This window comes from Lemur catta, chromosome 6 (genome assembly GCF_020740605.2).
Source record: "Lemur catta isolate mLemCat1 chromosome 6, mLemCat1.pri, whole genome shotgun sequence".
Lineage (NCBI taxonomy): Eukaryota > Metazoa > Chordata > Mammalia > Primates > Lemuridae > Lemur > Lemur catta.
Genome location: NC_059133.1, coordinates 24,022,262 through 24,310,619, shown reverse-complemented (window position 1 = coordinate 24,310,619; position 288,358 = coordinate 24,022,262). Strand labels below are relative to the sequence as shown.

Genomic DNA, 288,358 nt, shown 5'->3' with positions numbered 1-288,358 from the left:
CTTCCCTCCCCTGCCCTGTTCTCCATTCACTTAGTTTTTTGCCTATAGAAGTAGCTATTCTAGTTTCTATTTATTCCTCCTCCAAAAAATGTTTATGCATAGTCAAGACTATACATGTATATATGTATGTATATGCAACATGCATTTTTCCTACAAACACTTCACACAGCTGGTAGCATGCTATACACATTTTTCTGCACCATTTCTCCCTTAGTATATATTAATATTAAGGATCTTTCCATATCAATCCCTAAGGAGCTACTTCTCCCATGTGTGTGTGTGCACGTGTGTTTATGTGTGTGTGCACACACATGTGTGTATAATGAACTACATTTGGTTCACCATTATATTCCTCATGGTTTCAGCACATGGTAGGGGTTTAATAACATGGCTGAACTAAACTGAATTAATTCACAATACAGGAAGTTGATAACAATAAGAACTGAGGATGTCCACATGACTAATAAGGTCATGAAAATGTGCTCAACATCATTACTCAGCAGGAATATACAAATTAAAAGCACAGTGAGATTTTACTACCCACACACTAGAATGGCTAAAATAGACAAAACGAAGTGTCTGGCAATACCAAGTGTTGGAGAAGACAGGGTGCAACCAGAACTCTCGGATACTCGTGAGAATGGAAATTGTTACAGCCGCTTTGCAAAACTGCTTGATCGTAACTACTAAAGCAGAACATACGCATAACCGACGGCACAGCAACTCTACTCATATGTATCCAGCCATCAGAAATGCTATATATGCTCACCGAAAGAGACACCAGTACGCAGGAAAGCATTAACCTTGACCAAAGAAACTTGACCAGCTCCTAGAAGGCAACCTCTAAGCCCCTGGAATGTCTTGCCTGATCAGTGTCTTTGTTTAGCAGGGGGCTTTGGCCCACACCAGATAGCCTATGCTAATGTGTGACTTAAGGCTAGGGCATTGGGCCACGTGGCATCAGCTTAACCTCTGGAGAAACTGGAGAAAGAATAGCTATGCGACCAACCCCCGGCACAAGCCCTAGACACTCCACGCATGCTGCCACACAGCGCTGGGAGAAGGAAGTGCTGTCTGCATGACACCACTGGAAACTCACACCTGGAGCTCACCTTGACTCCGCCCTCTGCCCCTTTTCCCACTGCTGATTTTAATCTGTATTCTTTCACTGTAATAAACCATAAGTATGAGTGCAACAGCTTTCTCTCTGAGATCTGGGAGTCCTTCTAGTGAATTACTGCAACTGAGGAAGTCTTGGGGACCTGCCACTGGCAGCAAGAATGTTCATAGATGCATTATTCACAATAGCCAAAACCTAGAAACAACTGAAATAACCACCAACTAGAGTAGACAAATAAATTGTGGTACATTCATACAAAGGAATACCCTACAGCAAGAAAATTAACTACAAGCACATGCAATATTGATGAATCTCTCAAACATAATATTGAACAAAAGAAGCCACTTAAAGGAGTAGGTAGTATATGATTTTATTTATATAAGGTTCAAAAAATAATCTATAGTGATAGAAGTTAGAATACGGTTACTTTTGGAATGGGGTATGGGCTGGGAGAAGGCACAGGGCTGTTTGTGGCGTATGTGATACTCCAGTTTTGGATCTGGGTGCTGGTTACATTGGTGCCTTCACTCGGAAAAGTTCAGGCTTGACACCTACCATGTGTGCACTTTCCTGTATGTACACTATACCTTGACAAAAGCTGACTCCCTACACACCTATTATAATGGCAAAGAAAGAATGAAAGAGAGAGAGAGAGAAGAGGGGGAGGGGAAGGAAGCTGAGAGCTGGCTAGGACATAGAGTAACTGCGACTCTCACATGCTGCTCTCGGGAATGCGCGGGAAGTTCCTTATAAAGTCAAACATTCTCTTACCATATGACCCAGTAATCCCATCCCAAGGAGTTACCCAAGGGAAATGAAAACTTATATTCACGCGAAAACCTGTATACAAATGAGCAGCTTTATTTATTATCTTCAAAAAACCGGAAGAACTTACATGTCCTTCAACAGGTGAATGATAAACAATGATACCTCCACATAATGGAACACTTATACTTCTCAGCGCTAAAAAGGAGTGAGCTGTGGACACACTCAGTAACTTGGGCGAGTCTCACGCATTATGTTACACGAAAGAAGTCAGACTCAAAAGACTATACACTGTAGGGTTCAATTTATACAAATTTATACTCAATTCATTATATTTGTATGGAAAATTTATATCCAAGTGAGAAAAAGCTTCATAGAAATGTGTATATTTAAGCTGGGCCTGGGATATGAATGATACCTGGGCAGTTACTATCTTGAAGAACTAATTTCCAAACCCAGATTCATGGGAGCAAGTATCAGAGAGGATCCTATTTCTCCACTTTTGCTCTAGCGCCTCCCACCAAGCCACAAACCAACCAGGATCTACCAGTCTCTTAGTCTAATCTGTTATGTCACAACAACCTTGGGAAAGAGCCTCACAGTCTCTGCCTGAGAAATAGTTCCAGCCCAGGACACATGGGGCTTAGAGAATAAGAATCCTCAGGTCTTCAATACTCGGCCACAATGTTTGTCCTTTCAGAATAAGAAGGAATAACCCATTAACAATAAAAGCTAACACACAGCAATTACTATCTGCTGGGCTCTGTTCTTAACTTCGCACATAAGTATATAATCAATCCTTCCAACAACCCTATGAGGTTTTATACACAATCCCATTTTACAGATGGGGAACTGAAGAACAGAGGGTTTAGGGAACTTACTCAGGGCACAAAATTAATCCGTGGTGGAGGCAGAAGTCAAATCTGAGCAGTGTGGCCCCCGAGGCATGTTCCTAACCACCACGGGGTGGTCCCTCCCCATGGACAGCTGGGTGGGGGTGCGGTGGCTTGTATGTCCTAACTCAATGTCTTTCAAAGTATCGACAGCAGCTCATTAGTGGCATGGAATCAATTTAATGGGTTGTGGCCAGTTTTTAGAAAGTAGAATAGAAGTCAATATATTTTGGAACGAGATGAGATGGAATGGAAAATATCAGAGTACCTTCCATGCACATGTGCTGAGTCACTATAGAGGTTGCCATTTATTACTTTGGGTCAAGATCTGAAAAGTTTAAAGCCACTGACCAAGTCTACCCTCAGAGGGTAAAAGCCCAAGATGTCCTAAAGTATGAAGTCCAGGCCAACCCTCCTCCAGGAACGTCAGTCCTCCCCCATTACATACCCAGTGGTCCCCTAATGCTTTTGAGAGTCTCAGGGGTAGAGTCCAACTACTTTAGGCCACTGACGACTGCAGAGGAGTAAGCTGGGAGTAGTTTGTGTTCAAAATGAGAAGGTTAAGCTAAGCCTCCAGCTTTCAATCTCTGAAACAGAAAAATGTGGATTCTCTGCAGTCTCCACGTGCATGTTATAGCTGGTGGGGAAGCTCCAGCTGAAATGGCTAGAGCCTTTTGGATTCAAGTGTTTTAAATTCCCTGTCTTCTCACAATGAGACGTGGTAGAAATACAGATAATAGGCGACAAGGGATCAGTATCACTGAGCACCGTGGTCCTGTTCCCTGGGCACTGGGCGGCTCAGGAGTGCAGGAGAGAGGGAAAATGTCTGCAGAGGCACATGCAGGGTGCAGGAAGAGGACGTGCTGCCTGTCCCAGCATGTCACAGCCCTCACATGGGCTCCAGCAGCTGCCAGAAGTAGGGGAAAGCTGTGTTGCTCAGACACAGGATCCTCATACACATTTGGGCCAGAGCCCAACGTACTAACTCTCTAGCTTTCTGGTCTTCCTGTGTGCACACTGGCACCTCCTAGGGCATGTGGCTATGTCACACCTGGTCCTCAGGAGTGCACGTCCTTCTGGATTGTGTTTTTCAGGGTGACATTACTACTTAAATAAACCCTCAACTGTCAGTGGCTTCACACAATAAATGTTCATTCCTGACCCATGGAGTAGCCCCACATGGGTATGCCTACCTGGCACGCGCCTTCTACGTGGCGATTCAGAGGCCAAGATGCCTTCCGTTCTGTGGCTTCACCTTCCTCTAGGCTCTCTAGGACCTCCGAGTCCTCTGCGCCCAGCGTGCAGATGGGGGAAGCGTGGAGAAAACACACCCTGCCTTAAGCTCATTGGCCACTTGACGAGAACGTTGCCTTCTCCACGTGCCAAGCAGGGGCTGGGAGATACCGTCTCCAGCTGGGCTACTGTTTCCAGCACCAGCTCTCCCCCGCAGTGAGGGCGTCAGGAATCTTTGTCTCTGCTGCACTGACCAAAAACCGCGTAGTCTGTACCTCCCGAGGAATGATTTTGCTTTTCTTCTAGAACAATTAACGTGCTTTCTCCAGCACCTGCCCTTTCCTAGGGAGGCTCTCAATGATTTCCTGTGTATGTCTATTGCAGCTGGCAAGTCTCTTCCTCTAGAAAAGGAAAAAAGCCACAAGTTGAATCTCAAAGGAAGGCCCCCCTTCTGTTTTCTAGGGTACCCAAGCAGTAGGAAATAGACTGGAAGGATGTCACTGGTAAACTCAGGAACAGAGGCTGAGGAGGTGGGGGACGGGAAAAACTTCATGTTTCACTTTATGCCATTTGCATATTTGGTTTAAAAACTAATGAGCAAAAAAAAAACTAATCAGCATTGCTATTGTATGAAATTCAAGAATAGGCCAAATTGATTATGGTAAAAATCAGAACAGTGGCCACCTCTGGGGAAAAGGGAATGAGACAGGAATGTTCGCTATTTCCATGTGGGTGATGGCCACACAAGTGTCTACACACGTACAAATTAACCATGCGCTATGCTTACAGTTAGCACACTTCATGTTCTTTGCTATATGTATGTTACACCTCGATTTAAAAAAAAATGAGGCTGGGGCGTGGTGGCTCACACCTGTAATCCTAGCACTTTGGGAGATTGAGGCGGGAGGATCACTTGAGCCCAGGAGTTGGAGACCAGCCTGAGCAAAAGTGAGACCCTGTCTCTACAAAAAATAAAAAATTAGCCACGCACGTGTGGTGGCGAGGCCTATAGGCCCAGCTACTCAGGAGGCTGAGGCAGGAGGATCGCTTGAGCCCAGGAATTGGAGGCTGCAGTGAGTCATGATTGCACCACTGCACTCTAGCCTGGGTGAAAGAGTGGAACCCCACCTCTAAAAAAAGTAAATAAATAAAATTATAAAAAGAAATCTGTTAAAAAAATTCCCCGTCCTACTTCACCCCCAAATTTCCAGTGGCTGCCTCTTGAGAATCTTGTTGGAGACATGACAGGCAAAAGGGGTCCCTCCCCTGTGGCCCTCCATAAATCAAATCCTGACTTGGGTCCGTTAGATGCCCCCAAAGTTGTAGAAAACTGTACGGAAAGGAGCACGCCAAGCATGGTTTCAAAGAGCCCCAAGTTGTCACTGAAAAGAGGTGTGACATAGAAGATAGAACTCAGACTTGGGAGTCAGCCAGCTCTGTGTTCAAATTCCTGACCTGCCACTTAGCTGCGAGACCCTAGGCGAGAGCCTGGAGCTTCCTGAGCTTCCGTGTCTTCCTTTGTAAGCCACTCCGGCGGGGCTGAGGTGGGAGTTGAATGAAATGCTTCTTCCTCAAAGACTGCTTGACGTGCAGTGGGGATAATCCTGCTGTGAGCAATGCACGTTGGGTGAGATGGCGCGGGGCAAGCCCTCACCCCGTGCCTGGAGTGAAGAAGGAGGCGCTGGCATTCCTGCCTGTTCCTCCACAGCCACCAGCAGGGAGCCGGAGACAAAGAGGCCAGGAGATGCTCACTTCTCCTAGGAAGCGTCACCTGCCCCAAGGGACCAGCGATGTCCTTTGTCAAGTGACAAGGCACCAAGCGGGAAGCAGTTGGGCAGAGCAGTTCCAGGGCGCCAACCAGAATCAGTCAGCCCCCCTTACCCTCCGGCTTCCCAGTCGGTCTCTAAGAGACCTGAGCAAGCAGCTCAGCCTCCCTGGGAGTGGGCTCCTTTCTCTGTAGGGAAAGAACCATAAGACCACCCACCGAGGAAGCCAGAAAATACCTTTAAAGAACTTAGAACAGTGCTGGGCACAGAGTCACACACAGCTCCACAAATGGCTTTATAGTAAGGCTGCTGCTTTTTGCAAACATCTCCCTGGTGGTCCTCACGTCGCAAAGGCCACCTGTGGGCTGTGGCCTCTCCCTTCCCCGTCTCTGGCGTAGGTCTTTTCCTGTCCTGTCGAGGGTGGCTTCTCCACAGCCATAGCCAAGCCAGCTGGTTTTGGTTTGGTTTGGTTTGTTTTTATCGTTTGACCAAGATTCCTCAATCTCCCCACCTCCCAACCCCTGATAAGCTCCACACTACTCTCTGCTTCTATGAGTTTGACTTCCTTAGATTCCACACATGAGTGAGATCATGTAGTAGCTTTCCGTGCCTGGCTTATTTCACTTAACATAATGTCCTCCAAGTTCACTCATGTTGTTGCAAATGACAGGATTTCCTTCTTTTTTAAGGCTGAATAATATTCCACTGTGCATAAACCACATTTTCTCTACCCATTCATCCATGATGGACACTTAGGTTGATTCCATATCTTGGCTGTCGTGACTGACACTGCAACGAACATGGGAGTGCAGATATCTCTGCCACATACTGACTTTATTTCCTTTGGCTATGTACTCAGAAGTGGGATTGCTGGACCATATGGTGGTTCCATTTTTAATTTTTTGAGGAACCTCCATACTGTTTTCCATAATACTAATTTACATTCCCACCAACAGTGTACAAGGGTACTCCTTCCTCCACATCCTCGCCAGCACTTGTTATCTTTCGTGTTTTTGATAACAGCCATTCTGATGGGGGTGAGGAGATCTCTCTCTGTGGTTTTAATTTGCATTTCCCTGATGAGTAGTGCTGTTGAGCATTTCTTCATGTACCTGTTGGCTGTGCCAGCAGTGTTCCCCGTTACTTCCCACTGCCTGCACTTTTCCCTTCTCTAGCTATTATCGCCTCCTTCTTCAGTTCATAAATAGAGCATTAAAATCCCTGGCTCCTTTCCTTTTCCCATCTTGCACAGCTGTGATGTGTCCCCCAAGGAACAGGACTCCAGGCCCAACTGCCGGACAGGATAATGAATTCTTTTGTTGTAACGTTTTGCTCGATGCAGTTTTCAGGAGGAAAGCCTGCCACTTTCTGCTCCCTGCAGCTTTGTGTCAGGGCTGTGATTTTGGGCCTTTTTAAGGCTACAAATAGGCCTGACCCATCTGGCAAATCTCAAAGTCAACCTTCCTATAGTGTGTCACCACTCTGAACTGGAGTTATTTAAATTCAACCTTCTCCCTGACCTGGAGGAGAACAAACAGCACAGTGTTGCTTTAAGGGTTCAAACAAAGACCCCAATGCTAGTGATGTAAACAGTAGGGTCCGGGACAGGAGATGTGTTTTCTCCTAGGCCATTTGCACATTGTTTAATGTACTAGAAGAAGTAATTTGGAAGAACCCTTTGAACCTGAAAGAATGTCCCCAAAGTAAGTTTGTATTTTTAAAAACACTGTACTGCCTCCTCCTCATTTGAAATTTCACTGCTCTCTGGGAGGTAGATAAAATCCTTTACCCCACCCGGCACCTTCTTTTTCTTCTTTGCCATCAAAATCAAACTCCCATTACAGAGTCTGCAAATGCCATATATTTCCTTCCTCCGCCTCTCTTGCAGCCCAGCATGGGCATGTAACCTAATTCCAAGCAAGGGAATCTGGAGAAATATGCAGAGTGGTTCTAAGAAAGGTCTCTTTCCTGATATAAAAGGAGCAAGTGGGAAGAAAGGCCTCCCTTCTTGTTTGTTGGACATGTGCCTGCCAGTGACGCTTTGGGAACATCTCGCCTTCATCCTTTCTCTTAAACGTGGGGCCCTTCTTCTTGGGTCGGGCCTGCCTGGCCCTGTGCCCATTCTTAGAAACCTCACTCACATGGCTTCACCTGTGTGGTATTGTGACATACATATTTGGTCTTCATCCACAGTTCCTAAAATCCTTGGAATCTCCAGAGTGACAACAGTGTCTTTTGTACGATGATGTGATGGCTGGTGGCTGGGGGTCCCTAGATAGCTTCAGGATGAGGGCTGGTCACCGGAAAGACCCCAGCTTGGAACTTTCAGCCCCACCACCTGACCCCTGGGGGAGATGAGGGGGCTGAAGTTTAAGTTGATCACCAATGGCTAATGATATACTCAATCAAGCCTATGTCATGAAGCCTCCATAAAAACCCAAAAGGACAGGGTTCAGATGTGCTTCCAGATAGTGGAACACGTGGAGGTTCCCAGAGAGGGCATGGGAGCTCCGTGCCCCTCTCCCACACTTTGGCCCATGTATCTCTTCCATCTGGCTCTTTGTCTGTATTCTTTGTAATATCCTTTGTTATAAACCAATAAATGTAAGTTAGTGTTTCCCCTGAGTTCTTTGACCCCTCCAGCAAATTAATCAAACTCTAGGAGGGGGTCGTGGGAACCCCAATGTATAGCTATTCATTGAGAAACACAGGTCACAGTCTGGGGCTTGTGACTGGCGTCTGAAGAGGGGGAGAGTCTTGTGGATCTGATGCTCCCTCCAGGTAGACAGTGTCAGAATTGCACAAGTGTCGTGTTGAGTAGAGAGCAGAGAACAGGAGAAAAAGCACTTTGGGTTTTCAGTCCTATCTTTCTAATAACCCTTCACTTCTCTGCCCTTATTTCAGTAATTCCACAAACGTTTATTAAGCACCTACTTTGTGCCATGTTCTAGAAGCTAGGACAAGACAGATAAGGTCTCTACTCTCATGAAACTTACAGTCTAGTAGACTTCTCCTAGCACAGTATCTTTAATTGTCCCCCACTGGACACTTCTGTTTCATGTCCCAACCATTTCTGACACAACACATCTACAGTCAAACTCACTCTGTTTGCTCCAAAACTGACTTCCCTATTTCTGGTCTTGAACTCCAGGTTCAAACTTCTGATATAATCTCTGCTTCTTTATTCATCCCTGTTGCTAACATAACTCATATTCATTTAGTCATTAAGTCTACAACTCCTAAGTGCCAGGAGCTGGAACTACAAAGATACGTAATGTCTAGGTATGATGGCTGAAGTAAAAAATATACATATATACGTAATGTTTCCTGATAAGCACTCAAATAATCACAACACAGTGCAAGACGGGCAACGGTAGAAGTATGTTCGTGGTAGAGGAGAGAAGAAAGTCTCAACTCTTGAAAAAGCCAGGGAAGGAGAAAATGAGGAGAGTAAGAACAGACAGAGCTGAAAATTGAACCCTAGAAAATACTAACATCTGGAGGGTAGAACAATGTTAAATGAGCAGAGATGTCAGGGTATGATCAGTCCTGAAAAGTTCTGGTGGCTTTGTAAAGGAGGAGGTGATCTTGGTGAGAAGAGTGTCGGTGGAGTGGGGGGTTAGCCATGGTAGGCAGTAGGATGAATGGAAGGGGGGGAGGAGGACTGGCTGGATGTCCCCAGCATCTGTTATCGCATCTGGTAACATTGTCTTGATTCTCCTTTGAGACCCCTTCCCCTCTCTCAGACTGCGCTTCTGTGGCCCCACCCTCAGATCTAGGGCCACACATCCATCGCCATGGAGATTTGTCCAGGGATGGGCTCATGACCAACCCTGCGCCAGTGGGAAGCCCACTGCTGGAGCTGTTAAGGAAGAGGTACTCTGGTTCTACACAGGTTTGACTCTCAGCCTCTTGTCGGAGCTGAACTGTTGCATTAGTCTTTTTCACTGGTCTCTTTGGCTCCGAATTCTTCATATCAACCAAAGCTTCCAAGCTCTTCTTTCCAATATCGCTTTTACATTATTCAAAAACTGTTGGCCGGGCGCGGTGGCTCACGTCTGTAATCCTAGCACTCTGGGAGGCTGAGGCGGGTGGATTGTTTGAGCTCAGGAGTTCAAGACCAGCCTGAGCAAGAGCAAGACCCCGTCTCTACTAAAAATAGAAAAGAAATTATACAGACAGCTAAAAACATATATATATATATATATATATATATATATATATATATATATATTGAAAAAATTAGCCAGGCATGGTGGTACATGCCTGTAGTCCCAGCTACTTGGGAGGCTGAGGCAGGAGGATTGCTCGAGCCCAGGAGTTTGAGGTTGCTGTGAGCTAGGCTGATGTCACAGCACTCTAGCCCGGGCAACAGAGTGAGACTCTGTCTCAAAAAAAACAAAAAAACAAAAAAACAAAAAAACTGTTGAGCACCCACCATGAACGTCCTCTTCCTTAGCGCCTCATAGCCCACCATCTGGAGCAAGTCTTCCTTCCCACCTTCCTGTCATCAAGACTGCACTTGTATTTCCTACTCCTGGACTGCCCACCCGTTTCCTCTTTACTGTTTAAGATCCTTCTCATCTTTCAACGTCCCAGCTCCAATACCATCTTGTCTGACTTCCATTTGGTATAAATATGACTTGACAGCAATTTTTGGAAAATATGACTTATTGTCTAGTTTTATTACCTCTCATTTTACATGTTTAATTTTTTTCCCTCTCCCAAATTACACTGGGGGAAATTTGAAGACAGCAGCCATGTCATGATTATTGGTATCCTGTGTTCCATTGGTAACGGTGCTCCGCACAGCCGACACTCAGAATTTTCACAGAATGACTAATGGACATTTCCAGGTTGGCAGTGGGTGGCAAGAAATGGAGATTATGTAAAGCTACAATTTAAATGATGAGAAGAGATGTGGTCAGCAGGCAAGAGAGGAAGAGACATTTAATAGATGCAAATAGTCTGGTCAAGAAGACAGAGCTGGGAATGCAATGAGTGGAAAGTTTCTGTACAAAGTCAGACTTGACAAGGTAGGGAGATAAAGCCCAAGCAGCAGGATGAGGGCCACGGGGACAAGCTCTGAAAATACTGAAGAGTCTGGGATCCAAAGGGTGATGAGACGTCCAAGGAGAAACTAAGTGACTTAAAGGATCGGCGTAGCCAATGACTTCAGCAGCAAGACCTCTCATGGCTCAGAGTAGGAAGAGGTTGGGAGGACCCAGGGAAATAGCACTCACTGGATTGAGGACATTTTCTCACTTTCTTCAACTCCCTCCCAACCTCCTCTGGAAGAATGAAGAAAAAGCTTCCAGAAATTGCCTCCCTAGGTATGTGGAATAGTGGTGACAAGATCCCAGGTGACCTGCATGTTATAATTCTCATGGTCATTTCCAATCTTCACCTTCCTAGATGAATCCTTACAGATACACCCCAAAATAATGCTTTACCAGTTCTCTAGGTCAGAGGTCCCCAACCTCTGGAGAGTTGTATAATTATTTCATCATATATTACAATGTAGTAATAATGGAAATAAAGTGCACAATGAATGTAATGTGCTTGAATCATCCCAAAACCATCCCCTCACCTCGCTGTGTGGAAAAATTGTCTTCCATGAAAATGGTCCCTGGTGCCAAAAAGGTTGGGGACTGCTGCTCTAGGTGTTTCTTAATCCAGTAAAGTTGACACCTAAAATTAACCATCACATCTGCCCATAAAATTCTAACACCTGCTACGGCATGGATGATGTCTTGAAGACAGTAACCTTGAAAGCTAAGTGAAATAAGCCAGACATAAAAGGACAAATGTTGCATGATCCCACTTATATGAAGTACCTAGAATAGTCAAATCCATAGAGACAGAAGTTAGAATAGTGTTTACTGGGAACTAAGGAGAGGGGAGAATAGGAATTATTAGTTGGTACAGAGTTTAAGTTCAGGATGATGAAAAATTTCTGGAGATGGCTAGTGGTGATGGTGCACAATGATATTAATGCACCTAATGTCACTAAATTATACGTTTCAAAATGCTTAAAATTGAGCCAAGTGCAGTGGCGCATGCCTGTAATCCCAGCACTTTGGGAGGCTGAGCAGGAGGATCACCTGAGCTCAGGAGTTTGAGACCAACCTGAGCAAGAGCAAGACCCCGTCTCTACAAAAATAGAAAAAATTAGCCAGGTGTAGTGGTACGCACCTGTAGTCTCAGCTACTCGGGAGGCTGAAGCAGGACGATTCCTTGAGCCCAGGAGTTTGAGATTGCTGTAAGCTATGATGATGCCACTATACTCTAGCCTGGGTGACAGAGCAATACTCTGTCTCAAAAAAAAAAAAAAAATTGGTAAGTTTAATTTTACGGATATTTTATCAAAATTTAAAAATAAATAAACAAAAACCTCTAATGGCTTCCCTTCTCACTCAGGGTCAAATCCAAGTTCCTTTCCTAGGCCTATGAGGCCCTACAACCTTGGGTCCCTGCCTCGCTACCACTCTTGCCCCTGCCACTCTGCTACAGCCACACTGACCTCCCTGACTCCTCAGACAAGCCATGGGCACTACCACTCAAACATGCCAAGCACTGTCCTACCCTAGGGCCTTTGCATTTGCTGTTATTTCTGCCTGAAATATTATTCTTCCCTCCAAAAGTCTGCATGGTTATCTCCTCTACTTCACTTGGTCCTCTGTTCAAATATCACTGTTAAGAGCATTAGTCCCTAACTAAAATAGCACCTCATACCATCTCCATTGGTCACAATACCTTTACCCAGCTTTATCCTTTAAAGCACTTATCACTAACTGACATACGTTTTTATCATTTATTCAGTTATTGTCATATTCTCCCCATTAGAACATAAGCTCTCTGAGAACAAGGATGTTGTCTAGTCCACTGATAGAGCCCAGTTTCCTAAAACAGCACCTGGCATATAGTAGGCACTCAGTAAGTATCCATTGCATGAATAAATGAATGACTTTCACCTATTCTCAGCAAGTGCCAAAAGATAGTAAACCAAGAGACTAGATGGCTGACTAACTTCTGGATAAGTAAAAATAATTCTCTTGGAGGAGGCATGCTGAACCCATTGCTTATGTATTTGGGTTTTATTTTTCTAATTGTGAAAAACACGTGTATTATGAAAAACTTGGATAACAACAAAAAGCAAAGAAGAAAATAAAGGCCACTCAATTTCACAATTAGGAAGTTTGATTCAAGTTTTTAAATGTATATACATTCTTAGCCTAGGTACCCTAAAAAGCAGAGCCTGAGGCAAGGATTAAAGTGCTGATACTTTATCTGGGAAGTGCAAGCACAGGGTTAAGGGTGAAGAGAGAAGGGAAGGTGAGGGAAGGAAAGATGCAAAGTAATGCAACATGCAGCAGTATCATCTGGTCATCACTTTGTGACTAGCGCAAAGAGACACAGCAGGTCCCCCTGCAGATGTGTCTGGTTGGCATGCAGGACTTTTTGGGGAGGTTTGCAAAGACAAACTGCACATTGGAGTAGTCTGAAACATGGATAAATATGGGAATATTATTGCCTAATTCTTTCCTGTCTCCTATTTCCTATGAATTAAGGTTCACCCATGTGGAACTAACTTTCTTCAGCTTTCAAGTTGGATCATTATAGCCCTTGGTTGGCCACACATGAAGCCAGATCCAAGTCTCACGGTGTGGCGCTCCAGCGGAGTCTGGAGTAAAGAGGTGACTCAGTGTGGTGCACCAATCAAGAAAGAGAAAGAAGGCAGTCAGGAGATTTCGAGAAGTTGCATAAGATTTGTATCAAATAGAGTATTTTAAACAAAATGGCAATCATAGCACTTATATAGTTTTTCAATCATTAAGGTATCATTTACATACCATAAAATTCACCCCGTTAAAATATGCAATTCAGTGGTCTTTGGTATATTCACAAAGTTATGCAACCATCACCACTAATTCCAGAACATTGTCATCAATCTGAAGACATCCCCTACCCACCAACAGTCACTCCCCTTCTCTGCTCCCCTCAGAGCTCCAGAAACCACTAATTTACATTCTGTCTCTATGGATTTGCCTATTCTAAACATTTTCTCAGAATGAAATCATACAATATGTGGTCTTTTATGTCTGGCTCCTTCACTTAGCGTAATATTTTCAAGGTTCATCTATGTTGTAGCACATATCAGTACTTTTTTAATGGTTGGATTATATTACATTGGAAGGATAAACCACCTTTTGTTTATCCATTTATCAGTTGATGAAAATTTGGGTTGTTTTTACTTTTTGGCTATCATGAATAATGATGCTATGAACATTTGTATATAAGTTTTTGTGTAGGTTTTCATTTCTCTTGAGTATATATCTGGGATTGCCATAATTGCTTGGGTTTGTTTTTTTTTGGCATGTCTCATTTTTTTTTGTTGTTGAAAACTACACATTTTAAATAATATAATGAAATAATTTTATAAATCAGAGTAGTTTCCTCTCTTCTCAGCTTACCTGGGTTTTACTGCTGGTACTGTTTGTAGTTGTTATTGTTTGTTTAGCAACTTTTCTGAACTAATTCTGTAAAGTCCATATTCTTTGTTGTATGTGGCCACTGAAGTCTCTGCTCATTTAGTTTAGTGGTTAGCTAACGATTGTATAGAGATTTCTTTAAATGCCTAGAACCAATTAATTTCCCAGGCCTTGTTGAAGGGCTTTGTGTGCATGTTGGAGCATGCTTTCAGTATAGACAGGCAGTTTACAACTCTGCTTTAGCTTCCACTTACTGATTGCACAGACTCAAGGTTAGCCAGAGGTGATAGTCTAGGCCCTTCTCCTGTTTTTCCTGAGCATGCACACAACCCTGGTCATAAGCCCTATGTGTCCACACTCCCTTCTAGATTCTCAGAAATATGTTGAAGCTTTTCAAAGCCCTCATGGGACATCTTAGTCCCTAGATTTTCCTTTTAAGCTTTTTGGTTAACCTATTGTTTGCCCAGATGTTAGCCACCACCTATGCAGCCAGTGGTGTTAAACAATTGCCTCTGATTGCTTTTGATAAATGCCCCTGGGGAAAGGCTGTTTGCACTAGGAGACTTCTGTGTCAAGTCAAATAAAGGCAGCCTTGTGAGTGGGATCTTTCAGAGAACCATAGACAGGTCAAACAATGATATTTCTCTGGGAATGGGGCTTTTAAGGAGTTCTAATCCTGTTCTCCCCTTCCAATGGCTGCCAGGATACTGATTTCCAGCATGATTGTGGGATATTGATTTTCAAGTCTACTGTAGAAATAGGAAGAGAAGAGGACAGGAATAAGGCAAATTAAAATGTCACAGAGCTCATTGCTTTTACTGAAATCCAGCCATTTTTCTTGAATCAACAGTCTCTGGTCAATTTTGACAATTTTGCCAGTTTTCTCATTGTTTTTATGGGGGAGAAATTTTTTGGAGCTCCTTATTTTGTCATTTTCTCTGACATCACCCACACAGTTCTATAGATTAATTTTTTTTATACATGAGAATTTTTCCATATCCTTAAATATTCTCCAAAAACATTAATTTTAATACATGTATATTATCTTATTGATATTTATTTAATCATTCTTCTATGTTGAACTTTTAGATTGTCTTCTAGTTTTCTCTTTATAGATAATGTCTTCATAAATATTCTTTGACCATATCTTGGATTATTTTCTTAAGATAAATTGCTGGCAATGAGACTACTTACTGGGTTAAAGACTGAACATTTCTAAAGCTGTCTGAGTTAGGAAGTAATAGAAAGTCAGCTGCAAGTGATAGAAAAGCTAACTAACAACTAGGATATTTATTGTTTACACAACCAAGAAGTTTGAAGGAAGATAAAGAGACTCAATGAAGTGATCAAGAAATTAACTATTTTTTGCTCCAACATCCTCAGAATGTTGACTTTTTATCCATGTGCTTATTGTATCATAGTGTCTAATGGCTCCAAGCATCACAGTGTCACACAAGCAAAATTCAGGAAGGCAGGGGCAATGAAGCCAGGACAGTGAGGGAGGCTCTTCATATACCACTCTTTTTTAATTGTAAAAGAAAATGTTCCCCACAAACTCCCTAGTGGAATTTCCCTTAGGGGTTAAGTACTGAGTCATGTGGCCACCATTAACTATTAGGGAGGCTAGAAAACAACTATCTGGCTTTTTCCAGACTCAATAGTGAGATGAGGAGAGGTCTGATATAGCTGTTGGGGACTCAACTGTATTAGATAGGAAAAGCCATGATAGTGCTAAGTAACAAATCACGCCAGAACTTAGGAGTAAAAAACAATAAGCTTTTTCTCCTCACAGCTTGGATCAATTGAAGACTAGCTGATGAAGGCTGGATTTGGCTAGACTTCCCTATGGGAGAGCCCAGATGTGTTCTATGTGGGGCTATTTTTGTTTGTTTTAGTTTTTTACCTTTTATTATAAAATATAAAGAAAATAATGCAAAATAAATGTATATCCTAGTGAATTGTAAAACAAACACCTTTGTAACCACTACACAGGTTAAGAAATAGAACTTTGCCAGCCACTCTGATAACTCCTCATGTGCCTAGTCCCAATCATAGCCCTCTCCTTCCCGCCATCCCCCCTAAATTAACCACCATTCTGACTTTTACAGTAATCACTTCCTTGCATTTGTTTATTGGTTTAACCATTCATGTACATATTCACAGACCCTATGGTTTAGTCTTTAAATTTTTAAAAATATATTATTTAAGTCTCTTTCCCTCATTATACTTTTCTTTCCTTACAATTTATCTGTTTAAGAACCTGGGCCTTTTGACCTACAGAATTTTCCATAGTTCGGATTTTGCTGATTGCATATTCATGGTACATCTCAACATATTCCTTTGTCCTGTGTATTTCTTGCAAATGGACAGCTAGAACTAGAGGCTCAATCCCTATAGCAAGTTTATAGATGATGTCTGATTTTCCCTGTTTTTTTATGTTAGCAGCCATTAATGCTCAATGCCTAGATCCAATTAATTCATTTGAGTTGCAAAATGGTAATGATATAACTCTATCATTTCATTTTATTTATTAAATAAATTAATTTTATGAAGAGATACATCCCCTCATCTACTAATGGCTACCCAATAGTATAGTTTATATAGGAAAGTCAGGATAGTGCCTGATTCTTTTCCTTTTATTCATCCATTTTTCAAAAGAATGAATTAATTCTCTGTCATACCCCAAAGGAGACTGATTATTTTTTATTATTATGAACTCATGAATTTAAACATATTTGATGAGTTTCAATTCATTCCAATTCTTGTCCTAATAGAAGCTAAAATTGTCTTCTTTGGCCACTGGGAATCTCTAGTAATCTTTGATGGATTCCTTGCTATTTGGTATGACAAAGTGTTCCAGGCTAATTTTGTACATTTTTTCCACTACAGATTTGGAATTAATCATTTTTCCAAGAAGCTCTGGTTTTCTTTTAGTGGAAAATGGTGTTACATTATCACAAGCGGGGCTCCAGAATGCTCTATGCTACTGGGTGGGTTGGCCAATATTTGGGGGCTTTTTCAGTGAACAGAACAGGAAAGCATTTTTGAAGATAAAACATTTCATGACTTCACAGTGATATTTCCAATTCAAATTCATGAGTACAGTGTTATTCCTTAACTTTTTTTATATTACTTCTGCATTTCCTGCTTCCACACCAAGAATCTTGGTTCTGGTTCTCAAAACGTGAGAGATGACAGAATATCACATAATTGCTCATTTACTTCTACATTATACACAAGAGCATTTCAAAATAACAATACTCAGAGTAACCACCAATAATTATGATTACTAAAAACAATTTTTAAAAGTTTTGCATACTTTATTCTCCCCTCACTTTGTAAAGTTGTATTATATCCGCATTGTCAAGGCATATAGACATCGCTTACCATTCACTCCTTTTTAACTCTCATTTAGTCTTCATCCACAAGTAACCACATGTTTAATGCTATCAGTCCTTATACCAAAGTCTCTCTAGACATTTTGGTTGTCCAAAGCTTGTTTTCTAATATGGTCCTCAGGAACTACTCATAGGAATAATATTCCCTAAGTTTCTGCATGTTCCCAACAGCTTGTCTCTCCCCTTTGTACTTGAATATTACATTTTCTTTTCTTGAGTATACTAAATATGCTATTCCACTTTCTTCTGACATCAAGTGTCACAATCAAAAAGTCTAATAATAATCTTCTTTCCCTTATAAGACTACATGCTATTTTTGCCTTGATGCCTAAATATTTTTTTCCTTTTTCTTAAAAGTCCATAAATTTTACTAGAAAATGTCTTGGTATTGGTCATGCAGGTTCAATATTCTCATATGCACAGTGTGCTCTTTCAATATGTACTTTCAAATTTATTTCATTTCAGATTTTTTTTAAATAATAGCATTTAGTGTTTGATTTTCTTGCTTTGGTTTTCACATTTAAGAACTTCTGTTATCCATCTTCTTTCATTCATTGTATTGGTTCTCAAATCTTTATCTCTTTCTTAAGTTCTTTTGATTTTTAATATTTTCCTTATTTTCACCTTCTGTTTCTCTTAAAGAATTGCCTATTGTGTTTATTCACTGTAGTTTAGACTTCATTTATTTTTATATTTTTCTTGAGTGCTATCACTTCTGAGTTTTTTCTAATTCTCATTTCTGTTGTACTTTAATGTTTTATATCATTTTCATAATGTCTTTTAGCTCATTTGGAATAGTACATTATATTTTTCTTTTTCTTTTTGAAGCAAATCTTTCTGGCCTGGTTTCATTACCTGGAGGGGTATTCTTCTGCTCCTTACTCATTTTTCTTACAATAACTTTGTATGAGGTTTGACCTCAATACTTTTCTGTTACTCATTTTTATACAAATTCCATTTCCTTGAACTTTTACAAGGAGGCTTTGTCCAGGATAACTGTTCCAACTTTACAAAATTACCTATTCTGTTGTGTTCCATATAATGCAAAAAATATAGCAGCTTGCTTTGTGAGATTTCCTGGATATGTTCCCCTCATCCTCTTCTGTTTGAACCTCCTTCCCTTCCTCTCTGTAATGCCTATGCTGTTCAATTCTAAGTCTATTCCCAGTAGCAGGGAAGGGCCTTGTCCTGAAAGGGAGCCCCACCTGGTGGGTTCTGAGCGTTCACAAGGACTAGACCACTCCAGACCTTCCAGACCTTACTGCAGGCTTCCCACCCGCACTCCCCAGCTGACTGGAACAGGCAAAACAATTTCAGCTACTGTCCCAAAATTAGCCTTCTGAGCCTCCAGTGATACTGTTAGGTATTTTAGGGGTTTCCTGTTCTCAGGGTTGTTAAATGCCTCATTCATCTCCTCTGCTTTCTCCTGCACAGATGCTGATGCCATGCAGGTCTTGTGACTACCCATGCTTTATCCTCACCTGCTTCTATTTTCAGAGTTCACAGGGGAGTTTCCCACCTGGTTTTGTTGGAAATGTCTACAGATTGTTGGCTTTGATATTGGCTTGGTCTGGCTATTTTTATGTGAGGATTAGGAAAGTTCCAAGCACTATTCCTTCACCACCATTCCAGCTTCCCAAACCTATGCGTTCACTCTCGAGCCAGGCTGAAGGGGCAGGACTACACAGGGGAAGCTCTTCTTGTGGTAAACGGAGAAATGCAACAGAACAAACTTGAAACCAGAGGATGCTCACACCCCTGCTGGCGGCACACATTTGTTAACGTTCCATTGGCCAAAAGCAGCCACCAGGCCAACCACAATGTCAATATGGAAGAAAACATACTCTTTTTCTAGTGGGAAGAACTGGAACATCATGCAAAGGGCATGGAGACAGGGAGCCGTGAGGAATCGGGAACAATAATTCTATACTCTACACAAACCAACTACATCTACACAAAGGCATTTTCTAAATCTTGCCAAATTATTTTCCAGAAATTGTTTATTATACTTCCATCCATAAATAAAAGTATCCTTCACACTACCATACTGATCATTACTGAATATTTTTAAATTGCCATTAATTTGTTAAGTAAAAAATATCTTAAGTGTAGTTTAATGCTTAGCTTATACTTCTTTTATTTTTGTTAGGTTTAACACCTTTTCATTAGTTTATTAGTCATTTGTCTTTCTTCCTTAATGACTTATCTGCTTATGTCTTTTATTCATTTCACTGTGGCAGATGGTGTTTTTCTTATTGATTTATAGGACCTCATTATATATGAAATATTTTAATACTTATCTTTCATATTCCTTGCACGTATTTGTTCCAATCTGTCATTTCCCTTTTGTACCATTTGTCTAATTCTGCATAACAAATCACCTTAAAACTTAGTGTTCTAAACCAAAAAAATTTACTATTTGCCTATAAGTCAATGGATCAGTAGAATGTACCTGATAACATGGACCAGGTTGGGCTGATCTTGGCTGGGTTCCTTCATTCACCTGTGTTAACTGGCGGCATGGCTAGGGAAAGGCTGGTCTCAGATGGGCTGGCTCACATGTCGGCTGTTGGCTTGCTATCCACTGGCACAATGGGAATTAATGGGCCATATTACTACCATACCTTTTGATTGTATTTATATTGTTTTTTGGTATGCATTTAAAAATTTTATATATTCATATTTATCATTTTTTTTCTGTGATTTCTTTATTGTTTTTATGTTTGTAAATTTCTTTTCCAATCCCCAAGGTCTGATAAATATTCACCTGTTTTCTTCTAGATTTTCATTCTTTCAGCTATTACTTTTCTTTTATCCATCAGAAATTGATGGATATGAAGTGTAAGGGAGAAAAAGTAGTATCTTTTCCTCACCTATTCCTAGGTTTGTGGCTGAGATCCCTATAACACAAGATAGATTAACAAGAGAAAAGCACAACACATTTATTTAATATAGGCTTTAAATGACATGGGAGCCTTCAGAAATAAAGACCCAAAGAAATGGGGCAATCTGTGTATTTTTATGAAGAGTTCTGTAGAAGTATGATTAGAGGTCAAAAGGGTATGATCTAATGATAATATATTGTGGGGAACTCAGCAAGACCTGTTTGTTCAGATTGTTTTTGGCATCCCTCTGTGACATTTCTTCCCTCCGAGTGTGCCACATGAAGGTGTTCAGGGGAGAAGGGAGGGAGAAGGTCAGAGAGACCTTCCTGAGTTCTATGGCCTTGCTTCAGGGAAGGTGGAGCAGGGGGATTCTAGTTTCTATGGGCCCCTTCAGGAGAGAGAGGGGCAGAGGGGAAGGTCAGAGAGACCTTCCTGCTTCTGTGATTTTTTCAATTTCCTTCAGCTTAAAATACTCAGTATGCCAAGGTGCTGTATTTTGGGGTATCATGTTCTGAGCCCCATCGATTGAGAATTTAAATGGTTGCTTTTCCACACATGGTTAAACAATTCTCCAAGCATTATTTATGGAACAGTCTTGCCTTTTCCCATGAATTGGTGACAGCATCTTTATCACAGAGGACAAAGGTGAATTATGATATAGTTCTTGAGTCTGTTTCTGGACTCATGCCTTTGTTCCATTGACGTGTCTATCCACAGGCTGTTGCAGGGCTCAAGTCTGCATTCAAGGTGGGGGGGGATAGAAACAAAGGGTTGATGTGAGATTATCACCATCCTGTCTGCAATGTAAGTTCATATCCTACAGCCCTTCTGAAGCCCAGAGATCAAGCTGAGGACTGCAAGTTCAGGAGAGAGACACAGCGAGGAGCCAGGAATACAAGGGGTGTGGGATCGATCCAGACCTCTCAGAGGGCAGAAGTCTCTGAGCAGAAGAAGGTGGTTAAGAAGATGAACATCCTGACCTAGTACTTGCTGTGAGAGCAGAAGAAAGAGCTACAATGACACATTTGCTCAGAAAAGAAACTTCGGGCTTCCCTGACCATCATCTGAGGTACTCAAGACCCATCTGCAAGAGGGACATCCCGGAGAGCCACGTGATCACCCGCGTGCACAGGAGCTAATTGTGCTGTGGAAAGGCAGGGTGCAGTCTCTCACCTGTGGCAGAATACATAATATTTATCGATTTTCCTTCGAGTAACAGGTTTAGTGAAGATTGTCAATTCTCAGGGGAAAAAAACGTGAAATGCTTTTTTCCCCCCAATAAAATCTGTCAATTATGCTGTGTGGGACCTCCCTTTCCCGCTGGGTAGCAGGCTCCATTAGCTACATAAATCCTGGTCTGATTCTATAACTTTCCATCCAGTTATCAAAACAGTTTCTCTGTAGTTATTATGATCCTGCTCTTCAATTTGAAATTTCAATCCTGTACCTAGCAAGGAAGTGCTTTAGAGCTTTCCTCCCTGCCTCTAGTGCAGACGAGACTAGCGGCTTTAGAAGATTTGGGCGTGGGGGATGGAGACATCGTCTACTCGTGCTTACCCCTCTGGCTTTGGGGAGAGGAAGAAAAGGCAAAGTTGAATATGTCCTTTGTGATTCCCTGTGGCAGGATTGTTGGGCCCTGTGACTGACCAAGTGGCCCGAGACATGCCCTGGCACCCAGTGCCATGCAGCTCCCTTGGGTCCCTTCGGAGACGTGGCGTCCTTTTCCAGCTGACCCCTGCCGATGGCCTTTTGTAGCATTTCTCCAGTGCACGCGTCCCTTTGCCCAACACGCGGCTGTGCTCAAACTTGGCCCGTGCGCAGAAGGATACGCGCTCTGTACCTCCCAGCAACCAGGAGCCTGAGAGAATAAGCCCCTCAACACCTCACATCATCCTGTTACGTTTCCATTTAATAAAAACTTCCTTCTGACCCGGTGCCAGCTTCCTGCCGATCTCAGAGCTGGCGATGGCCCCTGGCTCCATCCACTCACCTGGGCTTTTGCCCCAGAGGTCTCTATCATACAGGTTGTATTTCCTTTGACCAGTTGAGTTATGAAGTGTTTGCCTCATTATAAGATCTTAAGATTCAACAGAGGTGGGGAATCACTGTTCTAAGACGACCCCCGCCCCTGCCCACGAAATCATCACTGTATTCAGATTAGAACGTAAAGTGTCAGAATCCACGGTCCAGATTTTCTCCCACCGGATTGCCTGGGCTTCTAGGACGACAGGAGCTACGTTCCCAGGCTCTAGGGTCAGACAGTTCTCGGTCTGAGGCCTGGTTGAACCACTTCCTAGCTGGATAATCTTGGACAAGTTTCTTAGCCTCTCATGGTTTCGGTTTCCTCAATGGTAAAATATCAGTAATGCTAAATAGTATCTGTCTTACAGGGTTGTTTTATTGTCTAAATGAGATTGCACAAGAAAAGCCCAGCACCTGGTGCCCAGAAGTTCCCACGGAGGCAGTTACTGTTCTAAATAAGAGAGTAGCCTCAGGCCACTGCTAAATTCAAATCTACCCAACATCACTCCTTTACAAATGGTTGAATTGCGTGTTCTTGGGGTTCATTCCCAAGCAAGGGACCTGGCGTGCTGCATTGTCCCCCACCTCTGCTGTGATCCTTCCACTCGGGTGGTGGGATGGCGCAGGAGTGGACGTAAGAAGTGTCTACTGGTTAGGGTGTGTGCACAATCACATTAATGTGCAAAAAATAAAAATAAAAATAAATCTATTGTTTGTGTTTTCCATCTGCAGAGACCATGTACTAGAAAACTCTTGAAACACTGTTTGATGCTTCTCAATACTTAAACCTACTGCCGTGTGACAATGGCCAAGTAGTGGTCATAAGTCAATTCACACTAGAGGAGGATGAAGACCCTGAGCCAAGTGACCCTTTAAAAGGTGTTCACGGGATGGTCCTTATTCACACTGCATCTGCTCTCAGCCCACCCTTGGAGTTCTCATGTCACACTTATATCCAGATAAATAGCCCAATTAGAAACCCACTGACTAAGGCTGTACTAAAGGCAATGACCCCTCACACTAGAAGCTCTCCCTTTGTAAAATCCCCCTTAAAGCCAAAGGAAAGGCGCAATTGCGTTCTCATTCCTGGACAAACTCCGCCACCTAGCGCTTACTCGCACACTTGCGCACAGCGACGCGGGGTCTCCTTTGTTATCCTTCCTCTCGGGACATGAACAGAAAAGGTCTGTCTCCCCCACGCCCTATCTCCCTGTGCCCCTGACTCCCGTCAGTCCGGTCCGTGTAGAGAATCCACCAAAAGGCTCAGATGTTATTCCCGTGCCAAGTGTTTGAAATCGATCTACCACACCAATCTCATTCTGTTAACAAGTGTTTCTCAGCAGATCTGCAGGGACCAACTCTGCACAGGGGAAAGTGGAGGAGATGTCTTGTCTGCCCAGCGCCTCCCCAGCGAGTGGTGGGAAAGCCTGAGGCCAGCAAGTTGGGCCGTGCACAGGTCCCTGGATCTTCCCTGGGCTTGGTGTCCTCGTCTGTAAGAGGAGGGGGGCAGTCTCCGCAATTTGCGTTTACTGAATAGAGGGAAAATGTAGGTGGTGATTGTGCTGTAGCAAAGTGAACAGTGGGTGTGGAAATAGGGGATTTGGGCTTCAAATCTGGCTCTAGCTGTGGAACCTTGAATCAGAAAGTCACCATTCTCAGCCTCCAGCTTCTTATCGTATAAAATGGAAATAATGGCCTTGCCCTGCCAGTCACAACCCTTTGGCCAGCCGCAGCAGGGTGTGATGCAGTGTTTCCTTCGCAGGATCTAGGGGCCACCTGCACCCTAGGCCGAAGGAGAGCCACATGGGATGCAGATTCCGGGGCTCTACCTCAGGGGGCTGAATGAGAACCTTGCTAGAGGGGCGGGGAGGGAGGAACTGAATAACGAACCCCCAAAATGTTCACGTCCCAATTCCCAGAACCTGTATGTGACCTTACATGACAAAAGGGACTTTGCAGATGTGATTAGGGATCTCGAGATGGGGAGGTGATCCCAGATTACCCGAGTGGGCACAATTATCACAAGGGTCCTTACGAGGGAAAGAGGGAGGCAGGAGAGGCAGACAAGATCTGAGGACAGCAGGGGAGATGACAGTGACGCGGCCATGAGCTGAGGAGTGCAGGTGGCCTTGAGAAGCTGGAAAAGGCAAAGAACAGACTCTCCCCAGAGCCTCCCGCAGGAACTTGGACCTGCCAGCACCTTCCTGCAGTCTCGTGAGATGCACATGAGCACTCTGACCTCTAAAACTGTAGATGATAAATCTGTGTTGTTTTAAGCCACTGAGTTTGTATAATTTGTCACAGTAACCCTAGGAAACCAATATGCTCAAGGGATCAGAAATCTGCATTTTTGATGCACAGTAGGACCATCCTGCACACTGAATTACGAGGCTAGAGGTGTACTAGAAAGAGACTGAGGACCTGGAGGTCTGTATTCAGCCAGTGCTGGCATCCTGAGCCGTGTGACTTTGGCAGAAACTTCACCTCCTTCATCAGGACTCAGTTTCTCTATCTGTAAACAAAAGCAGCTGGACGTGGGGGCAGGGCAGAGAAATCTCTGGCTGTAGTATTCTGAGAGCCCAAGAGAAAAGAGTCAATCTCTTAGAAAACAGGGAAGACTGCCCACTGTAGGTCTTACTACTCGAATCTCATAGAAGAAAGAGATATTGTTAATTATTTTAACAGCTAATTTTTGCACGTCCCTTCCTCTGGGCCAGGTCTTGGTCTCAGCATTTCACATATATGAACTCCTATCTGTGGGGTTATCTCGATACAGCAATCGGTCCACTGTGCAATTAATAATTAACTGCTTTGAGAAGATGATTTCTAATCAGCAGTCAGATCGATAGCTACTAAGGGGGGTGGGGGGTGGGCACCATCTTCAGCTAATGAAGGGGGTGACTCCCTGTCTCTGCTCTGAAAAGAAAAATGTCACAAACATTACATGCAGCCTGAGGGGTACGATGGAAGGAGGAAGGGGCTGCCGTTGCCAGGCAACCAGCTCCTCACTAATCATGTGCATAAAAGCCTTGGGTCTCCGTTATCAGCACAGCTCCCAGGCTGCCTTCTCCCCACCCCCTCCGCCCTACAGCTGGCCCTTGGGCTCTGGTTCCAGGCATTCGGGCCCTGAGACAGGCGCAGGTCCCCCTCAGCATCCCAGAGTCGCTTCTGTTGCTAGAAAGCAAAATGAGAGAGCCAAGACGCTTTCTGTCCAGCCCAGATGAGGGAGGCCTGGCACCCATATTCCAGGACACCCTTTTTCATGCCGTGGCCTTTTGAGTAAGCCATCACCCCAGAGGCTTACTTGGATTTGAGGAAAATCCCCTTCTGACCCCTCCATGCAAGGGAGGCTCTTGCTGTTTGCCTTGTGGATGCCGAGCAAACACGCGAGGCCCTGGGCTGGCTTTCCATGTGCTCTGTAAACACTTCTCTCTGGAAACAGCCAACTGTCCAATTATGCAGCATTCAACCCTCTTCCCCTGGGGATTGGTTGTCTTAAAGAGCAAGGACCCAGTGTGACCAGAAAGTTGACACAGCACATGTCATACAGAGAAAATGCACCCCTGGCGGAAGCTGTGGTCCCACGGGGCCAGCCACGTGAGCAGAGCAGAAGGCTGGTCTGCAACTACTTCTGGAACGTACGAGCCCAGGAATAGCCAATATTAGAGAGATGTTTGCACCTGTTTCCTTCCAAGACACGCATGCGCTCTAGGAGAGCGGGGGACTGCTTCTGCGCTGTGGAGAAAAACACTGCCGTTTGGGCCATGGTGCTGGAGTTGTCCAAGGGCTGCCTTGGTCCCGGAAAGTCATTGCAGAGAGAAGTCGTTACAAGCATTGGCTAAAAAGACAGGTGACACCCAGAATGTTGGATGTCCCAAACCATTTACCTACCACAGTTCTAACACTGGCACTGTCCTGTTCTGCTCGGACATCTCAAGTAGGGAGAGGGGACATCTCTTCCTTGGGGAAGGGCTGCAGGGCTGGCACCGCCCCCGGCAGGCCCAGGCAGGCTGCACTGCTCCTGAGAATGGTCTATGCAGGGACACATTCCAGCGCCTGTCTTGGCCCCTTCCTCTCTCTGCTTGAGCCATGCTGGCCTCCTCACTATTCCTCAAAAGCACCCATGTCAGGCTTTGCACTTATTGTCCCCTAGATATTCCCCCCTCGGTATCTGGATGACACGAGACTTTCCCTGACCACCACCCCGTCTAAAATAATAGATCCACCACCCTCATTACTCTCTCTCCACTTGCCATCTTTCGTTTTCTTCAAGTACCTTTCTTTCTGTCTGACTGTCCATCTGTCCGTCCATCCATGCATTTCACCTGTTCATTGCTTTCATTTCCTGTTTCATTCCCTAGGGAATAAGTTCCAGGGGGTCAGGACACTTGTCTGCTTTAGCAATTGCTATATCCCTGGAACCTGCCATGGTGCCTGCCACACGGCCAGCCCTCAGTGAGTATGTGCAGAGCTGATGACGATTCCTAGGATCCCACTCTGCACGGGGAAGACACCAGGCTCTCACTTACGCCCTCGTCCCCACAGCCTCGCTCTGGAGGCAACGGACATCATGAGTGTCTGAGCGACCCTCACAGACCTTCCTGCTCATTCTAGCACACACATGTAGCCACATTCCTCCTGCTCATCCTTTTCAAAACAGTAATAGTACTTTATATGTCATTTCTACTTTGTTTTTTTGTTTACTTCATATATCTTGAAGATCATTTCATGTCAGTTCAGACAAAGCTCCCTCGTTCTTTTCTACAGCTGAGTAATATTCCAGTGTATGGATGTGCAGTGACTGATTTATTTGCCCCCTCTAGATGGACGTGTAGTGTAGGCTGTCTCCCATCTTTTGTGATTACAGTGTTGGGGATAATCTTGCCCATATGTCATGTCGTGCACATGTGACCGTATCTATAGAATAAATTTTTAGAAGTCAAATTGCTGAGTCAAAGGGTATATGTACTTATAATTTGGATACAAAGTGCCAAATGGCTCTTCACAGAAATTGTATCTACACACACCAACAATTCATGAGAGCTTGTTCCCCAACATGGTCACCAAACCTTCTTTTATCTCTGCCAATCTGAGAGTTGAAAAGTGACACTGCAGCGTGATTTTATTTAGCATGCTCTTACTGTGAAGGTTTAATATCTCTCCCTATATCTAAGAGGCATTTGTATTTCCTTTCTTATGAACTGCCTATTTTTCTATTAGATTTTTGGATTTTTTTAAAAAAATCGATTTATAGGAGCTTTGATATATTAGGAAAATTACTTTTTGGCTGTGATATGAGTTACAAATATTTTCCCTGTGTGTCATTTGTCTTGGATAAAAATCATTATATGTTTTCTGCTTGAAGCTTTTTTAGTCTAATTTATTCATCTGTGTACGTATGTGTGTGAGACTGCCACTTTTTAATTTGCTTTTTAAATACTTTATCCTATTTATCCATTTAGCTGCATTCTTCGCAAGTACATCTTTTATTAGTTACATTTTCATCGGCGCTGCTTCCGGGATGTGGTTTTAGGATACGCTCTCCACTCTTGATGGACTGAGGGGCTACCTTATTCTTTGAGGACCCCTGTGAGAATTGGGAAGCGCCCAACCTGTGATTATCCTCATCCATTTGATGTTGGCTCATATAAATCTCAGTTTCAGAGAGTGACATTTTTTTGAGTCTTTTTCAGGATTCCGGAACGTACCACCTGTTTTAGTCTTTAATCATCTCTCCATTCGTTACAGGTGCAGAAGGCTGAAGCAGCTGGAAAGCATCTGTTCTCAGAGAAAAGGAGCCCCCCTCTTCTGTCACTCTCCTTGACAGGAGCCCGTCGTGCACCGAGTGTCAACCTCAACGAGCCTGCCCTCCTACACCGGCTTTCTGCGTCCTCGCTCCTCAGTGTCCCCACCTGTCTCCCTCTCCACCTGCTCGCTGTGGTTCCTGTCCTCAGCCTCTGTCCTAGGCCGGCTGGCCGTCCCCAACCACCCCCAACTCCTCACTGCAGCCTCCGCATGGGAGCTGACCCAGGTAATGGGGCCTAAATAATGAGGCACTCTTGAAGACAACGAATGCAAAATTACAAATGCAAAATTAAATACAAAATGAATAGAATAAGAAAATACAGGGACCGGGTGCAGTGGTTCATACCTGTAATCCTAGCACTCTGGGAGGCCAAAGCGGGAGAATCTCTTGAGGTCAGGAGTTCGAGACCAGTCTGGGCAACATAGAGAGATCCCATCTCTACAAAAAATAGAAAAATTAGCTGCGTGTGGTGGCGTGTGCCTGAGGTCCCAGGTACCCAGGAAGCTGAGGCACGAGGATCGTTTGAGCCCAGGAGTCTGAGGTTGCAGTGAGCTATGATGACACCACTGCTCTCTAGTCTTGTGATGGAGCAAGACTCTGTCTTAAAAAAAAAAAGAAAGAAAGAAAGAAAGAAAGAAAGGAAGAAAGAAAGAAAGGAAGAAAGGAAGAAAGGAAGAAAGGAAGAAAGGAAGAAAGGAAGAAAGGAAGAAAGAAAGAAAGAAAGAAAGAAAGAAAACATATCATAATAAGTTACAATGTTTCAAAAGCTGGCAAATACCACAAAAACAGAAAATATAGAAAAATACATTAGTTTGTGTTAATGAATTGTCTGACACACTTCTAGAATACTTCTTCCCTTCCTTTTTGGCTGCATACTCTTTTGACTGTCTCTTCATGTGACAAGAAGTTTGAAATCCCATTATCCATAAAGGGAATAGAAAGAGACTTCAGGCTGTTTTCTAGCATAGCTGATAGTTTAGAAAAGTTTATTTTAGCTTCACAATCTGTTATTGGTAATGTCTCGCTGAGACACAGTACGATACAGTAGGACGCATGGATCACGCAACTTCACACAAAGACGTACTTACTACCTGCTTCAGTCCTATGAGTTTCATTACCAGGGTCCACAGGAATCCCGATAAATTTGAATTTGCACAATTTCCATCAAAAAAGGAATTAATATGTAGTATGCTTACAGAGCTTTATCTGGTATATTCCCGATAGGACAGAATTTCAATTTTGACCAGAAATCAAGAGTCCAATTGTCCACTTTACAATTTTACATGTGCAATGACTGGAAGAATTTTCCAGCAGACCAGGCCGTGTACGTTTCCAACTTGCTTCTGCTCCACTCCCCACGTTCCTGGTGACGAGCCCTGTGGGACACATTCCTGCCCTACATGACTCTGGCCCTGCACCTGGGGGGCAAGGGTCAATGTAGGAGAAGGATTCCTAAAAGACACCCTACACCCAGCCATCTGGCAAACTTAATGAAATGACTGGAAACCCTGTATGTATATATCCCACGTAACACAAATTAAACTTGTCCTTAACTCAACTCCCCCCTAGCTGTTTTTCAGAAACGCCCACGGTCACTTCAGGGCTAGGGCTGGGAAGCATTTGACAGCAAGGAAGTTGAAAAGGAAATGAATCGCAGCTACTGTATCTTCTAAACATTTTGCTAAAACGTGTGAACGTGACCCCAGAGAGGGCCTGGGGGGCCTCTCAGCTGGAGCTGCATTAGCTTCAGGATAACCCACCTCTGCCCCTGCTGTCTCTGCACCCCCAGCCCTCCCTGCCCAGCCTTGACTCAAATAGTTCCTGTATGTGTCAACAAGATTTTGAACCCCAGGGACAGAAATCCAACTGAACCAAAATAAATGGAGGATATACTGATTCCCAAACTGCTGCCCTGGGAGCAACTGGAACCAGCGATGGAAACACTCCCAGACTCTTCATCTGTACATCATAGACTGAAACCCCAGCCTTCCAGGAGACTTGGCCTCTGCCAGCCCCAGACTCACATCACACTGCTCTGCCACTCCAGGGGAAGCCCTGGGGGGGCCCGGACTGGCCCAGCACGGGCTGCATGGCCTCTCTGGTAGGGAGCTCTTGGAGGCTGGAGCAGGGGAGAAGCAAGGGGCACTGCGGCAGGTAGACGTCCACGTCCTAATCCCTGGGACTGTGGACGTTACCTTCCAGGACAAGTGGACTTTGTAAATGTGATTAAACTAAGGCTCTTGCAATGAGCAGATTATCCTGGATTATCTGGGTGGGCCCAGTGTAATCACAAGAATCCTTGTAAGAAACAGGCGGGAGAGGCAGAGACAGAGAAGGAGATGCAATGATGGAGGCAGAGGCTGGAGTGTTGTAAGATGGGGCTACGAGCCCAGGGATGCGGGCAGCCTCTGTAAGTGCGAAAGGCAACAGAACACATCCGCCCCTCTACGCCTCCAGCAGGGTTGTAGCCCTACCAGTGCTTGCTTTGAGGACTTCCAGAACAGTAGGAAAATGAATTTGTGTTGTTTGAACCATACATTTGTGGTAATTTGTTATGACAAAAACAGGAAACTAACACAGCTGCTGAGAAGATAAAAAAACTAATGCCCAAGGTACCTTCTCCCTCCTCCTTCCTGGTCCTGTCCATCTGTTATGGGCTGAATCATGTCCTCTCAACATTCATATGTTGAAGACTGAAACTCCAGTATCTCAGAATAGGGGTACATTTGGAGACAGGGTCTTTAAGGAGGTAATTAAGGTGAAATGAGGCCATGTAGGTGAGCCCTAATCCAATATGACTGTTGTCCTTGTAAGCAAAGTAGGGTAGGACACAGACAGGTACAGAGGGAAGACCATGTGAAGACACAGTGAAAAGCTGGCCCTCTACAAGTCAAGGAGAGACGACTCAGAAGAAACTAGCCCTGCCAACACCTTGAGCTTAGACTTCTGGCCTCCAGAATCGTGAGAAAACAAATTTCTGTTGTTTAAGCCGCCCACTCTGTGATGTTCGCTATGGCAGCCCTAACAAACACACATCATCCTTCAAGGCAGAGGAGAAATTCTACCTCCTTCCTCAAGCTGCCTTGGATTAGCCACTTCGCAGTGCAGCCGTTGTCTCAGAACACCTCGTGACTGACAGTCACCACAGTCTAACCCACAGGGCACACACCCAAATGTCTACAGGGGCCAGGAAGAACTTACATGAGCAAGGTGCCTAAGTCTAGGAAACAGTATTTGCAAATTAAACAGAAGTGGTACACACTATCACCAAAACCGTGTGCACTCTCAGTCTTCCTGCCTGCTTTTATTATAATTTTCCCACTTTTTTTTGATACAGAGTATTGCTCTGTCACTCTAGCTAGAGTGCAGTGGTGTCATCATAGCTCACTGCAGCCTCCAACTCGGGCTCAAGTGATCCTCCTGCCTCAGCCTCCTGAGTACTTGGGACTACCGGCACATGCCACCAAGCCCAGCTAATTTTTCTATTTTTTATAGAGACAGGGTCTGACTCTTGCTCAGGCTGGTGGTCTGGAACTCCTGAGCTCAAGTGATCCTCCTGCCTCGGCCTCCCAGAGTGCTAGGATTACAGGCATGAGCCACCGCGCCCGGCCGGTGTTCCCACCTTTAATCGAGGACCGATACAAGAGAAATCCTTTCTCTCCCTGACTGTACAATGGGGAAGGCTGGGGTGAGAGGCGCCTGCCCTTGTCTTCCGTGTGCAGGAGCCCACAGGAGAGGTGGGGAGGTGAGCTGGGACACGCAGGCCCTGCCCTGTGCCAAGGGGCAGCTGCTGCTCACTCCAATAAATTGTCACCAGGGGCAAGTACCAGCCCAGGGCTGCCAGAGTTTCCCAGTTTTTCAAAAGACAAGAAATAGATTTAAAAAAAAAAAAAGAAAGCCATGAGATATGATTTTCAAACATTTGCAACTAATTCAAAAGATGTCGAACACTGCGCTGGCCACTGCACACCCATTACAACGGCTACTATCCAAAAACAGTCCAGAAGGCAAGTGCTGGTGAGGATGTGGAGACGCTGGAACCCTGCGTGCTGTTGGTGGGAATGCAACATGGTGCAGCTGCTGTGGAAAACAGTCTGGCAGTTTCTCAAAAAATTAAAAATAGAATTAGCATGCTATCCAGCAACTCCACTTCAGGGTATATACTCAAAAGAGCGGAAAGCGGGGTCTTGAAGATGTATTTGCCCACCCATGTTCACAGCAGCATTATTCACAACAGCCAAAAGGTGAAGGCAACCCAAATGTCCGTCGACAGATAAACAGACAAGCAAAATGTGGTGTATATATACGTGATGGAATATTATTTAGCTTTAAAATGAAGGAAATTCTGACATATGCAAAGTGGATGCTAAGTGAAATAAGCCAGTTACAAAAAGATAAATTACTGCATGAATCCACTTGCATGAGGTACAGTACTTAGTCAAAACAGTGGAACCGTCATTGCCGGGGGCCGGGGGAGGGGACTGGGGAGCTAGTGTTTAATGGCAATAGAGTTTCAGTTTTGCAAGATGAAAAGAGTTCTGGAGACGGGTGGCGGTGATGGTTGCACAACATGAATGTACTTAACATCCCTGAACTGTACCCTTAAAAATGGTTAAGAAAGTAAATTTTACATGTATTTTACCACAATATTAAAAATTGGAAAAACAACAACTGCACTGGCTAAGACTGTATCACCAAGCAAGACACACTTAAGGGCTAGGTTCGGCCCGCAGGCCGCCGGTTTGCAACCTCTGGTTTAACACTTGTTTTCTAGTTGTTTCATGGGTTCATGTCTTATTTACCCAACTAGAAGGTAAAATTCCATGACAGCAGGGACTGTGTCTTAAACTTCTTGGGGACCCTTCAGCGCGGGAGCCCAGGGCTGCGCACCGGGCAAATCACGGTGCTGCCAAGTGCTGATGACACACGCTCATGCATAACGCATTACGGGACCCTGCCGCGCAGGACGCAGAGCCGTGGCCAGAGGCGACTGCGTTGTCAAGTCTCAGGCGTGAGACGGGCACAGCTTTTGAAGCACGAAAAGCAATTCATCCTGACCAGAGTGCAGAGACAGGGACGTGTCAGGGGAAATGAGGCTGAAGAGGGCAGGAGAGTCGGGAAAGGGGGCCACGCGAGCCTCGTTAAGGGGAGTCACCTTCATCCCAGGGCCACTGGGAAATTGCTGAAGGCTTCAGCAGACAGTGACAAGATTGGATTGGATTTGGAGATAAATCATAAAAACTAGAGCCTGGAACGCCCTGGCTGGCAGACTCAGGACAAAGCTAAATGCCCGTGGGCAAGAGCTCTGCAGGGCCTCGCACTCTGTGTTTGCAGAGTGGGGATGCAGGGAAGACGGGGGAGTTGGGGGGGTGTCAAATAGGAGGGGTGAGGGGTGACCACACCCCGTTCAGACCAGTGACCCTGTGTGCCTGAGCATGTGTGTGACATGCACAGTTAGGGTGGGTAACGCTCAGGCGGGTCTGGGCCGGCTGACCCCCTCGCGGTTCCAGACCGGGCTCGGAGGGCGGAGGTGGCGTTGAGGTCCAGCCATCAGACCCTCTGTGCCCCCTGGGGACACCTGGAGGAAATACTGAGAACTCTGAAGCTTTCAACAGATCCAAGACAAGGCACCAAGCACTCAGTAACCCGTGGCAACCCCTAGAGGCTGCTATAACCTCAGCAATGGCGAGCATGTCACCCAAGGACAGTGCCAGTTCCCCAGACACAGACGTGGCCGAACCTTTGACCACGGACGGTCAGTGCGCTCATGGAACCTTGTGCTGACAATGTCTGAGGGGAAATGCCCAGCCCTCTAGCACCCTGAGAAGAAAAGATATTGAACAAAGGAAGATATTTCTCCAGGGGCCAACGTCCATGGAACGTTTATGACGTGCTCTTCTCTGTTTGCTGAACGGCAGTTCTTCCACACTGAGACTTGATTTCTTCAGAAATCACTAACCAGCTGCAACTAGTGAAGCCTCATGACACCTGGAAAATACTGCGGTCAGAAGAGCCACGTTTGGGGCAGTTTGGGGAAGGGTGGCGTGTGAGGAGGGGGACGTTGTCTTTGCAGGGCTAGTGATGAGGAGCTGGTGGCTCTGGATGGCTGGCCCCAGGGACTTGGCACTGGTGACGGAGAGTGGATTCTTCATTCCCACTGTTGACCATTGGCCAAGATGCCAGGTTGCTACATCATCGTCACCAACATGTACTCAAATCAACCTGCATTTCTGAACATGGAAGGGGAAGCTCCCTGGGGCCCAGGGCTCTGCCTTGTCCTCAAAAGCCTCAGGGTCTCATCTTTATACGTCCTCTGCACTGGCACGACAGGGACCGTGTGTGGTGGTTCCCTTAAGCAACCAGCCACAGTCACCAGAAACACATACGGGTTCCAGACAAGTCCCCTGACCCCTGCTTCCACCCAGACGACCACTCCCATACCCAGGATGGACTTTAGACCTAGCGGCTAGAGACAGCTGGGCTCCCTCCATGACACTGGGGCAGCCACGTAGGTGTTTCCCACTGCACCCAGGCAGCGAGTGCTGGGAGCAGGCCACCCCCAGGCGTACTGGAAGAGGCTGGATGAGATGGAGGCCAAGAATGCCCCAGCTAAATGGGTGTCCCCGTTTGGGAAGGAAGGGTTCCCACCGTCCCCAAGGCCTCCAACCCACATATTTTGTCCTTGCCCTGCTCTCTGACCCCTGATGCTCTGGGTTCCATCACACATCCCCCCACCCGGCCTCCAGGCCCAAAGCCCTGACTGCGCACTCAGCCACCAGACGACTTGCTGCGTCCTCACCCTAATCCACGTGTTCCTGCCTCCACGGTCTGTACTCAAGATGAAAATGCACACTTGGTGGAGGCCGATTTGATGTGGCCATTTTGACCCAGGGGATGTTTGCTGTGACCATTTTAAAACACCCTCCACAAAATTACTCAAAACACTGCTTTACATTAAAAATTAAGAGCAGTCCAAGTGAAAGAGGCAAAGGAAGGATCAGTGAGGGTTTGTACAGAAAGATAGGCATGGTAGCTGTTCAATATATTATTTAGTAACTACAACAAAAACTAAATATTTAATAATTTGGCATTTTCCTCCAGCTACCTAGAACTGTCCCTTAGACCCAAATCGCTGCTTCAGGATCACCATATGCATGTCTCATAAGTTTGCTCATACTGTCTCCTTCATCTTCCCACATCCTGTGTCCATTAGGAATGCTTTGTGATGCAACTAATGGACACAAACAGAGGCTTAAGCAGGACAGACATTTATGGTGTCACATAAGTTTGCAAGCAGATGATTCCTGCACTGGGTCAACTGCTCAATAGGGCTGACAGGGACCCAGCTCCTGTGCATCTTTCTACTTCCATCCTTAGTATGTTTGCTTTTAGTTCTCACTCTGGTGACCTCATGGTTGCAAGGTGGCTGCCACAGTTCCAGGCATCACATCCTCATACAAGGCAGGAAAACAAAGGGCAATAGTTAAGGGGATGTTACAACTGTCCTGGGAAGACCTCAACCAGAACCAACATAGTTGCAGTTGAGATGGAAAGATGATGATTTTGAGATCTATTTAGCAAGTAAAATTGACATGACTTGGTGGTGGCAATGATGAGGGAGATGGCTCTGAGGTCTCTACCTTGGGTGACTAGGTAGGCCGTGGCGGTGCCTTTAATGGAAGTAAAGAATGCAGAAGGCACAGATTTGGAATAAGGGAAAAAGAACGGATTTTATTTTTTAGTTTCAGGTGCTCTAGGGACATCCGTGGACAGATACATTATATAAGAAATTTAAAATATGGATCTGCAGCTTGGAAAAGACTATGCAATTGTGGTCATAATTGCCACACAGGTGGTAGCTGGGTCTGCGGGTGTGTAGGAAGGAGGTGGGTGGATAATGGGGCCACAGAACCCCGGAGAGCAGTGGAGACGTGAAAGAACAGCAGGAGAGGAAACACCCTAAAGAGGACAGAGCTTCAAAGAGCAGGGAGAGGTCTGCAGCGCCGACTGATCTGGAAACCCAGGAGGGCCGGGGCTGTGAAGTACATGCACAGGTTTTGGCAGTCAGGTAGCTGATGACCTCATTGGAAGCATAAAAGGGAGGCGCTGATTCTAGTTTATAGCAGTTCGAGGAGACTCAGGAAATAAGGAAGTGGAGACTTTCAGGAAAAGTGTAGGGAGGGGTAGTCATGTGACACAGTTCTGGCCCAGGAGTCATAGGGTTGGTCTTGGTGGGGAACTTCTAGAAGAGATTTTCCTTTTTATAAAAGGCAAGAAGTGAGGAGAGCCTGCAACTTCCTGTGTTTCTATGTGAGGATGTGATGTCTGGATCTGGGCAGCCATCTTGTGGCCACGAGGGGAGACATCGCTGATGCACTGAGGCCCGCAGAGCAAAGGATGGGTGAGTGCAGCCCTCGGGAAGCTAATGAACCAACCCTGCAACCACCTACCTCCCCGCTAAATCCCCATTGCTTAAGCCACTTTTGCTCTATTTGTAACTGGTACATTGAATACACTTCTCATGAGATGTGATAAAAACCGAACTCTGTTACTGTTTCCCGTCCTCCCTGGAAACCACTCACCCCGACTCCTGGATGAAAACTCCAGCAGATTGATGACTTCTGTCCTCACCCTCAGGTAACAGACAGTCCAAAGCCACTTTCAATAGGAAACGCAGTTGCAATTCTGGTGCAAGATGAACGAAACCCTGAGCCTGATTTTGCATCGAGTCTCTCACCACCGCCACCCCCGCCCCCGGCCTGTGTCAGGCCCAAAGGCTGAGGTGTCAAGAGGCCATGGCCGGCTGCTTCGCCCTTTCTGCCTCATGGTTCTCCTGCTTCCACCCGACTCCTACCCTTACCGGCCCGCTAGGGTCTGCCTGATCCCTCAGGGTCAGGGTGCGGGGATGGCGACCGGTAGATTCCTTCCTAAACGGGGAGCATTACAAACCGCTGTGGCTTTCTGTCCTCATCTTGCTTCTTGGCCCTTCTGCAGACTCTTAGGAGACTGCTGCCTCCGGGGATTCTTCCCTGCAGGCCCCTTGACCTGAGGGGACGTGTCTGTCCTGGGGTCTCCTTCCTCAGCCCCACAGGGGTGCTGTGCCCACCTCCAGCTTCCTTCTGATGGGACCACACCCCACCCAGTTGGACGAGCAGGCTTTCTCTCCTGCACGGCGCATGTCAGATGGGGGAGACACTCAACATCCTGGTGGCTGTCCCCAACACAGCCGTCCTATCTGGCAGCTACAGGTCTCTTTAGTTTTCTCACGTGTCAGTCAAGGAGCACGTCTCAAAGCTCTGAGACCTGCCTTGAGGTGAGGGCAGTAGAGCCCTCATCTCAGAAGAAATCAGAAGGAAAAACCAGTTCAAGACTCCTCTTTCTCTCCCCTCTAAATCCTCCAATGTCCTTGAAGAGGGTGAGGGGTTTGAGAACACGGGAAGAGGCCCTTAATCTTGCCCTTTGGAAGTCCTACCTATAGCGACTTGGCTTTGGAATTTTATCTTTTGTATTCTGGCGTCTTGCTCAAAACTTCGGTTTACCTACCCTCCTCTGGAGTGCTTATTAGTGAGAAAACTCAACCTCTATTAGTTTAGCCAGTTTTAGCTCAATATTCTATTACCAGTCATCGAAAGCAGCTGAACCGCTTCACCATGCTGAGCTGGCTTCACGACTCCCCTGGCACAACAAAGCCAAAGCTGACCATTTATAATAGTAAAAAACTGCAAATATCCAATAACAGGAGATTAAGCAAAGGAAACATGTATATGATGGAAAATTATGCAGGCACTTAATATGATACTCTGGAAGAACCCAAATATGGGAACATGGAAAAAAAGTTCATATTTTGTTAAATTATGCAGAGCAAAAAGGTTAACAGGAAATACATCAGAAAGGTACAAGTCCAACTTGGTGGAGAAATGAACACACATGCATTATTACACATGCACAGCAAACAGCCGGAAGGACACACAAGACAGACAGCAGCACTTGCATCTGGCAGGGGCCCTGGAGACCTGGGCAGGAGGAAGCTTTACTTCTGAATCGTTCAACATAAGGGAGGCACTGATTCTAGTTTATTCCTTTTCAATGGAAGAAACTAGTTTTTTTTTGTTTTGTTTTAAGTTTGACACTGTTGGAGGGAAAAGAATAATAATGGTTTTCTCTGGGTAGAAGAATTAATGCAGACTTTTATCTTTTTGTTTGTGCCTTCTGTATTTCCCTAAGTGTCTCCAGGTCATTTGGTAGTACTAAAATAATCAGAAAAAAACTCACAATAAAATTTCTCTTCCTGTCCCTGTTCCCTGCCCTTCCTGAAAAATTTAGTTCTGAAGCCATTAGTGGCTAGCGGGGCAGGGCAAGGTAGGGACCCATGGGAGGAAGGGTCGGTGGCCCGGAGTGGGATAGACAAGCTCACTAAGGAGGAGGACATGGGGGAGGGGTAGCCTGGTGGAGGTCATGGGTCCAGGAGGGGGAGAGGTGTCCTTGAATGGGCAGCCCAGAGCTCATGTCAAAGTCCGAGCAGGGTGGGGAGGACGCCCATGCACTGGGGCAGCCAGCAAGGGGATCTTAGACCAAGCAGGGTGAGGAGGGCAACCGGTGGAGAGGCAGCCTGGTGTTGAGTGTCAGCACCCAAACCCCACCCACATGGGGGAGGTGTGCGCAGCAGAGACGGGTAACTGGCGGAGCGAATGTGTGAATATCCCTAGAGACAATGGAAGTCCATGCATTCACCGTTAGAGAAAGAATTACACATTACAGAAAGGAAGAAAACTTGAATAAACTCAGAGGTGTTGACTGGTATTGGAGGTGTTAGTGTACACTCCTGATTTTCAATATAGAGACTGATGCAGAAATAAGCAGAGATTGAAATGTGTGCCTATATGAATATATGTATAAACAAACATAGATGTTGTCTGAGTCAGCTCGGGCTGCTATCACAAAATACCACAGACTGGGTGGCTCACACACAGACATTTACTTCCCAAGTTCTGGAGGCTGGAAAGTCCAAGATCAACGTGCTGGCTAATTCACTTCCTGGTGAGGGCTCTCTCCCTGGGCTTGCAGGTGGCCGCCTTTTTGCTGTGTCCTCACATGGTAGAGAGAGACAGGGAGAGAGTGTTGCTCTCTCTTCTTCTCCTTGTAAGGCCACTAATCCTATCATGAAGACCCCACCTTCATGACCTAACCTAACCCTAATTGCCTCCCAAAAGCCCCATCTCCAAGTACCATCACATTGGGGCTTAGGGCTTTAACATAACAGTTTTGGGGGACACATTCAGTCCATAACAGATGTGTATGTATGAGCCTATGTCATAACATATTATACACACAAGCATATACAAACACTACATGTATTCCCTACCTGTCTATTGGGAGAGCCTGGGAGTGGTGATACCTTAATGGCAGAGCAAACCTAGCACCCAGATCTTGGCTTTCAAATATAATTTTCCACCAAAAAGAACCCAAGCTCCTTGCAAGAATGACCAGTTCTAAGTCTAGGGCAGGGAAAGGACAACATGAGCCTGGAGCAGCTTGTGTCAAAAAGCAAGGGGGGTGCTCAAAGAACGATGACATGGCAAAAGGACATAAATAAAAGACTGCTTGAATGAGTTCCCATCAGATGAGCAGGGACAACTTGTCATCAAAATGAATAATAATCATGGATTATAAACCTTTGAATAAAATAGGAAACCATGATTCCATACTTACTGATATACTTACCAATATAAGTAAATAAATGAATTGAAAGTTTGATGAGGAATGAGAGGTTCAAAGTACTTCTCCACAAAATACTTGGTATTAATTACCCAGGGGAAAAAAATGTCATTACAGTGAAGGGGCCTGGCAGACACTTTAATTGAGTGATCAAAGCAAAATGATCAGTAACAGGACAAATTGAAACTGAGTCCCATCTGATAGGATGCAATGGGAACATGGTGTCACTCCTGTGATATCCTGGCCAAAGATGGATAACGTGAATTTAATCACGAGGAAACACCAGACTGAGGGGCGTTATGCAAAATAACTGGCCTATAATCTTCAAAAGCACAAAGATCATGAAAGTCAAGCAAAGGTGGAGGAACTGTTTCAGACAGAAGGAGACAAAAGAGAGAACTAAATGTAACCTGTAATTCTGAATTAGATCTTTTTATTGCAAAGGCAATTCTCGGCACAATCAGTGAAACGTGAATGGGGTCTGAGGACCGGATGTCAGTAAGACATCTACTTAGTTTCCTGATTTTGATGGTTGTATTGTGGTGATCAAGGACATTGTCTTTATTTTTAGGAATTACCCACTAAAGTATCTGCAGGTGACTGGGTATCAGATTGGCAACTTACTCTCAAATGGTATACAGCAACGAGACCTGGGAGCAGACCTCGACTTCCTTGTGCCAAATGGGAAGCTTCAAGCCCCTGAAGTTCCAAAGAGGTTCCAAGGAGAGACAGTCCAGGCCTCGGGAAGTGTAACTGTGGCTGGAGGTGGGCCCCTCTTTAGAACATCTGTCTATCCTACTCTGAGATAATAGCTTTCAAACATCCTAGAATATTCAAAATCAAAAATCCAAAATTTCCAATATTCTGTCCCTGGGCTCTCTAGTCTGTTCCACTGGTCCACGTGTCTGTTTTTATGTCAGTACCGTGCTGTTCTGATTACTATAGCTTTGTAGTGTATATTTGAAGTCAGGTAATGTGAAGCCTCCTGGTTTGTTCTTTTTGCTCAAGACTGCTTTGCTATTCGGGGTCTTCTGTGGTTCCACATGGATTTTAGGATTTTTGTTCTATTTCTGTGAAGAATATCATTGATATTTTAATAGGGATTTCACTGAATCTGTAGGTCACTTTGGGTAATCTGGACATTTTAACAATATTAATTCTTCCATTTATTTGTGTCTTCCTCAATTTCTTTCATCAAAGTTTGATAGTTTTCAGTGTACAGATCTTTCACCTCCTTAACTAAGTTTATTCCTAAGTATTTTATTTTTTGGGTAGTTATTGTAAATGGTATAGTTTTCTTGATTTCTCTTTCAGACAGTTTGCTGTTGGTGTGTAGAAATGCGACTGACTTTCCAGTGTCCTCAGGAATCACTGAAATCCCAGAAATCCTCCTAATGCAGGTTCCCATAATCACAGGTTGCCTCACGCCCGTGGAAGTGGCCTGATGGTTTGGAGTTGGGAAGGAGGAGTGTGAATTCCAGCTCCACCACACCTAGGCCTCCTGCTCCTTCCAGTGTGAAGTGAAAAGATGATGGCAGCTGCTTCTCAGGGCTGCAGGGATGCAGTGAGACAATATGCAAAGTCCCTAAGCCCCGTGCCTGGTACATGACGTGTTCCAGGAACAGGAACTGGTTCCCTGTACCATTTAAAAGTTCTTTGTAAGTTGTGTTTCCCTGTTTTGATTCTAGAAATGTGGTCATCATTTCAATAAAAGTGAAAAGTACCTAAAGCCATTCTGGGCTGGGCTCTGAGGTGTGCCCTATTTTTAGCCAGATGGACTTCAGACTCCAGCAGGTTTTACCAGACCTGCTTTATGGCCCAGGGCTCCTCCTAGCAAGGGTGAGGGGAGGATGGGAAGGGCAGGTGAGGCGTTCAGGTCAGTAGCTGGGAAAGCAAAGTGGAAGGAAGCTGTGCAGGAGTGGCAGTGTTCTAGCTGGGTATCCTTATCCTTTTCCATTGGGAAGGGGTTCTGGGAGAAGGCTTGAGTAAGCCCAATTCATAATCAATAGTATTTACTGAACGCCAACGGTCTAGGTTTGGCAGATAAAGAAGAGAGAGACACAGTCCCAGCCCACCAAGTGCTCACAACCTAGTGGGTGAGGAAAGTAGCCCCACCAGAGACCTCGCTCTCACATTAACTGGCTGCTTTGCTCATTGCATTGGTTGGACCAACTTTGTACACACTTGGCACTCACCGAGGGCCTGGGGGAGGCCCAGATGAGTGAGATAGTAGGATATGGCTCTGGCTTCAAGGAACTCACTGTCTACTTCAGGAGCACCGGTGACCCCACTGAGAGGTTTTAGGGGCATATTGGGGGCTGACACTTATTTTAAGTGGACTAAAAAATCCTGGGAGGGGGAGTGGAGACGACTCCTTTAAGAAGCAAGGTAGTGAAGGGAGGAGAAGGCTTAGTGGGTGGAGGAAAGGCAGGATCACAAAAGTGGGCTTAGGAGAGCAGGAGCGTGGGCATTTGTGCAGGAATGAACCCCTGGAAAAACCGGCGTTGGTGACAGAGGTGTGAGCTCTCAGCACGGATGAGAGGGCAGAGGGACAGACAGAGGGATGGACGGAGGGGTGGACGGAGGGGTGGGGGGGGGTGGAGAAGCTGAAGAAGGGGAAAGGGGTGAGCCGATGGGACAGCTGAGGCCTAATGAAGGCGTTGCTGCCCTCGTCGGGGGAGACATTGGGTGAGGGGACACCAGGGAAGGGAGTGGCTTCTTTTACACTTGCTGCAGGAAGGGATGCTGAGGCCCGGGCAGCGGGGAGGGCCCAGGCTTGTGGGCAACGCTGTTGTCATCAGTGGAGTCCCTGGGCCTGGGCAGGTGGCCAGGGCAAGGGCCAGGGGTCAGGCACGGGGACTGCTGCGGGCAGCCTCTCAGGGACGCAGGGAGCCAGCAGGGGCAGCCCGTGTGCGCTCAGGGCCCGGCACCCTGCAGAGGGGGTTACTCACCGCTGACTCAGCCCCAGGTGCTCATTTGCATGTTATTCATTTCAAGCCAGGAATACCGGGGGGGGGGGGGGGGGGGGGGGGGGGGGGGGGGGGCATCTCTTCCCCTTTCCAGACAGAACCGCCCAGATCTTCCTCAAGGGCCTGCGGCTGTGCTGAGTCGCTCTGACTTGGAAATGTTTCCACTTTGGAACCGTCTATTCAGCCATATCCACATGGCTACCCATGACACTGAGCTGAATAAACAAACCACTCAGAAGTTCATTTCCTCTGTAAGAATATCAAGGTAAGTTTTAATATCAAGGTTAACATGCTCAGAGCATGGGCCTCACCATCTCCAAATATTATACGTTTTAATTTGCTCTCCCTTCCCACCAGAATGCAACCACCATGAAGACAGGAACGTTGTTTTGTCCTTTGTGCCTGGAACAGTGCCTAGCGCATAGTAGGGGCTCCATAAACACATTGAGCGCTTTATCTCATCTAAACCTTACGACCCTGGGCAGGTAGCAGGGTAGGACCAGGAGATTCTGAGAGGTGAACGTCTCCCCCAGGTCGATCAGGTTGCCAGGAAGGGGAAAGTCCCCATGGTCTCAAGCTGGGCTGCCCACTGCCATGCAGTAGTTCAGAAATGACTTTACCAGTTACCGCGCCGGGGAAACTGATTCATGCTAACCCTGCTCTGACAAGAACATCCCTGACAAGAGAAAGCAAGTGTGAGTTACATGCAAATGTATACAGCTGCCCAGGAGCTGAAATGCTCTGCCCAGCTGGACAGCTCAGCCTGTCCCCAGCAGGAAGGGGTCACTGAGGCACCTCCCAATCTGGCTTGGAGGCTGAGCAGACTCGATACTCCCAGGGAGCCCACGAGCCGGCGCTGGGACTGCCGCCCACTCTCCAGCTCACCCAGAGAGCCAGCCACCAGCCTCCTTGCGTCCTTCCTGCTTTTCCTTTGAGGGTAATTGCTTGCTGAGCGACTGAATCTATCTCCTGTGCTCTGTCTCCATCCACCGTTCATTGGCTTTCTCAGGTGATTATTTTTTGTTAACAAGGGGAAGTCCCCGTGCATAGCGGCAGTCACCTGGCAACAGTTCTGACCATGTTTGGGGGACGGCCACCTCTCTGAGAACCCAGGCCTGTGTTTGGGTCCCTGCTGGCTGGTGCCACTGTGTGTGTGGGCGGGTATGTCTGCCTGTGGCCTTCTGTCTGAGAAGGGTCCAGGACGCTCAGAGTTTCTTTAGCAACTGGAGTCCCTAACTGCTAGTATAGACCAAGGCATGACTTTGCTCTCTTTCTACTGCTCAGTAGCTTATTTTTAAGCAAAACAGGAAAAAAAAAAAAAGTCCAATTCCCAAAGCCTAGGAATAGAGGAGAGTAACCACCACAAAACAGCTGTTAACATGGCTGACACTTGTTCCTGCTAACTGCTTTAGTCAAGTTAAAGGCCTAGCAAGGGAGAAATTCTGGCTGCTTTCGCAAGGAAAGAAATTTCAGAGGTAGCTACCACAGATGGTAGCAGATGTCATGCAGCTCAGAGCAGAAGCCACTGGGGACGTCACCATCTCAGAGCTAAGTGAAAAAGCTGAGAAATACCCAGCCAAGCCAACTGCCAATTACATACCCCAAGAATTCCAGGAAGCCACGGAGGGTGTAAAAGTTTCTGTAATTAGTTTTCCATTCTCTTTATCCATAAATCTGTCAGCTCCTGGCTCTTCAAAGATCTAGGATGTCAGCTTCAGGTATCTCTGCCCTCACCTAGTACAGCCAGCAGTGCAGAGGTGGAAACGCACCATTTGCAACCACAGTACTGACTGCTCTAGTCCTAGGATGAAAAGTGATCCCTGGTTGACAAGAAGCCAGTTGCTCAATTCCTTCTATTAGTCTGCAGGGTAGCGGTTACCAGTGTAGGCTAGAGTCACACAAGCTTGGGGCCTCACCACTACCTGCTGCATGATGTTGCTATTTCATCTCTCTGAACCTGTTTCCTCATCTGTTAGGCAGGAATAGTGCCTATCTTATTGGGTGTTGGTACGATTACACTGATACTGCACCTGGCACAGTGCATCGTACACGATAAATACTCAAAGAATGTTAGGTGTCATCCCAAACCTATGAATGCCCAGAAAGGTGCTGTTTGGTAATTTCACGGCCCTTATGTGTCCCATAAATTTAGACAACTCATGGTCATACCTATTAGAAAGTAACTCTGTATGTGGCGCTGCAGGCAATCTGCAATCTTATAACTGCAAATTTTAAAAAGCTATTATGAAATGCTGTTAAGACTTTAAGCTACTTTGTCAAGTGTTGACTATGGACCTTCTTAGATGTATAAGATAATTTTTTTCTATTAGAAATCCAGAGGCCGGGCGCGGTGGCTCACGCCTGTAATCCTAGCACTCTGGGAGGCCGAGGCGGGTGGATCGCTCGAGGTCAGGAGTTCGAGACCAGCCTGAGCAAGAGCGAGACCTCGTCTCTACTAAAAATAGAAAGAGATGATCTGGCCAGCTAAAAATATATACAGAAAAAATTAGCCGGGCATGGTGGCGCATGTCTGTAGTCCCAGCTACCCAGGAGGCTGAGGCAGTAGGATCGCTTAAGCCCAGGAGTTTGAGGTTGCTGTGAGCTAGGCTGACGCCATGGCACTCACTCTAGCCCGGGCAACAGAGTGAGGCTCTGTCTCAAAAAAAAAAAAATAAAAAGAAAGAAAGAAATCCAGGCATTACATAAAGTCAAAAGTATGGCTTTTTTCTATAGCAGTATCTTTCATTATTATCTAGAACCCAACTAATACAGTGTTTTTTCCATTTCTTCTTTTCAGGGAAACATAGACTTGGCAAGGTGTTTCCCCCAATGCAACATTTGGGCATATGCTGGGCTAGACACATGTTTAATTCAATCACTTCTATATTCCATATTTACTTCTTCAGACATCAAATGACAATGGTGTACAAAATAATGATGTCCCATAAGATTTCCAAAGATTCAAATGTGCTCTGTTTTGCAGGGCAGGGAATGGGTTAATGTAGTTAAGAATTTTTCTATCATCTGAATATTCTAGTTATTTGGTTTGTACAAGGTGGGTGACCAATGGAGAAAATTGGTCAGGATGTGGAGTTGACTGGAAGCAGAGGGCTAAACAGGCAGGATGATGAAGAGTCCTGAATCCCTCTTTCACTAGCCATGACCTTGGGAAAAGCTCATGTGTCTGAGCTCCAATTTCACCCATTTAATAAGTAGCTCCCTTATCTGCGGTTTCACTTTCCTTGGTTTCAGTGACTCATGGTTCACCATGGTCTGAAAATAGTAAATAGAAAATTCCAGAAGTAAACAATTCTTCAGTTTTAAATTGTGTACCGTTCTGAATAGCGTGATGACATCTCATGCCATCTCGCTGTTTCAACTGGGACGTGAATCCTCCCCTTGTCCAGCTCATCCACGCCACAGACGCTCCCCACATGAGATACTCAGGAGCTGTCTCGGTCCTCAGACCGGCTGTTGCAGCCATCATAGTGCTTGTGTTCAAGTAACCCATATATCATTTTTATTACAGTATATTGTTATAATTGTTCTATTTTATTAGTTACTGTTGTTAATCTCTTACTGTGCCTAATTTATAAATTAAACTTTATCACAGGTATGCATGTATAGCAAAAAACAGTATATACAGGGTTCGGTACTATCTGCAATTTCAGGCATCCTTTGGGGATCTTATATCATCCCCACGGGTAAGGGGGTACGACTGCAGGGAAAATGGTACCTGTATCATTGGACTGGTTCAGATGAGTTCACATACTAAGAAACTAAAGTGCTCTGTAAACACCAAAGCTCCAAACACATGAGAGCCCACTGAGCAGACTGCTCAAGTCGCTGGGGTCTGTGCCCTCGTGCACCACCCGGCCGTGCACACGCCTGGGCTGGCATTGACCCCCTTTCCTGTCTTCTCATTCCAGCCCATGATGGCTCTGCTCTGTCCTCACCATCACTTCCCCTTCCACACAATACAAGGACACGTTTCCCAGCAGGCTAACATGATCCTGAATAAACCACCTTTCTCCCTCCCTCCTAGGGCTCAAGCAATGGGCCTCTCATCACCAACTTTCTATGGAACAGGAAACTTGAAATTAGTTTAAAAATTGATTACAGGGAGGGGAGCGAGGGATGAACAGATGGAGCACAGAGGATTTTCTACTCTGTATGATACTGCAGTGACAGATACACGCCATCATACATTTGTCCAAACCCACAGAATGCACAACACCAAGAGTGAGCCCTGATGTAACCTACGGACTTTGGATGATCATGATGTGCCAATGTGGGTTCTTCTGCTGTAACCAATGTGCCACTCTGGTGGGGGATGTGACAATGTGTGCGAGGGGCTATGCCTGTGTAGGGGCAGGGGGCATAAGGGAAATCTCTGTACCTTCTGTTCAATTTTGTTGTTAACCTAAAACTGCTGTAAAAAATAAAGTCTATTAAGAATTGATTAAACGTACGCACATTTGCTACTGAGATGGGCTGTGACAAATGTGAAAATTTAAGAAATCTAACTCTTTATTTAACACCAAAGCAAACATCAAGTGTTTATTTAGAAAAATAATGGCACCCGCTTTGAGTTCATTGATGACATCACCATGGGGTGAAGATCTACAGAGAATTTACAATTTTAGGCTGACATGAAACTATGGAGTATCTCACAAAATGGAAATTTTGAAACAGACCTCACAATAAACATTTCCAGTTGCTACTTTCAGAGCCGCTAACTACTACCTAAACATATCTTAGACACAGAGCACGTTTTGTTGAAACATTCTCTTAGGCCAAACACAGCAGACATGCTTTAAATAAATTAAAATTGCAACACATAAATCACTTCTAAAACAATCAAGGAACATTCCTTTCCAGCTTCTTATAAACAGAGGATTGACTTCAGAAAATGATAGGTTGGTTCTGCTTTGTATCCTTTTTTTTTATATCACTTATCTGCTTTTGATGTGAACAGGCCAATTTCAATTCTTTTCAGTGGTTTATCTTTTTAAATCAACTCTTCCTTGGTGCATGTGCTAACCGTGAAACACAACGCCGGATGAGCCCTGAGTTTTAAGTGATGCTATTTCTCCCTACCCCCAGCCCACTCCTCAAAATTATAGAAACATGCAAAGTAGCTTGTTTAATCACACACGTTCACATTAATAAGGGTATTTAAATGTTTTTCCAAACCAATACAACTATATCTGGATTCCCTACAAAAATGTTCTCAGTCAATGCAAAATAATTTGGTACAATCCAACCAAAAAGAACAAAAGTAATTAGTTGCCCAGGGGGAAGCTAGTTCCCTCATTATTATTGAGCACATAATTAAACCTGATATGCCAGAGAAATGGCAAGGCAATAAACCTACACAGTGGGGCGATATTTAAATGAAAACAAGAGTGACAAGGCAGAGAAGGGCTAAAACCACATGAATGCCAGCTGACAGAGTAGCAGCCTCACCGGCTGAAACGAAAAGCAGTTTCAGAAGATTTCTGTCCATCAAGAGGTCACAGGGATCGCACAGGCAAAACCACTAATGTTACAACCTAGAGACTTGGCACTACTCCTACTTTCACTGTCCAAAGCCAGTGAGCGAGCGCTTTTGGTTGTTGCTTCATTATGGGTTTGTAATTTTGGGGGCGTCAAGGTGTTGTTCTGGCTTAACCATACTCAAATATGAGCTGAAATAACCAATTCAAAACCCACTGGAGAACATTTAACGGTTTTGTGTTTCCTCAACAAACTAGCGCTATCCTGCTCATCATGAAAATATGTCACACAAAAAAATACAGTGCTAGAATCCAATGTCCAGCATCTTAAATCACTCAATAGTGTTCACTGAGTAACCAGGTATGTTTAACCATCTAACTACTAGTTATCACTGTTAGGTATGCACAAGATGTTTACTACGAACGAAAGGTGCAGAAAAGAGATTAATGTAAATGTAAATTAAATGTCCAATTTCAGGATATGTCATAGCTATGTCACTATTTTTCATTGTAATATTTATAAAAGTTCATTTAATCTCCTTACACACTGAAGAACACAAGCAGTGGGAGGGTTTATTCCTTAAGAGAATAGAAGTCTCCTTGGAGTGTATCGTCTTGTTAAAAAGTAAAAAGCTTCATGAACTTTCAGTAACACTTTAAAATAAATATGCCAGGTAGGTTGAGCATATTCCAATAAACACAAGGTTATCTGACATTTATTGAGAGGCAATGAGAATATGAATTCTTTAAAAGGAATTCATAATCAGATAGGATGATTTTAGACCCTACAAAATTTCAGAATAGAGCCAGTTTCTAGGAGTTTCTGTTAATAGCTCCAGACTGGAGGGGGTGGAACGTGCCGCTCTCCCTGGGGAGAAGACACGGCGATGACAGGTCTGAGAGGCGCCAATCGGAGCAAACCGGCTGGGCTGAGTGTGGGAGCAGGGTGCGGTGGCAGGAGAATGGGGCCCGGGTCTTCCTGGATTTTCCCAGAGCCCCTCACCTCACAGGCCAGCAATCCCGCTCATTCTCTAAACCGACAGCAGCGTCTACACCCACCCCAACCCCGGGACGTGCGGAGATACAAAAGCCAAGGGAAGCGCACCATTCTCTCTCCCTCCCCGCCCTGGACTTGACGGACCAGCGTGTGCACAGACTCGGGAGACCCTAGAAAAGCCCGACAATGGAAAGGGGACACAGCCATGAGACGGGGTGGGACGCGTAACTCCCCCTTCCTCAATCCAAAATATTCTAGTTATATAACCAAAGACTTCCTGAAATGACATTTATTGTTTTGAGAAGCTTGGGTCTGGAAATAGCGATGACAGCTGAAGAAGTTTGTGAATGTACTAAATCCACTGAATCGTACGCTTAGAAAGCTGGAGCTGCACGAGTCTCCCTCCCGTTGGACGGGGCCTAAATGCTCAACTATTCCACTCTCTCAAACCATGGCACATTCTGTCACATGTATTTTCAGGAGATTTCCCTAAGAAGAGCTGTTTGCAAAATATTGCACTTAATTTAAATCCAGGATATTGGATGTCTTCTGGAAGGAAACGTACACTGACTGGCCTGTTCGCGCCTTCGGTGAATGGCAGAGGTGGTGGGAGGAGGGCCTCACCGACAGTTTCCACTAGAATCATCTATGTCTTCCTTTTTGTCATGTACACGGAAAAACAGAGGTAAAGGAAACTGGGCTGGGCTGCAGACAGAGAACAGTGTCCCCCGAACAGGCGTGTTAACGTCTCATGCTTTCAGCTCAGAAGCAATGTGGCCAGTTCATGACCTCGGAACTTATTTCAGCAACATCCTGAGAGAGAGATGGCAACCTTGGCTCAAACACTGCATTTAATTTATTTTACTCTTGCTGGCCTTTCACAGCTATAAGAAGACCCTCTCCATCTTCATCTAGGTGAACTGCCCCCACTAATCTAGCGACCATCCAATTAGACCAAACGTTATATTTTCCTCATGCTTCCAGTGTTCCTACACCTCAGTGCACTTCAGCTTTATAAACTAAGATGCTGTGTCCTTCAAGGGAAAAAAAAAGCCCTGCAGCATGAGCATTTGTTTTCATTTCCTGAGTAAGCTTTGCAAGCCCTCACAAATCTGTGACTAAAATGAATCACAAAAAGTGAATCATACCCTCAAAGGGGGTTTATCACAATTAAGATTTGCCAAAACACAAACCTCCGTAGTGCTCACAGGACTCAAATTAATGAGAAAGCCACACTTTGTGAGGGATTTGGAAACATTCCTGCACGCTTTGAAGGCCGGGCATTTGCTAGCCGGTTAAGATGAAATCAGTGTGTGGTTCCCCGGGGATGACAAGGGGAAGGCCCCATTCATAAATTCTTGCATCTTATCATTTAAAGTGCAACAAAACCCCAAATGCAGATTTTTGTTGGATAAACAGGTGTGTTACAAGATGTCCACAACAGCTGGCTATGGTGGTGCACGCTTGTAGTCCCAGCTACTCTGGAGGCTGAGGTGGGAGGATCGCTTGAGCCCAGGAGTTCGAGACCAGCCTGGGCAACATAGCGAGACCCCATCTCTACAAAAAGAAATTAAAAAGATGTCCATGCTACAGGGTCACACACAATTGACCACTGTGGACACTGGGTACATAATGGGTCCTATGGTCATCTGTGGACAAGCAGGGTGGATTACACAGGGATTTATTGCACTTCAGGAGGCCACTAGTGTTCAACATGGCCAATGCCTGTGGTTCTTCACTTCCCGAAATCACATATGCTGTTCACAGGACTCAGGGAAAACACAACCGCTAGCAACAGTGATGCTCAGTTCTGACAGTGACTTGAGAGAGGGAGAGCTCTTTTCTTCTGGGCCACCAATTAAGCCAAGGGCTCAATAAACACGGGTTCCCCATGCTGGGCTAACCAGGTGGGCAGGAAATCTAGTCTGATTAAGGCAGTGAGCAAGGCGGGAGAGCTCTGAAACAGATTCACATTAACCGAGTACAGGGACTGCGCTGGCGACTGCTACCGAGTTAAGAGAACTGTCATTATTTACACCACACAGCCCCAGTTATTCTTGCACACGTCAGGCGGCACAATCGTTCGTTTTAAAATTTGGTAGTATGCACAGAGTTTCCTTTAAAATAAAAACTTGAAAGAACTTGAAGGCAGGAACCAGTGGCTTCATCTCGGTATTATTATCCTTTCTATGGCACACAGGATATGGTCCCAGTTTTTACAAAATATCGCGAGCAGAGTCACGGCAAAGAAGGTGCCGAGAATGTGGAAGCGGCTCTTCATCATGGGCGAGACGAACTTGGCGATGGTGGACACGCACACCAGGATGACGGTCATGAAGGCCAGGATCACGTTTATGCACTTGCCCAGGAGCACTTTGGCATTCACGGTGTCTGTCTGCAGGGCTTGCTGCTCCTGCTGGTGGAGCTCCAGCTTGGAGATGCGGGTCTGGCACGACTCCAAGGCTTCCTGTGGGCGAGAGGGAGAGCGAGGATCAAACGCGGTTGACATCAGGGGCAGCACGTGAGCGCCTGCTCCGACGTGCACACGAGCCCCAGGTCGGAAAGCCTAGCGCCCGGGCAGCTGCAAACCCCACACCGACGACGACGACGCTAGACAAAGATATGAAACAGAACCAAGGCTCGATTTCCCCTGTTATTCACGTGTATGTGATCATACAATACCGTAAAGGAGGAATTATGGTTAAGCTTTTTGACTTTACCTATTTTTGAAATAAAATGACATAAAATATCAGTGCCTGTTGGTGCCGCCAGGGACAAACCAGAGAAGGGGTGGGTTTTTTTGCGACAGCTGATGATCTACCTTCAGCCAGAGTGTGTGGGGTCTCCGATGGCCGGTCCTCTTGTCCACTGCCCAGAGCCTCTGCGCCTCCATTTAAAGGCTGGCAGAGGAAGATGAGGAAGGAGATGGGACCGACCGCGGGGCAACTCTGCTCACGTTTGCTCTCTGCACAGCGGGCACTCAGGACACCGTCCGAGGCTGTCTCCCCTGATCTGTTCACCTTCACCCCCAGGCTTCAATACTAAGACACGGCTGACTCTGAGTGCATCTCTAGCTCAGCCGTCTCTTCTGAGACTGAGTCCTGTATCCACGTGCCTCCCTGACACTTCCATCAGAGCTTCTTAAAAGCACCCGAAACACAGCATGTCCTAATGCGGATTCGTGTACTGCACCTACTCTGCACCTACAGTCGACCCTTTTCCCCTCCAGCGTCCCTTTTCTCAGAAAACAGCACTATGCCCCACCCCGTTCCTCATGCGAGAAGGCTGAGGGCATCCCTTGACACCCTTCTCATCCAATCCACCCCTAGCTGCCAACGCAGCAGCCAGCATCCACCGCAATCGGTCCATTCCTCCCTCATCCCTCGGTCGCCCCTCCAATCTAAGTCCTCGGCATCTCCTGCCTGCAATAACCTTATAAGAATGTCCTCACACACTCTTCTGTCCCCACCTATGAATCCATTTTCCCCACAGCAGCCCAAGGGATCTTTTAAAGACGCATATTTGATGTTACCCTTTTTCATAAAAGCTTTCAAATCTTTCACGTGGCTCTTCAAGGACGTGCAAGGCCCGGGCACAGCCACCCTCTCCTGATTCACTTAATTCTAGCCCCTGTTGCTCAAAGTGCTCTGGCCAATCTGGCTTTCTCCAAGTTCTGAACAGGAGCATGTACTCACCTCAGGGCCTTTGCACATGCAGTATGCTCTGTCTCAAATGTGCTCCTCCCCCACTCCCTCCCCTCTTCACCTGCGGATCTCCTATTCACCTTTCAGGTCTCACCAGAGTGTCACGTCTTCCCTGACCCACCAGATTAGGTCAAGTCTCCCTCCGGCTTCCCTTCCCAACCAAGAGACATACGCTACATGAGGACAGGGACTAGGTCCATTCTGTTGTCGCAGTCCTCTCCGGCACAGGGTGGGTGCCAGGCATGCAGCAGGTGCTGTGCACTCGCTCAATACTGAGGAGATAGCCTGGTGCCAGTAACAGGAGGTGAGGCTTGAGAAAGAAAACCCCCTTAGGCTCTTGGGCTGAAAGGACCTAACCAGAGGCAATACCAGGCACCCCTCTCAGTTCACTAGCCTACCGTCTGACTCGTTTGCCAATATGTGTGTTCAATTAAAATACGGTCATCTTTTCAGGTTTTAAACAAGCATAATAGCTCCAACATTGATTTGCTGTTCTTCTGCTGAATATACTCTGTGGGCCAAAGAAAACGGTTCTCTGTTACTATAGTAACTTTCATTATGCTAGGCTACCAACAAAAAGGATAAAACTTCAGATCTTCACATTCTGAAAAGTGCTGCCTTTCTACAATGACAGGCGGGTACTGAGAAATCACGCACTCTTTTCTGCTACTTGGGCCCAGGGCTTCCTCCATGTTAGGCATGGCACAGAAGAGGTGACAGAACGAGACAAAATACCAACGTTTTAGGCAAATACATTTATCTTTGATTATATAGATGAATTACACCTACAAATGGACTGATCTCAGAATTGCCTTAGAACTGCTGCCAAATCTTTTGTCAAAAGAAAAAGCCAAGAGAATTAAGCAGTAAATTGAAAGGAATTTTAGTCACAGCAGCAACACATATTCAGCCCCCCAACTTTTAGTACTTCCCCGGGCTCAGTAGTTAACTTATTGGGGATGAGGACAGAGGAAGGGATTATCTTTAGACATTTTTATTTGGGAATTCAGGGTTTTAAAAAAAAACCTCAGTTGTTTAAAGCAACAAAAAAACCTTTGCACCCCTGTAGGCAACACCACCCTCACCGACACCACCTACATCAGCCACCCCCTCGGCATTACTCTGCCTGCAAGAACAACAACAACAAGAGCAAGAAGCACGCATGAAGTGACCAGGCCCAACTGTTAACACCCTGAGGAATACAGTGGCATAAAAAGAATGGCTGGTGTTTATTTTTTGATTATTTACTGTGTGTCAGGCAAAGCTTTCAGTACTTTGCGTGTGTTATCTCATTTAATCCTCTTGGCAACCTTTTGAGGTAGAGCTCATTAATATTTCCATTTTATAGGTAGGAAACTGAGGCACAGAGAGCTAACTCATCCAGGGTTACACAGACAGCCAGGATGCTAACCAACGTGACATGAAAGACCCTCCAGTCATTTATACAGACGTCCTCTTTGCACTTCTGAGTAAGAGATAAGACCAAAAAATGTTGAAATGAACTTTTCAGTTCCCTTTGTGCAGTCCCTCCCTTTATCTGACCTCTTTACCACTAAAATGTTTCTTTAAAAAGGGAAGAACACTAACCCAAACTATCCCCTAAATGAGAAAACCATACATTCAGACACCACCCAGTGACATCCAAGACATGTTCTAAACCAGAATGACCTAAAAATCCAACTGTCCTGTTCACCTGGCAACATTCAACATTTAAATGGTTCATGTTTCTCCAACCAGTCACGGTGAAACCCAGTCCCTAACCCAGAGCAGGGAAAGAAATCCCCCAGCGTCCTCTGTGCCGGGCTCTAGAGGCAACATTTCCCAGCAGCTCGCTGCTCTGGTTCCCAGAATTGCCCAGGGAGGCATCTGGGATCAGCACGGGCTCAGCCCTCCACCCAGAGTGAAACAAAACGTGAGCAGCGGAAACTCCAGCTCACGCACTGCGGGAGAATCTCTGGGTTTCAGTTTTCTCCTCTGTAAAGTGGGGCTCAGACTGCCGACAGCTCTCACAGTGGGGAAAAAATAACTCCTGTCCACAAAGAAAATTCATGACAATGAGGCTGAGCATTGCTTGAAGAGTACATTTTTTTTTAAGGCAATCAAGAAGTCTGGGGTTGTTTCACTACAGGCTGGTACCACGTTAGGACACACTGGGATCCGTCTCTGCTTCCACTGATCCCTCGTCCTTCCTTACGCCCACTCGATCCCACCCACCCCTCCCAGTCCCAGGACATTTGTTCCCATTCACTCCCCAGAGATGATGTGCAGGACCTTGTTCAGGCCACGCAACCTCTCTGTGCCTCAGTCTCCAGATCTGAGAAGTGGGGATAATAGCAGAACTAGCTTAAAGGGCTGCTGGGGGGTAACTGGGAGAAACAGAGACCTACACAGAGCTTTGCTGGTGCAGGCACACAGCATGCACTGAAGCGTTTGAAGTTCTTACCAACAAGAAAGTGATCACTTTACAGACGAGCAAACAGGCTCAAGGCTTGCTCAGGGCCCCACAGCTGATAAACAGCAGACGTGTCACCACTAAGTGATGGACTGTCCCACAGTCCACGGCTTGCTGGGCACGTGCCTGAATTTCTGTGGCCCGCAGGGTCTGTGCCCTGTAATCCGGCCCTCGCTCACGCTGTCTTGGGCTGTGTGGCGGCTGAGCTACTCTGGACTCTCCGTCTAGGCAGTGAGCTTCCTGAAGGCAGGGTTTGTCTCATTTTTAAATTTTAACAATTGTGGTGGTGATGGGCTTGGGGTAGGTAATAAACACTTGCTGACTGATTTAGGCAGAGAGCAGACAGAGGACAGACTCTTAGCAATGGCTGTAACATGAACTAGTGGGGTGAGGGGGAGAAAACGTTTGTGCAGAGAAAACATTTTGCCTCATGTGCCAGAAGTCCTCTGGGGCTTAGGGGTGATGTCCCTAGTCTGCTAAATGAACGAACGCCCAGGAAGAGCCGGGCTTTGTGTCTAATCAGGAAGGGAAAGGCACCTGGATGTCCCGCGCCCGCTCGTGGGCCTGGTAGGCCACCTTCTCCTCGATGCTGGCCAGCTCCTGCTTCAGGTTGGCCGTCTCGTGCTGGTGCAGGTCTGTCAGGTCGTGCAGCTGGTCTTCCAGTCGCTCATACCTTCACAAAGAGAGGAGCCGCTCTAAGCGTGACATTTCATAGGTCTTCTAGCAGCATGTTCTAGAATGACATCCTTTCTATCGTACTGTGGCCAGCGCCCTTTGGCTTGACTTCCTCCCCTGGCAGACTGTTCTTCCAAAAGAGTAAGTCTGGCTGTGGGGAACATGCTTGTGGGTCACACTGACGCCCAGCTCTGGGAAGGACTGGTCTCTGCAGTTTCACCTCTCTGTCCTCGCCACTGGGGTCACATGCAAACCCGGTCTGGCCTCTCTGCCCATGTCGGACTAGCACCTTAGCTGGCTGTGGTGACGACGGGACAGACCTTGTCAGCGGATGCGTTTGCTAGGGCCAGTCAGGAGACAGGGTTCTCCAGGATCCTACTAGAGGTCAGGCCCTGCCGGCATCTGTGGTGGCCTCTCCCTCCTCTGCACCCCTACTGCCTCAGGGTTCATGCCAGAGAGCCCATAAGGAAAGAGCCTTTTAGCATCACCTTCTACTCTGGGGCAACTCCATTACCTCCCAGTGCACACACTCATACTGAATACGGTTTTCAGCTCTTGGAACTTAAATGACAATAAGTGGATCTGTCTAATATTTGAAACCTTATCATGTCTATTTTGCAATAGGACGTACTGTTTGGGGAAGATGCATTAGCCTGGAATGACTTTGATCAATGCCAGTTTTAGAAGTTTATATAGGTCACCTGAGAGAATCTTTTTTAAAAGAGAGACAAAAACACTTAATACAGATTGAATGATTATTTTCAGGCATGACTTCATAGGTGCCAAATGTTGCTGCTGTTGTATAATAAGCCTTTTAAAGGTCTCTTAAGTAACACAGTGAGTGGCTGTATCAAGGGATCACAAACATAACCACAGGACAAAAGAAAACAAAAACTATCCTAAACTTATGTAAATGGGTATTTGTAACTTGGGACAAAATGTGCATCTAAAAAGCGCTGTATCCCAAACTGTGTGGATGGAATTAGAGTCAATATTTTCTGAAAAAGCTGTGACTTAAAAAACAGTTCTTGTCTGACAAAAATACCACAGTCAAAGAGGTACATACAAAGTTTTAAAATCTGTTTCATAAAATATAGGCTGAAAAAAAGCCAAATTTCTAAATTAATACATACATAAAATCATATATCAATTATAAAACACTGTATAAGCTAAATTTAAAATTTAAATGTTAAGCCGGGCATGGTGGCTCACACCTATAATCCCAGCACTTTGGGAGGCTAAGGCAGAAGGATCGCTTGAGGCCAGGAGTTTGCTGTGATTGCTCCACTGCACTCCAGCCTGGGTGACAGAGCAAGACTCCCCCGTCTCTTAAAATAAATAAATAAATAAATTGTCACAATATGTAATAGGCATTTCACTATTGTATTTATATTCTTAGAAGTTAACATATTGAGGTAAAATGAGGAAAAAATCACCTCATGTTTGGGCATACACACTTTTTATTAATAAGCTATAAGCACATAAAAGCCACCCTACAAAACATCTACGTTTAAAATTTGCTAATATAACCCAGAAGATTTCCATTTATACTTTAATCTTTTTTTTAATTTAAATTTAATTTTTTTGTAAAGATGGGGTCTCACTATGTTGCCCAACAGCTGTAAGCCACAAATTATACAACTTAGAATCATGAAGGATGGATAAGTATCCCTGATCCCAAATGCTTGCAATGGGAAGTGTTTCAAATTTCATTTTTTTTCATATTTTGGGAATATTTGCATATACATAACGAGATATCTGGGGGATGGGATCCAAGTCTAAACATGAAATTCATTTGTTTCATATACACATAGTCTAAAGATAATATTATATTTTCAATAATTTAGTGCATAAAACAAAGTTTGTGTCAAGTACGTATACGTGGAATTTTCCACTTGTGGCATCATGTTGGCACTCAAAAAGTTCCAGATTTTGGAGCATTTTGAATTTCAGATTTTCGGATTAGGGATGCTCAACCTGTATTGATCTTTAAATGCTTTCCAATCCATACCATATTTATTGAAAACACAACCATTAGCACATGACTTTCAAGCAGTCTCTCTGCAGTTAGTAACTCATGCTTCTAAAACAATGCCAACAGAAAACTGAAATACCTGTATCTCTCCTCCTGCAGGGTCTGAGAAATAAAACCGTACTCTCTCTTAAACTGCACCTTCAGCGCCTCGATGTCCTCGGCCAGCTGTGCCTGGGTGTCTTTGATCTCCCTCAGTTCCTCCAGGATCATGGCAAGCTTCCCCTGGCTGTCCAGCGCGCCGGCCCCCCCGGCCCCGAAGGACTGGTTCCCATTGCTGTCGGCCGAGCCTGACGTGCCACTGGAACACTCGTCATCGCTGCCGTACTTGGGTTTGTTCACGATGGTGGCGCTGCCCCCGTACGCCCTGGCGCTCGCCTCAGGCCTGAACTCCTCTAAGGAATTTTTCAAGTGAGCTATGTTGTCGGCACTGCCAAACTTATTCCGGATCAAGTTGGCGAACTCCCTGGACTTACTGAACACAAACACGGGGGGAGTGAGGGAGACCCCCGGCATGCCCGATTTACCGCTCTCCATGCTGTGGGGAGCAGTTCGAGACTTCACGTGGGCATCTTTCAGAGAGTGCTGGATGTCCTTCAGCTGGTCTTTGGAAATGTCCTTTGAGCTTCGGGGGGCTCCATTCTGTTCGAGCTCTCTGAGCTTTCTATGATACTGCTCTAACTTCTTCTGCAGCTGGGCAATGGAGTGAGCCGACTTCTGATTCTTCTTCTCAAAGACTTGCTTGATACGTCCAGCCTGCTGCTTGTCTGCGCTGTTAACTAGTTTCAGATATTCTGCAACATTCCCATCGCGGGACGTTTGCTCAATTTTTATCTGCTCTGTTACCTTTAGAATCTTTTGTTTCAGGCTGTCTGCGGTGAGTTTGACCTTGTGGAAGTCCAAAATGCCATCTGGGACATCGAAGTTGAGGTTGGTGTCTGACCCCCCGCGGCGTATGTTCAGGGGCAGGCTTAAGGTATTCATGTCATGACGTTCTACCTACACGAGACAGGAGAGAAGCGCGTTAAAATATGAAGTCAAAGGGACAATTTCTATGACTGAATCTGTGCACACACAACGAACATACTTTAAGTCCCAGATTTTCAAACTGCAAGTTTCACAGGATGAAACCCCCTCCTACCCTCTCTGGTTGAATACAGGACAGCCTGACTCCTTGCAACCATCTATACTAACTAGCTCTCAAAGTCAGATCTCCCAGGGTATCCAATTTTCTGTGTGATGAGATGGCAACTCTCTGCTCCCAGGGTAGAAAATGCAAAACAGAATGAGGTCACCCGTCAGTCCCGGTTTCCCAAAGTGCCCAGGTAACTGGGATGCCAGCAACGCCCCATTCACCGGGAACTTCACCATTATGGGAAATGTATCCAATTCATAACTCGTTCATTTTAACATGAGAATTTTTTAAAAAGGAAGAAAGAAGAAAAGGTATTAGCAGGTACATCCATCAACATAAAAAAATTATTTTCATAATATCATTAAACAGATGTAACAGAATAATATGGTGCAGGATTAATTTTAATAATCCAATTACTAAAATTGGATAATACAACAACAGTATTTAGATACAGAAACAAATAATCCCAAATCACACATCAGTGATTTAAAAAAAAAAAGAAAAACAATGATAACAATATTAACACCACAATAAACAGCTTTTTCACTCAAGGGCCACTTAGGGAAAAGAATTACAAAGTAGCACTGAGCATTGCTGGAAAAGGGGCGGCCAGTCTGAGCTCTGACAGGGAAAGGCGAAGACTCTATGGCTACTCCCATGGGCCGTCCTCCTTGATCTTCACGACCGTGAAGGCAAAGAACATGCTAAACCCATAAACAAGCAGAAACCGAGGTGAAGGAGCCAGGATTTGAATCCAAGTCACCCTGACTGTAATCCTCTTTCCATGTCAGGTCACTCTGCTATTAGTGTCCTCAGGGGAAGAAAAAATGGGTCTTTGTAGAGTTTGAACACAATCTCCAAACAATGATTCATAAGATCTAAATTGAAGCATCTCATTTGTCCAGTGAACATCCCTTTGATTAGAATAATGGAGCCTCAGCAGAAATCAAATGGGAGGCAAGACACTATTTAGCACAAGTTACCCTTTTTTTAGGGACTAGGATGCTGACGGGGAAAAAATCAGTAAGGAACTGACGGGCCTGACCCTGAGTGACCCAGACTCAATAGGGACCATTTCCAACAATTCATATCGATGCTTCGCCCCTCTGTTAACTCTACCCAGTGCTTTACTCCAGAGGGAGCCCAATGGCAGAGCCAGACATGATCCCAGGGAGGCGAGTCAGGCCTTCTGCAGAGCTGACGCAAGTTTGCTAACAGTATCACCTGGCCCCTCTCTTCTCACAGTTTTGCCAGGCATGAGAGACACTGGTTGCTCTACCTGGCAGAAGAGCAACGGATAGGAAAGACTGGAAGGAAATAAACACCCAATCACTGTAAGACTAGAAAACAGTCTCTAAGAAAAAGGGATAAAGGAATTGTGACTTCACCTGGTCAAGAGGGAGGGAGGGGCACAGGGAATGAAGAAGACATACAATAACCTGCACGTCCTAGACGGACAATGACAGGAAGTTCAAGGACTCGGTGGATCCGGGGCTTATTAATGAAGCCAAACAAGAATGGGTTCAAACTACAGCAACAAAGAGTGCACTAAACTTAGAAAATGTTTTGGGCAGACAGGGCAATTAATGGTAACTGTACAAGCACTGAGGCTGGAAACTTGATTTTACTGGAGATATCATATTTGATCGTGCCCCTCTCCTCCTTCTTAGAAACTTTCTTTGGCTTCCTAAGGCCACCCCAAGGAAATAGTACAACCTGGCCACTGTAAGGCCCTAGCTTACCTTTCAGGCCTCATCCTGCACCTGAAGAATACCATTTATCTTCAGTGAGCCTACAATCCTGAATTCCCCAAATGTACATGAATTTTCTACAGATTTCCTGGTACATATGATATTCACAATCCCTGCCACCCATCCATTTCTACTTATAAATATCTTACATATTCTTCAAAATCCATTTCAAATGCCCCTTCTTCCATGAAGCTTCTCCTGGTCCTGACAGAATGCTGCCTCTCTTTTCTGTGATACTTCCTGTTGCTGTGTGCTTATCTTGTGGCACTATTTGACTCCTCCTTTTGTCACACACCCATGTACCTTAACCCCCATGGACTCATGCTCCTTCAAGGGAGAGATGATGTCACAGCTGTACTCAACTTGAAGTGCTAGTACCACCCTTGTTCACAGGAGGCTGCCAGTAACAGTTTGTTTGCTGAACTAAGGTGACATCATTCTTTATTCAAAGTCTATAAGGAAATCCTTTATTTAGGTCATTAAATACGAAATGTCCAATTTTGAATTAAAAGTGTAGTTTATTATATCTCAAACAAGTAGCAGTACAATTAATCAAAGTATGCGGCTAAACTATAGATGCAGTTTTGTCATCTTAACAGTAGCTTGTTTATGCCAGCAGTGAAGAAGCCTAGAGAGCAAGTGTTGATGAAATCTCGAAAGGTGTTTTCCACAGCTTGTTGAATTGAATGTTTTTCCTTGCAAGAAGTGGTCCAAAGCCGGAAGTGGTAGTCAGTTGCTGTAAGGTCTGGTGAATATGGTGGATGACAGAGAGTTTCTAAGCCCAGCTTCTGCAGTTTGAGCAGTGTTGTTTGTGTGACATGTGGTCAAGTGTTGTCTTGTAAGAGGATTGGCCTGTCTCTATTGACCAATCTCGGCTGCTTAAGCACAAGCATCCTCATCATTTCATCCAATTGGGTGCAGCAGACATCGGCTATAATCGACTGACCAGGTTTCATGAAGCTGTAGTGGATAATACCAGCGCTGGATCACCATGGACATCATTGGCTTTTTTTGATGAATATTTGGTTTTGGACAGTGTTTCAGCACTTCATCTTTATCCAACCATTGTACCAAATGCTTGCAATTGTCAAAATGAATACATTTTTCATCACATGTATAGACATGGTTCACCTTTATGTCGGGACAGCAAAGAAAGGCAAGCTTTGAGACAATTTCTCTTCTGATGCTCATTTAATTCATGTGGAACCCATCTATCCAGCTTCTTTACCTTGCCAATTTGTTTCAAATGGTCCAGTATTGTTGGACTAGTAACACCAAACCTTGCTAATTCACGCACAGGTTGGGATGGATTCACTTCCACTACAGCTTTCAGTTCATCATTATCCACCTTGATCTCAGGTCGCCCACGTGGCTCATATTCAAGGTTAAAATCACCAAAACGGAACTTCTCAAATCATTGACATACTGTGTGTTCATTAGCCACATCCTTCCCAAACACTTTGTTGATATTTCAAGTTGTCTGTGCTGCATTGGTTCCAGGATGGAACTCATATTGAAAAATAATACTAATTTTTCACTTATTCATGGTTTCACAAAAATTGCTCTAAAAAAATTTGAAAAATAATCACAAGACAAAATATGCATTTGAAAGACTGAGGATGTACCTTCACAACAAACATAAAAACTAGAAGTGTCAAAGTGCAATGTGAGAGATACCAACTATCAAACTTAGTACTTGTGGAAATTGGACATTTCATACTTAATAACCTGAATAAAATACATTTCAATTGAATCAAAACATGACCTCGGAAGTTCTGCCCATAGAGCTCTGATAATTCCAGGTGGAGACAGTTTCCCCATACCTCCTAGATAATAAATCCTGTACCATTTTAAACTGATTGAATTAAATATTTTTCTGAGTATCAATATGCAACAAGGTACACAAATGCAAATACAAACTTTTAAACTTTAATTGAAATATAATTTACACTCAGAAAAGAGCACATTTAGTAAGTATAAAACTCAACGAATTTTTACAAACTGAATGCATTGTGTAACCAGAGGCCAGTCAAAGAAACAGAAGCCACCCTTGTGTTCCCTCCAATTACAACTACATCATCCCCACCTCCAGGGGTAACCACAGTCAAACAGCATACCTATGTTTTGCCTGTGGTATACACATACTCTTCCTGTCATTTTTTGCTCAACATTGTTCGTGACTTTCATAAGAACTTATTCTTGCCCTCCTGGAGCTCACAAATAAAATCAGATCAAGGTACAAAAAAAACTGCTCAGCATTCTCTACTGAGAGGCCTGCTACAATGTCTGAAGACAGAAAAGTTTTGACACTTTACCAAACTGAGCGGTAAGTCAGCACCTGTTCTTGCTTTAATTCCCAACCGGCCTCTCACTCTAGTCTCAGTGCAGCAAGCCTCGCTCTCTCCCAGCCTGCGGGTGCCGGACAGCCCCGAACCCACAGGATTGTTTACACACAGACGGCAGACTGACTTTCCACTCACTTGAAAGTTATAACAATGCCTGGCATGTCCTCAAGAGTCCAGGTTGGGGGAAGCGACAGCATTTAAAGCCCCAATCAATCAATCTTACTGCTTGTCAGCAAATCTCAGTTAAAAATGTTGACGAGGGTAGAAAGTTGGAACTATATTGCTGGGCTGTACCTTTCACCCTTTTATAGCCCTAGCACAGCATAGAAAATCGAGCCAGCTGTACCTATCATTGTTAGATGCCCATAAATTCCCTGAACACAAACTGAAATTATGTGCATGTGCTCGAGAGAAAGCTGCAAGAGTCCTCCATCCTTCATTTAATCTGAACTTGGCTCTGTCCCTACACAGTACACTCTACAGTGCAGCCTGGCTTCAGGGTCAGGACGTGGGGAGGAGGACAAAGGTTCATGGGTCACCTGGAGTCAACCTGCACGCTGAATGTGGGTCGGGTAATTGTGCTCCGATCTGGCACCGACGTTTTAGCTATGTGTTCTAGGGTAAACTGAGTCACATCTGTGGGCTTCCATTTCAAATCTATGATACAAGGAGCTAGAACCAGACAATTCAGAATACTGCACAATTCCAACAAAGGTAACCCAAGCTATTGTTACTGTGAGACAGTACTGAGCACCGGCCAAGACCGAGGGCTCTGGAGACAGACTGCTTTGGTTTCCATCTTGGCACCGCTCTTATAAACTGTGTGACCTTGGAAAAGTGACTTAGCCCCTCTGCGCCTCAGTTTCCTTTCCTGAAAATGGAGATAATGATTCTTCAAAGAGTCATTGTGAGGAATAAATGAGATAATGCATGTGAAGTGCTTAAAGACCTCCTGGCACACAGAATGGTTTCAATGAATGTTTGTTTCCGTTACCGTCCCAGTTTTGTTTTAAAATGTACCTAAATTCAATTTCATTTTAAAATGTATGTAAAGACTGAAAGGAAAACAAGCTCCAGAGTGTCAACAATGCTTACCTTTGCACCCTGGGGTTGTGAGGAGTCATTCTTTTTATCATTCTTTTGTATTTTCCAATTTTTAAAAAATGAAATGTATGACTGTTTTGGCAGAAAAGATCTTGCTTTTAAAAATAACTGCTAGCCTCTTTTAGTTCTCCCAGAATTACTTGGCTGTTATTACTTCAGATGAAAGGCAGACCACTAGCGTCCTAGTGAAATGCCATTCCTAATTGTGTTTTCCTTCCGGCAGCAGAGACATTTCCACTGTCACCTCAATGTTCTGGAACAAAGGCTGAGGAAAAGCCTAAGTCCTGGACAGACGTCAAAATCTGACCCCGAGTCATCTCTGCAATGAACCAAGCCTGCAGCACAACACCCCAAGTTAGCTCACCTTACTCCCCAGGACGCAGGCAAGGCCTCCCCAGCGCTATACGGAACACACTGTTCAGCCTTCGAAAGACGGCTGTCTCCTAGCACATTTCGTATTTACCCCAGAAAGCTCCAGAGGGAAATGAACAAGGAGGGAAGGCTAACCAGCGCAGACATACCCTACCCAAACCCCCAGGAAACAGAACTGCAAAGGAGAATGGGGGGCTCCTGCGGGCCCCTGAAGGATGTGGACTGAGGCAGGAGTTCTCTGAGGCTCCAGGGGCCACGGAGTGGCCAGAATATGTGACAGATGACAAATGCCTGATTAGTCCCAAGGCCAGATACAACGAGCCTCTGCTTAAAGAAAGGCTGTTTGGGCTCAGACATTGTAAGAAAAAGGTCAGGTCCTTCAAGTAGGCTGTTCCTTCCAAGACAACAGGCATTTCAGAGTACAGGTGAGTGCAGATTTACACACAGGCCCACAGGATCTGCATGTTCAGTATCTAAAGGATTTTACAAGTCTTGGCAGCCTAGGTATCCAAGTCAATACCACTGACATTTTTTACTATTAATCATTTTAGCTGAATTCAACTTCAGCTCTAGAGTCAAGGCTGTTCCTATGACATACCAGTCAGAATGTGCTAGGCTTTGCCATGGGATCAACGTCAAAATCTCAGTGGCTTTAAAAGAAAGGTTTATTTCTTGCTCATGCTAAAAAGTGTGCCGCAAGTCAGCCGAGGGACCCAGGCTGTGCTGGAGCTTCTACCAACTGGGATGCTGCCAGTGAGTGGTCCACTGGCCCCTAAAGACTTGCCCCGTAGGACACACACCTGTGGCTTCCTCCACTCATTACACTGGCCCTACCTAACTTCTAGGGGACGGAGAAGGATAATCCTACTGCATGCCCAGGAGGAGAGATGTCACGTTAGTGACATGTCAAGTACCTTATTTAATTGCTAAAAAGTCTCTGAGGTAGGTTCTACTATGATTACTATCTTAAAAATGAGAAAACTAGGCACAGAGAAGTAAATTGCCTTAGGGCACACAGCTAGCGAAATGGCAAAGCCAGGACTGAAATCCACGTGGTCTGTCTCCAGAGCCTGCCTCCCTAACATGACTGAGTACTTTTATTATGAGTCAGGCACTGTGCTCAAGACTTTTTTATGCATTCATATATTCTCCACACCTCTTTTTAGGAGAAAACCAAAACTTATAAAGAGTCCATATGTTTTTTGAAGCCTGTGGATAATAAGTAGCTTAACTGGGGCTCAACTTGGGTTTATGAAATATGCAAGACTTTGCAAGATCTGTACAAGCTTGGCCACTGACCATATGAGGACCCATTCTGTAATGTCCCTAACGTGGTCATCCAGACTTGTATGGACGCCTCGGGTGTGATTAACACTACTCTGTCAGAAAATCCTCCCTCAGGCTGAACTTGAAATGATCATCTCTGTAACTTCCAATCAACAGCCCCGGTGTTGCTTCCCGGAGCCACACCAGTCAGGTTTGGTATCATCTAGAAAATCCATCCTTCTTGATCCATATCTAAAATATAAACCGTGATTTAAGCCAAATAATTTTATGAGGATAAAAAAGCCTACTGCTTTTATTGGAACAATGCCCGAGCATTTACAATCATTAAGAGAAGAGAGAAATGAGAGAGAAGTATTAATAGAAGGGAAAAATAAGAAAGGTAAGATAAAGGACCTATGGAGAAGTAAGCTGTGTTTCTAAGGGCCCCAAAATGAGGAGTTGATATCTGGACACATGCGGGGAAAGCAAACAGCAGCTAAGCCCTGGATTTGCCTGGAGGGAAGGGAAGGCACCCTTCCCTGTGCCGGTGACACGGCTGAGAGGAGGAGAGGCTCGGCGTGGCCCTAACGGGAGTGCCTTGCATGTTCCACCAGAAGAACAGGAGCGTTTCTACTTCTCTACTACTAATGCAAGCGCTACTACTGACCCACCCTCCTTCTTGCTACCTTGTGGTCACTTGACAGGCACTCGCAAAATGTCCAGGCGGTCAGGGAATGTGGAACCCAGGGAAGATAACCAAGCCACTAGGCCCCAGCATCAAACACTTGGTTTTCTTGCTAACGGAGCTAACCTGTAGTGGAAAAATAACTCTGAGGGCTTGATAAGCCTCCTTGTCTGTTACTAGAGACATATTAATATATTCATGTGGACATCTGTACATAATGTTCAAATACCTACATTCTCTGTAAGAAGACAGACATTTTCCCCCACTACATTCTGGAAAGGAAAAATCTTAAGGATCTTCACATGGTATCCAAAAGGACATTTTATTAGTAAAGTGACACGGTACAATGATTGTTCTAATTTGTTTAGACAAGAAACATTTCCTTCCATAGCTCAAGTCTGACGACAGTACACTCTGAACTTTAAGTAGGTGCACCACGTACAGTACGGGAACTGAGTCAGTGGTTTTACCACAAAGGTCTGATTTCCCCGCATACCCGAGACAAAAGCAATTCTGTCATGTCAAAAGTTCTACTTCCTGAGTGCAGGTGGAGTAAAATCTTGTTACTCTGCAATTAAGCATCATTTGGACCAGAGGCTGGAATACATATACCTCTGATAGCCCGATCCTTTCTCCAGACGCTGCAAATTAATAGTGTAAAAGAGATTAGGCAGTGTTTAAGATTCTCAAAAACAAATTCTTCAAGCATCCTCAAGCACTCACAAACACTTGATACTGTAATTAGAAATAATTATCTTCTCATTAAGCCTCTACCGGGCAACACTGATAATCTACTTTTGAGTTATATGCACTAGAAAATGCATATTTCTTCAAAATAGCTTATAACTCACTTTCGATTAATGCAAACTAATCCCTTACAAAATTAGTCTGACCTGGTACTCAGTCTACATAAGAATTACATTGAATGAGGGAAAAAAGCCAGATTTAAAAAGATTGTCCCTGGAAGGGTAGAAGGGATAAGGCTATGGTGATGACAACCGACCCTTACGCTGAACACCAAGGACAGGTCTAAGGCAGCCACGGTGTCAGGGGGATGGGGGGGGGGCCGGGTACACTATGTGGAATGTGAGGCAACACCCAGAAAGGGCTGTTTCTACGAAGAAAAGGAGCCCTGGGGACCCCACGTACCTTGAAAACAGGCAAGTCTGGGAAAGGAGAGTGAGCCCTTAATATCTGCCCTCGCCTCTCCAGGCCTGGGAGCAAGAACCAGGCCTTCTCGAGGAAGGGCTCACAGCTCCTTCTTGTGGGGAGAAGGGGAGTAGTGAGTTCTGAAAAAGCAGCAGGAAGCCCCAATTTTAGGACAAAACACAGAACAAACGTCCACTGAGGCTTTTAGTTCCTAACTCGGAAGAGCAGGTAAAAAAATAGGTGAGCAGAGCCCCTGGGCACTAAACTGAGGACTTTCCGGGTCAGCAGGGGTATTTCTGGAAACTTTCCCACACATCTGTTCATTCCCCTAGGTTTCTGGCAATGTCTGTCAGTAAAACCTCCCCCGGGAAGAGGGCAGGCCAGAGAGGAAGGGGAGGTGGGAAGACCACCTTCTGCTCTGAGAACCACCCCCAGGAAAAATGAGCCTCCAAGGTCCCTAGCAGAGAAAAGAGGCCCAGCCTGCTGCCCAGCACGGGTGGGCCAGTCTTCTGTTGCCCTTGCATTTATTCACCACCTCCTTCACCCCCAAAATATGCAGGGTGGGTGTTCTTGGGGGGAACTGTGCTTAATCCGAGTTTCTGGATGATGGCTACAAACGCAGCCCCTGTCCTGCAAAGCTTTTCGGCATCTCAGTCTGAATGAGCTCTCAAGGATTCTTGCTGCCCTCTCAGACGCACACAACCACCACTGACATTACAGACCACACAGTTAGACTTCCAGAGCTGGAAGAATCCTGGCCCCATTTTTACAAGCAGCAGCTTGAATGTAAACCCAGTAACTTTTTATTCTAACCCACGCCCTGTTCATAGATCCCTTACACAAAAGGAAAATAATTTGTCTCCTAAAGCATAGCTTCCTGAATAAATAAGTGACTATAACAGGGATATGTGTATCAGGTAACAATTATGCTCCCTTTTTGCGTTGGATGCTAGGAAAGTCAGAACCAAACTTAGCTAGAGTAACTGTCAGATCTGGTGATCGGCCTATTTGTTTTCTCCTCCTTTTCTGACTTCTGGGTATTAGCGCTACGCTAACCATATTTGCCACGTGCCTTATCATAATCTAACCTTTAGTGGAAGGAGGCAGGTGCACTTTGATCTACAGATGCTAGGGACATCACCCTGCCCAGAGATGAACACCACGTACACGCTCCCGTAGGTAATACGGGGAATGTGGCACACACACCCAGCTCATCAACTGGCACAGCTACTTCCTCTATCCCCATTCCCAAGGCACTCTAAGTCACACCAGGGTCACAACCTGGCTCATGTCCTTTAAAAAGTTGCTATGTAAGACTGAGCCAGGAACTGGCATTTGGTAGTTGAGCCCCAAAGTGCATTCCCAAAGCAAATTTAAGCCTTGTAATTAAATTATTCTCTGCAGGTCAGGGTTTATTTTTGGTACTGTAACGCATACTAGGTGAAAAACCGTACATATTAGATGATTTGTCATATAGAATTTTATTATAAATGGATCAGAACACTACTAACTGACAGGGATGAGAAATAACAGTTTTGAGGGAGAAGAAAAATTGATCATTTCTTTCCCTTTTGGAATACCGAAGCTACTTTTGAATAGTTATATATTTCTAATATCAGCCAGCAATATTATCACCCAATGGCACTAGAATTAAAAAGCTGACTTTATTTGTATCAAATATGTAGCATTACACTTAAAGAAAAGAAAAAATGACCATAAAAGTATATTCAGGCTGGGTACGGTGGCTCCTGCCTATAATCCTAGCACTATGGGAGGCTCAGATGGGAGGCTCAGGTGGGAAGATCACTTAAGGTCAGGAGTTCAAGAACAGCCCGAGCAAGAGTGAGACTTCATCTCTACAAAAAATTGAAAAATTAGCCAGGTATGGTGGCACACGCCTGTAGTCCCAGCCACTAGGGAGGCTGAGGCAGGACGATTGCTTGGGCCCAGCAGTTGGAGGTTGCAGTGAGCTGTGATGACGCCACTGCACTCTAGCCTGGGCGATAGAGTAAGATTCTGTCTCCGCCTCCCCCTCCCAAAAAATTACATTCAATTAACATTTTAGCACAGTATTTATTTCTTGCATGGAAAAACAGCCTTACTCTGAAGTTGTGCTGGGCCTTCAAATGAGGCCATCAACACAAAAACTCTAATCTCCTTGGGCTGAATAAAATTATCTTTTTAAAAGGTAAACGCATGGCCTCCTTCCCAATTTACCTTTCAAGGGCCAATGCAAACACAGTCTCTTCCACAAAGGTTCTCCCACTCCCTCCCCCTGCAACAGCCAGCTGGAACCGAGGGCTTCCTTTGTGCTCTCCCCCAAATTTTCGTTTACCCCTTTAAACGCAAACGCACTACCTAGTAGTGCTTATTCTGCTAGATATGATACGTATTTGTATAACATCTGTTCGCCAATATTTGGAAGCCTCCTTGAAGAGGATGCTCTACTAAGCCACCTGGGTCTGCCCCACACTCCGTCCTCAATAGGACCTCAGTGTTTACTAAGTGAATCAGTGGTTGACTAAGAGCCAACTGGGGCAGCCAGTCGTCCCTCATGTTTACACTCGCTCAGCTGTTTGCAATGAGATCAACAAGAACCTGCAACTGCGGTTGTGCTGGACTGCTTTCAAGACAGACAGAACTGTGAACAGTTCATGGCTTTTGATTCCTGTGAAAGGTCAAATACTCAGGAAACATGTGTTTCATGGCTCTCCACTGCTCCAGCCAGAATATAGGGGGATCACTTACCAAGTGATAAATGTTAAGATCTACAACATACAGAATGTGCAGGTGTGATCCCTTCCTTCCTGAGGGACATTTCCCCCTGAGGGTACCATAATAATTGCTGCAGAGAACCCAGGTGCCTGCTTCTGCAAACACACCCATGCATGCTGACTCAGTCCCTTAGTTGTGATGGCATAAAGAATCAGTCTTGCATTGCACTAAATGAAACACTTTTAAAAATAATTTATCTAATGGCACCAGCAAGATTATCAAATGTAGTTTCTTATCCCTTAGGAAATCACAATTTGGTAGAACATTAACACAAAAATAAAGAAGTCCTTTTACTATCCAAAGTCTAAGGTGGCAATGATTTGTTTAAAGGACACATGCAAGCCTCAAGAAGAATGGCCTGAGAGGACAGGATCTTGGAAAGATAGTTCAGATTTGTTAAAAAGGAGAAGCCACAAGTTATTAAGGACTTATAAACATCAAATAATTTTCTAAATGCTTCACACAAACATTATTTTATTTTCCCTTTTAGGAATCTGAGATTAGAATTATTACTCCCATTTTACAGATGGGAAAAGTGACTTATCTGAAGTCATAAAGCCAGTAAGTGGCAGAGCAGTGATTCTAGCCCAAGTCTTTCTGGCTCCAAGAATATCCCACCTTTTCTTGAGAGTCTACTGCATATTCCAAACCACTTATTAGACACATACCTATTTCCTAAAATCCCTACAACCCCCAAATTTACTTGGTTTACTTAAATCATTGTGTTACCAATGCAAAGGTAAAAAATACACATGAGAAACCAGAAGAGCAAGTACAGACTGCCTCAGACAGTCCTTGGTGCCACGAGGCAATTACTGGAGATGTTCTCAATTTGATATTAATAAGTGAGAGAAGAAACTAGCTTAAATCCCAAGATATCTTGCATAATAAAAAATGTGGATTGCTTCTGTTTTACTCATTAATAGTAATTCTCAAGGCCAGCTTGTATAGAACCCCCTCTTCTGCCTAAAGCCCCAGCAGGTTCTATAGTCATTAAATACTTTGCTAACAAGGCACAGATAAGAGAAGGCTTTCTTCTACAGCCACAGCAGTTTAAAGGCACCAAAGATTCATGTTTCACGCAGGGAATAGACTTCTAGGAACATACTGGTTTGCAATCTGGGGAAAAAAGAGACTGTAAAGAAATAATAAATTGTGGACTGATCATGCCCCTCCCTGGAACCCAAGTCTGTATGTGGGTTGACTGGGTTGACGATATTTCCAAAACAGAGGGAACAGCCTTCCAGGGCCCCCTTACAACACCTGCAGCTACCAGGCAGCTCAGACTTCATAGGAAACCTCTGATTCTACAGCCATGTATCCTAAATAGAGGTTAACTACCAGGGTGGTAGCATAAGTTAGGGGTCAAAGGCACAGATTTCAGAGATAGACTGCTTATGTTCAAAACCCAGCTCTGCCAGTGTTAACCGTATCACCTTGGGCAAGTTACTTTCCCTATGCCTCAATGTCCTTATCTGTACGATGAGGACAGTAGTATCTGCTTCACAAGGTGACTGTGAGGATTATAAGAATATTTGTGACAGGGCCCAGAGGAAGTGCTGTAAGTGTTGGCTATCATTTATTAAACCAAACATACCCCAGATAGGTGGGGAGTTCAAAAAAGTCCAGAGTCAAGAACGATGCTGCTTGTCACCATGATTAAGCTCTTCCAGAGGAAGCTGATAACTGCCTCCGCTGCCCCAGCATGCATGGAGTGTCCGTGTAAACGAACTGCTACTTGTGTGTGCACCCTGCCGCAGAAAGGGGGGTGGAGAGGGACAAACAGGGTCTCAAATTCATACCAGGAGGTCCATTAAGGACCAAGTTTCAACAAACCTGAACAGGAAAGATAGTAATTTTTAAAAGAGGGTCACATATCCAAAAGCCTAAGACACTGCTTTATAGGGCCTTACCTGGTATTTGAATGATTTGACTTTTAAAAAGGTATAGTACCACAAATGACTAGAATTTAAATTTTCCATATCCAGCCCTTCATGTTTTTATAATTGTCATTAGTCTTCTATTAATATGTTGCTATACTCAGTAAAACTAGGACTCTGCATTAAGACCCTAAAGGTAGATGTCTAACATTTCCCATCTCTAAGTCTTTAAACAAGGGAAAATTGCATTAGATAAATGTATCTAATGATTATAACTTGCTACTTCCTCTAGAAAGCCTCCTTAAACTACTTCTTGAGAGTATTCTGGCACAGCTGGGAGTGGTGGCGTGTACCTGTTAGGGTCAGCCACTTGGGAGGCTTAAGGTGGGAGGATTGCTAGAGCCTAGGAGTCCCGGGCCAGTATAAGCAACATAGTGAGACCCCTCTGTTCAGGAAAAAAAAAAAAAGGCGAGGGGAAGAAGGAAGGGGAGAGGGGAGAGGGGAGAGGGGAGGGGAAAGGGGGGAGGGGGGAGGGGGAGGAGAAAGAGAGAAGGAGAATGGAAGCTTGTTTTTATAGACAGTATGTGGGGTGTTTTTGGACTGTGTTATACTTCCATGAACTTAGGTATCAATGGCCTCATTCTCCTATTTTATCCAGGGTCTCTCTCCTTCATCTCTTTCTCTAAACTGTCACCAAATTCTGTTAGTTCTTGCTCCAGGTTCTCTCCAGACTGATCTTTCCTTGCTATCCTCAGGTCCCCTACCTGAACCCAGACCCTCATTTCCTGTCTCACCTATGCAAAGGGCAATAGCTTAACCAGGTTTCATTGTTTTCAGTGTTTTATTCCTTCAATCCAGTTCACAGAAAGCCATTACACTAATCTTCTAAACTTCCACTTTCGCCACACTGCAGCACTGCTCAAGAGGCACCACGGTCCTCCTCCAATAAAGGAGTTGGGCCCCTCCTCCTGCTGGTACTTAAGCCCTGAAAGCTTTTCCCTATTCCAACTGTCTGATTTCTTCCTCCTTCTTTTGTCACCCACCAGATGGATCTCAGCACTGTAGTCCACTGAACGCAGTTCTGTACTTTTGGTTTCACCTCAAGACTTACATCAGTCTCTTCTGGGCATAGCATTTCCAAGGCCTCTGTCTTACCCAAATCCTACCATTCCTTCATGATCTCTTCCATGAGGCCTCCTTCTGCTTCCTGTTCCCTTTTGGCTCTTATACTGTTGAGTGGATCCCCTTTGTTTTATCATCCTTGTTGGACTGTTTACTGGTTACTGAAAGCATTCACTTTTTTAGGTGCCACACAACACTCAGAATGGAACTACAGTATCACTGGATAGCAAATACCTATGTATGTAATCACTTTCTCTGTGCTATAAAGCAGTATATTACAAATTCTGAATGAGACCCACACTAAGAAATACATATTTGCCAATACATATATATACATGTATGTGTGCATGTGTATACATACATCTAATTGAAACACAAGTTTTATAAAATAATGCTTCCCTTTACTATAAGCAATGTAACTGTACTTACAGTTACCTCGTTTTTTGGACAAATGCATATTATAAATTATAAGTAATTTTGTTAATTATTTTAATTTTAGTCATTATGTAGAAAAAGTCCTTGTTTGTAGATAATATCAGGAACAAAGTGCCCTGATGTCTGTATGTCACTTATTTTGAAACAGATTACCAATACAAAGAAAATATGAAAAAATTTTTAATTGTTGAAACTGAATAAGGCAGATGGTATTTGCTGTGCTGTTTCTCCTGCTTTTCCATATAAAAAACATAATAGTTGTTACTCATTAAATTTACTTCATGCCCAACTAATGGGTTTCAATGCTGTTTGAAAAACAGTGATTTATAATTAGAAAAAATAATAAGCCACTTGTTTCTGTTTGTTAATTATATTTAAGGAGGCTCTAACGTTCTGAAGGATGTTCTCTGGTTACTTCCTGGCCAGTGGGTCAATGACGGATTTAATTTTCCATTGCTGAGTCTACTAATCTCTCCTTCAAAATCCTTTCTATAAAACTTTCTATGAATCATTACTACCTTAGCAGGAAGGTACAAGATTAAGGACTAGTTTTTTACTTGCAGAGGTCACAGAGTCAGAACTTACTCCAAGACTTCCCATCCTAATTCTTGTGTTTTTCATCAGGGCTTTAAAAGGACTACGTCTGAGAACATCAAAGGTTGAAGACAACGCATTGAAGCTGAAAATGCCATAACTAACGTATGTACTGGTTAAACTTGCCCCTTCCTTCTCCTTTAAGGATTGGTTGTAATAAAAGAGTAAGTTCCATGAACAGAGTCAGTAGTTACACCTTGTTTAATTTACACTGAGTGCGAAGTACTCTAGATAAGTGAATGAAATGTCTAGATAACTGAAATTCTTGCCAGGCAAGGGTCAAAATTTTAAGTCTTGCTGATTATGCATTTCTATGCTTCTAAATTTCCAAGATTGTGTTCCTGTTGACAAGGGCCATCCACATAATCAAATTTGAACTGTGACACGGCACAGTGACCTCAGGAAGACATCTGAACTAGATCAATTAAGGGACCTGGGTTCTGGTTAACTCTCCACACCTTGGGTCCCTCATGTGAGAAAACAAGGTGGCTGAACTCTGCAACCTCTACGGTCCTTGCAGCTCTTACACTCAACAGTTCTGTTACTACTTCATCTGCAAGGCTGGCAGCCCCCACACAAAATGCCAATGGTCTTGTTAATAAATGAAATTATTAGCATGTATCAACTAACACAAACTCAGTATTTACCCTTGCTTATAATGAATCTTACTCACCAAAGTAAACATTACGCAAAAAGCAGTCAAAAACAGTATGCAGCAAGTAAAGGGAATGAACTGTCATCGCACAACTCAGATGAACCTTATGTGTGTAAAACTTAATGAAAGAAATCACACAAAAAAACACACATACTGTATGATTCAGGTGTCATGGAGGCCAGAACAGTGGTTACCTACAGGGGTAGGGAGAATGACTCACCAGAAGGGGGCACCAGGGAGCAGAGGGGCACTGACAGTGTTGGTCTAGGTGGTAGCTACTCAGTGCATACACAGGTAAAAATCATCCAACTATACATTTAAGATGTATACGTCTTACTGTAAGTTATGCATCAAAAAAGTAAAATATAAAATGCAAAAAACCCTTAGATAAAAATGCAAGAGTTGTCAAAATTATTTATCTCTATAATACCTATAAAATAATAATACAAGTACTCAATGAATAAATGCCAACTAACACGTTCAGTTCTAGCAGGAAAAAAACTTTAATTTCATTAGCATGTCAACTTGTACTGTATTTTGTCAACTCTTGAACATTTTTAAAGTTTCTGAAACCTTCATGACACCATCCCATCAATTTGTGTTTTTAGTACAAATATTTGTTTTCAGGACACAAAAGTACAAATGAAAAAAAGTTGGAATTCCATATAGGACACTGGCCAGGCACTAATGTCTGTGGTGTAACTGAATACATCAGATTCACATACAAAATATTTAGTTTTAAATTCTGCAAAATGCAGCAAAATCCTAAATACCATGTTGATCCAGATTGCTGTTAATGCCTTGTTTCGTTACATAATAGCTATTTAGAAAGCCAATGTTTCTCAATGAGGCTGAATTTAACTAAAAGCACACAAAGTACAATTAGGCCTTACTCACTCACTTAGACCAAATTGTTTTTATGATAGCTAATAGGATTAATTTACTTTCCAAACCAAGCCCCCCAAAATACAGATTTTCCACTTGAAAAACATTTTTCTGGGCATCTTTTGTGAGCTAAGCAGTGTGCTAAAAGCACTGGAGTCAGAGAGAGAAAATGATGAGCTCTGCTAGGAGTCACTGTTTGGGCAGGGAGACATACAGAATTACGCGAGTATACACAAATGTAATAAGCATTTTATGACAAAGGGGAGGAAATACATAACCAGGGGCTCCAGTAAGAAGGCTACTAAGAAGGTGACAACTGGCTGGACTTAGAGGAGGTGGCCCAAATGTCAGCCAAGAGAGCCTAGCAAGGAGTAAAACGTGTCTACTGAGGCAGAGAGTAGCATGTGTATTTAGGAAACTAAAAGTTGCTTGGGGTGTCTAAAATTGAGAAGGACTACATGAGTACGACTGAGGGCTGGGGCAAACAAGAGGTGCAGGGTAAGTATTTCCAAAGGGAGGAGGCACGTGACTTAGCCCGCAGCAGGCTCTGCAAACCATGCTAGGCTTGACGCTTGATCATGTAGGCAAGAAGAAACCAGAGTTTCAAAGTAGGTGGGTTTTTAAATTTTTATTAAAAAAATTTTTTTTTTCTCACTTTGTCTCTTAGGCTGGCATGCAATTCACTGCAGCTCTGAACTCCTGGGCTCAGGTGATCCTCCTGCCTCAGCCTCCCAAGAATCTGGGACTACCATGCACATGCCACCACACCCAGCTAATTTTTAAATTTTTTGTAGAGACAGGTCTTGCTATGCTGCCCAAGTCTCGAACTCCTGGCCTCAAGCAATCCTCCCGCCTCAGCCTCCCGAAGTGCTGGGACTACAGGCATAAGCCAACTGTGCCTAGCCAGGTAGGGTTTTTTTAAATCATAAAAATAAAATATTGAGAAATAGGGAAATTGGAATATCAAAAAGAACAAGAACCCATAAAACCCTATCTTAAATATAGAAGTGTTTAGATTCTTAACAATTTTTTAAAAATACAGACCTGTAACTATACTGTATATAGGGATTTTGAATTTGATTCATCATTGAAGTTGTACAATTTGGTCATCATGTGACTATATACTCACACTACACTGCATGCCAACACTAAGTTGAGCCTCTGGGATGCAGAGGTCACATAACTGGACCTACTTTTTTTTTTTTATACATCATTTGAAGGTAAGGATGGTTGAGTTCTCACCTAAAATAATATTACCCATCACATGATGGAAACCAGGCATTTTGCCTCCTAAGTACACAATTGGTAATTTATCCCACTCCACCCATTTCTCTTCTGGAGACCTGAAATACTGAACAAACTCTAACTGTTGTTACAGCCTTGGTGCTTTCCACCAGGAGGCTAGACAGATCGCAAAGGGCAAGGTTTGCACCCAGGATGGAAAAGAAAGCAGGAGTTAAAGATGATTTCCCCGAAGGGTGCAATTCCTTCTGTCTTTTATTTATAGACTAAAGAGAAATCCCTCCATGTGTGATGCAAATAACATTCTCTCACTGAAGCCATAGTTACAGAAGATGTCCCAGATTCTTCTGGCTGTAGGAAAGCACCGTGGAACCCCTATCTCCTCCGTCTGACTAGGTACTGTATGACTCAAATTCTGTCTGAAAAAATAAAAATCCAAATTAGATTTGTGAAAGGAAACAAAGTGACGGTGGGGTGGGGCTAGAAGGCAGTTTCAGCGCCAGATGCTCTTTTTCTCTTTACTGGGAATTGCAATAAATCAAATCATGGGTCTACCTGGCGTAAAGCCCCAACTCCCCAACGAGACTGTGAGCACTCCCAGACAGGGACACACACCTGCTCTTAGCTTAGCACAGAACTGCCGTTTGAAATCATACTAATTTTATGCCCAAAGGTAAAATGCTTTTCTTAAGAGGCTCTACTCACGCCTAGTTCCCTAAGATATGTGAATGATGAGGTTCTCTTTTTGCTTTTCTTTTGCCTTGGAAGAGAGGATGAACTTATATGACTCCAAGGACTGCTAACTACATAACAGTATCTACAGTGTGGTGCACTTGATTTATTTGACTCAGTCGACCTACCTTATTCAGCATTTCAAAATGCTAGAGGACCATCTGTTTAAAATTCATCAACTGAGAACACTGTGAAACCTCATTCAGCCCTGAACTTGATGAACTAAAATGTCTTTGATTTGTACACTTTGATGACTCTGATGTCATTCACTGTTTTAGATGTTATGACTGATGTTTTATTAATAAGATCATTGCAAATATTTCTGTAAGTATCACAACCCCCGTGTCAGAGCAACAATTTGCTTGGCTGTTTTTCTTCCTGGATAAACATGTAGTCAACCATCAGTGAATGCATACTTCATATTACAGAATTGACGCAAAGTGTTCAATCATATCTAATCAGAGGCAAGGGTATATTTATTTTATTAAGGGGCACATCCTTCAAAGGAACCCACTTTATATACAAATAGAGGGAAAGTGATAAGCATAATTAGGCAAGAACTAAATGACAAACAGATTTGGGCTACATCATTTATTTTCCACTTACACAGCATCTTTCATCAAAAATTTCAATAAATCTTTCCAACTCTTCTTGTCCCAACCTAGGGTATGATTCTCTGAAAGTGTTACAAGTCTGTTCTGAACGTCACACTGTACCACTGACAGCCATGCAAGACTCAGCACTAAGTCTCCCCTCTCCCTTGCCTCCCACATCACGAAGTTCTTTTTCCTTTCTTGATACTCTAACACCTGACCCTTCCTTTCACCTGAGGCCCACCTGGGCTAGGTCTTCTATACTGCACATCTGTACCACGGCAGTGATCTAACATACCTGTCTCCAGGCTGCCCCTCTCAGTGACCACCACATACACTGTCCAGGGGATGAGGTTTAAATTCCTGAAGTTGGAAGTCAAGGACCTCCATGTCTTGACCCAACCCTGTACCTGTCCAGATCTTACACTCTCACCCTCTTACCTAGACCAAATGGTCTGATCCAGGTGAACTCTGTCCACATCAAGCATAGTGGGGCCAAGACCATTTCTACTAGCTCACCCCACCTTTGCTCACCAGTGCCCCCATGCATGCAGTCATCACCCCCTCTTCCACCTCCACCATCTGCTTGGTGTCTGCTCCGTGCTGTCAGCATGACAGATGTTTGACATGTTTTGTATGCGTTCTCACCTCCATTATGCCAGTTATGTTTAGTGTATCAAAGAAATCAAGGAACTTGACAAGGTCACAAACGAGGGAGTGACAAGCCAGGGTTTGAACTCAGGTCTGAGTTTACAGACTATGTTCTTTCTGAAACCTCTGGCTTCCTGGAATGCCATCCCGGACCTTTTATTTACCAAAATCTTGGGGTTCCTTCAGAGTCTGGCTCAATTTGACCTCTTCCACACAGGGTAATTTCTGAGCACCCCCAACCTCATAATCAGTGGTTACTCAGTGCTCCTCATGCTCTGAGTCCCTCCTCTTGCACTAAATCCTTTACTACCTCATAAAATTGGTTACTTTTTTTTTTTCTTGCAGCCCTAGAGCCGGTTATCAATAGCCCCTTGAACACAGCCAAGCACTAAACTATCTTGTAACTGAGTCATTTTGCTTGGCTATTATTTCCCACAGGTAAAATTCTGTATCAGGTAACTGATATGGAAAACTTCAGTAAATGAATGAAATCAGTTTCACTAATAAGGGCACTTATGATCTCGTAAACAAAGATCAGAAGACAGGGCTCATTTGGTGGCTTAAAAACATCAAAGACCCAAGCTCCTGCCATTTTTTCACTCCACTGTCCTCAGGACGTTTGCTTATCCCCACACGGAGACAAGAGAGCTACTATAGTTCTAGGAATCACATGGAGACTATTTCTGGCCATAGACAAGGACACTTCTTTCATATTTTATTAGATAGGAAAACATTTTCCAGACACTCCTCAGCAGACTTCTCCTCCGGTTTCTTTGGCCAGGGGCAAGTCCCACGTCCACGACCTAGCTGCTAGGGAGGCTCGGGAAGCTGTGTCCCGCATTTTCAGCCTCCGCTCCAGGAACAGGCTCTGCCAGCCAGGTAGAAAGGGAAGGAAAATGGTGTTTGCAAACACCATCCTAAGAATATTAATGCAGTGATAAGCTCTGTATGATGAAACTCCCCCACGTCTAACTAGATGGATTATCATAAGAAGGGTTTGCTAGCCAGGTTAAAACAAACAATTCAGTTACTAGAGGGTGTGTTTGCACTAGAGGTAGGAGAGAAGAGAAGTGGAACCCTCTTTAGCCACTAAGTTGTAAATACATCCCCTTTCTTCAGATTTTTAAATATCACAATCTCTTTCAAAACACTTTAAAATAGGCCAAAAAAAAATTCCAAAAAACAAAAACCAAACCCTGAAAAACTCAAGATTTAAAGAACAGAAATGGAGATCACAGTATTTACAAGTCTTCTGTCCCTTTCTCTGACTCTTCTTTGCTGCTTCTAAAATGATAGTCTGCCGCCACTGCCACCACGTGTTTCCAGTGCTGGACACAGCACAGACATCATCAACAGGGAATCACCTTAAAAAATTCTTGTATCATGGAAAATGATGCAGCAACTAAAATGGAAATGAATCTGAATGGGCTACCAGGGGAAGCTATCCAAGCTAAACTGTTAGGAGAAAGGCAGGATGCATAGCTACGTACGCCTACAATCACACTCATTTGTGCTTTAAATGAGGGCTGGGGGGATTTATGATCGATGTATACAACTGTACTCTATTTGTATGAAAATTTCTAGAAGGAATCTTAAGAATTGCGGGTGGTAGTTACCTGTGGGGAATAGGCTTGGGAATCTGGGGACAGAGAGACTTCATTTTCATAATATTTTCTTTTTGATATAGTTTGTTTTTATTCACCTTATTTTCATATTTTTGAAACAGTCCCCAATGCCTGCATCCTAAAAGTGAGACTAATATGCAAATACCTGCAAAGTTTCATCGGCACACTCAAGATACTTCCTTGTGTCCTCTGAGTACCTATCATTTCACTAACAGTAGCAAAACCGGCCTCCAGGACGGTAAGCATTTTTGTAACCCACACTAACTTGATGATTTCATTTATGCGCAATTACTTTTAGGAAAAGTTAACTGAAAAGTTACTGAAAAGAGAACTTTTAAATCCAATTTCCCAAGGAAATAAAACATGTCTTAAAAGGTAGTTCTAAAAAAAAAAAAAAAAAATTATGGAACTCAGCTGGAATTGCCAAGTCTTAAATATAAGTTTTCAAGTGAAAAATCCCAAAAAACACACTGTATAATAATATTATACTTTCTTATATAACTTCACAAAATACCACCCTCTCAAGGGACCAACGCCACTGAAACATTTTCACTGAAAACTGGGTTTCCCAGTGCTCACAGCTTTGATTCTGTATATCATGAGCAATAATGTTTCCCATACAGACTCTTCGCTGAGGACCATCTGCGGGAGCTGACCACGGCAGTGTATAATAGGTGTGTGTATACACACACACACACACACACACACACACACACACACACACACAGACATCCCTGGGTATCCACGTGGGGGACTGGTTCTAGGACTTCCTAAAGATACCAAAATCCATAGATACTCAAGTCCCTGATATAAAATGGTGTAGTATTTGTATGATAACCTATGCACATCCTCCCATATACTTTAAGTCATGTCTAGGTTACTTACAATACCCAATACAATAACATGCTATGTAAATAGTTATACTGTATTGCTTAGGGAATAATGACAAGAAAAAAAATGTACAATTTTTTTTTCCAAATACTTTCGATCCAAGGTTGGTCGGTTCCGGGGATGTGGAACCCACGCATACCGAGGGCCAACTGTGTCTCTACCCAGGGCAGCTGAAGAGTCACACAAAGTTCACCCAGTGACCGACTGCAAACAGTGCATGTGGCCCCTGAGGGCTAAACTGTTTTATCTGTGATTCTCAGGTTTTAAAGTTTGGTTTTGCCCTTCAAAAATAGTTTCTGTAACAACTACAAAAAGAAATAACAGTATGTCCTTGAGGTTGAAGTCAGTTTCTCAGAAGCCACAGCAGGACAGGACTACTTTCACTTTTTATATTTTTTTAGTGGCTCTAGGATTCATTTGAAAGTGAAGCAATGCTAAAATTGGATTACAAAATATATTTGAAAGTCTGCATTTAACTCTTCAAACATTAAAAACTGGCATTTGAATATGTACATGCCCTAAAGACCTAGGAATTCAGTTCCTAGGTTAGAGGAACAAGTGTCCATGTTAGGTGAGTGCATTAAAAATATTCATAGCAGCATTGTTCACAAAAGAACAACAACAAAAGCAACAATAAAAAACAACCCACAAATAACCCAAAGGTCTACGGGAAATAGAATGGATATATACACAGTGTGTTTATTTGTGCAGGGGAATGAAATAAACCAGAGCTACAGGAATTAAAAGGGTAAATCTCAAAAAAAGCAAGTCAAAGAAGAAGAGAATATGAATTCCACTTTATAGAAGCCAAATGCAGGCAAACTCTTCTTTAGGTATGAACACGTAGGTGGTAAAAAGAGAAAAATCAAGGGAATGGTTAATATAAACTTAAGGACAGAGATGACCTCTTCGGGGTGGAAGGGCTTGTGATGGAGGAATAACCAATCAGGGAAGAAGGTCACAGGGTCAAGTTCAACTCCTGACCCTGGGTTTTTAGGTACAGGGTATTTTCTGTTACTTTTTTAAAATGGAATACCTTCTCTGTATAATATTTAATAGTTTACAAACATTTTAAAATAAAAATGGGGTAAATTACACAGTAAAATAAACTAAATGTATGTATGGGCGTGTGCTTAGGTTGTAGAATGAATGACTTCTTTCAATCCTATAGCTTTATCGCTGGCTCTATACTTAACTCTTTCGGTATTAAAGTTAAAATCTAAATTTGAGGCACTACTTAAATTACGACCTGGTCTCAAAGGCCCTCAGGCTACCACTGCACTGTGTCTCCCTGGATCCTTATCCTCCCCGGTTACACCCAGGAATGTATAGGATGTAGATGGAGAAAGCCCAGCATTTTCCCCCAGGCCAATGGTGAAGCTCCCGCAGCAAAACAACCCACCTCCAGAGGTTGACGGGGGAGAGGGGGCACCGGCATCGTGAGGGCTTCTCCAGAACAGCCTGTCAACCAGCAGCTGGCCAGGGGAGACTCGTTCCTACATCCCTTGAACAGCCTGGCACAGAAGCAGAGATAGCAGCTGTAGTTGTTTTACAAGCCGAGTTCTAGTAGTTTGGGGAGCCATCTTCCCTTTCATTCCAAATGAAACTGCGTGTGTCAAGCTGTCATTTGTTGCCCTCACAATGCTATGAGGCTATAAGGCACTTTGCTGGTGGAACGACTGGCCCTAACAAAAAAAAATTTTTTTTTTAAATGACAGAAATCTAACCCCCAAGAAGCAAGGGATCAGAGGACAAGCAGCAAACTTTCCACACCCCTCCCCGACCCCAGCTGTTTTGGGTTCTAAAGACGGGGGATAGTTATCAACAATAAACCCTCCTTTGCGACATTCTAGACCAACCTTTGCTACAGAACTAATGGGGGGGAACCCTGAATTAATAAATGTGTTCAAATATTTCAATATCCAGGGAATGAAGGAAAGATTATATTTATTTTACAGCAATATACAGAAGTCTTCCATGAGAAAGACACACACATAGTCACAAACTGAGTACAGATTTCCCATGAGAGCAACAGCTTCCAAAGACAGAACTCTCATGAACTGGAACCTTCACCACCCCGCAGGGAGCACATGCCACCGTGGGTGTCCAAGCATGGTCAAAGGAGCCCTGATTCAGATGCACCCTACATTTCCCTGACAGCTGTCTCCTCTTCTGACCCACAGCTGAGGCAGCCATCACACCCTTCTTCCCCAGGGTGGGCTGGCAGCGTCATACAGAGTCAGTTTTATGGACTCTCAAGTTTCCAGGCAAGGACTCGAATATGCCCACTTGTTAAAAGACCGGATGTTAAAGTACAAAGTCAGATTCCAACTCAGAGCCTGATTAGGCCAGGATTACTTTGCAACTCACGGGGAAGTGGGAGGAGAACTGGCTCTTCTCCACCCAGCAGCCAGGACACCGAAACCTGGATATTTGTCCTTCTCTCAAATCACTCATGCTGGATGGACATTTTTAAAAGGACCACACAATAAAGAGTTTGATGGTTCACTGGAAGTTTAGGCAGTTTGAATACCTAGAAACCCACCGAGAAACTAGAGGAATTTAGGCAAGCACAAAGATAACTATTAAGAGCACAAAACAGTTTGTATTTTTTTGTTTCTTGAGACACCCTGGCTAGAGTGCAGTGATGTCATCATAACTCACTGCAACCTCCAACTCCTGGGCTCAAGCCATCCTCCTGTCTCAGCCTCCCGAGTAGCTGGGACTACTGGCACATGCCACCGTGCTTAGCTAACTTTTCTATTTTTAGTAGAGAAGGGGTCTCACTCTTGCTCAGGCTGGTCTCAAACTCCTGATCTCAAGCGATCCTCCCTCCTTGGTCTCCCAGAGTGCTAGGATTACGGGCCTCAGCTGCCACGCCCAGCCTACAGTTTATGTTTCTTTGAAGCACCCCACCGGATAGCAATTACCACAAAGCTCTACCATACATATATACCACTCCAGCTGAAATGGAAGAGTGTGAAGAGACTTACCAAATGCCACACCACAAATCAGGGAGCACACCAGGATCGGCAGCCAGCTCGCCCTCCTGCCCGAGAGGCATTTGAGTTTGCAAGGCTCACAGACGAGATATTCCAAACAGCTCCTACCATATGACTCACCCTGGACTTTGCAGATACTGCTCACATTATCTCGGGGTATTCCTGTGTTTGTCTCAGAGAAACTCCACACCCTGCACTGTACCCAATACAAACGCCAGCCATAAAGCACTGCATTCAACATACTGCTGTACAAACGGGCTCTTTGTGCTGCCAGCAGAAGAGATCCACATTCTATGTCTTTGCAGGGAGGCTGACTAGGACAGAGTCCTGTTATCCCACAGCTCTGGGGATGGCAAGAGAACAGACATGCTGTCTGGCATTCCCGGTTTACCAGTGAGGAAACAGGCTCAATTCCACAAACCCTGGTTGGGCAGAGCAAAGGCAAAGCAGTGGGCTGAGAACAGGAAACACCAACATGAATGAAGGCAGAGCGGGCAGAAAGGGGAGAGAAGTGGCTCAAGGGCAGGGCGCAGAGTCAGGAGACTCTCTCCTCTGTTGATTCATTCAAGAGACAGAAGCTCCCTGGGTGCCTCTGGGTGTCAGGCGCGGCGGGCGAGCTGGGGCACAGCCCCTCCCGGCCTAGTGGCCAGGGAGGGAGACACAATGACAGCCAGTGATCTGTGTCAGGCGAGTACTTGGTGCTAAGGAAGCACCTGGGAGGGGCTGCTGAGGGAGAGAAGAGGAAGGGAGAAGGGACACAGTCCACGTAAAGTAGGAAGAAAGACTTGTCAGACGATGACGCAGTCAGCCAGAGAGCAGGTAAGGATTTGGAGGATGAACTTGAGGTTCCCGTGGGACATTTACACACAGATGTCCTGACAAACACCCAAAGAGAAAGGGGTTGAAGAAACAGCATCGGAGCCCATCAGTGACAGAGCCGTGGACACCCCCCGAGAGGACAGACATGGCCTTTAGGGTCAGCTAGGCCTGATCAAATCTAAGCTCTGCCTCTTTGTAGCTTTATGACCTTGGGCAAGTAAATGAACCTTTCTGAGACTGTGGTCTCATATAAGGAAATTCCTCTTGGGACTTAATGAGAGCAGAAAAGGACCTGATGTCATGGCAGACACACAATATTTAACATTTTCCTCTTGCTCTTTCGTGATCATATACTGCTTTGCATTATAATAATTGAGTACTTAACTCTTGCAGCAGACTACAAGCTTCCTTGCTGTCTGTCACCCATCTTTAAATTCCTTTTGACCTTCTTTGTACACAGATTCTCAAATATTTGAATTGCCACAAGTCATAAGAAAAGCTCAGGCCAGAATGTTCTGGGGGACCAGGGGTTTCCTGCCATTGACATTAAATAACTAATGCAAAGATCTCAAAATTGCCATGTGGTTTAAGTAGTATTTATTTAACTGTGTTGAGGGGTGGGGTGGGGGAGGAGAGGGCAATGAGGTTTGGAAAAGAGAGAAAATTTTGTCAGTCTAATAAAGCCTAGTCAAAGTAATAGAACTTTACTCTGCGTAAAACTATACTGTAACATTTAAGAGGAAGAATGCCTCCCGAAGTTAATATTGCATAGCCTCTATTCTCTGGCTCAGCTCAAGTAAAGGTCTTAAGTAATATTAAATAATAAATTCTAGCAAATGGATCTTGCATTAAACCAAATGTTAAGTCAACAGTACACTCTGTGTATAAGAAATACATACTTTCTTTGCTAGGCTCATCTTGCTTATTCTATTTATAACTCTCAAAATGAATATTTTAAAACTACAATAAGATTTTTAAAAACCAGACTGACCACTAAGGCATGCATAATTCAATTCCACATAGCCAAGCTTGTTCATTTTTCTTCTGGTTTTGCCTTCAAAATTTGGGCTCCAACTTGTCTTGCCTATTTATATGGCTTCCTTCCTAGTCTGAAAATACCTTGGTCACTGGATATTTTGTTTCATCTCCAAATTACTTGCTAAAACATGTTCAGAATCACCTCTTCCTTCCTTCCAGATCCCTCCCTGGTAGCCTCAGATATTCCCACCCTTTCACCTGCAGCCCAGCTCAGCCTGCCTACTGCATGTCACGTGTCCACTCATAGACATCTCAAAAAAAAAAAAAAAAAAAACAAACAAAAGAAACCCACCCAAGTTTCTAACATAAAATTATTTGACAGTTGCCTGAAAGCTCTCTAATGTTTGGCTCATTTAATTATTTTGATTAAATGTGCAGAATGAGTCAATCCAGAGCTAATGTTCTTCGAGATGTTTTTGACCTGGCCACCTGAGACGTAAGCATCCCCAGTCTGAGAGGGCACTTGGTCCCTAAGTGCTGAGGAAGAACAGCTAACCTCTCCCTCACATACGCAGTCCTAACCCTGAGGTTCCTACTGCTCTCAGATCTTTCTGGACTCTGGGTGACTTCTTCTAAACTCACAGCACATTTGTCCTCTCTCTCGCCACCTGTAAGATTCTGACACCTCAGTGACACACAAACTCAGGACACCTCCCAATTCTTCTCTGCTCTAAATAGGCTTGAACTTCCCAGACGTCAATGGACTCAACTTTTTTGTGTGTCTGTAAGATCCTCGCCTATCCCTCTGCTAGTAGGGGGCAAAATGAAGGCCAGATTAGATGATATCTGCCACTGAGGTGGCAATGTCCCACGCCACCTGCTCCTGGCCGGCATGAGTTGTCCCTCAGACGCTGAGGAGATGCGTGCCATCTGAGTGAGACTACTGAGACATAACCCTTTCCATTTAAACACTGCTTTGACATACACAATAAACACATACACCCAGCGTCTAACTACACCGTGACTCACTCACGGTAGAGGTGTCTAAAAAGAAAAGCATCTTAAGGCTGTGATGCTTCACCCAAAACGGCCCTAAGGCATCTACTGCAGGAGCAGGTCACATCCAGGAAATGGCTTACCGTGATCCAGAGCACGATTTTCTCACTATCACGTTGTGCCCCAGGGCTGTCTTACTTTCTTCAGAACCCAGTTCAGGATCTGCGACCTCCTATAAACCAAAACACTCTCCTTGCAAATTCAGGGTTAGCTACAGGCACTACTAAGCCATTCCTTATCCTCTTCTCCCTCTGAACACCTTAGATAACTTTTAAATTCTTCCCTAGTGCATCTCAGGTTTTAACACATTAACTGCCATGGAGCGTTGTATTTATTAACTCACTCTAGTTTTGACCCTAAGGCCACATGAAGCATATATAAAATCTTGTTTATGTTCTTATTGTCACAATTGACAATTTAATTCTAAAAACATGGATTAAATGAATAGAAGTGAACACATTTCATTTTTCTATTTATGTTTACCTTTAAATTATACTGGAGTTTTTATTCTGTTTTCATAATAAAACATTGTGCCCCCAAGGAAAAGTTTCTGATTTTTTGTGTGGCAGTCAGTGTGGCAGGCAGACAGGGGTAGTCAGCTGCTTGCCTCTGCATCAGCATCAACTGAGCCGGGGAAGCCTCCTGAAAATAAAAGGTTTCTCTTGCAAATTGGTGCAGTTTTTGCGAGGACAACATGTTCACATCTATCCTTATTTAAGTGACACATACCCTTTGACCCAATAGTTTTGCTTTTAGAAATGTATCCTTACATGCTTATAAAAAAAATTTCAATACAGTATTACAGAGCAAAACAAATGTGGAGAAAAAAATCCTCCTGGAAGGAGCCTAAACTGTGTATCAACATGGGACTGGTTACATAAATAATGGATATGTACATTGTGTGCAGACACCATTTCTGTAAAAGCACATAAGAAATATAACATTGCAATCTCTGGGGGAAAGGATAAGAAGCTGGAAAGAGAAACTTTATTTTTAGCCTTAAGCCCTTTAGTACTATGGGATTTTTTTTTTTAATGAACTTGCACTTTTTAAGTGAAGTTAGTTAAGAGGAAAAAAGTGAGCCTTCATAATTTAGGTTTATGCAGATCTACTAAACACTTCATTTAATAATGTCATTTATTCTTTGCTAAACAGGAAACAGAAAGACTAGGCACAAGTAGAAACTGTATAGACCAGATACGTGTTAAAATGTGCTTGCTTTAGCAGTTAATGATTTAATCATGAAATATTTTCAGAAGATCAGAGTATTTTTCTCTAAGGCACTTGCTCTATGTATTACTGACTTTTCTGTAGTCTAAGTGGCTTGATTTAACCATCTATCTTGATTGGTTGGGGTTGGTTTTTAAGGTTTTGCCTTAAACCCTAAAAAGAAAAAAAAAAACAAACCCACAAATCCCTTCAGGATTTAAAAAAAAAAAAAAAAGGATTGCTACTCAGGCCCTGTATAGGAAATATTGAATCTTTAGGTCTGGAATCCAATCTATGTATTTTTTAACAAGCTCCACAAGTAATTCAATGTCAATGTCACTAGCACCGCCTCACGCACACTGGACGTAACCATGCCTAGCAAATACTGTGTCTTATCCAGAAGAAACACAACATAGAACAAATAGAACAAATAACTTTCTCCAACATTGATACAGGGTTTGGAGTTAGCACTGGGGGTAGGCAAACCCACCAGGTCCTCCCACCAACACACGGTTCTGGCTCAGGCTCATTCGAGGAGGTGAGGGGCAGCACGTGGGAAGAGCCATCCTCGTGACCGGACAGTGTAGACCCGTTTCTCAAGCTGTGGCTGCAAACTCAGGAGCAGAGCCTGGAATCTCCATTTCACAGCCTCCTTTCTACTTCCACCCCCACCCCATTCTTGTGTCCAAATAGCTTGAAACTACTGAGCGAGACTGGTATTTCCCGAACACTCAGCTGTGAGACTGGATGGGGCCTAGTTACCCTTGCCCCACCCCAGACCCAGTGAATCAGAAATCTCTACCAGAGGTTCTGCGGGTTAAAGCAGTGCCTCAGGTCATTCTTATAAAACTGGAAAGTTTAGGAAACACCAATTCAGGTCAAACTCATTTTTAAGATAAGGAAATCAAGGCCCAATAAGTTAAATAATTCCCCCAAGGACTTACAGCTGAAACCTGGTGAGCTAATTCTTACACCAATACTGCCTGTATCTGTGAAGTTTCGGATTCACGATGATGAGGCCTTAAGTGGTGACTAATGAAGCTGAACCCAGAGGGCATGTCAGAACGTGCAGCTGGCTTAAAGGATAACTTACACAGTAAAACTGTCCAACATCAACCTGTCCCTCAGAATTCTTCCACTTTCAGTATCAGTATGAGCAGAAATATAAACTTGCACACCTGACAGAAAAGTAAACCCCATCTCACACAATTACGACACGATGAAGCAGGAAGACTGGGTGATTCAAAATTCTCAGATCTCATCATTTTTTGGTCAAACATCAGTACCTTCAGCAAAAGAACTCTAATAACCACACATTTCTGGTTATGCCAACAGCCTGCACCTTGCCGTCAGGAGAAGAGAGCTGCTCCTACAGAGACTCCACCCATAGCCTGGAACCAGCATCTCCCAACCCATCCGAGAAAAACAAGGATGGGAAACAAAACCCCCTGGCTTGGAAAGCACCCAGCGAGCTTTAACTCGGGGAGAGTTCAATCGAGTTATAATTGCCTCTAATTGGCCCTCCCACACTGCCTCACAACTTACAGCTATAATCAGTTTCTCGAAGAATGTGTTGTATTTCTTTCCTACCTTTAAAATCAGAATCCTCTCTGGTTAGCTACTTACCATTACTGTTTTGATTTTTTTTAAATATACCAAGACATAAAAAAGGATGAATGAATGAATAAAAGCAAAGAGGCAGATGGATTCTTTTTTAGAGATGAGCACTGATCCCTCTGACTTTAATGATGAGCCAGTGGGATTCCAATCTGTAATGGAGACGGATGTTGACTCGGGAAACCTTTCTGTTCCAAGGCACATGGTCCAAAAAACACATTCATTTGGCCGGACATTTTCCATACTCTGATTTTTATCTTTCTTGGCATGCTCAACTCTCCTTTAATAAAGTCACAACCCTTTGTTGCCATGGAACCCAATCAGACTTGAAGCTTGTTACTATGACTTCCCTGTAGATCTAAAAAAAGACCCAGTGACCAAAAGACCAGCTCTTTCTTTAAAAAGAAAAAAAATCCTAAGATTTCTGGTAAAACCTAACACTTTTATATCCACTGAAGTTTAAGCTTTCATGCAGCCAAATTGCTAACTTGCTAACTTGAACTCTTGAGCCAAAGCTAGCCAGTGTTCTACAAAAATTTTTTAGCCGGGATTTTCCAAAGAAGATGATTTTGTAAATAAACACCTGGCAAAGAGGGTGAAAATGTTCTTGGGATACCTTCCTTTTTTTTTTTCTACTAGGCAAGATTTCTGAAATTTGAGTAGATATTTAGCAAACATGTGTCAATCAGCAGCTACTAAATTGCAATATTCTTTTCCATCAATACTTAGTGTTTGCCAAGAGCTCATTATTTCTCTGTAGTGATATTCTAAACAATACAATCAGTCCTGTGTTCTGTCGTATCTAGAGCTGGACTAAATCTGTAGAGGAAAATATCTGAGACTAATAGCAGAGCTACTTAAGGAAAGAGAATTAACATTTGTTGAGTGCCAGGCACTTTTTTACATCATCATGAAAACCCTGCAACTGTGGCATTTCCATGTCTGTTTTGCAGATAAGGCACCAGGGCTCAGAGAGCTTAAATATTTAAGCAGCTTTCTCAAGCTGCCACGCTAGAATGGTGTCTGGTTCCCAAAGCCAGAGCTATTCATTCACTCAACCAACATTTATTTCTGGCCTCAGAGTGCTAGGCATTTTGTTAGGCTTCCTGTTCTTTACGAGAGAATTTACTGCCCATATAGCTTGTCTATAAAAAGGGTGTGGAGTCTATCTTAACTGGCAACAGGAGCCAGTTCTGGCCATGCTCAATCATAACAACTACTGCATCTACCAGCAGTGACTACCGCTTGGGAGCATCACAAGTAAATGCTCTGGCCACTTGCCTAAGACAACACAAGGCAGGGCACCCATCACACCCACCCAGAGGCTGCCTGCTGCCAAGGCCCTCCAACCCCGGCCCCCACGGTGCGGAGGACCACAAAGCTTCGGTGCGTTTCTTGTGCGACATCATCAACAAAGTCAAAGTCAAGCCATGCAAACTCACAACAGTTTTTTTAACCTGGTTTTAGACAAGTAACTTCAAGAAATGACTAGTAAGAAGAAATGTGCAAAGCAGAGAAGTTAATTTTGAACTTATTAATTATACCAGCCTCTCAGCTAAAGACATTTTACCTATTTCCTCATATAATGAATGTAACTACTGTCACTGAAAGAAATTTCAAAAATCAACACAAAACTGTAATGAGATACCACTTCACACCCACTAGGATGGCTACAATTAAAAGATAATAAAAAGGGCTGCTGAGGATGTGGAGAAATGAGAACCCTCACACACTGGTGGTGGGAACATAAATTGGTACAAACGCTTTTGAAAACACTCTGGCAGTTCCCCAAAAGTTTAAATGTAGAATCATCATCTAACCCAGCAATTCTACTCCTAGGTATATACTCAAGAGAAATAGAAACATATACTCACACAAAAACTTGTACACAAGTGTTCATAGCACCATTATTCTTAATAGCCCAAAAGTGGAAACAACTCAAATGTCCAACTGATAAAATGTGTCATATTCATACAGTAGGGTATTATTCAACCTTAAAAAGAAAGTACTGACCCCTTAATATTTTGAAATTAAAAAAAAATACTATTAAAAAGGAATTGATTCATGCTATAATATAAATGAACCTTGAAAACATTATACTAAGTGAAAAAAAGCCAGACCCAAAAGACCACATATGATTCTATTCACTGAAAATGTCCAGAATCGGCAAATCCGAAGAGACCGAAAGTAGACTAATAGATGCAGGGGCTTTTAAGAGAGGGGGAATGAAGAGACATTGCTAGTGAGTATCTTTTTGGGAGGTGATGAAAATGTTCTAAAATTGTGGTGAAGATTTCACAATTTTGTGAACATACTAAAAACCATTAAATTATACACATTAAATGGGTGAATTGTATGATATATAAATTATATTTCAATAAAGCTGTTTTTGTTTTTGTTTTTTTTTTTAAAGAAAAACCCAACACAACCTTATTTTTTGGTGTTTGGTTGTTCTAGTCAACAACAAATAGCCTAACCAACAAGACTGCCTGAACTTGGACAAGTTATTTTATCTCTTAGGGTCTCCATGCCTTGTTAAGAAAACAAGGTTCATGCCTGAACCAAATGCTGTCCTCCTCCCTGAGCAAAGGAATCTGTGATTTTATATCTGAGGGGAAAAACCACTTGGGTGAAAATCTCGCAGCTGAAGTTCCAACGGGGGAGTCAGACCTCCTCTGCCTTCCAGGCCAGGGCCCATCCCCCTCCAGCACAGTCACTTCCAGCCCACTTGTTAGGATTCCTGAACACCTACTGTGTGCAAGAAACAATTCTAGATCATATTCGTTATCTCTAATTCACAAAACAGTCCACAGGGAAGGCTGGCATCCTTCTCACTCTACAGGTGCAGAAACAGGCTCAGAAAAATTATGCAAGGTGATCATGGCTCGTAGATGCAAAGTGGCAGAGGCAGGATTTGAACTCATACTGAAGTCTGTGCCACTTCTCTTATTCCTATGTTGTTTTCAAACCGAGTCCATGGATGTATTCCTGGGGTTCCATGAATTCACTACAAATAATTTAAAATGCTAGGCTGGGCACAGCGGCTCATGCCTATGATCCCAGCACTTTGGGAGGCCAAGGTGAGAGGACTACTTGAGCCCAGGAGTTCGAGACCAGCCTGGGCAACACAGCAAGACCTTGTCTCTACAAAAAATAAAAAAAAGTTGGCTGGGCATGGTGGTACATACCCATAGTCCCCACTATTCAGGAGGCTGAGGCAGGAAGATCACTTGAGCCCAGGAGTTTGAGGCTGAACCGAGCTATGATTGTGCCACTGTACACCAGCCTGGGCAGTAAAGTGAAACTTCGTCTCAAAAAAAAAAAAAAAATATATATATATATATATATATATATTAAATGCTGTGCTTATTTAGACATAAAGAATATTAATATAATATAATGCATTTGGGGGGATCATAGAGTTGACCACCTGCTAACCAAGTACTGTCTTGGTTTCAGGGCCTCTTGTATTTCTACTCTTGCTGGGCCAGGTATTATTAATAGAAACACTGTAGTGTTATGAGTCAATAAGGAAACACCTTAGCTGTCCGTATTAGTTTCCTAGGGCTGTCCTGACAAGGTACAACACACTGGGTGGCTTAAAACAGACATTTATTGTCTCACAGGTCTGGAAGCCAGAAGCCCGGGATCAAGGTGTCGGCGGGGCTGTGCTGCCTCCAAAGGCACAGGGAAGTGGCTGTTCCCCGCCTCTCTCTCAGCTTGGGCTGTAGATGCATCGATCCAGTCCTTGTCTTCACAGCCCTGTGTCTCCACTTTGTCATCCCCCCGCACATGCCTATCGCTATGTCCAAATTTCCCCTCTTTATAAGTACACCAGTCATACTGGATCAGGGTCCACCCTGCTGACCTCATTTTAACTTGAGGGTAAACTTCACAGAGGTTTGATTACCTCGGTAAAGACCCTATTTCCAAATAAGGTCTCATTCTGAGGTACTGGAGGTGAGGACTTGAACATGTCTTTTGGGAGGGGGTGAGAAGACACAATTCAACTCAACACTGAATTTCACTATAAATGACACAGAAGTTCCAGGCAAAGGTCAAAGGGTCTTGTAGTGAACAAAGGCATCACACGCAGAATTTTTCTAACAGGGCAAAGTTATACTAGGATTACACCTTTCCATCATCCAGTAGTTAAAAGCGGCATTCCAAACTCAAGAGAAAACCTGCCCTGGAGTAGGCACTACTGTACTGATACTGTGAGGAGTGATTTAAATCACCACTAACGTCAGTCAGTGTTAAATTATTACCTTTGTATTTGGTGTAAATTTATTTGAAATTTTCGTAACAAAACGTTGAGGGAAAAATTTCCTCTGAATACTGATAAAATCTGCTAACAAAATCTTTATTCTTAAAGAACATCTAAGTAAAAACACCAATTAGCATCTTTGAACAAATATTTTTCTATGAGCTGAATGCAGGGAGAAGTTTTAAATTATTAAAATAAGAGTACATCTTCCCTAATTAGACTTATCTAAATTAAAAAACATAGACAAGGCCTTAACTAATTATTTCATGTACTTAAACACTGAACTCTGAAAAGAGAAAGTCCTGCTGTCTGTTGGAATGTGTGAACTCAAACATTATACTAATATCAATGCATGAAATTCTAAATGCAGGATTTGTTTCCTCTCTTGCTTCCTTCCATCTCTCTGTCCACCCAAGCATTTATTTTGCAGTACGTGCAAGCACTGGAGTATGATCCCTGCCCACCTGTGGGTAGAGACAAAAGTGAACCACAACTTAGAAGGATGCAAAGGCTCACATCAGACTTGGGCACAGGCTGGGTGGGGAAGCACCCAAGGCAGGTGTGGGTCGAGAAGGAGAGTCAGGAAGACTATGTGTGTATGACCTTACACAAACTTCCGACATCTGTCTAAGGAAGGAATCATACTTAAATCCTACATGAGGAAACGGACACTCCACGTGCTGTGCAAACTGGCTGAGATGATTTCATACAGCTTGTAAGTGGCAGAACCAGGATTTAAAAACCAGACCCGTTGTCTCCAAAGCACTGGCACCACGCTGCCTTCTCACCTCACCATGCAGAGCTCTTAGCACACTAAAGGAAGGCTTCAGCAGCCTGCATTTAGAAGATGTGACCATTTCTTATCACCTTCACTGCTCATTCTAGTCCAAGCCACTATCACCACTCCCCACCCAAGCCTACCTACAATCTCTTTTCAACCCAACAGCCAAGGATATCCTTGCAAGACACGTGCTGGCCCATGACCTGGCCTCCCCACTCCCTCCCAGAGCCCACGTCCTGCTCAGCTCCTCGCTGACCTTGCCCCGGAACATGGCCTCCTCGATGTGTCTCAAACACAGGCACACGCCCGTCACAGGGAGTCTGCTCTTGCTCTTTCCTCCCCCTGGAATGCTTCTCTCTTAGACAGCTGTGTAGTTTACTCCCTCGGGTCTTCCCTTAATGCCCTCTTGGGAGGAGAGCTTTCCTTGAGCCTCCTATTTAAAACTGCTTCCCTCTCCCTCCAACTTGGGCCTCCCCCTCAACCCTTTCTCTGCTTTATTTTTCAATGTTGCACTTATCACCATTTAACGTACTGTATATTTTATCTACGATCTGGTTGTCTGCCTTGCCCTACTAGAGCTTACACTTGATGAGGGCAGGGATTGTTTCATTTTGTTCCCTGGGATGCCCAGCACGTAGTAGGTGCTCAATACACATTTGCTGAATCAATGTGTTGAATGAGGCTGAAAGCTGAATCTTTACAAGCTCAATCCACACCTGTGCTGCTCATGAACAGACTCTGGCCTGACATCTCCACACGCCCCACTACGGACTTGGTGGACAGGTGATGAACAGATAACTGGTCGGGGCGGGGGGGTGCGGTGGGAGGAAGCCAACCCACAGGGCTCAAAGGAGCTCATTCTTAAATTCAGAGCCATGCAAAGGTACCTTTCCCAGGTCACATGCTGTGCAGACAGGTGCCACCAATGCTACTCAACCTCCAGGTGTGGTCCTAGGTGAAGGGGGTTCCTCAAAGCCAGGACAGTTGAGGGCAGCAAAAAGCAACCTCCCTTCTTACCTTACCTTCTCTGTGCAAAGGGCTAATTGAAGAAGAAAAAAAAACACTCTGCTGGGGTGCTCAAGGAGGTCCCTGTTTCCCCTGTTGAAGCTTCACCTGTTTGCACAAGGGCTCTTTTCCTACACTGATCTTCTCACACCCTCAGCCTATGAAGCCTCACCAGAGCTACCAATTGAAAACCACACGGGTTCAATTCTCCAAGAGGCCTCAGACAGCAGAAGGTGGACTCTGAACTTGCCTACACAGTGACTGGCAGGAGTGAGATATTCTAAATATCTCGGCATCTGCTGGACGGTGAGGACACAACAAGACACAATAAGGTCGAACAGCAAAAACAGTCAAACGATGAGATGGAACATTTTCCAAGGAGGAGCCTGTGCCACAGAATGTAAAATGTCTGCCAAATCGTCCACTCATCCTCATGCGAAGTCCCTCATGCATTAGTCTGGTGGTGGTGGGGAAATGGGGATGACAAATAATAATTATGGGAAAGCCGTAAGTGCCTGACTTTTGTAAAATTCTAGGGCACTTAAAGGGCTCCTTTCAGATCTGAAATTCTATGGAGGGACTAAAATCACTGCAAGATTGTTTCCAAAAATCAAATAAAACCTCACTGAGAGAAGGTACTATAATTTCTTGAGTTTGCGTCATTCTGTTTTCTGTAGTTAGAAAAAAGGTGATGGATTTGGGTTACAAAGGCAGTGTTCCACTATAAAAACCTGCTGGTTGCCATGACAATTAACATCCCTGTTCCTCCTTTTTTCTGTAGCATCCTTCTATCTGAGTCAAATCAAAGAACCATGATTTAGTATTTCCTTTGCATGAGGATAGAAATATAAATATACATATATAAAATGCATATCAAAGGGCTAATCAGAGGTGAACCAAACCCTTGAAAACTGATACCATCTGCCCTCCTCTCCCAATAATGTCCTACAAACAAGACACCCCCCTGCAGGAGGGTGCAAGTAAGAAGGGAGCGTGGCCCAGGAAGGCTTGGTAGCTAACACTCACTACTCTGGTCTAGAGCCTCTCGGGGTGTACTCTGGGTCAGTTCTTTCTAGAGGGGCTCATGTGAAGCCAGGGCTCCCAGTCCCAGCCACACTGCACGGTCATTATCTGCCTGCAGGTCTGTCCTCCCCAGCCTGAGCTCCTGGAGGGTGCTGCCCACACCCAGCTGATCTCAGGAGCTCGCACAGTGCTGGGCACCTGGCGAAGGATGATGCAGGGAGCTCTGGGATAAAGCAGCTTCTCCTTACGTTTCCTACTGAGACCGCCAGACTGGGCCTGGCCTGCCTCACATCAGCCCTGAGAAGAAAGCCAGGGGAGAATTCCAGATCCGAGCTCTGGGGTGTGAGCCTGAGACACCTACAACTACTGCAGACTCCCATCTCTGTGCTCACGAGTCTTGACCATTGACCCCTCCCCAGACCTGGAGCAAAATAAAGAATGAACTAGAAAATTACAGTATTAATGTAACTCATCATCTCAAGACAAAGGCTGTTAACCCAAATTTATGATAAGACTCAAATGTGAGACCCTGCTATTGAACCATCATTATTGCTTTGTTTAAAGTTCTTTTAAAGAGTTACATATGCTCATTTAACTACATTTAATTACAAAAACATGCTTGTTTTAGAAAAGATGTGAAGATACAAAAAGCCAGAAGAGGAAAATAAATCACCCGTCACACTCTACCACCCAGAGGTAGCTGGTGCCTGCATCTGGGTTTCTGTGTCACCATCATTCAGAGGTTTGGGCAGTTCCGCCTACCGGTCAGGGGCAAAGTCTCTGGAACGCAGAGCAACTTGGGTTCAAGTGCTAGTCTTTTCACTCAGTGGCATGAGCCTGGACAAGTCATCTGACCCCTGTTTGAGCCTCAGTTCTTCACTGGCAACATGAGGATAACTGTACCTACTTCTTGGTGCTGGGTAAGAGCTGTTTTAACCCAGGAGAAGCCTCTGTCACAGTGCTGGCGTGGCACTCCCACTCACTGATGCCAGGTTTATTAATATTCTATCTGTATGTGCCCCTTTTTAAACAAAAATCGTTATTTTCTGAGTATTTTGTAAACTTTTCAATCAACATAAAAGCGTGACCTCTTGACATGTCAATAAATATATTTCTAAGACACACATGGTTTTAATTCTGAAACAAGAGCTTACACGAGACCGGTGGTTATCTTTTCTAAAGTGGTCATCTGCCACGCTTAGAATCATTCAGAAAAAGTTTCTAGGAACTTCCCCCCCACCCTGAAATATGCACATACATAAACATGCATAACATCCACAGAGCCTAGGTGTTAAGGGCTCACTTGTGTCCTCCTAAGAATTCACATGTTGAAGTCCTAAGCCCCGTACCTCAGAATGTAACTGTCTTTCAATACAGGGCCTTTAAAGAGGTAATTAAGTTAAAATGAGATGATTAGGGTCTGCCCTAATCCAACATGACTGGTTCCTTACAAGAAGATTTCGACACAGACGTGCAGAGGTAAGACGAAGCGAAGACACAGGAAAAATGGCCACCTATAAGCCCAGGAGGAAGGTCTGGAACAGATCCTGCCCTCACAGTCCTCAAAGAAACCAACCCTGCTGACTTGGACTTCCTTGATCTTGGACTTCCAGCCTCCAGAACTTTAAGAAAACAAATTTGTTGTTTAAGCCACCCAGTCAGTGGTACTTTATTAGAACAGCTCTAGCAAATTAACATAATAGGTTAAAACAGAACACTGGCCCTAATCTCATGTAATACGCATAATAACATTTAACATATAACCTTTTATATTCTGAAGTAACAAAACAACTTCAAAAAGTAGCGGGAGGCTGGGCACAGTGGCTCATACCTATAATCCTAGCACTTTGGGAGGCCAAGGCAGGAGGATAGCTCAAGCCCAGGAGTTCAAGATCAGCCTGAGCAACACAGTGAGACCCCAACTCTACAAAAAAATTTTAAATGAGCCAGGCATGGTGGCATGTACCTGTAGTCCCAGCTACTTGGGAGGGTGAGGCAGGGGGATTGCTTGAGGCCAGGAGTTCCAGACAAGCCTGAGCAATATAGCAAGACCTGTCTCTACAAAAAATTAAAAAATTAGTGGGGTATGGTGGTGTGCACCTGTAGTTGCAGCTACTCAGAAGGCTGGGGCAGGAGGATTGCCTGAACCCAGGAGTTTGAGGTTGCAGTGAGCTATGATGGTACCACTGCACTCTAGCCTGAGCAACAGAGTGAGACCCTGGTCTCAAGTTTAAAAAAAAAAAAAAAGAAAACATAAAGTAGTCTTTATATGCAAATTTAGTGTCTCTGTCTTTCAACAGTATATGTATTATTCTAATCTACCTATCTGTTATCATTACAATTATCCCAAACATGCAAGAAATTATTTTAAAAATGAGCGTTGAGAATGATCAGTATTTAATTATTTTTTGCAATGCTATCCTTTAGAAATGAAACATGTAATTTAAAGAAAGCCACAAGAATATAAGAATATTTCACTCATTTCCTATTTGCCTAAAGAAATAAAAGTTCTCCAAAAAGTGTCTGTTGGAATGGTGGGCTCATTTTGTAAAACTGTCTTTGAACAGTAATAAGGCTCAAGATCTCTCATTTTAAGTCTCACACAGGAGCCTACTTGGAGCCCGGAGTACTTGAAAAACTTTCTTTCCATTAGATCATTTTAAATAGCCAGAGTGGTAGTCAAATTTCTCAACAGTAGAATTAAATATGCTCCCACTCACCCAAACAATAGAGCATTTCTAGATGATAGAAACAGACAATGATTTTGCATAAATAAGTGTTCCCACTGCTCCCCCAGTAGGACATAAATGAGCCACCTGAATTAAAGAGGACTCTCACTTTAATTTTGGTGCACACCAGCCCAACAGACGCCAATTCAGAGAGCACCTCTAAATTGCCCAGCACATGAGGTAAACTTTGGCAGGCTTTATACAACAACTACTACTTGATAATTTGCTTAAGTCAGGAGGCTTATTACAAGCGTGGTGCCTTTCCCAAATCAAAGCACATGCAATAATATGCTCTTGAATCAGGTTATGAAATGTTAAGTGTTAGTTTCTGGGCACAGCCAACAGTTTTAACCTCCCTCTGTGTCAGAGGCAGAGATACAAGGCAGGTGGACTGCTCAATAATTAACACAAGTGCATATAATAACCCTTAAATATCTAGTGATATTTAGGAAGGCACAGGGGTAACATACAAATAAGAATAATTAAGCCAAATAAGGAAACAGCTCATTACCTACAATCTGAAATCCTGTTATATTCACTACCCTAATACAAGTGACAATTTAAATTTCCCAATACAGAGCCCTGCACAAAGATACTAAATATGTTTAGTATGTAAGAAGAATGCAGGCTTGAACGTGGTCTGGGGCAGTAGTCCTGGGCCCTGCAGAATACAAAGGCAGGCTCCCGTCCTTCCCTTGCCCTACCTGGGATGGTGTACCACAAATTATTTAAGGCAGCAACAGCGGTTCAGAAAGCCACAATACACATTCTTTACACTAACAGTTTTTGCAAACTGTGGAAGGGCAGGATTTTATAACATTAAATAGAATTTGTTGAGAGGTAATATTTAGTTCAAAAAAGAACCAGAAGCAAATTTTTAAAAAACACACAAAAACCTTTATCTTTTCCCCTTTATCTTTTGGTCTTTCCTTACTGTAAATGATACTGGAATTAAGCCTGTTTGAAAATTTCCAAATGCAGGAGCTAGAGATCTCAAAATGCTCATTTCAAATCCCTGGGGGTGGAGGGTGGGAGGATGAGAGGAAGAGGGCTATCAATCCAGAATAAATGCACCAGAATTACAACCTTCTGAGTTTAACAGATTTAAATCCCGCAGAAAAAGTAGACACTTATAAAAATAAAATTTGATACATATAGACAGCGGTCTATTTCTAAAGACAGATAACTACGTAAAAGCATAGTGCTGGGATAACTGTATAGACATCTGAAAGGGAATCAAATAATTCTAACCCATTCAAAGATTCAAATACACAAAAATAAAAATCACAAAACGTATTTGGAGAACCGTAGGTATTTTGGTTTATTAAGGAATCTCAACCTACAAAGGCCATTCCAAGAAACCTATAAGCTATAAAATTTGTAAACTTCTTCATGACAAAGTCTGGTTGGTATTTACTGTCTTATTGTATGCTAGCTCCAGGCTCAGCACAAAATATATAATTAACTGAGTGTGACAGGCAGAATTCTAAGATGACCCCCAAGATATCGTCCCTTCCAGCTTGTGGGAGCAAGACTCGTGAACATGATGGGATTTCACTCCTAGGACTACATTGCATGGCAAAGGTGAAGGAATTTTGCAGGCATAATTAAGGCCCCTAATCAGTTGACTTTAGTTAATCAAAAGGCAGAGTGTCTGGGTGGGCCTGACCTAATCAGGTGAGCTCTTTAAAAGTGGATTTAGAGGTAAGAGACAAAATGCAACAGCAGAAATGCTCTCCCACTGGCCTTGAAGAAACAAACTGTCATGTGGTGGAGAGGGCCGTGTGGCAGAAAAGTGTGGGCCAAGGATCTCAGTCCTACAGCTGCTAGGAACTTAATTCTGTAAATATCCAGTGAACTTGGAAAAGAATCCCCAGCCTCAGCTGAGACTGCAGTCCTGGCTGACACCTTGATTTCAGGATAAAAATCAGCAGAGGATGCAGGTAAGCTGCACCTGGACTCCAGGCCCGTGGAAATTAAGATAATTAAATGGGTGTTGGTTTTTTTAAGTTGCTAAGTTTGTGGTAATTCGTTACATAACAGCAGAAAATTAACATAGTCAGGAATGGCAAACTGGGAAAAATGTATGTGCAAACCAGTTTATTTAATAGGTAAAAAAACTTCCACAAATCTATTTAAAAGATCAACAACCCAAAAGATAAATGGCCAGAATATATAAACAGATAATTCAACAACACAGACAGATGTTTTTTAAGTCTGTGAAAACATGATCAACCTCTTGTACTGTAGTTACGTAAGATGTAACCATTAGGAGAAACTGGGTGAGGGGTACATGGGACATCTCTGTACTATTTTCTGCAACTTCCACTTAAAACTATGATAAGCCTCATTCATAACAGGAAAAACATTAATTAAAATGAGCTACCAGTTTTCACCTATCAGATTATAAGGATTAAAAAACTTGATAACACATTATATCAGAAGGGATGTGAGTTGAGGCATGTTCATATACTACTTAAGGGTTATATAAACTGTTACCCAGTTCTGTTCACTGCTGCACCCTTAGGTCCTAGTGTTGCACACAAAGTAGGTACAGTGTTCAGTATTCAATTTGGCAATATCATAATTGAATATGCACATGCCCTTTGGCCGAGCAATTCCACTTTTAGGAATTTAGCCTATCAACATTCTTCACATGCTCAGAAAGAAGTATGTCCAAGTCACTTAAGTGTCTAATTAAAGATTGGAAGCAATATATATGCCCTTTAATAAGGAAATGGTTAAATAAATGATGCAATAACCATGCACTAGAACCCTGTGCAGTAATTAAAACATGGCAAATTAATCTGAACTGATATAGATCAAGAATAGAACATGCTTTCCAGCTTCTCAAATCTCATAGTGTAATTTCACAACATACCCACATTCACTCATCTGGTCAGTATTTAGAAAGCCCCAATTACGTACCAGCCTCCATGCCTAGGAAACTCCATGCCTAGGTAAAAAGTGCACAACCATCCCCCTGAGAAAGCACAGGGCAGGTGCCCACAGGCACAAAGAGGAGGCGTGGGAATCCACAAAGAAAGGACATCAGAGCTCCAGGGCCAAGAGGAGGTGAAAGACGAAGGATCCAGGAAAGATTTGGGTATCAGGCTAAGAGGCTGAGATTCTATCCTCTTGAAGGATTTAAAGCAAGATATTGACAAGACATTATACAAAGTACACATTTAATGTAAAAATAAAAGAGTGATCTAGCTGGAGAAGTTCATAATCTAGGGACCATCTCTGACTTCATTAGGTGTCTTAAGGTACCTTAACTTGAGCACCTGCAATAAGGTGAGTCACCCAGGACATAACCCTTCACCCAATGCCTGAAGGTGTGCTCATATAAAAACACAGGGACAGGCCGAGACTGGGGGCTCATTCCTATAATTCTTGGACTGATATGGGAGGATCACTTGAGGATCGCTCTAGGAGTCTGAGACCCGCCTGAGCAAGAGCGAGACCCTGTCTCTACAAAAAACAGAAAAATTAGCCAGGCATGGTGGTGTGTACCTGTAGTCCCAGCTACTCGGGAGGCTGTGGCAGGAGGATCGCTTGAGCCCAGGAGTTTGACATTGCAGTGGGCTATGATGATGCCACTGCACTTAAGCTGGGGCAACAGAGCGAGACTCTGTCTCAAAAATATAATAATAATATACTTTGCCAGCAAAGGAGGAGGAAAAAATATATTTAAAAAAAGGGGAAAAAAGAAATAAAAAAGGTTAAAAAATTAAAAAATAATAAAAAAATAAAAATAAAAACATGAGGACAGTATGAAGTCCTCTTGGGCCACGCCATCTTATGGCGTGGATTCAAAGGATATACTTGAGACATTTTCCTCATCTGGAGGACATTTTTTAAGCCCCACTCTCAAGCATCTGCACATGCTCCACTCGACCATAATGTCCCTTCACCAGCTCTACACCCAACATTTAGCAATGGAACTGACACAGCAACCCTGAACTGCATTTCTTCCATCTGCCTTTCAGTCTCCTGTGCCTTTTAGTGGGGTTTTCAAGCACTGTGCCTGATGCCAATATACAACCTAAACAGCTCTTACTGAATGGGCCTCATATTGTCAGATAAATTAAAATCTATGCCAACTAGTGATTCAGTCTTAAATAGAGGCCACCTGTTCCAATTAGGGAGATTAAAATAGTACCCTGCTGACTATCTGAAGCCGCGTGCAGGCCTTCTGGATGATCACAACTTCTTGACAAAGAAAAGGGACTTCTGGCCCCAACACAGTTGCACACGCTGGAGTAAATATATTTAGGTGCTGAAGCACAGCTTTCACTAAAGGCACTCTTTATTTTTGGACAAATGCTTATATCCAAATTTCTGTGAAAGCCTGCAGCTCAAGGCACCATTTAATTTCCTTACATTACAACAAGCCTACATACTCATCTTAATTAGGTTCAACTGTACTTCAGAGAAACACAGAGCTTAAATTTCTTCTCCACCCACTATCTGTCCTTGCTTGAAATTCCCAAAGAATCCACATCTTCTGGATATTCTACTCTTCAGCCTAAGGTCCTCCCTGGCTTCAGTTTCTCTCACTGCATCAGAAGACAAAAGAGGAAACAATGTGAAGACACAGCCAGGAGTGGGCACGACTCATTTCCAACCTCCCTCAGTATCGCCACTAGGACAAGGCTGCCTCCAGCTTACGAGAGTGGGTGCTCGTCCATCCCAAACTACCACCATTTATATTGAATTAAGGCAATTGATTTATACCTCATGTGGTACACAAAGGATTCAAGGTAGATTACAGAAAATACACATATGTGAACACACACCCACACATGCATGTATACATACTTTAAAATCAGACCAGAAAAAATGCAAATAAGGAAGCCAAAATCAGAAGGTTAAAAAAATAGAAAAATAGTCCATCAAATCTCACTCAGTTCAACTGAAATTTGGATCTGAGCTTCCTGTTGGCCAACATAAAAAGGGAAATACTGAAAAACTCAAATTTTCAGAACCTAAGAGAGGAAAAAAGTGTTTCTAAGCATCTCCTAGGCTAGGCTGTGGGTCTAAAAATAGGAATTTCATGAAGGAATGAGGGGAGATGAAACAGTCAGATCAGTGTTTTCCTAAATGATTCTGAATTATTTTAGGTAATATAAGACAAAAGCATTAAATAACACAGAATTGCAGTGAGTCAGTTATTCCCTTTTCAATCCTCATTCAAATCTAGTTGATTCAGTCCAAGAGAAAGTCTGTTTGGTGCTAAAAGCTCTTAACAATGCTTCAACACTTGCTAATCTACTTCTTCAATCTGGCACTGTAGGCCTCAAACTCAGACAATATGTAGCAAGAATAGTAATACTGACACCTTAAAAATAAATTTAAGTTTTAAGGAGTGAGTTTATTTTCAAATATTAAATAATAGTACAACTGATATGAGGCTATGCGAGGCTATGTGTAGGAGATGTGGGAACAAAAGAAGTTTGGGAAACTCCATGGTAGACCATGGATGACTCAACGTCAGAACAACAAATGTTGTAATGGGCTCCCTGACACCACTTCCTACGGTTGCTCAGCCGACAGGCAGAAGAGCTGACATTCAAGTCTGACTCCTAAGTCCACACTCTTAACCAATCTCTCTATTCCTCAAATCCAGAAATAAGCTAAGAGAGTGATATTGGAGATAAGGAGGAAGAGGCAGCTGAGCAACATTTAAGAAGTAAACCACTGGATGCAGTGAGTTGGGGGGGAGGACAAGATGGAGGGAGCACCCCAGGCATCTGGTCTGGGGCCTGGCTGTACGAGAAAAGCATTAACCAGGAATGCAGGGAGAAGGCTGTTCGAAGTATGAGTTAAGTCTGACATACATACTTCGAAGTGCCTATGGAACATCTAGGTGGATGTGTCTTATATTATGCAATAAAAGCCACGCCTTACTCCTATGTTGGGCTCTCACGTCAATGTATAGGGCAGAAGTCACATAGACTTTCCCTTGGGGGGCACTTCACTGGGGACTGGTACTGGACATGCCATCTCTCAATACGCCATTGGACTCTATCCTGTCTTCCCCCTAGTGCTGGAGCAGATGATTGTTCCTTTAGCCAAGAACCAGGCTTGTCTTTAGGGGTTGTGCTGCATGAAAATTATACATACTGAAAGCGGCTTGATGAGAGACTCACAGAACAGAGAGCGTCAGAGGCAACAGCAGATTCACGCTGAATTCTAAGTTAAAAGCATACATGGTACACTCCATGGCTAATGCACTTGGCATACTTTTCCCCACAATATCCTACCCTAATGGGTGGAAGGTCAAAACGACGATGAAATCTTCCTTTCGCAAAATTTTATACTGAAAAAAAATGAAGACACTAAAAGGGAACCCAGAAAAGATAATTTTTTAAAAGTGGCAACAATCCAGTGCAGCTCAGTAGTTTGACATAAGAATTGTCACCTTTCTCTATCACAGGGCCCCAAAAAATCTGGAAATAAGCTCAGAAGGATAATGGTCTAACACTAAATAATTCAAACTCATTTTCTTCACCTAGAAAATTCACAAAAACTTAAACCTGTTCATCAGTTCTCTACTGAAAATAATTTTAAATTCTCATTCTAGCTCGCTTGAGATATTTATCAAAAATTTAGCAACTAATTTGGTATTTAAAAATATTTAAAGCAATTCCCTTTTAAGACAAAAGATGGTATAACGGGTAGTTCTAATCAGTCTGTATTAGTTACCTAATTTTACTGGTTAAAGTATGGCTAGTGTCACTTTTCTGCTTCTGCAAATGGAATACTCTGGAGTTAATGTCTAAATTACCTTCCAGTTCCAATATGGTAAAACCTGGAGTCTAACCTTCCAATCCTCTGCCTTAAGTATGAGAAGCATGTGCCTTTAATCCAATCAAGCCAGGGGCCTGCAGGCAGTTCTGGTACAGCCACCAGGTTACCGTTTTCCTACCTGCTTGAAACTGTCCCTTGTAATGTTTTTGGTTGGCCCAGGCTCCTCAAATGCCCTCAGATCTGCAGCAGATACAAGTTTACAGTCAGCCATTTAATACGTGGCTTCCTGAGGGGACCTACACCAAATGGGATTTCAGGAAGCACTCCTGGAAAAGATCTGGTCTCTGGAGAAAATGCAAAGTGTTGGCAATCACACCCACAGTCTCCACTCAGCCGCAGCTCCCGCAGCAGCCAGATAGCTGCACCGCTGTGATGTGTTTTTATTGTCATTCCTCTCCCATCTAAACATTAATGAGCACTTAGCAGGCGCTGGCAATGCACAGTGCTTTACACATACTACATCATTGGATTCTTACAGCAACCCTCTAAGAAAAGTATTACGATGCCCTTTGTAAAAAGGTAACTTTGGTAGCATGCCCCAGGGTACACCATGGAGAGTCGACCGAGGCAGATGACTCTAGAACCAACACCCTTAACCACTCATCTTCCAGAGACCAAATATCAGGCTAAAAGATGGTTCTTTAATCATGAGCTTCTTTAATAGCCTCTAAGATCTCCCCAAACTACTGGCAAAATTGTTTTATCCTAAGCATTATAAAAAGTTCATAAACTATCATTCTGTATCATTCATTCAAACATTTACTGGGAATCTACAGCTATGTGCAAAAGACTGGCAAAGCATGCACCATAAGCATCTAGAGCATACAACTTGGTGGAGGGTACCCTGCAAAAGCCAAACACATCCATCCCCCAGCACCCAACTGGTTTACTAAGACTGGACTGCTCTCCAGTATTCACCACAGACGCAGACAGGGAAGCGGTTAAGAACCCAGCTCTGGAGTTAAGACAGATAATGGGTTCAAACCTTTGCTCCACTATCACTTCCTAATAGCCTAAAGACCTTGACAAATTACTCATATGTCTGGGCCTCGGTGTCCTCATCTGTAAAATGGAACTGTAAGTAGAATATTGTGAGGATTAAAGGAGATAGTGTATTTGAAATGCTTAAGATTGCCTGGTGTAGAGTAGGCAATCAGTACACATTGACTATTATTGTTACTGCATTCTTCTCATTTATGTTTTTTCTGCCTCCTTACAGAGGAATACGCAATAAATGTACCATGTTTTCCTTTAAGTAGCACCCCTGCCAAGTTGATGGAAGTGGTTGGATTATGCACAAATCATATATCCTGATGTTCCCTTTCTAAGGAATGAAAAGTCCTCATTCTGATTCACAGTACAGTGATTCATGGTTCTCTTCCTTTTCTCTCACCAACCCCCCCCCCTCCACTGAAAACATAAAAACACAATTAAGAAACGGCTGAAAGCTGCAGACTTTCCTTAAGTCAAGATGTGGGCAATTTCCACCTGGGACTAGGCTGATTTCTGACCTTAGCAGCAGCCCTGAACATTCAGGCCGAGGGTCTGAAGCGGAACACATCCTGTGATCCAATTTGGTAGCAGCTGTCTTGGTGCCTTCTATAGTGGAAGTGACAGGCGGGTGTGCTGGTGGTGGCTGGCAATTCATTCTCCTCTAAAGGGAGAACCGGTGAGCCTGCAGCAAAGCACAGCTCAAAAAACACACACTACATCAATTTGCTCATTCTAAATGTAAGAAAAATCTGCCCTGAGACACTCACCATTATTCACAGTCTCTTTAATGAGCTCTTTAGAACAAAATAAATCACTGGTTCAAACAGTATTCACAAACTACTCAGTCTACCACTTCGCTGGGTCAGTGTCACCTGTGACAGAAGTCTGTTCCACTCGCCCGATTTCCTGCCCAGGGAGGGGGCATGCGATCATCAACTTATTACCTTACTGCCCAACCAGTTCCACTGTGAGAAGGGCTGCAGTAGCCTCTTCTCCCTGCCTGCCTTCAGTCATTACTCATCACGTAATTGTGGTTCTATTTCCAAGCCACAGAACACTTAAAGATATACTACAGGTGGCATTCATGATGAACTAAAGTTTTACTTTAGATGTTAGAGATTTTTGTACTTATCATCATCGTTTCCTCCTGTACAAGAGAAGGGTATTATCTGGGACCACAAGTATATAAATGAGATATACCAACCAAATATTAAGCATAAATGAGATCTACCCACGAGATATTAAGCTTCCAGAGAGACCAGACTGTTTCAGAGATCACTGTATTCTGATGCTGAGACTAGCAACCACACATAGAAGGTGCTCAATAAGGATTTGCTGAATAAATGAAGCTTCTCACCCTCAAAGTGCCAGTATCTGTAGTTTATAAACACATGCAAACAATCAATGTGATGAGAAACAAATGATGGAAGAAGGTACAAAATGCTAGAAAAGTATTTCATAAAATTAGTAGTCTTTCCATTTTCAAGCTTAGGAACTCTTATACAGTACAGGTTGTGCATCCCTTATCCCAAATGCTTGGAACCAGAAGTGCTTCAGACTTCAAATTTTTTTCCGATTTTGTAATATCTGTATTACACTTACTGGATGAGCATTCAAATAAAAAAATCTGAAATGCTCCAGTGAGCATTCCTTTGAGTGTCATATTGGCACTCAAAAGGTTTTGGATTTTGGAGCATTTCGGATATCAGATTTTTGGATTTGGGATGCTCTACATGTAATAAAAATGGTTACCATCTATTGAGTTCTTACTGTGCACCTGACATTGAGTTAAACATTTTATACACATTACTGCATTTATTCCTCGAAACACCCCTGTTATGTAGAAGTGGAAACTAAAGCTAGGAATGATTATAGGATCCAAGACTGCATCAGCACAACATCTGTATTCTGGGGACTGGGCTAATGAAAGTGGTTCTGTAAGGAAAATAATCTGGGCCTTGCACGTGGCATGAAATAGAAATTGGTGAAGGTTATACGTGGCTAAACTAAGGCAAGAGATGATTGGGGGATAAGGAAGCAAGGAACCAATTTCAGAGAAATGTCAAAGACAGACCCAATGGTATTCTTGATAGGTTAGAGAGAGGGGGAGGGCAGGCACTCGAGATGACTAGCAGTTCTGATTACAGGTGGCACCAACAAAATAAGAAAAAAAATTACTCACATATGGATAAAAATAGCTAACGTTTGAGTACACACACCATTTTTTTTTTTTTTTTTTTGAGACAGAGTGTCGCTTTGTTGCCCGGGCTAGAGTGAGTGCCGTGGCATCAGCCTAGCTCACAGCAACCTCAAACTCCTGGGCTCAAGCGATCCTACTGCCTCAGCCTCCCGAGTAGCTGGGACTACAGGCATGCACCACCATGCCCAGCTAATTTTTGCTATATATATGTTTTAGTTGGCCAGATAATCTCTTTCTATTTTTTTAGTAGAGACGGGGTCTCGCTCTTGCTCAGGCTGGTCTCGAACTCCTGACCTTGAGCGATCCACCTGCCTCGGCCTCCCAGAGTGCTAGGATTACAGGCGTGAGACACCGCGCCCGGCCCTTTTTTTTTTTTTTTTACAAACACTCCCACAAGAGTGGATTATTATCATCTCTTTTATAGATGGGGAACTGGAGGATCAGAAAGGCTACTGAGGAACTTGTCCCAGTGGTCACCAGGTTAAGAAGTGTGAAGAGCCGGAATCGCAACCATGGAGGTCTGATCCCAGAGCCCCAGCTGTTGACCACTCTACCCAAGCGGCTGAAGGGGGCATTTTAGAACATTTAAAATGAAAACCAACTAAAAAAAACCCTAATTCACACATAATTAATAAAAACCAGTTACTGTATAGAAAGCAGACTGCCTGTATTCTTAAAAAGATGATAGGCTTTAACTATCTAGGGCATGAAAAAAAAAGTAGGATTCTAATTATGTATGCTCTTTCTTTTAAAGTAGAGAGATATGTGCATCAAGTTAACAAGAACCATTTCTGAGTTTTAGAAAGATTAAGTTTCAAAATGTGAATGATCCTGACTTGTCAGCTTACAGACAGTAACAGAATTCATTAGTTACTTTACATTTTCACTGAGGGGATAAGAAAGGAATCTAGGTTAGTCCACCTGGCTATAAAAATAGACTTCTACAATATTAAAATAGTACATTATCTCATTATTATTCCAGTCTCAAAGGCTTAAGTCCAGCAAGAGAGATGTGTATTTTCCCTTTTATTTCAACACGATTTTTTTTTTTCTTTTTGGAGACAGGGTCTCAAACGCTGTCACCCAGGCTGTAATGTAGTGGCGTGATTTATCACAGCTCACTGTAGCCTTGAACTCCTGGGCTCAAATGGTCCTCCTGCCTCAGCCTCCCATCAGGGTATCAATCTTGAACTCAAAAAATGACCATTCAGTAAGCAAGAACCTGATCTCACAGATTCTTGGCTCGCTCCCGGGAGGAAACTGCATATCCCTGAAAGGTTAATCAATTCTTTCTATGCACCCCCAATTCTCATTAGTGTTTTCAGTGGGGCTAATTTACCAAATGAGTCCACAAAAGGGTTCTTTTTAAACCCTGCATGAGTTTATTCCCAAGGAGATCCGACATCAAGAAATAACCACTCAATGCTTTCCTTTTCCATCACATACTTTCCAGGTGTAAGGAAAACATGTCTTTACAGTTATACCTACGTGAGTTCCACAAAACAGAAGCCAGAATCACGTAATGGGATGAATACTTTCAGCACAGGAAAACTGTTCTTTCCCTTCATTACAGCAGACTTATTGCAGCCTTAAGCACATACTTGAAATTACATCAGCCCCACTTGAGAGAAGTTCTTATATGTTTACAAAAATTTCACTAACTCTCCCTATTCCTCATTGTCTCGACAATAAAAACCCCAAAAGCAGACAATCAAGAAGTTTAAACTCAGATCTCAAGAAGTCAAGCATCACTGCTGTAGAATTTGTGATCTTGGTTTACTAAAGTTCCAGCCCTTCTCCATCTGATTCTTCTTCTCTTCATTAGATCTTATATTTGCCCGATATACCAATTAGAATACTCAGTACCTATAATGTTTAACTCAGTTTTAATACGTGGTCTATTTAAAAACCGAGTACCTCCATGCTAACCAAACAATGTAGCAGGTATAAGAAGACAGACAAAATGATAGGTCAGTAGAATGTTAAAGAAACTCCCTTCATGCAAAGTTGGCACTTTAACAGAAAAGACAGGTGTGGAAATGGAACCATGGCAGACAAGACAGACAAGCTAAGTGTGCTGTTAAGTTACACATTTGCTTTATCACCTTCCGTCTAAGCAGATGAGGCATCAACTTTATCACCACCATTTTACAGGTCATGAAGAGTGAGTTTTAGAAAGTTGCATGAGTTTTCCCATATCACTTAGATGAGTTCACAATGAGCCATCCATCCCTCAAAGATTACTAATCTTGTTGTTTACACAAACATCATCCCAGTTGTGACAAGAGAAACTGAGCTTCCACGTTTTTTTCAGATCTGCAACGTTAACTTTAGAGACTCCCCCCAATTATAAATGCATGAGAAAACGGTCTCCTTTTCTTCATTGTTAGCTCTGCTAACTAGCAATCATCCTTCAAGAAACTCCTACCTGTGGGCAACCAAAGATCCTTAGTTTACCTCCAAGTGGAGTTTCTGGTTATTTTCATAACAAATTGTCATGAAACTTTTTTAAAAAGTGCAAAAATAGAGAGAATTTGAGGGGACAGGAGAGAGTGACATGAGTGCAGAAGGTATTATTCCACCAAATCTATTCAACCTGTAAAAATTTAAACCATTCTACTAAACTGATTAACAGAAGCTAAAGGGAAAACAGGCAAATATGCCAGGGACGTCACTTCTGGGGTAATCAATTACTACTCTGAATTACGAGTGAACACTCAAATCCTGCACGAAGGGCCGCGAAAGGTCCCCACCACTGCTGCCACTACTTCTGTCCGGTGGGTCTCTCGAACTCGGAGGTGGCAGGCCAGGATCTGAGCCCGGCTCTACCTCCGTGAACTTTATACAGAGAGGCTGACACCCAAATCCCCAGTTCTCGAACAAGTGAGGAGTTGGCAGAGCAAAGAACAACTCCAGGTACCTCCTGCCAGAACAGATGCCGGGGTGGAGGAGGTGCTGTTCTAAATGGCACTTCAATCAGCCAAGGGGAGAGCAAATTACAGAGCCTCGCATCCAGCCTGGAAGATCCAGCAGCCCGAGAGGGCAAAGGTATTCCCCGGGGAGGCGGAGAGACCAGCGCTCCGGCTGCGGCCTCCGTCTGTATTTTGAAGCACCACAGGGCTCGATTCTGCAGCATGCTCAGAATGAGCTATTTTCGCCCACAGCCAAAATCAGCAACAGCAAATTACATTGCAAACAATGGCGAGGGCGCCTGCTCCGCGCGGCTCCAAACTCCGGAGAGGCAGCGCCAAGACGGACTTCTCACTTGGGCAGCGGTCCGCCGCCTCCCCGCGCTCCGGCCGCGCACCGCGCGCGGGCTCCGGCCACCAGCCGCGAGGGCCGGGTGGCGCGGCGGCAGCCCAGACTAAGGGGCGGGGGGAGGGTGGTCGTCACCCCGGGCACGAGACCCCTCGAGCCCTCGAGGGCTGGGTGCCGCGGGGGGCGGGATTCCCTCGCCTCCAGGCGCCGCGCGGCAGGCGCTCGCCGGCGGGGAAGGCAGCGGGGCGCTGGCCGTCTGGGAACCCGGGCGTCCCGGCAGCGCGCGGGGACCGCGGAGCGCGGAGGGCAGGCGGGCCCGCGGGCTCCGACGCCCCCTTCCCAGCCCCTCCAGCTGGCAGAGGCGGGGAGGTACGGACTCCCGGCAGCGGGGGAGCCAGGGAGCGGAACGCGGGGGGCGAGAGTTAGTTAACGCCGAGCCAAAGCCGCGCCCTAGCCGCGGGGCTCCGTGCCCCCGCCGCCACCCGGCCCGAGGGTCTCACCCGGCTCTTGCAGCGGTGGTGCCGGCCGGGGTCCGAGTAGGTCCGGTCCACGGTGAGCGCCGTGTCGCTGCCCGGCATCTTGGCGCTCCGGCTGGGAACTTTCCCGTCTTCCGGGGCCGCCGCGCCTGGAGCTGCCCGCCGAGCTCGGGCTCACCCCGGGAGCCGCGGCCGAGGGGGCGGCGCGGGCCGCTGCAGCTGTTGCCGACACCCGCGAGGCCGCCCTGCGCCGCCGCCGCCGCCGCCGCCGCGGGGTGGGGGGGCGGGGCGGGGAGGCGGGAGGCTCCGCCCCCTTCCCCTCTCCCCGCCCTCCTGCGCGCCCGCGGGCCGCCGAGACCCCTCTCCCCGGGGTGGGGTCCAGGTCTCTGCCTCCCTCCCGCCTCCCTCGCAGGCTGAACCTTGGCCCCACTCCCTCCCACACAGCCCCTCTCTCCTCAACAGATGAGCGACATCTACACTATTTGTTGACTTACTTGTATGTTTATGATAAAAAATGGCTTTTATAGCAAGATGTTGACACTTGCCTTAAATGCTTCCTTTTATCTTACTCTTCATTCAACAGGCACTTTATGGGGCAGCTACCATGTACCAGATCCTGGGCTAGAAACCGGAGATTTAAAAAAAAAAGGGGGGGGGGGTACTTTTTTCTTATGATTCCACTGAGCGTACAGCATATTTAAACTAAGATCCTACTGTGTTGTGTATTTCAGTTTTGCGTGTCTGGCTCACCTTTATGTTGTAAACTACTTGAACGTCAATATATCTTTTCATCTTAGCATTCTTTATTCCCAACGAACCGTCCCTGTCCACTAAGAATTTGGAGTCTAGAAGAAGAAGGGCTGATTAGTGAACAATTACGTATCAGTCACCCAAACCAAAATTGTGAACACCTGGGCTGGCTATGTAGCGTGTACTAGTAGGAGACTGGGTTGAAATACTTAAAGTGCAGCTGTTCTAGACGGGAGCCAGAGCACAATGTGGCCAGCCTGGAGGGAGAGGATTTCCTCCTCCCTTTCAAAGGCTTGAGGGGGAAGGGTAGAGCAGGCTGAAGGAAAATACTGAGCATAAAAACAGAGATACATCTGGCAAACTTCAAGTCATCAGTTTAGGAGGTGTCTTCAGGAACAGAAGGACGTGATGGGGAAAGTCAGCAGCGACTATGCAGGGTTCTATTTTCAAGGGTAAGAAGTTCAGCCTTTTTCTGTGGGTATTGGGCAGCTTTTGGAAATGCCTGAACAAGGAAATGACATCAGAGTGAATATTTGAGGAGAAAGTGTATTTGATAGCAGTGTGAAGCACAGATTAAAGATGGGTAAAAGACGCTGGTTAGAACGCCATTGCAGGCCAGGCGCAGTGGCTTACAACTATAATCCTAGCACTTTGGGAAGCCAAGGTGGGAGGATCACTTGAGGCCAGGAGTTTGAGGCCAGTCTGGGCAACATGGCAAGACTCCATCTCTACAAAAAACTTAAACGTTAGCCAGGCATGGTGGTACATGCATGTAGTCCTAGCTACTCTACGGGCTGAGTCAGAAGAATCCCCTGAGCCCAGGAGTTTGAGGTTGTAGTGAGCTGACTGCACCACTGCACTCTAGCCAGGGCAACAGAGCAAGACCCAGTCGGGGCGGGGCGGGGCGGGGGGTGGGGGGGAGAAGGCCATTGCAAAAATTGAGAACAGCCTAAATATCCCTCAAAAGGAGATTAAATAAATAAATGATGGTATCACCCAGCAGAACATGAGGTAATTGTAATAGAAGGAGGCAGCCCTCTACATATGGAAATATGTCTAACATATAGGGTTAAGTGAAAAAAAGCAATATACAGAATTATATGGCATTCCACCATTTATGTAAAAATGGAATATATTAAAATATGTATGTGCTTATATATGCATAGCATATTTCGGGGGGATAAACAAGATACAAGGGAAATAGATAAGAAACTGATGCCTGGAGAGGGGAAACTAGGTAGTAAGAAGGCAGAGATGGAAGAGAGATCAATTTTTCATTGTGTGTGCTTTTGAAACTTGAATGTTTGTATTGTGGGCAGATATTAACTATTCAAAGAGTAAAATAAAAAATATTTTTAAACAAAGAAGGTAAACTTATTAAAACTAACTTAAAAAGAAATTAGAAATCCCATATAGTCCTAAAGCCATTCAAGAAGTTAGATCAAGTTTTAAAATACTCGCCTTCCCCCCCACTCCCACCCCACACACAGCTATACCAGGCCCAGGGAGTTTTTTCAGGTAAGTTTTTCCAAAGCAGCCAAGAAAGATAACAAATGTTGGGGGGTGGCAGGGGGATGGGGGTGGTAAAGAAGGGAGATTTTAGCTAGAGTGGCCAGAGAAGGCCTCCATGATAAAATGACATTTGAGCAGAGACTTGGGAAGTGGGGGAGCCAGCAGTGTAGATACCCGGAAATTTCAGACAGACGAACAGCAGGTTAGGAGCCCTGAAGGGAACATTTGAGGAGTGTTCAAGGAAGAGCAAAGAGGCCAGTTTTCAATGGAAAGAGATAAGGTCTGAGACATTTCAGAGGCCCAGATCATATAAGGCTTTTTAGGCCATTTTAAGAACTTTAATTCTGAGGAATATGGGAAGTTTTGGAAATTTTTGAGCAAAGGAGTGGCATAATCTGCCTTTTCACTTGGGGGAAAAAAAATAGATCCCAACCTCACAGCATAAGCAAAAATCAATACCAGATAGATGAAAGAACTGGAGGAGAAAAAACCCAACTTAAAATTGTCAGAAAAGAACCAGAGAATATCATTATTATCTCCAGTTATAAAAAGCAGGTCACAAAAAGCATAAACCATAAAGGTTTGACATCATTAAGATTTTTAAACTTCTGCTCATGAAGAAAATAATAAAATGAAAAGATAAGCCACAGACTGAACTCAAGCTAAAAAAATCAATATGCATGAATTTCAAAAACAAAACTGAGAAACAAAAAAAGCAAGCCTTAGAAAAATACTTGCAGTAAGATTCATGTAAAGTTTAAAAACACAAAGAAACAACTCATTTTTTTAGGAAAACAAAGACATACAGCAAAACTATTAAGAAGAGCAAGAGCATAAAAAACACAAATTTCTGGAAAGTATCTCTGGTGGGGAGATGAAGAAGGATTCAGTAGGAGAGGAGCACAAGTTATAAATATGTCATGCTCTTGAAAAAATAACTGTGGGTACACTGGATATACATTCACTCATACACATATACATACAATATTTCAGAATAATCTAAATTTTTAAAGGCAACAAAGACTCAAGGGACAGGTGTTATGATATTATCTTTAATCCTAGAATTCAAGTCACCAGTGGGGGTAACTTCTCAAATAAATAAATATAATAGCACTTTTGCACATATAAAGCTTAATATAAATGCAACATAGTCTGTTATTATTAAGTCATTACGTCAACTTAATCTTTCAAAGATCCATTCTGAAAATCTCCGGGTTTTCCCCCTCATCTGCCTGGTATCCAATTGTTTTTTTCAGCTACTTAGGGCCACAGGAAGTATTTTCCTGTGTGTGTGACTATGTGTGTGAATACATTTAGAGAGTCCAGACCTAAGTGAGGTCCCTGATGAAGCAGCGTTGGGCTGTGGTCGGTGTGCCAATAGGCATCTACTTTCCATTTCTGTTATTATCTTTGTGTTCCTTAGGAGAATTCCATTCTGGAATGTTGATCCTCAAAGAGAAAGATGAATTAAAACTTTATTAGGCTCCCTTAAATTAACAGAGGATGTCCTTTTTTAGATCATTTACATTTATTTCATAAGTTAGTTGCCCAAAAGCTGCTCTGCATTCATACGAAATAATTTTTTAAAATATACGAATGAAATAGCACAAGAGCAACCTCCCCAGAAAAGAAAGAAAACAAGCAGTGCTGATCACCATCTGGCTCTCCTTTTGGGAAGTAGAACCCAAGGGGAAAATAGACCATGTCCTTTCCTTCAGCCAATGCCTAGGGTTTTGTCAGCCGAAGAGAGAGAATGAGAGAATAGGTGCAAATTTTTCCTCTCAGTGTAAGAATTCTGTGCCTCTGATACCTCCAAAAGCCTCTCTCTGCAAAAAGTAATGAAAAATATAATACTGTTAAAGTGACAAATGCAGTCAGAACAATGTGGAATGCAAAGGTTCACAGCTAAGGTATGAAATAAGAATTTACTTGCAAAGCGCAGGGAAGGACCACAACAAGGCAGCATACGCTAAGCACCAAAGAAGTGAAAGAGGTAATTTGAGCTGTAATACTTCAAAGTTTGGAATGATGAGAAAAGGCTTATCAAAAGAAGTAGGATTACACTTAACTTCTGTGGTGCATATTTGTTGTTTTTGCCTGCCCAGCATCTGGACTTTCTTTTCGGATCCATCCTAACCCTACTCTTAATCCAAATGGTGTAGATGATGCAGACCACTCCCTACCCTGCATCCAGGGAATGGTGTGTGATCCAGCCTCGGCCAATCAGAGTCACTGTGACTTGTGCAGGGATAGGCACTTGACCAATCAGAGAGCCCATCGGAGGCTCCCCTGAGACTTTTGCTGGAACTGCTGGGAAGGAGCTATGCCCTTTCAGTGGGCATTGCTAAGCTGGTACAACATAAGCCTGCTGCTGTGGTGGACATCCTTGCCACCATACAAAGCCTCCCTGGGAAAGAAGAGTGATGAAACACAGAAAGACTTGTTACTAAATTGTTAGAGGACTAAGTCTAGGCTTTTTCCATTATTTGCTGCTGCACAATAAACCACCTTAAAATGTTCTGGCTTACAACAACCACCACCATTCATTTGCTCATGATTCTGCAATCTGGGCAGGCCTCCAAGGGAGATGGCTTTTTTCTGTTCCACGTGGCACTGGGTGGGACTGGGGTATCCAAGATGGCTTCATTCCCATGTGTGATATTACGATATGTGTGTGTGTGTGTGTGTGTGTGTGTGTGTGTGTGTGTGTATAGGTTTTTGTCCACGATTCCTGGCTCATAACTCCCATAACCCTTGTTACAGTCTTCTGTTATAATGTTGAGGTGCTGTAGGCCTCAGAAGCAGCCCTCAGAAATGTTCTGCCCTTTCACCTACTCCTCTCTCTCCCCAAGAATCTCTCCCCTCCCTTTCTGTCTTAGAGCTGGCCATAAAGAAATTCTCTGACCTATCTTGTCTGATTGTAGATCACAAGATCCTCATTTCAGAAGGGGTCCTGCCCCATACCCTGGAGGAAGGAATGCTGCACAGAGAGGCCAAGAAGAATCTGAACAGACAGGCTTTGCTGGGTTTCTCCACTCAGTCTATTAGTACTAGATCACACCCTTTTTGTCCAATCACATTTTGACATGGTTGTCCATGCTTCAATCATGCCTACCCAATGAAGTCTCCATAAAAGGCATGAGAGGACAGGGACAGAGAACTTCTACATAGCTGAACACATGGAGGTTCCTGGAAGGTTGTGCACCGAGGGAGGGCATGGAAGCTCCATGCCCATTCTCTCATACCTCACTCTGTGCATCTCTTCCTCTGTGTCCTTTCTAATATCCTTTATAATAAACTGGTAAATGTGTTTTCCTGAGTTCTGTGAGCTGCTCTAGCAAATTAATCAAACCCAAAGAGAAGGTCTGGGGAACTCCAACTTGAAACTGATTGGTCAGAAGTTCTGGAGGCCTGGACATCCAACTGGTGTCTGAAAGGTGGGGGGGGGCAGTCTTCAGTACTGAGCCCTGAACCTTTGGGATCTGATGCTATCTCCATGTAGATGATGTCAGAATTGAATTGGAGAACACCCAGCAGGTGTCTGCAGCAGCAATGGTTACTTGCTTGTTGGTAAGGAAAAATCCCCATACATGTGGTCACAGAAGTCTTCTGTGTTGGCTGTAGTTGCAGTGTGAGAACAGAGGAAAAACAAAGTTTGAGTTGCTTTTTCCACAAACAACATGTCAGCATCTATAAGAATTGGGGTAGCTAGAATGACGGGGATGGGCCAGGCTTCTGTCTCTATTTTTATATGTTTATATTTTTAAAAATACAATTTGTTTTAATTTTATAGTCTCAAGTCTTCCAGGGGTCCTCTCTCTCCATCAGGGTAGTTGGACTGGCTTCCAAGAGGGTAAAATCCAAAGTTGCCTAATCTCCTAAGACCTAGCCTAGAAATGGTCATCACATTCTGTTGGTCAGAATGAGTCAAAAGTCTAGCCCAGACTCAAGGGGAGGAGAAATGGTGTCCACCTCTTGATGAAAGGAGTAGTGTGCACATACAGGGATGGAAGAAATTGCCGGCTGCTGTCCTGGCAGTCGATGAAGCACGGCAGCCATGCCTAGACCCCCGTGTCAGTGGTAGGAAGCCATGGATGCCTTTTTTCGCTTAAGCCATTTAGAGATGGGTTTCTGACTCCTGCGACCCAAGTATCCTGACCAATGCAACATTCAATGCTGGGTAGGAGCAAAAGAAGACAAAGAGAAGGGCAGCATTTCAAGAGAAGGCAAGAACTTTGTGGGGTGGGGTGAAAAGAAGAGAACTTTGAACAGCATGAATAGTGAACAGAGTGTTTTTGTGGGGACACAGAGTTTTCTCAGGCCACTTGCTAGAGCCTTCCTTGGTCAGTCCACGTCAGATGACCTGTGAACTGTAAACTAATTATAGTCTGTACTATACATTTCAATACAAAGGTTACAATATCTTATGTTTTAAATATTTCATGTGATAATTTCTGTGCTCCCTACACACTAGATTATAGGTTACCAGAAGGAAAGGACTATGCCTTCTAGGTAAGCGTGCATATTCCTGACAGTTCTTAACACAGTAACATTCATATTCTTGCTGAGTAAATGAACAAATGAATTCAACATTTATTAAATGTCTACTTATTTTCTAGGCATTTAGGTTTTAAATAATGACTAAGACATAAGCAAAAGGTAGCTTTTGCCTTCATGTGGTTGGAATGGGGAATATAAAAGGCTGAAAATTTGCTGGATGATGAACATCACCAATTTTCAAATACTGAGTAGTTACTGAAGTTTGTCAATTCTCCAGTCATTTTTTTGAGTACCTTTGGTGTGACAGGCTCTGTTCCTGGTGCTGAGGATATAAAAATGAGTGGGACATCCTGAAGGGACATCCCATCTAGACAGGAGGCAGACACCCCCCAAAACCTTGCTATAGATGATGCCAACATAGTTATGACTTGGCCTACCAGTGGTAGGACAAAAAAAACGAAGTGGTCACTTTATGAACCTCATGTCCTTAGGTGTTTCAGTCCTACTATGGCATCAAAGCAGGGAGAAGGAAGGAGACATAAGGAAAGTCTGATTTTGAAGAAGAAAATGCAAACTTCTTATAAAGTAAAGGAAATATATTTCGTTTCATATTCTAGTTTGACTTAATAGTACAGGAAGTGTTCCCTTTGGGGGAAAGACTTATAAGACAAAAAGTATAATGAGCTTTTTTTCCCCTCCCAAGGATTTAAGGAGACAGCAAAAGGAAGACTAAACCACATGTTAAAAATTTGTTACTAGCTTGAGGGGAATGCATGTTGATTATATACATATATAGGATCAGAAGTTTCCTGGCCTGTTGCAAATTTTAACCACCTGGTTTATAGCCAATTGGAAATGACCACACTTAACATTTCCATTTAATTTCTAACGTAGCATATTCTATATGACGGTAAGGAAACAATTACTGCAATTTATTTAGCATTAGCAATTATCTGGCACAGCAGCCTAAAACTCCCACTTGGCAAGATTTTGATAAAAAAACAGGAAGTAGAAAGACTCAACTGAAACTCTGCATGCTAGTGAACTTATCTTCTAATACTCCTTTTTTTAAGCAAATGCAACAATTTCATACTACTGATTTCACCAGAGCAACAATTATTAAAGAGGATTCCATGGGCAGCCTCTGAGTGTTCTGGGAGATGATCTCCAACATTTGCCTTCCTTGCAGACTTAAGGCTATGTTAAGAAGTACAAAAATGTATTTAACCTCATAAAAATTAAAATCTTATGCTTTGCAAAAGGCCCTGTTAAGAGGATGAAGCTACAGATGGGAAGAAAATATTTTTAAAACCACATATCCAACAAACGATGAGTACCTGGAAAGTATAAAGAATTTTCAAAGCTCAATAATAAAAAAAATCCAATTTAAAAATGGGCAAAAGACATGAACAGACAATTCATAGAAGAGGCTATATGAATGGCAAATAAACACATGAAAAGATGTTCAATGCCATTAGTCATTGGGGAAATGCAAATTAAAAACCACAATGAGATGTCACTACATACCTGTCAGAATGGCTACAATAAAAGAGAGTCGTAACACTTAATGCTGGCAAGGATGTGGAGAAACTAGATAATTCATACATGGCTGGTGGGAATGTAAAATGGTTCAGCCTGTCTGGAAAGCAGTGTGGCAGGTTTTTATATAACTAAAACATGCAAAATACCATCTGACCCACCAGTTGCACTCTTGAGCATCTATCCCAGAAAAAAGAAAACACATATTTATACAGAAACCTATATACAAATGTTCATAGCAACTTTATTTGTAATAGCCAAAACCTGGAACCAGGCCAGATGTCCTTCAACATGTGAATGGTTAAGCAACTGTGGTACGTCCACACCATGGAATATGAGACAACAATATAAAGGAACGCTTCCTATGCAACAACTTGGATGAATCTCTAGGGAATTATGCTGAGTGAAAAAAGCCAATCCCAAACGGTTACATACAGTATGATTTCATTTATGTAGGGATTCTTGAGATGATAAAAGGAAAGAAGTGTAGAAGAGAGGATGAGTGGCGCCAGAAGCTAGGAGTGGGAAGGGGTGGTTGCAGGAGGGAGGTGGGTGTGGTTACGAAAGGGCAACCCCAGGGATCCTGCAGGGATGGAACTATTCTGTATCTTGAGAGTGGTAGTAGATACAAGCTACACAAGGGATAAAACTGCCAAGAACTAAACATCCACATGCACACACAAGTAAAACTGGAGCAATCTGAAATAAGATTGGTGGATTTCACCAATGTTAACATAGTATCTGTACTAAAGTTTTGCAAAATACTACCATTCGGGGAAATTAGGTAAAGAGTACACAGTATCTTTCTGTAGTATTCTTTACAATTGCATGTGAACCTACAATTACCTTAAACTAAAAAGTTTATTAAGAATGTTATTTTAAATTTAGGTGCAATTATAGTCAATTTCACCAGAAAAACTTGGGGCTTTTGGAGGGAGGGGAACAACACAGCAAGTGAAAGTGGTTGATATAGGGACTTTTTCTCTGGAGAAGTTGTCCACAGAACAGTGTTCTTCCAGGTTCTGGGCCCTGCTTGCACCAGAGACGTGGACCAGCTGTAGAAACTGAGGGCAAAGGAAAGACTGTGGGTGGTGCTCATTAATGTGACCAGGAACGTCAGTACCTGGCCAGGGTGTACAGTGTGTCTCAACCTCAAGTCAACTAATGAGTAAGTTGAGGGCCAAGGGCAGTGTTCATTATCCTTGGCCCACCAGTGCTGAGCATAGCACCTGGCACAAAGCAGTAATTCTACAAGGTTTTTGTTGAATAAATGGTTGATAATTAACTCCTGTTTTGGTTGGAAGAATATATGAAAGTTCATAGATTTGGTTGAGTTCAAAATGACTCATTACATACTGAGTTTTTTAGTAAAAATTTACATTGTAAGGTTGAGTAGAATTCTGTAAATCTATGTGCTTTGCTCTGTTTTAGGATTCCCATACTGGCTTGAGTCTTTGTTTTATAACATGTACACACAGATTATAAGTGCTTTGTTATTTCTAACCTCTTGACCCTACCACTTAGAAGGAAAGAGTTGCACTGTCTGATTACTGTGCATGACTCTCGGCTATCGGCTATTGCAGTTTCCCAGAAGTCCACAACAATGTCAGAAAACAAACGTAGATAAAAATGCCTTACTTTGTGCTGGGCACAGAATGTTCCATTCAGTTAAATCTGGAGCTGCGATGCTGTGGGTTCCTACTTCACGCAGCCGCAGAGAAAGCCGTTCTCTGGGGATCTCTAGCTGACTCCACTCTGTGCACGGCCAGCCCAGGAGAATTCTTTTTCATTAAGCACATACTGAATCTGAAGGATGAGCTAGCCACACTCCAGGAACATATTGTCTGTGAAGTCACTTTGCATTTTATCAACTCACTTTGCAAGATAAAGATGGTGGGAAATGAAACTGCCAGAAAAATCTGATGTGATGTTGTTTTAAACAGTCCTAGTCACAATCCTATGAAAAAAGAGGATGTCGCTTGCCGAGGCCTTCCTTGTCCACTCCAGTCCACACTCCTCTCTCTCCCTTCTCCGAATTCTGACGCTATCTGCTGCTTCTATCACTCACACAAACATTCAATTATAAATGATCTTGTGCTGTTACGGGCAGGCGGTGTGCTGTACTAGAGACAGACTGCCTGGATTCAAGTCTTGGCGCTGCTCCTTACTAGCAAGAAAGCCTTGGTGCTTGTACCCGTAAGCTGAAAATGACAATAGTACCCGCCTCGTACTGTTGTGGAGGATTAAAAGAGGTAATACGTGTAAAGCACTTGCAAAATAAGAGCTCAGTAAATGTTTGCACAAAACAAAACCTAAAATCTGTCTTCATGTGATATCTTTTTCTCCTTACCAGTAAGACTTCAGGGATTTATGTTGTTATCCTGGAAAGTGGTCTGTTGAGGAGGGAGGTTGCATTTCAATGCCATATATCATTCACCACAAATTTTGTTAACAGAACTAGGAAGAAAGTATGAGCCTTTGGCCAAGCTCTGGGTCCAGCTCTGGACTCAGCCCGTGTCCTCTCTGTCAGCCCCTGCCCATGCTGTTCCTACCACCTCAGAGTCTGGTTGAGAAGGACAAACTTCCTCCCTTTACACTAACCTTCAATTCTCTTTGTTCCCAAGGACTAGCTCCTACACAGAACATGCTCTTTTTGTTTGTACACTTTGACCAAATAATTCTATTTCTAGGAATTTATACTAAAGAAATAATACAACACAGGAAAATTTTTACACTCAGAGAATGTATCCCAGTGTTTTATCATTCAGAAAAGTTTAAAACAAATCAAAGTCCTATTTATTGCTTATGAAAAACAAAGGACTGATTAAGTTATAATACATTCACACAGAAAATACAGTATAACTACTGCAAATTATACTTAGGAATCATATAATGTTTATGTAATGTTATAAAAATTATAATAATAAAAATCAGGATAACTCTATCAGACTTTTTCTTTTCTCTTTCTTTCTTTCAAGAGACAGGGTGCTAGCACTCTGGGAGGCCAAAGCAGAAGGACTGCTTGAGGTCAGCAGTTCAAGACCAACCCGAGCACGAGTAAGACCCCCATCTCTACTAAAAGTAGAAAAAATTAGCCAGGTGTGGTGGCACATGCCTGTAGTCCCAGCTACTTTTCTGGAGGCTGAGACAGGAGGATCACTTGAGCCCAGGAGTTTGAGGTTGCTGTGAGCTAGGCTTTTGCCACGGCACTCACTCTAGCCCGGGCAACAGAGTGAGACTCTGTCCTCCCCCCAAAAAAAGAGACAGGCTGTTGCTCTGTCACTAAGGCTGATGTATGTGCAGTAGCATGACCATAGATTGCTGTATCCTCCAACTCCTGGGTTCAAGCGATCCTCCTGCATCAGCCTCTAGACTAGCTAGGACTACAGGTGCGTGCCATCACACTTGGCTAATTTTTTTATATTTTGTAGAGACGGGGTCTTACTATATTTGCCCAGGCTGGTCTCGAACTCTTGGCATCAAGCCAACCTCCCGCCTCGGCCTCCCAAAGTACTGGGATTATAGGTGTGAGCCATCACATCAGGCCAACCCTAGCAGATTGACAAAAATTTTAAAGTATTATGATACTTAGTACTGGCAATGATCTGGAATAGCAGGAACTCTTATGTTGAGCCATTCCTCTCCTACTATACATCCTAGAGGACACACGTCAACCAGGACACATGCACTATAATGTTCACAGTGGTAACAGTCCCCATCTGGAAACCACCCAATTGTCATCACTAACAGCATGGATAAATAAATTGTAGTACAGTTATTTCCCAATTAAGGTCAGTCACCTGTTGCTGAAAATCAAATGTTCTAGGTGAAAATGCTAGCTGGGAGCCTATTATCTTAACTCACTTGAAAAAGTAGGGTTTTTCTGTTATATGTAGTCAAACCTAATACTGACTGCTGCAGAGCCTAACAAAATGCCTAATGCAAAGTATCACAAATGTTAGTATTTCTTGCTCTGCCTCACACCCCACACCCCACATGTTCAGGGCAACATGGCCAACAGAAGTCCAAAATATCTTGCTAGGAGAAAAATCTTTCTCCATTTCTTCTGTGTCTTCCTATATCGTCACTATAGTACTCCGCACAGAGCCAGTCAATGACAGTTATTTATTTGACCTGCTTCATCTGCCCCAGGCCCTTTAAACACATCAACTCTGAGTCATTGCCAACCCCCCCTTCCCTGCCATCTCTATAATGAAAGGTGCTATTATTTTCCCATTTTACTGAGTAGCAACCAGGGAGTCTGAATAGATTAAGTGATTTGACCAAGAGTACTCAGCTAATTAATGGCAAAATTGGAGCCCAAATTCCAGGTGTTTTTGACGCCAGAGCTCATTTACTGGCGTATATCCTTGGATGATTTATGTAATCTTTACAGGCCTTAGTTTCCTCAGCTATAGAACAGGGATAACTGCACCCAGTAAACAATAACTGTCTCTTGGCTACAAGTCTATGCTGCACTACTGAGAATATGAATGGGGAAGAACCTCAATGCATCTGCAAACTCCACTGTTGTATGTCCCTCCCAAAACATTTAACTCACATGAACGTGACTTGTGACCACTCCCTGCCCAACCTTTCCCTGCTTCTCCCAAACAGTTTAATGAACACCCACCCTTCCTAATAACCTCAAGAAGATGACTTCTGTATTCTAAGCCTCTTGTTTTCTGTTCTTCCTATGAAGAAAGAAAACAAATAGGGCTTTTGAAATTCAAAATTATATCATCATGATGTTCTCCTTCATCTGAAGGCTCCCTGTAAATCTTTTCTCTTTTCCAAGCACTTCTAAATTTTTGGCTTTGCATTTCAAGTTTCACAAAATGAGAAGTCAATTCTCATATCACTTTGGAAGTGAAGGTTCAATTTCCTGCAAGTATTTAGAAGTACTCACTGTCCTAGCTGACAGTTTTGAAAGGTATTCTATAGTTCTATTATTTCTCATTGTGGCTGATGCACTCCCAGTTAATATTTCTGACATTCATTGATTTTCCTTCCATTAGAAGACATGTCTTTCACAAAAGGAGAAAAATCCTATACCAGGCACAAGATTTAAAGTATGTAATATGGTGTGTACAGGGTACCCAGCAGGCAAGCACACTCACTCACACGCATGTACACACACTTACCACACATATAGAGAGGAACAAGCAGAAGTTATCAGGAATACAATATCTCGGTTTTTCAGAATATTAGCAGAATTTGGTCATTTGGAGTTAAAACCAATATTCCTTTTTAACCCCGAAAAGGGACCCTTTGAGGTAATAAGAGAAAAAGCAAAGAAAAGATTCAAGAAGAGGCAGATCAGTTTATATAGCTCAATTTTTAATTTCTGCTCCAGTTAAATAGGCAGACAATCCATAAATTTCACTGGTGCTTCCTAATGTTCATGATTGCAAAACTATTCTCTATACTCTACTTGAAAGGAGGCTTTTCTCATTTGTCACTGTTTTCATCTAATCCTCCCCCCCTTTTTTTTTGAGACGGGATCTTCCTTTGTCACCTAGGCTGGAGTGCAGTGGCGCAATCATAGCTCACTGCAACCTCGAACTCCTGGGCTCAAGTGATCCTCCTGCCTCAGCTTCCGGAGGACTACAGGTACATGCCACCATGCCTGGCTAATTTGTCTATTTTTTGTAGAGACAAGGTCTCGCTCTTGCTCAGGCTGGTCTCAAACTCCTGGCCTCAAGCAATCTTCCCACCTCAGCCTCCCAAAGTGCTAGGATTACAGGCGTGAGCCACCATGCCCAGCCACCATCTAATTCTTTTACAAATGGAATCTTACTCTCTTCAATCCAAAACTATCAGAATGTTTTAGATATAATCAACTGGAATATAGATTATTCAAAAATCCAGTCCAGAAACACCTATTTAAACTATTGTGCTGTAAACGTTCTCCCTCACTTAGATATGAAGATTACTTGTACAATAAATGTCTAAAGCTGCACTGTCCAATACAGTAGACACTAGTCAGATGTGGCCACTGAGCACCTAAAACATGCCTATTGTGACTAAGAAACTGGGTTTTTATTTTTATTTTTTATTTCAGAATGTTACGGGGGTACTAATATTTTGACCACGTGAATTGCTTCTGTACGGTTGGAGTGAAAGTTAGAAGTGTGCCCATTACGCAGATATTGTGCACTGTACACATTAGGTGTGATTTTACCCATCTCCACTTCCCCCCTGCCACCTGGTTGATTTCCGTTGAGTTTTACTTCCCTATATGCATGTCAGTGTTGATCAATTAGTTCCAATTTAATAGTGAGAACATGTGGTGTTTGTTTTTCCATTCTTGTGATATTTCACTTAGAATAGTCTTCAGTTCCAACCAGATTGTTAAAAAAGGTATTAGTTCACCAATTTTTATGGCTGAATAGTACTCCACAGTATACATATACCACATTTTATTATCCACTCATATATTGATGGGCAGTGGGTTGATTCCACATCTTTGCAATTGTGAATTGGGATGCAATAAACATTCAACTGCAAGTGTCTTTTTTTTTCCTTTGGATAAATACCCAGTAATGGGATTGCTGGATTAAATGGTAGGTCTACTTTTAGTTCTTTGAGGTATCTCCATACTAGTTTTCATAGAGGTTTTACTAGTTTGCAGGGCCATGAACAGTGTGTAAGTGTTCCTTTCTCTCTGCATCCACGCCAGCATTTGTTGTTTTGAGACTTTTGATGAAAGCCATTCTCACTGAGTTAGGTGATATCTCATTGTGGTTTTGATTTGCATTTCCCTGATGATTAGAGATGCTGAATATTTTTTAAATATGTTTATTGGCCATCAGTCTATCTTCTTTTGAAAAGCTTCTGTTCATGTCTTTTGCTGACTTTTTAAAGAGGTTGTTTGATTTTTTCCTGCTATTTTGCTTGAGTTCTTTATAGATTCTGGTTATTAGCTCTGTATCAGGTGTATAGCAACACTGAATTTTTAAATTTTACTTAATTTTAATTAATTTACACCTTGAAGACTTGGTACAAAAAATGTAAAATATCTCATATTTTTATAATGACTACATATCAATATAAACCACAAAGCCCACTGTCATTTAGTTACCAAAATATGAAAACAGAGACTGACAAGTATTCTCTACAATCACTACATAAAATATGAGACTTACATAAAATAAACATACTAATACTAGTATTTTACATAGCTCTTTCCCCCAAGTGATCTCTCAGATCAAAATTAATCTTCCTTCTCTGGTATCATCTTATGTGTAACTTTAGTATAGTATTTATCAAAGTCTAGTTTATATTCAGTAAACTGTATGTACGTCTACCACACCTCCCTGTAGTAGACCATAATCTTTTTGAAATAGAAGACTCACTTGCCCATTTTAAAAATCCATCAGTCCCCAACATGGTTCTTACACTGGAAATCCTTCCATAAATGTTTGAGGATTTGAATATGGTGTGTTTACTGGCATTTTCTTAAACATTCATTTCTCTGGGAAAGAAAGCCTAAAACTAATATTGAGATAGTCCATACTCATGGAGGGAAAGATATAGCAAGCATCAAACAAATGTTAGTTTTCCCTGAATCAATTAATAAATGAAACAGAACCTAGTCAAAAAGAGTTTTTCCTAAAACTTGATTAAGCTTATTTTAAAATTCAATGGAAGAAAAAAGATAGCTTGGGGAAAAAATATGGTGAGTGGGGGCAGGCAGGGTGAGATCTGACCAGACAGCCAGACATCGCATCAGCAACGGTAATGAAGTTCAGGTGACCGGGAATAAGGTCCAGACCAAGGAAGAGAGAGCTCAGGGTAGACTCACACATCTACGGAAGCACAACCTAGAAATCAGTGGGGAAAGGAAACAATTGATAGTTCTTATGGAAAAAAGTGAAACGGTAGGAGATGCCTGAATACCAAACCAAAGTAAACAATTCAGGTGTAATTGTTTCATATCTAAAAATTATTATGTCACATATTCTTTTCTTATATTTTTTCTTTTTTTAAAATTTTTTTATTTGAATTTTTTTTCGAATTGTGTGGAGGTGGGAGGTCTTCTAAGAGGACTGGAAAACCTGCTAGACAAATTCTAAAAGGGCTGTAACACTATTATGTTACATCTTGTATTACTGAGAATTCCAAATGGACTATGTAATAACATAAATTATACATTGACATCCATTGTTCCTAGCCAATCAATAGAAATAAATAGGAATCAATCAATAGAAATAAAAAAAGAACAGAAATGATCGTTTTTAAAAACGTATCTTGAAGATGCTTACACAACGATGGACATAAAACACATTTTTTTCCTTCTTTACTGTAATGAATCGAGCAGAAGTCACTTGTGGCTTTATAAAGGTTAGGACAGAGGTGGAGGCCATCAAATACGTGCAGGGACTCAGTTACTGTACAAAGTATTGCACTTCTAAAGGCTTCTTTGAAGCTAACTCCATAAAGCTGAAAGCAGAATCCAGCCGAACAAAGACTGTGCTCCGGGGCTGTTAACGGCACCTCTCCACTCACCTCCACCCGGGTTGTTGTTAACTGAGCACGCTCAGTGTCACCCTCGCTCACCCCACCTCAGCCCGTTAGTTACTCAGACAGTAACCCCACGCGTCAGACATCCAGAGCATCAGCATCACGTGCACATGGCGCTCTCTGGATGCTACAGGGTTTGCTTCCACCTCTGGATGCCTGAGCCTGTATGACATTTCTTCCCTGACTTGGAGGGAGGCCCAAACCCCAAAACTGGGCTTCCATAGAAAAAGAATGTCTGAAACATATTACATATCACACACATTAGATCATCTCTCAAATGAGTTTATAGCCTGTTGGAGAGTCATTTCGCCCATTTTTCTAGATCCCTTATCTTGAATTCTCCTGGTTGATCCTGAGGTGATCTCATAACACAGACATGGTATTGCTATGACTATTCGTATTCGTTTTCTCAGGCTGCCTCAACAAAACACCACAGACTACGGGCCTTAACTTCTTACAGTTCTGGAGGCTCCAAGTCTACAATCAAGGTGCTAGCAGGGCTGGTTTCTCAGAGGCCTCTCACATGGTCATCCCTCCACGCATGGTCACCCCTGGTGTCCCTCAGTGTATCCAAGTTTCCTCTTCTTTTAAGGACACCAGTCATATCAGATTAGAGACTAATCTAATGGCCTCACTTTAACTGAACCACCTCTTTAAAGATTACCTTCTCTCCAAATGCAGGCACGTTCTAAGGTACTAGGGGTTAGGCCTTCAACATACGAATTTTAGGGGGCACAATGCAGTCTGTACCGTCTCTCGCGTGATGATTAACTTGGCAGATATACAGAAGCAGCTGTACTGTAAGACAAGGAGGAGCAGCAGCTGGGGAGCGAAAGATAAAGGATCCGTCTCTAAACCGACAGAGAAACTCCGCATCCCTGGGAAAATAAAACTCTGATTTCTTTTGTGGAAAACAGTTCATTTTGATTAGGAGCTCTCTTCAACTCCTACTTCAATGTTACACGGAGACAGAGTTAGGAGCTACGTAAAGAATTTCATCAAGACAGATAACTAAAGAGGTAATGACCCATTAAATGTCTTTAACAGCTCCTCCTGAATACTCAGACTTTTCTCCTTTCGAGCAGCGACAATTCTCAACATGCTCTGCTTCTGGGCGAAAGAAACGTGCACAGTCTCGGGATACATGGACAGACAGGGAGAGTGCGGGGAGAGGAACAGAGGAGATGGGGGGCGAGGGAAGATGGTGAATGGAGATTTTAAAAGGAAGTTTAGTAAGAAAAATACACACACTCCTGGGGGGTGGGAATGTACCATAATGCTGCTTCTCTGAATGAGCCACCAGGGCAGGCCTGACCAAGCGAGTTTCTGGTGTGAAAAATAGGCAACAGGAAGGAAAAGGAAGTATAAAGGTTTTACAGGACCCAGTGATTCATTTTTCAAATGAGACACAATCTAGTTAAAAGGACTTGGGAGACAAGTGAGCACACTGAGTTATCAGTGGAGACAGTGCACAGGATAAAGTTCTCCCATCCTCTGTGGGTTTCTCAGGTCAATGAACAGTATCCCCAGAGATTCAAACCTGAGGTTAGCAAAGAACTCTACAGTCCCAGATTCTGGTGTTAAAAGTCTGTATCATGCCTAAGTAAATACATTTAAAGAGCTGTGGCCAAAGATGGGATTTTATAATTACATATTGATTTATATCAGGATTTTTTTGTCTACTGCAGAGTTTGGAATCTCTCCAGGATTACTTCCTTGCCAATTTCTAGGTAGCTTATAGCAATTTCAAAGTACCTCTAAATATACATTTTCAACAGATGGGATTATTAAATGCTCAGTCCAAACAATGATCCATAGCTGTGTTACCACCCACCGGTAGACAAAGCAGAGCTCCTCTCTGCTCCACTCTCATTCCAATAAATATTTACATCTTTCCATTTACTCATTTCAAGACTGTAGGATATGGAATTCCGTTGCTCTTTTAAGGTGAAGGCAAGGAATTTTTAATGCTTTTTGGATTTTCCAATTCACTTGCTCTCAGGAGAATTTATCTTTAGCATTAAGAATAGACACAGTTTATGATCCGTAGATATTTTAATTTACATATCAACTATACTTCTAAGTATAGTACCAATATTTTTTTCCAAGTAGGAACCATTTTCTAAGAAGTATTTATATTTTTAATTTTTTTTTTTTTGAGACATAGTCTCGCTCAGTTGCCCATGCTCAGGTGCCGTGGCTTCAGCCTAGCTCACAGCAACCTCAAACTCCTGGGCTCAAGCGATCCTCCTGCCTCAGCCTCCTGAGTAGCGCGGACTACAGGCATGTGCCACCATGCTCAGCTAATTTTTTCTATATATATTTTTAGTTGTCTGGCTAATTTCTTTCTATTTTTAGTAGAGACAGGGTCTCACTCTTGCTCAGGCTGGTTTCGAACTCCTGACCTTGAGCGATCCTCCCCCCTCAGCCTCCCGGAGTGCTAGGATCACAGGCATGAACCACTGTGCCCGGCCAAAAAAGTATTTATATTTTTAAAGCCTAGAATTGTATAACTTTTCAGAACAAGCCTATGGCCAAGCCTTCTTTTTCAGATGAGGAAACAGAGGCACAGATATATAAAATGACTTGCTACTCAGTAGCAGAGCTGGAGGAAGAGGCAGGAGGAAAGAGACTCCACAGTTATCGTGGGCACCTGCTGAGTGCCAGGTCAGTGTCTATGCACTTTCACAAACACACACCTTGCAGCGAGCATCCGTGTCGCAAGCTTAGGATAGTGGGGCTAAGACCGAGAGGGGTTGGGAAACTTGGCCCATGGTCACTCACAGTAACTGATTTAACCCAAGCCTGCCTGAAACCACAGACCAACCCTTTTCCATTTCCCTATACTTTCTAAAAAAATAAACAGAACCAAGTTATATTATTAGGTTCAAAACTGGTATTTATAATGGTATTACACAAAATTAGATTCAACAGCTTCTCAAAATCCTAAGTTTATTTCTTACTATTCATTCTCTGGATTGTTATTGGTTTCTGTTTTGGCGGCATAACTGACATTTACTTAAGAAAGTATGAATTAATACATATTTAGATGCAAATCAAGTGAAATCCTGGCTGTTTGACCCTAATTAATCAGTGGTGAAAAATTCTACAATCTTTTGAGTTTTACTTTGAATGCAATTATTTAAATAAAAATGTAATGCAGTACTCTTCAGCATTACACTTACCTGAATAGGAAACTTACTAAGTATATCTTACATGCCCATCACCTAGTGTTCCTGGAGAGGGACATGAAAAGGTATAAGAATCAGTCAGCTAGTAACGGATTCAAACTCAAGACCACCTGACACCAGAAACCAAGCCTCTTTTTTTTGAGGCAGAGTCTCGCTCTGTCGCCCCAGCTAGAGTGCAATGGTGTCATCATAGCTCACAGCAACCTCAAACTTCTGGGCTCAAGCAATCCTCCTGCCTCAGCCTCCCGAGTAGCTGGGACTACAGATGGGCGCCACCATGCCTGGCTAATTTTTTTCTATTTTTGATAGAGACGGGGTCTTGCTCTTGCTCAGGCTGGTCTTAAACACCTAACCTCAAGTGATCCCCCCACCTCAGCACCCCAGAGTGCTAGGATTACAGGTGTGAGCCACCGCACCTGGCCTAAGCCTTTTCATTATATAACATTTCCCAGGTAAAAGAAAAAATACAAATAAGAAAGTACAGAATGCACATTGAAAACATATGAAGCATATTTAGCTGTGAAACTCCTTAGAACTTTGTGTCCTGGTGATCAATTTCTGTGAAGCTGTTAATTAGAAATAGCTTTCCTTGGCAGAGAGAAAAAATAATTTACACTTATTTGGTGTAGTTTGGTAACTACTCACCTACAACTAAACTTGCTGCCAAAACACAGTTGGACCACAGGGCTAATGAGACCTAATGCTTCACACCTATTGACCCAAAGTGCTGTGGACATAAAAGTCAACCTTAAACCCCCATACGATAATTCTGAATTGCATGAGTGATTAGGTAAGAGTGTGACCTATTACCACTGACATAAAAACAGCTCAAAGGGCCTGTGCTATTACTATTCATGGGAGCCCAGTGGCATACATAACATTAGTTTTCAGAAGACAGCAGGTAACATTTATCAGCCGACTTTTTGTGTCCTTCTGGTCACATTTAATGCACAATTTTAGAGTCTAAGGTTAAAGCTCTTTTTTTTTTTTTTAATAATACTCAATTTTCCTTTGAGTTGCTGAGAAAATCTAAGTCTGCCCTTGGGTCATCCTCAGTAGACTAGCAACCGGGAAGGAAATGAGCTTCTTTTGTTTTTATGTCATCATGTCCATAATTAGGCAGTGTTCTTAAAAGAAAGAATAAAAAAGTTCCAGGCACAATAACCCTGGTGCAGTTCTGTAATCCAGAGTGGTATACTGGCAAGCCTGGTTATTATTCTTTTTCACCCTTCCCTCGGTTGCCAAGGGCATACTCGGTAAATCAAATCTACTTCCTTCAGCATCTTAAATCCCATTTGTATCCCCGTAGAAACACACATTTCCTGAAGAAAAGGAGCCATGTCTTTGAAAAGGAAGTTGAAGTCTTTAAGCTTGAGATAAGCCTCTTCAAAAGGGAAGAAACTTCTGGCAGGGCTCGAGTGCTTCCTCCCCCAGTGGAAACTGGAACCCTGTCCCCTCAGTTCACGGACGTTACTACACAGCAGGTAAAATACGTTGGTACCACAGGAACTGACTCTCGCAACGTATCTGCAGCTTCAGATGGCAACCTTGCGGGTGGGGGAAGAGTCAGTTAATTTGGGGAGGTCTGTGAAGATACTTTTCCTTTTCAGTACCCTGACACATCCCCGACCCCCAACTCAGGGAAAGCACACTTTGGGTATTCATTCAGGCCTACATTGTGAGAAACCCTATTTTGTTGGATTAGGCACATGAGGTCATTAGATCATGACATGAAGCCCATTAAAAGGCCAATACATACAGCCACAGGATTATTTCAGCTTTCCTGTTCCCTTATTTCACCAACTCCCTTTGAAAATCTATTTCCATTTTTTAAGCATTATAATTCACACAACTGCTATACCTTTCCCCTGTGAGTCAAATGGATCACCAAATTAATGAGAATGGCAATTTCAATGTCTACTTGGAAAACATTTTAAGAAGCAACCTAACATTTACATCAAAACCCAAGCAAACCAGACAGTTGACATGTATCATCCGGGAGACCTACCCAGATTCAGGAATCAGGAAGGATTCCCTGACAATGCAACCCTTACATTGAGGCCTAGAGAAAGAACAGTTTTTAGGAGGGTGCAGGAGAGGCACGGACAGACCGCTGAAGGGAAAGTGGTCTTCACCTGAGCAATGGAGATTAATCTGGTATAGCTGGAAAGGGCAAGGCACGAGGCAGGGAGAAGCCAAGTCCCAGACGGTAGAGGGCCTAGAGGAGCAGAGGAGGAAATCTAGGATTTATTGCCAGGGCAACTAGAAACCATCAATTGGAAGAGTCATGTGATCAGATTGTTATTATTATTTGTAGTTGTTTTAGATCACTCTGGCTACTGTTGGGGTGAAACCATATAATCTGGTGTATTAGCTTTCTTTCTGGTAAAACTAAATAAAAAAGTGAACACCCATACCCACTTTTTTTAAATTAAAAAATTCCCTAATTATGTACCGGGGTACTCCAAGTAGCAGGATGTAGGAACAAAACTATTATTCAAAACCAACAGAAATAGGCTTCCTGCAGTCAAGGAAAGAAACTGAAATTCTTATTTAGGGCAAAAGCATCCTTTGGAGCACTCAGGCCATGCGAACATTAGTGGGCGCGCTCACTCCAGTGCTGTCATTCGAGAGCAAACACTTCAGATGTTGTTAAGTGTCCCTTTTACTAACTTGAAAGGCTGCCCCACTGTGACAAAGGCACATCTTCAGAAAGAATTTTTTTCACTGCTCCTCAAAGAGTTCTACATCATTGAGCAAAAGGTCACTTGACAACTCCAGTTGCAACCAGAAAGGGGGAATAGATGTGGAATTACCCATTAGGAGACGACCCCTGTAGTCTACGCAAGAAGTGACAGAGGCTTGGACTCGTGTAGCTGCAGAGTACATCTGAGAGATGCCTGTGGACAGAAGCTACAGGACTCGGATGTGCCCTGCCCGTCTCCTAACCCCAGGCTGTTCCTGGATGTGAGGTGTTAAAGGAGGGACTTTATGAAGAGGACTCTTAAGCAACTGGTCAGTGGTGGTGCCATTCGCTGCAATATGGGACTCCAGAGGAGCTGGACGGCATGGAGAAGCACAGGTGCATTTGGACATATGAAGCAACCCACATATAGATGGAAGCAGATGGAGGAGTAAGGTTGTAGGTCAACAGAGACCCAGGAGGCCGGGCGTGGTGGCTCACACCTGTAATCCTAGCACTCTGGGAGCCCGACACGGGAGGATCGCTCGACGTTAGGAGTTCAAGACCAGCCTGAGCAAGAGCCAGACCCTGTCTCTACTAAAAATAGAAAGAAATTAGCTGAACAACTAAAAATATACAGAAAAAATTAGCTGGGCATGGTGGCGCATGCCTGTGGTCCCAGCTACTTGGGAGGCTGAGGCAGGAGGATTGCTTGAGCCCAGGAGTTTGAGGTTGCTGTGAGCTAGGCTGACGCCATGGCACTCTAGCCCAGGCAACAGAGTGAGACTTTGTCTCAAATTAAAAAAAAAAAAAAGAGAGACCCAAGAGCACGAGACTTCAGTTTGGGACTTGTAGAAACACAGATGCTATGTCCAGCCAGGTATGATCTAGGAAAGAGCAAAACATGGAGGAAAGGCTCTGGGACAGATGCAGAGAAATGCTGGAGGGCTCAGCAGCCTCTGAACCAGTCCCCCTGCTTCCACCCTGGCCCCCTATGAAGGGCTTACTCTGCCAGAAAACGCCACAGGACGTGCCCTATCCTTCTCCCAACCCCCGCCTGCTTCTCTGACCCCAGGCCCCTACAGAGCTCGCTCTGCTCCAGCCACACTGGCTTTACTGCTGTTCCTCAGATGGATCAAGTACACCACTATGTCGTGGCTTTCACACTTGCTGCTCCCTTCGCCTGGAATGGTCATTTTCTAGATATCCCACACGTTTCACTCCCTTACTTCCTTCAGGTCTCTAAAAATCCCAGCCAATCCATGAAGACTTCCCTGAACATCTTATTCTAAATTACAACGCTCAATTTAGAATAACTCCCTGTTTTCTAAAACTTAATAACATCTGATACAATCTATATCATCTGACATATTTTGTTACATAGCATGAAATAGTATTATTATATATTATGTATATATGTGATATGTATACAATATGTAACATAACTATGATGTATATTATATTACATCACGTATATATAATCCTCTGGTATATTATATAGTAATTTTTAAAGCTTCCTGCTTCCAAATGTAACTCCATGAAGCCAACAATCTAATTGTGTTCATTGCTATATCCCTAGAGCCAAGAAAATATCCTGGCATGAAATATGCACTTGCTAAATATTTGTGGAACAAGTAAATTCCAGTATTCATGATAGCATAGAGGAGTAGCAGGGACTGAAGGTCAGGAGGAAAGGAGAAAACACAGTGTCACAGAAGCCAAAGGAAGAGCATGCCGATAAGAACAGTGGTGAGCATTTATTGGTTGCTTATCACTGTAGCAGACGCTGTGCTCACCACTTTCCACAAACTATCTCATTATAGACCTACAGTCCTGTGAGGAAGGTGCTACCCCTACTTCACAAGTAATTTAGAGAGCTAAATAACGATCTCAAGGTCACAATGTATACTAAATCCTGCTAAGAGTGGAAAATACTGAGTCCTAAAAACTCAAGTCCATTGAATTGAGTCGCCTGGAGATCACCGATGACCTTAACAAAAACCTGGGCAGTGTCCAGACGGGACTAAACAAGAGGGAGGTGAGGAAATGAGGACAGAGTCAGCCGACTCCCTCTAGGGTTGGCCTGTGAAGAGGAGGAGGAAGACAGGGCTATAGTTAAAGAGGTGGAGGGAGGGTGTCTAAGGAGGGTTTTATCTGAGGTGACAACAAAGTAATTTGAATTTCTGAAACCCAACCCCTTTTCAGAGTGTTGGTTAGTATGTCTACGTGAGCAATCAGTATACATCAGCTATTTGTTTTCTCTTCTTCCTCCTGCAAAGAAATTCAGATTTTGCTTATAAATTTGATTTAAAAAAATCTTTGGCTATGCATAAAATCTGCTTCCCACATCCTAGAAGATGGGGAAATCTATAGAAGAGAAGGTGTGTAATTGGGTCAACAAAGAAACAAAAAGATGGCCTACTCTGGTTTTCTTGGGAAGTTGAAAATCAGTGGTTTGGAGAAATCAATCAAGCCATACTATTCCGTAGCAGTGTGGTTGAGAGGCCACACGCTGACCCATTGGCAGATGTTCCTTCTGGGCCAGCCACAGTTTAGCTTTGTCACCTTGTGCATGTCACCCAACTTCAGTGTCAGTGTCCTCTGTGGATCAAGGGGATATTTATTATGCCTCTCTTGGCTCTGGGCAAAATCAGATGAGATGGAGCCAGTAAAAGCCCTTTATACAAATGCAGGGTATTCCCAGTATTTATTGTGTTTGAAGCATTAAGAGATACTTATAATGTGCACAGCTTGGAAGCAACCTGTGTGGATATGTATACAAACATTCACCAAATGATTCAGAATTTTTTAAAAAAAATCAGTGATAGCTTAACAATGCCAAATATATATTTAGAAACACCTGCATATTTACTTTCATTCTTGCAACTGGTGCTATTGAAGCAGATTTACTGCGAATCAGGTTAAGCCAGGCCTAAGCTTGTGGCTATGACTGCTCTTTGAAAATGCTCGAAGTGTAACATACTTTCAGTTTGATCACTTTCAGCTTGCTCTGGGTCGGACAATGTTCCAATTCTGTACCCAAATTCTGCCACAGAGGTGTTTGTGGCCTGCGCATTTACTAACCAAAGAAAAACCAGTACAGCCAGTCTAATTACAGGCCAGCTAAGCTTCAAGACTCTCCCTTAAATACTTCTGACATCAGGCCTCACTCAGGCAGGGCAAGATTACACAGGACTCCAGTCCCGTACCAGTTCCCTGTCTATTTCTTATGGAGACATAGATATGGCCTTCTCCATAGGCAGAAGAGAATCATTAGGATTTTACTTTTTATCCTCTTTTAATTTTAAAACACTCAAGTCCTACTCTTTAGCCATCACTGTACGTTATAAATATTAAAAACATTGAATGCGGGTGTAGGTGGTGGATTAAGAGTTACAGAGACCAAATGCATCAGGAGTTTCACTTGTGTAACATTCTGGGCTCTGAGAACCTCTGCGTGGGAGTGAGTGAATCCCACATCCACCCAGATAACAGCAACAATCACCCGCTCAGCTCAGCGCAATTCTTCTGGGCACCCTCTTGTAACTCTGAAAAGAAACTGGCTCTCCCTCCTCTTGCTCCCCAGGGCCTGGGGTCCTGGACTGCCCAAGGGCAGTAACACCCAAATCAGCACAGTCTTCTGACTGCTTAGGATCCTATGGTTGTGGCTAGGAATGGCCCGGGGGGCACGCGGGGGACCAGAGACCTTTGGTAAAGCATTTATGTTTTTGCGAAAGAGTTGAAAGTCCAGTAATTTCAGGACTGAGTAATACGTGCAGCCTCCTGAAACTTCCAGGGAGTTATTCTTGCATTCAGGGCAGTCCTAGCTAGGATCTTAAGTATCATAAATGCAAAAAAAAAAAAAAAAGCAATTTGTATTTACTGGGTATTCAACCCTGTGTGAACTAGGAGATTAATGACGACCATCATCATTTGAGACCTTCCACCTTCCACAAATCACTCTGACCAGTCTTTCCCTCCTCCAGCTCCCTCCCTCTCTGAACCTCAGCCATTCTGCATTACTCACCATTCCCTGCACATGCCTTGCCTCTCCTGTCTTGTGCTTTCGCAGGTTATGTCCTGCTGCTGGATAGAATAATCCCTCCTCTCGCACAGAAATTCCTTCCATCTGGCCCCAGATCAAATGCTCTTCCTCAAAGAAGTCTTCTCTAATTGCTAGGAGCAACTCCTTCCTCTTGCCACAAATGATATTTTGTTTACAGCAATAATAACCATATTTATTGAGCACATATTATAGGCCAGGAATTGTGTGAAGCACTTTATACTTTTTATTTCATTTAGTCCTCACGATGCCCTCCATGTGAACATGCCATTATTCCTTTTCATAGCTGAGAAAACTGTGGCCGGGAAAGGTCAAGTACTTGGAAAGGGCAGTGGGGCACTGGACTTGGGCCAGGCAGGTAGACTCCAGAGCTCCCGCTCTACCACTTGTTGCCATATGCTGTAACAATGTGTACAAGTTTGCCATCTGCTTTGTGAATTTCTGAGGTCATATATCTTTGGATATCCCATTATATTAACTCAGGGCCTGGCCCAAATGGGTGCTGGAATTGGAGCAAAAGTGCATTTACATAGACAGGTCATGGCGGCTCATTCTTCCAAGCATGCTACCTATCTCTCTCTGCTCCATCCTTCACCCAGCAAAAAACCTTCAGGACAGGCCAAGAGCAGCAACTAAACTGGCCTTACCAAGTCAAGGATCCAAGACCCAGGAAGTAGGAAAAATCTGACTCCTGAAACTCTCTAGAAGCATCCAGGAGGCCCACAGGATATGGGCACCATTGTTTCCCAATTTTGGTGGCAGGTATCTGAGACACAGAAGCCTGCCTCCGTGCACGGCAGCTAGATCTCTCAGAATGATGAGTCCTGGGGGGCTTTCTTTTCAGGTATATAATAAACCTATGTTTGTTGTGGTCAATATTTCTTTATACTCTGTTTTCGATCTCCTGGAGGATAATAAATTCTTATTAAGAGAATAAGACAACAGGGCTCAAAGGCTAAAAACAAATGGGGCCAGACACAGTAGCTCTTGCCTGCGATCCCAGCACTTTGGAAGGCCGAGGTGGGAAGATCACTTGAAGCCAGGAGTTGGAGACCAGCCTGAGCAATACAGTGAGACCCCCATCTCTACAAAAAAGTAGAAAAATTAGCTGGGTGTCGTGACGTGCACCTATAGTCCCAGCTACTTGGGAGGTTGAGGCAGGAGGATCACTTGAGCCCAGGAATTTGAGGCTGCAGTGAGCTATGATTGCGCCACTGCACTCCAGCCTGGGTAACAGAGCAATACCCTGGCTCAAAAAAAAAAAAAAAAAGCAAACGGGCTCTAATGTTCAATAGACTTGGTTTGAATGAGTCCCAACTCTGCCCCTACCTTTGTGATCTCGGATAAGTTATTTAATGTCTGTACCTAAGTCTCTTTGTCTGATAAGGGAGATAATATCAGCACCTATTCATTCATAAGATGACTAGGAGCACAGAATGAAATAATGAATGTATAGTGATAGTGCACTCAATAATGGTTAGCTTGTATTATTTAACAGTTACTACTACTGTTAATTGTTGCTATTGGTTAATCATGGTTTATATCTCACAGGAGCAAGTTCTCCATCTGAAAAATTCGTTACTAAAGTTTACTGCTTAGTGGTATTCTTCTCTGCTCTACAGAGCTAGCTATGAATATAGAGACCAACATCTCTGAACGTAAAGAATGAGAAGATGGAAACATCAGAGGTACCACCTAACAATTAAAGCTGCTCAAAATATGGTGGCCTCTAAGATTTTTTACCACCCCTTTCCCTACCCAAAGGGAGCTGCCTCCTATGGATGTTGCCTTTGCTTCAGCTTAATACCCCAAGATCCTACCTCTCCTAAGATGCTAGTTTTTCCCAGCCACTTGTAGTGACGATTCTCAAACTTTAGCGGACATAAGAATCACTTATGGTGTTTAACAAATCCAGATTCTTGTGCCCCACACATGGGATTATGATTTTTTTTTTTTTTTGAGACAGGGTCTTGCTCTGTTGCCCAGGCTAGAATGCAATGGTGTCATCATAGGTCACTGTAACCTCAAACTCCTGGATCAAGCAATCCTCCTGCCTCAGCCTCCCAAGTAACTGGGAATACAGGTGTGTGCCATCACACCTGGCCAATTTTTGTATTTTTTTGTAGAGACAAGGTCTTGCTATGTTCCTCATGCTGGTCTTGAACTCCTAGCCTCAAGTGATCCTCCTGCCATGGAATCCCAAAGTGTTGGGATTACAACAGGCATGAGCCACCATCTCTGGCCTGGGATTATGATTTAATAAAGAACATCCAGGTGATTCTGATGATACCAGTGGTTATGTGAACTACATTCTCAAAAACATGGTAACTGATACCTTAGAAATATTTATCCATGTGAGTTTATTTTCTGTATCAGAAAAAGATTAAAGAAATTTTAATTCTCTAAGTCTTCATCTGTGTTTTTTGAAATTAATGTTCATGTTAAGCCCAATCCTCAGATTCCACAATAATAAGCATGTCTGTTAGTCATGACTTATCCTACTGAGTCATTTTTAAAGTCTCCCTTTATTTCTTGTTGTTGATGAATCCTGAACAGTTACTCTTGTTCTTTCCCAAAGCTGTATACTGGTAGAATTTTCTTTAAGACAGGCCAAGATCTTGGCATGATTCTCCTGCTTCTGGAACCAAGAGGCCTGAGTCTGTCTTATTTCTGACAAACTCTGAGGCTTCTCTTCCAAATGGCTACGGTCAGGGTGATATTGGCAATGACGGAGAACATGATGCCGGAGCAGCTACAGGCTCTGAAACAGAAGGTGCTCACAAGCCTGCCTTCTAAAATTCATTAACATATGATATGATACATCCCCATCTGACATATATTTTATATATAATATTTTATATATGTGTATATATAAAATCAGTCCTCAAGGGTCTAGAGCACTGGGTGTCAGGAGAGAAGGCAATTGCAAATACTGGATCTGCCCCAGGACTGGCCAGTCTGAACATTCCTTTCCCCTGGCTCCAGTGTTTGCAGGTGCTACAGCATTTCAGAGCAGTAAGACCACAAACTCTAGAGGCAGATTACCTGAGTTTCAAATCCCAGCTCCAATATTTACAAACTATGTGAACCTGGGCAAGTTATATAACCTCTGTATGCCTCAATTTTTTTCCATCTATAAAATAGTGTAGGGGAGGAAAAATATCTTTTCTTCTACCCATCTTAGGTTCACTGGCTCCTATAATAAAAGCCACATTAATAAGAGAAAAGAAAAGTTATTTAATGTGTCTTACACGACACGGGAGCCTTCACGAGGAAATGAAGAGTCAACGTCACAATTAAACCTGAGTGTTTTCCACAGTAGTTTGATGAACAGTGGACAGTCATGGGAAAATACGACAGGGCAGGGGGTAGGAGGCACGTGGAATAAGCTGGGGGAACTTAGCAAGGTCTGTTTGTGCAGATCCCTCTGTGTCCCTTCCTCTTCAGAGGTAAGGATGCGCCTTTCCTCTGGATATGCGGAGGGTGCCTCTCACAGGAGGGTTCACTACCTGCTTCAGGGACAGAGCACATGGGGCTCAACGCTAATGTTTAAGACCTGGACATCTAATGCGGACTTTTCAGTGACATGGGCTATTAACTTTCCTTTCCTGCTTGAGTCAGTTTGGGTTGGTTCTTCTCACCTGCAAGCAAAAGAATTCTGACCTAGCTTTGTTGAGATATAACTGACGTCCCATTCAATTCACCTAGTTAAAGTGTACAATTCAGTGGTTTTTAGCATATTCACAGAGTTGTGTAACTATCACGAAAATGTAGGATTTTGGATCCAAAAGTCCTCAGAAAAGGCTCGACAGGCATGAGATGTGGATGGTAAAATGGACAGGCATGTGTGAATCTGCTTCCAAAACCACCACAGTTTTGTTTTTTGGTTTTTTTGGTTTTTAATTTTTTTTTTTAACATAGAGATGGAGTCTCACTATGTTGCCCAGTATAAAGTGCAGTGGCCATGCACAAGCGTGATCCCACTACTGGTCGGCACAGGAGTTCTGACCTGGGCCGGTTCATTCCTGTTGGTCTTCTACTCCCAGGAGGTTGCCATATGGATGCCAAACTTAGTATGGCCAAACTTACCCAACTGGTATAGCACACTACAGCCCAGAACACCTGGGCTCAAGTGATCCTCCTGCCTCAGCCTCCTGAGTAGCTGGGACTATAGGCACATGCCACGATGTCCGGCTAATTCTTCTATTTTTAGTAGAGACAGATCTTGCTCTTGCTCAGGCTCGTCTCAAACTCGTAAGCTCAAGTGATCCTCCCCCCTCAGCCTCCCAGAGTGCTAGGATTACAGGCGTGAGCCACCACGCCGGGCCTAACTTCTCGATTTGGAAGTGGCTTAAGTTTAGCACAACACAATGGAAAAGAAAATGAACTATGAGTTAGAACTCCTGATTTCTTTTGAGAGACATTAGAAAGTCCCTAAGATCCCTTCATACTCTAAATAATTCTACAGTTAGTCAAATTCTCTCACATTTCAGATGATAAAACTGAGGACCAGTGAGGTTAAGTTAATTGCCCAAGTTCAAAGAGGTACTTACTGTTAGAAATATTGAAGAATTAAGTTCAGTTTTCTATGTTGTTAGTTTCAAGCAGTTCTTACTTCAAGATTTCATACTCAAGATCTAGGTCAGTTTCTTGAAATGCCTGGAGGTTAAGACAGTCTTATAGTGCTAACCAAGCATTCATTTGCTCATGCACTCTTTATTCATTCATTCATTCATTCATTCAAGAAATACACTGTGATTAGGATATTCCCTATTTTTATGTTCGATTCAGTGTGCCTGTCTTTAAATAGTGTTCTACCTACAATCTAGAGAAAAAACAATATATTTTCCCCAAAGCAGGGTTATTTCAAAAATACTCTATTAGGGTTAGGTAGATAATAGATTGGTGAGTTTCTACAAATATTTATGCAATAATCTTAGTCTGCAGGAGCAGGAGGTTTAATTGCAAAGACGTGCTGCTGGAGATAGGATGGACGATGGTTAGGGGAATAACCGCACTCTTCTTCTAAGAAGAATAAAGAAAGTTGATAACCAAACTGGAAATTTAGAATAATTTGACTTCCAAAAGCCCCTGAGGCTTCAGAGGACTTAGCAAAAACATAAAGAACAACCCCTGAGCTGTTTACTGATTACAAATCTGTGTATCTGGGTAGGTAAGAATTCTCTATACAAGCTTTGGAAATTTTTAGAAATACACTTCCTGGAAGAACCTGAGAGGTTTGGATCTGGCCAAAAAAATGTAATACAGTCTGCGGCAGGATGCATTGTACTTAGCTGTATTCAAGGACAGAAAGGCATTGGCTTTATCTGGGATATCCTGTGAAAACACATTAAGAACACCCAGGGAAAGATCAGCAGCAGGGATATTATTTGTGGTCAGAGTTGTTTTTAATGTGTGTTTTTTCCTTTGTGAATTCTATACAAAGTAACTTTGAGCCCTGTGAAAAAGTACTGGATGTTTTATTTAAATGACAAGAAGACAGTCCCAGCTACTTGGGAGGATTGCTTGAGCCCAGTTTGAGGCTGGGAGGTGCACAATGAGCGTGCCTGTCAAGGGCCACTGCACTCCAGCCTGGGCAACACAGAGAGACACTGTCTCTAAAAAAAAAAAAAAAAAAAAAAGTAAATAAATAAATTACAAGCAAGACGTGATAGAATTTTGAAACTGAGTTCATCGGCAAGGTCATTGGCTGGACTTCAAGGGGAAAACAGTGAGAAAGAAAAGAAAAACTGTCCACAATTCCACCACCTTGATACAACTACTCTGAGAACTTCAATGACTTTTCGTTTACTTTTCTCCTAAATATTCACTGTATATACTTGCAGTTGGGAGGGGACAAAGTTCTAAAAGGTCTTGGCGAGACTGCCCCTGCCCACCACCACTGCACTATCCTCCTTCCCCCGCACCTCCCCACACATACATTCTCAGCATCTGAAAACAAGACTAATCCCATCATGATTTTTACCCCTTACGGTTAGTCCCCAAAAGCCCAGAATCTCCAGGGATGCAGGCGAATAAACACCATCACCAGACTGCCACCCCTACACAGTTCTGAGGAGCTCAATGCCCCAAATCCTTCCGCTCTGTCCTTGGAACCCACAGTCTATCATTAGCAAAGTCTTTTCTATCTCAAACTTTGAACATTTTCTTCACTTTCTTGTTCAAGCTGAAACGTGGGTCTACCCTGCAGACACCATTTCCTTTGTGCCATGGCCACAGGTGGGCTCTTGTCCCTCAGAGTCAACGATCTTCCCCTCCCTCTACACACACTCACCAGCTTTGAAGAGTTGTTCTCCTCGGACTACACCCTGGCTACCCCTCCTTGCTGCAGTTATCAATAGAATCCTCACCTTGTCACTCGTCCCTCTTTCTTTGATGACTTTAGCCCCTGACTCAGTTGTCAATATTACTTGTATATGAAAATACTTGGTGATTTCAAAACCCAGAGGAGCCTCCCAATATCCCTGCTTCTATGTTCCCATCAATACCTTGTGCTCCACCCTACCTGAGCTTCCCCCGCAGTCATACTCTAGCCTGTGTCATTACCAAAAACCACACTGTCTCCAGCATTGATTTCAAGCATCCCAATCACTACTTCCTTTATTCCCAGCTCACTCCCTGTAGTACCCTCCCAATTCAAAGAGACCTAGAATGCCCTAATCCTACCGTCTTCTTGCTATTATTACTATCCTCCATATCAACACGTAGCTTCTCAGGCAGCTCATCATTCACTCACTGAGATGCCCAACTCCCTTGCCTCTCCTTCCCTTCATAATATTCACCCAGCAAAGCCTCCACCTTGGGTAAACCTAACTCTCCACTCTGTGCCTGCACCCATTCAGCACAACATGGCTAGAGAGAAACATATACCCATGTGGCTGGTCTCACTTTAAACTCATGACTAGAAACTAGGATTGCCACTTGGCCGTCCCGCCATACTTCCTTGGTCCATCTACTCACCCGTGTCCCTGGATGGTCAACACATACTACTCTCTCCTCCAACTCCAACACCTCCTCCTCCTCCACCTTTACTCTCAGGTCACAGCCTTGCTTTCTGCTTCTCTGAAGAACAACTGAAGCAATCAGAAGAGAACTTCCACGAGCTCCCACTACCACATCTGTCCCCCTACATGGACCTGGGCCGATATGCACTCTGCCTCCCTCCTGCTGCTGTGGATAGACTGTCTGTGACCCTGAAGCCAGCCCCTCTTTCCTGCTCAAGGGCATTGCACCAGCAGTTCTTCCCTCTCTTTCCCGCATCATCATACTTTCTCTCCCTGTGGATCATTTCCAATAGCATCAAACATGCTGTTATTTTCCTCACCCTTCAGTGCCCCTCCTTGACCCCATTAAGACCTGTCAAAACTAAGTCAAATCTTATTGCTCCAGCTTGAAACCCCCTGATGGCTCTCATCTCACTTAGAGAAAAGTCAAAATCCTATCAGGCCTGATGCGGTCGGCTCATCTACTGCTTTACCCTTGGTGCTCTGGCCACCCTGGCATGTTCACTTTTCCTGCAACACACACGCTCCTTGCTCAGGGCCTTTGTACTTCCTGTTCCCCGAAATGCTCTCCCTCAAGATATCTGGGTGTTCATTTCCTCATGTCACATTTTTACTTAAACGTCATCTTTTCAGGAAGGCTTTCCTTGGACTCCCTGTGTAAAATTGCAGCCACGCTTCCTCAGATTTCCTATCTCTCTTCCCTGCTTTATTTTTCTTCTTAGTGCTTATCATTAACATACACCACACAAACCTTACTTGTTAGGTTTATGGACTGTTTTCCCCCATTAGAACATAAGCTCCAAGAGAGCAAAAAATTTTTGTCTGTTGTGTTTACTGCTGAATGTATTCCTCAGCAGTGGAGTGCTTGGCACATAGTAGGTACTTAATAAATATCAGTCAAATGAATGAATGATTAAAATTAAAGACACAGACATAATGTTAAATCACTTTGAACTTTTCACAATCATGCTTATTTATGATTCTTCTATAGCCTGTGCTTTAGAGTTCTCTGATTCAAACCTATGGATCTCATTTTACCCCTTCTACTGTAATCATATCTTTTTGTCTTTAAAATAGAGTTTGACTTCAGAATGAGAAAAGTAAAGAACCTGGAGTGCCTTCAGCAACTCACTGAGTCTCTTTCTTTGCTTTCATTTTGGTTTATACTAAGATTGGTTTGCAGACAGGAGGCATTTGTGTCTATCTTGGGGAGACAGCAGAGAAGATCTTGGGGGGATTTCAGCATGAGTATCTGGCAACAGAAAGGATGATTCAGAGCTTGAACATGAAACTCACACAGAGGCTCAGGGGAAAAAATAGAAGCTGGAAAGAGAAGGTAGGATCAGCCATATCGCCAGAGAATGAGGCTCTCTGGATTAGATAGATTATTTTGGCCCAGAGCAGATTCCAGAGATCAAAGGAGAAGTGGCATTCCACAATGGGAATGCAGATTTTAGCCATGATTAAAAGTAAAAATGAAAACAAAACCGCAACAGGATAGAGATTCCAAAACAACAAGGGGACAGTGAGCTCTGGAGTCAGAAGCCCTTGCTTTAAGGCCGGCCTCCCCCAACACAGTTGGGACACAGTTCTCAGGGCTGCGGAGGGTTTCAGGGCAAGCAACAGCACTGTCGGGCACAGGCAGGGGCTGGGTGGATATCACTCCTCCCCCACCCCAACCTCCACTGTGTCCCCAGAGCCCAGCACAGCGTAAGACACACAGTGGACACTCAACAAATATCAGTTTGACGAACGAATGAGTAACACAGGAGGAACAACTCCCCAAATCAAGTCGCCTCTACCCTCACACCAGACTTTACAGAATTTCTTGCTTTATCACTTTCCCCTGCCCTCTGCTTAACCCACTCCCAGATCATCCTCACATTTGTTGTTTGTGTCCCCACTCCACAATGGAGCTGGCGTCAGCTACGTCAATGCCTGAGCTGCCAAACGTTAATTTCCAATTAAAAACAAAGTGTTTTAGCAGAGAAATGTGGACGAGGAGGCACTGTGTGGGCTCCAGCCTCCATTTATTACTCCAGGCTGACAGGTTTTTTTTTTTTTTTTCTTTTTTAATAGCAGAATCTTGTTTTTCTCCTCTGGAGGAAAGCTTGTTTCCATAGAAGGATTTCCCCTCTTTGTGTTCATGCTTCATTCACAGTTTCAGTGTTTACTTTTTGCTTTTTATCTTTACATAATCCTTGCTGTTTCAAGAATCTGAAGAGACTCTGGACTAGAATCCCTCACCCTCCTCTGCACAATCTCTGGTTCATGCCAATAGTGGCTGACACATTTCCCTAGTTTGCCTTTCACATCTTTGTCATGTGAAAAAATGCTGGTAAATCATGTGGACAAGCCTCAGATAACTTGGTTATTTGTTTATGGGACTTTTTCAAAGTCTTTCAGCCAAGATTTTGTGCAACGATCATTCGTTTTAATGGAGTTACTGGAGAGGGGATTCCAGTTCCATATGGGCTGCAGGACCAGTGACCTGTCTAGAAGTCCAGCAAGGTTACAGAGGTAGAGAGAGCCTCTTTGCTTGGAAGGCCAGGGGGCCCGCTGCCCAGAGAATAGCTGTGCCCACTGAAGCAAGTGGCTGGCCTGCAGGACTAGCTCATAAGCAATGGGGAATGAGGGCTGGGAATTGTTTCCCAGAGCAGGAAAAGAAGTGATGCCATGTGGGCACATCCCACAGAATATGTCCTCTGTGAGTGAAGGCAGGGGACTCTTCCTGTTTTTTTCAACACGTCCCGAGCACCTAGCTGTGTACACAGCTCAGGATTGATGTTCAGCAGATATTCATGGAATGAATAAATGAATGAATGAGGTAGAAGGACAGGGCACCACAAGAATCCCCTTGAAGAAAAAGGAGAGTTTGGGGAGGAATTAAACCTGCTATTGTCATGTTTAATTTCACTAGGAAATATTTGTAATTCTATCAAAACCCCAGGTTGGTGTGGCCTGGAGAAGAAAAAAATACTAGTCACCAACTCCTTTTTTGCCATAGAAGACAATCAAAAAATGGGGACTTTAGGCAAAACAATGATGTCTAGTGTGTACCTAATAGTTCGGAGGTGAGAAACTGAAACGACGACTTGTGTATGTAGTGCTAGACCTGTGTGAGTTATTATGTATCTGTACATGCAGAGCTACAATTTATTGAGCATTTGCCACATGTCACACTATTTAATTTTTCTAATACCACTAAGATATCATAGCATTATTATCCCCATTTTATAGATGCAGAAACTGAGGCTCTGAGAACTTAAAAAATACAGCTCAATACAAGGCAACCTTGAAAATAAAGTGACTCCTAATTTTTGAAATGAAAAAATTACCTACTTCCAAAGATTTCTGGCTACCTTGAATAAAAAAGCTTTTAGAAATGACAGGAAAAAATCTCTTATATACACTGTTTAAAATAAGAAATCTACCAAGGTCACTGACTTAATACCCTTTGGTCAAAAGAAGAAGAGACAGAAATACATTTTCAAATTTATTTCTCAGAGAATAGCTGTGCCCACTGATCAAACTTTACATAATCTTTGGGACTTACGGTCACCAATCTGAACAGTGTTACCTTATGACAATTAATTAGCATGTAATATTATTTCCATAGGAGATGTTATGAAGTTTTAGTAAGTCTAGTTATCTCCAAAATGGGCTTTTTACAGACAACCCTAAAAGGATATTTAATGGTAATTAAACACAGAGTAGGATTTTATTAGGGGAGTGTTTTCAGCCTTCAACTTTACCTAGCATCTTTCTTCTCAGTGGTGCTACTGTTCAGCACCCCGTCTATCTTTTATCAACAGTCTCTCTTAGAGCCAGGATTTTCTTTAACCAGCAATGCTAAAAAGTAAAAATGCAGTTTCAAGGCAAGAGGCAAGATTTGGTTCATTGAGCCTGAATCAGAAACACAGACCTTAGACAAATGTAAGGCTAAACCAAAGAATATGAGAATAGATTTTTCAAGGAAGGAATGTGAGACCTATATAATAAGTATTTTTCTTCCAGGGATATGAATAATGTGATAATAAGATATCTACTAATAGTTATCAATTTAATTCAACATACACATTTCAAATGTCTTCATCATGATTAGAGTCGGCCAGCTTTTAAGTCAACTAACACGGCTTTCTGGAATTCTGTTACACCCACCTTGTTTCCTCAGTAGAAACACATGTGAGCATAACCACAGCCCGTTCCCACACCATGTTTTTTAAATAGCTGCATATTATTCCAGAACTTACTGTCAATTCTCTAAATTGAATACTGGGTTGTTTCCGAATGCTCAATGTTACAAAGAGCATTGAAATGAACATCCTTATGAATAAACTTCCACACACGTCCTTTCATAATTTCTATAGAATACTGTTAGGTCCAAAGATGTACATATTCCGAAGGTTTTTTAATACACATTGGCAAATTCTCCAGAAAGATTATTATCTATGTATAGTCTACAGTAAGGTAAATTTTCGCTATGTTTTCCTAGTATTATTATTGCTACATTTGCCAGGATTTGGCTGTAACACTCAATAACCTTTTTGGGGGGCGGGGACAAGAGTCTCACTCTGTCGCCCTGGGTAGAGTGCAGTAGCGTCATCATAGCCCACTGCAACTTCAAACTCCTGGGCTCAAGGCATTCTCCCGCCTCAGACTCTCAAGTACCTGGGACTACAGGTGTGCGCCACCATGCCCGGCTAATTTTTCTATTTTTTGTAGAGACAGGGTCTTGCTCAATAAACTTTTAACAAAATCATTCTTATGAAAGTATAATACAAAAGAAGTAGGTAAAGTCTGTAAGTATATATAGTCTGATGAATTTTTATATAGGTAGGTAAAGTCTATAAGTATATATAGTCTGATGAATTTTTATATAGGTGTACCTCTGTAACACCACCCATAGCAAATATACACCATTTCCAGTCCCCTAAAATGTTTCACTATGACTCTTCCAAATCAATCAATACTTCCCCAACCTCAGCACAAGAGGTAATCTATATTTTGTTTTTAATTTCTTTCTATAACCATTAATTAGTTTTCCTTCTTCTTGAACTTCATAGAGGTATTCTTTTTGTGTCTGGCTTCTTTCACCCAACAGAAACATCTTTGAAATTCATCTGTGTTCCTGTATGTTTCATTAGCTCATTATTTCTTTTAATTAGTTCATTATTTTTGTTGCTGTGAAGTATTTCACTGTATGGAAGTACCACATTTTATTTTATCCATACCCCTGTCGACATTCATTTGTATTATTAGTTGGGGGCTATCAGGAATAAGGCTGCTATAGACACCCTTGTGCATATCTTTTGGGGGACACACACATTTGTTTTTCTTGGGTGTATACCTAGTAGTGGAACTGCTGATCGTGGGGTGGGTGTATGTTTACCTTTAGCGGAAACTGCAGGTTTTTCAAAATGGCTGAACCAACTTCTGTTTCCACAAATTATGTGTGAGAGTTTCAATTATTCCACATTGTTGCCAATATACTGCTTACATCTTACAGTACTTGGTAGATACAAGACATGACAGTCTTCACATGCTCAACTTTTGTGTCAGTAATTTACTCTAGGTTTCACCTACAGTACACAGACTACAATAACGAAACAGGAGGTTTAGTCAGTTGATTCAAGCGGTTGATTCTTGGGAGAAAGTGTCCCAGTTACCATACTGGTCAGCATGTCTGAGACCATCTAACATGCAAAAATGTCAGAGAAAAATCCATATGACCTTTCAAGTCAAGTTATTCACTGCGAAGATGAACCTCTAGGACAATCCATAATATGCCACAGACTCAATAATCTAAAGCTCTGGTCCCCAGTCCCCAGGCCACGGACCGGTACCACTCCATGGCCTGTTAGGAACTGGGCCACACAGCAGGAGGTGAGCGGCAGGAGAGCGAAGCTTCATCTGTATTTACAGCCGCTCCCCCTCGCTCACATCGCCGCCTGAGCTCTGCCTCCTGTCAGATCAGCTGCGGCATTAGATTCTCATAGGAGCCTGAACCCTTCTGTAAACTACGCATGCAAAGGTTCTAGGTTGTGTGCTCCTTATGAGGATTTTCCGAAACTGCCCTCCCAATACCACCCCCATCCATGGAAAAGTTGTCTTCCATGAAAAAGGTCCCTGGTGCCAAAAAGGTTGGGGACTGCTGATCTAAAGTACAGATACAGGCACTTATACCTCAAAACTGATTTATGAGATTATATGTTACTCAGCATAATTAGACCTCTCATCTCGGTGAGAAATTTCAAAAAATTACAAAGTCTATAAAAATTATAATAAAGTCTATAAAACTACAGACTTCAGTTAGTTGAAGCCTCATATGTCCCTCATAAAAATCTATCATTGTGTTCACTTTATAAATAAGTAAACTGAGGGTTTTTTAGGAGGCCTCGCTAGTGAAATGGTGAATCAGTCTCAAAGGCTATGTAAAATGTAGAAGAACCAACTCCAATTCTTTGTCCTCCAGCTAAATCACTGCCAGACTTTTTCCAAGTGCACACTTATAAAAAGTAATTTGTAACTGTCTACCTGGAAGATCTAGCCATCTGCTAAACAGCTGGAGCCAAAAATGTTTGAATCTGCACAAATACTGAAGTGTGAGAAACTTAACTTGAAATCCGCATTTCATGATTTCCAAAGCATGCTCAAGGATGGCAGCAGTGCTGTCCCTCCATCCACTCTGCCTTCTCTGGGGGCCCCATGTACATCGGCTGCATCCAAGGGCTTCCAGTTGAACTCACCCCTGGGGAGCAGCGGCAGGGCGGGGGCAGGGAGAAGAGCGAGGCTGGGTATTCATCTCCCCTGTTCCGCTCTCTGTGGCTCACTGTGGGCTGGCTGCATCCCTTGCATCCCTTCACTGAAGGTCACAGCTTGGGTCAGGCAGCCCCCCCCCCACGGCCTCCCAGCCCCAGGTTCAAGTAGGCACTCCCTGTCCCCTTCAGCTGTAGGGCTGGTCTCAGCCCTTCTGTTACTAGCCTGAAGTAGCCCTGCAATATCGCCTGCATTTTTCTCTCTACCTTTGTAAGGAGATCCTTCATTAATTCTCTTCAGATTATTTGGGTGTGTCATCTATTTCCTGTATGGGCTCTAGGTGATACTGTAGTCTCAACAAAGGCCCAAGCTGAAGCCTTCATAATAAATGAAAGGAAGGGCACCATTAGAAATACCCTAAGTGACACATGCAGTCTTAGGAAGCCTGGAGGAGGAGAAAGTAATGAATGGTTTTCCCTACTGACCCATAAACACACCACCAAAAAAAGAGTTGGTGGTCCCCTTGGCATTGGGGCTATATAGCAAGCAGGAAGGGGGCAGGGGACCCAAAGGGACAGGTAGTAAGCACCTATGATGTGCCAGGCCCAGTACAGGGACTTTCACACACACCATGTCATCATGGGCTATGTAACGTTGAGTAGACTTGCAATCTTTGTTCCAATTTTTCATCTGTAAAATTGGAATAACAATAGGACCTACTTTGCAGTATTAAAGAATTAAATAATACATGTAAAATGACTAAGACAGGACATAATACATGTTTAATAAATATTAGTTATTAATGATATTCATTATAGTAATGATAACAATAAATAACCCTTATAATCATCTTCTAAAGTAGATATCACTTTGTCCATTTTAGAGATGAGGAAACTGAGGCTCCACAAGCTATGTCAGAAAGAGGCAGAAGGGAAACTAATTTGAATCCTGACACCAAATTTGTATCTATTCCTCCATCACCATACCACACTGCCTCTCAGTTGCCTCTCGTGTGCCACAATTCACGATCTGTATCAGGGATGACATGTGTGACCCATGTGCTGTCACACTCTTCTCCCACATGAGTGATAGACAGGCCCTCTTTCTAGCTGACTCTCAGAATTCTTTCTAACATAATTACCTGTCAGTCCATTTTCTGCTGCTACAACAAAATACCACAGACTGGGTAATTTATAAAGAATGGAAGTTTACTTGGCTCGTTTATTTGGAGGCTGGGAAGTCCAAGAGCACGGTGCTGGCATCTGGAGAGGGGCATCCCCTGATGAGGAAGCAAGCACACAGGAGACAGAGAGAAAAGGGGGCCAAACCTACCCTTTTGCGAGGAGCCCCCTCCTGCGACAACAGCATTCACCTACTCACGAGGGCAGAGCCTTCATGGCCTCATCACCTCTTGAAGGCCCCACCTCTCAATACTATTACCATGGTGATTAAGCTCCCAACACATGAACTTTTGTGAGACACATTCAAACCACAGCACTATCCTATGTACCCACTATCAATCAATCAGAGTGGACTTGTGAGGTAAAACCAATTTGTTATCCCGGAAGGAAAACATCAATTCAGATGACCAGGACAAAGTCAGATTCAACAAAGACGGTATGCTCTGTAGACCAAAAATTTTGCTTTGTTCACTCCAGTGTCCCCAGGGCCCAGAACAATGCCCAATATGGAGAGCGTACTCAGCAAATATTTGTTGGATGAATGAATGAATGAATGAATGAATGAATAAAAGCTGTTATATATAAGATCTATGCCTTCAGAGAATATACAGAGAATGAAGACAGATGAAAAGAAGAACATAACCCTAAGGCACACTAGCCTAAGATAGGTACCAGAAGAGCATAAGACTGTGGGTAAAATGAGGAGAGAGGGTTGTCTGAATTCATCTGAGTAACACAGCACTTAAAAAGGAATATGGGGTTGCTTTCAAGTATTTTAATCTAAGCTCACCCTCTTCTCAGGCAGATATTCCAATAGGCCTGCTTTAATAAGCAGATGAAAATAATTTATAATTAGGAACATCATTTATCTTCAACTGCTTACAACTTGACAAATCTATATATATTTTTAATAGACAGCAAATGGGACTTTCCACTCAAATTCTGAGTGGGTGGGTCTGAATGAGATCTTGAATTATTTGAACATGAGCCCCAGGGTTCTCTCATCTGTTCTTTTCTCACTAAAACCTAAAAGGGCCCCTGTACAGAGACCTTCTTTTCTACCTTTGACTCTAACATGGAAATAGCTTTGCTTTTTTTAAAATTTTAATGGTCACATGTGCTTGTCCTAAAAGTTTGGAAAATACAAACGTTTAGAAAGTAGAAAGTAAAGAAAGCCACCTCCTCTCTCCCCAGCTTCTCCCCGACCCACATGACAACAGGAGCCATAAACTATGGCCTGTGGGCCAAATCCAGTCTACACCTGTTTCTGTACAGCCTGTGAGCTTAGCATGGTTTTTACACCTTTAAATGGGTGAAAAGAGGAATAATATTTTGTGATGTGAAAGTTATATGAAATTCAATTTTCAATGTCCACAAATAAAGTTTTGTTGGCACATGGCCACATCCATTTGTTTTGTACTGTCTGTGGCTGCTTTCACACCAGAGATGCAGAGTTGAGGATAGCGTCCCTGGTCTAATGCGAATAGATCCTTCATCCCTGCTTAAAAAAAGAAAACACCTCTTTTTCTAACTTACTGTCTCTTATCCATCCATCTATACATCAAAAAAATTGTTTGATATAATATCTCCCATTTGTCAACCTGATTTTTTTCATTCAACTAGATATTGTAGTTGTTTTAGTTCATTCAAGCTGCTACAACAAAACACCGTAGACTGGGTATCTTCTAAACAATAGAAATTTATTTCTCATAGTTCTGGAGGCTGGGAAGTCCAAGATCGAGGCACGGGCAGATTCAGTGCCTGGTGAGGGCCCGCTTCCTCACAGATGGCACCTTCTTGCTGTGGTCCTCATGTGGCAGAAGAGGTAAACGAGCTCCACTGGACCTCTTTTACAAAGGGCACTAATCCCATTTATGAGGGCTCCACCCTCATGACCTAATCACCTCCCAAAGCCTCCACCACCTCCTAGCACCAGTGCACGGGGGATTAGGTTTCAATATATGAATTTGGAGTGGGGAGACGATGCAAACATTCAGACCATAGCAGTGACCATCTTTCCTTAAGTTTTCACAGACCTATCAACTTTCTAATAAGTATTTCACCATCAGCCATAGTCTTATCAAATTTCTTACAGGCATTTCACCACTAGTCATGCATTCAAGGGCCTTTTATCCCTCCTCACTTATCTTGCTGGGAATACTGAGCACAGGGAGTATATACGGAAAAGGGGTAAGAAATAGGATTGACAGTCCTGAGACTTCCCTTTGTATTACACATCACCCTGGTAATCAGTCACTCTCCGGCTTGGCTGGTCACATCTGATAGAACATACCCTATGTAACTGTGTTGTTTGGCTGTGAAAATATTTGCCAAGCAAATGTCTTGGATGAGTGGGGAGCCCCAAGTACAAATATCAGATGTTAAATTTCTGCTCTTTTAGCTAATATGAGGAACTAACTTTAGACTGTATAGTTCTCAAACTTTCCGATGACTCACATACTCATAATGAATCTGATTTTACATTGATTTCATTCCTGCAATTATTTTGATGGCAGTTTGTTGACATTCTACTAGAAAATGTGTTTTTTTTCTTAGAAAAATTTCAATTTAGTCAGTAAATCTGTACTAATGTAAGTGGTCTTTGGTATTTGCTTTAGAGAAAAAATATTTTAGGCATGCAAAAGTAATCTCTGGGATGATTTTCAGGGATGGTTTGAATTAAGAGTTAAGATTTTGCTAGAAGAGACCTTCTGTAATAGCACTAATATTAAAGAAAATGAAACATTTTTGACTTCACATATGATTCTAATGTATATCGATTAAGCAAAGTTGGCAGGTGTTCCAGTTACCTATGCTACATAATGCTATCCCGAAATTTAGTGGCATAAAACAACACCAGTCAATTATTTTTCTCATGAAATCTCTGATTTGGGCAGTGCTCAGTGGGGCCTTAACTGAGGGTCACTCCGTGGGGCTCAGTGGGGCCTATCTGCTCTGTGTGGCCTTAACTGGGGTCACTCAGCTGAGGCTGGAGGACCCACTTCCCAGATGGCTTCCTTATATGGTTGGCAAGTTGGTGCTGGCTGCAGGCTGGGACCTCAGCTGGGCCTATGTCCATAGTTCCTTTCCATGTGGGCCTCTCTATGGGGTTCCTTGGGCTTTCTCACTGCATGGCAACTGGGATCTAAGAGTCAGTATTCAAACAAGCGAGAGTAGACATTGCAAGTCTTCTTATAATCATCTCTACTGTATGCCACCAATTAAGCAAATCATTAAGCCCAGCCCAAATTCAAGGGGAGGGCAATTGGATTCCACATCTCAATGAAAGGAACTGCAAAGAATTTATGGCCATCTTTACCCTACCACAGCACATAAAAGAAAGAATGTAAATATATCTCTGAAAATCGTGGTTTGGGTATTGACATGGCAGCAAAGAGAAGCCAAGAATATTAATAGAATTACAGCATCTCACGGTCAGACCAACTCTCCTGGGAGGAAGTAAGACACAGTGCTCAAGAGCACAGGCCGCTGGGTGTGATCCCAGCTCTGTTGTGTGCCAGCTGTATGACTGCAGACAAACTGCCTGCCCTTTCCACATCCCCATATCTTCACCTACAAAATGGGGGAAATAATGATGTCTATGGCAGGCTTCATCTGGAGAAATCAAGATTCTGCTTTTCAATTTACCAAGAAACCTTTAAAAATTATATAACATATGCACATAAAAATGTAAAATAATAAGTGCTCTGTGAATTTTTACAAACTGGATAGACTCATTTGACCACCACCCAGACCAAGAAATGGAACACTGGCAGGACTGGGAGACAGGAGGGAACAGGGAACGGGAGTGGGAAAGCAGATGCAGGGTAGGGACTCTGGCAAACAGGAGACAGCGGACGCTTGCCTCATGCCGGCAGTTGCCGTGTAGGAATAAAGGTAGTCCAGGTTGAACAAAACATGGCAGAGGGCCAGACTTAATCCACAGGCCCCTTTGGGATTTGTGAATAGGAGGTGTTAGCAGAGCACACAACTTAAAGAACTGGGGAGGATTTGGAATATGAGTAAGGAATAGGAAGACAGAAGGGGGTGGAAGAACACAAAGAGAATGTCACCAGAAGAGAGGTTGACATCTTAGGTATAGCTGAACATGGCAGGGATAATGCGTATGAAATTAACCAGGCTCAAGGCTCTGGAAGGAACCGTGGCTTGAAGTTGTTCTAACACAGGAAGAAGGCTTCTAAGTGCTGGAAAAGACTCAACCTCTTGCCACAAAGCCAAGTGCTCACCCTTTTAATCATTAAAATGTCTTCAGGAGCTCCACTCCCAGGTGCAACTGTGCTAAATCCTTCTTCCCCACTCCTTTTGTTCATTCCCACGCAGAGTGAGACTTCTGCTTTCTCTCCTTTCCCCACTGTCTTATCTTGCTTTTGTATAGACTGCCCTTCTGTGTGGAGTTCCTAAGGTTTCTCCCTCTTAGGAAACATCTCACAGCACACATACTGTTGGAAGATTTTGGCACTTCAAATCCTTTTTCAGAAAGAGGCAGATACAAATCAGTGAGATGAAAGGGAAATCCAAGACATCTGGTAGACCTCTTCAAATAATCCCAAACCCTCCTCATCTGGGCTACAGCAGGCAGTTTAAGTAGTGGCTAAGGGAATAGTCAGTAGCGGTGGGAGGAGGGGAAATCTGGAATCATTAGCAACTAATTGGGTACCTGGCAAATCTAGGGATGGCTGCCCACGGGATGCAGCTGGTCAGAGCAACATGAGGAAGAAGACTGACTTAAGATCGAATTATACAGAAATATTTACATCAAGCTACTATCTGAACATTATTACGTGCCCATGGCTTACTCAATGAGACAGTGTACAAAAAACATTTAAGCTTAGTGCCTGGCAAAGAGCGGGTGTCCTCTAAACCTTTCCCCCTCTTCTCAGCCCTTTTCTTCCATTTCTCTGTCGGGCTGCATATGGCTGCGTGAAGCCTTCGTCACTTCAGGACCCTGCTGGGTACAGTCATCTCTTCTCAAGCTCCATCCCCTGCCTGATCTGAAGGACACCATCATTACCTTGGAGGCAGAACGATGGTACAGCTGGTCTGTTCATGTGTGTGAATACTTTATGTTCAGCACACGTTCTGTGGAAAGATCTAGGTACTTTAAATATAGCTGGAAAAAGGAAAGATGTAAAGTAATGAAATCAAAGTGAAGAAAAATTTTTTCCACTGCAATCCCAGTTTTCACCCCGCATCCAAAAATACAGAGATTTTTTTTTTTTTTTTTTTACTAAGCACTGTTTTGGGAATTTTAACCAATATAGCATAAAATAAAACTAAGGAATGACAACTATTTATTGGCTTCTCTTGAAGATAACTGTAGATTCTTCACACTGTGAATGAAAATTCTTGCTCAGTAATTTAGGATGAGCTATACATTTTATTTAAGAAAGTCAGGATTATCTTGGAGAGGGAATGTATGGGTGGTGATGGGAACATGTTTTAAGCTCCACAAATAATAGTAATTTATGAGACAAAAACAGTTTACATCACTCAGAATTTAGCACTGAGAGTCTACATTTTGGTTTAGATTTAAAACATTTTTATTTGCATGTATAGTTTAAAAGCATTTAAAATTTAGCGTATGTTCTTCTAGAAGTGTACATGAACACGTTTTCATATAAACTGGATTACATGAATTCATTCTGAAATATGAATTTGCAGATATAACAATTATAGAACGACTTGGATTATTTTTAAAAATATTAATAATACAAGTCTTTCTATGAGAATAGCTACAACACTGAAGCTAACCAATGTCTGTCCTATTATTGGATACGCCAGTGTTTTACTATTTTAAAAAATGCTTAGATGATCATTCTGTACATGTATTTTTACACGCCTGTCCCATTATTTCCTTAGGATAGTCTCCTAAAAGTGGAGTGACTGGAACAAAGGATAAATACATTTTAAAGCTTGGAACATATATCTCAAGATGCCCTTGCAAAGATTATGTTGATCCACATTCCTGCCAGTGTTTTTTCCCTCATACTGGCACTGGATCCTGTATTTCTTCACCATCTCATTGTTGTTAAGTTTAATTACAGATATGTGGTTATTGGTGAAGTTTAATTTTTTCATACATGTATTGCCATCTGAATGTCTTCCTCTGTGAACTGCCTATGCAAGGCTTATGCTGGCATGGGGTCTTGCCTGTGGTTTTATGACATACATTGCTAACGCACAGCAGACATCACAGGTCTCTGATGAAAGGCTGTGTGCATTTCTGAAGCAATTCTGGCTGTGAAATATAAATAGGGGGAGGTAGAAAAAGGAATGACTCAAACATAGCTCTTACTTCTTGTCTGAAGTAAACAAAACATGCTCTCCAGTGTGGTATGGGTCAACACGAGTACTTCTAAAGAAAAAGGGCTGACTCTGGCTGCTGAGTCACTTAAGTAAAGAAGGTTCCACTTGGCAACATGACTCTAAATCCTGCAAATAAAGAGGGGCTTATAGCTACTCCAAGCTCCAAGCAATGCATTAATGATAATGCGATACATATACCCACACAAAAACATATACACATGAGGAGTCCAGCTATTTATACAAAGTTCAACAACTATTTTACTTTTAATTTCAGTCAATCTTTATTTCTTAAAGTAAGATTTAAATGCCAAATACTGCAGGGCGACAGATCAACAAAATGATCTGTCACCCTGCAGTAGGCTGGAGTGCAGTGGTGCAGTCATAGCTCACTATAACCTCAAACTCCTGGGCTCAAGAGATTCTCCCACCTCAGTTCCCCAGTAGCTAGGACTACAGGTGCACGCCACCACGCCTTGCTAATTTTTTTTCTTTGTAGAGATGGAGTCTCCCTGTTGCCTAGCCTGGTCTCAAACTCCTGGCCTCAACCAATCCTCCCACCTTGGCCTCCCAAAGTGGTGGGATTACAGGCATGAGCCACTGCATCCAGCACGGAGATCATTTTAAACACACAATCCAAAAGCCCATTCTGGATATGTATCACTTTGAATGTTAAATGGTACATCATATTCATGGATGTATCCCTGGCACCCCAAGTTTCCCATTTCAAGCCTGACTGCCTCCTATAGTCAATTATTTCTGTCCACTGGTACAGCCACCTTCCCAGGTACTCAGGCTGAAGAATCTGACATAATCTTTATTTCTCCTTCTCCCCTGCCCTCCACACCTAATCAACTGCCAAATCCTAGAAATTTTTCTTAGTTTTCAAAAATATAAAGTTTTACTTTATAATAGTTTTAGATTTATAGCAAAGTTTCAAAGATAGTACACAGTTCCTCTATTATCCTAGCCTAGGTCCCCCCAAGGTTAACATCTTACCATTACCACAGTACGTTTGTCATAACTAAGGAACCAACACTGGTACATTACTATTAATTAAACACCACACTTTATTCAGATGTCACTAGTTTTCCCTAATGCCCTCTCCCTGTCCCAGGAACTCATCTCCAGGATACCACATTATGTTTAATCATCCTGCCTCCTTAGTCTCCTCTTGTCTGTAACAGTTCAGACCTTCCTTGTCTTTGATGGCCCTGGCAGTGTTGAGGAACACTGGGCAGGTATTTTGCAGACTGTCCTTAGGTTCATCTGATAGTTTCCTCACTTACACTGGTGTTAATGGGTTTTGTGGAGGATGACTGCAGAAGTGAAGTTCTATTTCCATCAAATTATATAGCACATGGTATATATTACCCACATAGTTCAGAGCTGTTTTTACTCATAACACACTTCTAATACCAAATGTATATTTTTTTCCTCACACCAACTAATTCTCTAGTTCTCCAGACACCAACCAGGTAGCCTACAATTCAACTACCTGGAGTTAGCATAGACCCAAAAGCATGGCCCAGTCCCACAAGACTGCCCCATTTCAGATGCCCATCACAAGTCCAAGGCCTCCCGCACTTCTTAACAACCGGCTATAAATCAGGGGGTGATGTGTTCTAGAAACTCAGGAAAGCGCTTTACTTACTACTGTTGGTTTCGGAGACACGAGAAGAGCCACATGAAGAGGTACACAGGGTGAGGTGCAGAGGGTTCCAAGAAGCTCTGTCCCTGTGGAGCTGGGGTGTGCCACCCTCCTGGTTCACGGATGCATTTGTCAATCTGGAAGCTCTCAGAACGCCGTCCTTCAGGGGTTTTTAATGGAGGCTCCGTAACAGAGGTATGATTGATCACACCTAGCCTAGGCTAGGCTGTTGGTGATTAACTCAAATCTCTAGCCCCTCACCCCTCCCTGGAGGGCAGAGGATGCTGAAAGTTCCACCCTCTCATCACATGGTTGGTTCCTCTGGCAACCAGCCCCATCCTGAAGCTACACAGCAGCCCATCAAAAGTCACCTCATCAGCATAAGCTCAGGTACAGTTGAAAGGGGCTTGTTATAAACAATAAAAGATGCTCCTGGCAAGGCATGGTGGTGCATGCCTGTAGTCCCAGCTACTCAGGAGGCTGAGGCAGGAGGATGGCTTGAGCCCAGGAGTTTGAGGTTACAGTGAGCTATGATGGTGCCACTGCACTCCAGCCTGATGACAGAGTGAGACCTGGTCTCAGTCCATCGATCAATACATACAAACATACATATTTAGATACTCCAGTCACCCCTACCACTCTGGAAATTCCAAGGGTTTTAGAAGCTCTGTGTCAGGAACTGGGGACAAAGACCAGGTATTTCTTACTCTGTCACAATGCCTTACCACTGATAGTGTTAACCTTGATCACCTGGCTGAGGCAGCTTCTGTCAGATTTTTCCACTCTAAAGTTACTTTTTACCCTCTTTTCATACTTGTTTTTCAGATGAGGAAACTGAGGTTAGAACTTAAATAACTGGATTAAAACTAAAAAGTAGTAAATCTGAAATTGGAACACAAGGCGTCTCACTGCTAGTTCTGAGTTTCTTCCACTATATCAGCGGTAGGCAAACTACAACAGTCTGTGGGTCACACCTAACTCACATCCTGTTTCCATAAGTCCCACATTTTTAAATGGTAGAAGAAAATTAAAAGAACAATAATATTTCATGACACGTAAAACTTACAGAAAACTCAAATGTCAGTGTCCATAAATAAAGTTTATTGGAATGTGGCTATGCTCACTTGTTTACATATTGCCTATAGCTGCTTTCCCAATACATTGGCCAAGTCATTGGAAATAGAGATCGTACAGTTTACAAAGCTTAAAATATTATTGTCTGGCCCCAAACAAAAAATGTTTGCCAGTGCCACACTATATCATGATGTTAAGCAGCCTCTTTGTTTTTTGTTTGTTTGTTTTGGTCAGGGATGAAGAAGCAGCTGTTAATTTCTTAAGATCAGTTAATTATACAATTTACAAAGTATAAAACAAGATCCCCTATGACGTCTCTCGAGGTGTCCAGACTTCAGGGCTGCTGTGCTTTCTCACTCTTGGCGAAATCACGTAAGTGCAGTGGAGGGTTTGGGGGAGAGAGAAATGCAGAGATGGGGACACAGAGCAGGGAGACACAGATGTGCATTACCCTGGACATGAGAATCGGAGGGGAGGGAAGAGACTCTCACAATTATTAATAACAGATCACAGATAAAATTTGTGCAATGAGCCAAAAAAACAAAAACAAAACGTACCCTGGGAGACTGTGACAGGCTAGGGGTCTTTTAAATGCAAGCATTGAGGTCTTCCTCCAACATGTACAGCAAAGGCGTTCTCAGACTCTCCCTGCGTGTTTCCAAGTCTCACCCAAGAGAACGCCTCTCCCCGCCTCCCTTGCCCAGAGCACAGCCCTCATCATTCCTACCCACAAACGACAAGGCTGGCTACTCGCCCAACTCCAAAATTGTTCTCTGTTTATTTCTAACTCGAGGAAATGACAGAGATGTCTCATGACAACTGTACTCTGGGGTGTTATCTTAAGTATCTGATTTTTATTGTGCATACAATACAGAAAACTACTTTTGATTTTTTCCCCTCAGTATCGTCACTTTTATGAATAGTCACTTTTCTCTTTCCAAGTTCCTATCAAATATCTATGAAATTTCTTAGGAGGTCCCTCCTTCTGAAGGGTATTGTGCAAAGCAGATAAAGAGTTGGCATTGTTCGAGAATCAGGAAAATGGGATCATCTTTGGAAAGGAAAATGGAACTGTCACAAAAGGACAAAGGGCAAAGGGAGGGCCATGTGAGGATAACTTCATGAAAGCAAATAACAGGCAGAACAGCCAATCCTAGAAAGGTTAAGGTGAAGGACATCGCCGAGACTGTGCAACCATATTGCCCCAAGGAACTCTGCATTTAACATTTTATACTTTTTAAAATGTGTTTCATTATCACACCAACCCTGTGAGGTTAGGAACTAACTTCATTGTTCCAGTCAAGTCCAGAGAAATCAAATGGCTCATTTAGGTGACCTCCATGAGGTCAGTGTCAGCAGGAGAAGTCATCACTGTATACCCAGAGCCTATCATCGTGCCTTGGAACACGGCAGGTGCTCAATAAAAAATTGTTGGGAAATGTTGTTTGGCCAATTGGCAAGTCCCCAAATCTTCTGTCTCCTGCTATTTTTATAGCTAATGGATGGAGATGACCCCTTGCTACAATAAATGCCCCTCTCCTTTCTGTTCCACCTGCAAGATGCAATTTGTGCACCCAGGACTTGCCAGCTTGGGTGTCATCGAAGGGCAGCTCTGCCACTCAGGGAGTCAAGCACAGAGAGAGAGAGAGCCTGGAGAGGGCCTTGGCATCCCATTTCTTAAGCATTTTCATTCCCGTTTAGGGGATGGGTTATATCAATCTTAAAAGGCAAATGTGGACACCACAGTATTTACAGAGGAGATGTCACCTTTTAATAATTAAGTCTTAAAGCTGCTTTCCAAGCTTACAGATGGGACTGGCTTTATGTAATAGTTTAGCAATAAAAAGATGAAGCGCAAGATGCGAATTCGGTAGAATTCTCTAGCCTTCTGGTAGAAGTTAGATCTATCAAACAGAATGAGTGCGAGCCCTCACAAAAAAAGCAGAAGAAAATCCAGCTGTCTGTCTGTTATTTTCTTATTAAAACAGCCAAACTCTCAATCACAGTACACTTTGTACAATCTACTCATTAGCACCTTATTTACATAATGACACGTGTTTGATGCTACAATTTTCCTTGCAGGAGGCATGGTTTTAAAGAAGGTACCTTCCCAGTGCTACACACTACTCCTCAGACATGAGGATACCCAGTGGACAACGGCATGAACTTACTGAGCCCCCTTTAAAAATTTTTTTCCCCTTTTCTCTGGAATGAATAGGGACTTTCTGGTAATGCCATATGACCTCATATTTTGGAGGCATGAAATTGCTTTACAAAAGAAATCATTTTTCTGTTTCAATAAATGTGCTGGGTGTTGGGAGAGAGTCCACTCAATACCTGATCTGAATTAGGGAGAAGAAAGAAAATCTTTAATGCTAGTCAAGTTAGTCCCACACTGAGATATTGGTTCTGAGAGATGATGAGAAAAGAATTTATTTAAAAAGAAAACCTAAAAAGCAGTCGGTCACAAGAGAGAGACTGATTTTGTTATTCCCAAGAAAACAGTATACTGCCCCCAGATTTTGCCAGCAGGCCACCCAGCTATGATGGGATAACTAGATGTATAAAGCTTAGTGTTTGCCAAGGGCAAACTGGTTCCTCAGGCAAAGCACAAATAAGTCACTAGCTTGATAGTAGAATCAACAGCAGTTTTTTCCCACTAAGACAACAAAGAGCTTATAGTCCCCTAAAGAAAAAGCTACTTCCTTGCCAACACCAGTCAAAAGTGCAATTCTTTAAGAGAAATTCATAAAGGCTTCCTTCCTCAACCCCACCAAGGCATGAAATAGAATTTTATTTCTAAAATAAATGAATGTTTTAGTAATACTATGTTTTTTAATAACTGTAATCATAAAAATGTGACTTTGCCATGTGAAATGGATACAAATTGGAATTATTACACCTGGAGATTGTTTCAGTCTTCTGTATATGATACAAAATCTCAAAATTATTAGACTAGAAGGAACTTGGAGAGGTCACTGGATCCACACTATATCCTCTTGCTCCAAAGTGTGGCCTTTGAACTAGCAACTTCAGCATCCTCCCAGAGCGGGTTAGAAATGCAGAACTTTGCCCCACTGCAGATCTGTTAAATAATACATTAGAATCTGCTTCTTCACAAGACCCGCAGGTGATTTTTAGGTACATTTGTATCCCTTTTTATTCAGCTGTAACTCTCCCAGCCTACAGACAGGTCAGTGGCCAGGGTGCTGGGGTCTGAGACTGAGAATCACTTTGCCGCTAATAGGATGGGTACCGACGGGCCAAGCCTGGGGAGCACGCTCAGGCTGAGAGCCCAGGAAGAAAATCAACATGCTACTATCAGAAGAACAGGGACTGGGTGGCAGGCAAGCAAACCAGTTGTGATTGACTGTTAGGGATGAGCACCCGACCAAGGCCAGATCAATGGGGAGCGGATGTGGGACTCTTGCTAATTGACAGAGGAGAAGCTCCTAGTTGAGGCTATAACGCTGACAGAATGTAAACCTAGAGCTATCACTCGGAGAAGGCCAGCCTGAGAATGAAGCAAACCCCAAGAAAACAGGGCTGAGAGATGGAAAGAGACCAAGTCCCCATAACCTCAGCTGTGTCCCAGAATGCAGGGCCACTAACTCCAGGGGCACCATTTGCACACATACAGCGTGAATGTGCCCCCTGAAGCTATGCGACAACGTGCTAGCCCACCCCAGATCCAGCTGTGCCCGAAGCACATTTTGACTCCTGATTTTTGCTGTATGTGCCCATCAATTTCTCCTTTTTTTTCCTTTTTTCAAAAATTTTTGGCTTAAGTCAGTTTGAGGTAGACTTTCTGTGACTTGCAACTGAAAGACTGCTAATGCCCATATAGTGAGGTTTCAAGACACTCATGGTCATCCCCAGACCAAAACTTTCTCCCCTATAAGAGACATATATGGCCCAGGTGAAGATGGGCATGGGGAAGGAGGTATGGGGTGTGCATTCTTAGGCACTGCTGGGAATGAGAAAATGAATACATCCTCCATGGGAGGGCAATACTGCAATTTCTATTAAAATTTAAAAGTGTATACCATTTGGCCTAGTAATTCTATTTCTGCAAACTGATTCTATGGATAAATTAGCACATGTGCCCAAAGATTTATGTTCAAGAATATACACTTAACTATCACTGGGATAACAAAAGATTGTACAACCAAAATGTTCAACCATAAAAGGCTGGTTAAGTAAATGACAGTCTATTTAAAGAATGGAACAAACATTCTGTAGTTATTAAAAAAGAATATGGCAGGTCTACATGTGCTATTCTGGAATAATTCCTAAGATAAGTAAAAACAAGTAAGGTATGGAATAATGTGTATAGTATGTTACTATTTGCATAAATAAAAAGGACACTTAAATAGATATGTGCATGCATATATGTGTGTATATACGTGTATATGAATATAATATCTCGATATGAATAGAAAGTTAATAGTGGTTGTTTCTGGGAAGGGCAAAGGGTTGGGAAAGAGGCTTACTTTATGTCTTTTAAATTTTGAAAATACTATATGCATCCATTACACAATGCCTTGGCAGGTATGGAACATTTCTCCTTTTTTTTTTGTTTTTTTTAGAACTACTGGTCTAGAAAATGAGAATGCACGTCCCAAGCAAGAGGTCTGGAGACTGAGTAATCAGCAGTCCCTCTTCGCTGATTAGACCAGGAGCTGAACAAGTCATACTCAAACACGAAGAATCACTGAAAGAGATGCATGTAACTGGCGAGGGTAGGGAGCTGCAGTGGGAGTGGGGATTATTTTACCCAGAAGTGCACAAAGATTCAGTCCTGGAAACATCTGTCCTGCTGTTAGGTGCTGCAGGGCACGTTGCAGGAGTTCCCAGTACCCATCCACCAAAGCAATCCTATCAGTAATTTCTTTCTCTCATGTGGCATGAATCCTCAGTGGCCTCTGGCCTGCCCTGTTGGCCATTTAGAATTACCGAGCCCTCCTTTCAGAACACTTATTTCTGAAGGTCTTCCCTTATTCTTTTCTCCCCTCTCTAATATATGAACAGCTGGAAACATTTAAAGCTTCAAGAAGTTTAAATGAAAAGTCAAAGTAAGGCTATGCGTTCATTCCTAATCTCTGACCCTCCTGACTATCTGAGGGTTACACAGTCTCTGCTATGAGTCTGTGTGATCTGCCCTGACCACTGTACTCACCGGGAGTCAAATAGCAAACACTGGAACACATAAAGGTGACCCGAAATGCCCAGGGCCAAATCCACCCACTACAGTGACAGCTGTTGTTGGGAGTAGCTCACGGACTGGCATTTGAGTCTGCTATCATTTTATGGCTTTAAAATGTGCAACCCAAGCATGATGATGCTGTTGTTTCCATCAAGCTGTAATTCATGTACGATTAACCTCTCCTCCACTGATTCAATTAAATGATGTTTTAGAAGTGCCTTGATCCTAACTTTTGGGATTAGAAACTCATTCTCCTCCTTCTTCCCAGCAAAGCCCCTCCCCCACACCCATTATATATTTTAGGGTTATAAGAGTAATTGCTCGGTAGCCTTCTGAAATTGACGTGTGTTTATGGGGAATATGGGGGGAGGGGAGGCAGTGAGTGGAGAAGGTAGCACATGTTTGCTATCAGAGGACCCAGAACTGATTTTGATGCTTTCTCTAATGAACAACTCAAAGTTTGCGATTTTTACCTTGACAGGCCTCAGACTTCTCATCTGCCCACCCTCCCTGGGGAACAAGATAGACAGTCGCTGGGGTTGTTGCACCATCCATCAGCACCTGGACCAAATGCTCCTGAAAGAGGCAGAGTGGCATCTAAAAAAGAATCTCAAAGTTTTGCTGTTTTGAATATCACTGTTGGAGTTGAGTGTGTATGTTTTTATCTTTTCCAATGCCTATCTTAGGAAATGCTTTGAGATTACTTGTAGAACTGAGCAAACTTTGTCTCTATTCCAGCTGCCATGGGGAATGTGTGTATGCTCAGTTTATGGATTAAAAGAACAGATCAAGTATGAAATTTTGTAGACTACCCACTTTAAATGTATTCAAAATGGACTAGTGTCTATTATTTAAGTTTAGTAGTAAGCTGAAAAGAACGTGTGGTTCTTTTTGTTAGGAGAGATTTAAAAAATTACATGGCCAGCTCTAGTTTAAACTAGAATCAGCTTAATCTTGTGAAGAGCCTCTCAGGTTTGGGCAGACAGTGAAGCAAGCCCAGAGGGGGCTCCACACTGTGCCGTGGTGTCTGGGGAAACAGCTTCACCTTTGCCTCACTCTGTCTGTCTTCCCATTCCCTCATTTATTCCATGGGACATGATGCAAAGTCACCACAGGTGCCAGATGCCCCACCTGTCCAGAGATTTCTTTAAGCAGATCAGTCTGGGCAGCTACAGACAGAATTTGACCTCGTTCACTTTACACGGGGTCGGTTAGCATGTGGTCGGGTTAAACTGCATTACAGACAGCAGTCCTAACAAAAAAATGTGACCAGGTCTGAGTCACTGCTATACTTCTGGCAACAATGCCAATATGTTTGTGGTATAGTAGGTACTCAATAAAAGTTAGCTGAATGAAGTAAAAAACAAAAATAACTTCCTTTTTAAGTGACCTTTTAAACCAAATCAACAGCAGCATCTAATTTTAATCCCAAGAGATGAATTTAAAAATCCAAACAGCGTTCCTATCTCTCTGTATCCACACCAACATTTATTGTTTCAGGACTTTTTGATAAAGGCCATTCTCACTGGAGTTAAGTGATATCTCACTGTGGTTTTGATTTGCATTTCCCTGATGATTAGAGATGTTGAGCATTTTTTCATATGTTTGTTGCCCATTAGTTTATCTTCTTTTGAAAAGTTTCTGTTCATGTCTTTTGCCAACTTTATGATGGGGTTGTTTGATTTTTTCTTGCTGATTTTCCTGAGTTCTACATAGATTCTATATAGATAGTTATTAGCCTTTTACTGGATGTGTAGCATGCGAATATTTTCTCCCATTCTATAGGTTGTCTGTTTGTTCTTGGATAGTCTCCTTGGCTGTGCAGAAGCTATTCAATTTGATCAAGTCCCATTTATTTATTTTTGTTGTTGCTGTGATTACCTTTGGGGTCTTCTTCACAAATTCTTTGCCTAAGCCAATGTCTATGAGTTTTTCCAGCATTTTCTTCCAGAATTCTTATAGTTTCATGCCTTAGGTTTAAGAGAGATAGGAACACTCACACACTGCTGGTGGGACTGCAAACTAGTACAAACCTCTGTGGAAAGCAATATGGAGATACCTCAAAGAGCCTACAGGTAGAACTACCATTTGATCCAGCAATCCCATTACTGGGCATCTACCCAAATGAAAAAAAGACATTCTATAAAAAAGACATCTGCACTAGAATGTTTATAGTAGCACAATTCACAATTGCAAAGATCTGGAAACAACCCAAGTGCCCATCAATACATGAGTGGATTAATAAAATGTGATAGATGTATACCATGGACTACTACTCAGTCACAAAAAACAATTGTGATCTAGCACATCTTGTATGACCCTGCGTAGAGCTGGAGCCAATTCTATTAAGTGAAGTATCAGAAGAATGGAAAAACAAGCACCACATGTACTCACCATCAAATTGGTATTAATTGATCAACACTTATGTGCACATTTAGTAGTAACATTCATCCGGTATGGGGCAGGTAGGGAGGAGGAGGGGATGGGTACATTCACACCTAATGGGTGTGGTGCACACTGTCTGGGGGATGGACAGGCTTGAAGCTCTGACTCGGGCGGGGCAAAGGCAAAAACATTTGTACTCTCGTAATATGCTGAAATAAAAAAATAAAAATAAAAAAATGGTAAAAAAAAAAAAGACCCAAAGCACTTCTAATATTAAACACTGAAATAAATATGAGCTATATGTACATTTAAGAAAGATTAATAAAAACAAGTAAGGTACCATTTATTCCAGTTCAGGGTCTTGGGTGGCCGGAGCCTGTCCCAGCAGCTCAGGGTGTGAGGTGGGAACCGGCCCTAGCAGACAGGACGCCATCCCACTGCAGGGCCCCCTGGCGTGTGCACAAACACACATACACACACACACACACACACACGCACTCACTCAGACTGAGACGATGCAGACGTGCCGATTCACCTAACGTGCACATCTCTGGGATGTGGGAGGAAACTGGAGTACCCAGAGCAAACCCACGAAGACGTGCGGAGAATGTGCAAACTCCAGACAGACAGCAGCCCTGGACGGGAATCCAGATTTCTCCTTACCAACATTATAAAGAAACAAGGTGAACAAAATGACGTTATTCTAGGACCTGCTGTGGTTGCTCCAAAAATATCTGATAAGAGAGTGAAATGATGCTAGCAATGTTCTAAAGCACACTGAAAATACGTCATGAAAAGTATGATATTCACTGTGCTCCTTAAGGGTGAGGGGAGAAAGAGAACGGATTCTAAGTGGAGATTGTTTTTCTTTTTCCCAGGATGATAAAAGGGAAATGAACAATAGGAGATGCTGAAAGGTACGCTGGAATTAAATTGCGTCAAGTTCCCAGCAGTAATAACAGAAAGCGCCAACCCGCAGCCAAGGCTGATCACCTATCCACCCTATTCTTGTAAAAAAACAAACCATTCTCTCACACAAATTCTCTCTCTTACCAAAATTCACAACTTACTAAGAATTCGCATCACATAAGATCACAAAAAAGCAGTAGGAATTCAACAATGCTTTCTCTAGTTCTCACAAAAGTTTGGTCCCTGCTGAATTTCCAGCAGGTGTCCAAAGGCTGTCTGAGAGCAAGATACTGCAGACAAGGTTGGGCCCATGCCCCGTATGGAGAGGGGAAAGGTCTTTCCCTGCTCCGGGGCAGATTCATGATTGGAGGAGTGGGAACTGCCGCAGACTTGCAATTAAAGCTTTCTCTGGCCAAAACCCGCACACACACCGCGCTTCCAGTGCAGGTATTCAGCACAAAAGGGCAAAATTATCCCCCAGGGTACAGAGGCTACATTGTTATAGAAGCAAAGGATTTTTTTGGTCTTCTTTAGGAAAAAAAAATCACCAAGTGCTCCAATATAAAATTAAATGGCAAAATGTCCATGATATATTAAGCTCCCCCTGCGAAAGCAAGCTGAAGACAACATGTAAGTGAGTCGATTTAATTAAATAAAACCAAAACCAAACGCTTTCCACTACCCTCCTTTCCCTCCATAATTTACGCATTGAAAAATTTTTTGAAATATGTATCAAATTGTTAATACTGATTATCACTGGAAAATAAGTGAGAGAGAGTCTTTAATTTTTATTTAATGTTTTTTTCTAAGAGACGGAGTCTCGCTCTGTTCCCTGGGCTAGAGTGCAGTGGAACAAGAATAGCTCACAGCAACCTCAAACTCCTGGGCTAAAACAATCCTCCTGCCTCAGCCTCCAAAATAGGTGGGACTACAGGCAAGTGCCACCATGCCCAGCTAACTTTTTCATTTTTTGTAGAGACAGGGTCTCACTGTGTTGCTCAGGCTGGTCTTGAACTCCTGGCCTCAGGCAATCCTCTTGCCTTGGCCTCCCAAAGTGCTGGGATGAACCACCACGCCAGGCCTTTTTATTTAATTTTTTTATCACAGAAAAGAATAAACTGATTAGTTTAATGAACCTTATGTACCCCTTACTCAGCTTCAACAATTATCAATTCAAAACTGATTCTGTTTCATCTATATTCTCACTCACTTCCCCTCTACTGTATTATTTTGGAGCAAATCTCAGACATCATATTATTTCACACTTAAACATTTCAGTATGTATTGTTAAAAGAGGACTCTTTAAAAAAAAAACAACATAAAAACAATACCATTATTATAACTAAAAATATCAACAATAACACTTTAATACTTCAAATATCCAGAGCTTAAATTTCCAACTATCTCAAAATGTTTTTTGTGTAAAAAGAAAAACTTTTACGAATTAAATTTAACAGACTTTAGTTGAACAAAGAAGAATTCATGAATCGAGCATCACTCGGAACTAGAGGAGGTCCAGAGAGCTCTGCACCACAGCTGTGCAGGGAGTATTTATAGACAGAAAACAGAAGTGAGGTACAGAAACAGCTTGGTAGGTTACAGCTCAGCATTTGCCATATCCGGACACTGTCTGATCGGCTGGCAGCCTGTGACTGGCTAACACCCAGCAATTTGTTACAAAATGTACTTCTAAATTAGGCTTTCAGATTTGTTTATATGCTAAGTTAGGTTGTTAGTTCGTTAAGTAGGGACACGCAAGGTATGGGTAGTCTCAGAACAAATTTAGTTTAACATTAATTTTGTTTTATAGTTTGTTTCAATCAGGATTCAAATAAGGTCCATATATAGCCATTACCTGTAAGTCTCTCAATCTATAAGTTCTCCTTCTATATTATTATTTTCTTATAATTTGTTACATTTAAAATTTTATATATCTATAAATTTAAAATTGACCACAAATATGTTTTTTAATAAACCAAAAGGAAGGAAATATTAAATGGCTGAGAGCACAGCACTGAGTTCCTTCACTGCTGAAAAAAATAAAAAGAGATGCAGCAGTCATGAGAGGGTGTTCCTCTGTCCTCCAAAAAGCAACTGGACAAAAGTACATCAATACACATAAAAATTATTTAAGAAGTAAATTTACAGTGAATTATCTGTAGTATAGTAACACAGATGGCAGTGCAGAATGACATCAAAGATGTCATCAGAGATCCAAGTGAGGCAACAGATTAGCTTAGCTATAAGTGTGTGTTGCTGTAGCCTTAGTTAAGAATGTCTGCTTCCCTGGAGAAATAACTTCCACAATTTGGATGCTGCGATTACATGTTAATAGACTTCTTGGTTATTTTTTGTTACATATCTAATCCATGCTAACTATAGACAATTTAGCAAACACAGTTAAATAATGGATAAAATGAAATCAGTAACCCCACCACCCTAAAATAACCACCATATTGATCACTAAGAAATCTTTTGGTTCTAAGTCAAAGAAGACCTCAGCCAAACTAGTTTAAATATAAAGGAAGTTTATATATTTGGAAAGTCCAGCAGTAGTTTTGGCTCCTGGCAAGGTTCAATCTAGCTACTGGGTAATGTCACACCAATAGCCTGATTTTCTCTATTTTTCCAATCCAACCTTCTTAGCATCAGCTCCTTCTGAAACTAGCATTATGATGGTTGCATGACAGCTACTACCTTCATGTCCCAGAACCACAAATTTCTTGCTCAAGTGAAGCAAGAGTATGTCTTTGTTCCAGCCTTCCCAGTGTATACTGAAATACACTCTGATGGGCCCAGATTAGGTCATGTGGCTGCCTTTGAACTCATCATGGCAAGGAGGATATAATGTACTAATTAGCTTAGCCCAACACACATGCCACCTCCTAATCAAGCTTCCTCAGAAACACATGGATCCCAAACAGAAATGGAGGCTATTTAAGGAAGACAGAAGGGAGAAGTCATGTTGGGTAAGCAACCAGTGAACATCCACTGCCATCGCTGTTTGTATTTGTTGTGTGCTGTGACTATTCTTAAACGTGGAAGATGCTCCCACTGCTGAGGTTAATTGAAGATTTTCAATTGTCAAAGTACAGGATGATGCCTCATACTTGGCAGTTGCTAAAAACATTTGTTGAGTTGAATATAAACAGCTTTAAAAATTTTTAAAGGCAGAAATACCCAAAGATGCTTCCCAAACTACAAGACCAAGAAAAGTAAACTTACAGACTCTCCATGTCACTTCACCTGCATTAAAACACAGAGTCCTCAGTTATATATATATTTGAATCTCTTGGTTGGTTATGCAAACAAGAAGCACTCAGTTGTTCAAATATTTGTCATGGTTTCTTTCCTTGTAATAGAAAGCAAAGAATCACACCACTAAAAAAGTTGAACTCATAGAAATAGAGAGTAAAATGGTGGTTGCCAGACGCTGAAGGGGGAAAACGGGAATTGTTGATCAAAAGGCACAAAGTTGGCTGTGCACAGTGGCTCACACCTGTGATTGTAGCACTCTGGGAGGCCGAGGGAGGAGGATTCCTTGAGCTCAGGAGTTCGAGACCAGGCTGAGCAAGAGGGAGACCCCATCTCTAGCAAAAATAGAGAAAATTAGCTGGGCCTGGAGGCACGTGCCTATAGTACCAGCTACTTGGGAGGCTGAGGAAGGAGGATCGCTTGAGCCCAGGAGTTTGAGGCTGCAGTGAGATACGATGCCGCCACTGCACTCTACCCAGGGTGACAGAGCAAGACCTTGTCTTAAATAAATAAAAAAATAAATAAAGGCACAAAGTTTTAGTTAGGAGAAATAAGCTTTAGTTTACATTGCATGGAATGATGACTATAATTAATAATAATGTATCATATAGTTCAAAATTGCTAAAAGAGATTTTAAATGTTCTCACCCCAAAAAGATAAGCATGTGAGGTGATGAATGCTAATTAGCTTGATTTAGTCATTCCACAATGTAAACATATACCGAAACATTTCATTGTACCCTGTAAATATATACAATTATTAGTTGTCAATTAAAAAGTTTTAAAAAGAATTATGATAATCCTAGTTTCTTACTTTTGGGGAGCATATCCCTTTAAATAATAAAATGCTACTATGTCCCACGACACTTTAATCAAATCAGAGTTGAGCTGGGCCTGCTGAAGTAGCAAGAGTGGAGGATGTAAATGCTCCCACTGATGTCTTCCTTCCCACTTAATACCAGTAGCTCTTTTACAATAGCCTGAATATGTCTAGTGACAGGGAGTTTACTACCTCACAGGACATAATCTTTCTCTAATTTCGGTTCCTGATGCTAAAACCATTTCTTACTATTGCACAAATGTCTGGTTTCCTGTAATGTCTATTCAGTATCTTAAAACGGCTCTCATCCCGCTCCGCTCGCCATCCCCAGCTCTTTAACTACCGCTCACCAGACACGGTATCTGTTCCTCATCACCCTGCTCCCCTTCACCAGGTATGTCTGGAGGGCTTTAAAAATATGCCCTTGACAACCCGGGAGTGTGCTAATTGCTCATTGTCTGTTGAATTTATTTTTCAACTGGCTTTGACCCACACACCCATGTTCTATCTCTGTTTCTACCTTTGAGCCCTAAGCCTGAGAGAATGCTCATCTAAGCTCTTCTCTTGACCCTCTGCTCTGCATCCTGAACTTGGGTTGTCTTCTCCCCTCCATTTACTACATTCCCCCCAGACTGCTAATTCATAGCCAACACCCTATGCCTGTGATCTGCTCCAGCAGATAATGATGCCTGTCTTGACACTGCTACTCTTCCCAGCTCAGTCCAAAGGCCTGAAAAAGTGTCTCCTTTCGTCTGTGTCCTTCCTAAGACACAATTCAACACTCCAGATGTGCCCGGATCAGCTCAGAGCTCCTTTCCCGCTCCGCACAGTGCTTCTCTTCAAGCAGATGGGTAGTGCTAGTCAATGTTTGTGGAATTTTTACCAGCTGCCCTCTCTGTTGGCTCATCTCAAGTTCACAGTTGGCTGTCAGTCTCCACTGGCCACAGCTGCTCTCAGCTGTCTCCAGTGAGGTGACCCCCTGCAGATATAGTCAGGCCCTGAGCCAATGACAACCAGGACTGATGATATATTAAGACAATGGCTCTCAATGCTAGAATCATCTGGAACGCTTTAAAAACTATCAACGCCTGGGTCCAAACCCAGAGATTCAGACTCAATTGATTTGGGTATCCTTTAAAACAAAAAAAAAAAGTTCCTAAAGTCATTCTAACGTACAGCCAGGATTCATAGGAAATCACTCCTAACAGGTAAATATGTTATAGAATTTGTCTACAGCTCTCTATTTGTAAAATAGAGCCCAATGTGCCTGATAGAACTTCTGCTACACAACTCAAGAAACTGTGCTAAGCATTTAATAAACCAGGTTTAATTCTCCCAACAATTCTGTGAAGCAGATACATTATTATTATTATTCACAGCTGAATAGATGCAAAAACCTAGCCTTAGAAACATCAAATACCCTGTGCCAAGGCACACATAGGAAGAAAGGGGTGGATACAGAGTATTCTGGCAGACTCCAAAGATAGTGTCCTTAACCCTGGTACACATTCCCCCGTGTAGCCCATTCCCTGGCCCTGTTGAAGTGCTCAGCCCTTCTTCCTGGAGCTCTGGGACTGGAGTCCAACCTTGAGCCTCTACCTAGTTCCTACCAGCCCTTGTTGTCTGGACTTCGGATAATTTCATTTTGAAGGAACTCTGCCTTATGCCTGGATGCTTCAAAATCCAGTCACCAGGTCAGTCCCTTGGGGGCAATTCCCTCTGGCCCCTCCCCAGCAATCTATCACTTTCTCCCAGACTCTGCCCACAGGCAGTCCTGGTTTACTCCTAGTTGTTTAGATGTTATTTGGCAAGGCCTACACAATTACAGCTCCAATTAAATCCCTCTGACTTTTTTTTCATATAAACTGCCATAAAGCTGTTTCAATTTCATCTTGCACATTTATGATTCTTCTTTTAACCCTAAATATAGGACTGCATAATTGTCACTTTAATTTTATTAGTGTGTGCCCATTATGCCAGCACTTCCATGCAATCTGAAACTTATATGGTCACTTATCATAGAGGTATCCTTCCAAGATCTTTACATCAGCTGTGAATTTTTTGATAAAGTCTTTTATAATATGATTTTATTCAAGTTACTAACAAAATGGCTCTTTGCTATAGGCATTATTTAGTTTGGCCTAAAACCAACAGAATCAACATTTTCTGGCAAAAAACCATTCACTCAGCTGTCTCCAACTGTACAATCTTGTTTTCAATATTTTAATGAAGAGTTGTGTGAGTGCTCTGCTGAAATTAAGATTCACTAACTAGATATTGTTCCCTGAGCCAGGATACCATGAGTGTTCTTGGGGAGCCCTGATGGGCCCCTTATGAGCTCTTTATTCTTTTCTGATTGCTGGTATGTATTTGAGAATCTATTATAAACTTGTCAGGGTTTAAATGAAATGCCAAATACCATGTGTGGGGGTAAAAAAAAAAAGGAACAGCATTTTTCCATGTTTTGGCACTGCTCCTGTTCTCTACAACTTTTCACAACTTACTAACAGTTGCTTTAAAGTCAGTTCCTTTACATGTGAGAGGTCATTAGATGGGGCTTTCTTAATACCTTTCCACCTATCCAGTGTTTCAATGTCCTTTTAATTCATTTATCTTTTTTAATTGAGCATTCTATTGAAATATTTGTAGATTCACATGGAGTTTTAAGAAATAATAAAGAGAGATCCCTCATACACCTTAACCAGTTTTCCCCAGAGGTTTTTGCAAAACTATGGTACATCACAACCAGGATATTGACATTTTGATATAATCCTCCCATCTTACTCGAATTTCCTCAGTTTTATTTGCATTCACTTGTGTGTGTGTATATATGTATGAACTTCTATACAATTGTATCACTTGTGTAGTAATATATCCAATTAAAATTCTAAGCAGTTCTAACTCTGCAAGGATCTCTCACGTTACCTATTCATTAATCTTTTAAACATTGCTCGCTTTACTCTTTTTCATTTTGAGATCAATTTCCATGAAGGAAAAAAGGAATGCAAAATAAGAGTTGAGAGGCTGTGCCTTCACGGGGCTATTTGTTAACATTATCACTTCCTACTCCTTTTGAGCATGGTTTCTTAAACTACACAAACTTGTTTTTTGAATAGTACTGCTATTTTTTCCTAGAATTTCAAAAATGCTTTCATGTCCTTAGATGTTCTTTGTCTGATGTTCATTTTTATAATGTCTTTGGAATGTAGCTTGTAAATCAGTAGAGTGGTTTTCTTTTTTTTCCACTTTGTAGTGAAAGGAAAGATAGTTTCCAACTGTAAGTATTTATGGGACACCTTTCATTTGGGTATTAAACTGTAACCAGCATTTGTAGCTGTTTTAATATATTAAAATATCATTCCCCCCCCCCAATCTCTTTGAGGAATACAATCACATCCTATACCTCTTCCGGGTCTAGAGGAGCTGTTGTGCTTGCCTTTCAACACATACATCCCAAATGATTAGTCTATGCCAAGGACTGGCCCTCGTTCTGTAAAGGGGCAGACAATAAATATTTTGGGCTTTGTGGGCCAGTCTTTTCACGCTATTCAACTCTGTTGCTGCAGCGCAAAAGCAGCCAAAGACAATACACAAACGAGTGGGTGTGGCTTTTGTGAATAACACTTTATTTATAAAAACAGGTGGCTAGCCGTAGTTTGCCAACCCCTGGTCTAAGCCAACAGTGGTAACTCCATTCCCTGGTTTACAAATGGACATGTGACCCAATCCCAGTGAATGGGATGTTAAAAAATGTCTGCTGGGGGCCTTCTGGGAGATTATTCATATTTAAGACACACAAGGCCGGGCGCAGTGGCTCACGCCTGTAATCCTAGCACTCTGGGAGGCCGAGGAGGATGGATGGTTTGAGCTCAGGAGTTCGAGACCAGCCTAAGCAAGAGCGAGACCCCGTCTCTACTAAAAATAGAAAGAAATTAGCTGGACAACTAAAAATATATAGAAAAAATTAGCCAGGCATGGTGGCGTATGCCTGTAGTCCCAGCTACTCGGGAGGCTGAGGCAGAAGGATCCCTTGAGAGTTTGAGGTTGCTGTGAGCTAGGCTGACGCCACGGCACTCACTCTAGCCAGGGCAACAGAGCGAGACTCTCTCAAAAAAAAAAAAAGACACACGAGAGACAACCCCTTTGCTTCTCTTGGACGTTATGGACCCCTGGAGTTGCTGCAGCCATCTTGCTACTGACCCAAAGATGACATCATTGAACCCAGGAGGGCAGAGGCACGAGAATCCGAGAGAGAGCAGAAGGTTGGCATACTGTGCGTGGACACTGCCCCCCACTTCTTCTTCCGTAAGACAATCAATTTCCTTATTCCTTTAGTCAATGAGTTGGCCAAAAAGCATCCTAATAACCATCGCACCCCCTTCCCACTTAGCAAAGTACTTCACAGAGAATAGATGTTCAGTAAACAACGTTTTGCTGGACTAACAATCTGAACCATGAACGTATGCAAATCAGAACTCCTTCCATTGTAGATATGCTAGCTCCTCTTATAATCCTTTTTTTCCTCAAAAAATAAATAAATAAAAACACCAATGAGAGGAAATAATAGTAAACCTATATTATTTAAGATGAATAGAAAACAAAAGTAGTTAATAATTTTTCATTTCTCCAAAAATAAATGGGTTCAGCTTATCCACTCCCTGCAGTTTTCCTTTTCTCACTTTAAGCCTCTCCCTCCCTGGCTGGCCTCTGGAAGGCATGCTATATGCAAACGTTTGTACACTCATCAATCTTATTAGGCATAGTTCCAACTGGCCACCCCACATGAGCACAATTAAAACTTAAATATCAATTAAAATTCATAGAATCTATTTAGCACTCTGAAAAAGCACTAAGTAACTGTACATATTTGGGGCACAAATTAATCTACATTGTTTCCTTCGTCATTCTTTAGTTATCAAACGTACTGGACCTCATTTTAGACTCTCTTAATTGTTCATTCAGCCCATGCTGAGTAGGCAATGAAAAAGAGCCTAAGACAAAAGATAAGAACCTAGGAAGGAAATGCCCCCCTGGATCAAGTTGAGTCAGCCAGGTAGTCTGTCGGTGACGGTGGCACTGGAGGAATTCTGTGAGAGGGCAAATGCTGTTTGGGGCAAGGGGACATGTAGATGGTCTCTCTTATGAGACCTCCACTGACAGACTCATCTGCTTACTCGACATGGGCTCCCATATCTAACAGGCATCTCAAGTTTTAACATGTCCCAAATAGAATGCACAATTTCCTCCCTAAATCTTTTCCTTCCCCAAGCTTCCCCCATTTCAATAAATGGCACTCAACTGCATAAGCCCAAATTCAGCACGGCCCTTGATTTCTTATTTTCCATGTCCCCACAACCAAGCCCTTGGCAATTGCTATCGGCTCTGCTGCAACAACATATTCATCCTTCTTCATTCTGCTGCCAACTCCTTAATCTGGACCTCTGTCATGTCTCCCCTGAGGCAGCTGCCGCTGCCTCCTGACTGGCCTCCCTGCTGCCTGTCCTGCCTCTCAACAACCTGTTCTTTTAAGAACTAAACACAATCCCATTGCTCCCCTCCAAATAGCTTCCCACTGCATTTTAGCATTAGAAACATGTATTAGCTTCCTGTTGTTGTTATAACAAATTGCCACAATTCAGCAGCTTAAAAAAACCACACATTTATTCTCTTAGTGCTGGAGATCAGAAGTCTAAAATAGAGGTGTTGGCAGGGCTGTGTTCCTTCTGGAGACTCCAGAGCATAACCAATTTCCTCACCCTTTTTAGCTTCTAGGGGCTGCCTGCATTCCTTGGCTCGTGGCCCCTTCCCTCACCTTCTCCATCTCTGATCCTCCTGCCCCCCTATAAGGACCTCTGTGGTTACACTGGGTCCGCCCAGATACTCTCTCCGTCGCAAGATCCTTTACTGAATCACAGCTGCAGAGTTCCTTTCACTGTGTAAGGTAACACGTTCACAGGCTCTGGGAATAGCACCTGGACATTGAAGGGGCCCTTATTAGCCTATCACAAAACCAAAACAAAAACACAACACAAAAAATGAAACGCCTCCTTCCCGTGACTCAGCCAGCCCTACATGGCCCAGCCTCGCCTGTGTCTCTCAGCGTGTCTCCTACCACCTTCCCCTGCACCACCTTCTCCTTCCACACTAGCTTTCTGTCTGTTCCTTCAACGTGCCAAGCTTGCTCTCACCTTAGGGTCTGAACCCTTGCAGTTCCCTCTACCTGGAGAGCTCCTTCTCCAGAAGTTCACGTGGCTGATTCACTCGTACAGCTCAAATGTCCTTTCCTCCTTATTGCCATTCCAGGTCACCTTGTTTACTTATATTCTCCCTGTCAACAAGTAAACTCCAAGACTCCGTGTCTGTCTTGCTCACTGCTCCACCTAGAACAGTGACTGACACATGCACCAACTTACTATAGTATTTGTTGAAGGAGCAAATTATCTAACTTCAAAATGTTAGTGATGTCCTCACAACACAGCTTCATAACCCATTCTGCTTATGTGATCCGTATATTTATGTAGATACTTTTTAAACTCATCAACATTTTCATCCTAGATCAGTTCTCAGAATAAGACTAAACAAGTTGAAATATAATAAAAATGACTATAAAGCCTACAAAATATTGGGGAGGGGGTGGAGGTGAAGTGAAGGGATGGGGATAACAATTACTATGTAAGGAAGACTTAGAGGGACTGATTACAGTTGACCCTGAACTCAGTATGACTTGTCAGCATGATGTGACTAGCAAAAACATGACCTCTGGTGCACTGGAGGTCTCCACGCAAAAAGAGGAAAACTGTATCTTGGACACACCTTATTAACAAAAACAGCTAGCATTTACCAAGGGCATAATATGAGCTAGGCACTGCAGTAAGAGCTTTATGTAAAATATTTAATCCTCAAAATCTTCTCACTGAGGAGGCACTATTATGAATTCTCATTTCACAGATAAGAGAACCGTAGTTCAAAGAAGTTGAGTAACTGGCCCAAGTTTACAGAAACAGTGTAAGAGTGAGGACTGATGATTTCAAAGCTTGCTTTTTAAATCTAATGAACACTACTAGACCAGTTTTTATTGATTATGCTGGATGCAACCAAGAGTTGATAAGAAAGCACTACCCTGCTCTTGAGAAGTTGTGAGATTTAAGAATTTGAACAGCTCAGTGCTGCCTAAGGAAGCTTATGACCCGTGAGCCAGAGGTGAAGCCCTTACTTCGTAACTGCAGAACAGTGATGTGTTGATTAGCTCCAAAAAACACAATCATCTCCCAGTAACTCAGGCTGCATATTTCAAGATCATCCGACTTTTTCTCCTACTTCCTTCTCTGTCTCCAATGAGTCATAAAATCTTACCCCCAATTCCTCTAATATTTCATAATTATTTTATTTCAAAAATTAAAAACACATACTTATGGCAAGACAGCCTAGCACTCTAAAAAGATATATAAGAAGTCTCCCTCCCACTCTAGACCCCAAGTGTACTTTTCCAGAGACAACAGCTGTTAGAAACACACACACACACACACACACACACACACACACACACACACACACGGGAAAGGGAGTGACAGCCCAGAAGTGGGTCTCTGGATACAGGAGGGAGAATGAGTGCAGGTGAGGCTGAATGCCAGGAGCACAGCATGGAGGCTCCCACTGTGGTTCCTATGAATCAAGATGAGATTCTGAAATAAGACCATGGCAACTTAAGGAACCTGTACAATATTTAAGGGCAGGGAGGTGGGGGAGACAGGGCCACTTGATATAGCCAGTGCTTGGGTTTAGAGATGACAAAGAGTAAAGAGTTTAAAATGATTCCTACATGCCTGGATTGAGCACCTGGCATGACGATGGTGCTGTTTCACTGAGAGAGGAGCATGAAGAACCAGTTCATGAGTTCAGCTTTGGCTGCATCTGCTGTATCTGAAACACACAACACACAGCTAGAAACGAGGGTCTAGAGCTCAAGAGAGAGGTTGTGCTGCAGCAAAAGGGGGCTGCTGAAGCCGTAGACAGGGTGAGTTCACTCAGGGAGACCCTGCTGCATGAGAGGAGTGAGAGCTTCACCATCTTAAGGGATGGACAGAGAAACCATTATCACAGATACTGTCACCACTACATGGATAACCAAAGACATGCCCCTTCTGACCTGCCAGAAATCTATTTTTATTGGGAGACACATTTTGGCACTTGGTTACATTCAATCCTGTGTTGCTCTTCTATTATTCCATAATAATGTGTGTCCCACTGTCTTGTAACATTTGCCATCTTTTCAAAGGTTGAGATTTGGCAGGTTTCATGTATAAGGGGTACAGCATTTTCTTGCCTATAGCCATATTTTCTTAACCTAGGATATGCAGCCACCTGCAGGCAGGCTGTGTTCAAGCAATATCCCAAGCAGAAGACTGAAGTGTGCATTCACTGCTTGCTTTACTGTCTTGCACTTCCGCCCCTGCCAAGAGAAGAACTGCCCGTCAAGCCTGGGGCCCAGAACAGGCTCATGAATGGAGCAGAACTACCATAGCTAACCTGCAAACTCACAAGAATAAATGCTTTTTATCTATCACATGCCACTGAGATTCTGTGATGGTTACACAGCATTTGTTCCTTCGCTTTATACTGAAATATAATTTACATACAATGAAATGTTCAGATTTTAAATACAATTTCAATCAATTCTGACAAATGGAGACACTTTTGTGCAAGACACAGAACACTGCTATAATCCCAGAAAATTACCTGCTTGCCCTTTTGAGTCAATCCCTTCCCCACCTTGTCCCCAGAAGCAAATACTTATTGATTTCCATCACAATATCTTATTTTTATGCAGCATTTTGTGGTTGCAATCTACCAAGGATTGGCCAAATCCAGCCCATTGCCTGTTTTCTATGACCCATGAGCTAAGAATGGTTTTTTTTACATTTTTTATGTGGTTGAAAGAAAATCAAAAGAGGAACATTTTGTGATATGTGAAAATTATATGAAATTCAAATTTCAGTGCCTATAATAAAGTTTTATTGGCCCACAGTCACCCCCATTTGTTTACATTTTGTCTATGGCTGCTTTTGCACCACAGCTGCAGAATCGAGTAGTTGAGATAGAGACCATATGCCCACAAAGCCTGAAGAAGTTACTACCTTGCCCATCATGGAAAAAGCATGCTGACTCCTAAGAAAATTGCCTCTGTGTCCACCACACAGTTATGAAACGCTGGGGCCAAGATTCAGAACTAGGTGTTTTGAGTGCTGTCTTAATTACATTCATATAAACCATACAGATCCTTCCTAAAAGTCATTCATGTCGATGAAAAGTTTAAATATTATCAAAATACATAATGTAGAAAGTGAGATCCTCTTATAAGCCCAGCTCTGAGTGAGAACAGTCCACGCTAAGATGTTTTTTAAAATGAAAGCTAAGTTATGACTAATCCTTAATTGTTATGGGCCTGCACATCATTTTCATGAGGGCAACCATCACTCAGGTCTGTTATTGAAACAGGAGTAGTGAAGCTGTAAATAGGAACAGGCCAAAACTGGATGCCGAGGCAAGGGTAGGAAGTGTGCCAGCATCTCACCTGTGAAATGCCAGCAGACATTCAGATGCCCAGATAACACAGCATTCAGGCCGGGTGTGGTAGCTCATATCTGTAATCCTAGCACTGTGGGAGGCCAAGGCTGGAGGATTGCTTGAGCTCTGTAGTTAAAGACTAGCTTGAGCAAGAGTGAGACAGCGTCTCTACTAACCATAGAAACATTAGCTGGGTATTGTAGCGCGCAACTGTAGTCCCAGCTACTCAGGAGGCTGAGGCAGGAGGATGGCTTGAGCCCAGGAGTTCGAGGTTGCGGTGAGCTATGATGACACCCTGTGACAGAGCAAGACTCTGTTTCAAAAAAACAAGCAAACAAAAAACACAGCATTCAATGTCCAATTCAAATCAGGATAGACTCAAAAGTCCAGCGGCAGATCAGGCAACCAAGAAAGTAACCAGAAGGTGAGGTGTGGGAAGGGGAGGCACCACTACTACATGCTGTATCAGTCTGCCACAGTGGAGGTGCGGATGGCTCGTTATGGCCTTACGAATGGCATGGGTCTTACCACAGAATGCAAAGTATGTTCCCTCTTGGCCAATAAAGTGCAATGCTGTTCCTCTCCTGGGACCACTGATAGCATTTATGTTATGCTTTTAGGAATAATGCCATCTGAAGACATCCTTGAAGAATATGGCTTCTGGCCAATTAATCCAACTCTAAAAGCCCATTTCTTCAAGCCTTGCCCAGCCACCTCAGCCTCCTTTAATGGAAATGCTTCCTTTTTGCACAGAATGATTTCTCCTCTGATTAAGAACCTATACTAGAGAAGGGACGGAGGATGATAGATCTGTATATCTGCAGGGCTTCTGTTATGCTAACTGGCAAACATAAGTAGGTCTGAGTCGGATTTCTTGGGACAACAGTGAAACAGTGAAAGGTGAGTGCCATCTCGTCTCCATGCCATCCCTTAAGTGCATGCTGCACAAGTATGGAAAAATGTCACTTCAAAGAGCATCAAGTTATTAGCAGGCTGTGGATGTGTGGACGTTCACTTTCTTTCTTTCCTTTTTTTTTTTTTTTTTTTGATGAGGATCTCACAAAAACTATAGATCCCTTCCCCGGAAAAATACATACGTGCACACATCTGCACAAACTCATGGGGTCTTGGACTCCTGGTGCATGGCCAAGAATCCCAAGAAACTTTTCTATAGTGGCTGAGTGTACCTGGAGACACTGTTGTAGAGACACTCCAGAATGGCTTATCAGCACCTAAGTGGCTTATTTTTGCTGCTTCTATGTTCTTCAGTGTTCTGACCTACGACGGGTACATGTGACTACCAGTGGAGTCTACCCTAGATGGAATATTCACTGGACTGCAGATGACTGTTTCTATCAGTACAAAATTTATAAACAGGCTTTTAAACTATAACTTATCTTTGGAGCCAGCATGCAAGTATTTGAGTGCAAATTAATAAGTTGGTATTCTACTATTGTGTACATGTGTGTGCACGCACACGTGTATGTATGTATCACGTGTAAGTGTTTGTGTGAGTCTGCCCCTGAGATGAATCACCCATTCTCCCGGGGTCTGCCATTTCCTGGTGTACCAGACAGAAGACTGACCCAGGTAAGAGCCGGCCTGTAGGTCCCCCGGCAGCCTGCCTACCCCCAGGGAGCTCAGCTAACCTCCTCCCATCTGAAACTGCCCCACTTTCAGGGCACCACTATGTTGCCGACACTTGTCTACACGGAAGCCGTTTCGGCAGCTTTGAAAAGTTCCAATTCCTTCCTATCATGAAGGACTAATCTGCTTCTTATCACTAAGCTTCCTTAAACCACGTCCCACTGTAAGGCCTAAAGGGGATTACCAGCTGTCATGTAGCTTTTATCTTTCCACCTACCCAACAGCAGACAGGAGAGCTCAAAATGTAACAGAAATAAGAACTAAGAGTAAAGGAATTCCCAAAGGGGTGAATCTGTGTCTCTGAGGCAATGAAAGCATCCTACACGAAATGTAAAACATGAATCTCAGGTTTTCCTGAATTCTCCTGTCTTTTCTTGGCTGAAAGCATGAGACCAATAAATCAGTGTCTGCCAACTGCTAGCTCTGACCAGCAAAACATCAACTTGGGAAAAGAAAATCAAATCAGAAAGGCAGGCAAACACGGGCTTGCATGCGGGCAAACATGCGTGCGCACGCACGCACACACGCGCGCGCGCGCGCACACACACACACACACACACACGCACACACACACACACACACACACACACACACACACACACCACTTGGGGAAAAAGGAAAGAAAAGGCCACCACCCTTCCTGAATTTTCTGAGACAGACCTATGATTGTTTCTGAGGGTAGTTCCAGACAACACAGGAACTCCTGAGAGTTCAACTAAGGAAAGAAAACATTTTCATATCAAAGGATCATCAGATACTGGCTGTATTTCTATGTACATGTATACACAGAGATTCACAAATAATTCTGTGGTCCTATAGCAGCAAAGGTCACTCTGCTGATCTGCATTCTAGTTTGTTTTCCCAGGTCTGTTATCTTTTCCAGTAACCCCTGAGACCAATAAAATGATTGGCAGAGTAAGACAAAAGACCTTTTTGTTGTGCAAAGCCAAGCGGCACAAATCAACCCAAATGACTTTTTAAAATGTGCATTGTTTAAAATTTTTCAATGGCTTCCCATTTCCCTAAGGATAAATTCTCAGTTCCCTAAATTAGCCTATAGTAGGGTGGACCATATACTTTAGGGTCCAAACAGGGACACTTTTGAGAGTGAAAGACAGTGCTACTACTACTAACACTGGACCAACAGCCATAAACCAGGGCTGTCTACTCGAGAGACCACACTACCGGTACCTTGCCCTAAGGCATCTGACTTCGGCTTGTGATACACTCTCTTCTCTCTCACCGTCCTGTGCTCACTCTCTCCTTAGGCACATGGACTCCTCTCAGTTTTCTGAAAGGCACAAGCTTCCTCTAGCCTCCTGGCCCTTGGCGTGTGCCTTCCTCTACCTGTTCCATGGGTTTGCAGCTTCTTCACCTGCTCACTCCTACTCATCCCTTCCTCAGCTCTCACTCTAGATGTGACTGGGGGAGGGAGGTCTCCTCTGACCTCCAGGACAAGGTTGGCTCCCACAGCATCCAGAACACCCCTCGTCACATTTGCAGTTGCTTATTTCGTGGCTGCGCCGCCTTTTCAGGACACACAGTGTTCCATCACCATGAACAAACTACAATGCTTGTTTCCTCCTTGCCACGTCCTCTGCCCCTTGCACTGTGCCCGACGTAAGGAGGCACCGGATTCTCAGGTCTCACTGCAGGCATTCCCTTTGAGACGCTGCAACTCCACCCCCTCGCCCCACACCACTGGGAGGGAGGTGACGGCTGCTGAGGGCTCCCTTGGGTGCAGGCGGCCTTTACCCGAGCCCCTGTCACACTGGACGGACGTTAACCCGCTCAGTGCTGAGAGTTCCTTCAAGGCCGAAACTGCAATTCATCCTTTTAGGCACACATTGCTGAGGACACTGTTAAAGGAAACACAGGGCCACAGTCCCTCATCTGAAACCTGGGGCTCAGATGGGTTTTGGAATCCAGAATTTTTCACTTGAAAATGCTAATATGAAATATTGCCAGTGGGGCTGGAGCAGCACCCTGCAATCTGCCGCACTGATTATTCCTGCAGCAAAATGTGTGAATGTTCACACTAAGTGGCTAAATAAAGTCTCAAAATTGCCTCACATCCCCCCTCAGGTCAGGCTCTGCAAGTCATTTAGTTCAGATCAGGCCAGAATTTCTGCCAAAGTTATGAAGAGACTTTGGTTTTTGACAGCTTTTAATTTTATTTATTTATTTGAGTTTAGAAAATTTTATAGAGATAAACTTTAAAATTTTTTTAAAACTTGTATTTCAATAGATTTAGGGCTACAGTGGTTTTTGTTTACATGGATGAAATAATAGTGATGATGTCTGGGTTTTTAGGGTACCCATCACCCGAATAGTACACACTGCACCCAATAGGTAAGTTTTTCTTTCTTCCCTCACTCCATTCTCATCCTTCTGAGTCCCCTTCTGAGTCCCCAGTGTCCTTTGTACCACTGTCTGTCCCTGCCTACCCGTAGGGTCAGCTCCCACTTGTAAGTGAGAACATGTGGTATTTGTTTTTTCATTCCTGAATTGCTTCACTTAGGATAATGGCTTCCAGTTTCATCCAAGTTGCTGTGAAAGATATTATTTCATCCTTTTTTGTCACTGAGTAGTATTCCCTGGTGTATATTTACCACATTTTCTTTGTCCACTCCTTGGCTGATGGGCATTTAGGTTGATTCCGTATCTTTGCTACTATGAACTGTGCTATGATAAACATACAGTTGCAGGTGTCTTTTTGATATGATGATTTCTTTTCCTTTGGGTAGATACCCAGTAGTGGTATTGTTGGATCAAATGGTAGATCTATGCTTTTGAATTTTAGAATTGTGGAAAAGGGACTATGGACTTGTGACAGTTGGCATTTCATTGATACATATGTGCCAGGCACTGTTCCAAGTTTATATACACATTATATATAATATATATTCTATATATACTACAGGTGATAATATAGTATGTGTGTATAAAATCTCATTTAATCTCCAAACAATCCTACAAAGTATTATGACTTGACTTATTTTTCAGATAAGGAAACTGAGGCATGGAGAGTACAATGAACACACAGAGACTAAGTAGCAGAGCACAACACTGGACACCTGACCCACAGCTGGTGTCCAGTGATTACTCAATAATGAAACCTGAGTGTTCATGTGTTATGCATAGAAAGGTGGGCTTGAAGCAGGTAAGCAGTACAACTGCTGCGGTGGCCCTGTCAATTTCTGTGGGCCTAAAGGCCTCAATCCCCTCTTCCAGGCATTGCTTCTACCCCAACGTAATGTTTAAGAGAAGGTGTTAGGATGTGGCCCACCCTCCTGGACACAGATGACTGGTGCAAGGAGAGCTCCTGACCCATGCTAGGGCAAGCTTAACAATTCCCTGCCACTTGGGAACGGGAACCACAGTCATTCTCTTTCTGGGTGCCTGGACTCCAAAACATAAACATGTTTCAGAGGAAAACAAGGAACAAACATACAGAACCTAAATAGCCAAATATAGCCTGCCATATTCTAGTGTGTAGTCTATGTTTTTAAATTTTTCTCTTCAAATAAAGCATTAGTTAGCACACAGGAACTAGTAGGCCAGTTAGGACTGCCTCTCCTGCTGATATGCAACTGATTATTGCTAGGAGTCATTTGGTAATTATGCAATCAATGTTTACTGGGTACCTCCTATGGGCCAGGCGCTCTGTGAAGTAGACAGTAGACAAGACAGACATGGTTCCTGTCCCCCCAGATCATAGCATTGTAGGGGAGAGTGAAACAACAATGTGAGTGTTAGGATCCACAGAACATAAGGGGAACAGAGAGAATTCAGAGCAGTAGGTTTAAATCAATTAGTAACTAGAGCTGAAGCGGAACAAAAATTAATTATATTATTTATGAGCTGTTCAAGTTTGATTCCAACAAATTTATATCATAAAACTGAATGACCATGAAGAGTTACTGATATAAGCACTAAAGATATGAATTAAGTCTTCATAGGCACATTGAGTTATTCTAACATTCATCTATCAAACACAGACCAGGCAGAATCACCTTAACAGAAGAGTAACAAGACTTACGTACACATTATGCACGTCTGAATAAACTGCTCAATGGTAGAAAAATGAATACAGTATGGGAGTGTGGTTTTCAGAAAACACTCAATCCAACCGTCTTTTGACAGGGTTATCCCATGTAAAACTGCATTTTGCAGAAAGTACTTTGCAAAAATATTAGCAGAATATATTTGAAGTTCAAGAGCTAAAAGAGCAACACTAAGAGGTTTTCAGCAATAGTAAATAGAATGAGTAGCTGCGGCAATAGAAGGACGTTTGATGTGATGTTAATACGTGGCAGGCTCTATCAGCCATGAGTGCATTAACCTTTACTCCTTTCTTTCTCATTAGCATAACCACAATGTTGTTCAGGATATTAAGATGCGCTGCTAACTATACTCTTTCCTGGACTCCCTGGAAGTCTCAGATAGCCATGTATCATGGTTCTGGTGAATAAAACCTAAGCAAAAGTTTATTTCGAGTTTCCTAATTAAAGGAGACAGAGTTGGTGAGAGGAATCCTTTCCCTACCCTTTTTCTCCCCTTCAGCCCAGAGTGAGCTGTGGCCACCATACTGTCAGCGTGACGATGAAAGCCAACAAGCTGAGTGGCTCTGACGAAGCACTGAATGGACCTGCTTCTAGATTTTGCATCATGAGAGAAAAATATGCCCCGATTTGTTTAAACCATTGCCCTTCAATTTTTCTGTTATTTGCAACCAAACATTCCTAATAGAGTAGTACAAGACAGAAGGTTGTACTTAAAGTACGAACCTTGGGCAACTAGAGTTGCTGAGACTGAGAATTCTCTGCAATTAATGACTCAGCGCAGATACCAGGAAGCAACCAGTCTGCTGTGGAGTGGCATAAAATGCCGATCACCATGGGACTCCCAATCAGGACTGCGGCAGAAGCTGCTGGCTGTTTCCTCGACATACCTTCCCCCTAGTCTCTCTCACCAATGGAATCCTAAATGTGTTCCCGTGGGCACTCACATGTCTTCTCCCAGCCCCAGAGCAAGTCCCATTTCGGGCATCTGAGCAAAGCCTAAAAGAAGACAGGAAAGTCAGACTGTTCAGGGGCTGTGCTCTGCCAACTGTGTAGCCTCTTCCAGCTCCCACCTTAGATGCTAGAGATTTCGACATGAAATACAGATGTAATTTGTGATTGACTTTAGAGCATGTTCAATGACATTGTGAGCACCTTCAGGCCTTTTCTGGTAGGTTTATAGTTTACAGATACCTGATAGATTTCATACAGGGTTATTAATCCTTTTTTTTTTTTTTTTTTAGACAGGGTCTCACTCTGTTGCCCAGACTACAGTGCAGCGGCACAATCATAGCTCACTGTAGCCTCCAACTTCTGGGCTCAAGCCATGCACCCACCTGAGCCTCCTGAGTAACAGGGACCTTAGGACTATGCCACCATGCCCGACTAATTTTTTTATTTTTTGCAGAGAAGGGGGTCTTACTATGTTGCTCAGGCTAGTCTTGAATTCCTGGGCTCAAGCAATCCTCCCTCTCAAAGTGCTAGGATTACAGGGGTGAACCACCATGCATGGCCAGGTTATTCAGCTTTTTAAACAGATACCATGGAGATAAATATATTTCCTCTGAACGTAAGGATCTCTCCTTTCCCCTTCTGTAATTTGAGAAATGGTCTATACTTTTTCTGTAACTAATAAAGCCTAATTAAAAAAAATAAAAGAAAGCATGCAAAGGAGTCTCAGAGACCAGGACACATTCAGAAATTGCAAATTCACAGAGGCTGGAGAGAAAGCAAGGGATGAAGACAGGCCGGTGGGTGATGAAAATTTTGTATATTGTACATGAAAGTGTGATGTTTATTCTACTAACAATGAGGAAGCACTGAAGGATTTTAAACAAGAGACTGATATAAGCAGATTTTTTATATAGGAAAATCACATGGGCTTCACTATGAGGAAGCAAAAGTCAAGGTGACTCAAGGAGGCTAGTACAAGACAGTATGAAATGATGCAGGCCTGAATTAAGGCCATGGCAGTGGACAGATTTGAGAGGTGTTTGGGAGGTAACAGGGAAGGGTTTGGTAATAGACCAGATTTAGGAGGTAAAGAACAAGAAAGAGTTAATGGACTCCCAGATTTGACAGGGGGTGGCTGGTGATGCCATCCACAGAGGCAGGGGTCAGGGGGGTCGTGGGGAGGGTGAGAGACACATGGTACATGCAGTTTTGTGCACCGTGGCATATCGCATGGAGATGACCACTAGACAACAGAACACATGGGTCAGGCACTCAGAGCTGAGCAGTAACCATAATTTATATAATCAATTTGTATTAATGTAAGTAAATGCAAATAGCAATTGAAGTCATGGGACTTAATGAGATCATCTGAAGAAAATAAACAAAATGGTAAGGCACAAGTGAAATCTCAGAGAACACTAACATCAGGGATGGACGAAAAAACATCTACAAAGAAGAAAATGGAGCTGGGCATGGTGGCATGCACCTGTAGTCCCAGCTACTCGGGAGGCTGAGGCAAGAAGATCGTTTGAGTCCAGGAGTTCAAGGCTGTAGTGTGCTACGATTGTGCCTGTGAATAGCTACTACACTCCAGGCTGGGCAATATAGTGAGACCCTATCTCTTAAAAAAAAAAAAAAAAAGAAAGAAAGAAAATGAAGAAATCGGCACAGAGGCAGGAAGAGCACCCCAGAGGTGGCATAGGGGAGCAGGGTGGGAAGCCCAGGGAAGAGTTGTAAGGGCTGAGTGGTCCGCAGCGCTCCATGCTACAGAGGTCAGCTCACACAGACCCCCTAAGGGCTCCTCTTCCCCAACGCACGTGGGCTTTGGCCCACCCCTTGTGCACATGAGATCCTGCTCCCCTGGCCACGGTTAATTGGTCTAAGGGTGATCACTGACCCAAACAGGAGAGAAATCTTCCTGGGCTGAGCTCTGGGAAGGCAGAGGTGGGCCAGACCTGGGAGTCGTGGAGTGGCATCTGCCCTCACCGCACGGATTAGGAAGCAGGAGCAGAGACAGCCTGGAACAATTCTGGTCTGGGGAAGACATCCTGTACTCTGATAAATGACTCTCATGCGACAGCTGGTTCCAGTTGGTTTCTCTTACTTGGAACTATAAAAATCCCAAAATATACCCAACAAGAGGGAAAAAAAATATAAAGAGCTGTATTACCTGACAGAATGAAATATGTGCTAAATGGAGATATAAGAGGCGGCTGTGGGAGCTCAGGAGCAGGGGAGATTAATTTTGGCTGGCTTGAGGGAATGCTTCCAGAAGAGAGGTGGCATCTGAGCTGGCACTTTAAGGATTAGGAGGATTTTACGGGGAGAGAAAGGAAAGAGTGCACTCTAGCTGAAGGAAAAACACCAGCAAATGCAGAGAAGTGTGGAAGTAAACGGATTATTAAGGGAAATGCAGGCGGAGGCATGGCCGTCAGCCTCCTGGTCTGGCTACCTCCGGGATGCCGTCCGGGACCTTGGAAGCCGTCCTGCCCTCCCACAGCAGCCCGGCCACCCCATCACAGCCCTTCCCACACCGTATCCAAGTGCCCTGTTGATGGGTCTGCGGCTCTCCCTGAACCTGAGGCATCACATTTATTTATCTTTGTATGCCCCATGCCTGGCACAAGTCCGGGCTTAATGGATTTGAAAAGTCTCTAAAAACCTCTACTCAACCAGTGCACGTAGAGGAGGGAGAGCCGTGACCGCAACTCTCAGCCCACACCAGGTAGCCTTCCTGTGCAGATTAGCAAGCAGGACAGGAAATCACCAGTGCGGTAGGCTGGGGCCGAACCAGAAGGATTTAACCCAGGGAAGCTCAGCCAGAGGCCAGTATGTGTCCTTCTATGCTTGGGTGCAAAGATGGCTGGAAATAAGACCTTAGCTTTTAATTACTCTTCAACTGTGGCAATGACTGATGGTTCAGAGAAGTCAAAGTCATTGCCAGCATGAATTCTTAACCTGCACGTTTGTTTGGAGTCCGTGGAAGTCAGCAGCACAGTAGAGTCACAGTGGAAGGTGCTAAATGATTAATTCTCCCCCTGTCTGAGAACCCCAGCTCTTGGGTGAACTTTCTTCATGTGGAACATTGAGAGAAAGATCGCGCTTTCCACACTCAGGTCAAAGGTTTGCTCACTTTTTTCCTGCATAGTAATGGGTTGACACTAAAGACCTATTTGCAAACTGCCAAGAGACTGTCGGGTTTCTTTACATTTATTTGTTTTCTGGAATCAGAAATGGTTCAAAGTGTCCATTATCTTCTAAATCAATGCAATGGAGAAAGCACTCAGTGAACCTGAAGAAAATGAATAGGATGCACTTTGTTCTCATCAATACCTACTAAAATAATTAGATGTGTAGGTATTTAGTGTTTAAAGTTGTTGGATGGGGCAAAGTTATCAAATTGGAATAAAACTTGGTTTTCCTCTACTATCCTGCTTAGGAGAGAAAAGGGGCTCAAGTGAAGATTGGGTTAGCTGTAGAAATATAAGCTACACATTCTTTGCAAATATGAGTGTAATGTAAATTTTCTGCCCTGTGATAGGATTAATATTAATAGTTATCAGGTACCTACTGTGTGCTGGGTCCTTTATATACTTATCCTCAGTTCATCTCACAACAACCCTATGTAGGAGATACTGTTATTTCCCCATATACAGCTGAGGAAACTAAGGCATAGACAGGTTAGGATTCAGCAGCGTTCCTAAAGTTGCACAGACAGCAAGTACCTGGGTCCTTACAGGAGCTTACAGATGAAGGGAGCACAAAACACATAAAGAGGGGGTGTTTATGACACCATGTGCTAAGTGCAAAGACAGAGTTGTGTGTAGGGAGTTAGGGACCCTAAAGAGAGGCTACAATCCAGCTGAGGCAGGTCAGGAAAAGCTTTCTGAAGGAGATGATACCCATAACTTATTTTTTTTAAAAGACATTATTAATGTACAAGAAAATGCACAGGTACTAAGTATTCACTTTGATAAGTTTTGACAACTGCATACATTTGTATAGCCACCATCAAAAACAAGATTTAGGCCAGGTACAGTGGCTCCTGTCCATATAATCTTAGAACTTTGGGAGGCTGAAGGGGGAGGACTGCTTGAGGCCAGAAGTTTGAGACTAGCCTAGGCAACGCCTTCTCTAAAAGAAAAAAAAAATTAGCCAGGTGTGGTGGCACGTGCCTGTAGTCCCAGCAGCTACTCGGGAGACTGAGGCAGGATGATCACTTGAGCCCAGGAGTTTGAGGTTGCAATGGCCTATGATGATGCCACTGCACTCCAGCCTGGGCGACAGAGCAAGACCCTGTCTCCAAAAAAAAAAAAAAAAAAGGCACCAAGATTTAGAACAGTCTATCGCCCCACCCTGGACAGTTCTCTCATGCCTGTTTCCTATCAACCCTTCTCCCTTCTCCCCTTTCTGACATCTGTCATCATCAGTGCTGTGCATTTGCGAACTTCATAAAAACAGAATCTTCTGCATGTACGCTTTTGTTCTGGCTTTTTTCACTGAGCTGAGCCTTAAACAATGAACAGAACTTTAGCTGAGCAAAGGGACAGTGGAAAGCAGCAGCAGAGGTGGGAGGAGGCCTGGAGTTTGGAGCTATTTACTGGGCAGGAAGTGACGGGGGGGGGGGGGGGGGGGGGGGGGGGGAGACAAGGGGAGAGGCAAGGACCCCGGGTCTTTACTTAAAAGGGCTTGGACTTCAGTCCATGGGAAAGGGGAGCTAAAGAAGGCTTAAAGCAGCTATGGATGCACCAGGTTTACACACTGCTTTGCACGTTATAGTGTTTCAAATTCAATAACCTAGAACACAGATATTAACAATCCCCATTTTATAGATGACCAAATTGAGGCTAAGAGAGGTTAAGTAAAATTTCCTAAGGGATAAGTCAGGATTCAAACCCAGCATGATTCCAAATATCCTTGCTTTTTCTACTCGTAGAAGCTTTGAAAATAAAAAGAGAAAAACCAGTTCAGGCTAGGAGTTGCTGCATAAGAGAGGCAATGAGGCGGCTGCAGAGGATGAAAAGCTACTCTGCAGATGCCAATGGGAGCTAGGAGGGGAGCAACCAGCAGGGAAAACGGAAGGCTGCGATGCTGGCAAAGGCAGGGTGAGCGGGAGCCAGGCGTTGCCTGGCATTCCTGTTTCTCTTCTTTAAGGTGCTGCTAAGGACTCAACTAAACATCCTCAGAGAGCCATGCAGCTCACTCAGCTGGAACAAACTTAAAGAGATGCAGCCATCGCTTATTTCTCAGGATTCTTTTAGCAATCAATTTCAAACCCAGATGTATGTTGCCCGTATGCTGCTGCATTGAAACAACTCTCCCCTGACCGAGTATACGCTGCAACCTTGCACACGGGCTGAAAAAAATCCCCAGGATTACTAAAAAGTATATCAAATCCACATTTACTAAATTTTTAAACCCCATTTACCTTTTTATGCTTCCTTTTCATTTCTTCACATTATTCCTTCTATAATGAACCAAAGGTAACAGCAAGACTGAGTTTCCAGGAAATGTCCTCAGAATTAACCCTTCTCCCACTCCACACTTAAAATCTGCTCCGAAATGTGATAAAAAGTAATAGTGAAGAAAAGGAGGGTTGATGGTTTTTAAATCAAAAATTAGAACTATGAATTTGCCTATGTCACACAATTCAGCAATACTTAGGACATTAACTAAACGTTGTAAGGCCCAAGAGCTCTAGAGAAAGGCAGTCTGGTGACATGGTATGGGGAAAAAAAGAGTTGAAGAAAGTTTGGAACATGCAAAAACTTGTTAAGGTTTCCTAACTCTATTTAACCATAATACCTCTTTTCCAGGAAAAATATTAGCATCCTATCGCCCTCAGACATCCTTTGGGAAAAGGTTGTAATTGTTTTTGCCTATAGTTAGTGCCTATTTCTTTTTCATACCTCTGCTTGGAGTGACTTCTTTATGGAGAACTTCCTAGATATACCCCCTAATCCCCACTCCCAAAGGCCAGGTTAGTGCCGCTCCTATGTTCCAAGCCTACCCTTATCACAGCAGGGACTCCTCAGTGTTGCATAATAACTCCTGGTTTATTCGTCCGCCTCCTGAGCACATGTAAACTTCTTCAAGTCAAGAACTGTGCCTGTTCACCATTATATTCCTAGTACCTAAAACGGTATTTCGCGGTATATATTTGTTCAATAGCTGGTTGACAAGTAACTGACCCTGAAATGAATCGTAACCTAAAGAACAAAGAAAGAGAATCTCTAGAAGAAAATGATGTTTATGGACAGCACTGCAATGGGAATAGGCGTGGGCACGTTCAGGGAGGTAAAGGAACACAAGGGTTTTTAAAGAAAAAATGAGAAGGATTACATAATTGTTTTGGAACAATTATCCTTGGCTACAAGGATCAATAACAAGAGTGGCATCAGTCCAAGGCTGGACAGACCGTAACTGGGCAGGTGTTCTCACAGAAGTATTTTTTTGTACATATAAAGCTGCAATGGCCTTTGTGCAAGGTTGTGGTTTTTACAGTCTTTTGTGACAGTTCTTAGGAGTGGAGAACCCTCCCTGCATGACCTTCCCCGGCTCCATTTGTCAGGGAGACATAAATGACTCCATTTTGATTTTGACAACTTTCACAGAGTATATACAACCTTAGGTAAGACGCTTGTCATCTGTCAGGGAACACCGAGCGCAATACAGAAGGAAGAGGAGGAAGTTAGGAGGCAGCTGGTTAGAATTTAAAGTCCATGCTCGATTTGAAAAGGGTCCCAAAATAAAACAATGGTATTAAAAAAAAAGCATAGTAGAAATCCCTATGCTGGGAGCTGGGACACCCGGGGCCTGGCCAAGCTCTGCCTCTACCTGGGAGCGGGATTTGGGACGAGCTCCTCATCACTTATTTCTCAATTATGTGCAAAATGGGGCAGTGAGCAAAATAAAAATCGTAAATATCTTTTCGTGTGCCTTGATATAAAATGTGAGGAAGCTACCTTTCATAATCTTTTATAAAAGTGACATATGCTCATGCTATGGTTTGAATGTGTCCCCCCAAAAGTTCATGTGTTGGCAACTGAACCCCTCTGCCCTCATGAATGGATTAATGCCGCTATCAAGTGAGTAGGCTTGGGAGAGTGGATCTGTTATAAAAGCGAGCTCTCTCCAGCTCTCTTGCCTTTGCTCTCTTGCAAGAGGCCCTCACCAGATGCCAGCGCCATGCCCTTGGACTTCCAATGAGCTAAATAAACTTCTACATCAATTACCCAGTCTGTGGTATTCTCTTACAGCAACAAAAAACTAAGATAGCTCATTATATGTTTTTTTTAAAGTAAAGGGGGAATAATCCCACAATCCTATTCATAATCCCATCATCCAGAGCTTCAGCACTTTTAAGGTGGCTCACAGGGAGTTAGAGAGTCATTTTAATTCTGCATTGTACAAAACACTGAAAATATAAAACAAGAAAATGATTCAGGAATAAAATTTTAGAGTATTTCCTTCTCATTTTAAAAAATTCATATGATTACCCATTTTGTGTTATGTATCTTAATGGGATCATGTTGTAAGTGTTATTCTGCAAACTACATTTTTCACTTAACATTGAGTGGCTGACCCTGTGGGTTGGCTGATCCAGTGCTCATTTCCAACCCTCATATCCCTTATCTGCCTGTACTCTACAGTTTTGAAAAGCTAAATACTCACTTTATTAGCAACCCTTGCAACTAGAAGTGGCCATGTGACGTGGTTTTGGCCATTAAGATGTAAAGGGATGTCAGCTGGCAATCTTCCAGGAAAGTTTTGCTTTCCTGACGAAAGATAGAGAAGCAGCAGTTGCCACCCACCACTCCCTCTCTGCTCTGGACTTGAACTGAGTGTTTGTAGCTGCGGCAGCCCTCTCGTGACCATGAGGTATAAAGCATTAGAAAGTTCACAGGAACTGCAGAGATATTGGTGCTGACGTTGCTGAACCAACTGAACCAACGCCAGAAGCTGCCTACATCAGTCTTCTTGTTACCTGGGAAAAATCAATTCCTATTTATGTCAGCTACTGTAAATAATCGTTTTCTATTAGCTGCAGCCAGATGTATTACTGACGTAAAATGTAACATAAATAGCTTTCCATGCCATTAAGTTTACTATTCTACAATATCATTTCAAATGGCTACAGACTAGTCTATCAAAGAGATGCACCACAATTCATTTAACCACTTTTCTACTGTTCAACTTTTAAATCATTTCCCATTTAACTCTTACAAACACTGGATGAAGATTTTTGTCGACAAACTTTTGCACACATCCATGATTATTTTCTTAGAATCAACTCCTAGAGATGGAATTTCTTAGTCAAAGAGTATGCGTATTTTTAAGGCCAATACCAATTTTTACTCTCCTCACTCTCTCCTCATACACAGAATATTATTTTTTTAAATTAAAAGTCAGATAGGACAAAAACAATACAGCATAACTACATAATTTCTAAAGCTCCTTTTACAACTACACATCTCTGATCCAGCTTGGGAAAAAGAGGAGAAGATTTGGATGTGTTTTGAGAACTTTCAGCTGACTTCAGACTTGCAATTCATTTCCAAAGCGCTGGAAACCTTGCTTGGCAGTGTGTTACAACTCCAGTCCATACAAATCTTCCCATCATTGTGAGCCTGGTCTCGTTTCAGCAGCACAGGGCTCCCCAACCCAAATTCAACGCAGAATATCCCTGGGGGCTCAGAGAGGAGCTACAAAGCCAAGTGACTGGAAAATAAAACCAGAGAGCTAAGAGATCTCTGGGAAGAAAGAAATTTTAAAAGGAATAAAGGAGAAAAGAAAGGGAGTAAAGACAAGGAAGAAAGCCACCAAAGGCAGAGCCCATGCACTCAGCTTCTAGGCACTTGCACTCTGGTTTTCCACCTTGCTAAGGTTGCTTCTTGACTCTGTAGTTCCCTCTGTTTTTCTGGAAAGCTGTTCCCCTAGATATGAGCAGCTAGCTCTTTCTTGTCCATCATGACTCAGCTCAGATAGCATCTCCTCAGAGGGGTCTTCTCCAATCACCCCACCTAAAGCAGCTCTCGTGTCTTCCCTGGCCTTCATCCTGTGCTGTGTGATTTGCTCTCCAGCACTTACCACGCCCTGGAACACTCCTGCTTAGTGAGATGTCCATGTTTACCCTCAGGCTCCCCCAGGGGGACGTATCCTCAGCCTGAGCAGAAACCTCACTGCTGCATCCTCGGCATCTAGAACAGTGCTCAGTGAATATTCACTGAAAGAACAAACAGATGAACAAACTGACAATTCCTAACCTCTAACCAAACACACCATCAGAGATGATCATGGAAAGCAATGGATGGACTCTTCGAGACAACACCAGAGAGCTGCCCCAGTGTCCACGGGCAGCTGCCACCTCTGGGCAGCTCTGCCTCCCTGGCCCATCAGCTCCCACTCCACGAATGCTGGGTCCAGGGAGGCCACGGCCTCTTGGCTGGCTGTCCCCAAAGGGATGAGAGGAGATACTGCTGTCATGTGGGATTTTTCACACTTATTTCTGGTAAATATTCCTTTCTTCTTGATCTTTTAAATGCTATTTAAATTTTTTTCTTATAAAATTTTCAAATGAACAAGGTAAAGGGAATAATATAATGCACCCCATGTATCCATCACCCTTATTTCATATCCTCTTATACTTTGTGTATATGCATTGGAGCATTTTAAAACAAGTATCAGACATCATATCTTAAACACAATTTTTGACTGCTCCTGTGTCCTGCGACTGCCTTCAGAAGGGAGAGAGACTTGGAAACACACAGAGTACCGGCAGGTAAAGGTGGCCTGCTGCCGCCCAATCTAATAACAGCACGTGGCTTCTTCCTCACTGATCTGCATGAAAGGGAAGATTTCCAACTCGCTGCTAAAAAACACATTGAGAGCAAACAAAGCCTTTGATCTCTATGGAAAGCGTAGAAGCAGCCAGGCAATTTTCCAAAAGCACCAGACGCTAAACAGTAATAAGCCAGGTCAAACGGACATTTCTGCCTGACACCCAGTTGTTGCAGTTGTCACCTCTCTGTTTACTTAATTTCCCTGCTTCATTCCTTCTAGATCCTGGAAGGAGCCTTGTTCACCAGCCAGTACAGCCTTTTCTTTTTCCTCACATGAACAAAAGGGGCATATTAATTACAGGTGTCTTTGAGAACAAGAGAGCGCGCAAGTGTTTTTATCAAGCCATGGATGGATGGTCTCTGCGAGATGACCCAGCCAGGGAGGGACACACAGATGCAACTGACACTCGCCTGCTCAGGCACAGTGCCTGGACAGGAGCAAGCACAAACCAACTGATGAGTTAACAAATCGGAACTGAAGAGGCTGGAGGCCCAACAGAAAGCTGGATCCTGACCACCTGGGCAACCTACTGTCTTCAACAAACAACTAAAACAAAACTCAAAAATACCATATTAAAATAAATTTTAAAATCTATCACCTTAATGCAAGAGTTGTTTTCCTTTTTCCACTTAAGTCTTTGTCCTTTAAGGATTAGTTTTTATGCAGCTGAAATCCTAATATACAGGCAAGTTTATATAAACTCTTCCTCACTTAACATTCCCATGTCATTCATCTTCCCCAGAATTATTTTAAGTGGCTGCATAGTTTGCAGGTGTGCCACCAAATTCTCACTCACTCGTCTGCATTATTCCTTTCGTATTTCTTTGCACATCCATCTCCTTTTATAAGGGTTAAGGGAAACTTCCCTTTTGCCTTAGGTCTGTGCTAACCTCCCATCCCCTCTTGCCATGAGGCACCTACCCTCTGAGCTCTCCTTGCCTCTAGGCATTAGCACAAGCTGTTGCCTCTACATGCAACTCTCCCTCACAGCCCACTCACCACCTGGCCTCTTCCTACCTAGGTATCAGGGCTAGTACTATTCTTGTTTTCCAGAGGCTCAGAACACTAAATAGTTTTCCTAAGGCTACATTGCTTTAGAACATGATGCAGAGAACACAGGGCAAGCCTCTCCCCATAAAAAAATGCCAATACATGCATCAACACAAAATAGCACACACAATTTCGAGAAGTTCATGAACTCCCCCTAAAGGCCAAATTCTTTGGACCCCTTTTTAAGCCTTGCATGCAAGAAAGTGAATTCTGTAGAAAAGTTCAAAGATTTACACACCCCGCAGGGCTGGGAGGTTATGGGAGTAAACTGTGTCAGCAAGAATTCTGGAGAAAATCTTGCATCCTGGGAACAAGCTATAAATCTTAAGGTCTCACTACACATTGTTTCCTTGGCAACTTAAGTCACCAGGCTGATTGAAGACTCTTGGCCCAAGTAAGAGCCACATGGCATGAATCCTGCACCCTGATAAATCAGATGCTAGGAGAAGCTGATGGTGCTGCCAAACTCCAGCCACCAGCAACAACGGCCCAACACTTACTGGTATAAATAGTTTCTGAAGATACTCACTGCTTGATGTACTCCAAGAACTGGAAAAACAATAGCTAAACAGAACATGAGAGGCCGAAAGGAGCCAAAGTGGGAACAGGAACAAGAGTTGGTCAAACCATCTGGCTTTGGGCTGTCCTAATTTCACAATGGTTTTGGAAGCAGTGAGGCATCAGTATGAGTGTAAAAAGTGAGAGTGTCTCATGCAGAGCAGAGTGAGAAACAACAGCCTAGTCACCAGGTATGGTCAAACACACCCCTCTGCAGAAAATACCCTGGGATTGTGCCACAAGCCAAGTAAGCAATGAAAAAGTGAAAAGCAAACCTGTCAGCCAGTTTGCATTTTTCATTGTGGCACCGTATGGGCAAAGCTTCAGAGAACACCTGGGAATGGGACGAGATGAGCCAAAACGGTTTCCATGGTGAATGCTCCCAAAACCAAGAAACAAACGCTTGGGGAGTGTGCAGTGTCCAGAAAAGAAGCCTGCTGGGTAGCGTGAGCTGTGACTGACGGTCCTCGTGCAGACAATGGTGGAGACAGCTATTCTCCGGATCCACTGAGGAGAGGGGAAAGGGAACATGGCTGAAGGAATGGCTGGGCTGAGGGTCAGAGAGAGCAGAGAGAATTCCCCACCCCTGAGAGCTGTCAAGCTTGGAACTAAGCTACCAAGGGGACACACATAGGAATGGTGCCAAGCAGCCCCTAAATGTCAGGGAGGTGGGCCCCTCCACGGGAACAAAGTTTATTTTGCTTTTTATAAGGGTCATAACGGTCCTCTCTCAAATGTATTTTTGATGGTCCACAAGTTAAATTTCTGCCTCAAAAGAAAATTACACCTCCACAATCCTTTATCTGCAATTCTGAAATCCAAAATGTTCTGAAAACAGAAAAATTTTTCCTAAGTGTATGCAAATCATTTGGAAGCAAAAATCTGACCTAAAATGACATGAAGTTATTATAGTCTTCACTTACCCCCATCTAACATGAATAATCATGCTTTCCTGAAGACATATTAACATGTCTGACTGCAAAGTGCCAACCCCAAGTCCCAGTGGAGGCGTTAAATGCAATATAAGGTGTAATAAGCAAAGAATTTCCTCAAAAACTTCAGGTAAGCAATTGTGGACACGTATCTCCCTTTCTATAGGTCAATAAAAATGGAAGAAATGTTTGATCATTTACAATATTGTAAATATCATCAAAAAGGAACCTACAAGATCTTTTTAGCCTCCAGATAGAAAGATGGTTTGGGGTCATCTGTGATATGTGTGTCCTCACAGGGTCCACGGACCAGCCAACGCTCATGTTTCTGGTTCTAGATTATAATTTACCTATGATGTTTAATTCTAGTAAACTCTAGTTCTGCACCCATATAAATCCAAAGCAACAGCAGACTTTTCACTCATGCAGTAAAATCTGGAAGCCCTTCTATCTACCGCAATGGTAGGTCTCCTGCTCCTCCTCCAGAAGAATATGAGATGATGAACTTGATCTCTTTCATCTCCAGAGGTCTATGATTTTAGAAGGGAAGAATAAAACAAAGTTAAACAAAGAAGGGATGTTCTCTCGGGGATTCGAATGGTGTTTTCAATGAACAGGAGAAGGGACTCCAAGCTTTTCCATCAGATGATCTACTTTTCCTGTTCCACAGTAGCAGGACCATTTGGGGGCTGGAGGACAAGGATGGAGACTAAAAAAGGAGGCACCAATAGTTTATAACCAAAAAGACCTGGATTCAGAGCCAGATACCATTTAAGAGCTATATGACCTTGGAAAGTTTACCTCCCTGGGGCTGAATATCACCTGGAACCTGGAGAAAAACATTTCTCTCACAAGGCTTTTATAAGAATTAAATGACACATAAAACATCTAATCCAGAGTAGGCACCCAGTATACGGCAGCTATTACTGTTGCTGCTGTTAGATTCGGGAATTTGAGCAGTGCTTGGCTCCACTTCTTATTTCACCAGATTGCCCTGCTCATTGACTTCATGAGCACAGAGCCAGTGGATAATAAACACACACAGCAACAAATCACATCGGTAAACCAATCTACCTCAGCTAATAACTGCTTCCCAGCCTCCTGCATCTGCTTTGTTAGAAGAACTAAATAGTTCCTAATGGTTATAGGAACAAATCATCCAGAAGAGGTTGAATTTCATCAGCATTAGAGTTTCTGTTAAGGGCCTGGAACCACAAGAGAGGCCATGCAAAGCCGCTCCTCCTAAAGAAGGCTAAGCAGAAAACATCCATAGGTCACACTAGTATCTATTGCTGTGGCTTATGTCACTTGGCCTGTTTTCTAAGGAGAGCCTTACTTCCCATTATTCAGGTGACAAACACTGAGCATGCCCAGTGAACTAGGTCCATATTAAGTGCTGGGGCACAAAAATAAAAAGACTTGATCCCTTCCCTCTAGGAACTCAGGCTTGTGGGTGAGACAGAGGTATCAGTTATTATGGTCCATCCTCTACGTGCTACTGAGAGTTGTGCACAAGACAGCACAGAGGAGGACTATCTAAAATAGACATTTCCTTAATATAAGGTATTTCCATGATGTTGGAATTTTGTATAGTGAATATGTGTTACTTTTAGAAATCACAAAACAATTTAAAAGGAAAAACAAAGAGGTCAAAGTCCAGTGGTGGAGACAGATTATTTTAACAAATATTCAAATAATGGGATAAGTACCAAAACTCAGGAATGTCAGAGCATTTTGGTGGGATACTTAAGAAGAAAAGAGAGGACCCCACACTGCCTGAAAGTCAGGCTTCCCCAAGAAAGTGATACTTAGGCTGAGACTTGAAGACGGAATGATTTGCCAATGGGAGTGTAAGTACGGTTTCTTTAGGGGCAACCTGGCATCATTTATCAGTATTTAAAGTATGTACACTGCTTGAACCAGATGTTCCTCTTCCATTCTGTCAGCTGAGAGGAGCAACAGGAAACATTTGCAAAGGTCTACATAAAAAGGTGTTTAATGCCTCACTTAATACTGGAAATACCTTAAATATGCATCAGTAGGGGGTTGTTATAAGTTATGATGTAGCCATACCCCAGAACAATATAGCCATGAAGAAAATGAACTGAAACTATATATAGCATATTAAGCTTTAAAAGGTAAGTTGCAGAATAGCATGATCTTATTTTTGTAGAAATAATTTTATATACTCTTACACATAAAAATGTTTGTATATGAATAGGAAAAGTCTGAAAAGATAAACAACAAACCACTGACACGTAAGGCATACTACAGCTGGTAGCGTGGGGAGAAGGAATTGCATTTTCTCATGTACTCTGTAGTCACATTTTTTTTTACGATGAGAATATAGTCCTTTCATATTTAAAAACTGGTCTTATTTAAAAAAAGAGTTTACTAATTGGAAAGTTTTAGGTATAAAAGGCCAGAGATTTTAGAGAAAGTGTATGCTCAAAATTGTCTAGCACTGCTTGAGAAATACAGGAGACATGTGAGTCCAGAAGACAGGATTTGAGGAAGACTTTGAAAGAAGAAGAAACAGACACAACGTGGGGCATTTCCGCTGGGGGGACAGAGGAGTGGGGGGAGCACAGTAAGAGGGGACAGCGTGCACTAACAGGGCTTCTGTAGTGTTGAGGACAAGGACGCTGTGGAAAAAAGCAGGCCAGGGACACTCCGGAGTGCAAAGTCGTTGTTTTATGCAGTAGGAAGCACCTGAGGAGCAGAAGCACATTCTCTTAAAGGACAGCGTCTAGGAAAAACCAAATTTTCACCGAGCACCTACTAATTTCGTTAGTTTGGTCAGAGAGAAAGTCAGAGGGAGAAAGAAATTTTTTCTGAGCAGTAGAACACCAGGGAGCAGGGAGAATATTTTATTGAAAAACAAGCTAGATAAAGTAATTAAAGTGTCAATTTACTCAGAAATTGTTTCATCACAAATACCAGGGCCCTAAAAAGCAAACCCCTCATCCAAGGTGAGTTTTGGGCGAAGCTCTGCTGTCCTACACACCCAGCTTCTCCTCCTGGGTTTTCTTTCCCCTCGGTGGATCTCACATCATTCCCTTCTTGGAGCCCAGCCCTCCTTTCAGAAAAATCTACTGTAAAACATTTGTACTTGTGTGGATTTATGATAATTCTTACCTTTCAATACACTTCAATTCTAGGCCCTATCTCTAAATAAAGATCCTTCGTTTATAGGGCCCATCTTTTTAAAAGGAATTTTGGGGCCGGGAGCAGTAGCTCACTCCTGTAATCCTAGCACTTTGGGAGGCTGAGGTAGGAGGACTACTTGAGGCCAAGAGTTCAAAACCAGCCTTAGCAAGAGTGAGACTCCGTCTCTACAAAAAATGGAAAAATTAGCCAGGTGTGAGGGTGCACACCTGTTGTACCAGGAGGCTGAGGTACGAGGATGGCTTAAGCCCAGGAGTTTGAGGTTGCAGTTAGCTACAATGCTATGATGACACCACTGCACTCTAGCCCAGGTGACAGAGAGAGACCCTGCCTCAGGGGGGGGAAAAAAAAAAGGAATTTTAAGCATCAGGCAATACGTGGAAAAGGAAGGAGGAAGAAGGTTCTTGGAGGCCATGGGCAAAGAGTTGCCACATTTGGAAGTCTGTCTTCTTTTCATGTGTCTAAATAACTTAGGAAAGTCCCTCCAAGGACTGCTATTTTAATCTGGGATCCATGCGATGAAGTCTAAAACAGGGATGAGGGGTACACAGGAAGAAATATTATTCCCTTGTGCCACTTCCCCAAAGCACATCAGCAAATGAACTGAAAACAGAGCAATTTTCTCATTAATCTAATCAATTCTAGACACGCCCCCCCCCCCCCCAAAAAAAAAGAAAACAACCTAGATAATTCTGCTGAAAGTGTATCCCTCTGGTGGTTAAATTATCTCTTTGGCTGTGTGCATGCACCAAATTAACTCAAGAAGGCTAATCAACTGTAAGCTCTCCTTTCATATTGTGTTGCATGAATACTACTTGGGCAGGTTTAAACCCTGAGGACCTAGGCATCTCACCACTTTTCCCTTCCTAAAGCAGGGTGTAAAACCAATGCCCTCCTGATTCAGGGATGGGGGAGGTGGGAGGGATGAAATGGCACAGTGCACAATGCCCCACTTTTGGGCTGGGGCTTCAATTAGAAAATGTGATAATTTAAGCTGCTTTAAGTTGACTTTGTATTTCCCAGTCTAAAAAATAAATGCTTTTAAGGCATCTGGCAACCGATAAGGAGAGAAATGCATGGAAGATTAATTTTCCTACACTACTAACATTTGAAACAATAATAAAAGGACAGATGCAAATACACAGCAAACATAAAAAAGAAAAAAAGTCCAACCTTACTAGTAAGAATAACATGAGTTACCACTTTTTTTTTACCTATCAGATGGGGGAATTTTTTTTTTAATTGTTTCCAATGTGGGAGAGTATTTAAGAAAGCAAATGCTGGTGAACATATAGATGGCTACATTCTTTCAAAGAGTAATTTAGAATCTTGTTTAAAACCTTTGTTTACTGTGTAGAAGCTATAATTGAGCAATTCTACATCTAGGAATGTACCCTAATAAAATAAGCAAGTACACAAAGAAACATGTACAAAGATAATCTTCCTAGTGATGCTTATAATTAAAAAAATCATTAAAACCACAAATGTCCCTTAATAGTGAGCTGTGAGTTATAAAATGGAATACAATACAGTTGTTAAAACTGATAATGTAAAGGTATATTTATTTGGAAATATATTCATAATGTGATTAATGACCAAGGTAGGTTATAAAACCGTATACTGTATGTGATGCCACTTTTGTTAAGCAATACATGTACAATGAATTGAAAAGTGTTAAGCAATCTATAAATACATACACACATACAAACTGAAAAAGTATCTCTCATTCTCCTTAAAATATTCCAGCATAAACACTATGATATATAGATGTTTGAGTCTTAATTTATACCATAGGGGCAGTTATTTAGCATTTGAAAGACTAATAAAAAACTGTCACTCCAGAGGTAGTTATTTCTAAGGCTTCACCTACCTTTATATTTGATAAATATTGAGGGTTTGTTAACATGCATAATGGATGTTAGAGATGATTTTTATTGATAAAAAGATGTGTTCAAAATGCAGTCACGCATCACATAATGATGTTTCAGTCAACAAAGGACCACATATACGACAGTGATCCCATAAGATTACAATGGAGCTGAAAAGTTCCTATCTCTTAAAACACACCGTACTCATCATAGCTATTGTAATGTCACAGTGCAACATGTCATTCAAGTGTTTGTGGCAATGATGGTATAAACAAATCTGCGCTACCAGTTACATAAAAATATAGCACACACAATTATGTACAGCACATAATACTTGATAATGATAATAGATGACTATGTTACTGGTTTATGTATTACACACTTGATCTTAGCCAAAAGGCTGAGAAGAGATACGTTTATGTATTCATTATACCACACTTTTTATCATTATTTTAGAGTATACTTCTTCTACTTATTTAAAAAAACAACCAGTTAACTGTAAAACACTCTCGGGCAAGTCCTTCAGGGGGTCTTCTAGAAGAAGGCGCTGTTATCATAGGAAATGACAGCCCCATGTATGTTATTGTTCCTGAAGACCTTCCAGTGGGACAAGATGTCAAAACGGAAGACAGTGACATTGATAATCCTGACTCTGTTAAGCCTAGAGTGGCTAAAGTGTTCGTATCTTAGTTTTAACAAAAAAAATTTAAAAAGTAAAAAAAAAAAAGTAAAAATGTTAAAAACAGAAAAAGCTAATAGAATAAGGTCAATAAAGATAATATTTTCATTCAGGCTAGGCGCACTGGCTCACGCCTGTAATCCTAGCACTCTGGGAGGCCAAGGTGGGTGGATCGTTTGAGCTCAGGAGTTTGAGACCAGCCTGAGAAAGAGTGAGACCCCGTCTCTACTAAAAATAGAAATTGGCTAGACAACTAAAAATATATAGAGAAAAAATTAGCTGGGCATGGTGGCACATGCCCGTAGCCCCAGCTACTCAGGAGGCTGAGGCAATAGGATCGCTTGAGCCCAGGAGTTTGAGGTTGCTGTGAGCTAGGCTGATGCCACGGCACTCTAGCCCGGGGAACAGAGTTGAGACTCTGTCTCAAAAATAAACAAACAAACAAATAAATAAATAAATAAAGATAATATTTTCATTCAGCTGTATAATTTGTGTTTTAAACAAAGTGTTATTACAAAGGAGTCAAAAAGTTTAAATTTTTTTTAATTTATAAAGACATTACAGTTAGCTAAGGTTAATTTATTCAATAATTAATTTATTACTTATTTAGGAAAGTAATTTGTTTTGCAAATTTAGTGTAGCCTAAATGTACCCTGTTTATACAGTCTACAGTAGTGTACAGTAATGTCCTGGGCCTTCATATTTACTTACTACTCACTGACTCATCCAGAGCAATTTTCAGTCCTGCAAGCTCCATTTATGGTAAGTACCCTAAACAGGTGTACTATTTTTAATCTTTTATACTGTATTTTTACTGTATCTGTTCTATGTGTAGATAAAGTTAGGTACACAAATACTTACCATTGTATTACAATTGCCTACAGTATTCGGTACAGTAACATGCTGTACAGGTTTGTAGCCTAGGAGCAATAGGCGATACCATATAGCCTAGCTGTGTAGTAGGCTGTACCGTCTAGGTTTGTGTGAGTATGCTCTATGATGGAGTAAGGAGCCTTTTCACGTTGGAAGGTCACATTTATTTAGCTGTAATCAAATAAGGCTGCATTCAAGAAACTTCAATTAGATATACCTAAAAATGTATATTATTCTATAAAAATTTAACTACTATGTATTTTATAACTTCAAGAAATGAAAACTATTGTTAATTTTAAAGTTAACTAACCTTTTAATAACTTTCTTGTGTCTGCTTTTTGTTAGAAAGCATTTGAATATCTGGTTACAGCATGGAGATCTGCAGTTTCAGTCGATCTTCTAGATGGGTATCAGTCATTTGTGACTCTAAGGGTGTCCTGATTTGGGTTAGGAAGGAGAATGCAGATTAGCAGCAATAAGTGGTTGAAAAGCAAGAAAGCATTTTTCAGGCATGTTGCCAAAGGTGTGGGTATTCTACTTCATTTTTCTATATTTCAATTGGATCTTCCTTAGCATCAAATAATGGCCTTAAAATGTCATCTACTGAGAGCTCAATCAATTCCATCTGCAATTCTTTAGGTGCCTTGGTGATATCACCTACGTGAGGCTGAAATGCTAATTTGAGTGTGATGTAATGCTCCTCGAAGTCAGTGACAGGTCTATAACAGCTGCATATTCTTCAAATGATTCACATATATCATCCTGCTCATCAATGATCTTTGCTAACTGGGGAAAATGTTCATACGAAATTTCCCTTTGAAGAAGTGTTTTGAAGAAAGATAGCTTTGTTTGAAATGCTTAGTTTTTTTTTTTTGGCCTCATATCATATATAAACTTAGTTTTATCTTGCAAAGAAATAGTCATTTTGACTTGACATGATATCATATAGAAATGCTGCATTCCTACAGGAACCTTCTTTCAATAATTCACATTGCTGATTCTGTTCTGCAAAAAATTTAATTATCTGTTCTCACAGAGATAAAATTTTGGCTAACACCTGTCCCTGAGATAGCCAACACACTTTAGAATGATATGGCAAGACCACAATGAATATCTCATTGTTCAACTTTAGCATGTTACGAAACTGATGATGCCATGTGCATTTGCACAAATATATTTAAAAATACTTATAACTTGTTGCAAATTGTCACTTAAAATAGTAGCTTTAGCACAGAGACTTTGCTGTTGCAAGATACAATGAAAAGAAATGAGGGCTTCTGGATCTGTTAATACTTTGTCTGTGCAATAAACCCTTCATGTTTTCCAGTCCTGGAAGGCGCACCATCTGTACACACATTCACTAAATTTACCAAACTCAGTCCAACGTCATGACATATATCTTGAAAGTTGTTGAAAATATCTGTTCTTCTTGTTCTGTTCACAAGAGTGCCCAAAGTGAGTAACTCTTCGTAGCAAAGAAAACTTTGTGTTATGACCTGAATGAAGCATAAAACCTTTGCCGAATCAGTAGTATCAACTGATTCATCCAAAGCAATTGAATAATATATATTTTCCTTTTAAAGTATTGCATGAAGTTGTTCTGTTAAGTTGAAGGCTATTCATGCTGCCAATCAGTTATGGTTCTCCTTGAAAGAGGCAGTTGTTTGTACTTTGCAATGTTATCAGGTTCTAAGCATCCTCCAACTTTGACAATGCATTCTTTCACAAATTCTGCATCACTGAATGGCCTCCCTTTTTCCCCAAGTATATAAGCTACTTCATAAGTTGCTTCATGAAGTGGCATTATTTCCAGGTCTTACTGCTGCTTGTGAATTGTCTTTGCTTTTGCTTTTCATCTTTTAATTTCTGCAATACAAACTTTCACACCTCTCCTTCTAATTTAAAATATATGTTCTTCATGAGTGTTATAATGGTGATGAGCATTGAATTTCTTTAACGTTGATATTGCAGTATCACAAGCAAGAGAATAATCTTATCTTTAGCAGAAACAAGATAATATTGCAATTCCCAATTCGCATTAAAAAATCTGCTTTTGCCCTTCAAGTTCTCTTGGTCTTCTTTGACACGATGGACTATTAGGCACACAGAATACAAAAATACTGTCTAGCTGTGCAACTATTCACAAATTTTACTTCAAACAGAAACACAATGTACCATTGGGAAAAGCTGATAACAGACTTAGCGTACTTGACCCCCATAAACTTTTGCTAACCAGTTTCCTGCGGTAGTGGTGCCAGTCAGGTCCGGGAAGTTAGAACTAAATCATGAGTGTAGCAGCTGCCAATTTAGCCCTTATGGATCACTAATGTTCTAATTGTGCCAGTCAATCTCAGAGGATTATTTCATTGAAACTTCTTTTATTCTTTGGTATTTTAAATATGTTCATTTTAAAAATAAAATGAAAATATAAAAGATAAACAAAAATGTATTAATAAAAAAGGATTCGTTCTGTAAAATTTGGATTCAGTCAAAAGGCTGCACTTAAGGACCTAGAAGGCCACATGTGACCTTAAGGATGCAGGTCCCCAACCCCTGCTCTATAATGTGTCCACAAGGACAAAATCAGCCAACAACACATTTCTCAGAATATATCCCTGTTATTAAGCAACACATGACTGTATAGTAAGTGCTCACTTAATGTCATCAACAGGTTCTTAGAAACTGCGACTTTCAGCAAAACAACATATAATGAAACCAATTGATGTAAACTGCAGTTAAGTTCTATGGCATATTTCTGGTCACAAAAACATCACCGAACTTATAAATAAAGAACCAAAACACTTCTAATATTAAACATCAAAATAAAACATTTAAGAAAGATTAACAAAACAAGTAACATATTGATTTACCCATTTATTCCAGTTTAGGGTCTTGGATAGCCAGAGCCTCTCCTGGCAGCTCAGGACTCAAGGCGGGAGCCTACCCTGGACAGGACAGCAGTTCCTCCCAGGGCTCGCCCACACCCACACTCGCTCAGACTGGGCCCATGTAGACATGCCAATTCACCTAACATGAATTTGGGATGTGGAAAAAAACTCAGGTACCCACTGGAAACCCACAAAGATGTGGGGAGAACATGTAAACTCCACACACACAATAGCTGTGGCCAGAAACCAATTTTTTTCCTCATCAACGTTGTAATGAAACAGTGCTGGAAAAAAAAGTCACTGGAGGATCTGCTGTCTACAGATTATCCAGAAGTGTTATACAGGGACCTCTGCCTTCTTATGACCAGGGTATGAGAACTAAGCCAATCCAGCAGCCTAAGTCTCTCCAGCCTTACGTTATGGGGGAGTCTGGGGCCTGAACTATGGGATAAAGTTAGCTGAATGGTCTGGCCACAACATTGCTGCTGCAGTGTCACAGGGAGCCTTTCCTGCTGTCCCAGCAACTAGCAGGTGGGAGCTCGGGCCTCCCCAGCACAGGTCACAGCACAGGCTCTGTGCCTGCTTGTTCACACATGTTTGTCCCTCTAGCAGGATGTGGTTTGAGAACTGCTTTTGTTTTATCCTTTCACCCTTAGGAAGGTTGTGGGATGGAGATCTGTAATAATTAGAGGCAACTGATAATCTATCAAAGACAATCTAATAATTGTGAACTACTGAATTGGCTTTGGTCCATTTGCAACAAAGGCTGTAACATTCCTGAACTTGGGCAGTGATTATCTACAGACAGTGGGACCATGTGATTCCCCACTTCCTTTGTGCTTACCTCTTCTTTCTAATTTTTCCTATAATAAATATGTGTTTTTTAATAAATAAATAACAAGAAACTTAAACTGCACAGACAGCACTGTCACCACCTACTGGCAAAAACTGAGAAAGACCATTTTAATTCAATGCAGACAGAGTTAACAGCAGAGACAGCATGTCTGGAGTTCTGCTTTTGGGTTTCAACTTGCTTTTACCTAACTGTAAAATCTGGATCTTTTTTGGGGGAAAAAAATCACCTTTTGTAATGTAAAACACACTTTAACATAGGAATCTCTCTTTAAATATGTTACATGGAAAGAATTTTGACTTGCAAAAGCAAAATTTAGTTCAAACTGACCATGGTCTAAGTCTTAGAGAAAATCATATTCCCTGCTGCATGCAGTATTATTCATTTGGTCATTTGTCAAATAGTTTTGTAGGTACTTAAAAAGTTTCTTCCAAATGTCCATATATAAATAAAAGTATGTATCTACTGTAACCTTTTTTAACAATGACATTTATTAAGTAATAATGACCATAAATGAGGTCTGTACTCTTAGTTGTCCATCTGCGATGCCTCCTGGCTTTTCTGCTTGCCCTGTGGCATTCATATCCTTCCATCAGCACTAGCCACTGCACTACCGTGCAGCACTCCCTGCACAGAAAGTGTAATGATATTCTTTACCAATACTATCATCCAGGCATGGTGTGATAATCTAGGGATTTACCTCGCAGGGTACCATTCCCCAAACAAAGTAAATTCCCATCCCTTTACTCATACTTATTTTTCTTTTCTTTTCTTTTCTTTTTTTTGTAGAGATGGGGTCTTGCTATGTTGACTAGGCTAGTCTTGAACTCCTGGCCTCAAGCGATCCTCCTACCTCAGCCTCCCCCAATGCTAGGATTACAGGCAGGAGCTACCTCACCTGGCCGTTACTCATACTTTTGTTACTTCAGGCTGAATTATCCTTACCCCCTCCCTGCCCAACACAGGCCATCTCCTGGGGCCCAGATCAAATGTCCCTTCAACAAGGCCTTCCTTAATTTCTCTATCTAGAATTAAGTGTTTCTTCCTCTGTGGTCCTCAAGTATTTTATTGATCTGTTTCTTACAGCACTTCTTTCACTTTAATTTATTAATACATGACACTGTGGTAATTGTGAGCTGTATGCATGAGTAGACATGGACGTACACCATTCATGTAGCAACCTCCCATGATGCCTGACAGACGGCAGGTGCTCCACAAACATCCACGGAGTATTTGTCGAGTTGAAGGTGTTGACTTTTGATTATGAGAACCAGGTTTGAACATCAGCAGGAGCCACTGACGTGAATGTGCATGAGCACATACGCACACATACAAACACGCATACATACTATGAATAACCAGCTTGATAGTTGTTCATAGTGGTGGTGACAGATGATACTGATCACACTAACAATGTCACCAAGAGCAGCCCCTTCGAATGCAAGGCCAAAGGCTGACCATGGGTTCCATCAAGTTTAAGTCCTTTTAAGGATCTGGTTCTAGCGATGTTTTTAATCAGGCAGTTGTCAAAACGGATACAATCATTAAAGCCATAATCTCTCCGGCCTTATTACCTCTGCTAAGTTTCTAACAGGGACCTAAGAGTGCTAGCCCCGGGTTTGGGTTCTATAAGCAGGACAAACTCGGCACACACACAAATGACAGGAAACCACAGAAGTCACAAGGCTGCAATAGGCCAACTTCTCTTCAGACTGATCTCTGGGTGACAGAAGCCTCCTTGTGCTCAGCAGCACTTAACTTCTGGATTCTTCCACAGATGACCGGCCTGTCTGGACAGGAAATGAGGAGGCTGCTGCCGTGGGAACACTCATCCTGCTATGAGGAGCCACCACTCTCAGACCCTGCTGTCCTCTTCCTATCTGCAGTGGAAGAAGTTGCTACAGGAACACCCTCCTCCCCTCGTCCCCAACAATCTATCTCTCCTACTATACCCCTTATACACCGGTGACCACATCTATAAATTATTTTCACATCCTCTTTGATTATAAATATGGTACTTGGCATTCCTATTTGAAATAATTAGAAAACAATATACAAATCCTTTTAACAGAAAGGGTGGAATGATACATCTGCATTTACAACAGGGACCAGAACACACACACACACACACACACACACACACACACACACACACACACGGCCTTTCTGCCCTCATTACTATTCACACAGGAGGCAAACAGGATTTTACTGGCAACGTGAAATCCACTCTGCAGCAGAAGGGGCCACAAAGGCTCTCCACCAGCAGCAGCACCCAGACCGCTGGACGCCCAGGGAGATGAAATTACCCCCTCACACTATCATCCCTAAATAACGAAAAGGAGGGAAAAACATGGGGCTGCCAACACTATATTCTGGGACAATTTTTTTTTAAGTCAACAGTAGGCTATTATCTGGGACAATTTTTCTAAACCACCATCTATTTTGAGAAAGAATACCTTAATATCAAAAAAGGACATGCTATCAGAATGACAATGAATCAATTTAGCTTTATGGGAAACCGACTTCACTGCATTTACTTTGTCATGGACCTGCACTGGTTTGTGGACGGACTCCTGGGAACCAGTGATCTTCTAGGTGGTTCCAAAATTTCAGTCATTCAAGAACCACCATCATCTAAGTGTGCTATTATTTCCTTAATATTTTTCATAAAATACACCCACATTTTACTTATATAGTTTTGCTTTTAAAGGAAACTCAGGATCACGTCCATTAAGGAAAAACCAGTATCATTTGTTACAAATAAAAGGCAGCATACGAATAAAAGCCAGATAATATTGCTTTCTGAGGCCTGATCTCTTTGTCTAGACCAGCGAGACTGGTAAGTGCTATATCAGTGACTAAAGACTGTCATCAAACCATGATTTTCTCTTTGACAAAATCAGAAGGACTGAAAGTAAACCAAAAATGAATTATTTAACACTTTCACATAAGTATAATAGATACAATATTATCTAGTGCTAGATTCAGGTCCCATATAAAATCATCTTTAGTGGTTCATATCCCTCTCTTAGAGTAACACTAATCAAGACACTTTGGTACTTGAATACCAGTAATTCATTTAGCCATTTAACACATTTACTGAGCATCTACTACATTCCAAGTGCTGTTCACAACAGGATAGAGGAATGAATAAAACAGACACGGTACCTCTTGCAAAAGGTAGCTTTTAGTGGTGAAACACACATTAAACGAATGGCTACATAAATTATATTTTTGTTGTTTTATACACATGTATGCACACTGTGTATATATATGATACACATGTGATATATATGTATGTGTACACATACACATATGTACCAATCTGGTAAGTATTATAAAGGAAAAATACAAAGCGTTATGGTATAGTTTAACAACAGGACCTTCTTTAGTTAAGGGAGTCAGGAAAGACCTACATATAGGAGGATGCAACAATTAAACTCAGACGTAAAGGGAGAGCAAGATTTAGCAGGTTGAAAGGTGGGGAGCATGAGGCATCCCAGACAGAAATAACAATGTGGGAAAGAGTTTGACTCCTCTGGGGAACTGAGAGAAAGAAACGTGGTGGGAGTGCCGCAAGCCGGGGGAAGAGTGGAATCAGAGGGGGGAAAGCAGCCTCCTGCCCTCTGCCTAAAGTGACCAGACACCTCCCACGTCTCTGCAAAGATCTCTTTCCATCTTTGCATAGCTCCCTAGAAATGTCTCCTTATACCAAAGAGAAATCTGTCTCTCTGTTGCTTTCACACACTAACATATCAGTTCAACGCCTCTGCATCAAGCCCAGAAAAAGTTTAACCCCTCCTCCACATGCCAGCCCAAGACTACCCGGAGACAGCTAGTGTCAATCCTGAACCTTCTCTCCCAAATGAACACCGCCAAAGCTCCTATGCTCTCCATTGTCTGTGTCTCTCAAAACGGTAGATTTTCCCACATCTAGTTCTGTTATGGGATTTGAATTTCTTCTCCACATATACTCCCAAATTGATTTTAAGTCCTGGTTCTTTTGTCTGTTTGTTTATTATGTTTCTACCTGCCTTTCTTGATAACACTCAAATCATTTATGGTCAGGCTTGAATTCCTCGAGAACTAGGAAATCTCAAAATGCATGCCATCGGTAATATTAATTTCTTCTTTTATTATCTCTTTCCTGCACCTTGGAAGGCAAATTCCATTTGTGGGGATGGACTAAATAACTTTTTCAAATAATGAAATGGCAGTGGACATTCATCTATGCTAAATTCAAACAAACACTCAAAGTTTATGGAAGGAGAAACAAACACAGTACTTACTATTGGAACTGATCTTCCATTTATCTGGAGGAGGCTCTGAAAATGCTAGATTCGGGGAAGGTGAGTACAATGCAAGAAAATTGCTCTTGATTGCTTCAGCCACAGACCCAGATTCCCTGGAAACTAGGGCGAGGTCACAGAGACCGTGCTGTGTAAGCAGGGCATTCTGCCAGGCTGGAATCACATACCTCCTCCTCAAAAGTGGAGTGGAAAAAGACACATAAGAGTTTCATGAATAATATAGCAGCCTTGACAGGCCAAATGAAAGGTACATGGCCTTTATGAGCACATTTTGTCCAAATAAGCCGGTCTTTCAACATTCCTACCCTTCACCCCCTGTTCCCTCCCCTCAGAGCTTTTTCCTCACATTAGCCAGATGTCTAGCGTGTCTTGCTGCCTCCTGTTGCCAGGTGAATTGTCCCACGGAAGAAGGGTTGGCTTCCAGATCATCTGTTGCTCCTAAAGCTCTCTCCCCCTCTGCCAGCCTTCCCCCTCTGTGGCTGTCGAGTCGCTCATTATGGCTTCATCAGAGGTGGCAAGGACAGCAGGTGAAAATCAAAGCAGATAAGTTGCTTCTCCACATCAGCGCTGATACATTTGAGGTGGGCAGTCAAAGAAAAAGAATATAATGGTGAAAGTCTAGTTTAAGAGCATCTGCTGCTTTTCTTGGAAAAGTCTACCCTTTCCTCATTACCCTGCCTGTAAGAGCTCTACCTCTGCACATAATCAGAAGAAATCACATTCAGAAAAAGTCTTCAGATATGATTGAAATAATAGCACAAGCGGCATTAAAACTGAGATTTTAGTGAGGGATGCAAGGTTTCTCTCTTATAGGAAGTGCCCACCCTACAGAGCTGTAGGAAAGAGCGCTGGCCATTAAATTTCCAGCTCTGAGGACAGAGACCACATCTGTTCATCCTTACCTTCCTTCAGGGGTTGACACAACCTACAGATTACGTTGTTCAACAAAATACATTGCGTGAAGTTGATTCTTAAGAATAACAACATTTACAGGCATTGACAAATAGTTATCTTCTGGGTGGTGGAACTAAGGTGATTTTTATTTCTATCTTTACCTTTTCCACGTGATACTGATGCTCTCCAGTGAACATGGAAATATTTAATCAGAAACTTATGATTAAAAAGAAAATTTTTGGACTTGGAAGGGAACAGAGAAATTAGTCCAATCCTCTTATTCTTCGCATGTGGAAACTGAAGCTCAGAGAAGCTAAATGATACATTCAAAGTCACACAGCCTGTCCTGCAAAGTGCCACTAACCGAAGCCCTCACCAAGTTCACGCTGGGCTGTGGTCTCTGGGGGGACCAGCCCCTGACCTCCTGGTCACTGGCCAGGACATCCCAGAGCCCAGCAAAAAGAAGGTGGTTGTCAGCATTCCTGCTAGAAATAGACGGCAAACTCAAATTGCATAATTTGAGGTGAGATTAATAAAGGGATTGTTTACAAAGGAGTAAGAAACCCTCAAGAGATAGTGCAGTACCCCAGGACTCATAACCACAGGGACGGTTACCACCCCAGGCCTGACAGGGTGACGGGAGGGGACATCCCCCTGACCCAGGGAGAAGAGGGCCTCCCTTACAGGAGCTGAAACCTGTGGATAGAGGGCTCAGGAGCCAGAGGTGACTTGACAGGGAAGAAGTTGGGAATAAACTTACCCCAATATCATTCTCCCTACAATTACCCTCCACACTGGCTGAAACTGATGGGAAACAAGAGGGTGAGGGAGCCTGTGAACTGCTTCATACAAGTCAAGCCCTGAGTCCCAAGGCTCAGAGCAGGGTGGAAAAGGTGGATCTTCAGTAGCCAGTGGAAGCTGCCCAGCACATGGGGACTCACAGCCACCTTCCTGACTATACTAGCTGCCCAGCACACGGGGACTCACAGCCACCTACCTGACTATACGATCTGCCCAGCACACGGGGACTCACAGCCACCTGCCTGACTATACTAGCTGCCCAGCACACGGGGACTCACAGCCACCTGCCTGACTATACTAGCTGCCCAGCACACGGGGACTCACAGCCACCTTCTTGACTATACTAGCTGCCCAGCACACGGGGACTCACAGCCACCTGCCTGACTATACTAGCTGCCCAGCACACGGGGACTCACAGCCACCTGCCTGACTATACTAGCTGCCCAGCACACGGGGACTCACAGCCACCTGCCTGACTATACTAGCTGCCCAGCACACGGGGACTCACAGCCACCTGCCTGACTATACTAGCTGCCCAGCACACGGGGACTCACAGCCACCTGCCTGACTATACTAGCTGCCCAGCACACGGGGACTCACAGCCACCTACCTGACTATACGACCTGCCCAGCACACGGGGACTCACAGCCACCTGCCTGACTATACTAGCTGCCCAGCACACGGGGACTCACAGCCACCTGCCTGACTATACTACCTGCCCAGCACACGGGGACTCACAGCCACCTGCCTGACTATACTAGCTGCCCAGCACACGGGGACTCACAGCCACCTGCCTGACTATACTAGCTGCCCAGCACACGGGGACTCACAGCCACCTTCCTGACTATACTAGCTGCCCAGCACACGGGGACTCACAGCCACCTGCCTGACTATACTAGCTGCCCAGCACACGGGGACTCACAGCCACCTTCTTGACTATACTAGCTGCCCAGCACACGGGGACTCACAGCCACCTTCCTGACTATACTAGCTGCCCAGCACACGGGGACTCACAGCCACCTTCCTGACTATACTACCTGCCCAGCACATGGGGACTCACAGCCACCTGCCTGACTATACTAGCTGCCCAGCACACGGGGACTCACAGCCACCTGCCTGACTATACTAGCTGCCCAGCACACGGGGACTCACAGCCACCTTCCTGACTATACTACCTGCCCAGCGCACGGGGACTCACAGCCACCTGCCTGACTATACTAGCTGCCCAGCGCACGGGGACTCACAGCCACCTTCCTGACTATACTAGCTGCCCAGCGCACGGGGACTCACAGCCACCTTCTTGACTATACTAGCTGCCCAGCGCACGGGGACTCACAGCCACCTTCCTGACTATACTAGCTGCCCAGCGCACGGGGACTCACAGCCACCTTCCTGACTATACTAGCTGCCCAGCACACGGGGACTCACAGCCACCTGCCTGACTATACTAGCTGCCCAGCACACGGGGACTCACAGCCACCTGCCTGACTATACTAGCTGCCCAGCACACGGGGACTCACAGCCACCTTCCTGACTATACTAGCTGCCCAGCACACGGGGACTCACAGCCACCTTCCTGACTATACTAGCTGCCCAGCACACGGGGACTCACAGCCACCTTCTTGACTATACTAGCTGCCCAGCACACGGGGACTCACAGCCACCTGCCTGACTATACTAGCTGCCCAGCACACGGGGACTCACAGCCACCTGCCTGACTATACTAGCTGTCCAGCACACGGGGACTCACAGCCACCTGCCTGACTGTACTACCTGCCCAGCACACGGGGACTCACAGCCACCTGCCTGACTGTACTAGCTGCCCAGCACACGGGGACTCACAGCCACCTTCCTGACTATACTACCTGCCCAGCACACGGGGACTCACAGCCACCTTCCTGACTATACTAGCTGCCCAGCACACGGGGACTCACAGCCACCTGCCTGACTATACTAGCTGCCCAGCACACGGGGACTCACAGCCACCTGCCTGACTGTACTACCTGCCCAGCACACGGGGACTCACAGCCACCTGCCTGACTGTACTAGCTGCCCAGCACACGGGGACTCACAGCCACCTTCCTGACTATACTACCTGCCCAGCACATGGGGACTCACAGCCACCTTCCTGACTATACTAGCTGCCCAGCACACGGGGACTCACATCCACCTGCCTGACTATACTAGTTGCCCAGCACACGGGGACTCACAGCCACCTTCCTGACTATACTAGCTGCCCAGCACACGGGGACTCACAGCCACCTGCCTGACTATACTACCTGCCCAGCACACGGGGACTCACAGCCACCTTCCTGACTATACTAGCTGCCCAACACATGGGGACTCACAGCCACCTTCCTGACTATACTGAGCTCTCTAGCACATGGGGATTCACAGCCACCTTCCTGACCACACTGAACTGTCCAACACAGAAGGATTCACAGCCCTTCCTGAGTATCCTGAGGAAAGCTTAACTGAATGGATATTTGGCAATGCCAGAAAATTCCAGCTCTCCAAATACTTCAACAGGCACAAAGTAACCACATCATGCTACTTCTCAGTTTAGAATCCTCCAATGGTTTCCATCTCACTTACAATAAAACCCCAAGTCCTAACATGGCCTGCAGAGCCCTATATGGTCTGGCTTCTGATCAGTGTCTCACTCCCCCAGGCTCTAGACACATGGGCTTATTTTCCTTGTCCATCAAAAAGCCACGCTTCTTCCTACCTTATGGCCTTTTCATGTGCTTTTTTTTCCTGCCTGGTCTTTCCAAGGCTGTCAACTCCTCAGAGCTCATCCTTGACCACCCAACCTCCCCTCTAGCCAAGTCTCTGTCTATTAAAACACCTTGGCTGAAGTTCTTCATAGCATTTGTTACTATCTAAGATTCTCTTGTTTGTCTGCTTGTCTTTCTTTCCTACAGAACATGGTTCCACAACAATTATTTCCTCATCTGTGGAGCTGAGGCTTTTATATCTATGGCCCCCAGCACAGACTCCGACAGTAAATGCTCCACAGGTATCGTATGTGCAAACATGACAGATATCTGATATATAAAGTAACACATGCCTGCAAATACAACAGGTTATCTGTTGAATGAATTAAAGTACACATGCAAACGAACAGCCTAGTTTTAGTTGAGCTCCACTCCTGAGCATGTCATCTCAGCGCTCCAAAGCACTTGGTCAAGGCCCTTGGTCAAAATGCACTTCTATCAGACCTATCGTTAATGGCTTTTCATAACTATTTAATGCAAGTTAATAGATGGTCATTGTTGAAAATTTGGGAATCCACAGTGAACAAAAATCTGAAGATTAAAATAACCTAGAGATAGCCACTGTCAACATTGTTTTTATGCATATATTTATTACACAACATTGGAATTATACTATTCTTACTGATTTGTGACCTACTGTTTTCATTTAACAATGTGGCATTAACATTTCATAGGTCATTTAACTCTTTTCCAAAACACATTGTTTCAAGGATGCATTGTATTCCATTGTATGGACAATGTACCTAACTAATCCCCTACTGCTGGACATTTTGTTGCCTTTTTTTGTCTATCATTAAAAAATTCTTATACATTTATGTACATTTCCACCATTATGTCCTCCATATATATTTCTATAAGTGGAACTGATTGACAAGTTCAAATACAAATTAGAAAATTTGTAAGTATTGCTAAATGGCTCTCCAGAACAACTCCATCTATTAATCCCCCCAGCATTAATATTTAAGAATGTTCATCTCCTTTTTCCTTTACCAACAGTGGATGCTAATATTTTTTAAAATATATAATATCATTTTGTAACTGTTAATCTTTTTTTTTTACTAGATCACAGATTTCTTGAGAGAAATTTCTTTTACTTCTATTAATAAATTACTTCTGATATGCAGTAGGCACTTACTGTAGATAGATGGGTCAACTGGGTTAATTTAGTCAAGGAACACCAGGGAAAACGTTGAGCTACATGAACAAGTTGTCTTTTTCCAGCTTCTAGAACGCTCCTGACCCACTCATGTGTTTGCCATGGGCACGGTCCCTCCTCCCTAGTTAAGTTCTGCTGAGCATCCACTTGCTTTCGGTTTGGGAGCATCAGGCGCACATCCCACCAGATCTGGCTCTGCCTCCCACTTAGCTTCAGCAGAAGCGGTATTCAAATTACTAATTTTGGCTTGCACGATGTTTACTGCTGCAAGTATAACTAATTAATGTCTTAACAGCAGAATAACAAATTCCAGATTCCTATTAGCAAAGCAAAACTGAGAGTAAACACAATACTGGACTGCTCCACAGTACCCAAACCTACCAGCTGGAAAGATAAAATCACCAGGGGCTGAATCTGACCCAGAATTTGTGCCAGAAGAAATTTAACCCAGTAATGCCATGCTAGAGAGCCACCTGGTACCCACTGACCCTGTGTATAGATCCCAACTTGTCAGACCTCAGGAATCCCTCAGGGAGTGGGAGCAGGTCTTAGTTGTTGCTACAGCCCCTGTGCACAGCGCTGCTTGGCATATGGTAAATACCTATTAAACATCTGGCAAATATGGAGTCACCAGAGAAAGGGAATATAGGATGAGAAGATTCACGCAAGCCTGGGTGGAGGTAAGGAGGATTCTCTGATATTCTTCATTGTCATCCACATGGAGTAGAACAAATGGACACCCGGGGAAGAAACAGCTGGGGCCACAGCTGGGGAGCTAGACAGCTTGTAAATTCTGGTCCCTCGATTTGGACCTAAATCAGAAACAACCCCATTCCCTTTGCTGCCTTCCAACATTAGAGAAAAATGTTTAATACCCTCTGAGAATCTGTGTTCCAATAAATAATGTAGATCATAATTTTAAAGCTAAAATGCCTAGAATAATCAACTATAGTCCACCTATCGTGAAGAGGTTCTCACAGCAACATTGCTCCTGACTTTTGAGTGGCCCCTATATGCTAAAAAGATATAGAAGTGAAAACTATTATCTACCCACAACAAATTAACAGTAAAATCATAGGTTTCTTGGTCTGGAAAGGCAGAAAGCAAAAGGAACAATAAACTCTCCAATGCACTTTTGTTTTTTAATGCATACTCTCTTTGGCTGGAGCCAAGAGTTAATTATTTTAATGATATTCAGTGCCAATGACAGTTTATACATGCAAAGAAGCTCTATGAAGTCTGTTCAAAAAGTATCCAGCCATGGTTAATATAACTAGAATGGTTTGCATGACATCGATGTAACCTGGCAGCCAAGGAGAGTGGACTGGGATGCACATTCGTGAACAATGACAACTTCACTGTACTAGTCAGTGGGGCACTAGACACTGTTGAGTGAGCATGTGTACTACAAGGTTGTCGCTTTCAAAATGACTGAGTGAGTAAGCAAAGAATCTGCATCAAATTTTGCATTAAGCTTGAACATTCCTCTGCGGAAACTATTCGGATGATTCAGAAGGCTTTCAGGGACGATGCAGTAAGTGCAGCACAAATAAAAGTGCCGTACAAATGCTTCAAAGATGGTCTGTTGAAAGTGATCCATGTTCTGCAAGGCCTGCAACAAATAGAACACCTGAGAATGCTGAACGTGTACGGGTTAGGGTAAGGGATGCTGGGAGAACTGTGTGAGGTCCCAAGGTGCCTACTTTGAAGGGACTGAGGCATCACTGTCCTATGTACAATGTTTCTTATATCTTGTATCTTCTTCAATTAATGTCTCTATTTTTCACATTATGTGGTTGGATATTTTCCAGACAGACCTCATATGATTCATTCTTTTATTAAATGTTAGGCATTATGGAAACAAAGACAGTACATTCTTCCCTATTCTCGTGAAGCTTACTGCCAACTGGGGAGATCCATAAGCAATCTGTCATAAGAGCTAAAAAAGACCTATGCCCAAGTTTCTCCAGGAGGTGAAAAAAGAATGGACTGAGAAAAAGCGAGAGGAATCAAAAATTATGTTAGTTAAAAATGCATTAATAATACTAACAGTTACCCATGTACTGAGTGCCCTATATAAACCAGGTACCAATAACAACTCATTGAGGTAGAATCTATTATTATCCCCATCTTAAAGAGGAAAAAACTGAGGCTTAGAGAATAGGAAGGTCCTAAACAAGAGAAGAACAATCTGGAAGAAAAGAGTTGAAAACTATTAATAGCATAGAACAATCATTGCCCCAAATGTCACTTGGAAATTAGGCGCACATCTGTACTGATTAACTGTCATTACCTAACAAGTTACCCTCAACATTTAGTGGTCTAAAACAATAAACATTTATTATCTCAAAGTTTCTGTGGGTCAAGAATTCGGGGGTAGCTTAGGTGGGTTGTTCTTGTCAGGATCTCTCAGAGTTTGCAGTCGACACACTGACCAAGGCTGTGTTCATCTGAAGGCTTGACTGGGGCCGGCAGATCTACTTCCAAGATGCCCCACTCACATGGCTATTGGCGGGAAGCCTCAGTTTCCCTGCCATGTGGGCCTCTCCATAGGGTTGAGTGTCCCCATGACATGGCAGCTGGGTTCCCCCAGAGCTAGTAATCCAAGAGAGAGCAAAATACAAGCTACAATGCCTTTTTGACCTAATCTCCAATGGCTAACACTGCCAATTTTTTAACTAACTTTTTAAAAATTTCGAAATAGTAAGGGGGTACAAAAATCTTTGCTATGTGGATACACTCTATGATGCTGAAGCCAGGGCTTTCAGTGTGCCTGCCTCCAGGACAGTGTTCATTGTACCCAACAGGGCTGCTGGATGACTGGGGCACCCTCCTCACACAGGTCCCACTGGGGCTGCTACTGCTGGGACCTCTTGAGTGGCATCGGCATTCGAATTCCCTGGTGAATTCCCTGGAGTGCTTGGCTCCCAGTCACAGGAGAACATCAGCTCTCCCTGTTCCCTCCTCTGCCCAGCAAGGGGCAAGGCTGAGGCCCCAGCTACAGGGAAGCTGATCCCTGTGTAGACAGGGAGCTCCAGATCCGAGAGCTCTGAGTCGCATCAGTTACAGCAACCCAGGAACAGAGGCCAGTGGGCCCTGCTGAGCCTGCTCTCCGATGCAACTTCACTACACAGCGTCCAAGCAGTTCCCTGGTCAGCACGGAAGCCCACGGTGGCAGGGGCCCCTCACAGCTCGAGTAGCAGTGTCCGCGTGGGGAATTTAGGCCCCTGGGACTCTCTCCTTTATCCCCTCCCTACTGGTAGGGGTCTCCCCCAGGTACCTTCTGATCTTGGCAAGTGGAGCTCTCTGTCCCCGTCTGCTTCACTGAATGCCCCCCATCACTTCTCTGATGATCCACAGTGCTCTCTCCAAGAGGGTCCACCAGTAGGTCGGCACCTACTTGCAACTTTCAGTCCTCTCCTTGACAGCGGTGTGTACGGGCTGCTTCTAGTCCACTGTGGGGGCCCCTTCCCCCTTTAAATTTCTATTAATTATGAGTACAACCCACACTCAAGGGAAAATTAGGCTCCACCTTTTCAATGGAGGAGAATTTGTGGACATGTTTTAAAACCATCACTATAGCTCAGACTGGAAACTAGAATTGAGCGGGAAGACCCTATCTAGAGAAAAAAGGTTTGCATTTCAAAAAGAAGTGGATGGCAAATAAACTAGCTCCCGGGTGATGAAAAAATAAGACAGCACCTATAGGCCAGGCAAAGGGCTAGGGGCTGCTCACGCCTATTAAGCGTGTAACAGTCATTATTTTAGGGGAAGGGGTGGGGCTCAGTAAAACTCACAGTTGTAGGAACAGAAACATGCAGTTAAAAATACTTCTTTACTATTATTAATTTCTTCTGGTTTTTCCTGCCTGTGAGCAAATGTTTCTTTGAAAATGTCAATTTACTTCTTAGACGTGCCTTAAGAAAAGGGTTTGGGCTGCAGAGATGGGGGGAATTGTTAATAGGGTCTCTGGTGAACCAGAGAAGGGCAGTGGCGGCAGGGATCAAAGGGAGGAAGCCCAGGAGGAGAGAAGAAGAAAAGCAGGGTCCCTTAGAGTAAGCCGCTCCCACCCAAAATTCTTCTTCGGGGCTCTCCTTGGCATGTCCCAGATTCCTGAACATTCTGTGCTCTGTTCAAAAGAGGAAGGCTCTTCCTTGTCAGAGCATAAAGAAAATGGATAAAAATGAACCTCCCTGCATAGAAAGCTGAATGTTTAAAAAATCAATTTATATCACCTGACCGATGCAAAATATGAACCATGAAATGGTATTAATATATTGGAGGCAGCGTTTGCATTATGGAGAAAAAGATGAGCAGCAAAGCATGGACACAGCCCAGCATCACGGCTGCATGGAAAACACTGCAGTGGGGCCTGGGTTCAAACTCCAGTGCCCCCTCTTGGCTGTGAGGGTTGAATGAGAAATGTAAGAGCTCAGTGAACATCAACTGTCAATGCATGACAAGGCCTGAGACATGAAGTTGGCCTTTAGGAATCAAAATGGAGAAAATTTGTTCATTTTCCACACTGTGGTGTATAGTTTATGAGCAATCCTCTTGCACACTGTTCAGAAAGCAAACAGTGAATCACTGCACATCCTCTCCCTCCCTCCACCTCCCTGACTCCCCATCCCTTTGCTCTCCAGGCCTCGGGGAGGGCCCCTACCACTCTGAGCTGGCTTGGAAAAGCACAAAGAGTTGCTGGCATCTGAACAGCAGCAGCATTTCTGGATGTGGTAAGTGCTGGGAAGGAGCTGCAGCAATGATTTCCCATGGCTCCTGAATTCTCATCTTTCTGTGACCACGTTTTCTGTGCACAGCAAAAGCCCTAGTCAACAGTGGTTTTTCCAAATCCCAGAAATTAGGTACAGGGGTGCCACTGGGTGCTCCTAGCAATTCTAGGGAAAAGGACCCAGGACTGGTGGAAAGGTTGGTGAGGGCCCTCTCTGGAGCAAAGGGTGGGAAAATCATTGCCACAGGGCTTTTATCTCCCAGCCTCATGTCCCAAGCCACAGAGTAATGTGAGCCCGTGGCCGGCCTCAGGGCTGTGGGCTGTTTCTAGCACCATGTTCTAAGGCCTTTATGAAAAGGAAATCAAACAGGTATCAGAAGGTACATAAGAAGACATATAAAAGAAGCTGATTAAAGCCTTATTGCCATTTCCGTATTACACAGCCAAATGCCAATAGGTCAGATGACCACCATGGTCCCTCATTCCCATTTTCCACCAGGGAAGGAGACAAGCTATTGCCCAAGTCGGTCAGAACACTGAGGTCAGAAACACACTAAAAACCCCTTTCCAGGTCTACTCCTGTAGCGTTTTCTACATCCCATCCGGGAAAACCTCTTTGATGCTCCTAAATACCTTGCTAGCTAAACAGGCACCTATAGGCCCACACCACCTTACCCAGTTAATAATTGAAGCACTTCTCTAAAAGCTGGCGAGCACAAGTTTATTAAGGGTCCGGTCGGCAAATATAAAACCTTCATAAACTATCCATGCCTCTCTGGGGCTTAACCCGGACCTTTCAGAAAACAGTGTGAAGGACTCAGGACTTCATTATAAACCCTGCCTAGGAAATTAATTTATTCTGGATTCTTGGAGGAAGAATGTGTTGCTATTTACTTTTAATAACAAAAGCCCTTAGCATCTTAAGCACATCTCTTAGTCAAAGAGAAGTGTTATTGTCATTCTAGGCTAAGGCCTGGCTCCAAAGCCTGCCTTCCCTGGATATATCCCCAGATACATGTGTGTGAGAGAACCTTAGACTCCATGAGTCGGGAAAGACACAATAACACACTAGCCAGGCTTCTGTGGCTGATCGGAGGCCATCAACTTCTAAGGCCCTTGCCAAGCAGTGGGCATTTTGGAAGTTCTCTCTCTCTGCAGTACTTTCCTCAGCCTCAATGACAACCACCACCAACATTTATCGAGCCTTGTTATGTGTCAGGCACTGCTCTAAATCTTTGTATGTGTTATCCCAGGGTAGTTTTTCACAACTGCCCTGCGGGGTAGGTTCTATTATGACCCCCATATTTCACAAATGCGGAAACTGAGGCACAGAGAGGATGACTAAGGAAGCAGCCCCAGGCCCCACAGCTGACACAGCCATTGTGCTGGGATCCAAATCCACAGTCTGGCCCCAGTTTGCCACTACGTTATCCAGGCTTGCTTGCTGCGTTCTGTATGTTTTTCAGGTTTTTTTCACGACAGTTGAGGATGAAGCCCCTCTCCTCTTCTTTGGTATCCTAGCAAAACCCTGGCTTGGCATGACAGGGTGGCCGTCTAATACTTGTGGTCAGTGTGTGTGCCTTAGCTGCTTCTACACTGGAAAGGACTGCCACTTCATGACTTTTATTTTAAACTTAACACGGACTCTTTCTCACCCCAAATGGTATTTTCTAGTGATGATCAAAGCTTCACTTCCCTTAAGAAGCAGAATAAAATAGTGCACCATGGGTTCTGCAGCCAAAGAGAAGCACTTCTACTACTTCAACATGAGCGACCTTGGTTGGGCAAGTGATTTAACATTTCTGAGTCTTAGATTTTTTTGCCCATGATATATACGTGGCCAGACATATTTACCTTTTAATATTACTATGAGAGAGAATGGATACCAAGTATATAAAACACCTTTTATATGTAATAAAGATTAACTCCCTAAGGCTCTTTCCTGTTCTAAAAGCCTATAACTATTTAGCTTTATTGCTTGGGTGGTTATATATCCTCAAGGAAGAAAAGGTTCGGGTTTGCTGGCTTGTTTCAATCTAAACCACGTCTCTTGGGTGTGGAAAATCAGCAACTATTGATATCTACCAGTTGTGCAGCCCCATGCTAAATCCGAGGGATTTACATTCCAGGGAGCAATAAGATGCACGTGCATGGGAAGATAACAAACTGTTCCACAAGTAAACGACTGAGCAGGAACCAACAGAAGGAGAAGATCCTTCCCACTGGGCCCTGTGTGAGGTTAGGTGAGAGAAATTTTCAGGAAAAAGCAAATTGGGACAGGCAGAGAAGATGAGGAAGAAAAAAATTCCAGGAAAAGGGGTGAGAGAGAGGGGAGAGGGAGAGAGAAAGGAAGGAGGGAATACACACATACACAGCAGTGAGGTCTGGGATATCACAAAATACAGCCAGTCAACAGCAAGTAAGATAGTTGGCTGAGCAGGAAAGTTTGTAGCATGAAGACAGGATTAAAGAATCAATCCAAGGTGCACACACTGTTGCATTTTGCTTTACCATTTATCAAGTGCTTTACATATGTAATCCAACTTAATCCTTACAAGGGCTACGCTAAGCCCATTTTACAGTTGAAGAAACACACTCACAGAGACTTAGATTCACATTATTTCTGTAAGTGATTCTCAAAATAATTCTGAGAAATGGGCTGGGTAGGGCAGGTATTATTTCCATTTCAGAAAAAGGTCAATTAAGGCTCAGAAAGCCCAATGATCCACCTACGTGCTTCTCAATGCTAAAGATCCAACACTCTCTTTTTATAATCAATACTTAAAAACTCAAAAATAATGTAATACCCATAACTGTGATAACCAAAACTGTATCCCACAAATATCTAAGCACCCTCTAGGGGACAGGATACCCAAGGCCAAGATCCACCCAAAGCAAAGGTAGGACCCAGGCCTCAAACTCAGGTCTCCCGACTGTCAGAGCAAGGCTCTTCCTTCCTTGACAAGGTAGGACGTGGCCAGAGAGTAGAGGACACAGACCAGCAGAGCTATGATGGAGAATCCTGAATATCAGCACAGCTAAGCCATCAGCTTCCTGCCCCTCTAATGCTGGCCACCAGTATTGACAAAATGATGACATCTACATCACACCCACTCACAGCCTCCGTTCTTTAATCTCCAAAACTCATCTTGCTGAAATGGAAATTAAGCATTTGTCTGCTACCCTGTCATGGTACATGTTCCACATCCTAGTTCTGATGAAAGCACACAGGAACTTGAGAAGAACTGCTTACACTCTTCATGGCCAAATCAAATTAAGTTACAGTACAAAACAAGACGTTAGGAAAGAACACTTTTGTTTTAAAAGTCTGTGCACAGCTCTGGATTTGGTTTATCCTCCTCTTGGTCTAGCCACCTGACAGGACTGATGGCTTTGATCAACTCTGCCAACAAAAGCGAAGAAGACATACAGAGCTCTCTTTCCAGAGGCGCCTTTGGGAGATTCTGGACTGACAAATTTTATGTGCAGATTCTCAGGAAGAAAAGCTAAACATTATTTTCATTCTTGAGGTTTAATTCATGTGATTTAATGCCATGTTAGCATGCTTATAAACCTACGTCAAGATCAATCAAACAGGAAGCAGTATGCACTTCCCTTAGCTGGTTGTGTAACATTCTTCTTGCAGACATTAGATAATAAAACAAAGCTATCGTGTAGAAACTGGTTTTCTCTGGCTGACATCCTTAAGTTCTAACCAGAATTATTCATTCAAGCAATGACTTCTAAGCACCTCCACAGCACAAGGCACTATGAGAAGTTTAAAGCTGTCCTTGGTCCTCCCAGGACCCCGCGATCTGGTGAAAAAAATGTGCCAGGTGCCCAGGCTCAAGGCCCTGTGTGAGGGAATCACAGAGGCAGTGGGAGCAGAGAGTCAAAAGTAAGTCCAGTCGGTGTCTGGCCATGTGGTAACCAAAGCCAGGAATAGTGTGTATAGAGAAAGTCCAGAGGCAACCACAGATTTAAACTAATTTCAAGGTAAAACCTTTTCAAAAGGTAAACAGATAAATCTCTCTGAATTAGCCATGAACCATACCTACCATTAGTAATACGCCTAAGACTGACTTTATTGGACAGAAAGAAGAAGGACCACTGGTTTATCAAAAGTCAGCTGAGCAGCAGGGACCAAACACCAACTGAGGAAGAAGAGAGTCACGTGCAAAGAGGAGGTAACTTAGGTGGGAAGTCAAGACATATAGTGACATGGGTGCACGCTGCCCCCCCCCCACAAAGTCAAAGAGAGAAAGACATATGCCAAGGGAAAGACAGACCAAAAATATCCTTAAGGTATCCTGAAGTTCTCTCATGCAAAGCTCAATTTCATTAATTCTGTCCTCATTTTGGGGGGAAGAATGCTACGCTTTTAGTAAATGAGTAAATATTGCCTAAATTTGTTTTATTTCTTACAAACACAGGAAACAAAATATTTTCTTTTTTCTCTATATTTTCAATGACAAATTCCCTAATTTCTTCTCCAAAAAGAGTACATATAGCATTCTATTTCATGGAGAGTAAAAAGGACAACTTTCATGATATGACATCCTCACCTTGCAGAATGCTGGGATATTGCTGCAAAAGTTTTTTAAAACAGCTTTATCAAGATATAATTTACATATCATGAAGTTAACCAAATGAAATATATAATTCAATGAGTTTTGGTATATTTAGTATATTGCAACCATCACCACAATCTAATTTTAGAACATGTTCATCATCCCCTAAAGAAACCTTATGCCCATTAACAATCACTCTCCATTTCTTCCTACCACCTGTCCTGTCCCCTTCCCTCAGTAGCCACTAATCTACTTTCTGTTTCTATAGATCCACCTGTTCTGGACATTTTATATAAACAGAATCATATCATATGTGGTCTATTGTGATTGGCTTCTTTCACTTGCCATGTTTTTGAGGTTCATCCATGTTACAGTATATCAATACTTCATTCTTTTTATTGCTGAATAATAAATTATATGGATATACCATATTTTGTTTATCCATTTATCAACTGAAGAAAATCTGGGTTACTTTCACTTTTTAGCTATAATGCGTAATTTTGCTATGAACATTGTATACAAGTTTTTGTGTGGACATCTGTTTTCATTTCTTTGGGGTATAATATACCTAGGAGAATTGCTGAGTCCCATAGAAACTTTACATTTAGCTTTTTGAGGAAGTATTAAACTGTTTTCTAAAGTGGGTACACCATTTTATCCTTCTACTAGCAGCGTATGAGGGTTCCAATTTCTCCACATCCTCATCAACACTTGTTATTGTCCATCTTTTGATTACAGTCATCAAAAGATGTGTGAAGTGGTAACTCATTGTGGTTTTTATTTGCATGTCCATAATGACTAATGAGGTTAAACATCTTTTCATGTGTTTATTAGCCACTTGCATATTTTCTCTGGAGAAATGTCTGTTCAGATCCTTTGCCCATTTTTTAATTGGTTTGTTTTTTTATTGTTGAGTTGTAAGAGTTCTTTATATATTCTGGATACAAGTCACTTATCAGATACATGATTTGCAAATATTTCTTCCCATTCTATGAGTTGTCGTTTTACTTTCCTAATGATGTCCTTTGAAGGACAAGTTTTAATTTTGATGATGCTAAAGGTTTTGAAAGATGAGGGCATATTTGTACACCCAAGTTCACAGCAGCATTATTCACAAAAGCCAAAAGAGGAAGCAATCCAAGTGTCCATCAATGGATGAATGAATAAACAAATGTGTTATGTACATATGATGGAATATTATCCATCCTTAAAAAGGAAGGAGATTCTGACACATGCTACAATGTGCATGAACCTTAAAGACATTATGCTAAGCAAAATAAGTGAGTCACAACAGAACAAGTATTATATGATTCCACTTATATGAGGTACCTAGAGTAGCCAAAATCATAGAAACAGAAAGTAGAATGGTGGTTGCTAGGGATTAGGGGAGGGGGAAATTGGGAGTTACTCTTCAATGGGTACAGAATTTCAATTTTGGAAGATAGAAAGAATTGAAAAGAGATGAAAAGATGAAAGGAGATGGATAGCAGTGAGGGTTGCACAACAACGTGATTATAATTAAGGCCACTGAACTGTACACTTAAAAATAGTTAAAATGATAAATAAATAAATCATAAAAAGGTAAGGGCATCAGTTAGTTCCCTGTCCTCGGGTTTTGATTTATCACCTTGTTCTTTCTTGCTAACTTCTATGCCAATAAGATGATCCAAGATTCAAACAATCCAAGAACAAGCTGCAATCTGAGTTAAATGAGACAGCAAAATGTGAAAACAAATTCCTTCTGTTGACTCTCATATTTGTAGAGGGTCTACATTACTATGTGAGAGACTATGCTAAATGCTGGGATTCAAAGACATCTAAGATAAGGACCCTAAAGAAATTTTCAGACCAGGAATATATTTTCAATCCCCCAAATGGGATTCAATTTAATTCAACCTGCATACCTTTTGAATGGGAATTTTATAAAGACAAGATTGAACAACACTGCAATCAGAGCCTAACTATATCTAGGAAAGTTCTAGTTTCTTCTTCCCTCCTCTGACATAACAGTATATCTTTCAACTCTATGAAAATTCAAACCTCTTATTCATCTGTTAAATATAAAAAGAGGATGATTATGCAACTTAGGATCCAGATAGTCATTTTTCTGAATGAATTCATGCATATGCTTATTTACAACTATCTCATTTTTTCCTGACTGCATATAAAATATCACTGCAGCTTAATAGTATGCAAGTCTATTCATACTGTGAAATCATTAACAGCAGAGTCAGCCTGCGGAGAACTGAGAGGAAATGCCACATATGACCAAAAACTAAATTATCTACCAAATCAAGTCTTTGAAAATTACAGACGCATGGCATAAGAATATACCAGAATGAGAAAAAGTTCTAGCGGAGGGATTAGTTAGAATAATCCATGACAAAAAGAGTTTTAAAGAGTATTAATAGCAGAAACATCTTTTGGACATAGGTATCCATTCAATGACTCAACAAATATTTATTAAGCATCTACTGTGTGCCAGGTACCATGCTAGGTTCAAAGGATAAAATAAAGACTAAGATCTCAGTGTTTACGGGGACAAAAAAAAAAGCAACACATTCTATAAGATGTGAAAAATTCTATAACAGAAGATGTATAAAATGCTATGAAGATAATAGGATTATGGGATAGCCTAGAGGAATCAAGGAAAGTTGGCTGAATGAGAGGAAACTTAGGGTGTGTAGAAGTAGCTGGGCAGAGGCGGCACAGAGAGGGTCGGTGTTCCTGGGAGAAAGAACAGCGTATGCACGGAGACAGCTCACCGACACAAGCAAGACACCAGCTCTGCAGTCAGGAAGATTCAGAACAGAATCCCACCCCACCATTTGTTACATAAGTGATCCTGGCAAGTTAATCTTTTCCCGCCTCAGTTTTCTCATTTGTAAAACAGAGATAGCAATTGTATCCCTCATAGGGGATTATATGAGATAAGCACATAAGAGCTCCATAAACATAGGTATTATCATGAAGATATTCTTAAACAGACGGAAGTATAATAAAAGAATTGAGAGAATTGCAAAAAAAAAAAAATGCATTTGATCCTCACACTTTGCTTTGACTTTGGTCTCAACTTTCAGCCTAACCCTGAAATATTCACGTCCAATAAATGATAATGTGTAGACACTTAAATGTTGATATAGTAGTCTGTCTGTCTGTCTCTCTCTTTCTCTCTTTAACAGGGTCTTGCTTTGTTGCCTAGGCTGGGGTACAGTAGCAGCATGATCATAGCTCACTGCAATTTCGAACTCCTGGGCTCAACCGATCCTCCTACCTCAATTGCCTGAGTAGCTGGCACTACAGACATGCACTACCACATCTTGTTAAATTATTAAATTTTTTTGGTAGAAATGGGGTCTCATTATGTTGCCTAGGCTGGTCTTGAACTCCTGGCCTCAAGCAAACCTCCCACCTCGGCCTCCCAAAGTGCTAGGATTACAGGCATGAGCCACTGCATCTGGCCAGGGTAGTCTCTTTTACAGGAACACATCTGTATCTGTTAGAATTAGATTCAGCCGTGAGTAACAGAGACCCAAAATAATGATTTAAACAAAATAAAAATGCATTTTTCTCACATGTGAAAGTCCAGAAGTGGGCAGTACAGTGACAAGTATGCAAACTCTGGTCCATGAAACCTTCACAGAACCAAAAGCCTTCCAGGTCACCATTCCAACATCCTTAGAGTTTGGCCTTTGCTGTCATGATCCAATACGGTGGCTAGAGCTCCAGTCATCACAACTGTGTTCCAGGCAGCATGGTGGAAGAAGGTATAAACAAGCAAGAGAGGGCAAAGGGCACACACCACTTAAAACAAATAAACAAAAAGGATTCTAGACGTGACCAAAAATTCTTCTACTTATATTCTATTGGCCAGAATTAGTCACCTGGTCCAGACTGTGGGAGGCTGAGAAATGTCTTTACTCTCCAAGGCCATGTGCCCGACTCAAACTTCTGAGTTCTGATAAAAAGAGAATAGATGTTAGGGATAAACAGTCTCTTCCACAACATTCAATATGCTAGAAACTCAAAATACAATAAGCAGGTATTTTAAAAGGAAGGCATTGCTAACATCACTAAGTGCTAATTATGAGAAATGTGCAGAACTCCAGTTGCAAAGATTGACAAGAATGTCATAGAAACTGATACACGAAAGTGAGCCACAAAGGAGACGAAAAGAGCTGTTGATAAACTGCTTGGAGACAACCAAGAAGGGGCTTGACGGAGGGGATATGAAGGAAAGTTAAGTGACGCTTTTGGAAGGTAATACAATGGTAAAAGGGGGCATGTTCTTTGATCCAGTAAACCCATTTCTTTGCATTTTCCTCAACAAGAAAACAAACTATATGTACAAATATGTTTGTTGAAGAATAGGCAATGAAGAGAGAAAAATAGATACTTAACTGCACAGATTAAATTGCCATACAAAACATTGTAGCATAGTATACAGCTCTTAAAAACAAAAACCATGCCAGGCATGGTGGTTCATGCCTGTAATCCTAGCACTTTGGGAGGCCAGCCATAGCACTGCTCGAGGCCAGGAGTTAAAAGACCAGCCTGAGTAAGAGCAAGACCTCAACTCTACAAAAAATAGAAAGATTAGCCAGGCATAGTGGCACATGCCTGTTGTCCCAGCTACTCAGGAGGCTGAGGCAGGAGGATCACTTGAACCCAGGAGTTTGAGGTTGCAGTGAGCTATGATGACACCACTGTACTCTAGCCTGGGTGACAGAGTGAGACTCTGTCTCAAAAAAAAAGAAAGGAGAGGAAGGGAGAAAGGAAGGAAAGAAGAAAACCATGTACAAACAAAAACTTACCCTATGGAGTGAACAGAAAGTTTTTACTGATTATAATTAGATATACATTAAACGTACATAAATAAAGAGATGAAGTTAACTCACATGTGTAAGGCTGGTGGCAGGCATCCCTCCCTTCCTTAATGAGAAAAAAGAAGAAGCCCTTCCTAGTCCTCAATACCCGCCCTAAAACTGCAACAAGAATTCCTCACTCTTCGCACAGAAATCTTCCCCCCGCCCCAAGAAACCCCCATCCTCCAGCCCAAAAAACATATATAAACCCACTCAGACTTCTGGGCGGGGTGACTATTCTGGTCTCTCCTTCCCAGGATCCGAAAATCTTGCCCAGACCTCACTCTCGGGACCCGTTATCCTCACTCAGGAACACTCCAATAAAGCCTCTTTACTTATCCCTTTCAACTCTACTCATCTTTCTTTCTCTGGCGCTGACAAATCCAAAAAACCTTACGACATGCACTCGTCAAATCTCAACTCAAAGCATCACTTTCTCAGCACAACCTTCTAAGGCCTTGGAACAGCTCAGGTCTCCATGTTTTAAGTGCTGACAGCACTGTGTACCTTTCTTGAAAGCCACTCAACACGGTTTGTAACTATGCAGTTTCTACGTGAATTTCTCCCCATTGGACTTTAAGCTCCCTGAGAGCCAGGACATGCAATGGACACCAGTGTTTTCTCCTTGACCAGCACTCCTCCTCCTTCAGTAACAGACCTTGATTCCTTGGCGCCAGTGGTGGGCCACAGCCCAGGCCTGCCCTGCCCTGGCTGCTCTACAGCACACACCTCCTGAGCACCGAGTGCTTGTTGGCCTTTGTCTTGCCAGGGCTTAGCACAGAGCAAGCTTTACGTGACTGTCTGATGTCCACGAATGGATGAAGAAATGGATGCTCTTCTATCAACCCAGGTACGGAGCAGAATTTGATCAAATAGATGTGTGGGCTTGAGGCTTGTAAAGAAAAATGTATTTAATAAAAAAATATTCAAAAGTAACATTTTATTTTATTCTAAGTAATTCAAGGATCATTCAAGACCAGGGCTTCAGACTCAGCCCCACCCTTTGCTAGGTGTCTCTGTTTAAGTCACTTAAGTTCTCTAGGCCTGTTTATTCACTGGCAATAAAAATTACAATACCTACTTTACATGATTGTGGGCAAGTTACCTACACATGGATAAACAAGTGTGGTATGTACATTCAATGAAAGAGTTTAGCATAGAACCTAACACATGACAATTTCTCAATGTCAGTGGTGCTGTTATAAGTGGCATATAATACCTACAAAAGAGCTAAAGGCTCATGCCTGTAATATGGATTGGGTAAGGGTTTTCCCTTTCATACTGTGTGTTTAGTATTCCCCTAATCATATGGGGTTATATTTAATTTCTCCTCTCTCCCTTTCCCTAGAAATCTCATTGGACTGCTTCTCTCTCTGTTTCTTAGAGGACAACTACCTACCTTCCAAAGTGATGTCTGGCTTTTTTTTTTTTTACCAGGCCTAGACCAGACAATTTAGGACCTGTATAGTAACTCCAATCCTAACTCAGGAAGCCTGTCTCAGGCAGAGGGTGACTGCACCAGGGCAGCTGGCTGAGCTAAGACTGTGCAGAAGAGGATTCTATTATTTTTCCTTTGCAGATACATGGACAGCAATTCAAAAGCTAGACTGGTAATCAGAAAAACCAAGGAAGCTTAAAATCAAAACAACAAATAAAATCCACATACCTGGGGCCTACGAGTCTGCATTCTTAAAAATCTCTCTGGGTGATTCTGAAGCTCCCCCTAGGCTTGGGAAGTAGAAAAATAAAATACCTTCAGTTTTGTTCCAACTTATGGATTAACAGCTGCTTACTCCCAGACCAAGCACAGAACTTCCACTGTTTAACAACCACATACTAGATGGGGGCTCCAATTCCCAGCCCGGTGCAAAGCTAGATGATTTACATTAAGTCACAGGGATTTTAAAAATATGAATAATTTTCTGTTCTGCCATCTTAGAGAATAAAGATTTTTTTAAAAAATCAACAGATAGCACAAACTTAGTCAAAATGACATATTATGTATGACTTTAACCAGAACTGTCAGCGACAAAGCTGACTGTTTTGAATTTACCTCCTCTGCAGCTCCTGATGCTTCTAATATTAAATAATCAGCAGATCACTGGAAATGCAGAGACTATGAAGCAAAGGAGTGACTACAGCAGTTAAAAAACAGGGCAAAACAGCAATTTGAATGATCAAAATTGAATCATCAGCTCCAGAATCATAAAGCCTTAAAACTGTAATGTCTTAGAAAAGCTTTGTCTCATTTGAGAAACTGCTATGCTCTCTATTTTCCAAAAGTATGAGTTATGTTCCTTATCATGTTTCCCTTTTTGCCATGGCTACCCAGAAACTCCATGTAAAATAGTCAACAGGCCTAATTTAATATTTACAGATAGTATTTTGGCATTCTCTTCTTTTCTGGGTCCTGATTTTCAGTTTCTAGATCCCCTTTACTAGAGTCAATATGATTCATCTGTTGAAAGTCACTTCAAATTCTTTTTAGGAAGGAGCAGGCTAAGTCAAATAAACTCCCAGGAATCTTTTACATTCCATCGAAATAGCGCATAGCCTAGCTCCTCCTAAGTAAGCTCATCAGAACTACCCACTGCTCAAAGCTCTTCTGACATGTACTTTTTTCACCAGGGTTAATTAGGTATTCAAAGGCCACCGCAAAAATTATATTCATTATAGAACAGACAGTGCTTGACTCGGCCGTGCCAGCTGACACGGTCACCATCTTTTCAAGGAGAAATTCTGCCTAACACACAAACATCATGTTTCATCCTGATACAGGGCCTGTAGCTAAAAAGCGATTGTTATCATTTTCTATTCATGCTTTCTCATCAGGAAAAGGTACATTCTCTTGTAATTCTCCATCACATAGACACTTCGAACCATCTAACGTATGCCCTCCAAATCACTGAACTCTCTGCCTTTTCAAAGACTATTGATTTTTATCCTGCATAAATTAGTTTACAAGATACAGTACAAAGGGAAAAGTACCAGGAGATTCAATAGTTCTCTCCCAGTTTTATTTAAAGGAAAAACTGTTCTCTTCTCTCTGTAAGAACATATTGCTTTTCCTTTCCTGCTCGTGCCATTTCATGTTGTAAAAATCAGATAAGATACAAAGAATTCCAAGCCCAGCAAAATACTATTACAGAAGGCTCTCATGAAAATTAATTCTTATTTAGCACATAGGGAAGATTTCTGAGACATTGTTTAGTGGCACATTCATTCACGAATTTCTTTCAGTAAATATTTATCAAGTACTTACCCTGCCTGCCCTTTTCCTATCCATGCCATTTGGGGAGCACAAAGGGTTTTGTTCAGAGCTGCTCTTCTGCTAGCATGCTGCAGTATGGTTGTGCCAGTTCTTCAAATTTTTAAATATTCTTGTACTTCAAGCCCCCTCAGTGTCTCCCTTGCCAATGGGTCTCTTCCCTAGCACCCCAGAGCTCCTCCATAGATTCATGTCTGGCACAGCTGGGACCCCAGGCCATGCCCTAGCACTGTGGCCCACAGCAGTTCTGAGGGGTAATACTGTTGTGCACCAGCCAATGAATATTTTTAATAGCATCCTCCTCATTTCAAGACTGGCCCACAGACCAAACACTGGACTCCCACTCACCCATCTCACCCATTTCTTCCCATCTTCTCATGTCAACTCTTCCGCTTGTCTAGACACATACTCTGTAGGAGATCAAAGACTTCCTCTCTTCACTTCTCTCAAGAGGATCAGGGCCTCAGTTTCTCCATTTTACTATAATTGAATGATACCAGCTGGAGCTCTCAGCCCACCCAACCAAGGTGATGTTCAAGATGTCTACTTCGTCAGATGTATCAAGCAAGTTAAGAGTCTTTCTTTCCTCTTACGATTTTGGCAAATGTAGAATCATCACAGGGACTCTGCTTAAAACAAATATGTGTGATGAAGAAAAAGCAACTATAGGTGACCAGACAATCCACATCAGGGTTTGAAAACAATTAAAACAAGTAACTAGAACTTTGCACGGGCAGAATTCCAAATAAGAGCACTGCAGGGTGGGAGTGACAGATGCCAAATCCAAGCAACAGTTCCAGCAATGATTATGCAAAGCACAGGCCTTTCATGCTTTGATGGTAATGCACTCAATTTCTCCAACTTCCAGCACACTAAATGCAAGTGTAGCTTAATGACGGCAACTGGACTGAAAGGTAATTGGGAGCTGAAAATAGAGACTTTACCTCATTATAATAATTCTCTACCAGAAATGTTTGTTGTGTCAAAAAGCACTATTCCCTTGGCACCAGTTTAAAAGAACAGCCATTAAAGATTTTAAGGGTGTGAGCAATGTTTTTAAGCCATGAATGCTAAGCCCAAAAAAAACAGATATCAGGGACCCAGGATAACTGAATCCATTTCAGGTAAATAAGATGTGAGAGCAATAAATTCAAACTGTGAGTCTATTCTGCTCACCTGATTTCCTTCTAATACTTTTTTTTCTGCCCTGCCCATTTCTTTTCCATCTGTGATGCCCCTTCTCTTATCTCAGGCACCTACACCGTATCTTGTATCACCTCTTGTAAAAGGGAAGGTGTAACGAGGAAGGGAAAGAAACAAAAGCCTTCAACATTTCTTCTCTTCTGCCACCCTCACACATCTGAACAGCCCATTGGGACACCTTGGGAACGATGGTGGTGGTGGTGGTAATGATGACACCAACTACCATTAGGTACTTTACTCTGTTCCAGACAAAGTAGAAAATATTATTTAAAAATATATTCTCCCTAATTCTCACAAGAACCCAATAAGGAATACTTTTAAAATCATTTTTTGTTGTTGTTGCAAATAATAGAAAATGTGGCAAACAGTAGCTTACATAAATAGGGGTCCATTTTCCTCATATAACAAGAAATCTGGATATAAACAGTTCCAGGGATGCTTAGATGGCTAGATGATGGCAGGACCCAAGATTGGCATCTCTGTTATTCTCCTGGTCTTCCCTCTCATAGTCATGAAATGGCTGCAGCAGTCCCAACCATCACATCTTAGCATGGCTGCATTCAAAGCAGGAAGTAGGAAGGTTTTCCTCCTTCTCTATTTCCCTCTTACATAGGAAAAAAGTCTTGCCCTGGAAGCCCCCCAGCAGACTTCCTCTTACATCTCATGGACCAAAAAGCACTCATATGCCTGCCCCTTGGGCCGGGGGGTGGGGGGGAAGGCCCACCTGTCCTAATTTTAAGTGATCTATCCCTGGTTTTGTTAACAAGGAAGAAAAGAGTAATGGCTTTGGGAGCAAATGACAGTCTGCCACAGTAATATCCTCTTTAACTTACAGATAAGGAGACTGGGCCTCAGTGAGGTGACATTTTTATTCCACCGAAAGGCCGCTCAGTAGCCCTCCTGTTAGATCCAGTTACTTCCATCTACAACGCCCCCTTCCTTTTTTCTTTCATTATATATATTTTTTCTTAATAAAACCATACAAGTCTGTGAATTCAACTGAAGAAGTACTCAGATTTCACCCAGGACTGTTCGGATTTGCCCCTCCCACCCACTGTAATAAGCACTAAATCCAAACCTGTCAGGCCAAGAGCACCCTGAGGTGCAGCAAGAACCTGCTGTGCAGAAAACAGCCATTCCCGAATCAACCTGCATCACGGGCTGGAAACTGTTCTCACCAGTGTGAACTAAAATAAAATTGAAGTCCCCCTCCCCATCAGCTGAAAGAAAGGACCCCCTGTTGGCCAAGGGGACCTCAGTAATAACCTACAGCTGAGTTCCCGGCCATGAAAAGGGAGGTCAGACATGCCTCCTCATGCCCTATCCCCTTCTTGGAGATAGCACTGCACTGAATGTAACTTGCTTTTTCATTCAGTATTTAGAGTTTTATACATGTTTATGGATGTAATTATACTTTATTCATTTTCACTGCTATATAATAGTATTCCATTTAGGAATATACCACAATTTATTTACTTACTCTCCTGTTAATGGATATTTGCCTTATTTCTGGTCTAAGACTCCTCACCTTAGGATGGGCTTACACAGAATCTATTCAGGGTAGCCATATAATTTATTGTCCAAACTGAGACACCTTTGAGAGTGAAAGGGAATGCTATTAACAATTACAGCAGGACAGCAGTCATAAACCAGACTGTACGGTTGTCCTATTAGTACTGAGTATTTTCTCAGGATTCCTTACTCATTCTTTAAAGTGCAGACTGAGTGGGGCATTTGAAATGAAATGATTAATGTTAATCATTGAAATGATTCAGGATTTTATCAAAAAGTTGCAAAACAACAAATGTTGGCGCGGATGCAGAGAGATAGGAACACTCATCCACTGCTGGTGGGACTGCAAATTAGTACAACCTCTGTGGAAAATAGTATGGAGATACCTCAAAGAACTACAAGTAGAACTACCATTTGATCCAGCAAACCACTACTGGGTATCTACCCAAAGGAAAAAAAGACATCTGCACTAGGATGTTTATAGCAGCACAATTCACAATTGCAAAGATGTGGAAACAACCCAAGTGTCTATCAATAATAAAATGTGGTACACATGCATACCATGGAGTACAACTCAGCTATAAAAAACGGTGAACTAATACCTATTGTATTATCCTGGATGGAGCTGGAGCCCATTCTTCTAAGTGAAGTATCACAAGAATGAAAAAACAAACACCACATGTACTCACCATTAAATTGGTACTAATCGATCAACACTTATGTGCACATATGGAAGTAACATTCATAGGTTGTTGTGCAGGTGGGAGAGGGGAGGAGGGGATGGGTAAATTAACACCTAATGGGTGCAGTGCACGAAGTCTTGGGGTTGGGGACACTTGTAGCTCTGACTCAGGTGGCAATATATTTGTATTTGTACCCCCATAATATTCTGAAATAAAAAATATGAAAAGTAAAAAAAAAAATCATTGAAATGATTCATAAAAATAACAGTGACGAGAACTTTTAATAACATGAAGAAGTTGAACTTAAATCCAACTCTCCTTAACTGATGGTTGGTCCACATTTCAAGTGCTATTAGCTTCTGCATCCGCAGCATAACCCTAAAGGAAAACCCAAACAATTAATTACTCCTCCTATCCAAGGAAGAAGAAAAGCAAATTCTTTAAGATGTAAGATGGAGAAAATGCACAGCTTCCCAGTCTCTGCTGTCTCAGACCTTCATGGTTTTTCATCGTTTGAAGAAAATTCTAGCTACAGTGATAACTGCAGCAAAGATAAAATGTAAAAGGCCTTAAAATCTGATTGCTTTTTCTGAGCCAGGGCAGGACTAAAGGCCTAGCACCCACCACCTCATTTAATCTTTACTACAACCCTGTGTGTGTGGCAGGTGCAGGAAATGAAGCTCAGAGAGGTGGAGTAAGTTATCTAAGGTCACAATGCACATAAGTGGCAGAACCTCAGTTACTGTGTCTAAGTGGGTGGCCACATAATTTATGCTACACATCAAGACATTTCTGGGAGTAAAAGGGGGTGCTGTTAACAAACGTACCAGGAAAACAGGTGTAAACCAGACTTCCCAGGCATACCAGGACATATGTCACCCTAGTTCTGTTTACCTATACCATATGCTCTTGTCATCTTCCAAGTTCAGATATAAATGATTAGGGGGACTGATGAGATTTTGGACCCAAATCTCTGGTGCTGGCACTCTTTTTGTGTGGAGACACACTTCCCTCTCAGAGATCACAAGAGGTACACAGTCCCTCCCTCCTTCCTCCTCAGTACCCAAAAGACCTGGTAGACATCCCAGTGGCAGCCTTCCATTCAGCAGAGCAGTTTGGAGAGGATCATGATTTGATTCCTGAAATTCATAATTAAATTGGAGAAACATTCTTCCTCTCAAAGCAGCTCCTGTGGTGGCTGCCAGCAGCAGAGTTAATGTCCCACTCACTGGAGCAATCATCCCTCCAAGAGCTGCAGCCACGCTCTCTGATGTGGAGGATTTGTAGCTCTTTCAGATCCTCCACATTTGGCACGGCTGTGGTAGGTCCCCGAGGTCCCCAGCTTCGCGCCTCTCTACACAGGCACATGCATATGTGTGTGCATGTATGTGTGTGGGTGTGGTCTCTCTCAGGCACACACAATCGTTTTTTAAAAGAAATGTTTCAGACATGGAAAAATAAAGAATTATATAACAGTACCCCCTGGGCCTGAACACACATGTATCTTTTTTTTTTTTTTTTTGAAACAGAGTCTCGCTCTGTTGCCCAGACTAGAGTGAGTGCCGAGGCGTTAGCCTAGCTCACAGCAACCTCAAACTCCTGGGCTCAAGCGATCCTCCTGCCTCAGCCTCCTGAGTAGCTGGGACGACAGGCATGCACCACCATGCCCAGCTAATTTTTTCTCTATATATTTTTAGTTGGCCAGATAATTTCTTTCTATTTTTAGTAGAGACGGGGTCTCGCTCTTGCTCAGGCTGGTCTTGAACTCCTGACCTCGAGCGATCCACCCGCCTCGGCCTCCCAGAGTGCTGGGATTACAGGCGTGAGCCACCGCGCCCGGCCCACATGTATCTTTTACCGTATAAAAATGTTCCCAATTGCACCTTTCTTAGTAGCCCCAAAGCAGAAATGACACAAATGTCCATCAACAAACAGTAAAATGATACCTTGTGATACAGTCATACAAAAAGAATGCTCTCCAGTAAGAAAAATGCACAAATCACTGCTACACACTATAAGTTAATCTCCCAACCAAAATGCTTAGAGGGAGGAAGGGTACAAGGTAAACATACACTATAATTTCTATAAGGTTCAAAACAGGCAAAAATGGCCTATAATGTTAGAAATGAGGACTGTTGCTTTTGTGGAGGAAGTGAAGGATATTGATTAGGAGAGGCCCTGAGGTTTGCTTCTAAGATGTTGATAATATTCCATTTCTTGATCTGGATGGTAAACTGTGGTCATTCATCAAGCAATACCCTTGAAGATGTGTGTACTTTTCTGTATGTATGTTACACTTAACAGAAAAAGTCTTACTTAAAAAATCTAGAATTAAAGCCTCTTTCAGCCAATTATTATGTTACTTATACCAAAATAATCTTCACTGTTAAACTATCTCCGTGTTTGGCAAGTCACTTCAGTGTGTCTGTTTCTTTATCTGTAATAGCATCTGATGTGTAGAGATGATGTGAGAAGTACTTGATATAAATATATGAAACATGGCTGGTCCCAGTGGCTCACATCTGTAATCCTGGCACTTTGGGAGGATGAGGCGGGAGGACTGCTTGAGGCCAGGAGTTCAAGACCAGCCTGAGCAACATAGCATGACCCCATCTCTACAAAAAATAGAAAAATTAGCCAGGCATGGTGGCCCGCACCTGTGGTCCCAGCTACTTGGGAGGCTGAGGCAGGAGGATGGCTTGAGCCCTGGAGTCTGGGGTTGCACTGAGCTATGACAATGCCACTGCACTGCACTATAGCCTAGATGACAGAGCAAGACCCTGTCTCAATAAAATAAATAATAATAAAAATAAATATATGAAACATGGTTAGCAAGTGCTTGGCACTCCAAAATGTTACCTGTTTCAATTAGTGGTATTCCATCTACACTTGCCCTACTTGTATTTGTGGCTTTTCTCCATTTATCATATTCTTCTGGACTGGGTAAGAGCATATTGGAATGAACAAATTCACCTAACCCTGTTTTGGGATTAGGGGGGTGGAATGGGTAAATCCCTTCTGGAGGACAATCTGGCCATGTACACCAAGAGTGCAGAAAATGTTCGTACTCAGTAATTCTATTAGGAATCTATCCTAAGAGCTGAGACAAGCAAAATAGATGCATGTGTTGCAATGCTGCTATTTATGTGCAAGTGCATGTTATTTATAAAAGTGAAAAATTAGGAACAATTTATTACATCAGCAAATTATTAATAAAATAATGGTGAGAACTTTTAATGACATGAAGAAGCTAAATATAAAAGGGGACTATCTCTACCAATTTTTAAAATAACAAACATATATAGAAAAAATTAGGAGAAACTAACACAAAATTTAAGCTAATTATCTCTGAGTGGTAGTATTACAGAAATTTAAGATTCTCTAACTTTTCTGTATTTTTCAATATTCTTCTATGAGTGCATATTACCTTTTATAATGAAAAATATAAATATTAAAGAATCTGTATCCTCTTCTAAGGCTTTTGTCTTTGTTGTCAAGGTGACAGCCAGCTGCAATCCATCACACTTTAGGAAGGACACTACACAATGAAATGTGTCTGAAGGAAGGTGAATGACAGGTTGGCAAAGTGCTTCAAAATAAGACCCCATAAGGAAGAGCTGAAGGAACGGGATGTGTACCCTGAGGAAGACTTGTTAACAGGACAGCTGTCTTGCAACACCTGTCATGGGGAAGAGGGATTACACTTGCTCTACTGGGCTCCAGAGGTCACAACCAAGGCCATGAATCAAAGCTACAGGAGAAAAGGAGGGGAGGATGAAGAGTACAGCTAAAGATGCAAGCTGCGTGATCTCAACATAAACCCCAGGTTTCCCTCCTGTCCAACAGTGAAGGTGCCTCAGGAAGTGTCCAGTGAATTATTTTGTTGGCATCTGGGCAACCACATAGCACCATCCTGAGGCTGTCCTCTACCAGGCTCCCGGGCCAGCCTACTCTGTGAACAACACCTGAGTCAGGATCGCTGCTACTCACAACCAAACACCAGCCTGGGAATAAGCACCTGGCTCTCCTAATCCCCCTCCCTTGCCCTTTAACAAGTTCTTCAAAATTTACACAAATTGGTCCACTTTTCTCCATTTTTTCTACTTGACCATCATAGTCCAAGTCGTAACCACCTCTCTCTTCCCTGCACCACTACAATAGCTTCCTAACTGGTTTCTCTCTTCTACTCTTGCCACGCCTTCCCCTAATCCATGCACTACATAGCAGCTAAAGTAATGGTTGTCCTAGCATAGAGTAAAAAATCATTAACAGACTAAAGACTCAAAGTGGAGACTTCATCTCTAGCCTTAACTGGGTCCCTTCCCCTTGCACCGTGTACTCCAGCAAAGCGGGCCACCTTTTACATCCCACATTTCCATTCAATTCTTTCCACCTCAGGGCATTTGCACATGCTGAAACATGCCATCACCCACTGTCTGGAAGCTTCTGCAACTCAAATCTCAGACATCATGCTGTAGCTTTAATCCTACAATGGAATCCCAATGCCCCAAGGATCCTTTACGTGGCTTACGTGACTTTTTGTGACCTGGCCACAAATGACTACTCTGCACCACTATGTCTAGTCTCTTGACTATGCAGAATGCCTCTGGTTCCTCAAAAGCACCAGCACCACCTCATCCCTCAGTCTTTATGATGCCGCTTCCTCTGCCTGGAAAAGCTTCTTGTGCCTGATTCCTGTTACCTTCAGAGCTCAGCCTGAATGTCATTTCCTTCCCTTACCTTCCTTCCCTTCGAATACTGGATTAGGTTCCTCTCTGGTGTGTGCTTACAGCAACTGTAATTATTCCATCATAGCATTTGTTTATAATCAATTGTAATTGTATTTCCTGCTATTTGGTAAACTATATGAAGGCAGAGATTACAACTATATTGCTCAGAACTGTTGAGGAAATGACTTTATTTTTAAAATATGAATTTTCCCCCATGAATGAGCAAATTAAAGTAAAAAAATAGGAAAATAATAGATCTCAATAGGAAATATTCTAATAAGTGGTATTTTTTTCTTGGAATAATGAAGCAAATCTAGACTTTACTCAATTCCCCTGTCCCAGCCAAAGGTCCGCATGTTACCACTTTTATTTTCACTAGCTGGCATAGTAATTACTCTTTACCAGCGTTGGAATGCCCAGGGGCAATCTTCAGTACATACACAAAAGGATCAATAAGTACTAAATAGACTAAAAAGATGTATAATATCGAATTCATAAAATGGCAGGATATAAAAGTAAATCAGTAAAACACCAGAGGACATAAGACTAATAAGCAAAAAATAAATTATCCATAGTCTGCTTCCCCCAAAGGCATAAAAAGACCCTATTAACTTGATAAAATTGTTTCACGTGAAAGACCTTCAGAATCCCAAAGCCAGAGCCTTGGTCTGGGCCTTGGTGTAAACTCAAGGTAGAAACGCAAGCAGAAGCCTGGGAGACAACGCCCTGTGTCCCCATCCCATCTTTATCGGCTGGGAGACTTTAGTCAAGTCACAAGCTCTGAATTTCAGTTTCTTTATCTAAAGGGACTGGATAAATTAATGGGGTAGAAATTAATGTGTTAGTTTTCTGCTCATTCTCTCTCTCTCCTCCTTTCTTAGTAACAGCACCTGATTGTTAGCTGGGCACATTAATGTCCCACTAAAACATTACATTTCTCAGCCTACCTTTGCAATAGGTAGCTAATGAGATGTAAGCAGACCTGCTGGGTGGGTCTTCTGGGAAGCCTTGAAGGCAGAGGTCACACCATTCTCCTTCTCGCTGCCTTATGTGATTGGTGGGTGAAGTCTTTTTGGACTGTAGAGATAAGGGCAGCACCCGAAGGAGAAGACAGCTGGAAGGAACGGGGACCCTGACCATCATATGGAGATCCCATAACTAACTCTGGGCTACCTGCTTCCAAATTCCTTTATGTTAGAGAGAAATGCACTGCCTCTCGTTTCATATTGAATGGCTTCGGGAGAAAGGTTTCCTGTGTACCTCGCCCAGGTCAGCCTATTTGAGTGCACTGGTCCTGGCTCTCTCCTCTTGAGCAAAACATTCCATTCTCTCCCCCTTTACATGTCAGCCCCATGGGTGTCTAGAAAAACGGGGATTTGGTTTAAGGCACTTTGAGTTTCCAGGTGTTCTTGGGCAAGACGCTTAAATGCTCTGAGCCCCATTCTTTGTCCACAAAATAAAGATTCCTTCCTTCCATTTCCCTAGAAATATTGTTTAGAACAAACAGCATAGGTTTTGGAGTCAGAAATGGATTAGATTACTTAATGTCTATGTGATACTGGGCAAGCTACTCAACCTCTCTGAGCCTCCGTTTTCTCATCTTTAAAATATCTTACTTCTAAGGATGGGATGAGATATCAAACATGAAGCACTTAGCACAGAGGCTCACATTTGCAAGCTTAGTCCCTTACTACAAAACAGTAGCTACTGTCACCTCTGTTTTCATTCTGCAGTGCTATTCACAATGGAAACAGCAGCTAACAATCACTGAGCATTCGTGATGCGTCGGGCACTGTTCAAGCACCTTCCACCTGTTAGGTCATTTAGTTCTCACAACAATGGGGTAGGTGCTTTTACTGTCCCCGTTCTAGATCATGAAACTGAGACACAAGATGTCAACCACCTTGCCAAGTCACACAGCTAGAGAGGGAGCCAGGCAGGTTGATGCCAGGGCCGCTGCTCCGTATTTGCAGCGTACACCACGCTGCTCGCCGGCTGGGGCAGTGCCGTGTCTCCCCAGGCACCGCGCTAGCTCCCTCGGGCCTCGTCTGCGCCGTGTGCACCCTGGTGCCCTCCAAGGCAGCTAGCGGGGAATCTCACCCGCCACGGGCCCTCTGAGCACCTGTGATAACTGACTGGCAGAAAAGCAATAATAACTGAGCCATTTTCTAAAATGCCCATATCGCAGATGACCTTGAGGAGGGCCATTTGTCTAATGAACAAGGTGCGCCTGAAGGGAAATGCAGAGAGTCCCTGCACAGAGAGTGGAATATCGCTCCACCCAAAGTGCATCTCCTGGGTCTCCAGAGTCAGATGCCACAGAGGCCTACAGGACTCTGAGAACGATTCTGACCAATGTTTACATGCTGCCAGAGTCTGAACTGCTCAAGGCCTCTGTTACTCATTCAAATTAAAATACCCGCCAGACAGAACGAAATGTGCCACAGAGCTGGCTGGTCTATGGAGAGCTACCACTTCCCCCTCAGTGCTGATGGACAATAGCATCCAAAACAGCTCCACTCCTGTTGTCATCATCAGGAACACTAATTGAGCATGTCACTGTGCTAGGGATGCAGATGACAGGACACAAACCTCATTAACACAGACTCCACTTTAATTTGGAATATGTGGTAATTCTTAGTGCTGAATTTTATTTTTCATTATTTATAAAGAAAGCAATATGCAAAACAAATAGACAAGATCAATTCCTCTATTCTACTAATATTTAATGTGATCCTATTACATGTCAGCACTAGGGTAGTAGTCATAGGCATTATTTTGTGCAATTCTCACTAAAAGAGAACTCTGTAGTGCAGGAAGTAATGTCTCCATTTTAAAACAAGTTAGAAGTCTGGAAAATTCAATTATGGTACATCCATACAATGGAATGCTAAGCAAATATAATAAAACCAGTAGGGTAGATCAGTTGGTGCTAACATATTAACGAGAGCAATTCCGGAGTGAAAAAAGCAAGAGGTGGAAACCTCTTTAAAGTATCTCATTTGTATTAAAAACAACACAAAAAGATGACAATGATATATACGTACATAAGTGGATATGCTGTGAAATTCTCAGGAAAGACACTTAAGAACATCTCAGGGTCTGGGATGGAAAAGAAACTCATGTTTCATTGTACTTGTCTAAAGTGGAATTATTTACCATTTTCATGTTACTTACATGATATCAAAGCTAATGAAAAGAGGTTACCATTAATTATTATTTATTGGCCCCATGCCTGACACAAACGTCTGGCACATAACTGGAATTCCAGCATTTATTGCATGAATGTAAATAAATGATGCTATTAATTACCATTTCAACACATTCATCTTTTCTGCTCACCACATCAGGTCCCAGCCTAATATTACATGCAAAAAAACACTGTGGAGTGAATGCAAGTTCCTGTATATGCTTAAAGAAATACAACTGCAATAACTTTGAACAGTACTCCACAACTCACACTTTTGCTTTATGTTCTCCACAACTCACACTTTTGCTTTATGTTCTCTAACCTCTTCTTTCTCAAGCTCTGCTCTACACACATACACACAGAGTCAGAAACACAGTTCACTGACCTCAGAACAAACGGGGGCTGGAATTAAGAAATGCTTTTCTGCTGTTACTAAAGGTTTGGTGCAGTCAATAATTTTTTTAACTACATGCTGATGTCAGGAAGGAAAGTCAAGAATCACACATTACCCCTTAATTGGCACTACCCATTAACTTTCCAAGTATATTTTCAAAAGAGTTGGTACAGATTCATTTTTAAAAATCTGAATTATTCCTAACAGTAACCACAAAGATGTTCTACATAGGGTAACCCTTAAGCATCTCGAAGTTCTATCAATACTGACTCCCAGACAAAAGGTTCTTAGGTATACCTGACACGTCCAGCTGCTTCCTCTCCCTGCATGTGCGATGGCAGTCCAGGCAAGCGGAAACTGACAGTTTTGTTTTCTCAGTGCTGATAAAGGGGAACAAATTACGTATTTGCCCAGAGTTTTTCCCCCAGTAGCAGCAACCGGGAGAAAAAGAAAAAGAAAAAGACATCTGCCAACTTCTTCAAGGCATATCTCAACAGATTTGTGGGTGTGACTCTATTCAATCTGTTTTATAAATAAACCCCAGGCAATGGCATCAATTAAAAATCTTTTCAAAGATGGTTTTAACAAGAGCCACACTTCAGAAACTACAGTCCCAGTACCCTCACAATCACAAGAGCCACCGTGTATGGAACATTCACTATGCACTGGCACTGTGCAAAGCACTTTACAGGCAAGCGGCAATTTAATTCTCGTGACTCTATGGGGTGCCATTATTATTCCCATTTTGCAGACAAAAAACTGAGGTTCACTGAGATGAATTAGGCTGCCCAAAGTCATACAGCTACTTGGTGGAAGAACTGGGATTCAAACCCAGTTTTGAAGAACTCCAAGCATTCTGGAACACTGTGCTCCATCTATGCTCAACAAGTTTATCAGATAAAGAATAGTAAGAGGCCAGGCAATGGTGGCTCATGTCTGTAATTCCAGCACTTTGGGAGGCTGAGGCAGAAGGATCACTTGAGGCTAGGTGTTTGAGACCAGCCTGGGTAACACAGTGAGACCCCGTCTCTTACACAAAAAAAAAAGAAAGAAAAAATTAGCTGGGCATGGTGGTGTGCACCTATAGTCCCAGCTACTCGGAAGGCTGAGGCAGGAGGATCCCTTGAGCCCAGGAGTTTGAGGCTACAGTAAGCTGTGATTGCACCACTGCACTCCAGCCTGGGCGACAAAGCAAGATCCTGCCTAAAATAGTAAGAATAAGACGAACAAGGAAGGAGTCACTCTATGCCCCAAAATGGATCTTCTGTGACTTTCAGCACACAGGCCAGGTGTGGCAGACAAAATAATGGCCCTGAAATTAGGAATCCCAGAACTGTTGTCCTGGTTCTACAATGAACAAATCTGCTTGTATCACTTAACCTGTCCAAGCCTGGCTCTCCACAGCTGTGAGACAAGGCAGGTGGACTACAAGGTCCCTCAGCTCTAAAACTGCACCTAAAGGACAGGTGTGTAGAAACAATTTTGCTAGGATAGTAAAGGAGGAAAATGTTGAATCTAAGCCACACGGTGTACAACTGTGTGCACAATGTCCACTTTGCAGAGAAAAGCCCTGACAGATGGCATTAGTCAGCAGTCAGCTTCCCATGTAACTGCACCAATGACCTCCAGTAGCCACTGCTAAATACAGTGGTCAATTTTTGGTCATCTCAGTTGACTGATCAGCAAAAATCCACAGAGATGACACAGAGTCTCCTCTTAAAACTTTCTCTTCACTTGACTTCCAGGACACTACTAGATTTTCCTCTACCTCACTGGCTGCTCCTCCCAAGTCTCCTTTGCTACTTCTCCTTCATCTCCCCACCTCCTGGAGTGCCCCCGGATTCACTCCCAGAGCTCTTCATCTACACTAACTCCTATCCAGTTTCATGGATGTAAGTGCAATCCACATGCTGATGACTCCAAACGTGTATCTCTATCCCAGACCAGACTTTTGCATTCAGCTGCCTACTCAACTTGTCTGCAAGGATGTCTAATGGGCATCTCATGCCCCCAAATAAGTTCCTATATCCCCCTAACTCTGCCCTCAGTAAAAGGACATTTTCAGTAAATGGGCACTCTGCCCTTCAAAGAGCTCAGGCCAAGGGGATCTTTGACTCCCACCTTAATGAGGGTTAAAGCTAAAGTCCTTATAATAGTTCAAAGTTCTCCCAGGATTTTATCCCCCTCCCTCACCTCCCAATTACCTCGCTGACCTCACCTCCGGTTACTCTTCCCCTTCCCAGCCGTCTCCAACCACTCTAGCCAGCTCAGCTTACACACTTGCTATTCCCTTCATTTGGAACATTTTGCTCAAGCACCCACAAGGCTCCCTCCCTCACCTTCCTCAGGTATTTCAACAAATATCACCTCTTCTGTGAGGCCTTTCACTGATCATTCTATTTTAAATTGTAACCCACCCCTCAAAGCACTTTCTTTCCCTCCTCTCTGCTTATTTTTCTCCATAAAATTTCACCATGTGATATATTTTATATCAGATTCATGTATTTCATTATTGCCTATATTCTCCAACTAGAATGTAGGCTCTGGGAAGGAGAAAGGGGTTGTCTTGTTCATTGATATATCTCCAACACTTAGAACAGTGCCTGGAACATAGCAGGCCTTCTTCAGGGGAAAACTGATTTAATCTACAAGCATCTCTAGCTTCAGTACACCAGAGCAAGCACAACTGCTGTTTCTCTGTGACAGACAGGAAAATGATGAAATACCCGTCTCAGATATTAGTTTCTTTTCTTCTCATCTAGAAATAGTGGTCAGTTTCGGATTCACGGAGAAGTATATATTGTGATGACCCATTTAGACTTCATAGTCCCAAATATTAATGACAAAGAGAAAATATGATATCTTTAAAAATAACTTTCTAGAAGTATCAGTGTGTTATCATAGGTAGATTAATTAGGATCAGTGTGTTATCATAGGTAGATTAATTTTTAGCATATATATGACACAATATATATGTGTGTGGGGTGTATATATCCACACACACTAATATTTTTAAGTAAAGTTGGGTAATTAGTTATGCCAAGATCCCCATGGTAATCTTAAAATTGTCTTTATATATCACAGCCAATAATGTTGTTTACCCATGGCAGGTTGTACTGATTTTGTTTGTTTGTTTTCATTTTTCAAATTTGAAATCTGTCTTTGACCTACCATGATCTTGTAATTGGAAATGATGGTCACCAAGTAAGTGGTCAAAGCTCAGACATTAGCATCAAAGAGCTGGGTCTCTAAGATCTACCACATATCACCTCTGAGAATCTTCCCAAGTTACTTAACTTTCCTGATCCTTGATTTGCTCATCTGTAAAATGGATAGGTTTGCTATCTAATAAGATTTCTGTGAGGATCAATGAGACAATCTACATAAAACACTTAGCACAGTGCTTGGCAAACAGGAAGCATTCAATACATATTAACTACTATTATCATTAATTTTCAGAGCTCGTCTGAAGGCTTTGGCTCTCAAAATTCTAAGGTTTTATAGATCTCAAACTCAACTCCTGTCAGCTGCAGTGAAATACAGTCATATGTCACTTAACAATGGGGCTACATTCTGACCAATCTGTCATTAGGCTATTTCATCACTGTGCAAACATCATAAAGTGTGCCTACACAAACCTAGATGGTGAAGCCTACTACATTCCTAAGATATGTGGTATAGCCTACTGCTTCTAGGCTACAAATGTGTACAGCATGTTATTGTACTGAATACTATAGGCAACTGTAACTCGATGGTAAGTTATCTGTTTTATCTAAACATATCTGAATGTAGCTGGGCACACTGGCTCAAGCCTGTAATCCCAGTGACTCGGAAGGCTGAGCTGGGAGGATCACTTGAGGCCAGGAGTTTGAGACCAGCCTGGGCAACAATGCAAGACCTTCTTTCCAGAAAAATAAAAACACACATATCTAAACACAGAAAAAGTAATGCACTGTGCTACGACATTACAATAGCTACAATGTCAGTAGACAACAGGAATTTTTCATTTCCATTATAATCTTATGGGATCACTGTTGTATATGTGATTGATTCATTGTTGACCAAAATGTCATTATGTGGTGCATGGCTGTATTTCCCTTTTGCATTTTATCCCTAATGCACACACCCTCATTTTCTAGTAAAGAAAAACAAATCAAGCCATCTTAAATATCCTAATAAGATATATGAATACGGATTTTAAAGACAAAATTCTTGAGGAGTTAAGAACTAGCTGATAGGTAAATGAACCAGTGTTCATATCTGAAATAATGCAGAATGAAGTAAAGAACAAGAAGAAAAGAGAAAAGAAAAAGGTACTACTGAGAAAAAGTTTGAATCAGCAGATATTATAAATCAGGAGACAGTTGTAGATTCCATGCTTACCAATGCATTCTTTTATAACAGTGACAACAATAAACAGCACCCACAGAGACAGCAGAGGTAAGAGTGGCAGGCACTGCTCCACGGCTTTGTGTGTACTGGCCCATTTCATCCTCAAAACACCCTCTCAGCGGGTACCACTGTTACTCCCAGTTACAAACGAGGAAACTGGGGCCCAGAGAGCAATGTGTCTGAGGTCCAACAGCCAGCAAGTAGCAGAGACAGGATTTGAGCCGGGCAGTGCAGCTCAAGAGGCCAGGCTCACAGCCACCAGGCTGGTATAGTTTGCTAGGGCTGTCATAAGAAAGGACACAAATGTGTCACTTAAACATCAGATAGCCTCGTAGTTCTTAAGGATAGCCATCCAAGATCAAGGTGTTGGCAAGGTTAGTTCCTTCTGAGGGCTGTGGGAAAGAATCTATTCCATCCTTGTCTGCTAAGTTTCTGGTGGTTTGCTGTCCATCTTTGGTATTCCTTGGCTTGGGGATCTCTGCCTTCATCTTCACGTGGCATTCCCCCCATGCCTTGCCTGTGGCCAAATTTCCCCTTTTTATGAGGACACCAGTCATACTAGATTAGAGACCCACTCTACTGCAGTATGATTTCATCATAACTAATTATATATGCAATGACCCTAATCCTAAATAAGGTCACATTCCAGAGTACTGGGGGCTAGAACTTTAACATACAAACTTTTAAGGGGCACAATTCAACCCATAACAGCTGTCTTTTTCTCACCATTCGAGACTCAGTCCAAGCACTACCTCCACAGAAAGGCGGTCCCTGACCACCCTCTTAAAAGAGGCTCTCCCCTGGCCAGCAGTAACTCTCGCACTGATATTTTTCTCTGCACACTTACCACTACCAGAAGTTATCCCATTTGTGTATTTGCCTTCTGTCTGCCTCTCCACACTAACACATAAATCCCATGACTGTGGGAACTCTGTCTTGTCCACTTGTCACCAAAGCCAAGAGCAGTGCCTGACACACGGTGGTACTTAATCAGTATCAGCTGAATAAATGAATACATGCATTAAGTGAAAGTCACTTGCCAATTATAATTGTAATGCCAGGGCGTGCCACAGCTATGAATAAAAGTCAAGCAGTGTAAGAGAGTAGAGTAAGGTGTGCCATTTTGAGCAGGGTGACCAGGGAAGGCTTCTGAGGAGCTGACACAGGAGTGGATAAGGACAGTTTCAGTGACAGTGAGGTTGACAGTCTGACTGGGGTGGATCCAAGTGTGAACAGGAGGTGAAGCAGTGGAGACAGCGAGGAGACATGCCACAGAGGGAAGCTGAAAGCGGCGGGGCACCTGCATTCACTACCCCTCATCTAGAACTTGACAGCTGGCAAAGACTTTGCTGCGCCCGGTGAAATAAAGTTTTCCCTTATTCCTGAAGCTTTTACAATAGCCCTGAAGCCCTCCCTCCTCTGTCCCATGGTCATTTTGTCCTTGCTTTTGCTGCAGTATTTCCAGTACTTCCATGGGACTGCAAGTTTTCCATTTTACATGGCTCTTTCTCCCTTCAACGAACTCCTTGAGGGCAGGGACTCCAAAAGGTACCCAAAAGATAGGGAAGGAAGGGAACTTCTGGCTGGTGCTCCTCCCTATGAGTGCCCCTCCTACTACAGAAACCAAGTTTTACCCCTTTACAAACAAGACTTTCAGATCTGTACACTGAAAACTATAAAACATCGATGAAAGAAACAGAAGATGACACAAATAAATAGCAAGATATCCTGTGTTCCTGGATCAGAAGAATCAATATTGTCAAAACGTCCATACTCCCCAAAGTGACATACAGATTCAATGCAATCCCTACCAAAATTACAACGGCATTTTTCACAGAAATAGAAAACACAACCCTAACATTCATTTGGAATTATAAAAGACCCCAATTAGCTAAAGCTAATCTGGATGGAGCGAAAAGAATAAAGCTGGAGGCACCACACGTCCTGATTTCAAATTATACTAGTCTAGTAATCAAAACAATATAGTACTGGCATAAAAATAGACACATAGACCAATGGAACATAATAAAAAGCCCAGAAATAAACTCACACATGTATGGTCAGATAGTTTTTGATGAAGGTGCCAAGAATACACACTGGGGAAAGAATAGTCTCTTCAATAAATGGTGGTGGGAAAACTGGATATCCACATGCAAAAAGGTGAAATTGGAACCTTATCTTATACCATACACAAAAATCAATTCAAAATGGATTGAACACTTAACATAAGACTTGAAACTATAAACCTTCTAGAAGAAAATATAGGGGAAAAGCTCCATGACACTGGACTTGGCAATGATTTTTTGGCTATGACACTAAATACAAAGGCAACAAAAACAAGTGGGACTACACCAAACTAAAAAGTTTCTGCACAGCAAAGGAAACAACAAAATAAAAGGACAATCTAAGTAATAGGAGAAAACATTTGAAAAACCATACACATGATAAGGGGTTAATATCCAAAATACATAAAGAACTCATACAACTCAACAGCAAAAAACAACCCAATTAAAAATTGGGCAAAGGACCTTAATGGACATTTTTCCAAAGACGACATACAAATGACCAACAGGTATATGAAAGGTGCTCAATATCACTAATCACCAGGAAAATACAATTTTTTTTTTTTATATATACAGAGTCTCACTTTGTTGCCCAGGCTAGAGTACCATGCCATCAGCCTAGCTCACAGCAACCTCAAATTCCTGGGCTCAAGTGATCCTCCTGTCTCAGCCTCCTGAGTAGCTGGGACTATAGGCACGCACCACCACACCTGGCTAATTTTTTTGTTTCTATTTTTAGTTGCCTGGCTAATTTTTTTCTTTCTTTTTTTTTTTTTTTTTTTTTTTTTTTTAGTAGAGACGGGGTCTTACTCTTGCTCAGGCTGGTCTTGAACTCCTGAGCTCAAGCAATCCTCCCACCTCAGCCTCTCCCAGAGTGCTAGGATTACAGGAGTGAGCCACGACACCTGGCCCACAATTTTTATTTGTCAATTTTACCTCAATAAAGCCAGGAAAAAAATAAATAAATAAAAAATAAAAACCACGGTTTCAGGAGTGATATCATGTAAAATGACACAGCAAGAAGCTCCAAGAGTTCTTCCTCCACCGAAGCAACCACTGAGCTGGAAGAACAATCAGAATCAACTATTTGGGAACTATGGAACCTACTAGACAGTTACAACAATGAGGGAGGGGGCTGATGAAGGGAGAGGCTGCCGCTCTTTCCTAAGAGAGCAGCTACCATTCCCCACTCCTCAGACCCACCATTGCTGTGGGCATAGCAGCCCACATTCCTGGAGTGCTGGAAGGTACCAGGGTGGGCAATGGGGACCTTTCTCCTCGAAATATTGGTGTTGTGCATTTTGGTTAGTCTGGCAGTGTCTGAGGGCCTGATGCAGATGCCTGACTTGGTTTTGGCCCTCTTGGCAACAACAGCTTCCCTAAATAGCACCCACAGGAAAATTTTAAGCAACAATCCTCCTCCCCCGCCTTCCCCCTCTTTTTGGAGTCAGACATTTAAGGAAATCTTTTTCGAGTCACTGGCTGACCACAGAGATAACAGAATAGAAACTTCAGTGACCACACAAAACAAGAAACATGTATTTTCAAAAATAGTTTGAAAAAGTCACAAATTAACAGCACCAGCCCTAAAAAGTCAGCAACTCCTGAAAAATAAGAAAAATGAGATTTTTAGAATTATTACATTATAATATTCAAAATGTCCCATTTTCAATAAAAAAAATGACAAAGTGTAAAAGAAACAGGAAAATACGGTCATTCACAGGAAAAAAAAAAGGAATCTGTCACAAGCCATTAAGGAAGAAACCCAGGCACTGGAATTACTAGTCAAAGATGTTAAATCAACTATATTAAATATGCTAAGAAAACCATAAAGAATTAAAGGAAATCAGGAAAATAATGTATGAACAAAATCAGAATATCAATAAAAAGACAGAAATTATAAAAAGGAACTAAACAAAAATTCTCAAACTGATAAGTACAATAACTAAAATGAAAAATTCACTAGCAGGGTTCAAGAGCAGATCTGAACAAGCAGAAGCCAGGATTAGCAAACATGACGATATAGGACAATTGAAATTATCCAGTCTGAGGAGCAGAAAGAAAAAACACGAATAAAGGAGAACAAAGCCTAAGGGACCTGTGGGACATCATCATGCAGACCAACATATGCATTGTGGGGACCCAGGAGAAGAGGGAGAGAAAGAGGAAGGAAGAATATCTGAAGAAATATATATCAAAAACTGCCCCAAATCTGATGAAAGACACATGCAAAAAGCTCAATGAACTCCAAGCAGGATAAGCAGAAGACAGGCTCTTCTTTGCTTAACGAGATTTCTCAGAGTACTTTGATACCAAAGGCATTAGAGTATAGTAGTTAAGAAACAGACTCTGGACTACCCTAACCAGGTTTGAATTTGGCTGTTACTTACTAGCTGTGTAACTTGGGGCCATCTCTCAAAAACTCACTTTACTTGTAAAATGGAAATAATAATAGTACCTGCTTTATTAAGCTGGTGTGAGGAGAAAATATTAATACATGTAAAACATTCAGAACAGCTCCTGACACATAAGTGAAGCCTTATAAATGTTTGTTTTCATTATAATCATACAATCATCTGAAGATACTCTGGGAGGCACAAATGAGGTTCTACCAAGGTCTGTGGCTACAGAAATATATTAAAATTAAAAATTATTTACTCAATTTCACAATCTAATCAATTAACCCACTTCTTATCAGATGCAGACAATTTCTATCTAAGATCTAATCTAGGGCAAGTGTAAAGTCTAATCGATATTTTAGTGTTTTTTAAAAAAAAGTCTCCCATCAGAGTAATAACGCAGTTAGTTCTGAAAACTTTCTTCTAAACCAGAATTGGCGAGTCTGTGTCCTTCTGTCCTTGCTGTTGATACAGGATGTACCACAACATATAAACTTCCTACTGCTACCTAGAAAGCCAAAATATTTAGCCACATGAAATTTATCCCTTCATGTATTCATTTGTTCAGCAAATATTGAGTACCTTCTATGTGCCCAGCTCTGGGGATACAGGGATGTACAAAACAGACAAACACCCAGAGAACACTGTGCTAGGCAGCCACAGATGGGGGATGTGGGTCACTGAAGTGCAAGGTGAGGGCGGAGGCTTGATTCATCACGAGTCACTCCAGGCCCCTCTGATTTGGCACTGTGTTGTTGTATCACATTTTATTCATGTCAAGTCTCCTGACCTAGAGGCAAGAAGCATGCAAGTTAATTCCCTAGGTCATAGGTTCTTTCTCACAACCCTGTCACCACCCGGGCCAGTGACTTAGGAGCCAAAAGTGACTCAAAGTCTATGGGTCATGTCCAGAGACAAACAATCACTTAATAGCTACAACAATAAAGATGACTGTTTTGTTTCTTTAACTCCAGCTGTGTACCTAGATAATTTTTTTTAAGATCTTCATCTTCCCAGGATGATTTAACTAGATTCCTACCAAGGCAGAAGCCAAAGACTGTCCTCCAAAACCAAACTTCCCAATTTGAGTCTTGGCTTAGACAAGTCATTCAACTACTCTGTGAACATCAGTTTCCCCATCTGTTAAGTGGGGACGGAAGTGCACACTTCATAGGGCTGTGCTGAAACTTAACCGAATGAAAGACATGAAAAGTGCTTATGACATCTGGCACCTATGAAGCACTCAAACATTTTTCAAAACAAAAACCTCCCCATGTTCCCTTCAGCCAATCATTTTATCCAGAGAATTTTATTATAGCTATAAAATCATACAACCCAATAGACAAATGAATATTTAATCTTTACAGTACACCAAGAAGCAAGGTGGATTTGGGGGCATAGCACTTCCAAGTTTCAGTGAGGGCCTGGGTGGGCTGCTAGATTCAGCTTCTCTAAGAGCTCAGAACCCTGCTTACCAACTTAAGATGAGTCTTTGTGCAGAATTTCCCAGGGAGACTCTGCCTCCCTCCCTTTCTCTCCCCATTTTCCCTTAGAACTGATTCAACCAAGGAAACATGGGCTTCGTGGCTGAGGCCTAACCTAGGTAAGCACAGGCCTTCGGGCCCCTGGCCCGGTGCTCACCATGCATCAAGAATAACCCAAAGCCTCAGTGTCAAGCTGGGCTTTCCTCTCTTCATTGCTTTAGGAGAAGCATGTCTGCCCCTGCTGGAGAAGGCACTTAGGCGGCTCATGCAGGCGGCCTGTGGCTCTCCTTTCATAGTACCCTGGCCCACTCCCTGATCACCCCTGGCCCCGCAGTGAGAAGCCAGCATACAGGAGCCACGTTATGCCACAATCCATGCCAAGTTCTCTAGGTGATATCAAGCTGGGGCTGGGGAACAACTCGAAAGTCATCTGAGAGGTGTGCCTTCTCCCTGGCTTCCAGTCCCACTGCAGCCTACAGACGTTTTCTCTTTGACTTTTTAAAATAAGATTCAAGAAATCACTTTTCCTGTCATGGCTTAAGACCTGATAACTGAAGAATTATACCTCTTTCCCCACTGATGACATCTCTGTGAGGACAAGAACTATGGGCTCAATCATCTTTACTTCCCTGACATCAAACACAAAAACTGGCCCAAAAAAAAAGGTTGTTGAGTAAATTCCATTTTTACAGCATCTACTACTAAAAATTCCAAATTAGAAATTAAAAACCCTATGGTAAATACCTTAAGGAAAACAAATTAATTGCAATATCAATTATGTATTACAAACCAACTTAGATTTTATGAAAGTTGGCACTACCTCAAAATTCAAGAAACGCACTGTAAAATCTGCTTTGTTATTCAGTCTTGTGAACACAGAGCCAATAATTGATTTTAGCCCTCACTATTATAGAATGCCTACTGTATTTTCTCATTTATTAAGTAAGAGTAAAAATAACAGCTACCTCATTGCATTTTTGTGAGGATTAAAGGAGTGAACACACGTATAATACTTAGAATAGTGCCTGGCACATAATGAGCACTTAAGAAATGTTAGCTAGTATTATTGTTGCTATCAGGCACTAGCTGGCTAACACTATATAGACCAAGTTATACAGAAGTTCATTTGGTTGATCAGCCCAGAAAAGTATTAAAAGAAGAAAGATGCACATATAATCTATCCCCTTGACAACAAAATTTGCCCCCAGAGCTTTAGATGCCTTCTAAAAGCCATTAATGGATTCTCAACATACAAAAATTGCCTATAAATTGTTTATTCTTTAAAATGTGATTTCCCCTTGAAGCAAAAAATATATATATTTAGCAGACCCTAAATATATGCCAGAAAGAACTGAATTGGAAGCTTCACTAAGAGGTTCCTTTAAAAAAATAAAAAAAAAAAAACAGAAAGCAATTTTTACCTTCTCTTTAGGCCAGATGATGTTCCTAATCCTGCAAGGTTTGGGACACTCTTATCTGATAAGAGCCCATGAGTTTATGAAAGCTTCAAATGATTACTGCTTGGGTTAAAAATAATCACTGAGAAACAAAAACTGAGAAACAAAAAGCAGAAGTATTTATACAATTGCTCCATTCACCCTCTCCCACTGTGGGTGCTTTCCTGTTTATCAGATCCCTGTCCTCAGTCCAGCAATTCCCAAACACGTGTCCTGTAGGCCACTGATCCCCAAGATGCTGGACCATGCAAGGGTGCTGTGGTCAAGTGAGTTTGGGAAATACCTACTACACTCCCCACTTGGAAATCCACAATGCACATTAACATATTAGAAGCCCTGAGCCCCTTCCAGGAAAGAAACCTGTTTCATTGTACTTAATCCACTGTTTGAAAATTTACTTAACCACACACTCCCTTTTCCAAGGAACATCTACTAGAATCTAGATATCGGAAATGCTGCAACAGTCTAAATTAATCACTTCTTCCCATCTTAGGAATGAATGCAGGCAGGGCAGGTGTACTCACCTGGCCTGGCAAAGTCAGCACTTAACTAAAAGCTGATGGGGATGAATGTTAACCCTGTGCATACCCACAGCCCCCGATTCAACACACGTTTTCATGAAGAGGCATATCTTGGATTAAGGTAAAAAGAAACTATTCTCAGGATCCACCTGATATGTGTCCTACACGCAGGAAATGCACCAATAATTCATAGGAATCACAGGAAGCATGATTTCAGAGTGTGAAATAATTCAAATTTAAAATAATTCAAACTTAAAGCCTTGAGAGGAATGTAGCTATGCAGCCTGAGTCACATAGCATGCAGCTGTAAATCCTGCCCCTTTTTCTCTGTAAATAATTAGGAAGACCAAACAGTGCCAAAGATAAGACCCCCTGAGATTATTGCTCCTCCTCACGGAGTAATAAAGTAATCTTCCTTGGAATGTAGCAATCTGTAACCAATCAAGTCACTGTGGTGTATGCACTGGTCTTGTACGAGAACTGTGCTAATCCTGCTGAACTCTGACTCTGCCTGCAGGAGTGAAACCTTCACTTCCCCACTTTGCAACTCTGACCCCATTCATTTGGAGCAGGTGTTTCCAGGTGGCCATCCTCAAGCTTTGCACTTGAATAAACTCCATACTTAATCAGATTCTCTGAATCTCATTACTTATGGCTGACAAGAAGATTGGGAGGATAATAAAAAGGAAGAAGACAATGCCACAAGAACAATCCTGTCAATAAAAGGAATTTAATTTTCCTATTTTTTTAAGTCAAGGAGAAGAATTCCGGAGCATTCTCATGATCTAATTAGAATATGTCCAAAGTCACCAGGGAGAAATCCACTGATGGCAGATTAATGGGGTCACGAGCAGAGAGGAATGCTGGGGGCAGAAGGGTCCTTGATAAACTGTCTCCAAAGACTCCAATCTCTAGAACATTATCTTAGTTCTATAACAGGAAAATTTTTCCAGAATCTTCAATATCTGCAACGTTAAGTTTCCTTTCTTCTAGCATCCAAACTTCACATAAAATTAGGGATTTAGGGAAGTACTTTGCCTCCCCCCTCAGGTCACTGTGACAGTCACTGCACCATAACTGTCCCATGTGGCCCCCTGCTGGCCTCCCCCAGGACCATACTTACCACAAAGGCACATCAGCAGAGAGGAAGCTGGAATTTCTGAAATAACAAAGAATGAATCGTCCTGGGTTATGCAACTCTTTGTTTCCCAGGAATCGAAACCATTCAAGTGTCTTAGGCCTCAGTGTCCCCCACGGAGGGAAAGGGAGGTGCTGGACAGGTACACAGAAAAGACTCATCTCACGGGTCACACAAAATGGTCCCAACATTTCACCCCAGCACTACCCAACAAAACTCTCTGCAACAATGATAATGTTCTGTATCTGCACTGTCCAACACAGCAGCCACTACCCACAGCACTTGAAATGAGGAACTTTCTAATTTTAGTTAATTTTAATCAATTTTAATTTAAATAACCACATGTGGATAGTGCAACTAGCCTACACACCCCAAGTTCCTTTGACACGAATAAAAACAGAAATGTGGCCGGGCGTGGTGGCTCACGCCTGTAATCCTAGCCCTCTGGGAGGCAGAGGCGGGTGGATCGCTCGAGGTCAGGAGTTCGAGACCAGCCTGAGCGAGACCCTGTCTCTACTAAAAATAGAAATAAAAATTATCTGGACGACTAAAAATATATACAGAAAAAATTAGCCTGGCATGGTGGCACATGCCTGTAGTCCCAGCTACTCGGGAGGCTGAGGCAGTAGGATCGCTTGAGCCCAGGAGTTTGAGGTTGCTGTGACCTAGGCTGACGCCACGGCACTCACTCTAGCCCAGGCAACAGAGTGACACTTTGTCTCAAAAAAAAAAACAAACAGAAATGGAAGGTCTTCTGAGGCTCTGGAAAACAGACAATTTTACTTACCAAAAGAAGCAGGGGAAAAGCAAGTCCAGCATCTCATTAGTCTTTGCGAACATTATGAGACCACTGAAGATGAGCATCATTCTCATTTCACCAAGCAGAGAAGCTGAGATATGTATCAGTTAACTGATACAAACAGCAACTGCTATTTGTGGAACCTCTACGTGTGCAAAGTGTTTTATATGCAAGCTTTACAGCAATCCTCCAAGATAAACATTATTCTCTTTTACAGATGGGGAAACCGAGATTCAAGGAGGTTAAGTCACTTAGGAAAGGCCACACAGGAGGTGGAGCTAAGATTTGAACTCAGATCTACCTTCAAAGACTGAACAAAATACAGTTTAGGTCTTTAGCAAAAGTAAACTTTTCTTTCTAGAGTTAGTCAACAAGTATTTTTTTGAGCATCTATTATATGCATAACACCATGCGAAGTGCTAGGGAGGGGAGGGTGGGGATATAAAGATAAAGAAGGAAATCTAACACTACATTGAAACTCAGAGTTATGTGGGCTTATTATTCTTCTATAACAAAGGTATATTAATTATTCAGTTACTCACAGCTAGATCCTCTTGCATATTACAGCAACGAACTGGCCCAGAATAAAAATAAGCTAATAATTTTAGCACTTCAAAAATATACAGAACCAAAAGCACAAGTGACAAGACAAAAAGGTAGATAAACTGGACTTCACCAAAATTTAAAACTTTTGTGCATCAAAGTGAAAAGAATCCACAGAATGGAAGGAAATATTTGCAAATCATATATCTGACAAGGGACTTGTATCTAAACTATATATTTTTTTAAAAACTCTTACAACTCAGCAATAAAAAGGCAAATACTGTCAATGTTTTTGTGTGGACATATGTTTTCATATCTCTTGGGTCTACATCTACAAGTGGATTGCTGGGTCATATGATAATTCTATGTTTAACATTTTGAGGAAGTACCAAACTGCTTTCCAAAGTGGCTGCACCATTTCACACCCCTACCAGCAGTGTATTAGGGTTCCAATTCGTCCACAACCTCACCAGCACTTCTTATTGTCTTTGTTATTTTAGCCATTCACATGGGTGTGAAGTGGTAGCTCATTATGGTTTACTTTTCATTTCTCTAGTAACTCAGCATATTTTCATGTGCTAATATTGGCCATCTATATACCTTCTTTGAACAAACGCCTATTCAAATCCTTTGCTCATTTTTAAATGGGTTGTTTTAATTGTTAAGTTGTAACAGTTCTTTATATAATCTGGATACAAAGTCTTTGTCAGATACATGATTTGCAAGTATTTTCTCTTATTTTAAATCTGCTCTTCTGAGTCAAGTCAGATTCTCCAGCAAATAACCCTTTCTTTACTCAAGAAGGAAAATATCAGCTGAAAACATGAACCCCAACATTTTGAAAAAGAACGTAGCACTTTCTGATGAGGAGCAGCAGAGGCACCTTCAGCCCACAGCATGGAAGGAGCACTAGTGACTTGGAAGTAATCATGCAGACGGCAGGACACAGCAGACTAGGAAAGAAATGTTACGGCTGAGTTGGTTATAGATTTTAAAATGAAAAAATTGTCCATTTTTCTTCCTCTATTTTGTTTTAAATCCCTCTTTGTCCCTTTTTTCCCCTAAACGAATCTAAGCATTTCATAATCATCACTCTATAAGCTATACAGGGCAATAATTTGGAGAACCTGACTTGACCCACAAACAAGCAGAAACGTGTAATAATGAGCCACATTACCCCAGCACCGGGAGGGACATGGAGTAGTACACGGACATACATGCAGAAATCTGGGTAGCTTTAATCCCTCCCATTAGGCCTGCCTCCTACACACCTACTACCATTATGAACTAGCCAAAATCAAAATATATCTGGGTAGGGAGGGGATCCAGATGGGCAGGAACGAAATATGCAAACATCTCTCTCAATAGAGAGAAAGACCAAGAAAGGGGAAGAAACCAGATTCAAAATGATCCTTTAAGACAAATGCTGCGGAAAGCCCAAGATAAACACAGTGAGTTCTTAAAAGATGCTATATTAGTGTTATCATTAATATTAAATAATAATATTAACTATAAATTCCTTTATTTATGTTTAAAATAGCAGTTATATAAGAAGAGATAAGAGAACTGGCTTGGTCAAAAACCACAGGAGGAAATAAAAGTAGGGTTTTGGTTGACCAAAAGCTCGAAAAGTGCGAACAGCGCAAACGGTGCAATGCAGCTGTTAAATAACACCACCAGGCAGTCCTCGTCCACATCAAACTGACAGGCTCACCGAACTCTACCAGCCCAGCCAGATCTGATGTGCAGGTCTGGTTTGGGCACAAAAGATACAGACGATCTCAAGCATATCTAGCAAGGAATGACTAGAATAATCTGGAATCCAAATTAAATACAAAACAGCTGCCAGGGCCAGGTGTGGTGGCTCACGCCTGTAATCCTAGCACTCTGGGAGGCTGAGGCGGGTGGATCGCTCGAGGTCAGGAGTTCGAGACCAGCCTGAGCAAGAGCGAGACCCCCGTCTCTACTAAAAATAGAAAGAAATTATCTGGCCAACTAAAATATATATAGAAAAAATTAGCCGGGCATGGTGGCACATGCCTGTAGTCCCGGCTACCCGGGAGGCTGAGGCAGTAGGATCGCTTGAGCCCAGGAGTTTGAGGTTGCTGTGACCTAGGCTGATGCCACGGCACTCACTCTAGCCCGGACAACACAGCAAGACTCTGTCTCAAAAAAAAAAAAAACAGCTGACAGAACAGGAGGTGTTTGTAGAAGTAAAGGTTTAAGGCTACAGTCCCCAACCCCTGGCCACGGCCCAGTACTGGTCCCTGGCCTGTTAGGAACCAGGCTGCACGTCACTGCCTGAGCTCTGCCTACCCAGCCCCCTCTTTCCATGATACCAGTCCCTGGTCCCAAAAAGGTTGGGGACTGCTGGTTTAAGGTACTCTTACATATTTGAAAAACTGACAATAAGGAATGGTGCTAGCTGTTCTGTGTTGCCAAAGGGTGAAGATTACAAGGGAGGCCAAGTTAGGCTCTCTATATGAAATAATTTTCTAATACTTAAAATTTTCCAAGAATTGATCCCACAGGCTTGAGAGCTTATAAGCTCTCTTTTGTTGGATGTGCCCAGGAGCTAAGCAGAGGGCTTTACACCAATAAGAGCAATCCAAGGATTCCACTGGTCGATGAAAGGATGCGCTACAAAGTTTTAAGGTCCCTTCCAACATCAAGAATCTGCAATTCTATGATTCTATGGCTGAGGTTCACCAAATTAGTAGACGGAGCCCAGTGTTAACCTCTCCTCCAACCCATCTTTGTATGATGAATGGTAAATACTTTAAAATATTCTTGGAAGACCCTGGGAAAAAATGATTAAATAATACTTGTGTCTCCAATATTAACTACTTATTTTGTAACTATTAATATTTATGTTCACTTCTACTCTACTTAAACCCTTCTATTTCTTATCTGCAGAAGGACCTAAATGAGATCATCATGGTAAATAAATTCTGAAAACCTTCAAAGCATTGTAAGAAATATTAATCATTATTGATGTTTATCAATAAGTAGAGAAGCACTCAACTAACTTTCTCAAAAAAAGAAAATATTTCCATTGTAAATTGCTGAGGTAGGTCTAATTTCACCTTCCATCTCAAGATTTGGTAACCAAAGTTACCAAAGGCCTGAAAAGTTACCAGAGACCTGAACACACAATTTTAGCAAGATGCCCTCCACAGAATATTAACAAGAGAACTGGGAGACTGGACTTTGCCTTTTATCCTCAAACAGGAATAAATGCAGGACTCAGGAGGAAAGTGAGAATAAAAATTGGGACATCTAAACTAAGAATAAACCAAAGAGACAGGAATATATGGGTGCTAACAGGCAAAGCCCAAGCATAATCTGTAAAAGAAAAAATTGATAAAATGGACTTCATCAAAATTTAAAACCTTTGGGCCGGGTGCAGTGGCTCACGCCTGTAATCCTAGCACTCTGGGAGGCCAAGGCAGGAGGATCGTCTGAGCTCAGGAGTTTGAGACCAGCCTGAGCAAGAGTGAGACCCCGTTTCTACTAAAAATAGAAAAAATTAGCCTGGCATGTTGGCGTGTGTCTGTAGTTCCAGCTACTTGGGAAGCTGAGGCAGGAGGATGGCTTGAAGCCATGAGTTTGAGGTTGCTGTGAGCTAGGCGTGGCACTCTAGTCTGGGCAAAAAAAAAAAAAGGTTATGGCCTCAAGACACATGAAATAGTGGGCCTGGTTCAGAGGTCAGATCTTTTAGTCGCATTCATTATATAAATCATGTTCAGTCCAAAGATAGAAACACAATGAAACTTCTACTTTATTTATCAAAAGCAATGTCTTCAGGTATCTCAAAACTTAAAGCTATAAATACCCCGATTCTCTTACTATATGATTTTGGAGGCACTTTTCCTAGAGGTTAAAGGTGGGGATGGTGGACTCAACCTGTGTCTAAAATCCAGCTCTCCTACTTTCTAGCTGACCTTGAGCACGTTACTTAAACTGAGCCTCAGTTTCTTGTTCCTGTAAAACGGAATTAATAAACACCACAGAATTGTTTAAACTAACATACTATCTAGCAGATGATAATACTCAGTAATACCAGCATTTGTTACCAACACATCATCACCATCACCTGAGTTCCCTGAGGAGACTTGAAAATTGACTGATACGTGAATATTCTCAATGTACACTTAGTGTTCTGTTACTGCTATATTCAATTTCATTCACTGCCCAAATACAACCAAGTTCCCTTATAACCCTCATTCATTATCTCAGGTGCTTATACTTTAAAATGAAGTCCCCAGATCACTTCACTGGATAGAACAAAAGCTGTACCATCCTCGGCCTAAAGCAAGAAATTTTCCAAATCAATAAAAAAAAAAAAAATTTAAGTAGGTACATTTTTGTTATTTGTTTCTGGGAAAACTGGACAAAGAGGAAAATGTCAGCATCTCCTCAGACATGCCTGGCAAACGGGAAAATAATGCTGGAGAAATAAAGTCATTGGCCCAAGGAGCTGGCACAGCAACACAACCCCCAGGCCCTGCACCAGAGAATCGCCGACACCCCCAGAGTAAAGCAAAGGGCCCTGGTACAGCACTGGCTGCTTCCTAGGTGACAACTGAAACCCAGCCAAGTTCAAAAACCTCATGTTGTTATTTTTAAAGTCTATGTGAAAAGGGAAGGGAAACTGCATGGGGTGAACTCTCTATTCTGTCAGACAAGCCCTTCTTGTTCTCCTTTTCTTTTTTTTGGTCAGGTGGCGAGGGGACAGAACCCTGAAAAAATATCTGTGGTACCAGGTAGGACAACCCCACCACTGATGTCAGGACAAGTACAGCGGTCACCTCTGGCTCCCCCAGCCCACCGCACTAGCCCACCGGCATACACTGCAGCTAAAGAACCCCACTCCTCCGGACACACACCTCAGAGAACTTCTAGGAAGACACACCACAACGTGGCAAGGGGCCGGGTGCTGGCACCAGGGAGGGACACATGCCCGTCAGTCCCCACACTCACTGGTCGGCCACAAAAGCCCCATGACCTGAAGGCACTCCAGGGAAATCTGACATGGGATTACGTGTCATGAGGACTTCTCTAAGTTAGCATCCAAGAAAACTTCATGACCTCCGTGGGGATTTCTCCTGGGCACCACCTAGCTCTGACTCCGTAAAATGGGAGAAATCCCACTTCCTCACAGAAATGTCCATTAGAGCCACATATAAGTGTTCCTGAAATCGAGTGGATAATAATAATGTGCCTGTCATTCTGGGTCTGTCCTTGAATGCTGCCTCTGTTCTGCTTCTTCCACAACAAAGTCATAGACCTTGAGACCCGAGAAGTCCCACAGGGGTCCAGAGAGGTGAAATAACTTTCCCAAGGTCACAGAGTACGGAAGTGGCCAAGCCAGGATGAACACCCAACTTTATCCACAAAAACATTAACAGTAATTCTCTGGGCAGTGGGATTAAGGTTGACCTTTGTAGTGTTCTTTATTACTTTTATTTCCCAAATTTTACGCAGCAGACACTTACTGCTTTAGAAATCAAAATAAATGTAGGCTTTACAAGCTTTTTTTTAAGCAGAACTTGACCCCAGGTCAGATCTCAAATGGCAAAGGGCTGTCGCAGAGCAGCTGCGACAAGGTAGTTGGAACCCGGAAAAGCAGCACCTGTGTTTGGGAGGAGATTAAAACTTGGGGACAGGAGACCCTCAAACTACTGAGCTAATGTGAAAGATGATCCCTGAGGGTATCAGGCCAGGGAGGGGCTCTGTAAAACAGGCATAAATTTCAAAAACAAAAGAACACAGGAGTGACGACTTCAGTAGTCCCTAAATGCAAGAGATTATCAAAGCCCAGAAAAAAAAGAGAAAGGAGAATCCTGGAAAAAGCCTATCAGCAGACATCATTTTTTTCCCTGGCTGAGATAAAGGATCAGTCACCAAAACTAAAAAGCAAAGGATCCAAATGGCTGAAAAAAGAAACCACGGGCCCCTCCTGGGGACAGGCTTGGATAGGCCATCAGACAGTGTGGTCTCTAGGAACCATCCCCCGGCCCCAGTGAGGACCAGGAACTTTCTTCTTTTGGCATCCAGATGGGAGAAACAGACCTCAGACTCTCAAGTCGCTGACAGACACAAACCAGAGCCCAGTGAACACTCCCCACGGGGGCTAAAGAGACCGAGTTCACCTGGCATCTTTCTCTGCAAAGCTTCCTGGTTTGTCTTCAGTCGCCGCCCCTCCTAGTTGGAGCCCCCCAGCTTACCTCTTTTGCAGAGATTCCTTGTAGCTCGTTATGACTGACAGACAACAGACAGAAGAGGCAGAACAGATGGCAGATAGCAGTGCCGTGGCTGTCCCAGGTCCTGTTCCAGGCCCCACTCTGCTCTGACAAGCACATGAAGGTTTATCCAGACCACCCATCCAGTTCCCCTATTTCACAGATGAATGAAATAAGACAGGAAAGGGGGGACTCCGTGTCTGTGCCTATCAAAGTCAGATGAGATGATGTATTCTCTTAAGCCCATCTGATTCAGGACCTTGCCTGAGGTCACAAACCTTTGTAGTGACAGAGCAGTACAAGAAGTACTGTCCTAATGACTGCCCCCTCTTCCAGCACTTGAGGCTGCCTGTGAGGTGGACTGCCCTCTCCCCTGCTTACTAGAGAGGTTCCAGTCCAATGTCCAGGAGCCTCCTGAGCAGATGTCAACATATAAAATAATCCAGATGACTAAATCAACTAAATCAAACTAGGGTATAACGGACAGAGGTGCCTCTTCACTTCTTCTAAGGGACCATTCATAACAGGAAATGTCTCAATCAAAAAAGTGCCCCTGCAATGTGGGCTGCCGGGACCTATGGTGAGCTGGAGGAGGTTGGCACCTACTCCGCCCCATATCTATGTGCCTACTCAACAGCCCTTTCTTGAAAACCAGGTTTGAACCTGACCTTGGGGAGAACGGGTCCCTCTCTCAGCCTCAGAAAGCGAATCATGACTGGATTCAACCATCTCTTTGGTTTTCTCCTTGTCTTTTGTCAGTGACTAGTCAAAGGCCAGTGGGACTCAGGTTTGACTAAACAGAAGTACAGGAAAGTCAACTGGGAAAGGCTTCCCAATAGAAAGACACAGGTTTATGCAAAGGAAGCCTTTTGTCCCTTCCACTGCCTTAAGCACTGCCGCAGCAGCCATCCTGCCCCACAGGGAAAGGGCCAGAAGGGTCAAGGAGATCTCAGCCCTGAGCCCTAACACTGCTCTGCTGAGCCAATGCCAGCCTCCACCTGTCTGTCCAAGGACAACTACGTGAGAAAAGGTGACCCCTGCTTATTGACACTACTGTTGGTCAATTGTTCTTTTGCTTATTAGACAAAGCTGGAACAATTGGTACAAAAAAATAAGTAACAATAGTATTAGATTATAACCCAAAGAATAAAACAAATATCCATGAGCCTATGCTGATATAAATACATGACTGAATAAATAAATAAATGTAGCAGAAGGGACAGATCTTCCTTATACAAGAATTCCAATTAATAAATGTAAAAGGAATGAGGGAAATATAAAATCATCATTATTTCACTGGAGCACAAATGTTTGCCCTGAAGAAACATCATGGCCTTCTATCTTCCCTGGAATGACCAGCTGTTGTCCTCTGGGTGAGAGCAAGATCATGGACATTAGCACAGAACGTTATAGTTTACAAAAGGAAAAACAATAAAGTCCCCATTAGAACACCAGAATACCATAGTAATAACTCTTCACCAAGATCCAATGACGAATGCTAAAATTAGTGAATGAAAATTTATGGAGAAACAGATTATTTGCACAGCCTTAAAATATCTCCCTCCGAAAATATTAATAAATATTAATAAGAATATTATTGATTACTGTCACAGTTTTAAGATATGCCCACAAACTCTTTGATACTCCTCCCTCTGGGAGGTGGAGCTTATCCTCCCATCCCTTTAATGTGGGATGGGCTCAGTGATTCTTTTCTATTCAATAAAATATGGAAAGGGAAAAAGAGTAACTTTATGGTAGTGAAAACTGGCAGACACTACCTTATAACCAAGTTATCAAGGTTAATGTCACTAGTGATAAGGCATGTTGATACCATGTACTTCTTGACAGGATGTAATGAGAAAGGCATATCACCTCTATTGGATTCATCCCCCAAATCTATAACATCAGTCTAATCATGAGAAAACACTAGACAAATGCAAATTGAGGGCTATTCTACTCTTCAAAACTGTCACGGTCTTATGTCTCAAGTCCATTTTGCATTGCTATAAAGGAATACCTGAGGCTAGGTGATTTATAAAGAACAGAGGTTTATTTGGCTCATGGCTCTGCAGGCTGAGCAAGAAGCCTGGCGCCAGCATCTGCTTCTGTTGAGGGCTTCAGGCTGTTTCCCCTCTGGCAGCAAAGTGGAGCCAGCCTGTGCAGAGATCACACGGCAAGAGAGGAAGCAAGAGGAAAGGGAGGTGCCAGGCTCTTTTTAACAACCAGCTCTTATGGGAACTGACAGAGTAAAAACTTACCACCACGAGGATGCCACCAAGCTATTCATGAGGGATCCACCCCCATGACCCAAACACCTCCCATTAGGGCCCTCCTCTAACATTGGGGATCAAAATTCAACATGAGATTTGTAGGGATCAAACATTCAAACTATAGCAGTCATGTCAGACAAGGGAAGATAAAACTGTCATACACTGGAGGAGACTATGGAAATATGACAACTAACTGCAATGTGGATTGGATCCTGGAACAATAAAGAACATTAGGGAAAAAAATTGGAAAAATCTAACTAAAATCTGTAGTTACTAACTAACACTAACAGTATTGTACAAATGTACATGTCTTAGTTTTGATAAATGTACCATATTATTTAAGGCACTGTTGGCAAAGGAAGCCAAGTGAAAAATATGCAAGAACTCTCTAAACCATATTTGCAACTCTTCTGTAAATCTAAAATTGCTTCAAAACAAAAATGTTTTAAAATGAAATAAAAAAAAATGATGCTCCAGGAATATGCATCATGCTTATCCTAAGGCTTCAGGTCCCAATAGAACCCCTAAGGATGTCCAGTCAACCCCGGTTTGAGAAGCACTGGAGCATCTCTCAGCTGTCAACTGTTCCCTAAGGAATGCCATAGCCATGATGATTACACACCAAGAAGGAATGGCATGTATTATTAATAATACCATCTTAATTATTCACTTCAGTCTGTACACCAAGTATCTTTTCTAAATCCCACTCCTAGGGGAAACTGGATGAAAACAGTGATACGCCTCTGGGCATGGCAAGGTTCCAGCCTGTTGCTACTGGCTGTGGTCCCATCAGTCAGCACTTTGCTAAGACCTCCACAGGATGAGTTACCAGCACACCCAAAGGACAAATCTGAGAGTGCATCAATATCAATTCATTTTACAGAGAGGTTTTGCTTTTCCCTCTCTTTCTAAAACAGCTTGATTAAATGCTTAGTGCTACCTAAAGAGATAAGCTATCACTAAACTCTCAACTAGTCATAAATGAGAAGAAAAGATAAAATCTTACCAATACCCTTAAAGGAAAACATTTATTTAAAAGTTCTCACACCTAAACGTATGCCTTTTACTTCGGTTTATTTCTGTAATCTTTGGCTAAGGCTTTTTGGTTTTGGTTTTTTCCTTCAGATGAAGTAAGAGACTGCTTGCAGAAATGGCCCCAAATCCTGCACCCCAGCCCACACCTCTATATCCACATCCTTTATTCTACATGATTCTATGGCTTCTTTCATCAAGGGGGAGAGTTTGTTTACCAAACCTTGAACCTGGGCTGGCCGTGTACTTTGCTTTGGCCAATAGAATGTGGCAGAATTGACAATATGCCAGTTCTGAACGCAGGCCCAAGGGCTTTATCCACTTCGGCTCACTCTCTCAGAATCCTGCTCCACAGCCATGAGGACAGGCCAGGGCTAGCCTACTGTAGGATGTGACAACATATGGCATGAGGATGAGCCATCTCAGCTGACATCACCAGCCAGGCCCCCATGCTGACTCAGTTACATGAGTAATCTCAGCCAAGGAGAGAGCTTCCCACATGAGCCAGGTTCACCTGCTTGCTTGCACGACCATGGGCTAAAATAAAAGTTGTTAAGTCACCAAATTCTAGGACAGTTTGTTACACAGCACAATCTTACTGGTACAACCGATGTGTGCAATTTTAATGCTATTAATTTTTCTGGTCTTAAACTATTATCTACTAATTGGAGAAAGGTCAGAAAATACAGACAAGGAGAAAATCACTCATAATTTATCACTAGAATAAAACAAATATTCTGGTGTATTTCTTCCCAATCTTCAATGTGTGAATGTGAGTGAATGAAAATGGGATCCATTTAGTTTAATTATGTATCTTATTTTTTTCTCTGCTAGAACATCCAATAGAGAGTTTTCTTATGCCATTAGTCTCTGAAAACACAATTTTAATGGTTTCACAATACTCTATCATGGATGTACAATAATTTAAACCTGCACCATATATTTTCTGTAGTTTCTACAACTACTAATGAAGTTTTTTTTTTTAATTATTGTAAGTAATACTGTTCATTTGGGCACAGAAAGCTATGTCCAATTATGTGACTCTGTGTAAAATAAACTTCTAGAACTGAAATTCTTCATTTAAAGAGTATGGACTGCTGGTCACCTACTCAAAGCCAGTCACCCTAAACACATGCGTGCACACATACACATGCATGCCCACACGCACATCATGTTCACCCTTATGCTCTACCATGTGCTCAGGGTGGGGAGACTTCTTCAGCAAAGGTGAGAGGAGAATTTTGATTAGTCTAAGCTGCAGGCTAAATCTAGCCCAACACCTGTTTTTATATGGGCCATTTCATGCAATTCTGGCCAGTGAGACATGAGAAGTCTTTCAGGGAGCTTTTGGGGAAAGTCTACCTTATAAATACCATGCAGGAATAAATGGTCCCTTTCCCCAACTCTAGATATACGTGTATGAAGATGTGATGCCTGGAACTGATGCAGCCATCTTGTGACTATTGGGAGCTAAGCTTGAGGGGACAAGCCAAAACAATGAGGATGGCAGAGCAGGAAAATGACAAAAGCACGTCCTTTGTGATGTTGTTGAGCTGCTGAATTCCCCGGAAACACTCGACCTCTGGACAGTGAGATGATAAACCTAAACCTTTTATTGTTTAGACCATCTTTAGCCAGGTTTTCTATTCCTTGCAGCCAAAAGGACAGAGACTCTTTCAAGACTTTCCTCACACATGACCAAACAGAGCTCCCAGAAAGACTGCAGCAATGAACCTTTTCTGCAGCACTATATGGGCTTATATAAAATTTATAAAATAATTTGGAGAAAAATGACAGATGTAAAATATTCACTATTCTAACATCCAGAAAGCTGATATAGTTCTCATATGCCCCAATTTTTTTAAGATATCTCCTAGTAAATTCCTTTGTTTGCATAGTCTAGCAACGTGTTGTGAGAGTTTTTCTATGGGTTTTATGCTTTTTGCTGCTATTATGAATGGGAGCACTTTCCCCACTGTATCTAACAGATCATTGGTGGTGTATAATAAAGCTATTATTCTTCACGTATAAACCCACAGCTTTACCGAGTTCTCAGTAATTCTAGGAGTATTACCATATATTTGCTTGTTTTTATTGGTAATTACTTTTAAAAAACCTTTTCACTTACTACTATCAGCTATACTTTACATGTTTCACGATTTACTGCACTGGCAAAAAATTCCAGAACAACAATAAATACCATCTTGGGGTATATTTTTCTTTTCTTTTTTTTTTTTTTTTAACTTCTTTTTATTGAGGTCTTTCATCTTGAGTATTTTTTAATTTTAAAGGGAATCTCTAGTGTTTCACTACTAAGTATGATGTTAGATGTTGGTTTAAGACTGCAGTCCCCAACCCCCAGGCCATGGACTCGTACTTTGTGGCCTGTTAGGAACCGGGCCACAGGGCAGGAGGTGAGCGGAGAGCCAGCTTCATCTGTATTTACAGCCATTTCCCATCACTCGCCTCACTGCATAAGCTCTGCCTCCTGTCAGACCAGCAGCAGCATTAGATTCTCACAGGAACGCAAACTCCACTGTAAACTGCGCATGTGAGGGATCTAGGCTGTACACTATTTATGAGAATCTAATGCCTGATGATCTGAGGTGGAGCTGAGGCGGTGATGCTAACGCTAGCTCTGGGAAGTGGCTGCAAATACAGATACACATTAGCAGAGAGGTTTGACTGCACAATAAATGTCATGCGCTTGAATCATCCCGAAACCATCCCCCTCATTCCTGGGTCTGTGGAAAAATTGTCTTCCATGAAACTGGTCCCTGGTGCCAAAAAAGCTGGGGACCTGTGGTAAGAGATATGTACACGTGTAGGTGCACGTACACAGAAAATTTATATTTTGGTTTATGATACACTTAAATCATGTTAAAGAAATGCCCTCTTTTTACGAGAATTTTATTTTTTTAAATTAAGACTAGGTAAAAATGCCTTTTAGGAATCTATTGGGATCATCATATCATATTGGAACTGATCAAAAAGGGTCTATTCGGACTTCCTAAAAATCATTTGTATTCCTGGGATAAAATGTTACATAAACATCCTGATTTTTTTTTTTCTTTTTTTTTCTGAGACAGGGTCTCGCTCTGTCATCCAGGCTAGAGTGCAGTAACGCCCTCATAGCTCCCTGCAACCTCAAACTCTTGGGCTCAAGTGATCCCAGGCACGCACTATCATGCCCAGCTAATTTTTCTACTTTTAGTAGAGATGGGGTCTCACTCTTGCTCAGGCTGGTCTCAAACTCCTGACCTCAAGCAATCCTCCCGCCTCAGGCTCCCAAAGTGCTAGGAATACAGGCCTGAGCCACCTCGCCCAGCCTATGAATGATTCTTTTATTTGCTTTTCTGTTTGAACTTTTTCATGTGCTTTATTAGGTTTTCTAATCATATGACTAGGATAATTTCTCTACTTGAGTGTGATAGCAATTATACAACAGGGGAAATATCTCATATTTGGAAATTTAAATAAGCTCATTAGTAAAATTGTAATAGCAACCCATGGTAAAAGGGGGGAATCCTAATAGATTAAGTTAAACGGTTTACAGAGGAAGGGAGGGCTGCCCTTTGAAATGCTAGTATTACTACTGACATTCTTGACAGCTTTGCTAGATACAGGCCTTGCCTAAAGGTTTGCTTTTCCTTTTTAGCACTTTGCCAACTATGGAATACTTTCCTGATGCTGGGACTTGGCCCTAGCTGGGTTGCTGTTGTGTTTTTTTTTTTTGTTTGTTTGTTTGTTTGTTTTTCTATTGCACCAAAAATACTTCCCCACATTTTCAGACAGTATTACATAGCAGGAGAAAGAAAACTACAGTTTCTCCATTTCTGAACACAGAGCCAACCACTGGTATCCCCATATGTACTAGTTATCTACTTTCATGATAATGTTGCAGAAAAAAACAATCAGAAAGCCTCATTAGCATATAATAGCAAGTGCTTATAGCTCATGTGTCTGGTGTGGTCAGTGAGGTGGCTCTGTTCATCTTAGCTGAGATTACTTACCCTGGTGTAATTACCACCCTGGGATCAGCCAGTTGTCTGCTGATTTAGGGAGCCCTTGGTGGGGAAAATTAGGTAATTCAGCTCTGCTCTGAGACTATCATCATGGCAATGGGGGACATGCAAGAGAGCTGGCAGAAACATGCAATGTCTCTTAAGGCCTGGGCTTGGAACTAGCATAGCACCCACCACTCCTACTGCACCCTATTGGCCAAAGCCAAAGTAATGAGGCCAGCCCAGACCCAAGGGGTGCCTATTTAGAGAAGCGAGGAACTGGCCACCCTTGAAATCCACCACACCACGTCTCTGTCTTCAGCTCACTATGATATCTACACATCAATGATCCCACATCCTTTCCTCTCACACCTTCTCCCTACTGCAGTGTTTAGCCACAAGTTATCACTTCCCTCCAGAACAGACAGTGCTGTTTTTTTACCCCAATACTAGCTGTCTCAGAGACCCAAGGAAGTAGCTGGGCCTTCTGGTCGGAGTAAGGACTAAGAGCTGCTGCGTGAGCTGTTCAAGGACCTCTCAGGTAGGAGGGGCACGGGGGAAAGAACAGAGTCTTTGTGGCCAGGTAGGACTCAGGGAAGAGTGACTACTGGGGAACCATGTTCCATGTTTCTGCCTAATAAAGGTTTGGACTACATAGAAAAATACTCATTAGAGGCACAGGCTTCCCCACGTCAGCAGTATGTGGTAACGTCAGGCAAATCTGAGTTAAGGGCTTGGCCGTCACTAGCTGTCTGACCTTGGGCAAGCCCTGTATCTCTTAGGACACTGACAAAGCCAAGGGGTGAGATGAGTCTCAGTGAGCCTTCTAGTGCCAACATTCCACATCTATGGATTTTATTTTGTTACCAAACTAAACTCTCTTCAGCTATATTCATTCTTCAGGTCAACTTCTAGTATGACTGTCTGCTCACAATGCTAAAAATCACAAGGAACACTTGCCAACAGCATAACCTTCGATCCAACCTCTCCGGATGGGTATCCACCACCTCAGGCGATCAAAAGCTGACAAAGGATTATTATTCTTTCAAAGTACCTTCATGTGAAGGGAATCAAATGTGTACATTTTTCAAGACAGTGCCGGTTCACCTGCGATTGAAGAATTATTCAGATCTATTTCAAGCAATAACTTCGTTGAATTTTCTCACACTGGGAATTATCATTGTTTCCCCCTGAATTTCAGTTCTTTTCTAAAAATCAAATTTATTTTTTGAATAGGAGATACATGTGCATGGTACTAAATTCATAAGCTACAAAATAATATAAGGTTAAAAAGTAGGTTTCTCTATTATCCCTATCCCTAAGCCACTCAATTATCCTCCTCAGTGACAACCAAGTTACCAGATAGTCTATACATACAGTAAGTGCAAGTGCATGCAGGTCCACAAACACACACACACACACATAAATTCTTTTTAAACTAATAAATGGCATTATAATAAAAACATTGTTTTGTACTTGGCTTTGTTCCCCCTCTTAATGCTATATCTCAGGCACTATTCCATACAGAGCTGCCTCAGACTTTTAAAAGACTATATGCTGTATGGATGTTCTATTATTTAACCAGTTCCCAGAGATGAGTATTTAGGCTGCTTTCAGTATTTTGCTATTTCAAGCAACGTTATCGTGACTACCTTTGTACACAGGCCATTTTGCACGGGTGCAAGAATATATCTGTAGGCTAAATTCCTGCAAGCAGAATTGTTCAGCCTGTGGTTAACTGTGCATTTGTAACTTGGACAAACACAACCAGTCTTCCGGAGACACTAGACCAGGGTTGGCAAATTATGACCCATAGGCCAAGTCCAGCCCAGGAGCTAAGGGTATTTCTACATTTTTAAAGAGTTTTTTTAAAAAGAAAAGAAGAAGAAGAAAGAAAGGGGGTAGAGAAATAATATGTGACAAAGACTTTATGTGACCTATAAACCTAAAAATATTTACTGTTTGGCCCTTCACAGAAACAGTTTGCTGACCCTACACGAAGCCAATTTACACCCCCATCAGCAATGTATGACAGTGAATGTTTTCCCACTATTTCCATTCTTACCTTTAGTCAAATGAAGATTTAAAGTAATGCTTCAGGTTTTGTTCCAGCTGAAGAAAATGGGGCACCTATAAAATACTTACATACTGGCACTATGATGTTTCCAGACAAAAATACAGCTTTTTCCAGGATGCAGACATAAAGTGACACTTGAATTTCTCACCTCACAGTCCTAAGTGGCAAGAAAAGGTTAGACTCTCCAACTGTTAGAATTGGAAGGAACTTTAAAGGTTATCTGGTCTGAGAGTTATGGGTTTTGTGTACCATTAAAATTTCAAACAAATTTAAAGGATTAAAACAATGTTGCCAACTTTTTATTTTGCCAAGTAAAGTCATTAAAAAATAACCACCATCTACTTTCATCATCCCTTAATGAAACAAAGGAATTTAACATTTAACGGGATGTACTCAATATTAGAATAAAGGAAAGTCCATTAAATTGAGTACATTTAGCTTCACGAAGAGCCAACCACATAGTCATATTTCCTTCTAATTTTGCTTCAGATTGAATTTCCTCCATGGCAAACCCATGTTTGGGAACCAACCTCATTGTTTTCTGAATAATCTAAACAATGAATTTGTGGCAGACCCAGAACTAGAACCCAGGACCTCTGCCTGCCAGTCCCATGGACTTTTTCCTGAACCACAATTCCCAGGATTAGAAAACAAGGGAACAGCACAACAGGTCCAACAATACCCCAGCCCACTCTCTTCCTTCCCATCTCACTGCTCTTCCCTCTTTCTTCTGATCTGTTTCTGTCTCCGCCAAAATGTGTTTCTAGCCCTCTTCAATGGGGTTGGGCGGAGCAAAACAAAAACAACAAAATACAATTTCCTCTCCTCTCAGTAGCTGGAGAATCCTAAATACATGCAGGCCCAAACAACAATCACCCATCCATTCTAAATGTGTTTTTCCCCTCATAAATCCTTAAAAATAGCCTCCACCTCACTGTTGTCCTTTATGCTGCCCATGGTGGAGAGAGAGAAAGATCTGGAAATGCATGCATGAGTTTCTACAGGCACTTAAGAATAATCTGAGGGGCTTCAAGATAGCTGACTAGAGGCATCTGGTACTCACCTCCTCCACAAAGAAGAACCAAATTAGTGAGCAGATAATCACACTTTAACTAGATCATCTGAGCGAGAACACGGGAATCCAACAGAGAAATGACAGGAAACACCTGAGGCAAGGAAGGAGCAGGAAAGCAGGTGGCCAGGATCAGCTGGAGCCTGGAGAGGCTCCCCAATGCAGGAAAGGGTAAGTGAGAGACCCTGAGTGATCCGCATTCCCACCACAGACTCCCGTAATCCTAGCCATGAGAGAGCGCCCCCGCCCCCGCCCCTGCCCCCTGCCCCCTGCCGCCCCCACAAACCCTGAGACCAGCATAGGGAGCTTCCTGGAGACCACGCAACAGCACTGCACCAGAGAGGGAGCTCACCCTGGGTCCCACCCCCCCCCAAGGCCTAAGCAAGATGCCACACTGAGAGCCCAGCTCCTACCAGACCAGCCCCCAACAGCCCTTGACACATCCCTGAAGCCCCACTGACATTCCCTCCGCAGCTGCCAGGGCTAATGCAGGAATCACTGGCAGTGACTCCCCCCACCCACCCCCAGCAAAGGGGGAGCCTGTGCATTTTCACACTCCCTGGGCACAAATTCAAGTGCTGCAGGCTGCTGTGGAGCTGAAGTGCAAGCCAAGTATGCACACCCCAGCCACCTATATACAGCCGCTACCACTGAAAGCAACCCCACCCTGTCCAGTAAGAGGGCCACAACGCAGCTGCTGCCACTCTCCCTGAGCATTCGACAGTGGCCTGGGGAATCACCCCACCCCTGCCTACCAGAGTCAGCATCTGCAGGTACCACCAAGAGGCCAGAGAAAGGTCTGCCCTGCCCAGTCCCACCTCCACACCATACGCGAACATGCCATCCACAGGCCTGGGGATTGCCCAGCCCAGTCCACCACCGCTGGCACCTGAGCACTTCTCCTGGGGTCTGAGGTCAGGCCATACAACCTGCCACTACCACCACAAC

At 42.8% G+C, this 288,358-nt stretch overlaps 1 protein-coding gene and 1 non-coding gene across 6 annotated transcripts; both read right to left on the bottom strand.

Moving 5' to 3' along the window:
- Positions 1-47,572: 47,572 nt before the first annotated feature.
- On the bottom strand, positions 47,573-221,231 carry TMCC3 (transmembrane and coiled-coil domain family 3). 5 transcript variants are annotated; one of them, XM_045553225.1, is made up of 4 exons: positions 221,121-221,231; positions 58,505-59,421; positions 56,253-56,388; positions 47,573-52,026 (listed from the first exon to the last, which is right to left on the bottom strand). In XM_045553225.1, exons 2-4 carry the CDS (start codon positions 59,404-59,406, stop codon positions 51,724-51,726), a joined length of 1,341 nt encoding a protein of 446 aa, XP_045409181.1. In that variant the 5' UTR covers positions 59,407-59,421; positions 221,121-221,231; the 3' UTR covers positions 47,573-51,723. The 5 variants fall into 5 exon arrangements, with proteins under 5 accessions (XP_045409181.1, XP_045409179.1, XP_045409183.1 ...); XM_045553223.1 differs by lacking the exon at positions 221,121-221,231 and adding an exon at positions 114,563-114,772; XM_045553227.1 differs by lacking the exon at positions 221,121-221,231 and adding an exon at positions 114,563-114,636 and having other exon boundaries at positions 58,505-59,417.
- Positions 130,873-130,933, bottom strand: LOC123640902. Its single transcript, XR_006736134.1, has one exon. It is a non-coding gene; the product is annotated as a U7 small nuclear RNA (small nuclear RNA).
- Positions 221,232-288,358: the final 67,127 nt, after the last annotated feature.

What these genes read in the sequence shown, in the direction of transcription:
- TMCC3 (XM_045553223.1), bottom strand. Translation starts at nt 114,640, where the DNA reads ATGCCGGGCAGCGACACGGCGCTCACCGTGGACCGGACCTACTCGGAC. An exon ending in ACCACCGCTGCAAGAGCCGG is followed by an intron (nt 59,422 to 114,562) that starts GTGAGACCCTCG and finishes TGTCTCGTGTAG; the next exon opens with GTAGAACGTCATGACATGAA. An exon ending in AGCGGGCGCGGGACATCCAG is followed by an intron (nt 52,027 to 56,252) that starts GTGCCTTTCCCT and finishes TCTCGCCCACAG; the next exon opens with GAAGCCTTGGAGTCGTGCCA.